Below are 287,773 nucleotides of genomic sequence, written 5' to 3'. Positions count from 1 at the left end.
TCAGTGTGGGGTTTGAATCTGTGCTGGAAACTTTTCTGATAATAGAACCTGTCTTTCCTCCTACATCTTCTCAAATGAAAAACATTGTAACTATTGCTTTATTTAGTGATCCCTAGGAAGCTAGTCATTCAATAAAATTTTAAGTTCTTAGGCACTAGGAGCCCAAGGGTTAATTCAGTGACTGTTGCTCACTGGGTGACCTGATTTCAGCATCTAACCAGGAGAATGGCAATTGTTTTTTCACTGAGGCGGGGTTTACTCAGGGTTTACTTTTGAAAGGCCAGCAAGAGTTTGATACTCAGCATACCCAATTTCAGAAGACTACAAAGAGAAAAATCAGATTGTGCATCAAGACAAGCTTCATAAGCTTTTTAAGTGAGAGGACAAGAGAAAGGGCCTCCAGCACAGAACATTACATGATCATGCAACACCATCATAGGCTCACGGACTCACAGGTTGCAGCAGGACCTGTGCTTCGTATCTGCCCCTCGATACTGGTGTCAGTTTTTAACAAGAGCTGTGAAAAATTACTTAGCAGCAGGTTAATCTCATGTACTCTTACGCAGCCTCCTATTGTAAAGAAATAGCAGTAGGCCTGAAATCAGAACGGTGAGTTAAATTACCTGCTTTTTTTGTATTTTGTATAATTTATTTCTGGCTGGAGAGTATGGTATTTCTCATGGTTCAGCCTGGTTATTCCCTTCACTGAAGCTGAATCCTATATCCACATACCCCACAAACAAGGCACACACGGCAATTCCATCACAAGGCCATCTCCCCTCCACAGCATCTCTATATGCTTTGGCTCTCGATTCTATTAAAGCTGGTAATAAACACCCCAGTCTAACAGCCCCTCACAGCAGGAAGAAAGTGCCTGAGCTCAGCAGAGCAGCTTTCAGGCGCTGGTGTGCGTGCTGCAGCCAGTGGTGCTGAGCACAGCAGCGTCTCCTGCCTGTGCAGCTCTTGACCATTCCAAGGGTACTTAGGAGCTGCAGCACCACTGTGTTCCATTTTCACTGAAGTAATTGACACAAGAATAGATTCACATCGTGCCGCTTGCTGTTCTCACAGCCTTTGTCTGAAAAATCAAGGCTCAAGTACAGTATCTCATTTGCCAGGAAATTGGTAGAAAGGCAGCAAACTTTTCAGCTTTTCCCATATTCTGCACTTTGATTCTCATCAGTTTTGAAGGGCTGGGGGTTTTTTAAGGCTACGAAGAGAGGAGAAATGGTAATCAGAAGGAAATAAAGATATCAAAGCACCTTGCACGTGAATGTATTACAGCAGTCATGAGCACAGAGATTGCTCTGGTAGACAGTGGGGGGAAAATGAATCACAGTATTTCTCTCATGTATAAAAATTTCCTCCCTAGTCAGCATCTTTAGGGAAAGTATCTTCACCAAAATAAAAACCATTCTGTTAACAAGGAAACTCACTCAAAATCATAGTTGACATTCAATGCTTAGTCCTCACATGCTGCCAAACCAAGATAGGAATGCAGTCCATTAGCTTTCTGAATCAGTAGTATAATAAGGACCAAGGTATAATTAGCTAACATTCACAAGCAATAGCTGGTATACTTTTGAGCACTTTATGCTATACTAATTAAAGAAAAAATAAGAAAAATTTCATCAGATTTATGCCCTGAATGAACCAAACTGTTGAAGAGCAGTGGAGTGTGAGTTGTTCATGGACCAAGACCAGACCGGCACACTTTAACCAAAATAAATGCGAGGTATTCATTCATTCAGAAGGGGGATTCAGAATGGAAAGAAGGACAAGGTCTTAGAACATTGGCACTGTAACGAGTAAAGCTCAGTATGGCACTGATGGGATCAAATTCTACCTGAGCACGTTTCAGCATTAGCCAAACTTAAAACTTCCATAGGAAGGTCGGAGCAGCCACTGGACTCACTTATGCACTTGCATTTTAATTACATTGCAGGAATTGTTGCTGACTGGCATGAAGTATTTGCTCCTGTGGATTCCCAGGGTGAAAGAGCAAGAAGCTGGCAACAATTCTGTTTCCCCATTTTATCCAAGAGACCCATCAGGATGTCTAAGACCCAAAGCTGCCATTTTACAGGAGCAGATGTAAAAACCCTACACCAGCTTCCCTGGAATCCACACAACTCACTGCACCTGCCTTCACCTTTCCTTACTAATTCCGCTCGCTTGCCTGTCTCTCACCGTAGATATTTTTGTTTCTTTCTTCACTGGCTCTCAGAATAGTCAAGAATGTATGGCAGCCTCCAAATATTTGCTTTCAAAATAACCCTGAGGAGGAAAAAAACCCCTCTGACATTCTGTGAACAAAGAGACTTTTAAAACTTTCACATTAGTTTGCATTGAGCTTACTGAATCCACTCTCTCTCATGTGATTGACTCATTATTTCCCATCAGTTCCATCAGTGAAAATGATTTCCAATATTTTTCAGAAAAAAAAATACAATGCCAGTAGGGCACAGTCAAACACAATGGCTGGGAGTAGCTCAATAGACTGAATTACTCCAGCACAATTCTCCTTGCCCTGCAAAGAGACATTTTGCAGCATCAATTAGATTCAGCAAGCATTTTGTTTAAAGTCAAAAGCTGGAAGAATAATGAATTTCTTTGAAGTCTGATGACAGCCTAGGCAACAGCACAAGTAGAAAGAGGAACAGTCTGGAAAACTCATTTACATAAGGAATTGTACCAGGTGACCTTTTATTAGATCTGATCTTGTGAAAGATATCACTATATGAATTCATCATTCTCAAAAGCAATTCCTCATTTAATAAGGGCTATTTGGAGCAAATTATGGCACTGGGCTCAGTAATTCCCTAGTAAGGGTCAGTGAGAACAGAAATGATGAATGTAATGGACAAGTGCAGAGTACTCAGGCCCGGTGAATTTCACACCCCATCTATATTTAGTGTTAATTTGCAAAAGGAAATACCTTCTTACCACCAGGAGATTCTGAACACCAAGAGATTTGCCAAAATCTCTCTGTGTACCTTCAGTAGTTTTTGGTTTTTCATTATGCACAAAGCTACCCAAAACACTAGAAAATTGAAGATGTATAGATGCATAGTCACATATTTCTGGTTCTTATAGGTGCCACAGGACTCTCAAACAATGATTTTTATTAGGGGCATTGATGTACAGCTTTCCAAGAAAATTTAAGTAGGGAAGATGCCAGACATGGTAACAAATTTGTATGTGGAAGGTTGGCATTGGCACTCTTCAGCATTTGGAAGGAATAGCACAAAGATACAGAAAGAAACAAAGGTAGGTAAACTGGGAAGCAAATTTAGGTGAAATCTGAAGAGAGAAGGCATGGGAGTGACAAAGAATAATTTGACTTGATACAAAATAGATGTCTTGAAGTTACTGGGTAACAAAAGCACCTGATAACAGTGAAACAGAAATACTTTACTTCCAAGACTGTCAAAATATACCTTTTTGCAGCTATTTCCTTGTGGGGCTTAGCATGTTAAGCTGCAATGTGAGCAGATATTTCTTCTGCGATTTCACTGCAGCTTTCAGGAGCCTTACAATGAAATTATTTTTTCTTCACAATAGCATCATTCAGTGACTATGCCAACAACTTCAGCTGAAAACAGTTTTCCAGACACTGCCAAATCCAAAATACCATTGTCAATAAAGGATGAAACCAACTAACACTGATTTGTTTCTCCAAGAAACATCAAAGGGCTTTCTAATAAATGTGCCAACTCTTGAGTAAAATAAATTTCCATTATTCAAAACAATTGCATGTTGTAAACTTATCTTTTGCCCCATCAGTTTATATTATCTGGACAATGAATCATAGTCATTAATGAGTATTTCTCAAACAAAAAAAAATTAAACCTTTGAGCATGTGTTTATAGTATAGCACATACAGACAGATAAATAGAAATAATATTTGCTCTTGTTTTTAGTATTCAGATTACAAAGCATTTGGTAATAGAGAATATTATTAGTGCTGAGGACCTTCTTGCTTTGCAGCTTGAGGAATGTTTTCATTCTGTTTCTTTCCAGGAGGCTGTGTGTAGAACTTCTTTTTTCTTGGGCTTTTCTTGAAGGGATAGAGAGAGTGAAGAAAGTTTTGTTACACCAGCAATAGAGGCACTTTTCCGCCATGCTTCCAGCATGGACTAATCATAAGTAAGATGAATCCTAGTGTCATGGGGGTGCAGTATTTATTTCCTATGTACTATTCAATCTCCTTTCTAAACGTCATGACGGTATTTGCCATTAATCTCCAGCTGAACTGCATAAACTACATCATATCACTAATGATCTTCCACCCCATCCTGTGATTTTCTACATACAATAAAGCAGTTTGGTTTGACTTTTTTAAAAGCACCTGCTGATCCAGATGCTATTTTTATTAAGTTAAATAATAGAAAGTTAATACGTATTTTTTGTATTTAATAAGAAGAATAACAAGTTTATAGGAGTATTTCTATATATATTATATTCACACTTTGTTATGTGTCTTTTTCAGCATTCAAATGAAAGTGGCAGATCAGTTACCCTGCAAACTCATCCAGGTCAATTTTCCAACTTCAACAGTGGCGAATTACTTGCCACAACCAACTTGGTTTTGAGAGTAAACAGATGAGAAATAAAGTAATTAAATAGTAAGAGTGGTCAGAAATGTTCCATTGCCTAAACCTGAGGTTCTGGAAAAACATCACAGAAAAATCTGTTTCTACAGAAAACTGAACACTCATCTGAAAACCCAAAACTGCCATAATGGTTTGTTTTATTGAACAGCTACCACAAGTTATTTTTAGGATTCCCAGGAAAACTTAGGAAAGTTTGAGTTAATATTCAGCTCTGCCTTCCAATAAAAAAGTTGATAAACATATACACACATCTGTATATATGTACGTTTGTCTGTATCTTACAGCTTCTTCAACCAAAAGGCAGAGAGCTGGATCCTACAATCATATGGACCAGCCCTGTCATTCCAGACAGTGGAACCAGGCATAAGACCACTCTGACTACAGTTTCCATTAATAAAACTGCTCCCATTGCAGATGCCAGAGCAAACAGAGTGCTCAGAGCTGTTAATAAATACACTGAATTAGAAAATGTCTCTATAAGAACAATGCATCTGAGCTAGACAGATTAGAGGATTAAGTTTCCCACTGCAACAGTTCATATTATGGTGACACATAAATGTCAAGGATAACAGAAGTTACTGCTGAAGCATTTGAAAAACTGAATATAAAACCCATGACTTTAAAGCAAAAGCAAAAAAAAAAAAAATAGATTCACAAATCAAATTAAGCAAGACACTGAAGAAGTAAATAAATTCTGAGTAGAAATTATTCAACTGTATTGATAAAACTGCTTAAAGGTCAGATCTCATTCTGTGTGACACACCAAAATCAGGGGATCCATTTCCTAACCTGCTGAAAGGAGCATTTAGCATAAATTTAATCAATTTGCCTTTCAGCAATTCAAAGCTTTCTGGAAGTATGCTTGCATCTAGTAAAAGCTGCAGAATGTCTATGTGAGAAATCTAGTTACTCACCTTGCTTTCAAAGGATTGGAGGTGGGGTGGGGGGTGTTCCTCAGAGAGAACATCCTCATGTAAAATAAACTAAATTGTCCAAACACAGAAACAACCTGTTTTAAAACCATACCTCAATTCCTAAAATTACTTTCCTGTTTGTTTTCACTGTCTTTACTGTTAAACTGGTAATTGCTCCATCTTGCAATTATGTTTAATAATAACTAACTATAAAAAAAAATTGTGCATTAAATAACCACACTGGAAGTAAAGAAGCCTCCTGTTTTCCCAGCATCACCTACGTAACGGAAAGAAAATCCCGCATGGATTATTCTTCTTGTTGGTTATTGCACCTGTAGGGCTGGAGAAACACTTGTGACCTTAAGGACACTAAAGATACTCGACGTCAAACCCAGAGAAAAGGTAAATTTGCTGCTGATGTGGAAAAGTGGATGAAAAATTGCAGTTAATGGAGTTGGTCCCCTCTGAATCAGTCCCTTTGCACTTGCGAATGTTTTTCTGTCAGGTAAAAGAATGAACTTTGGTCTACAATAAATCATGAGATGCCTGTTACCTTCTTGAGGGTCAAGTGTTTCTCTTCTGTTTGTATGGGCAAGTTGATAAGAAGTTTTAATTTTAAATGCATCTCTGTAGCCCTCCTCTGCACCACCAGCACAGGGGCTCAGTGCTTGCCTTGCCAACCAAAGGTATCCAGCACCATCTCTCAGGAGCCCCCTCCAAAATTCAGAGCCCAGATCAAAAACTAGGGTTTTGCCACCAATATTTCACATCATTTTGGAGAATTACATCCCTCAAGAAAATAAAATATAAGTATAGCCTTTATAAACTTCTGCAGTGAAGTCAAATAATAAAAATACTTCATTGCCATCCTTTTCACACATATAAATAAACAGCTGTTTCCAGTTCTCTTTTGACACAGGCAGTGCCTGAAACCCACCAGCTGTAATTCTGCCAGACCTCTGAACTGTGCCTTCCTCTGGCTTGGTGAGTCAGCACCTACTATTAAAGGAAAAAAATTACACAAGAGGTTGTTTTCTTCAAAGTCTGAAAAGGAGAAGGGGGAGTGAGGGGGAAGCTGTGAATTTTGGGTTCATGTGTGGTGTTTTTAAATTCTGCTTATGTTTAGTTCGGTTTGGTTTGGTTTTGTTTGCTTGCTTTGCAGGGGGTTGTTGGGGTTTTTTCCACATAATGCAAAAATTAATAATTTCCCTTGAACTGATGTCTCTGTGCTCCCTGGTCTTTTTGTTTATTTATCTTTGATTAAAGAGTATGTGCAGCATCAGATAAGAAAGGGGAGAAGGGAACTGAAAAAATTTGAAATTTTTCCAAGAAAATCCAATAAATAGGCATTTAGAATGCAGACATTTCTGAGCCACCCTGTTGACCACCATTAAATTCATCTTTATGCTGCAAATCCACCATACCAAACCAGCTGATACATGCCAGCAAACTGAACCACAAAGGAGCTGCTGTCATACCCAAGCCTCTGAAACCTGGCCTAGTGACTGTTATTTATATATTAAATCTTTGGCAGGCATAAACCAAACTTACTTGATGCAATATATGCAAATGTGCTATCAAATACTGGTGCCTTTTAGATTTCAAAGCACTTATTTTCCTGTGGTGTTTTCCATATAATCTAGCCTCAAATAAAGACATCAGTAATTTTGACTTGATTATACTATAATTATTTAAATATCTTTAATTTCATACACTGGACTAATTACTGTATCTGTTGTTATCATTAAAAGAGACTGTTACAGATAATGTATTTCATGTATTCCCCCTAATTGAAAAATGCAGTTCTTGAACAATAATAGTTGTGACAACAACAGCAATTCTGTGTAAAGGCTACCCTGGCAGTATGGCTGGAATTACTGCAAACAAACTACAGTGAGGCACCACAATTAACAGCAGAGCTGAGGGACAAGCTGCTGACAGTTAACTTGCTCCTTTTGCCAAATTTCTTTTTCTTTTCCATGATCCAACAGACAACATCAGGAGTTTGCCAGGGAGCTCCCAGTGCTTATTATTTATAGAAATCTCTAAAATCCAGGTTTTACCCCTAGTAAATTCAGTGTAGTTGTCTTGTACAGAAGACTCTCCAGATCCAGGCTCCCCAGAAATCATGAGTAGAGGGGCAGAATCACTTCCCTCGACCTGCTGGCAATGCTCCTCTCCCTAATGCAATGCAATCCCCTTCTCTGCTAAAAGGTGTGCTTTCTCCACGTGACCTTTTCCTGCTGGCAGATTCTTGCTGGAAATGGAAAACGAAGAGGGATAGAACAATTCACTGGAAAAAGTGCCTTAGGACAAATGACAGCAGGAGTTGTTTGTTCACAGATCTCCCCCAAAATAAGAGAACTAAGTGGGAAAATGTCAGACAAAAAAGCATCCATGGAAAATATGAGAGAACTGTGACAAAGGTTTAAAAATGGAGACTGAGACAATACCAGAAATTGCAGAAAAGGAGAGAAGGAAGTAAGAGGAGGGGAACGTTAACTGTGAGAAAAGGAACCACTGAGGAGAGGAAAACCAAACAATAGTCATACAGAAGAGTGCAGATGTGTGAATTTCATATTTGCCAAACACCAACACAGTTCTGAGGAAGAAGTTCAGGTGCTATGTACCAGAATAAAAGAGGATGGAAATACCAGATTAAATGATGAACACTGAATATAGAGTGGCATTAAGATTGAAAGCTCTTCAGGGGAAAGATTGCCTTTTTATTGTGCGCTTTAGCAGAAGTAAGGAGGATTTTTAGCATAACTCTTTTCTCCAAGTGCTACTTCAGAACAAATAATTAATAACAATGACAGTCAAAATAATTCATAAGACTAATGACTTTACAAATGATCTTGTGCAGTTCTCAAGGTTCTCAAGCTCCTTTCCCTCAACTCACTCCCCAAAATTCACCAATGAATGTAGCTACTTTCCTTGACAGTTCATCTTATCTCTCTCTTTTCCTTATTTCAGCTTGAATTATGGACCAGTTAATATACTTTCTACCTTATAAGTGGAGCCACAGTCAGCTCAGTGCTGAAGCTGACTGCATGTTGCATTGATTTTGTAATGAACACCGTTCTGCTGGCACTCAGCACTGCTTTCTCAAAGCAAAGCATTTTCGATAGGTAAATAACAAATGCTGGATTTGTCAGGCCTCTGGAACACTGGCATTCTACTATGGATATTGCAGTGTCTTTTGTTCCACACTACAGTGTTAATATCTCTTTTTAAATGTATGCTCTCAAGAAAATGAGTTTCCCTATCATCACATTTGATCATTAACTTATACTTACAAGTATGGACCATCTCCAACACAGCCCACTCACTCTTCCTTCATGCTGCTGTTCTTCTTTTCCAACACACATGCTGGGCTGATTTTTTTTAGCAGGAACAAAACAGCAGAGAATGAGAGCCCAGAGAGTGTTATCTGGTCTGGCTGCAGACTTGTCTGAGCCATGGGGATGCAAATCCACTCCAGCCTGGAAGGAAGGATCCATGGCTTTCAGCACATGTCAACAGCCCCACCTCCACCAAACCCACCAGTGTCTCCAGCAGTATGCCAAGGTCCACCCAGGAGCACCCCCCTTCTCTGACAGTCAGGTGTCAGTGGAACAAGGAAATGATCCCATACATCCGCTATCCATAGCATTTGTCCACGTTTTACCTATCTCGTGCTGTGAGAAAAGGGAAAACTGGATAACCTTATTCAATTGGAATGTTGGAAGCCTTTTGTTATCCTTCTGCAAGCTCCTTTTAGATTCCTGCTATCTTGATTTCTAAGTGAAAACGCTCTCAAGGTGCAATTTCTCAACAGAAAAAAACCAAACCACCGAACACCAGAGCACATCATCACCTTCCCTTGCACCCATTTTGAAGCAAAGTAAGTGGACCAGCAAGGATTTCTCTTTCTTTACAGTAGTCATGCCCCTACTGTGCATGTGAATGAGTGTCTTCCCAAAAGCCAGTTGTCAGAGAGCACTGTTGTATTTCATCAGTGCAATTTTCATTTCTATAGATGAAATTATTGTAATTGAAATAGAATTCATGCAGATTAAAAGGCAGGCAGGCTGATCCTCTCCAGGACCTTTCTTCATAGTTCTCTCCATCCTCCTCTCTTGTGATCTATTGACTAAGATTAAAGATTCAAGGGAAAAATGGAAATCTGTGTTTCCAAAAATAAGGTTTTTTGTTTGCAGTTGCATTTTCTAACATTGCAGCCTCTCAATTCTTGAAAAACAGGTGGACACATTTGAAGAGAATCAGGGAAGAGAAACTAATTCATGTCACCTTTGTACTGGTCTGCTGCTATTTCACCTTTCTGCTAACTGTGACACCAGCACAGAGATATTGTAGAGGGTTTGGGGGTTTTTTGGCAGAGCTAGAAAAGGGTCCGATATTTCACCAACTCTTATTTATCAGCAGAAGCAGAAACAATAGATGGGACATCCATCTGTAGACAGAGCTTCCTTAACAGAAATGACTTGAAGAAATTTAAGGAATGTCACTGTGCTGAAGTTCTGTTGCCACCTCCGCTGTTCTGGGGCCACTGCCACCATGAGTGGGGTTTGGAACTTAATGTACACACTTTTAAGTCACAGATTCATTATTTCTAAGTAAAACCTTGCCACTATCTCTAATGAATGCATTTTTTGTGCTAGCAGCAGCTTCACTGCAATACTATCAACTTTTCCTTGTGTGCAAACTGATCCTGTCTCAGCATATTTGAATCAGCAAGGCTCCCCTGTAGCTGCAGTTTTGCTATAAATCTAATAAATAATAATGCAAAATGAAATTACATTTGCTCTTTATGCTGTCATATCACATCAATTTCATATGGAATGATTTGTCTGCTCTCAAACAAAAGGACCCACTCACCAAGCTGCTCTCTAGTTTTCCCCTTCTGTGCTTCTAAGTAGTATTCCCTAATACTGTTGGGAGAGCTAAAAATGGGGTTGGGGGGGAAGTGTGTTGCCTAGGAGGCAAAATATCTTCAGTGTTCATAAAAAATAAGTGAAAACAACAAATCTGCATCAACTTTCCTTAAATAACAGCAGGGTGCCAAGGCAGGCAGCAGTGCTCAGAGACAGCTGGGCCTCGTTGGAAAGGGAGGGGAGAGAGACAAACATCAAAATCAGCATACTTGAGCACTGACATGATTCATTTTGCACATTGTAAACATCTCTAAACAGGTCCTACAGTGCAGGACACCATTTTAGACTATCCTATGATAGAAAAATATTTCCTGCACCAGGAGAAACATGAGCTGGTAGCACTTCTACCTGTCAGGTAACTACAGCTACGGGCTGACAGTTCAAGGGGGACCTTTCAGCAAGAGGGAGGAATGTATCCATTTGAGGAATATTCTCAACACTGGATCTGCTTCCTCACTTCCAAAACCACCTTCTGATGCAAGCCTCCAGTACATGATTGATCTGACACCAGGTCCCAGCTGTCCCTGACAGCCTCCCACATGTACTGGAGGCAGTGAGCAGCCCGTGTCTGCTCTTCAGAGGCTCGGCAATTAACAATTCATTTGATCATGCAATATTAACAGCTGTAATAACAAAAGCAACCCCAGCAGCTGCAACGTGAATGACAACAAAGTAAACAAAACCAAACTGCAACACTAGGAAAACAATTCAAAGGAGCTGGTTTCTTCAGCAAAGTACAAGTTGCTTATCCAGGGATGAACAAACAGATAAAGAAGTAGAGAGGCTGGACCCAGAAGAGTTGTCTCCCCACATCAGTTCTGGGCTGAAAAGATGAAACTGGTTTGACTTCCCTGGCAGCGTTCAAAAACACGTGAATGTGGCACTTGGGGACATGGTTTAGTGGTGGCACTGAGAGCGTTGGGTTAACAGCTGGATTCAATGATCTCAGAGGACTTTTCCAGCCTCATTGTTTCTATGTCATTCTATTCTATGACCTTTAAGCAAAAATCACAGGAAGGGACTGAATGCGCTACAGATGGTCAGAAAGGCTTCTCTTACCCCCCAGGTTTCTATTGCAGCTGCATTAACATTTTCCTTTCTGACTTTGACAAAGGTTTTAATAAACTATTGATCAGGCAGGATGCTTTTGGTACTTATCCCTTCAGGCTGAAACAGCCAGAGGCCTGAACTCGGAAAGATGTGGTAGACTGTCTTCCACACCAACAAATGCTGGGAACAGGTGAGACCAACACGTCAGTTAACAGGAGACACAGATAGAGGGGGGTTATTTTCACATACAGGACCACTGCAGGTATTTTTTCAAAATACAGATGTCCAGTTCCCTCAGCCCACTGCAGAACTCTGCAGGCATTCTCACCTTGTTTCACATCCTGAAATACTGGAAATTATCCATTCAGCCCAAACGGAACACAAGTGATCTGCATTGCACACAAGGGAGGTGAAAGGCATGATCGAGAAGAAAAAATTTTAACTGGTTGGCTAAATTACTTGACTTAAATACTTGTCTCCAAAGATTCTGTGCTTAATCCTGTTGATATTTGCATGGTGATAGCTGGGTTTTAAGGTTTAATCTGTCTGAAATAAAGTGAATAATTTGGGTGATAAATCTTTAAAAATCAAGTTGCAACTCCTATCTCACTGATTTTATCTTTCCTTTGGGACTCAATGCTGTTTTGATTAAGTACTTGCCCTTTTCTCTTTATTCCATATTATACTAAATTCATTATGATGATTGCTATAATCTGTGTAGCCCTAACTGTAAAAGCCTCCTCAATAAATCTTCTCTGCTTTGTTTCTGCCAGGTTCTGTAGTGGCATCAGGACGTTCACGAGAGGACAGCCTCAAGCAAGCCCCAGCCTGTGAGATGACTTTACTCATCCCATCCCTGTTCCAGTGCTGGTAGAGTCAAGGAGCCGCATTATCACCTGTGGTGAAGCCATGCAAATGACAGCAAGGAAAAGGCACTGAGCCAAGGCAGCAACAACCACCTGTGAAAAACCTACAGAGATCATTAATAACTTACTGCTCTAAAATTTATGGGGAATGCCAGTTTCCTGTTGCCTGGGAAAGAAGAAAAAGGGAGGAGGACTTTTAGAATACAGTAGATATTTCAGCTGGAATGAATCAGGTAATATAAAAAGATACAGATTTTCAGAAAGGGAAATCTTAGAATATTTACCCTGAAAAAGTTAGTTCAGATTTATTTAAAAAAAGAAAGAGAAGGGGGTCCTACTGAGTCTTGGGAGCACTGCTGCTTAGCCAAAGCATTCAAAATTCAAATCAGACCATTAAAAGCAAAAAGATAAAGAATAATCCACAGCAATGACTTTTATTCACTGCTTCAGCTTTGCTCAACAGATCTAAAATATATTTAAAACACTGGTATTCCATTATCTCTTAAGTTACTTCTTTTTTATAGTGAATATGCTTTCCTAACCATAATTGGGATGTGGTAGGAAGTTGAGCTTGAGTCACAATGACAGGCTTGTGACTACAAACATAAGATGCTGTGTATACAACCAGTGCATGCATTTTATCAGGAAATAGTGGGCTGTATACATGTCTCTCTCACCTTTTCTCAACAGATACATCAGCTGTGCTGTTCCTAAACAGGAAAACCAAATAGGTAAATAATCTGTTTAATTTAGTAATGCCTGAGGCTTTAATATGTGAGATTAAAAGACTTTATTTCTGAGTATCAGGAGAGTATCAAATAAGTAGCACAAGTCTGCACGCCTCTGACTTGATTTTACTCTTCCTGACTAACTTTAATCAATCTCTGCAGTCACTGATCCATGTTTGCTGCACTGTAGGTAAAACAGCAAGTACCTTTTGCCTTGCTCAAAGTGTGGGAAAAGAGCCCGTGCAGTAGAGGAGTCCATAAACATCCAGTGGGCCTAAAAAGCAGGAATGCCTGCTGCAATCTCGCTGAATGAGTTGAAAAGCAGGGGTATGCAAACTGATCGGTCTGTGCTGACTGCCCCAAACACAGGGTGCTCAAATTCCAAGTAAGAGCATGAAATAAAGCAATTCCCTGAATAATCATTTGCAAACGCAGAATCCAGAACATCTGCAGCAACAGCATCTCAGAGTATACAGGCACAGTGCTGGCCCAGAGGAGAAATATGGGGACTGCCAGCCAAGGGGCAAAATGGCAAGGAAAGACAGGACTTGTTTCCCAAGAAACAAGCAAGGAATGAGGGCAGGCTCATTCAGACACCAGGCAGCCCATTTAGGTACACACCCTTGTGTGCACTGAATGCCAAGTGAGCCATCACCTTTTTATTCCTTACTAACTTATGCAGGGCAAGAGAAAGATGGGGGTTTTAGGTATTTTCTTAGTTTTGTGAAAATTTCAGCCTCTCGGCCTCAACTGTGGAAAAGCTTATCCTAAAAATCCACCAGAACCTCAACATATCCATTCTAAAAGTCATTCAACTGTACTCTTGTAGCACTCTGTCTCTCACCAAAGATGATTAGTTTAAACAAAGCCTTGTGCCAAAGCAACTACAGAGTTTCCAGCTTAGAGCAGTTCTGTGCCTGAAGGCCTAAAATGCAAGCATAATAACCTGAAAAAACAGCTCTTAAAGGTCTTGCACATGTAAATTAGTCATAAGTACAAAAAACAAACTCAGCTAGGGAGGGCTACTTTTTGTTTGCCTTCATATATTTTATTAATCAGAGCCAGTTTAGCAAGCAAGCACTTTCAGAAAACACATCAGTCAGCAAATCTGACACTGCCTCTCAGTGAAAGGCCAGTTAATGTTATGTTACCAATTAACCCCTTGTATTGCAAGCAAGAAGCTCTCTCACTCAACAGTGGTCGCGGAATTAAAGGCTGAAGAACAGTTCAAAACCCAGGGACATCACACATTCCATAGTCTGTGCCACAATGAGACTTTCCAGGTAAGACACATCACACTGTGTGATTTATCACTCAACCAGGAGTTGCATCAGTGCCTGCTAAAACACCAACTGCTCAATTTCCTCCTCCAAGAACTATGCTCACTTGCTTCTTCCATGCTTCCACGCCACAACAGCCTAAAAGAAGTTAGTGTTTGAACTCCGTATATGAACTTGGATTCCAGTGCTCATATTTGCTGAAATGAACACTAAGTGGCCCATGGCTGATTTACCACCAAAATTCAGCAGCAGCAGGCACAGGAATGAGGGTAAGTCGGTATTAAATTGAATTTTACTGCATTTCCCTGGGTTTCCCAGAAGCATTTTGCTCATATTAACACTGCATTCAGGAGCCTTCAAAAGGGTGAGTTAGAAACACAATTTTAAGATATTTTAAATATTTATAGACTGCAGTTTCATGATTACAATAAAACCTATTGCACTTTTGGGGTGTCTCCATTGTTCAGGTCTTCAGGTTCTATGAGGACTTTTCCATTATTAACAGGAGGTTGGCAAGTAATTTAATGGTTTTTTAAACACTATGAACAAATTATTGAAGCAAGCCTGTATAACTGCGGAAGGAATTTGTGTGTGCTCTTCTGTCTCCAAAGATGACACGATTTTCTCCTTACTCACTGCTTCTGGCTCTAATGCTAAATTTGTGTAGCTTACCCAGAAACGGAGTAAAAGAGAACATAGAAGCAGCATCTGCTGCTAAGGATTCAAGTCTCTGCAGGGCTGTACAACTTCTCTCCGTTCCTCAGCATGCATTTTTTAACATCACAGCCTCCCAGAAGCTTTGACAAATTGGCAGGCACATTTTAAAAGGATCAGGGAAGGAAAACTAATTTGTATCACCTTCTCACTGCTCTATTAGTAAGGTTTTTTGTTAAGGTTTTGTTTTGATTTCTGCTAATTGTGACCCCAACACATACATATACACACACACACACACATTTGTAGGGATTCTTTGTTTGATTTTTGGGGGTTTTGCCTAAGAGTTGTAAAGGGGATACAATCAATTGTTCTCGTATCCAGAAGTGGTTTCTCAGCCTGCAGCATTTCAGGCTGAAATTTCCAGCACCAAATGAACCCTTTGATTTTGTATGAGACAGGCAGCACCAAGAACGAGTAGACAGACTGTTTACCTATCTTTCCAAAAAAGCAGCTTCTAATTAATTGTAATTAATCATTATTAAGTAGAAATACGAAGATGTCTTGTTTGGCACTGATTATTAACATCAGGAGATGACTGTATGGGGCAGAAAGTATCCGGTTTTAAACAGCAGACATACTTACTAAGAACTGACTTGCATCCTCTAGACACAGCATTAAGCAACTCCTGTTTCTCACACGAGGCAAAGGCTCTGAACCTGACTGTGCCAGATGCTGTGAGAGCCATGAGTGACAACAACTGCACCTCTCCATAACAGGGGTTAAGCAAAGTCACAGCTTCCCTAAAAAGCTGGTTCTGTTTTCAGAAGCGTTTGTAAGGACAGTGGAGGTACTTCAGCCACGTGTATCAAATCCAGCTGATTTCTTCAGCAAAAATACACATTATCTCTACAATTATTTTTAAAATTCCACTTCTTAAAATGTTAGCTTCTGATCAGAGCATATAAGATTACTCGATTTAATTTAAACCCAAAGGAAACCTCAAGATCTCAGCATTCCTGTAGCCAAAACCAACACCATGGCACCATCTTCTGGGCACTTTATTAAGCAAGTTCTGGGAAAGCCAACACTGTCCACAAGTACAGGCTGCTTGTTCCATCCCTAAGCTCAGGTGGAAACACCGTGTCAAAAAGGGTTTTAAAATCTGAAATTCTTCAAATCCAGCCGTTTAGGAAAATAATTTTACAAGTGCAACAGCAGGTTTAGGAGAATTTATACACATTTTTAGTACAATTTTTTAGCACAAAAAAAATCCTAAAAAAAGAAAAAAATAAATAAAAAGCAATCCTCAAACCCTGCAGGTAACATGAATCTCCACAGGATCCTCAATGTGAATCCGAAGTGGGGCATATGGATATACATCCTGTCTCCAGGAGTAAAACTACTACTGTCATGAAGGATTTTTTGTTTTAGCAGAAAAAAATTCATCTGCTTTCTAGCCCATATTTTGATGCTGGTTTTAACCACAAAACCATACATGGCTTGAAACTCCAAGTCCTGACACAATGACACACTATACCAATCTATCCAAAATGCGAAAAATCTTATTTTTACAAGGCCAGCAGTAGAAGGGCAAGAGGAATAGAGTACTTTTAGATTTGAATTTGTCTGGCTCTTCCGTTTGGGTTAGCAGTTCCTTTCACATACAAATTTTCAGCTGACAGAAGGAACAATTGCACTTTGAATTCCATAAAAACTTGCCTGTTACCTGCTTGTTCATTTTGTGTCTTTTCTATCTCTGAATGCTTTGTCAGCAAGTCTGCAAAGACATGAAGAAAATCATTCCTATATTCACAGGTTTCACATTTAAATTTGGACCTTTGAGGAGCAGGTTAAGAGTTAACATAATTACTGAGGATGAGGAGCAGAAAAATCCGCTTATGAACTCCCAAAGACCACACCATAAAGACTGAATTTCCCTGTAAAATAATTTAGACATCACAGCAATTGGTGCTACAGATGAAGCAGCAATGGTTGGCATGCCTGGATTTTCATGCAACATTTTGTCCTTTTATTTGTCTGTCTTGTCCATCAGGAACTCAGATAAAGTCAGTTCTGCTCTAGCATCCTGGTATTCCCCTTCTGGAAGTCACTCTTGGATCAAAGCCACGGGTATAAAACTCATAAGCTCTGCACAGTGCTGGCCAAACAAATGATTCAACAGTGTTAAGGGGCATCTCACACCATTTTTCAGTGACAGCAGACCTGAAAACTACATTTCATTTGCTCTTGGTGAGAAGGGCTCTGACCAGGGAGAACATCCTGCCTGGCAATTCCAGGCTATTGTAGCAGATGTCACTGAAAATAATCTCCTACAGCCCTGCATTCACCTGCAGTTCTGTTGACACTGTTGCCCTGGATTCCTCCTCCTTGTTAGAGATTAAAATGGCTGAAGTTGAACATGAAATACCACACTATTGCAAAAATCTGTTTGGGAATTCAAAACCCAGGGACAACTGGACTCTGCAATAGCTCTGATGCCCTACTGACACTTTAACATCCTCTCCTCCCTCCAGTCTCAGCAGTAAAACTAGCTTCAGGGCATTTCTGTGTTTTTATTGTAGTTGACTGATCTCTGCTGAGTGTCTTTGCCCTCTCCTCCCCTCCTCCTTCATTTGCACCAAGTTCGCAGGCAGAGAAAGAGAGTTAAAACAAGAAGAGGAAACTGAAGTCCTAGCTCACCCTGCCTCATGCAAGCAAGGCAAGCATGAAAATCATCCTGAAAATTCAAGTCTCCACAATCTTTCAAGTGCCTTCTTGAGAAACTCTCCAGTGATCAAATTGTTCCTAGACCTGCTGGAGCTTATTAAGAAACACCTCTGTAAGCAGAAACAAGACCTCTCTGCCGACTGCTTTATCTCAGTGGAGAATTTGTTGGGCATGGATCCTAATTGGCTTCTCTATAATTTAGTCTTGACACTAGCAGCACACATGGAGAAGTCTCCAGAGGCTGAGCCCCTACTGCTGTTGCAAACACAAAACAGCTTCCAGGGTTTACAAGGCTGAGGGCACTCAGAAGGGATTTAAACATCCAATCAAAATTGTGCAGCAATGAGTCAGCAGTCACTTAGTGCAGGACCGTTACGAAATAAACTGGATAGAAATACGAGCGATTACCATCTCAAGCACCTTCTATCCTGCCATCCCTTATGTGTATATCAGAATACACAGGTACAGATCAAACAGTAACATGATGCACATTGAAATCATAGCCAGAAAGAATAAAATACAAAGTGGTTTTGGCTGCTCTGAGCTGACAAAGCATTGGTTTGGGCTTATTAAGTACTCAGCTGGGAGGCTGGAGAACTGCGCTCACTATTCCTGCCCTGAACATGACATCATGCTCTAAAACAAAACTATTAAGTATTGTAAGCATTATATTTCTTTAGAAGACACATCATCATGGACAGAGGTGTAAAAAGCCCCCTTGACTCTCAGCATGCAGCACTGCTGCTGGAAGACAAATTTTGAGTTAAGGATAATGGGGACATACACAGAATTACAGCTCCACTGCATGTAAATGCATCCCTAAGTGCCCAGGAGAGACGCAGGTACCAAACACTGCCCAGTTCACTGGAAAAAAAAGATCCTCATTTTCTCTCACATTTGCTCTGGCTGCTTGCCAAGAGTTTGGAAGCAATTTCTGCATGGATTTCCAGACTTTCTAGACTTCTTATGTTCATATATATGCATATAAAATCTCAGAGCAGTCAGTAAGGTGTTTGGAGTGTGATCAGCACAGGGTGGGAGGGAAGCCAGTTCCCAGAGGCCACAGTACATGCAAAGCAGACCCATTTAAATACAGACCTCATTCTTCATCTACTTAAGATAGGGCTACATTTAGCTGTATTTCTCTATTGGACTTCAATATATACATAATATACACAAATATGTATGATACGTATATTAAACAGATACGGTTTGAAACACAAAACTGGTATTCTCAGCAGCAGAAAAAATATTGTTCATCAACTGAATTCTTCCAAAGAAAAAAATTATACTCAAAGGCATGCAAAGGCCATTGAAATAGTGACAGAGATCTCAAAGTGGTTTCAAAAGGAGATGTACCAAGTGCTATGTCCCTGTGAGGGAACACAGGTTTGGACTCTGTTTCATCACCAGGGCACATGTGCACTACCACACTCTTGGCAGATTGAGCTGCCTTGAGTGGCACAGATTAAATTCTCAAGTTTCACCTCCTCTGCTTTCCTATTATACTTTAGAGTATGTTATATCGACACTATAACATTATATTATTCTTTTTAACATGGATAAAATTGTCTTTCACAGTTATTTTGATCCTCTTGTACCAAATCAGAAAATTAACTCCTCTAAGACGCTGCAGTGCTCTGTAACTTTTTCCAGCCTACAATATCTAGAAGTTTGTCCCTTTCACCTCTAAGAGCAAGAACCTTAGGAACTCCATAACCAATTTACGACTGTTACTGTCATAGAGAAGAGGGACCCAAACTCCAGCCTGAGGGAATAGTTCTGCAAGGTCATCCCCAACAAATACATCTCAGAGCAGAAGTACCCTGGACAAGGAGACAGAATCATGTATTTATTCATCTCAGAATTCGCTTTCCTCCCACACTCTGCCAAAGGGTAGCAACACCTCAAACTGCTACAGCTTCTCACTGTGTGAGCATCAGCCCTAAAATCCTGCCACTGGATCTCGAGGATTAGTCCAGCTTTACCGCTACATTGTTCAAGACTGGTTAATTCACCTCTTTACATCCTTCCTCTCCACCTCATCCCTTCTGTACCTCTCATGCATTTTGATAACTGAAAATTTAGAGTTTAATACCTTCATAGCTATTGCTCTATTATCCAACATTAATCATATCTACTCGTACTTGCAGGGAGGAAAATTAGTACGAGAATAACCTATGTATGAATTCTGCTCTTTGATACGCAGCTGAGTGCCTGAGTGCAATAGAGAAACAGCTAAGAGAGATTTTTCAACCATGAATCCATTATTTCATTGAGTTCTACACACCCAATTCCTTTGCAGTTACAAAAATTTATATTGTATTTTAACTGGAAGGGCAACAAAATTCAGAGCAGCACCTTAAAATATCACCATGGGGATTTGTTCTCTGGATCAGGAAGGGGAGGGGTAGTAGAGTGAGCTACTCCTTTTGATCCAGGCAACAGACTGTGTTTCTTTTTCCTTACACAAAAAGAAAAATAAATGGCCCCACTGGCCAGTAATTTTCCTCTTTTCTAAGGAACTCAGAGACTAATATGCCACTTTCAGACAAAAGAGACTTTGGCTGCAGGCTTGTTCAACACACAGAAAATTACTCTAATTTCTGGGACTCTGTTAAGAAGGCAGGCTGCCTCTGCTCATTTCTCTTAATTTTGCTGTTTCCAAACAAGCAAACAATTAGCTCAATGGGCTACTACTGATTACGGTCTCTTTGGAAAGAGTGAAATGTGAGCTCTTCAGTTGAGAGTGGCAGATCTGAAACCTCCCATAAATACCAAGGGAGAGGGGAATCCTGCTTCACCATCACCAGCCCTCTCCTGAGGTCCTTGTCTAGCTCACATCTTTCCCTCAAAAGGCTGGCAAACACAAGATCCTGGTGGCAAGTCTTCCCTTCAGAGAAGTCTATTTCTAACCACAATGAAGCTGAACAGCAAAATGCTATTTAGTCTGCACTATCATGTCCACCTCCTAGTACTTTTTGTGCAGGCAAAAAGATTTTCAAAGCTTATCTTTTAACCTTTTTTTTTTTTTTAAGACTTCATCATTGCTATTGGGAAAACTCCTCTTGCCAGGTCACCATGCTGCTTCAGGGCTCTCCTATCCTGTTTGACAGAGGCCTGAGGATACAGACTGGTTCGTTTTCCAGTGGTACTACAGATGTGGGCAGTGCCATACTCCCTGTTATAAACGAGGCTGAGACTTTTGAAAAGAAAAGCCAACTCATTTATTTATTAACAGCTGAGAGCAGGAACCCAGGATAAGCCCAGGCTCCGCGTGACAAGCCAGAATAAATCAACACACACAAAAAGAAGACAGTGAGAACCACTGGGTGCTCCCTTGACACCAAGTTCCACGGGAGGACCAGGTGCAGAGCACCTGGTGGCTTTTAAAGTCTTTGGTACCACTGGATTGGTGCGTTTCTTAATCCTCGTGCTGATTGGTCCCTTTCCTGTTCGCTGGTTGCTCTGTACCTCCATGCATTCCTCACCAATTATTTCCAAATAAGTCCACTTCATTGGTTGGCTCGTTCTCCAATCACAGTCTAGGGCGTCGTCCTCATCCCTTGTACCCTATGAGGCAATGTGCTGGAAAGTTCCTGCTATTAAACCTATTGGGCCCTTGTTATACCGCCATCCAGTGGTACATTCTAGTATTACACCCGTACAGTCTCGCAATCTCTCTTCAGTTAACATGCCCATTTATTCAACTTTCAACTCCCCTCTTTTATATCTTATCCAAACAGTAACAACCAACACCCTGAAACCGATTCATTTACATCCAAACAGTAACGATCAACACCCCGAAACTGATTCATTTATTACAGTCCCTCTGAATGCTCTTTGGTAAACAAGGATCTCAGCACAGAGGTTTTACCCACTCTCTTTTAGCTCAGTGTTCAGCAGCAACCTACAGATCCAGTGCTGAAGAGCATTTTCATAGGACAGCAAGTACGAAACACATTACAGCATGTCACAGAGAAGAGCCATAGATGAAATAGGTATATACCTGACCTAGCTATCTGTAACAAAATAAAAAGACTGCAAGGCCTTCCGGCTGCCCAAAAACCAAGCAACTCCCAGGTTCTTATTTATCTAATATGCCTGGAGAAAAAAGTAAATTATAACTGTTGGATTTGGGCTTTATGGTTCTTAAGAATTTAGAGATTAAGTTACACTGTGAAGAAGAAACTGACAACCCAAAGCTTAAAACTGAGGAAGGTTCTGAGGCCTGGGGTGGCCACCTAAAAACCGAGACTACACAAGAATAAGGGAATAAAGGTAGGTATTTATTTGAACGGCCTTCAAGGTACACCCAGGGAGTCAAGAGGCAACTCCCAAGAGGGACACAGAGTCACCAGTTCTTTCACTTTTTTAAGTGTGGTCCATTTGCATATCAGGATCAATTCTCCAGTTACAACCCCAGTTAATGATGTAACTACCCCAAGTTTGCCCCTCCTCTTCAAAGGCCTTAGTTTACACATTTTGGGGCCTGGGACAATCTAGGTGTCCTTGGAGAGCAGGCCTGGAGAGGCTTTGTTATGTCTACCTAGCATGAGAGAGCAGAAGTTAACAGGCTACAAGAAACTTTGGAGTTACACACTAGGCAGTACAGGATTTGAAAAATCAGTAAGGCATCAGTTCCACCATCTTCAAGGTGAATTTATGCTAAAATATTTCAAGTTTCAAAACCATAACACTGGGTTTTGCCATAGATTATTAGAGTGAAAAATTATGAGGAAAAGATGCCCAGCGCCAGTGCTTTAATCTCTTTCACAAACTGCTATCCCTACACATGCCTAATACCCTCCCAATTCCCATACAGGCCAATCACGCTAAAAGCTTCAGATGTTAGAGTGATAAAGAATCAGCCCAGTGCATCTACTTGGTGACAAGTCATGGCAGATTCCACTGCAGGAACAGCAAGAGTATTTTAGACTTAGATTAAGAGGCTTTCATAGCCTCCGTATTTGCAGAACACGGGGTGAATTGATTAATCTTCATCAAACAGTAGGTGGAACAGCGAATAAAAGACTAGATAACCTCAATTTTAAAGCTGATTGTTTTTCCTGGCCTTGTTATAAACTAGCTACTCCTAACCCAAGGAAAATAATGAAATCATCTGCTGTCGAGCTTTAATGAGAATGCCTTATAATACTCATCTATTTAAAACTTCAATAAAGTTTAATTAAAATTGGTTTTCTGCACCCATGTTTCTGCAGAGCAAGCATCTGGATTTGTGTTCACATGCACAAAGTAGGAAAATAAGCTTTGGAAAGAGTGGCTATGGGATTGCATCAACCACCACTCCACATGAATTCCAAGTTTGCAGTAGGTGGAATTTGTTTTCCTCCAGATAAACTGGACAAACACTACACAGCCTGAGTTGCATCTCAGTTGTGAAAAACATCTATACAGCTCCTGTTAACCCTTGGTGTTCCCTGACACAACACATACCGAACTGGCTATTTATATGTACCATATTCTCTGTTTTTACTAATGATCCAAGAGAAAGTTAAAATGGATACACTGAGCACATCCGTTTTGTGGCTCATATTGCAACAAAATGAGAATTTTACTCTATAAGCAATAGTCACACCAGTACAACTTTTTACTCCTCTGTAGGTACAAAAATGCTGTTAGTGAGGATCTTCTTGTTATTTTTCTAAGTCCGTGAGAGACTTTTCTCTCTCACAGAAGAGGTAGCAGGGAATGTAAACAACCAAGCCACCTGCAACCTTGGAAAGTCTTGTTTATGGTATCGTAGAAAATATTTTGACAATGGATGTTTTAGGATTTTGGCCAATCACCCCCAAGGGGTGGCTGGTCCTTTGTCCAATTAGACTATGAAGAAAAAAGTCTATAAAAGAGTTTGTAAAATAATTAAATAGATCAATCTTGCTGCACAATTCCTGCCTGCTGGATCTTCTCCTCCTCCTCCTCCCTATAGCTGCGGGACACGGTGACACGGTGATATACCGTAGGAACCAGGCCTGCAGTAATATTTGGTGCTGCCCGACGTGATCTGCACTCTCTGACGTGTCCTGCACGCTGCGAGCCAAGCCGAATTCCTGTAGAGGTACGCTGTTCCTTTTTCCCCCCGGGACCGGGAGGTCCGACAGAACTGAGAAATGGCGAACAGTGGCTCACAGAATGACGCTGTCGTACTGGTCTGGAAAGGTGTGTTTAGCATATTGCGCACCTCCATTCCTGAAAACTCAGTTCGGGAATTATTAGACTGGGCTACTTTAAAAGGGATTTCCATGGACAGAGATAGTGCCTTGGACTTTTCCTTATGGCAAGAACTCGGATGCACTGTCCGACACGAGCTCCCGACTGGGGAGCTGGCAGCGTTAGAATTATACAAAACCTGGCGGTCGTTATTTATACTGCTGACAGCCCTTGACTGTGATAGCAGGCCTGGATCGCCTATCTCGGTGATGAGTGACGGAGGAATGTCCGAGGGGGGCCCCGCTGACTGGGCTTCTGGGGCAAGTGATGGTGGATTTGGAATAACCCCCCCGGCTCCACAGGCAGAGCCTGCGCCGGCTCACCCTGCACAGTCGCAGGACTCCACAGCCCCCAGGGACCCCGCGCCGGCAGAGGCGGGGGGGTCAGGGCAGAGGCAGGGCGCACAGCCTGCCTTGCCGTTCAGCTGGACAGCAGCCACGGCTTATCCAGGGCCACAAATCAGCGGCTTAGCAACTTGGATGCCCAGAGAGCGTCCTAGTTCGGTTCCGTATGCACCTGGATCTAACTTAGCGGGCGTATCGCCGGGCATGCCCCCCCCGGGACTGCCTGGCTATGGTCCGCTGCCCTCCCTGGCGCTGGACTGTTCTGCGCAGTCGCAGAACCGAACCATGGACCTTTTTATGCAGCATTTTCCCTTTCTGGCAGAGCTACGAAACCTATCCCGAAGGATGGAGGACTTGCTCAGCCTGGTAGAGCGGCGAATGCCCGAGCCCGTGCCGCAAGCGGCGCCAGTGCCAGCCGTGCCGTCCGCGCCGCCCGCGCCCCCCCCGCCAGAAGCGGGAGCCGCGGCTCCGAGCCGAGAAATGGCGCGGCCGGCGGCGAAACCGGGAACAGCGCTGCCGCGGGAAAACCTGGAAGCGGCGGTGGCTGCTGAGCGGCGGGCAGAGGCAGCGGCGCCGGGAGCGTCCGCAGAGAACGGACCGGCAGCGGCGCCGGGCGCATCCGCGGAGCGCCGGCCAGAGACGGCGGCGCCGAGCGTGCCCGGGGAGCGCGAAACAGCAGCGGAAGCGGCGACCGCGCTGAATGCGGCTGCTGTGCAGGAGACGGCCACGGTGCCGGGCGCAGCCGTAGCCCCAGAGTCGGCTGCAGCTTCAGTACCGGCTCGGTCGGATCTGGCCGAGACGGCCTCCCGTAAAGAAACTGCTGTAAAAACTGCCGTGCAGCCAGCTGCAGTCTGTCCTGTCTGTTCTGGCTCTGGCAAACTTAGCCAAAGTGCCCCTCCTCCCCGCACATTTCTGTTCCCTCCCAGCACCCCAAAGTTGCCTTTGCCTGATGATTCCTCGTCAGGCAGTGAGGCAGATGAGGTTCTGGCCCCAGGTCGTCAGGCGGCTGTAGCCGCGCAGCGAAGAAAAAGGCTGCGCCGGTCTCGCCCCTGGACCTTTCCGGACTGCACGGTAACACTGCGTCCGACGCATTATAATCGCTTCCTAGAGTCTCTTAAGATGCAAGCATTGGGGGAGGGTGACTGGAGGTTATTAGAAATCCTTGGAATGCCAAATAGATCTGAGGATTCAGGGGGTAACCGGGGAGCTGTTACACTCCATCCGCAGGCTGTGCCCGAAGTTCAGGATGGTACTGGTTCCCCAAAAGAGATCCAAGCTTTCCCAGTGTATAAGGCTCTCCCAGATTCAGGAGAGCATGACAAGCATGAGGTAATTGCTTGGAAAGTTGCCCAGGACCTCCAATCCAAGGTGGCACAATATGGACTAGGTTCTGCTGAGGTTATGCAGATAATAAGGGTGATAAATACAGATTTGCTTTCTCCATTTGATATCAGACACTTAGGTCAAATTCTATTTCAACCTGTACAATTTACAGTTTTTGAAACAACCTGGAGAAAGCTGGCCGGCAAGACTGCATTAGCAAATTTGCAGCTCCCTGCTGCTGATCCTAGACAGACAGCAGGAGTGGATGCTTTGATGGGGACTGGTCCCTTCTCTGATCCCAGTCTACAGGGTAACTTGCCCTCTAGCATCCTGCAGCAAGCACAACAGGTCGGCATGGCTGCCCTGTTGAAAACCATAGAGTTGTCAGCACCCAGAAAGCGATATACTGAAATAGTTCAAGGGAAATCAGAGTCATTCCTCTCTTTTGTAGAGAAAGTCGCTGCTTCTCTCGAGAAGCAGGTTGAGGATGACGGGTTAAGACAGTTGTTGTTAAGGCAGTTAGTGAGAGATAACGCAAACGAGGAGTGCAGAAAAATCATAGATGCTTTACCAGGGGATCCTGAGGTAACAGACATGGTCGAAGCCTGCGCTAAGGTGGGATCTGGGAACCAGAGAAGGTCTGCTTTGGCTGCGTTCCTGCAGCCTGTTCACGCATCTTCTGGTCGTGAACCAAAGCAACCAAAACAGGTGAAGAAACGGAAGCGGCCTAAGCCGAGACAAAAAGAGAACACACCAATCCCCCAGTGCAAAAGGTGTGGCAGGCCAGGGCATTGCACGGGCTACTGTAGATCCCGGACTCATGCCGATGGTCAGCCTTTGTCGGGAAACTTCCGCCGGGGTGCAAGGAGGGGGAATTGCTCTCCGATACAGTCGCTCCCCCAGCGAGTGGCACAGGTACAGGCACAGGCCTACCCAGCCACCCTAGAGACAGCACCCAGGGATCAGACAGCACCCGCGGATCAGACGGGTTTGATGTCCACACCGCAGCCGCAGTCGTCTTAGACTCTAGCGGTATTTATAAGGTTCCCTTGGATGCATATGGGCCCTTAGCCCAGGGATCCAGTGCAATGCTGGTGGGAAAACCTGATGTTGCCCATCAAGGAATCTTAGTGCACTCAGGAGTTATTGATGCTGACTTTAAAGGTCAGATTTGCGCTATGGTCTCCACGCAAAAGCCCCCTGTAACTATTCCTGAAAAGACCTGCCTTGCTAAATTAGTGCCTTTTAAGTCTTGTGTCCCCAGGATAGAGCAACAAACTCATGAAGATAACGGCAGTGGATCTATGGGACTTCCGCAGGCCTTCTGGACTGCAGACATCTCTGACCAAAGGCCACAGATGACATGTACCCTGATCCTGCCGAGCGCCCATCCACCCTGGACTCAGCTTCGAGGTTTGATTGATACGGGTGCTGATGTAACTATCATCTCCTTCTCTGTGTGGCCTCCCTCATGGCCTTTAGCCCCGCTGGGATCGGCCATCGCAGGATTAGGAGGAACCACACAGAGCTATTTAAGCGAACAGCCTGTGGTGGTGAAGGACTCAGAGGGGCACACAGCTACAATTAGGCCTTATGTTGCTACCACTTCCCTTAACCTTTGGGGGCGGGATGTGTTGGCAGCTTGGGGCGTACGGATTGGGACAAATTTTTAGCAGGGGTCACTGTGTGTAAGGGCGCACAGCATCCTACACTGCCTTTGCGGTGGCTGACTAACACACCAGTCTTTGAGCCGCAGTGGCCCCTACCAAAAGAGAAGTTAGACGCCCTTCATCAGCTGGTTCAGGAACAGTTACAACAGGGGCACCTTGAACCTTCTACTAGCCCCTGGAACACTCCTGTTTTCATAATTAAGAAGAAATCAGGGAAATGGAGGTTATTGCAGGACCTTCGGAAAGTTAATGCAGTAATGGAAGGTATGGGGGCATTGCAGCCTGGCATGCCCTCTCCCACCATGATTCCTACGGGGCGGGACATCCTGATCATTGATTTAAAGGATTGTTTTTTCACAATTCCTTTGCATCCTGATGACAAACCAAAATTTGCCTTTACTGTGCCTGCCATTAACAATGCTGAACCTGCTAAGAGATACCAATGGAAGGTCCTCCCTCAAGGGATGAGGAACAGCCCAATTATCTGTCAGTGGTATGTCGCCCAAGCTTTAGCCGGAGTTCGCAAGCAGTTTCCTGATGCACGCTGCTACCACTACCTGGATGATATCCTGGTGGCAGCATCCACTCGGGACGAGCTGCTGAGAATACAGCCTCAGCTGCTCGCTGCTCTGCATGCCTATGGATTAGAGGTAGCTCCGGAGAAAGTTCAACAGCATCCTCCTTGGAAATATTTAGGAGTGAAAATTTTGGACCAAACTATCCAACGCCAAGAGGTGCAATTCCCGGATTCGATTAAAACCTTGAATGATGCTCAAAAGCTGTTGGGTGTCATCAATTGGTTACGACCTTATTTAGGTCTAACTGCAAAGCAGCTTTCCCCTCTTTTTAATACATTAAAAGGGGACCCTGATCTGAATTCACCTCAGGAGTTGACTCCGGAAGCGCGGCAAGCGCTGCAGGAGGTCCAACGGGCTGTTTCCGCTCGTCAGGTTTATCGAGTGGATCCCTCCATTGCTATCACTGTTTTCATTACTATTCCAGACCTCCATCCTGCAGGTATCATTGGACAGTGGAATACACAATGGCCTGATCCTTTGCATATCCTAGAATGGGTCTTTTTGCCTCACCAGCCAAAAAGGACGGTGACCACAGTGTTTGAATTGGTCGCTTCTCTGATAATCAAATGCCGTCAACGGTGTTTGCAACTGATGGCTGTGGATCCTGCAGTAATTGTCATTCCGATCTCAAAGGAATACTTTGAGTGGAGCCTCATCCATAGTGCTCCTTTGCAAAGCGCGCTGCAAAACTTTTCAGGGCAGATCACTTACCATCTGCCCAGCCATAAATTACTGCAGCTGGCAAAATCGACCATACTTTCCTTGCGGCCGAGAAATAGCCGAGTGCCGGTGCAAGGACCCCCCGTCTTTACGGATGGTTCAGGGAAAACTGGGAAAGCCATTGTTACCTGGAAGGAGGGATCGGAATGGCAGGTGCTGAAGGAACACGAGTCAGGCTCTGCTCAGTTGGTTGAATTAAGGGCTGTTACCATGGCTTTTCAGCGATTCTCACAGGAACCTTTGAATTTGGTTACTGACTCTGCTTATGTAGCAGATATCACCCAACGCTTAGATTGTTCACTTCTGAAGGAGGTGAACAATGCGGCTCTGTTTTCGCTGTTGCAAAACTTGTGGTCTGCAATTCAGGCTCGAGTGCATCCGTATTACATTCTGCACATTCGAAGCCACACCAATTTACCAGGGTTTCTAACAGAAGGCAATGCCAGGGCTGACATGCTGGCCAACCCTGCGTGGGTAGGGCCTCAGCCTGACAAAACTGCACAAGCCAAGGCATCGCACGGTTTCTTCCATCAAAGTGCACGTACCCTGCAGAAGCAGTTCCATTTAACGCCAACCGAGGCGCGCGACATTGTCAGTGCTTGTGCCGACTGTCACGGACTCGCTGCGCCTTTGCCAGCGGGGGTAAACCCCAGAGGGCTAAAAGCCTTGCAGATTTGGCAAACGGATGTAACTCACATCCCAGAATTTGGTCAGCTGAAATATGTGCACGTGTCTATTGACACTTTCTCCTCGGCTATGTGGGCTACTGCTCACACTGGAGAGAAGGGCCGTGATGTCATTGCCCATTGGAAATTGGCTTTCTCAGTCCTGGGCGTGCCAGCTTCTGTGAAAACCGATAATGGTCCTGCCTACGCCTCGGAGAAGACGCGGCAGTTTTTACACCTATGGGGTGTAGACCATACCTTTGGTATCCCACATTCTCCTACTGGCCAAGTCATTGTCGAACGCGCTCATGGTACCTTGAAGCGTGTTTTGGACAAACAGAAAAGGGGAATGCATGGAGAAACCCCACAGAGCCGACTAGCAAAAGCTTTGTATACAATTAATCACCTTACAGTACCACAAAATTCAAATAATCCTGTTATTCTGAATCATTTCCTCTCATTGCAGTCTGCAGGCGACAGACAGCTGCCCTGGGCAAAAGTCTGGGTACGGAATTTACTCACTAACCAGTGGGAAGGCCCTCATGAGCTTATCGTTTGGGGTCGTGGGTATGCTTGCGTTTCCACAGATACTGGGGTACGGTGGCTACCTTCAAAATGCGTTCGCCCTGACCTACGGCACCAGAGGCAGAACAGGCAACCTCCAAATGATGACCAGAACGCCAACCATCCAAATGACGACCAGAATGTAGATCATCAGCCTAATGACTCTTCTGATGATGACCAGGATGTCAACCATCAGGCAGATGGTCCTTCTACAAGCAGAGACTGGGATGGTCCTTCCACAAGCAGAGACTGAATTTTGAATTTCTTGTTATGGAGTCAGATAGTTAAAGCCTTAAGGACATTTTTAGAATTAATAACTGATGTAGATTTCTATTTAGGATTAATAGTAGGGTTGTTATAAAACAAAAAGGGGGAATTGTAGGTACAAAAATGCTGTTAGTGAGGATCTTCTTATTTTTCTAAGTCCGTGAGAGACTTTTCTCTCTCACAGAAGAGGTAGCAGGGAATGTAAACAACCAAGCCACCTACAACCTTGGAAAGTCTTGTTTATGGTATCGTAGAAAATATTTTGATAATGGATGTTTTAGGATTTTGGCCAATCACCCCCAAGGGGTGGCTGGTCCTTTGTCCAATTAGACTATGAAGAAAAAAGTCTATAAAAGAGTTTGTAAAATAATTAAATAGATCAATCTTGCTGCACAATTCCTGCCTGCTGGATCTTCTCCTCCTCCTCCTCCCTATAGCTGCGGGACACGGTGACACGGTGATATACCGTAGGAACCAGGCCTGCGGTAATACTCCTCTCTGTTTAGTACCTCATAATTCCTGGCATCTATCACTGCAAGATTTTGGTCTTCCCAAAAGCATCCTGAAGGTCTCTTACTACATTTCTAAAGTTCAAGTGTTCTATCTTTGGTAAATACAGCAGCTAATCAGTAATCACAGTGCAGTGCAATAACCAGTAACGCTCATAAGAACCCAGCTAAATCTTTCATTCTTTCTCAAACAAAAGGAAGAAGGAGGCTGATGGGTTTAGGATTCATAAACAAGTTGCAGATCTCTTTGAAAACCCTCAAAAGGTGATACAGACACAGACTTCATGCAGGGGGTGAGATTTATCAGCACTCAAAGTTGCTCTGAATTTTACAGAATCCGATCCTAACCCAAAGTCCTAAAGCAAAACTAAGGGACTTGTTCCCTCCTTTGGGAATCAATCCATTTGTTCACTGGGCCCCTGCAGACAGGCTGTAACCAGCTGCCTTTAGTGGATATTTCTGGTTTCCACAGTTCTCCCTTACAGCTTTGCTGACAAGTTTGTCACATTTTCAAGAAGTACCTCAAAGGGATATTTATTTAAAATTATCATAATTTCATCCAATGCTACAGATCTGCCTCGAGTGGCACAGATGAAATCCTCCAGTTTCATCCACTCTGCTTTCCTATCTTACTTTAGACTATGCTATATTTATATATTTACATATTTACAAATTTATATATTTATATATTTATATATCTATATTATAATATATACAACTCAATACAGCTGTTCTTATAGTTCTGACAACAGCCTCTGCTCCCTCAGCTGTATCACTCTCTAACCTGCATGTTCTTTAATATGATTTTTTCCTTTTTTTTCTTTTTATGATGTATTTTATTTTTGTATGCAATCAAGCCATTTTTACCCAAGCTGGCAAGAGAAGTGGAATGGGAAGTAAATTAGTTTTCAAAGCCATTAGGGCACTCCAAAAATAATAAGGAAAAAAGGTGGCAAAGTGCAGCACTGTAAGATTTTGCTTCACTAGAAAGAAAGGAAAACAGTGGCTGCTCATAAAAATGCCAAGGGAATTGATGTTTCATTAAAGAAAAAAATTCCAGTGGCACAAAAGACTAATTTAGGTCTTAACATGCCACATAGTCAGTGTTTACTATTCCCATAGATAAAGGGTAAAATACATTCATGGTCTGGTTGTACCTGCATGTATTTATTACACCTAAGGCAGCTACTCTGGGATACTCAGTGCCCTTTAGCTACAGCAAAAACAATTACCCTCTTTTAAAACAAAGTTACTTGAAAACCAAGAAGCATAATAAATAATACTCTTCTTAACCCATAGTCCTAACCTAAAGACAAGTAATATTGGAAATGAAAAACATTCATCTGTTGGATATCTTCCTAACTCAGAAACTTTGTTCATGAAGTATGGATTGTCAGTTTACCTAAAATACGTTTTTGTGTTGTTCGAAATACCCTGGAAAGTGGGATAGCTGTTTCAGAAAAATAAAAAACCTAAGAAAGAAAACAAGGCATGGGATGGGATGAGAGTTTCTGTTACACTGCTCTTATTCTGAGCTACAGATGAGCATCGAAAGTGCTGAAGGGCAATATTTTAATATGTTACAACATATTAAAGACAACAGCTATAGCATTCCTTGACCTGTTTCCAGCCTGCTCAGCACAGTTCATTCCTTATTTATCAAGTAGGTCACCCTTTCCTCTGGTTTAATAAAGGCTTACAGGGCAATTTATGGACTTACATCAGAGCTTTATATCAGTAGTGGTTCCACTTGTGTCTAGAAACTTCCAGGACAGCAACACCCTTACAGAACCAAGGTAAGATCTTTTGATCTCATGAATTTATGTATTTGGTTGGCAAACTGTTAAAACTAAACTACTGTTAAAGCAATCAGCAATTGCATCACCGAGTTTTGAAAAAGAAACCAGAAAAAAAGAAAACCAAGTGGTACTAGGAAGCCATAGGATATGGAAGGATGTACTGTACACACAGAACCTTTCAAATTCTTTTCCCACACAGGTCATCACACTTCCACTCTGATTTTCAGGCTTTTTCGCTAAAGAGGTCTACGTCAGGACTAACTTTTCCACAGAAGTAGGCTCATAAAATAGCAACAATGCATATGAAAAAGGAAAGCATGAAATTGAAATTTGCAGTCATGTCTCACATCAATAGCTCACCTCTCTGTTTTCTCAGCCTTCCTTCCCCAGTAAAGGAATTTTTCCCCCCTGTCTACACATAAATTATACACATATTATGCACGTAATTATGTGCATAAATTATAATGATTTTAATTGCTCTATCTTCTTCAAAAAGACAGATACTCTATTAAGTATGCATGCTCTCTCTCCATGTAAGCAAAGTATTTCTCTGCTCTGGAATCAGTTACAAACTTGAAGTTGTGTTGTCGAGTGAGAGAATGGTAAGTGTGAGAAAACTTGAACAGTTTTGAGGCTGATTTCACAAACAGGTTTACATTAAAGTAGATGGATAAATCTTTGTTCAAGCAATCCTTTATGATGCTTAAACTTTTACCAAAGTTACCAAAATTTATCCCTTCACTTCCCCCACACACTGTTTTAGCAAATGCTTTGCAATCTCAAATCCACCCTAGATTTCAGTAGTAATTCACAAAGCTATTTAGAAAAAAATATGGTGAATTTTCACTTTCAGAGTTTGCAGATCTGATTTCCCCACAGAGCACAGCCAGCAGTGTCTGAGAACTGTAGGGGTCAAACTCCACAGGAGTCATTGTTTTACCCATGATTAGATTCAGTGGAGGCCAAATTTCTTGCTCTATTTAAAAAACACTGTGAGTTGAGAAAAGACAGTATTCCAGGAAATAAGTATTGCTGGAACTGTTGGAAATTAAACTCTTTTTTTCTCTTCTCCTTCATTGTACATTTGACACATATTACTTTTTCTAATGTTACTCCCTTTATATCATGACTACTTTTGTCAAACAGTGTTGGTATAACCACAGGATTCATGCAAGACCAGAACTTTGCTGGTAAGCACAAGAACAACTTGGTCTTCCAAAGATAAGTTCTAAAAATCTTAACATTTTTTATTCCATACTGATCTGTTATAAAGTACAAATTATTCTTCAAATTGTTTCCTACCTCACAAAATACATTCCAGAGATATCACTTTATATTTTAAGAAGTACTCAAGACTTATTTAGAGATCATTTTGTTTCAACAGCACAAATGAAGACTGCCACTTTTCTAACTGGGCAACTGTTGACAAGAGCCATTTAAGCTGTCACACACACTAATAAACAGCTGTGCACTCTGTGGGCTTTTGGAAAGGAAAAAAAAAGATGAAAACGCTTTTACGTGGCAGAAGCTGGGCTGTGTAAATGGGAACAGCTTGTTTGCAAGAGCAGGGCAGTGCTCAAAAGGAGTCCTGCCAGCCCACAAAAACAGTGGCACAATTACACACTGTGGTGACAGTGAGGGGCTCTAAGCTGGTACCAAGCTCTCAAGGACAACTGGAACTCTGCTGATGCAACTTTCTTAGCTTTAAAGCATAGTCAGAAAAACTGACCTACAAGAGTCCTTGCAACAGCTACTGGTACTGAACATTTCTATCCACTTTTATTGGCTGCTGCTGCCAAGGAATGCATCAACTCAAAATAAAAGTGCCACATGTGTCCTTCAGCATAAAATCACTAATTGTTATTAGTAACAAGCACCTTCATTATTCATGGGAATGTTAATCCTGATGCTTTTAAACTGAAGAGGGTTAACTTGATGAATACTCAGTTTCTTTTTATAAATATTGATTCTTAAAGCTCACGGTGTTTTCAGCTGATGAATATACAGCAACAGTTTTCTTTCTCAGGACCCGCATTAGTTTGCTGCACCATTGGTTGAAATCCAAGCATTTAGTCAAGCTTGTTTCCTTCGCTCCTGGCTTTGCATATGTAATGACAATGATGTGTTTCCCACTTGTGCCAGCCTGCAGTCCTTAGAGGAGAATGACAGAGTCAGCACTACATCAGGAGAGACAGCACTGCAGAAAATAATCCTGTGCAGGCTCACCCAGGTGGCATTCTGATTCCAAATGTTGGAACTAATGAACCATAAAGAGCTAATGACAGGACAGAGTTTGTTTTTACAGTCGTACCTTGTTTAGCTTAAACCACTTTAAAAATTATTACCTTGATGTAGCGGGTTGGTTTTGTAACCGGGCAGAAACACCAATTTAGTGCAGTGGTTTGGTCCAAAATACTCATTACTATTTACCCTCTGTGAGATAAGTATTAGGAGAAATGCAAAGCAGGCACCAAACTTGAAAAAATATAAAGAAATTTATTAACAGACCTAAAAGAAGAGGGGGGAAAAAAAAATCATACCACACCTTCAGAACACTTCTCCTCCCCCCACCTTTCTCCCTTCTCCCACTGACAATATAAAAAGACAACCCTTGAGATGTTCAGTCTGTTTACCACTTCCATAATAACCTTGTTCAGTCCATTTAGGAAGAGGAGTCTCTCTTGCTCATGCTATGAAAACATTATCACAACGAGACAGCTGCCCGGGTTGGTTCTCTGCTCGCATGTGAGTCCCTTCCCCGACTTGCAGCTTTTCCCACAACTGCTTTCGAGGGTCCATTCTTGAATTACTGGGGTGCAATTTTAAGGTTGAGCCGTTCAGAAACCAAAGTTCTCTTCACCCATCTCTGGGAGCATTTCATCTCTAGGAACAGAGGCCCTTCTCCTTCCCTGGGAGCAAAGGGTCTTCCTCATCTTCATCTTTAGGACTACCTCTGGGAGCATCTCTAGGAACTGAGGTTTTCTCCTTTCCCATTTGGAGAAAAAGTCCTCATCTCTTCCATCTCTCCCTGTTCAAACTTCTCATGAAATTACAGCTGCTTCAGCATCTGCCTATCTCAGCGCAGGTGCTTTTGCTCACAAGTACAAGTTGAACGCTCCACGCCCCATGCATTCATGAAATTACAACGGGTACTCTGATACATCATAGCTTTACAACAGAATTTCAGCTTTAAGTATCTCCTCTTTCTTCTCCCTCAGGTTTCAGCTCTTCACAGCACTAAAAGGGTTAATCTCACCTAGGCCTTGCAGCTGGAATGTCGCTTATTGCTGTTGGTCACATGATCTCTGCCAGACAGCAGGGCAGCTTCAGCTGAATCTTGGCCGCACTGGAGAGGGGGAGCCGGGCTGCTCCAGCTGCCCACAACAGGGATGTGGGGGGGTTCCACAGGTGGAACAGAGCCCATCAGCTCCAGGAGGGCCGTGGCCCAGCAGGGGCCTGGCCCCTGCACGGGGGCCTTCTGCCACCTGTCCCAGCGCCGGAAACAAGACAGAGCCCTGCCCCAGGGTTAGTCTATTCTTAATTGTGGATCACAGAGGCGGTCACAACTTTAAGTGGCTTAAAGAATTGTCCATATTCAAACTGGCCAGCTGACAGGTTCTGTCAGGTCACAGAGGAAGCTGTAAGCACCCCTTTGCAAGAACATCACTTCCGGGACTATGCTTGCTAACCCAGATCCTGTTCCTTATACTCTAGGTATAACAACCTTGCACTCGGGTTGCAAACATGAGAAAAAAAAAAGAAACACACTTGAATTTCAACATAAACCACTTTTTGCTGATTTTCGCTAAAGACTGCAATAAAATCTCTGCTTTGTATGCATTATTTTGCATATTTGCAAACAAGTTTTCACATCTGAAAACTACAAAAGGACAGGTTAATTTTGCACATGAATGCATCTAATAGCATATGGAGGTTTTGTATTACCAGTACAGTTAGTACAATATGCACAAAAAAAAAAATTAAAAACCTTTATATATATTTTCTTGCTATCAAAAATTATATTCTGATATTCAGTGGTGGTTTTTTCTATTCAGCAAGACACTAATGAATAAAGTAAGCTCTAGGCCTCCTGTGAAACCTACACTACAGTCCATATTATTTAAACCCATCATCTCAATGCAACATATCCCTGAAAAATTTGCTAAATGGGCATATCCTAAGAAATTACATATTCCTTCCTGGAATTGGGACCCTCATCCTCAGACTGGCTCAACATGAACCTGAACTGACCATTGCCAATAAAAAGTATTATATGAGACTGTTGTCAGTCTGTTCCACAGTATAAGTTCAAACCAAAAATAAAGAAATATATAAGCAGTACCCAACAGTTCTTTAAAATAGTACTAATGGATAAAATAACCCAAATATTTAATTTGTTAATACAAGAATATGTTAAAAGAAAATCCTCAGTGAAACAGTTACGAGACTGGAACTAGTAACCCCTGGGGGACAAAGGTCCCTCCAGAAAACCAGCCCGATTCAGTACTTGCAAACTGGTGAGGCCAGAAACAAGGTAACAGAACATAAATCACATTTTGGATTATAGGTTTTTCTATTCTCTTGAACACTGAAATGTTTTAAAAATTAATAAATTAATATTTTATTTTTATAAATGTACCTTGTATTTCCATGAATAGAAGGATTCTCTTTGCAGCAGCAGCAGGACAGACAATTAAGTAATGAGCTGTTCAACTGCATTGTGTGACAAGGGACAACATGACAGACTAATTAGGTCAGCCCCACTTCATTATTCTCCAGTAAAAAACACTGTGTCTGGTAGGCAAGGAGTTACAAGTTGCGATTACAATCAGTTATGAATTATCAATTACCTGGCTTCTCATTTGGGCCAAGGGTATGTTTCCCATTTTAAAACATACTGAATTTTTTATTTCAATACTAGCAATACTGAGAAAATTTCCTTGATTTTTCTAATATAAAAACCAGAGGGGTTTTTATTTTCATCATAAAATAAGGACAAAACAGCTGTTCCTTGTTTTTTTAAGTCAGCTTGGCATACATTTTCTAAACCAACTTGAGGCATCCTGTTGCTCTGCTTTAGGGTTTCATTTGGTATTTTTTACCGTAACGCCCTTACCCAAGGAACCATCCTGTGACAGAACTCAGTCCATTGAAGAACCAGGTTCTTTGTGCCTTCATGAAGATGCAGAAGAAAACAAGACCTTAAACTGCCAAAATCTGCTGAAGAAAATATAAACCTAAATGGCATCACTAAACTGATGACTAAAGGAGTAGATGCACACAAAGCTTACATTACTTAGCCCAATTTTGTAAAAAAGTTTGTTTCAACACAACAAATACCTTAATTATCACTCCCAAGCTAATTTGCTTCTATTTTTTAAATTTTATTTTTAAAAAATGAGAGTTTTAACTGGATTTGATTCTTTATCTCTTCTCAATTACATAGGACCTGCAGACCAAAATCGGTCCAACATGACCACTTTTAGTAGGACCTGAATCTTTAATTAGAATTTTTTGAAGTCACTACTGGATACCAAATGACATCCTTTGTTCCACTCATATTTCTAGTGGTTAGAAGCAAGGCTAATGATATGACCAGAAAATGTCAAGGGGAAAAAGGTGTGAGCAGGTACTCTGTTGATAAGACTACCCCAAACAGCACTACTGTCTCAACCTCTGGTGTCTTTTTTACCTTTCAGAAAGTCCTTTCTCATCCTGAGAATCTTTTGCAGAAATCTTTGTTTAAAATCACATTGCCTAAGGAGAGACCACGTGAAATCTTACCTGCAGCCATTGCTTTTGAGATTCCAGTCAAACACATTTGGATCAATACCTGGGACAGTCTCTTGAACTGCTTCCAAATGCCAGGTCAGGAGCTCTTTGTTTTTTGCAGTCATCTCTGCCAATTTTCAAAGCCATGTGGCCCCTCCAGAGGCTAAGCCGTGCAAAGACTTTGATGGTAGAGATACGCACCTGGTTTTTCTACAGGCTCCTACCACCAAGCTGCTAATTTTAAGCTTACCTTCCTTATCCTTGGGAAGAAAAATATTTATATAATCATTTATTCAGATTATTCAAACCTGGGGGGGGGGGGGGAAGGAAAAAATGAGAACTTGGTGTATTGCCTTCTATTTGTCACCAAAATCACAATCCACCAAAATATTCCTACCAAAGTTAGGGTTTTTAAAATAAATAAGAAATCTTTTATCCATGTATTAGGATAGGTCTGGTTTTTGTAGGGTAGCTGGGCATTTAAATCTCAATCGGACAGCACCTCTGTTGGGAGGGGAAAAAACAAGCTTTCCTTCCCCTCACTTAGAGAAGCTGCACTGTGTGGTTGGTACTTCAGATACAGGAGGATTTCACCCCGTCTCCTCTGTCTAACACAGTGTTTCTTTGTTCTCTTTTACTGAGCGATTTCTATTGCTTCTGCATGAGAGGAGGACTTAACCTTCATGTATGTAATACTTGCTGCTACTGCATGACACACCAGCCCCTTCTTTGCTGTTTCTAGTCTCCTCTTTGCTATTACGACACAAACCCAGTGTGTAGTGACACCACTTGTGTACAGCTCTTGACTTTGAGCTGATTACAGGTGCTTTCGCATTTGAAGATTGTGGAAGGTATCTTTTCAGCTTTATACCGGCTAGGCTAGTACTTTAATGCCTTAGAAAGCCTCGAGCAGCCTTGAGAGGTAGCACGGGCGATCTAGCACTTAAGTAGCTCTAAAATCAGTACCTGTATCAGCTGCAGAGCAAATACCATCAGCAGAAGCAAAGAGGGAGAAATATAGCTCCCTGCTCGCTCAATTTCCTGCGGTTAGAAGCTTTCAAATGAGACAGACAACCAGAGATGTTCACAGGAAGATAGCTGAGCCAAGAGAGGGCGGGGCCTCCCTCGACCATCTCTTTTATTCGGAGAAGGGGAAAGGGGAGGACTGGGGGTGGACCCGGGGTGACCGGCCAATCAGACACTGCTAAAGAGTTTGAGTTACATTTGGTTTTGCCCGCGCTTAGAACAAAGGAGCTCAGAGCACGTGGCAGGAGCAAGTGTCTTTGGGAGGGAGGAGGGGAAGCTCATAACAGGCAGCAACAGAAGATGACAAGGTAAAATGTTATTTCCACCCCCCTCAAAATCAGAGAGAGCACAGGGGGAAACAGGCACTTGCACCTCTGTGTGTTTGTGCTCCAAAAGAAAAGGTGCACTAATACAGCCTTACCCATAGTTTTCTAGCAGAAGCTGCCCAACACCAAGTTCTCTTCAAATAAAATACATTTGCTAGTTCCATAATGACATTAGGAAGAAGGGAAGAATGTTTCTTGCTACGGTGCTAAACCAGACTCTGATCTACATGTGTTCTGCTGCTCCAGATCTACCCTGTAACCCTGGGCCGTCACTTAAACTTTCAGCTCAGTCATTTCCATGTCTATAAAAGGAAGACCCCAATTTCCATCAATCTCACATTTCCAGGTTTCAGCTCTGAAGGGCAGTACCTACTCCCAAAGTGTCTCTGCAGTGCTTACCAAAGGCACTGTGACAAGAGTGGGAGTCTAAAACCAGTGTAACAGCACAGGCGCTGGAACAAATGACTCTGTGCTCCAGAAGGTCAAGTCCTCCACACAGAATGTGGAAGGTTTAAGTTTTCAGATTTTGAATATTTCTGCTGAAGACAATCTTCAGCAAATAAGAGAGGAGATACCTGGGTTCTAGACAGAGATCCTCCTACAAGAGCAAGATCCTTCCCACACAAGAGTGAAACTTTGAAAACGCAGGTTTTAATGGTGACCTAAGCCTCCTCAGCCATCATCTGTTATAAGATTTGCTGTTCCCACACTTTTCCTTCCTGCATGGTGAAGATCTGTGACCTTTTTCCTGCCTAGAATCTTGGCAATTAAAACGTATAAAAACAATTCAATGGTTTATCAGCTGAATTTCCAGGTATTGGTATCTTGTCCTATGAAAGGAGGCTTTTCCTGCTGTGCCAAGGCAGCCTGGGATACAATGGGAGCAGATTTGATCAGTGAATCTCTGAACAGTGACATAGCACAAAGTGCCCCTAAGAACAGGATAAAGGCCTGCTGTGGTAGGCTATGTTTCCCTCTGTAGAACATTTATTTGTATTCCACAGAAAGAAAAACTATTTCTTTGCTCCTGAGCATGCAACAAATTGGGAAGAAAACTGTTGGATGAAAGTAACAGATGGGATTGAAAAGGGCAATCAAGAGGGAATCATGATGAACCATTCCAAATAACAGCTTGCAGGTGAAAAACATTCACCTCTTCTCTTTTGCAGCTAGCTGTAGGAAAAGATGTTTGTATTTAATCCCATTATATGTGAAACTCTAGAGCCTGTCAGGGCAAGTATTCCAACCTAATATGCCAGATCAGGTTGCTGCTTTCTTTAATTTGCTGCAGTAAGCCACAACAATTCCTAAGTTTTGAATTCCCCTTGTACACCAAGAAAGTCTACACTGTTAGTTCTAACAGTGCTGGGATGGTGGAAAAAAAATAACAATATCAAAAAAAACCCAAAAAAACAAAAAACAAACAAACAAAAAAAAAAACCCCACAAACACAAAAAACCAATGAAACCAACAAAACCCACAATCCCCCCAAAAAATTTGATGCGAATGTAAAATTTGAGCTGCATAAAACTTAACCCTGCTTTTACTGAATCTTCTTTGATGTGATTAGTACATTTGTTTCTATGAGGCTATTATTAAACACAATTCATTTAACACACTGTCAAACTCACCAGCTATTTTAGTCCTGTCATTGCATAGCTATCTTTATCACTATCTTTAGGAGACAAAAGTTTGAGAAAATTAAACCCATAGAACATGAAATAAAATACTGTAAGGCTTCAGAAAAGAACAATTAGACTTATAGTTCTAGTATAATGATTTTTTGGCTCTTAGTGACATCAGAGAACAAAACCAATATATTCTTCATATGCAGTTCATATCAAATGATCTGGTCAATCATTAGTCCCTACCCAAAAACTGAAGTCTAGATATGCAAAAAAATAGGGGTTTTGATCAGAGTTTGCCTAATTCTTTTAAGAACAACAGTTTTCTACTGGTTAACTTTTATGGTAGTGTTCCTTGGGTTTTTAATAAAAATTTTTTGAGAGGAAACATAAAAACCAAACAGAACCTAACATAGAGATTGTGGAATCAAATCCCTACACAGCTCCTTCCTTCCAGCCCAAAGAGTTCATACAAAGTACAGACACCGTTGTTCCAAGTCCATCCTACTGGGACTCAAATGTCAGCAATTCCAGATGGTCAGAGCACAACAGCCACAAAAGCACTTCTAGATGTTAAAAAGAACCCCTTCATCCAGGAAATAAACACCTGGCTCAGAATGCCAAGCAAAACCAGGCTGGGTGGAGAAAACCCAATGCATTTCTTTCACACAAGCATTTACAGCACTGCTCTGTCAACCATATTCCATGAGCTTCCACCTTAGGGCAGAGGTGGCAGCTCTTGCAGAAAGAGAGGGGGCAACTTTGATCATGCTACTTTAATTGCACAAATAAAGGGCACTGGAAGGATACTGAGAAAATGTTCTTAAGCCATTTCTTTCTCTTTCATATGCAGTGATAAGGCTGAAAGCAAATAAATTTATGCAGCCTCATTTTTTCCATGCAAGGTGTCAAGGTTCAGAGATAAGTGCCCTGTTGTTACATGTCAAAGCTAAATTTAGATCAGAATTTTGAACTGTTGTGGGGTAGGTCTCTCAGTGAATTTCTTCATCTGAAAAGACATCGCGCTTGGCAGTTGGGAAACTTCTGTTACTGCGTTGCTGTTTGCTCTGTTCTGCGTTACATATATACACATATATATCCTAGTAAACAACTGTTATTCCTTTTCCTTCATTTTTGCCTGCAAGCCCCATAATTTTTGGAGTTATAATAATCTGGAGGGAGGGGGGTCTTCTTCCCCGTTCCAGGAAGGTTCCTGCCTTCCTCAGCAGATATTCTGTTCTTTAAACCAGGACATAAACTTTTCAAACACATCTCAGATGGCAGAAGATACATCAGAACATGAGCTTCCAATACTTGCTGCATTTTACGGGAGTTTGGTGACATTTGTACACTAGAAGTCACCCAATCACTTTTTCATACTATTCTAAAAATCTGCCTTACAGATTTTACTCTCATTTTGGATTAACTGTACTTGACCCAGTGTTTGTCACATTGTGTATTGCACTAATGACTCCCTGACTCCCTGTCACACACACACAACATTTCTCAAGGTTCATTAAATACCCATCTGGAGCCAGATGTCACAAAAGCCTTCTGGAAATAAAGCATCTATGCAGCTGCTCCTGCATCACAAGTTGATATGCTACTACAGCTTTAACTCACCTAAATAAACTTGGGTTTATCTCCTAGGGGTCAGAATGTCAGCTGCCACCCCTGCAGTACAACTAGTAGTAAGTTAAAATAGGTACCAGTGCCATAGTTGTTGTGACAGAAGTTGGACGCTATGATCCTCAAGGTTCCCTTCCAACTTGGGATAATTTATGATTCTTTACCTTTCAGGACCTTTCCCAGTGGCAACTTTACTTAGATCTGGAAAAAAACCCAAACATTTCAAGGCTCAGCTAGGAAGATGCCCAGCAACATCTAAATTTGACCATCTATAGCTGAAAGGACAGTGATAACGATCACCCACTCCACTAAAACACCCATATTGCAGTTAAACATTTTGTGTCTATTAGGCTAGCTGTCTCCATAACAACATAATTAAAAGTACATTTTAAATTCTTCATTATGCTCATGTCCATGAACGAGATTAATTTTTAGAAAGATGCTCTTGCAAGAGCTGACTTCTATTACAGTCTGGATTGATGAGCATTTTTGAGCAGGAGACAAAACTGGCTCAGTTGAATTAATAATATATGTTATTAATATATTAAAAGATCTAAACAGCTTTAAAAATCCATTTTATAGTGCTTTTTTTGTCATTACAGACAACTTCGTAACTAATTCTTTCAAGCCAGCTATATGTTTAGTTGCCAGGAAGAAACAGTTTTGGCAAAAGAACAACACCATTTAACTTACCAGCACCAAAAAATTAGGTGGCTGAGATACACAACAGAAAAGAAAAAAATATTGAAAAGTTCTCAGTTTTTCATACTAAAAAATCAGTTCATCCTTACAACAAATGATATGTTCGTAAACAGATTTCTGCAGTAAACTTTACCAAAACCTGATGCAATAAACAATTGAAACCATAAAACAAAGGGTGTTCAGAACAATTTCTCACTTTCCTGCTGTTTCTAAACAGAAGAGAGACTCCAGCTTCAGGCAAAGAACTGTAATGAACAAAACCCACAATTCATCTGCAGAGATCACAGAGATGAGAATTCTGGGGTCACCTTAACTGCATCTGAATACATCAGCAATAAATTTTTTATTGAAGCTGAAAGTCCACTTACAAAGCTGACAAACTTGAGAAACCAAGAGATGTGTTGACATATGGGACACCAGAATTTACAGTTTCTCAGCCATGTTCCTGATTTCAACATGAGTTTTACTTGTGGAAAAGTGGAAAACATCATTGTGTTGGTAGAAGCACAGCTCATACACATTACTCAACAACATACCTGAGTCAAAGCCTTCCTTATTAAAAGCAAAAAGCATTTTACAAAGATTTTAATCTAAATTGTTTATTCCTGACTCTTCTCACCTGCAGTCTGAAATTCAATAAACCAGCTCACAAACCCAAATTGCTTGTGGGCCAGCTGATTTTGTTTTCCCTCACTTAAGAGCTGAGCAGCCTCATGTTCCTGAATATAGCTAGGCAGTACATTTTTTCAGGCTCATCTGTGAATTAAAGGAAACTGATGCAAGTGTTGTATTTTTACACATGTACACAGACTATCAGAAAACAGGTAATTATGTTTATACAAAAAAAAAAATTGTATTATGGTATATTATGCTGAAATATCATTTGGTTAATGTACCCATCTCAAAATGGAGATGAGTGAACACTGGTGAAATTTCAAATGAAGTTTAAGAACTACCTAATTGAAGCAATATTTAGAAGTCTGAATTACAGTTGAATTAACCTATTTAGTAAACTCATCTTTGTCCTTTTTTCTTCTTCTATGCAAAAGCACTTCAAGACAGTTCTGAAGAACTGCCACACGGTGGAGGCAAAAGCCTATAATTTGAAATGAGAGGCACACACGAGTCACTGTAACATTCTGTCCCGCTTGTATGTTAGTGAAAGTGAATTGCTGAAATAAACATCCCTTGCTTTGAAAGTTACTAGAAAGCTAAACTGAGGAGGGGTGGAAGGGGAAAAGAAGGGAAAAAAAAATAAATACCTGTAGATACAAAAATGCTGCTAGCAAGGATTTTCTTGCTATTTTCTAAGTCCGTGAGAGACTTTTCTCTCTCACAGAAGAGGTAGCAGGGAATGTAAACAACCAAGCCACCCGCAACCTTAAAAAATCTTGTTTATGGTACAGTAGAAAATATTTTGACAATGGATGTTTTAGGATTTTGGCCAATCACCCCCAAGGGGTGGCTGGTCCTTTGTCCAATTAGACTATGAAGAAAAAAGTCTATAAAAGAGTTTGTAAAATAATTAAATAAAACAATCTTGCTGCACAATTCCTGCCTGCTGGATCTTCTCTCCTCCTCCTCCCTATGGCTGCGGGACACGGTGATATACCCTAGGGCCTAGGCATGCAGTAATAAATACCATCTCCAAGATTTTATCCAAAAAATAGTTTAAACTGTAGGGAAATTACCATTGAAACAACAGAACAACCCTTTTCAAATTTAAAACCTGCGCAGATGTATATACTAAGAGAATTAGATCCCTGTGAAACACCCTGCCTGTGAAACAGGCAGACAACAGAAAATAAATATTCATATGTTTTATTTTAAACTGAAGCCATAACCCTGCAAAAAGTGTCATGTGCAGTGTAACAAGAAACCCCATGTAAGTAAAATCAGAAATCCCTTTCATGAGTATGTCCCATCACTAGCTGAAGTCCATAATTTTGGTTTTAATGTAAATCACATCCACCTACAGGCAGAAGAGAATTCTTCCTTCCTGCAAAGCAGCAGAGGTACACTGTTAGCAAACTGTAAAAGCTGGATTTTTAAATGCAATTCTACCTAGCAACGGTAGCTATCCTGGAAAAGGTTGCCTTGAAGACCTTCCAAGCATTCCAGAGATTTTTCAGAGGTGTACTTGTCAACATGTGGCCCCTGTACATTCATGTAATTAATAACAATCTCCATAAAATTTTTTAAAATGGCCTTTGTGGGGAACAAAGGGCCCAATCTGTTGACCAAACTCTGCTTTTACAGAATTGTTCTGCCTCCTTGAGGCTCAGGATAAGACATTACCAGGAAACTTCCATAGCCTCATAGGGCCTTGGGATCATTATTTGCTGTCACTTTTCTGTGTGTACCAACAAAGTCCCAATGAGAAGTCCAGGGGTGATCAAAGAGTCTTCAGGGCTGTGGGGAGATTGTTAAAGGCTTTAGGAGGAGACGTGCTATTCCCTTCTATCCTCCCAGTTGTAGAGAATGACATCAAAAGAAACAGGTGGAAGCACTTTATCCAGATCTGGCTCTGAGAATGGTGTCACTGGCAAAATTTTGTGGGTTTGGACCATGGGGTGGTCTGTACAACACCAGGCCTGTTTGTGCCCAGCAGGATTCACCTTTATCAATGGAGGAAAATAACATTTTCCTCATAAGTTGGCAGGATCAATCAAAAGAGCACTGCTGTACTAGTCCATAGGTAATTAAGGGAAATCTCTGGATCCTTCACTTTATAAGTAACTTCAGCTTCCCAGCTGTTAACTGGGACTATCACACAAGAGACTGAAAACAGCTCCAGGAAATTCAGGTAACATTCAGCTGGCAGCCAATCCCTAGTGGCGCTCCCCGGGCTCAACGTTAGGGCCAATTGGCCAATGATAATAGATTAGAAGGAGACATTAATTCCCCTGGGGGTGGAGAGACCATGACAGAGAGATCCTGATGGATTAATGTACTTGGGAAATCACCAACCTAATGAAATCTAACAAGGACAAATGCTGGATTCTGCTCTTAAAATGCTGCAATTCCAGATGTACATACAAACTGGGGGACAAGTTCCTCACCAAGAGGGTGGTCAATCACTGGAACACACATGGAGGTGGAAGTACCACTGGGTTTGGCTGGGACAGAGTTTAATTTTTCTCAGTAGCTGTGTCATGGGTTAGCAAGCATAGCCCCGGAAGTGAGTCTTCTGCAAAGAGGTGCTTACAGCTTCCTCTATGACCTAACAGAACCTATCAACTGGCTAGTTCGAATACTGACAAATTTTTAAGCCACTTAGAATTTTCACTGCCTCTGTAGACCACATTTAAGAATGGACTAATTCTGGGAAAGCTCTCACTTGCTTCTGGCCCTGGGACAGGTAACTGGGCTGGGCCCATATGGGGCCCAGCAGGCCCAGGCTGGGCCCTGCTCGGCCCGGGCCAGGCTAGGACACAGCCATCCTGGAGCCGTGCGGCCCTGTTCCATCTGTGCCCCCGCCAGCTCTGTTACATGCAGGCGGCGCGGCCCGGCTCTACATCCCCCCCTTCTCCAGTGTGGCCGAAGATTCAGCAGAAGATGCCCCGCTGCCCGGCAAAGATCATGTGACCAACAGCAATAAGCGAAATTCCAGCTGTGGGGCCAGGTGAGATTAACCCTTTTAATGCTGTAAGTTTCCTCCAGAACAGATGGAGCCTGCAGACATTAAGTAAAGAAAGAAGAGCTGAAATCCTGAGGGAGGAGAAAGAGGAGATGCTTAAAGCTGAAATTATGTTGTAAAGCTATGGCAGTGATGGACTATGATACATCAGAGTACCCGTTGTAATTTCATGAAGGCATGGGGGGGTGGAGTGTTCAACTTGTACTTGTGAGCAAAAGCACCTGTGCTGGAATAAGCAAATGCTGAAGCAGCTGTAATTTGATAAGTTTGAACAGAGAGAGATGGAAACGATGAGGACTCTTGCTCCAATTGGAAGGAGAAGAGCTCTGTTCCTAGAGATAGTTCCCAGAGACAGTCCTAGAGATGAAGATGATGAGGACCCTTGTCTCCCAGGAAAAGGGGAGGACCTCTATTCTTAGAGATTAAAATGCTCTCAGAGATGGGTGAAGAGAACCATTGTTTTTGAACAGCTCAACCTTAAAATGGTACCCCAGTGTTGCTGCCTGTTCTGAGCTTCCCTTCCCCCTCCCCAAGACAAGCCAGAACTTGCCTCTGCCATGTGCTCTGAACTCCTTTGTTTCAAGTGCGGGCAAAACCAAATGTAACTCTTCAGCAGTGTCTGATTGGCCAGTTACCCCAGGTCTACCCCCAGTCCTCCCCTTTCCCCTTCTCCAAATAAAAGAAGGACCCGAGAGGGGGCCCACGCTCTTTGGTTTTGCATTCCTTCTGCGAACATCTGTGTGCCTCTGTCTCTGTTTGAAAGCTTTTGATTGCAGGAATTAGGCAAACTGAAGGCTATATTTCTCCCTCTTTGCTTCTACTGGTGGTATCAGCTTTGCAGCTATTTGCCACTTTTAGAGCTACTGAAATGCTAGATTGCCCATGCTACCTCTCTAGGCTGCTCAAGGCTTTCTAAGGCATTGAACTACGAGCTTAGCCGGTAAAAAGCTGTGAGTATTCCACACCCTAGTAGCTCAAGATTGGACCCTCGAAAGCAGTTGTGGGGAAAGCTGTAAGTTGGGGGAAAGGACTCTCACATGCGAGCAAAGAACCAACCCGGGCAGCTGTCTTGCTGTGATATTGAAGCCATGAGAGAACTTCTTGTGGAGATGTCTCCATAGCATGAGCAAGAGAGACTCCTCTCCCTAAGTGAACTGAACGAGGTTATTATGGAAGAGGTAAACTGACTGAAAATCTCAAGGGTTGTCTTTTTACAGTGGGAGAAGGGGGAGGAGAAGTGTTCTGAATGTGTGTATGATTTTTTTTTTCCCCTTCCTTTTAGGTCTGTTAATAAACTTCTTTATATTCTTTTAAGTTTTGTGCCTGCTTTGCTTTCTCCTAATTCTTATCTCACAGAAGGTAAATAGTAAATTAGTATTTTGGACCAAACCACTACACTAAATTGGTGTTTCCACCTGGTTTTCGAACTGAACCCGCTACAAGCTGGCACCGTGCTGCTTTGCAGATTTGAGACCAAAACAGTGTTGACAAGACAACATCGTTTTACTGTTGCTGAGCAGCACTTGCACAGCATCAAGGCCTTCTGTTTCTCACTCTGCACCTGCAAGTAAGGGGGGAGTGGGTGGCTTAGTTTAGATGATGAAGGAATAGAGGCTGATAAGATCATGATGATCTTTTCATCAGGTGTCCTGTCCTGCTGTAAGAGGAATCCGGGAGGATTCTTTCAGATAAGATTTCTCAGACGAAAATAAAGCGCAGACGCAGCAGTATTATATCTGAGAACTGTTTATTGATAAATGTCCCTGCCGAAGAGGGGATAAAAAAGAGAGAAAGAGAGAAAGCAAAACACACAGAACGTCCCCAGCAGAACCCCAGGGGGCCCGCTGGTGCCTGCTCGAGGCACACGGCAGCCCTGGTGCTGCAGGGCTCAGCGCGGCTCCCGGCCGGGGCCAGCGGCTCCCGGCCGGGGCCAGCGGCTCCTCTCTCCCAGCGGCGGGCTTGTGCAGCGGGGCGGCTGCGGGTTGCTGTCGGCTCCTGCAGCCTCGAAGCACAGGTTACCGTGGCAACAGGCCACTCGGTGGAACGGGGAAGGCCGACGGGGAAGGCGCGGAAGAGGTAGCTCTGCAGGGAGCCGAACCCCCAGGCAGCCCCTGCTCACCAAGAAACCAAACCCGGCGGCACTTGTGCTGCAGGTCACTGTGTCACAGCCCGGTTTCCCGGGCATTTTTTCCCGGGCGTCCGGGGCTCTGCCCGGCTGCCAAGGCCCCGGGGGGGTCGCCTACAGCCCAACCGCGGAAGCTTTCTCTGCCCCGATCGGCTGTTAGGGGAAGCCTCTACAGGACAGGGCTCCCCTCCCTTTTCTGCCTCCTTAACACATGGCACGTGTTAGGGCTTTCAGCACGTGTACAACCCCTATAGTAATTTTTCACCCCATGTCAGAAAATGGATTCATAACATATGTTGAGGCATAAATAAAAATCAGATTGTTCCCTCTCATCAGGGTCTGTTTTGTAATACAAACAGCGTTTGTCCTGCCACAGGCCTGGCCAAGTCGTCCAAGCTCCCCCGCTCCCTGGGCTGCAGAAGCCCACTCCTGGTCCCACCACACAGGCCTGCTGCTGAAACCCACCTTTATTGGATGGTTCATCTTTTGTTGTGTGCTACAAAGATCCAGAAGTGACCCCTGCCAGAAGATTCCCATGATTCCTATTGCAGCATTTGATACAGCCATGGAAAAAGCTTAACCTTAAAAAGCTGCTGGCACCCTGGCTGACTGCACAGCCATCCAAGGATAATGTTTCTTGAGCTTCACCACTCTGGAGTTCATAAGAGATGTAACTATTTCCAGCCAGGTACATAAGCCATTGAAGAGAGGGGAATGAATATCTCTTGAATATCTTTTTTCCTACAAAAAGAGGAGTACAACCCTGCTGGATTCTAGGAAGGCTCAGTAGCGTGGGGCCTTGTGAGTAGAGGCCTCAGTGAATTGAGAGGTGCCTGTGCAGCAACAGACCTTACCCTCTGCTGTCCTCTGTCTCAAAGAGTGTGATGGGTCATCACTGTAATTTGATTGCTGTAGGCATAGCCTCTCTCAAAGCATTTATCTCTTATTGGCATCCCTTGGATCCCTTCTAGGATCAACTCATAGGTTCCCATGTTACCGGTTTCAGGTTTAAAAAAACTGCTCCAAAGGCTGTTTGCCCCCATGGCAGAAGTCCCAGTGGCTGTGGCAGTAATGCTGCCAAGCTGACTGCTTCAAATACTGACACACTTGCCAAGCTTGGGATGATGCCTCTCGTGCCTGGGACTATTCTGGTTTGTTTTCCAAAAGCATGCAACCATTCCTGCGTGGCATCTAAAATAGTTGCCTGTTTACTGTTGTTAGAGAGTACTCACTTTATTTGAACAACTCAGTGTAGGCAGGAGCTGGGCCATCACTTAAGGCAGGTGGTCATGTCCTCATAAATCCTGGATTTTGCCTTAGCCAGGAGCTGCTCTTGGAACTGGTGCCCCTTATCCAGCATCCTCCAAACTGTGGTTGTGCAAGTGCTTGGTGACAGTACCACAGACACAGTTACATTGGAAAAGACCTCTGAAGTCATGAAGTCCAACCTAAACCCATGAAGCCAGAAACCGCTTTCACAGTGATAAGAGTTTCCTTTTGTACATTCCTGGTCTTTGCTTTCCCTGCTGTTCCTAGGAAAGGTCAGAGAGTCACAGAATATTCCAAGCTGCAAGGGACCCACAAGGATCATCGGAGCTTACAAGGGGTCTTTCCAAAACAGGTGCCTCACCCACGCAGGGATCTCCCATCTTACTCCTCAAATCAGAAATTGATTTGATAAGCCAGATGATGGGGACAACAAATACCAGGCTGAAGGCTACTATCCATGATAGTCCCACAACAAGCAAGCTGTAGAGCAGAACTGTCTTGGATCTAACTCCTTTTTAAGATGGATTTCTTCTATGCAGGGTCAGTTGGTACACCTGCTTCCAGGGGGCCAGATCCACAGGGGCCATGTCTCAGTGACTCCCCGCCCTTCCTCAGCCAGTGTTGGAGCCCTGGATTGGAGCTGGTATTTCTGACTGATGAGCTGAGACCAGGATTCTCCAGAGGCATCCTTTGAGCAGGATACAAGAGCAGTACATTTGGACCAAACCTTCCTGCTTTGTTGGGACAGGTGCTGGTTAAAGGTGACCATCGGGTGTTTGGGCTCCAACACCAGAGAGCTGGGTCCCCTCCTTGGGGAGTGGCAGTGCTGGCACCCCAAGGGGCTCACAGCTCCCACAGCAGCAGCTCAGGGCTACCACCATGGGCAGGATCCAAACCTGATGGCAGACACATGCTGGGGTGATAACCCTGGTGACCACCTACAGGTTTTCGGGATCCCACTTGGGATTTGAGTGCAAAATGCCAGTTTTAAAACACACCAGAGGTGGCACAGCCCTTCTCAGACCCTGACACAGGCCATGGGTCTACACTGGAGTCACAGACCTGTCACTTGCCCTCCTCTTTCCCATGCTCTTTACCAGCTCTTCAGGACGTAACCAAAACCACCACCTTAAGGACATGCAGAGTATTTTGTGACATTTCTATTGTTTTGCTGTCACTAGCAACACTGATATGAAAAAAAAAAAAATAATGAAACTTAGCAATGATATAGCTCTTTATATTTTGAAATCTCTGTACAAACATTACTTAAACAAAGCAAGGTAGTATGCAAAACAGCCATTGCTTAGAATAATCGACCAAGGGGTTGTGCTTCAGTGGTGACACCAGGAGAGGGACACGAGTGCTGGAAGGAAAGTGACAAACCAGAGGTATAACGAGGTCTCCTCTTCAGTTTGGGGTTATGAATGGAGAAAGTGTCAAGGACAGTATCTGAGAGTGTTCTTTAATAACCTTACACCAGGTACGTAAAGCCGATGTATTTGCACTGTCACACAGGGAGACTGGGGAAGAGTACCTGCTTAATGCAAATAATATACAGCAATATTGTGCATACATATGTATAAATACATATTCACACACACACACATTGGACCTTAAACTTGTTGAGGATGTCTCAGCCAAACTGCAACAAAAATTATATTGGTATGATAGTGATGAAGATATTAAAAACATAAAAACACTGCAGTGACACTGACTCTGGATCTTTCCCTCCGGAGAACAGGTATTACTTAAACTGTTCCATCTGCCAAGGCTGGCTGCAAACATGGCTCTCAATTCCTCTTTCCTGGAATGACTGAAGAAAACAACACAACTACCCACAAAACTCATGCCTGCAAACACAAGTGCTGTTGGTGCAATTAACTTCCCATTTATTAATGTGTAATGGGACAGGCCTTTGGCTGAAAGGTTCTGAAAAACACAGTACATTGACATGATCCAAGAAGGAACTCATGCCCTCCCTGCTCCCCACAGCCCTGCCAGGTCCAGGATTCCAGCCCTAGCTCAGTTCCTGCAGCACCCCTGATGACTGGTTTGCATCATTCCCAGCTAGACAGAAACTATGGAAAAAGCAGTTTTATTGGAAGCACCATATGGGCTCAGGCACACGATGCCAGTGGATGCACTGAGGGAGAACTGCCAGAGTGCATCCCCCAGGGACAAACACCTGCCTAGGGACACCCTCCCCCTCAATCCTGCAGCTCCAAACACCAAGCCTGCCTGCCCAGCGACCCACACAACTTCCTGCCGTGGGGAATCAACCCAAAATTGCTGCAAATACTCCAGGACCAGTTGTTTGCATAAAGGAAGAGCAGCAAGCCCAATGAACCTAAAAAGCCTCAGATGTACACACACAGCTGGTACATCTGAGCTGAGCTGTGACATTTCTGGGAAAAGCAGTGGCTGGGAGGACCTGCTGCCAGGTAGGCAATTCCTTTGGTCCATGCTCCCTGTGCCTGCAGCCCAAGGGCCTCTCCAGCAGAATCCCCATCCCATTTCTACATTAGAAACCAGAGAAAGCAGTGATTTCCATTTCTCTCTTCTCCTCCTGCTTCTATCAGATGCAGACTCAGCAAGAGCTGTAGCACATCCATCTCATTGAGCCACCAGCAGGACAGGGACCAAACCCAGGAAACCTCCCCCTTCCAGCCCTGTGGCAGGAATTCCAGCATTCCTTCTAAAATCCCGCCTTGTGTCTTTACCAAAACCCCTGCGTCTCTGCTAGCTCTAGAGCCAGGATAAACATTACGCCTCTCCCAAGAGGAGCACACAAAGTGAAGGTGGAAACATTTAAGCTCAACTGAAAACACTTGGTATTAGAAAATAAATAAATAAATGAATAAAGAAACCCAACAAAAACCACACAGTGATTCTGAGACAGAATAGTTACATTTTATACATTTTATTTCTGTGGGGTTTTAGGTTTTAAATAACATGACACATTTTTGTTCTGACTCTATACCTGAATTGCAACTCTCCTTCCTTTTCAGTAAACTTTGGGATCATTTTCACAGTGGACAGTTAATGATGATGAAATTGCAAAGAATTCAAAGTGCAGTTTCTTTGCAAGCATGAGCCTTCCAAACATTAATTTAAGGAATGGAAATAAAACTATTTTGAAAGCCACCGGTATTTAAAAAACCCAAAACTTTAACTATGAGGTGACCATGACTAAGCAATTCTTAGAACAGATTTTCAATTCCTGGCTGGTTATTTTTTTAAAACCACAGCTTGGTTTCCAAAGGCAAAACCACTCCATGACACTGGCTCTGCCTCACACTCCCAAACACTCTGAACCAACAGCTTTAACTTGTGCACATTTGCACAGAGAGCACAGTGAGTTTGGGGGTTTCCCTTGGCTAGATGCACTCTTGGACATCACAAAATCATGGAACAGTTTGGGTTGGAAGGATCTTAAAGCTCATCCAGCTCCACCCCCTGCCACGGGCAGGGACACCTTCCACTGTGCAAGGTTGCTCCAAGCCCTGTCCAACCTGGCCTTGGATACTTCCAGGGATCCAGGGGCAGCCACAGCTGCTCTGGGCACCCTGTGCCAGGGCCTGCCCACCCTCACAGGGAACAATTTCTTCCCAATATCCAATCAAAATCTAACCTCTGTCAGTTTGTAGCCACGTCTCTTGTCCTGTCACACCAGGCACTCTCCAGCTCTCTTGGAGCCCCTCTAGGCACTGGACGGGGCTCTAAGGTCTCCCCAGAGCCTTCTCTTCTTTTGGTGAACAGCCCCAGCTCTCCCAGCCTGTCTTCAGAACTGGACTGATGAAATGCAACACAAGTTCCGTAATCCTGAGCCTTTCAGCAGCTAGTTTTTTAGATTTAGAGGAATAGCACACAAAAACCTTCCACTCCAGAGCTGCCTGTGCAATAACCAGCCACGAAACAATTTCTTCAAGACAAGGAGAAAGTGAGAATTGCCAGCTGTACAGAAACCCCACTGTTGTAAATCCCTAAGACAGCAGAGTCACTGTTGCCATCACCAGCTGTTCCAGGGGAAGAGCCAGCTGGACACCCCCACTGCCAACAAGCTCCCACATGACACACTCACACTCCGTAAGAATAATCTACAGTTATTACCAGGTCCTGAGTACAGCCATAAGCAAGATTTCAAGTGTTAACTTTTAGGCCCAGATTTTCTTAAAACGATCCTGTAGAACACATACATATTTAAAAAAAAAAAAAATCTATATTTAAAATTATCTATTTACCTAACCTACAAAACTTTACTACAAGTAGTCTGCCATCTGGAGAAAAAACACCTTAAATTCAATTTCAAGTATTCATCAACATTAAAGTTGTTACTCTAAGTCCTTTGAAGATCCTGAGACAAACAATTATAATTACATAAATATTCAATCAAAATAATTATATAAATATTCAATCAAATATAAGGGAAAAAAAATAAGTAAAAGAAAGGAAGCAGCTCCCAGAATGTCAGTACAATTTCCCTGTGCAGGCCAGCTCCCACCCACCCAGCCCAAGCTTTCCAGAGCCCTCAGCCTCCAAAAGCTGGTCCCCTACAAAACTTGGCAGCTGCCAGAGGCTGAGTTGTCTTATCTTTTGCAGTCACTTTAGATTATATACATTGCTATCCCTCCTTGCTCAGTGACAGTGATTTCCAGGGAACTCTCCCTACTCCCTACTTCCTTCTATGTGTGAGCTGCACAAAAAGGAACAAGGGATTGAAGGAAGCCAAGCAGTATTTTATTGACTCCCAGAAGATAGATATGGATTGCACATAGCCCTGGAAAACTTCTTTTTAAAATCCCAGAATTACCAACAAGAGAACTCATTCCTCATAAATAACCTGACACCGCTCCTTCGTCAAAAGATTTTGGCATGGAACATATTTCCTTTACATTTTAATGTTACTAGTTCATTTCAACAGCTAAAAAAATGTCTATATAATATTTAAATATTTTGCTCATATTTTTGACTTCATAAAAAATAATAGTTTTAGCTACTACTTTCCTAGTCCTCAAACAAAATTCAGAAAGACACCAACTTTTGAATGAGTCCCTTAAAAAAGCGTGTTTCACCTAAGAGCAGTAATGACTCCAAGGAAACACACACGGTGTGACCACCTTTTCCTCAACCCTGCAGAAACATGTCCACACACTCAGCTACAGCCTTAAACAGAACTTCTGCACTGTGACCAAGACAAGGTCAATCCCAAAGGCTGGTGTCCCAGTGCTTGCAAAATCTGACCACATACAACTGAATTCCTTTGTTTTGGAAGAGGTCAGTCTACCTACCAACCTCTCAGCTGGATGATGACTCCAGGAGCCTTGTTGGGCCTGCAAGAGGCCATGGGAGTGCTCTCAGCTTTAATGAGAAGCCGACAGGGTGACAGAAGCCACCACAAAGGCGAATTAACCCAGCCCTTCTATTGCAGCTTCTTCCCCTGGCATTTGGAAAAGGCACTAACCTCCAGAAGCATCAATTTCCTGAGGGGGACCCCTGGGTCACAGACTCTCTTGCCTTCCCAGAGCAGTGCTTGCTATTATCCATAGTACCACCCAAATGTACTGTTTGCACCTCAGTGTCTTCCTCCCAAGACATGAACCCAGAGACTTCAACTAATGCACAAATGATTTTCAGGTCTGATCAGGTTTTGAAGCTGAGAATGGGTTCCTACTCAAGCAGAAATGCCTTAGCATTCATGACTGGCCAGAAGTGGGCTTACAACAAAGTCTCCAGCACCCCAAGGACTTGCTGACCCAAGAGGTGCTGGGGCTAAGGTCCTCCTTCTACACAGCAGTTAATCAAACATACCTCAATATCTTGCTTCCATCTCACATTTTTACATAAAGCAGAGGTGTCCACACCTTCAGGAAAAACACTTTTTAAAGGAATAGTCAAAACAAATGGACACACATTTGAAAGCAACTTACCCAATTAGTTTCATGAAGCCCATCACACATGTAAAGCCCAAAGGCCAGGGAATCTCAGACAACAATTTGGCTGAAAGCAGGTATAACTCACAGGAAGTAAGTTTTAACAACTGGTTTCTCTGTTACAAGAGCTTCCAGAGGAGAGCAATTAATACCCACCAAGTGATTGGTTTTGGCAACTCAGGCTCTGTGCCCTTAAAATGAGTAGATTTTTTTTAAAGCTGTCACATTGCTGTTACAGTGAAGATTGTATTCGGATGAGTTCCTGGGATATACGAATCACCTACTTCTAAACAGGCTTCTGCATGTTATAGACTAAACTTCTTAACTTACAAATAATTATTTTGCTGTTTCCAGTTCACAATGGTAAAAAAATGAAGACTTCACAATGTGTGTAAATGGGAGGTAAATGTATTTTTAAAAACAGAATAAAAAGCTGCATGTTAAAAACTGGCTCACAGACTAATAAATACATACATCAAAGACATGAAATTTTCAGCAGCTGGTTTTAAAGAGCAAGGAATTGGGAAAAAACTAGCTGTCCAGACTCCATTCTGGCTCTGTGATCTATGTGCTAAAAATATCTGCAGTTGAAAAACAAGTTAACAGAGGAGTAGAATCAGCTTTGTCGCCTATTTTCTTTTTAAAAAATTAAGCTACTTCCTAAAAGTGTGGTGTAAAACCTAGAGAAACTATTAATTTCTTCATGCACTTGATGACATTGAATTAAAAAAGAAATATTTTAACCCAGAAAAAATGAGTCATTGTATACAGTAAGGACAGCCTTACTGCAAGTTTTCTACAGTAAAAGTATTTCTAGAAATACACCAGAAATTACTTTCCTATAACAAAATATACAATTATGTGTCAGATCATCATTGAGTTTCAATACTTAGGCAAAACAGAAATAGTTGCTGTGAAGTTTAAAAAAAACCCAACTCCGAAGAGCAGAAAGATGTTTTGACGGCTGTGGAGATGCCAGAAAGCAATGCTGGACACCAGGAATTTCCAGAACAACTCCCTTTCCAAAGTGATGTGCAGTTTGTGAATTAGACCGTGAGAGAAAACTGATCCTGTTCTATGGGCTTCTCCACCCAGGCTCCAAGTCCTGCCTTCAGGAATGCTTTAAACAAACTCTCTTTAGCAGTTTGATACTCAGCGGCTCCTTGCTTGGTGTCGTGGTACAGGTTGGGCTTGAGGATCTTTGAGCGCAAGCTGGAGGAAAGCTGTAGGGATGAGAGACAAGACCCTATTAAGCCAAACAGTATCAGAGTGACTGAGTTATTTAAACAGCTAATATTAAAACAAGGTAAGGATCTACCAAACAAAATGTTGAGGCCAAAAAGCCACAGACATACTTCCTGGAAGCTTGCTTTCTGAGAGTAAAACATGAAACCTCAGCAGTGAAAATGGGATTATCCTTCCAAATAAATTAAAATGCAAAGGCAAGCTCAAAGGAGACAGCATCCTTTGCTTACTCAGCTACAAGGAATATGCATTTTGGACCAGACATCATCACATTAAAGAATAAGTTAACAAACACATTGTTCTTTTCCTTTACTGCATGGAGCAGCAGCTACCTGGCCTCCAGTTGCACCAGGGGAGGTTTAGATTAGATATTAGAAAAAAAAATTCACTGAATGGGTTGTAAAGCATTGGAACAGGCTGTCCAGGGAAATAGTAGGGTTACCACCCCTAGAAGTCTTCAAAAAATGTGTGGATATGGTGCTAGAGGACATGGTTTAATGTGAACATGGTGGTGATGCTGCATTGATGGTTGGACTTGACAATCTTAAGGGTCTTTTCCAGCCTTAATGATTCTGTGGTTCTAACATCAGGCTTGGCTTAAAATAGGCTGAGAAAGTGGCTTCTGAGTACAGAAAGCACATCCAGGTATTTCACTAAGACTTAAGAAGTGGCAAACCTGGCGCTGTGGAAGCTGTACCTTGGCATGGATGCGCATCCAGCGGCTGTAGAATGCATGCTTACAGAGGCGCGATGCACGGCCCATCTCATCCTTGCCAGTTGTAGCATTAATGATTTCCAGACCAGAGTCTCCTACTGTCCAGTTCACACTGAAGTTCGGGGCTTTCCCTGGCTGACGGGCTTCTGCGTTACTGATACCTGAAAGAAAAGTGATGTTTAACGATGATAATAAATACAAACACTTGATTTTTGGTTTTTTGTTGGGGAGTAAACAGTGTTGTAAGCAGATCTTTTATTTTGAGGGCATTCTCCTGCAGATTTCTCACCGACTCGCAGAGGTAACACCATGGACACCTCACTCTCATTCTGGCTAAAGTGGTCTCTACTTCTGTCCTTCCCAGCAGGGCAAGTGTGCACCTCTGCAGAAAGCGGCCTCCTCGGCAGAGGGGATCATGGAGAGCTCTGTGGCAGGAGTTCATGGGGTTCATCTCACTTCCAAATGGATGCGAAACTATGAACCCTGGAAGTGTTCACGGCCAGGCTGGACAGGGCTTGGAGCAAACCTGGGATAGTGGAAGGTGTCGCTGCCCATAGCAGGGGGTGGAATGAGATGGGCTTGACAGTCCCTTCCAACACAAACCATCCTGTGAGCCCCGTCCTCAGAACCCTCCACAAAGCCAGAACTGGCAGACATTTGGGTCTTCCAGCATAAATCCATTGTGTTCTAGCTGCCTCCCCACTTTACATGGCCAGTGTTGCACACTGAGCCCAGAGATGGGGAACCACAGGACTCCAAACAGGATTCGAATCACTTTGCTCAGGTCTTAAATTATGTGACACCTTCAAGCTATGGCTCTGTCTCCAGGGATAGAGAAGCGAAGCCACCACAATCCAACCCAAGTGCAAATCGAGGCTGGCTGCCTGCCCAGGGCAGGATTTACTCCCCACGACACCCCGATGCTCAAAAGATGGACTGTACATAATGAAGGTCACAGCAGCTGCTCCATGCATGTGTGACTCCTCAGACATTCCAGGGGTGGCAAAACTCTATTGAAGATGTCTCAGTCACCTCACCAGGAGAGAGCAAAGCACCAGGGCAATTTGTTCTTTCTAGTAAATAAAAATCCTGCTTTAAGGCAGCTCTCATTGAGAACCTATTTTGAGTCTACTCCACTGTTAGGCCAGGTCCTACACTTAGTAAAATCTAGACAATTTTTGGAAATTGAACATAAGCAACACAGCAGGATGCATTTCTGGCTGATATCTGGAATGCAATCTAATGAAGCTGGGCACCTGGTGATGCCTTTTCCTGGTCTTAAAATCAAGAGTCAAACACAGTTAGAAGGGAAAAAGGGATTTTACCTTGGTATTTATTTTAAGGATCCTTACGTGCACACGTCCAGGTGGAATGCACCAAAATGCACCCTGCAATCCCCCCACAAAAGATCTGGTATAACATTATAGGTCTTACTAATTAGCATATCTATCAAAGATTCCCCAGTGAGAGGCTCAAGTGAGCCCCCCTCCCCAAGGAGCCTTCCCCTGGATGGTTCTATCTTAGTTCACAGAATGTGTTCTGGAGAGAACCTTGGGGTCTGGGGCACACTGATCCCTAACTATGAAGCTTCTAAAATGTTTAGTCTCTCAGCTTGACAAACAAGTCCAAGAATGTAGGCAAAAAGCACTAAGAATACAGAAGTTATAAAAAGGTATAACAGGGGTATAAAAGAAAAGGCAAAAAATCACCATGGCATCACTGGGAGCAGGACTGGCTCACCTGGCTCAGTCTCATGGCACCTCTGGGCCCAGGACTGAGAGTGTGCAAGACCTACAAAGTCTGAATAACTCAGCAAAATTCAGGTTTGCTTTCTACCATCAATTCCTCATTTAATAAACAAAGAAACACTTTGAAATATAAACTACTGAAGCTGTTGTATTTTTATACTTGGTTTGGATCAACCTTGTCACTATGACTGATAAGAAATAATTAAGTGAATAATAATAGAAAATAACCTACTATTCCCCATTTTCTTAAAATATAAGCTGAAAAAATTGAGAATTGGAACAAAAGTTCATTTTACCAAAAGTACTGAGGCAAGAGTGCTAAGAAATTGATGCCACCTGACAATTTTTTGTCTTTTTTTTCTTTCATTTAATGACATCTATACTATTACCTTTCCTTTCATTCCATACACTATTACACAAGTACAGGGATCAGACAGAGGTCATCAAGTACTCCAAAACACTTGTGATATCACACTGAGTCCCACAAGCAAATCAAATAAAGATGACAAAGCTGAACATCCAGTATGGACTACATTTCCATTGCAATTATACAATTCAATTCCTTGGGTTTTGATGAATTAATTATTTAAAAAAAAAAAAAAAACAAACCCAAAACTAACCCAGATTTAGAATTTCAAATAGATTTAATTAATAACAACCCATTCAGCTGCTTATTTGTATGCAAGAACTCTAGAGAGATGGCAAAGGAGTCCCTGATGGTGGATCACAGGTAGCATGGACAGGGAATAAGGGTTATCTCAAAATCAAAGCATTTGATAAAACTTCAGGTGGGTCAGATCTTCCCCCTCAAAATCTAGACATGAATATAGCACAATATGCTGAGATTAGAAATAGAAAAGAAATCTAGGATAGAGAGTCAAATATTTTACTCTCCTTTGAAAACTAATAGAACTAAAGCTATTTAGAGAACATTGCTCAGAACTTATTGTTAAATATTATTAAAAAGGGATATAATAAGCAAAAGGAAAGGTCACAGCTCTTTGTGCCAGTGCTTATATAAATAATAATGCTTGACAGTTCTTTGAGGAGAGAGCTAAAACAAGCTTCATTAAAAAGGACACAGAAAGCTGAAAAGCACCAATGTGAACAGGAGGATGAGGTACCAAGGGAACAGCCAAGAAAAAAAATCACCAGAAGTTCTGCTGAAGGATTTAATTTTGTCTACCTTAAAAACAAATTCATTAACACTTGAATAAAGATGGTCTCCTTGGGAAGAGTGAACACAGCTGGAGAGCTTCCAGCTCGGGGCAGACCTGGGATGTGTTGGGGGGGGGAAACTGAGGTAGAATCGGTGATGATACTAAATTATTTTTAAAAGGCAAGAGGAGGAGCAATTGCAAAAAGCAGCAGAAAAAACCTCACATTCTGGGGATCTGGGCAATAAAAAGGCAGATGAAATTCCTCACAGATTAATATAAAGCAACATATATTAGGAAAAAACCCTAAGCAATCTTGCAAAAGGAGTTCTGGACTTGGAGCTCAATATTAGCATTCAGGAATGAGGTTTTAGTTTCTAATACTCAGTTCTACCAAAAGGTCAGGTCAATCACCAACAGTAATCAAAGTGAATGTTAGGAATTATTAGTGAAGGATCAAGGAAGTGAACAGAATACATGCCACCACATAAACCAGTATTGCTGCTTTACTCTGGATATCAGCTACTGCTCTGGTCTCACTAGCACAAAAATGGGTCTGCAAAGTGATCCTTATGTGAAAGGGTCTCTGTGCAAGGAACAACAAAGTAGACTAAGACACTTCAGCTTGCAAAAAATAGAACTTAGTTTTCTATACCTCTGAGATACTCCTTCCTATCTGAGTGTCATGACCACTGCTTATGGTCTGGATCTCACAGAGCACTGAGGAACATCTAACTAATTAAATTAGCAGAAAGGAAGTTCCTTACCCAAGGAGGCTGTGGATGGCAAAAAGTTGAAACCATTTCAAAAAACATAACCAGGAATGAACAAATGAAAGATGTGCTAAGGATTTCTAAACACAAAGATCTCAGTACCTGACTTGGGCTTCAGCAGGGGTGAACTCCTGCGTGCCCACCTCCCACAGTGGCTCCACCAAAAAGAGTCTGTGCAGGTCACCCTGCAGACTGGCAACTTGACATTGGCTGATTTATCCAACCATCCTCACTCTGTGAAATCAGTCCCTTTTCAGATTATTCTAGAAATTTACAAGATTCAAACCTGTCTTCTCTTCAAGTGTGGTGGCCACCTCTCAGGGAGAGTTCAACTGCCCTCAGTGCTGGGCTGCTAAAGGCACCCTGAAAATCTGGCTCCTGCAACCAAAAGGCTTCCAAGAGCACAGGAAGGGAGTTTCCTATCAATAGACAGATTTCCTGCATCCCTTACCTGAAAAACAGCTGCTCTGGTATGCATGTTCCCTACTGGAACTGAATATATGGGGCACGTGTTAGTGGTGAACAGGGCAGTGCTGAGTTAATGGTTAGATTCGATGATCTTGGGGGTTTTTTACAACCTTAATGATTCTATGATTCAACTTGCTGGGAAAAGGTGTAACTCAAAACTCTCTTGTAAAGAAAGAAAGATGATAAAAGACAATTTTTAGCAGTACATAACAGTATCTCAAAATAATTCTAACCTAATGCAGGTGCCCCAGCAGACATAAAATTTACTTTATTGAAGAAAACCTGTTTTTACAGTACTTTCTCAGCTAAACAGGCAGGACAGTGGGACAAGACAGATTTCTGTTCTAGTTCATCCCTCTGGTAGAAATAAATCACAGAGGTGTGTGTGTGGTACAAGAAAGAACACAGAACTGGAGACAGGTATTTCTGCAGTACTTGTTCTAGGTAAGAATACACTGAAAAATATGTGAATCCAAGAGCACAGCTACACGAATGCCCCAGCTGAATGTAGCAGCAGAGGTCAGAAAATCAGCTTTCAAGACTGAACCAGTAAAAAAAAAATACATCAACGGAGATCTCTGCCCAACCTCCTAAAAAACCTATCTGTACATTTTTGAGATGTGTATTTTTGTGAAAACTGAACAGCTGAGAACATTTCCGAACTCTCTGCTACTCGGCAAGTCCTGGCTCAACTGTTTTAAACAGATGGTTCTATTTCATGGGAAATAGATGATAGCACCATTGCAGAAAGATGATTTTCAAGAAGGCAAGGTACTGTTCTATGCTGTGAAAAGGAAAACAAAAACTCTTCTCATCCTGCCACAAACCTGCTGTCTTGGAAGGACTGATAAAAATTCCCCAAAATCAGGCAGAAGCAGTCCATGCATCAGCTACTATGCCCATAAAACTATTAGCTATTTGGTACAGAGTGTTGCAACTGTTACTTACTTGCTAATATAAGGATGAATACGTTATTTAGCACTTTTATACATTCTAATTCGGGGAATCCTTATTAATTACCTTTTGTACCTAAAGGAATACTCATTGTTCACAATGGTCTTTTCCCCACTCCCTCCCTAAATCTGTTTTAAAAATTCATGTCCAACTTTCAACATGCTTTAAAATAATGAGCTGCTTTTTTTCCCCTGGAAAATAAACACATACCAAAAGCTAAACTCTACAGAGCAAAGCAATGCACACAGTGAGAGGATGAGATTTGAGTTTTAAAGCTTTCAGGGCATTACTGTAATAAGCCATTTTTGAATTTAAGACAGGTGAAGTGTTATCTCCATCCATTTTGAGCTGATTATTGATCTAGAAATTGTGAACCAAGTGTGTCTATCTTGGCATACTAATAAATGAAAGGACCAGTCAACAAAAATCTGCAATGCAAGAGAAGTGACAGTCAGTGCTAACACACTATTTCCACAGGTGGGAAGAGGATTCACTAAGCCTTCAACTTGCCTCTCATCTTCCTAGGGCATGCTCCAGACAGGAATGGTGGGGAAGGTAATCCAAAGTTTCATCCCCCAGTTCTTTTTAGCTTTTAAAGGTCCTTGCTACAGTATTTCTGACTGGATAACTGTATTATGTCTTACCACAACTTCTCTATTGTAACCAGCAAGCAGTTTACTCACAGCACACAGTTTGCAAGGTTTTGAGAACTGGAAAATCACAATGCTACTGAACAGACTTAGTTACCGGCACGGCCTTCTCCATTAGATACTTGCCACTAAGTAAAGGTCTGTTGAGTGTATAAAGAGGTGGTAGATCTTCTATCTCTGCTATCCTCTGGTATACGGCTCTGGATAGATGATCCCCATGATATAAACTCCCCAAGATGATGCTAGAGAAGTAAATTGGCTCCACAAAGAGGCTAAGTAAGGCTCCTTGAATACCCAATACGTTCCACCTAAGAGGGAGGGAAAAACAAAACAAAACAAAAAACAAAAAAACACTTTCTTTTTAATGGAACAAGTAACATCTGCCAGACATAACAGCAGTTAATCACAATGGACCAGACTTTCAACCCTTCCTCCTGACCAGCACATGACCATGGTAGCATAAGCTGTGAAACCTGCCAGAATTTCAGAGATCAGCTTAGGGGACACTCAGTGTAATCCTGAGTAAAATGACCTAAAACAGGAGCAGACTTCTTGTAACCCTGCTAACATATCTGGTGATGCATTTTCCAGCACTCTAATGCCAGAGATGGACAGGATCATTCAATGGGAGAAAGCCAAACCGTGAGATTCTCCATCAAAAACAGCAGCTGATGCCTCCAGAAGACACCTGGCAGGGAGAAGAGCATCCTTTCCGGAGCACAAGAAGGATTGTCTGCAAGACCTCCACACCTCACCATCACAAGGAAAGGCCTGTCCTTCAAACCTTAGCCCAACTGCCCACATCCTGCTGACATGTGCACTGGCTTGCAATATCCACAGGCAGGGAGAAAAGTGAGTATGAAAACTGAAAACATGCAAAGAATGCATATAGTCTTTGCTCCCTTTAGCTGCTTCACAGATTGCGAACATAAATCCCTGTCTGAGCACTGTATTTACACTGGATCAGATCTGGTGGCAGGGATGCAGAATGCCTAGGAGCAAAATCCTGATTCTGACTTTTTTTTTTCGCTGTGTTCATTTGATAAAGTTTTGGCTCTCAGTGTCTCTGTAACTGTCACGCAAAATACTTTTGAAAACTTCAACATCTCCTGCAGAGTATTTTCACTGCTTGGTCTGAGGAATACGTGCAAAAAGCTTGGCACAATGAAAATAGCGTATTTCAGTCTTGGAATCCCAGAATGGTTTGGCTTGGAAGGGACCCTAAACATAATCTAGTTGCAACCCCTGCCATGGGCAGGGACACCTTCCACTATCCCAGATTGCTCCAAGCCCTGTCCAACCTGGAGCTGGAGTCCAACTGCAACACTCAGACACAAGAAGCAGGAAAAGTTCCCTTGGTGCTTGGATGAAACAGAGGAGCACATCAGAAGCTCTCGTGCTCCCATAGAATGGTTGTCCTTGTTAAAAAGCCCATCCTATGCTAGGTTGCAAGGTTGTCCTAGGAAAAGAGGGAATTCGGATGTTGCTAACAGTGTTTCTTGCAGCTTGTGCTGGGATGGCAGAGCTACACATTAGCATCATTTCAAGTTAGAAACTCCACACCACAACTGTTTCACTACTGCAAAAACTGAACTACACAGGCTGGCTTCAGGACTTGCAACATGTTTCTTTTTTTTTTAATAAAAATGGTAAAACAAAGATTATAATCCACGGAAACAGTTTCTTTACATATCTTTACTGAGGATGAAAATGGAGGCAATGCACATTAATTTACTCACCTGTCATTAAAAAAGCTGGCCCTAATAAATGAGTAAAAGTACTGTGATATTAAATGAGGTGTATTTTACATGGAATAAAGGCATATTTTTAATAAGACTGAAAACGCAATCAGGAACCAAGTGTCAGAGTAAAGATATCAAGTGAAAATTGCTGCTTCCCAGGACCAGTATGCCTTTCTGACTGCTACAGACACAGGTAAAACTATGGAAGAAACATCTGGAAAGAATTCAAGACTGAGCATTGCAAACTCAGGTTTGCAGACAAGGCACATCACATTTTACATTACATGATCAGTGCTTGAGTGATGATAGACATTTTAAAATAGGCCAAGGCACTCTTCTGGCAAAGCCCTTACTTCCTAAATAAACCCCCTTTGCCGGACCCTTTTCCTTACTTCTGACTTCAGTATTTCCAGAGCTCGTGTTTTGCTGCTTCCTCCCACACTTGGTGACCTTCTCTGGCGCAGAAAATGAAAGTTGACATTTGTCTTGTTAACTTCTGATTAGAAGAGGAGGAGGAGTGAGGACAGCTGAGCAAGCCTCTGCAAGGAGGGCTGTATGAACTGGTATTACCTGGCTAGGGCCTTGGTTTGCTGGGTTGTGCTGAATCCCCTTTGCCACTGCAGCACACACTCATTGGGCTCAGAGCAATAGGCCTGTACAAGGACAGGGACTGCAGAAACCACTCATACAACCAAAGCTCTTAATATTCGTTACGCAGGGTTGGGTGGTGGTTAGGTTTATAAAACTAGCTTTAAATTTCATTGTTGTAATAAAAGAACATTTACTTCTCTACAAAAATGTATTCTTATATCAGAAACTGGTTATAGTGCAGAGATGAACATGAAACCCAAAAGAATCACATAATCACTAAAGCTGGAAAAGCCCTCTAAGAGCATCAAGTCCAACAATTAACCCTGTTCAGCACCACCCTGTTCACCACTGTTCCCAGATGCCACATCCACACACCTTTTGGACACTTCCCACCTACACTCCACCACTTCCCTGGGCAGCCTGTTCCAGGGTCTGGCCAAATTTTTCCCCAATATCCAACCTGCACCTCACCTGGCACAGCTTGAGGCAATTTCCTCTGGTCCTGTCCCTTGATATGTGGGAGAAGAGACCAACCCTCACCTAACTCTACCCTCCCATCAGGGAGTTGCAGAGAGCAAGAACGTCACCCCAGAGCCTCCTTTCCTTCAGGCTGAGCCCCCCCAGATCCCTCAGCTTCTCCCTATCAGATTTATGGTCATGTTCTGCAGATCATAGCAGAGTGAAAGAAAGCACTGCATGGAGACTTTCTTCTTGTTCCTTTTTCATACTTTACTTCCATCGAACAGTAATATCTCACTTCCATTAGCACGTACACTGGAACAACCTTTATGAATATAAACTGAGAAGAAACCACCACCATACATCAGTTTTCAAAAGGCCACAGGCATTGCCTCCAGAAGTGCCTCATCCTCCAGTTTACAAACACAGGTTGTCAGAACACACACCAACAATTGCTGCCAATCTAACACTAACCTCTACTGAAAGCACAATTTCTTTTAAAATTAATGGGCCAAATGCTGTACTTCACTATAAACCATGTGGTGCAGAGCAGAAAAAGCAAAATGCACTACAGAAAACTTCAAGTCAGTGTTGTCTTTCCAGTGGAGCAATTAAACAATGGATTTTTTTTCTTCACATTAAAAATAGCATCAGAAAAGAGTTAAGTAAGTAACTGAAGTGACTTAAATCTAGCTTACAAACCCAAACCTGGGTACTAAAAAACGAGCACGAGCAGAACACAAGAATGCTGCATCACATCAAAAGATACTGACATGCCTAAAGAAAAGCATGTAAAGCAGAGCGCTGCAGATAGGAAAGAACATGGAAGCAGGCAGGGAAACTTTTCCAATGTATACCTTCTCACTGGAAACACATGAGATGCTTGTCTAAGCTAAGCAAAAAAAAGTGTTATAACAGTATTTAACACATTCTGAGCACTCCAGTTTTAAGTTACTACAAGAATTTTCTTTGACAACCTTCAAAAACTTTACCTCAAAGTAAAACTGATATTTAAAGTGCAAGCTCTTAGATTGGTATGAATAGCCACAGGATTTACATTCAAACTGCCAACGCTCAAACACGGGTGCCCTGATTTGAGCTGGGGTACAGCTAATGGTGATTTCTTCACTGTTGGGAGTACAAGGACAGTGTTGGGAAATGCTCCTTCAAACCAGTACATCCCAACACCTTTACAGGCTCGACCCCCACCTTGGCCTTTGCAGATCAATGCACATGAGTTGTGTTCAACTCCTGACAATTTACACAGAGGACACTCTCTGTGTACTGTGCTCACCTGAGGTCTTACAGATGACCACCTCAGTGGGAAATCTGAATTTTATAAATTTATCATAGTCACTGGTTTTCTTATTCTGTATTCTCTACTCTAGATTCTGTTCATAACAATCTGAAGGATGGATGCACTTCCTCAACCTTTGCTGTTGTCAAGCACGCTGCACTGAAAAAAGAGGGTGGAGAAACCAGACACTGACACCAAATCAAGAGGAGTCCTCTCCTCCTTGCTGTGTTGTCACATTTCTGCTTCAGACCACCATCTGCTCAGGGGTATCTACAGTGGATTCCTAAAAGGTCTGTGGATTTCACAGTGGATTCCTAAAAGGTCTGTGGATTTCTTCAAGAAATGCAGCTGATTTCACAGCTCTTGACACATGAGAAGGTAAGTAAAATTTAACTCTCAGCAACACTTTCACAATGTGCTGGTAGCACCTCTTGCCAAAAATAAAACCAGTTAAAAATATACGCGTCAGGTAAAAATTCCCCTCTGAACCTTTCAAACTCCAAAGGTACAGAAATGCTGCTATTCACATTATTTTAGAGAAAATACAGAATTGAGGGGGGCCTAACAGCAGTAAGTCATACAATTTGATGTTAATATCAAACAGTTACTAATTTTTTATGCAGAGAGCAGTATGGCGGAGGGCAGTCACTATGTGTGACCCACAATGGTGTCCACATGGAACTGGTGTCAAAATTCATCTCAGGAAAATATCCTGCAAATACTCAAACAAGGCAAAACCTATCAAGTGTTTACAGTTCAAAGAGCTTCCCATATCAATATTATTTATAAACCACAATTACTATGAAGAAATAAAAATTATTTAGTTAGCATTTTGTTTATCACAAGTTTTTACTTGCAACTGATGGCAAGTGAGAAAAGGTGTCACTGTGGAAGATGAAGGACTATACCAGAAAGCAGTTTTCCTTCTGGTGTGCAGAAGGCACAACTTTAAACCCGATTTCTTCTTGTTTCCTTAAGAGATTAATTAAGTCTCTATGACCACTCCTCTTCAAGGGCCACAGTTGTAAACAGGCAGCAGTATCTTTACAAGGAGTGAGAGCTTCTTTTAAATCAAGTAGCTGGCTCAGCAGCCCACACTGTAAATTGTAAGCGCAGGAAGTCTCTGGTCTTTGACAGCAGCCCTTCTCACAAACACCGTTTTAGACTTGCAATTACACACATGAAAAAGTGTTTCCCCTTGTAGCTGCACCAAGGCAGGCAACCATGCAGCTCTGCCTTGTCCCAGCTTTCCTGGCATTGCCTGGATTTGCTGCCTGTATGTTGTTGGAGACTGAAATGTTAATAGTTTATTACTTAAACATCTTCATGAAGGACTTTTGCCTACTCTAGCAAAATGTATTACAAAAGCCGCAGAGACCAGTATTGAACAGGCCTGACTGAGGCCTTACACCTCTTGATGATGAAGATAAGATAAAGTAACAACTCAGGGCTGGGGACATTCCCAAAGCACAGGCTTAACACCTCAGGAGTGGAGACCACAGCCCCAGGCCTATCAGCTGCCAGGCTCACACAGACCCCCTGCACCAAAGGGTGGAGGGAGGAGAGGCTTCGGGTGTGTGCTGGAAAAGCCTCTGGTGAAAGGCAGTGAACGCCCATCCTCCGCTGTGCAGGGAAGCCCAGCTGAGGGCCCTCTTCTGCTAGGGAGAAGCTGCATCCACATGAAGGACAGAGGGGTGCCATGGCCCATCGAACGCCCCCCCCAAAGGGGTCCCCAGATCCTTCACCAGAAAACCAGAGATGATGCAACAGATCCATGGTGCTGCAAGGGACAGTGACACACTGGCGCTCTGCAGGGGAGACACCTGGGCGTTCCCACCTGCCCAAAACATGTGTTCATCCACTGCATTCTACACTCTTCAGTTCGGTGGCGGCAGGGGACCCTCACCAAGACCAGATGGAGGGGAGCAATGAGACGTCATTGGGACCCTGGGATGGGTAATATGCTTCCACCTAACCCCTGTCACTCTCTCCCTGTACCCCCACCCCCCACACACACTTCTTTCTCTATTTCTTTCTTTTCTCTTTCTTTCTCTTTGCCTCTTTTACTATTAAATAAAACACATCAATTTTTTGGCACCAACATCTAATCTCGTTCGGTTTTAATCTCGTTTTTGGGTATATTTTGAACCTTCAAAGTTTTTTCTGTTTTATACACAGACTTTGTTTTCTTTGCTCTTCTGGGTTTAAACCAGATCGTAACATATGTGAGCCTAGTTGGAGAGGTTCCATAATGGTACACCTTGGATAGTCGTTTCTCACCACCTCCCCTCAGGTATTTTACCTAAGTGCCACCATGCATCAAAGTGGCCACTGCAATCACATCAGCCACTGTCACTGGGTTAAGAACTGGTGAGGAGAAATGCTCTCTTTTGGGGACAAAAGGAGGAAGACTGAGTTACAAATGTCCATTTGGATTTCCCACTCTGAATAAGCACAAAACAAGGCTGGTGGATGGGCATGTGATATTCTTTCACACAAAAGTTTATCAGAAAAATATTTTCCCTTCTTTAAAGTAGAAGAGCACCAACGACTTTCCTTTTAACAACTCAACATAGAAAGTTTTTCTCAGTTCCTAGAGCTTTTCTACCAGAGAAACCATGTGAAAAGGAATTTTGCACTTCTCAGCAGGACATTAGCCATTAACTGGAATGTTTAATGAGAAGGTAAGTAATTATTTGAAACCAAAAATATGGGCAGAAAAGCACATCAGAAGGAGAATGACAAAAATCAACATCATGAAGTACCATGGCACCAGGTCAGGATACATTTAAAACAAATGCACGTATATTAATGTTAACTCTGGTCAGAAACCACCCTAACACCCTACTGCAGAGCCACCAAGCTCTAACACACCAGGACAATCCTGTTTTAATGCTTCCAGCCCAAGGGGGATTACACTCATGGCCCTCCCACATTTCTCACAACTCTCCCTGATTGTTCCTACCAGGTCTAGGAGGGTGCTGGGCAGCACGCTGCAGCAAAGCCCTCAAAGGCTGGAAACAGCAACCTGGATTATACAGATAATCCACACAGATGAGCCAGTTCAGATACAAGTGGTTTGATACAAGTGCAGTGCCACACCCCAAATTTATCCACATCTTTCCCAGGCTGTGACTGCGAACCTTGGGAAAGATCAGTGGTAATTCCCATGTCTGAGGCATACTGGAGGACTGATTGCTGGACACTGTGGAGCAAGGCATTCTTTCAAATGTAAATGGACAAAACATGTCAGGGCAATGTAAAAAAAAAAAAAAAAGATGAAAATTTGGGCCTCCTTACCCACCATACAGTCTTTGTTCTGTGTCAAGGGGTTCTATTTGCTTCCTTCACTGGCACAAACAAAACTATTCCCATTAGCCCCAAGGAGAGGTGACAGCTAGCTATGGAAGCGAGAGATGGATTCTGTTCTGCATCATACAAAATCAACAAAAGAGTCAAATGTGTTCTAGCTCAACAACTGGCTTTTTTTTTTTTAATATATTTGCAATGCCAATGTGATAAAAGAATGTGGCATGAATCCCAAGTCAGTAGGTTGGGAGAAGCCCCTGACATGAAACTGGGGAATTTATTTGGTGAATTTTACTGAAAATATTATAAAAGAAGCTGAAATGTCATTTTTATAGAATTACCTTTCCCCAGCTGCCTGTCCTAGCTTCTGAAAGACCCTATTCATTTATGTTAGGGGTATTTAAACTAAAATAAAATGTTTTCCTTCAGTAGAGATGCTGATTACTTGAGACAAGACTAAAGGAACAAATCCATTATGCAACTTTCCTCCTCTATTTTTCATTTGGCATATGCAGTTCACAAAAACAGTTCCTACTTAATATCCTTAATAAACTTTGAATCGGGCTAACGGTGACTTTAAAACATATTTAACATACATATCATTAAAAAATAACTAAAGTAACATTAGCCAAAAAACTTGGTATTTCTCATCTACTTTGCAAGAGCACAAAGGCTGCAAACGCACAGACTCACTTAAAAAAATTATGATGTTGCAACTCTCCCATACTTCTGACGCTTGTTAAAGGATTCTACTGCTAAATTTTTTTTTGTCCATTTATGATTCTGAAAACAAAAACAATCTTTCAATCTTTGCCAAAAAGAACAACAAAGAAGGAATTGGATGAAATATAAATTAAAATACTGTTCTGGAAACAAAATATTTAATTACAATAAAATACTTAAACTATAAATAAAATTCTAGAGTTAAAAACTAGAAGTGCCCATCCATTAGGATTTTTTTAACAGGGACACTTTCCACCATACAAAATAATAAAAATCTAAACTATGCATGGAAAATGTAGGTATCCTTGATATCATGGAATGGTTTGGGTTGGAAGGGACTTCGAAGCTTGTCCTGTTCCAACCCCCTGCCATGGGCAGGGACACTTTCACTAGACCAGGTTGCTCCAAGCCTCATCCAACCTGACTTGGAACATTTCCAACAATGGGGCAAGGATGTATATCACCAGAGGAAGTTATCCAAATATAAGTAATGTAATAGATTTATTGTACTGTTTTCCTAATGCTGTACTACTTTAGGGGGAAAAAAAACCACTAAAACATTCCTCTGCTATTCCCTAGTGATAGAAATACAAAACAAAGCTGTCATGACTTGATGTGGCTGGAATGATACAGAATGACTCCACCTTGCCTCTGAAGCCAGCAAAAGGTCTGACATCAACTGTAGGTGAAGAATCAGGGCTTTATCACGGGGTGACAGCCACTCTCACACTATGTCTAAGCATTGAGATAAGCCCAGCAATTCCCTGCACATGCACTGTGGGTATCATGCACCCCTCCTTTAGGAATCACAGGATGGTTTTGGGTTGGAAGAAACCTTAAAGATTATCTTATTCCATTCCTCTTCCACTATCCCAGGTTGCTCCAAGCCCCATTCAATCTTGACCTTGGACACTTTCAGAGATGGGGCAGCCACAGCTTCTCTGGGCAACCTGTGCCAGGGCCTCACCACCCTCACAGGGAAGAATTTCTTTCCAATATCCCATCTAACCCAGCCCTGCTTCAGCTTAAGGCCATTCCCGCTTGTCCTATGCCCTCCTTCAGCAGTAACATCAATAGCAACAAAACCAATCATTCAGCATCTCACCTGGCTATCTTGTCACTGCAGGACATGGTCAGCAGCCTCTCTCCTTGCAATACCCCATCCCACGTCTGGATAGTGGTAGTGGAGCGCACGGGGATGGTCCCTTCCCCAGACTCGATTTTTGTCCGTAGCTGTCCTCTGGCTTTTCGGTTTGGGTGTCTGTCCCCTTGGTCTGAAGGGCAAAAAACACTGAGAATCAGCTGAGGAACATTTTCAAAGGGTTTTACATTAGAATCACAATAAGAAAGACTAATTTGAGGTATTTGCCTGCAGTTATTGCTGGCTTACATCACAGTTCCTGCTGCTCTTGGCAATTTAGCTACAGCATCAGACACCTCTCACAAACACTGCCTTCCAAAACACACTTGCAGTTAAACCAAGCTTTCACCAAAGGAGCAGTAGGAAGCAGGCAGCTCTTGAGCTCTTTTCTGGGTGTTACAGAGTTAAAATGAAGTTAATGGGCAGACTGTGGAAGGGGCAGGCAGAGAACTGCTGTTAAAGGATAGAAACAAGGAAAGGGGATGGTTAGTTCTGTAGGAATACTTGCTGACTCACTGGCTTATCTCAGTTAGCATCAACCTCTTCAAGACCACAGGGCTCATCACTCTATACTGAACTTCTACCACAGAGGAAGAACAGCTCAGACTTTTTTGGAAGAGATCTTTGTCTAACACACCTCTATGCTAAAAGGAAAGAAGACACCTAAATTTTAACCATGCCGCTTGTACATGCCCCAAGAATAATTTAAGCTCCCTTGGGTGGAAGAGGACTGCTGTCATACCCTCTTGAGCTGCTTCATGGGGTGAGAAAATCCGAGCATCACCACAAGGAGATGTGCTGATATAGAGATGGAACTGCACATTCTCCTTCAGCTTAAACCCGCCTTGCTCCGATCTGATAAAAATGGATTTTTGCTGATCTTCTTTATTGCTGAAACAGAGAAGAAAGCTAGAGTGAAAACTGTCATTAACATGGAAATAAGCATAAGCTGGGCAGACTTAACAGGCATTAAAAACAAACACAGGATGGCTGAAGATTCTGTATTATAAATCTAACAGTTATGACAATTAACAAAATTAAAGGACCATCAAGACAGGAAACAAAGAGCCTGTGGCAACCCCAGATGTCAAGAGCTTTCAGGCACTTAAATGAAACATCAGCAACCTTTAGCCCACTTCATATTATTTTGATTTATATGTTTACAGTTTACAAAATGATTGCCAATTATTTTCCCTGTCCTCCCCTCTCATGACTGACACCTCACTGAATAAATGTTTTGTTCAACTCAAACTTGAGGGCAAAGGGCACAAGTTCTAAATTCAACATCCTAATGCAACAGGACAAGTGTTTTACAGTGAAATAATGAAGACAGATGTTTTCCACAGACACTTTCTCAGCTCTTTGGGATCAGCTCATCATTTTTTCCCTCCAGCTTACCTTAGGTAAAGCTCAAGTTGTGTGTACAGAAATTTCAGCAGACACCGTCGAGCTATAATTTCTGCATGGCAGTCATTTAATGCAAGACCACGATCACTCATGTATTCACCATTGATGCATTTTGTTCCTGTAGAAACACTTATTACCAGGGCATCTTTCACATCTGTACCTGCAAAACAAAATTTCAGGAAGGAGATACAATTAACATCACCAATAATGCAGTGAGTGATCTTCTTGCAGAACCGAAACACGGCTCTTTTTTTTGTTGTTGTTGTTTGCTTCTTTTAAAAAAATGGGTTTTTCTTCTGATAATTTATTTAAAACAAAAGCTTCATTGAGCCATACCTCCCTGCACCAGCACTGTCTGTGGCTCTTATGAGAACTACTCTCTTCATGTTGGAGTTCGGACAAGTTAAAAATTGAAAACCCGCAGGTAAAAAGTGCTGCTTCAAGAAGAATCATTAAAGACCGAGATTCAAAGTGCTTTTTTTCCTGAGGTTCAGGCAGCCAGCAACTTTCAGCATGTACCTTCTGGCCACCTACGCAAATATTCACAGCCACTTTAGAAATCTGAAAGGCACTGGTTTATTAAAGCAGCAACACATCATGGAAGGGTATTGAGCCAACAACAGGAAAGGTAAGACTAGGGAAAAAACAATTGTAAATGCTTAAATCACTGTAAAGATTACCAGTATAATGTGTAGTTCTTGGTATTAAACCACCCCATGCAATAGAATTTTAAAAGTATGTTGGGTGGGTGTTTCCTATACAGAGAACTGCCTTTATCACTCAAAAAACCCAGGTGAATGAAGGACTAAGAAAGACAGACCAAAATGCCACTTAGCAAAACAGGGGTAAAAAAAGCCCAACAAGTTAAAATGAACCTGAGCCCAGCTGGGCCCTCCTGCCCACAGGGCTAGAGGAGAAGCAATGAGCTGCAACACAAGGCTATGCAATGGGGTCATCTAATTCCAGGTGTTGCCCAGACATGTATTCATGGTGAAATATTTTCTAATTCTGTGTAAAGCTATTTCTACAGTTAATCAAAACATATTCATGTGTTAGTTAAGTCTTAATTCTTTGGCACATGACTCTTCTGGGAATTGCACATACAGGGCTGTAAATAGCATAAAAACCTGTTAAATATCACAAAATAAAATAAACTACAGCACATTCCTCATGTATTTGGGGCTAAAACAGTGTTATTACCAGATGGAGGTCTGCCTGTTGCTCAGCAGTGCTTGAGGAGCATCAGGGCTTCCCAAACCTGCCAAGGGCCTGTGTCAGTGGGAGGGCAAGAGACCAGCAGGGGACACGGCTGGGACAGCCTCAAAATGAGCATTCCACCAAGGGTTCACATGGACTGAAGACCAAGATAAACCTTAATGTGAGGAAAACTCAGCAGCAGCGTGGTCATATATTAGTTTAGGGCAGAACTTCACCGTTTTGGGTGATTTGGACAAGCAGAGATGTTGGAATTGAAAAAAGAAGGAGGCCCGGTCGCTCCGGCAGGGGGGAGAAAATTGCAGTCCAAAACCAATGTGGTTGATAAGAGCAAAACTCCGTTTATTAGCAATCCAGAGGCACTTATATAGTATACCAGCTTGTTAACTCTTAAGTCACTTAAAACTTATCAGAGCGCATTTCTACTTCTACATAATTGGACTTGCATTGGCAAGCTTCTACAGTTATGTTATGATTAAAAGAATTCAGAGTTTACCTCCCCTTCTCTGGGTCTTATCTGAACAGCTGCAAATCTTCAAACTCCAGTTCTCTTTGTTCCCAGCCCTGTTTTTTTCCACACAAGAATTTTCTCATGCAGAGTTTTTCCTCACACACAGGCCTTTTGCTTACAGGCCTATTGTTACAGTTCTTTTATTGATCCCCTAATTCTATCAATGATCCATGCCCCTGATCCTTTAATAACTGCAACACAGAGAGATCTCATGTCAGCACCCAGAGAACCATGACACCACTGCTGACACATGCACACCACTGCCATCTGCCAAAACATCAACTGCTTTCTTCAGATATTTTTACTAAAATGACTGACATAGAGCACTAAGAATAAAACATGCCCAAAACAGGAATACCATCTACAAGGCCAATGGGGGATTTTATTTATTTTCCCAAAGTTTCATGATTAACTTTAAAACCTACATTTTGTGAGCTACTCAGATGTCTCAATCAAGGAAGAGGACAGGAATTCTGTGGAAACAGGAGTGTTTGCAGGTCTAATTTTCCTCTAAGTACCTGAGATTTAATTACTATATTTAGTCCACCTGCAAGATTAAACAGTAAAAATATATTTCAATACTGAAATATATACTGGTTGACTGAAAAAAGTTAGTTTACTAGATGCAAACAGAGCTATCATATTTAAGCATTCAAAATACTATTTTTTTTTTATTTACCTGTTGTCATGACAATTCCAGCAAGGACTTTTCGACGTGCATGTGGAGATGTGAAATTTTCTGTCAAATCACTGAATTTATCTACAACCAAGCGTGCAACGGCATCAGCTAAAACCTGTAACACCACACAGAAATGCACATTAAAAAATTTTTCAAAAATTAAAAATTACAGGAGCATTAAGTTATAAAGATTTACACTTTTATATGATTGGACGAAGCAAATGAAGTGAGTTTTTATTGTTCTCTCTAAAAATTGAGGCATCACTTGCAAGTGGAAGCAGGGGTACGAGTACTCCATGTCTACTAAAACAAGGTCAGACAGCTGTAAGCCAAGCATCAAAGTATCTAATGCCTGTGATCCTGATGAACATTTGAGGCTTGGGAGAACAACTGGATAGACAGGTAAGTCTATACTCTCATGCTCAAACCTCAAAACACATCATTTCAGTATCCTCAACATTGAGCCTGACAAGAAGATTGAAGTAAAAATCCATGCCCCTCAAATGAACCTTTTATAACAATCTAATTCCTTATCTAACTATTACATAAATAAGGGCAACTTTGTTTTCAACACTAGTTTAACACTTCCTATGTCTTATTACAAAATCTGTACAAAGTTAGGAATAGAAAACATCAGTGTATAACCCCAAATAAGCTGCCTCAAAATTAAGAAAGATTTCTGTCTTTCAGGAAAACTTGAACAGTCACTTTAAGTCAGGCTGTAAGTGGGGCTAACTTCTAAAATGAAGGAAAACTCCAAAATACCAGTCCTGCTCCTGTTGACAATCCAGTTCAGCACTGCAGCTAATCTCACTGGCTGTTTTCAAGGCAGCTGGAACTGTAACTGCTAGAAAAGATGAGTCAAGACCAAATTCTTGAATTTTCACCTGAAAAGAAACTGAAGCCAAGGCAACCATATGTTGACAACTAGCAGTATCTGAGAGGTTCTAGGTGTGCACACCCGGCCCACAGCTTCACATGCCACAAAGACACAAGTACTGTGTCACACCCACCAGTGCCATGCAGATGTTGCATGAAGCACTGGAACAGAGGAGCTGTGGCTGCCCCATCCCTGGAAGTGTTCCAGGCCAGGCTGGACAGGGCTTGGAGCAACATGGTCTAGTAGAAACTGTCCCTGCCCATGGCAGGGGGTGGGATTGGATGAGCTTTAAGGTCCCTTCCAACCCAAACCATTCTATGATACAGATGTGTTAGATGCCCAAAAGAAAAGGGGGAAAGAAAATAAAAATAGAAAAAAAGAAAAGAAGAAGGTTTGAGGACCACCAGCCCCATTCACTCCCGTTTCCTTAACAAGGCTCATGAGAACCAACAGCCCAGAAATGATGTGGACATGCTCTCAATGTTAACTTCCTTTTGGAAAAGCTTTAGCAGCCAAGGAAGAAATAGCTAAAGGTTGGGTGTCATGATTACAGAGCTTGGCAGCTCTCACCAGAGCCTGATAGGTAACACTGACCAGCAGTCAGGTCCCAACTGCACCAGCCTCATCCGTGTTTTGCAATCGCTCAACTTGTGGAATCAGAAGACTCTTGACATTGCAAACACCAATTTTGTTGATACATTTGAACGGACTGCAACTCAGAAACTCCATATATTTTTTGGGAACACAATTTGGCTCAGAGGCTATTAACATGTCCGGTCAGACACTGATTTTCAAACATGGTCTTTTTGTTGCTAGACCCAAAACTGGGTTACAGTCCATGTTCTGCCAGCACCACAACCACACAGCACTAAATCTGCATTTAATTGTCCTGGTACTTACCTAATGCAGAAAGCTGAACTTTAAGGTAAATACACAAAAGAAAAAGCAAATAACTGAGTGTTTTTTCATTTCTAAGACCCTGGTCTTAGAAATGAAAAATTAATACACAAAAGGCTTAAATTATTAACCTCCCTGCAGCCATGCAGGCAGATCACTGTATAGCCAAGGCACAGAGTCCCCATTCCAGTGTTTTATCCCTAACCTCATTGCATAGTTACAGCTATTGCTTCCCAGTAGCAAGTTTTATGCTCTCATTTCTGTAATCTGTGTATTTTCTGCTCTACCCTACACTGTCATGTGCTAGACAGCACATGGTAAAATCATGCTGAATTGTAAAATCATGTTGAATGACATTGTGGTGGAATATAGATACTACAGAACCAAACTATTCCAGACAGGGATGGACCTGATCCACAAAGAGAATATATGCTTTAGGTCACTTCCAACCCAAACTATGCTACGCTTCTATGCTTAATAGAGGCTTCAAACCTGCTAGAAAAGGCTTGGCATCCAGGGAATAAAATATGTGATTCACCTTTGCTCAAAAAAAAATTTAAAAAAAGGAATGGTGCCTGGTACCTGGGGGAGTCTTCCCCAACACTGGGAACTGAAACTGCCAGGTGTTTCTGGGAAGAAATCCATGGCCACCTTGCCTGCTAATGCCACTGACAAAAGGCTCCCTAAACAGCAGCTGGGTAGGAAGCCTGCATACAGGCTGGATCCATTAGCTTTTTCCAAAAGGATCCTTTTTTTCACATAACAAGCAAAGCAGAGGAAACTGTGGTGTTGATATACAAACAAGCACGCAGTGAGTTCCTCCAGGAAGATGAAAGCTGGCACAGCAGAACGGGATGGAGTTGCATCTCACTGAACCTGGAACTAAGCTGCTGGCAAGGAATTCTAAAAACACGTGGATGAACTTGGAGCCAGACACTGGGAAGGACTCATAAGAAGGACTAAGCAAAACTCAAGCGAGACAAAATGACCCTTGGAGATGCAAACAATCCAGGATAAACGGAGGGGGGGGGGGGGGGGGATGACTGCCAGAAAACAGGCAGATATATTAAAGATTCGTTATGTCTATTTGATACACAAATAGTGTGACAACAGCTGGGCAGTGAGGAATAAACACTACTAAATGCCTACAGATGTAGTCACTAAGATTTTGGTCTTTTATAACAATACTCCCCCAAGAAATTAGAATTATCCCTCTCTCCCAGGCAGTCTATTACATTGACATAGCTAAGAGCATGGAAGACAAGGGAATAAGGCAGTGCTGGGAACAAGACTTACTGGCCAGAAATTACGTCCTCGCTGTCCCCATCTCAAAACTAAGGACTTGAAGCTGTTTCCACAACAAGCCCAGGCCACTGACTGGCCTGAGTAGGGATCTTTCACATCTCATTCTGACTCTACTGCCTTTCATACAAATAAATATTAATTGGAACAGAAATTGAACTCATGTCTCACCTCCCCTGTGAATGCTCCAACATCTAACACACAGTTTCTCTACCCTCGCTCCTGCATTAAATCATTATTCCAAGTTGAGTAATTCAAAAAATAAAAGACCTAAAATAGCTGACAGTTGGCTCAGTAAGGCATGTTAGCTCCAAGTTTTTTGGGTGCTCCTTTCTCTGATTAAGTCACAGAGAATCCACTCCTTTTCTACACACACAGACTGGTTTTGGTTAAATTCAGGTGTTGCAGCAATGTTGTAGCAGAACTACCCTGACCATTCACACTTGAAAATATTCTGGAGCTGGTGAAGTTCAGGTCAATCTGGAGCTGAAGGAAGACATTGGCAAGCCATGGAGACCACCCAAGATGAATGCTGGTGATCCCTGAACAGTGGGAAAGGCAGCAGCAACAGCTCACAGGTCTCACGGGAACTGACCGAAGACATCTCAAGTCCTCTGTGCTCTCCTTGGATCTCCAGGGAACTTTCTCAAGCAGAAATGTTCTCCCTTGTTTTGGTTTTTTTCTTTTCTTCACAGTTTATGGCTTATGTGAACTTCCCACTGCAGGTAAAATCAAGGTCAACCAGGTCCTCCCCTTTAACAGCGACCAGCACACACAATTCAGAGAAGTTTCCTGTATTGATTTAAAGAAACTTCTGCCTGGTTGTAGAGTCTTTCACTGCTTATGCTGATGTATCTTGTACATTTCTTCCAATTCCACAGCAATTATTCCAACATATAATTCATTATATTGCCATAAATATATTCAAAATTATCTTTTTCCCAGGTTTGAATCCATTGCATTCTTATTCTCCTGTCTACACTAAGCAGTCCATTGCAATGAACTGCCTAGAACTCCTCAGTACCTCTCCAGAATCAGCTTTCCCAGATCACCACTCATGTTCATAATTATTTGCATATCTTTTCTATATTTGAATAATTTTTTATAGTTCCCCTCACCCCATGTTGAACCAGGACTAAAAAAGCACTTCAAGTACAAGTAGCCATTCAGTACTGGTTCTCATCCCATTTCTCCTGCTTAACATTTTGTTTCAATGTCTGTCCACAACAACAGAAAGGATAAATTGAATTTAGTGAACGATTAAAAATACTCTCTCTAGTGATGTTTTTCAAACTGATCTCATTTGCAGTTACAATGCTCATTTGTGGAGCTCATCTTGCTTTCTCTCACAACAGTCCAACTTCCTAATCTAAATAACTGTATTTTAAGCTTCAGTGTGTACAATTTCAATTTCTACCTCTCTGCACACCTTGACTAATCAGTTATCTTGTTAAGTAAACAGTTTGAGGAGATAACATTAGGAAAACCTCCATCTCAGCTTTCTAATAGAAGCCATTAGTGGCCTGAAGAGGTGATACCTCCAACCAGCAGGATCCCACTGTCTGACGGAAAACTTTTCCCTGAGTGACGCCAGCAGCCTGGACTGCTGAATGTTTGAAGCATAAACTGGGGAATTACTGCTACTGTTCTTTTCTCAGTTTTACTCCAAAGCATTTGGTACTGGTCTGAGAACTTCTTTTTGGGACAGCACCATGCCATCTTTGACAGAGGTGTGAGACCCCTCCAGAGAAGACCACCAAGATGTTCCAAGAGCTGGAGCCCCTCTGCTCTGGAGAGAGGCTGGAAGAGCTGGGGTGTTCACCTGGAGAAGGATCCAGGGAGACCTTAGAGGCCCTTCCAGTGCCTGAAGGGGCTCTGAAGACGGACTTCAGGACAAGGGCCTGGAGTGAAGGAGAAGGGGGAATGGCTTCCTACTGACAAAGGGCAGCATTAGATGGGATATTGGGAAGAAATTCTTCCCTGTGAGAGTGGTGAGGCCCTGGCACTGAGAAGCTATGGCTGCCCCAATCCTGGAAGTGTTCAAGGGCAGGTTGGACAGGGCTTGGAGCAACCTGGAATAGTGGAAGGTGTCCCTACCCATGGAAGGGGGTGGGAATAAGATAATCTTTAAGGTTTCTTCCAACCCAAACCATTCTGTGATTCTATGATTTTTTGATCAGTTCCCAAAGCAGAGCTAACCATAAAAATATTTTCTTTGTTTTGGAGAGGCAAGTCCCTCTAATGCAAGTATGACAACCTGTACAATCCCACCACACCCACTGCCAGGTGATAAATGCACAGCTGCTGAGTTCTTCAGTGGGACACTTTTACCCGCTCTGAGGCACACATTGAGTGTGTTCCCGAGTTTAACTCACTTTCCCAGCACAGAGATGTTCCTCACTGCAGGGAACCTTCCTTCATCCCTGACAACAGGACGAACAACAGGCCAAGCTGTGAGCAAGCAGACAAGCTTGAATTGAAAAACTGAACCACAGGATCAGCACCTCGATAACCCCCTGTACAGACCATAAGGTTATTCTCACACCCATTTCACAACAATCAATTTTTGATTGCAGCAACCCTTCTGTACCCTTTGATACTTTGCACATGTGTTTCTGCATTTAACTCTCTTTGGGGCACCTGCAGCTCTCAGGAGGTCTGGTGGGGTCACAGACAAGATTTTTCAGCCATACTCACAACCACCACTGTCACAGGGATCATCTCTCATCTCAACTCCATTCTTCTCATCACAAATGAGCTACAGGCAGGTTTGGATCTGCCACCCAGGCAGTCAATTCCAACATCTTCACTAGCATAACTACACTGTACATCTTTTATTTCCCCTAAGCATTTGGTATTTGAATTTTTCCTCCCCTTGCATATTTCTAGCTTTCATTTTTTCCAACCCAATCAACATTTTATTTGGCCCACATGTTATATCAAATCCTATCCTCATTTACATCATTCCTGCACTCTCAAATTTTTGTGATTTCACCCACTTTAGGATTATCTCTGAATTTAACAGTCTTTTACACAGTTATCACTATCTAAAAAAATTAAACAACTCACAGACTTTAAAAAAAGAAGATAAATAAAGCAGGACATCTAAACACCACAAATGCTTAAATCATTAAATACACACAGACCAAAATCACTAATACATAAAAGACCTAATGTAATTCCAATAACAGTTAATTAAAATTCAAAGCAAAGCAACACAGTGAAGTGCTTGATGACATCCTGATGACAAGCTGATCAAAAGTCCCTGAATAAAAAGATTACTTGAAATTTGGTCTAAATGAGGCAGCACCCATGTAAGATCTTTCCCAGCTCAGCTTGGGCTTTTCACACTTCCCTCTTCCAGTTCCAGTTTTCACCATTTTACTGATGCAAGAACTAATAACACATGAATTACTGGCAGTGAAATTTTTTTGGTGTCTGGGGTCAAATCTACTTTTAAAAGCAGAGAATGTACTCTGCTTTTAAAAAGCACAGAAATCACTGAATCTACTGAAGAAATCATAACTACCCAAAACAGCATGATCCTGGATTTGAAAATGAAGGAAACATTTATCAGTAACACAATAATTGTGCAACGTTAAAATGAAACCATATAGGAAGTTCTAAAATATGCATATTGTCCATGTATTTTGCAAAAACAATGTATTTAAAATAGTCACAACATCTACTTATACTCTTTGACCCCACGTTATCAAATCAGAACAGTATGTCAGAATTTTAATGAAATCTAGAACAATGGTTTTGAGATAGAAAAGGTCAAAGCCTTGAAATTCTAAAACAGAAAGTTACTAAAGAATTCACAGGCAAATATTTTAATTTAGATGGGCATATAGTATCATTAAAAGGACCCAAGAGATGCAGTAGAAAGACAGTAGTCAAACAATTATTAGTGTAGTTTGACTGGGAAGATACATAAACAAGAAAAGAGAGGAGAATTCTTCTGCATTAAAAAAAATTCAAAATTACTCCATTCTAGTGATTTTAAATTTCTAGTCTGTGTCCAGTATATTTGATATTTTCTCTAGTTCACTAACTGTTTGATACAAATTATTTCTCAGCCAGATTTACTTGCCTAAGCAAATTCCATATGCATATTAATTCATCTGCCTAGAGCCCAACCCTTCAGATGACAGCCATTTAACCACACATCCTGGATACATGCATATGGAATGTGTTTACACCCTGGAAATCAGTGGCAGTTGCATCAGCCTCACTTAATCTGACCTTGACTTCCAACAATTTCTGTTTGCAGGAGAGAATGATTTTCTTCTCTGCTAAAAACTGTTGCATCAAATAACAACTTCACTTAAAGCAGTAATTCTCACTTGAACTCCATCTAAGTCTTGCTGCCTGAGATGAGCAAGATGTGATTCAATCTTTCCCCAGCACAAACCATAATTCAGGCTGGCACTGGGGCTCTCTTACGCAACATGGTCAAGGTAGAAAACATCAGAAACAAAGCCTCTTCTCTGTGCAAGAAAATACACATTGTCAGAAGCTACAACTGGATAAATCACCTAATACATATAAACATATATTATATATATGTATATATACACGCACATATCTACGGAAGCAGAAACGCTGTGCAAACTGATTCAATACACATGACTTGACTCCTCTTGCTCATTACACAAAGCCATCCACAACACCCAAAGGGTTTCTCACCTGTGGCAAGTGTAACTGGAGCCCCTCGCTGGGAATGGGCTGGCGAGATGGAGTCTGGTCCAGCTGCATGTTAAACAGGGATGCCAGGGCTGACTGAGCAGCCCGAGCTTTTGCCAGCTTTTTATTCCTTCCCGAGCCTTCGAAAGTCTGACCGTCCACCGCCACAGCCATGACAAAGTTTTTGGCGTGGCTCTCTCCGCTCTCCGAGAGGAACTCGTACTTCAGCCCCGGGCGCAGCTCGTTGAGGATCATGACGGGGTTCTTCCCACTGGCTGTGGGGTAGGGTGAGGGTGGGGGGAGAGGCGACTGGGAAAGGCTGCTGGCTATGGCAGACGATGGCAATCCATAGTCCCCGCCCGAGCCAAAGGACCCGTCCCCATTGGACCCCAGATAAAAGGAAGCATCAGAAGGGACTGGTGTCTCAAACCCGTTGAAAAGGGTGTCGGGGAAATCCGCTTGGTCGGATGTGAAGTCCGTGTTGACCGACAGAGTCCTGCCCATGGCCAGGTGGGCTTCTGAGGCATTTGGGAACTGGACGAAGGAGCGCAGAGCCTTCTCAGCAGCATGAAGCTTGGCTTTCTTTTTTGTAGGGCCAGACCCCTCAAACACCTGCCCATTGACCTCCACTGCCATCACAAACATGGGGGCGTGGACCGGCCCTGTCTGGGAGAGGAGTTTGTATTGTAAACCAGGTTTAATCTCATTAAGCTGCATCAGGGCATTCTTTGGCAGAACAGGGCCAGGCATTTTCTTCCTCTTCTTGGGGCGAAATTTGGAATGGCCATTGTTGCCTTCCTCCAGAGGTCTCTTCCTGCTGCTGCTGCCACCACCGTTGGAGAGCAGGGTCCCCTCCCCGGGCCCCTGCCCGGCGCTGTCCTTCGGGGGAACGTTGTCCACATTGCAGTTTTCTTTAATGTCGGTGCTGCTCGAACCTGCGGTGCCCAGAAAGAGTAACTTACAATGCCTTCGGTGCAGGATCTTGTAAATGCAAAATTTATAGATTCCTTTATCTCTCTTTGTAACTGGTTAAGTGATGTGTGCTCACAGGTTAAATATTTTTGTAATACAACTGGAGATGATGATAATGTAACAAACCTCTCAATAATTCAAGAATTAACACAATCTTCAAACTACACACTTGATACAACTGTACAGCAAAAAATCACTATAACTTTTTTTTTCATTTTAATTATGCTGGAACAAAACTTTTACTTGTAAGTTATATTTAGCCTAAAAAATTCTTTACATCAGAAATATATATAGCAACATATGCCCACAAAACAAACAACTGCCATTAGTAAAATAAAAATGGATGCTTAAGACCACAACTCTGAGCCAGATATTTATTTCTATTATATTATCAGTTTAGTCACGTTACTTTTTTATCTCAGTGATTTTAGTTGCTTAAATTGAAAAACTACATAAATAAAACCTTCATTCAGAGCAATAAAAAATTAGGCAGCTCTTTGGTAGGTACCATGACTGAAGAGTGTTTGAATGCTTTTGTTTCTGTTTAGCTATTCCATATTTTTCAAATTCAGTTCTTTTTTATACCTTTCCTAAACATTCATTTCACCTCATCCCAATTTTCTCAGGAAATACAGCTGCCCACTGTGCCAGCATGGCCACAAGACTACATATTTCCACACAGCCTTCTGTTAAAAAGATCTCTTATTCATCATTTACAAAGAGTAATTCCTTGTTGAGAAAACTGCAGTCATGGAGTTACAAACCCAAAAATCGCTAGAGATCCTCTCTAAGGCTATGCACAACAGAATTGTGACAAAAGCTGCCCAGTCATAGTGATAATATTTTAATGAGCGGGCAGGGGAGACAATATAATATTAATTTAATGATTTGTTTTCAAAAATATAAGTTGTGGCAATGTTGTCAGAGCTGTATTTAAGGAATTAAATCTGCTATAAGTTCAAAGACCTCATTTTCACCCTGATAAAGAAACTTAGGAAATTAACTATTTGTGCTTTCTATTAGCATTTATGAATGAAAATTTAATAGGTCAAGTATTTTTAACTCTCCTGTTCCAAAACTTCAATAGATCTGTATTACATCTACACTGATGCAAGGTGGTAAATGCTCATTGAAATTAGAGCAAACCAAGGTGGAAGGAAGCTCTCTTTCACAGTGACACATTCCTGTGACACTTTTCAGTCTTCCCTAAGAATCCCCTACCATGCACACATCACTTCGCCCAGGTTACAAAGCTGATGGAATGGTTACTAAATTTTCATTTATAACATCCTCCAGCAAAAGCTCGATAGGTTACTCCTTTCGGTGCTCAAAGAGAAAAAAGGGAAGGAAAAAAAAAGATCAAAAGAAAAAGCCAAAGTAGGAACACATTTTGTTAAAGCACAGCAGCACAACAAAGAATTGTACAGTACCGATCGTGCAATTAAGTCAATTAAATTTGGTCAAGAATTGAAATTCTGAAGCATTTAATTGCTAGAAAACTGCTAGATTTAATCAAGTATCTCTTGTTCAGCCACAAACCACAAACATTGCCTGGAGAACGAAGGCTATAGGGCCACAACTGTCAATACAGTGTTCATGCATATATTCTTCATAAAAATATAAATTTATGGTGGAGGAATCTAAGGACAATGGAGGACATTTTTAAATCTTTCCTTACAGTGAGCTTCTTACATCTCATCTAAAACATCATTTCTGGAACACTGCCCTTACTGGTGGCACCAGGTATTTGTTATCAACCACTAAGACTTTCAGGCTAAACAGAAATCATTAATACTAATTAATGGTCTCTGGTTTCATTTCTTTTTATATGAAAACTACCAGTGCCTGTGGAAACCACAGAAAGAAAACAGGAGTTGAACAGACTCCAGCTGAACATTAAAAAGAGTAATTTTTGCATATAAGCACGGCAGCTGAACTAACTCCTTCATCAGGTAGGGGAAACGATGTCCTGAAAGGGAGGAAGGACTTGTAGGGAGCAGGAAATAAACTTGCACGCTTACCTTGTCTCATTAAGAGAGAAGGAAAGAAAACTACTCCTTGCCTGAGAGCTACTAGGCTTTGTTAGCTTTGGAGCATCTGCAGGGTGGAAGAAACTTGGAAAGAATGCACATAGGGAGCTGATCCTGAGTCAAACCAACAGACCAGGAAAGGAGGTAACACTGTGGAGTTGATCCAAATCCAAGTATGTGATGGAAAGTAGGACTTCCTGTGCAAACCAAAAGGACCTGTGCTTGTTTGAACCCACAGAGTTGCTGGACTGCAAGGAAAGGTCCCTCCCTGTCAGACCGAGGGCGAAGGTTTGCTTTTGGTCCTTTTCCTCAGCCTGTCCTGCCCAGCAGTGCTGAGGCCCTCTAATTACCTGAGGGATTGGGAAGATCTCACAGATTAGTCAAAACTTAACCTGTTCAAGTCAGACATGTCACCTCTAACCTTGTCCATGTTCAGACATAGACTAATGCCTCCAGGCCAGCCGCTTCCTGATGCCTTCCCCAGGCATGCCACCCTTCCAGGGAAGTTAGGAATGGCGCTCCTGGCTCTTCCTCACCTTGCCCAGTTCCCCATCAGTGACAGGACCACCAGACCCCAGGAGAGGGTATCACACCAGCATAAGGACACAGTGACCCGCCCCAGGGCAGCCTCGCAGCTCTGGGGCTCTCCCAGAGATCATAGCAGGGAGCCACATGTGCTTTTTTTCCCCCCAAAGAAAGTTTTCTAATGGCTTTTAAAGACCCCATAAACTCATAGCATCCATGATGTCCTGAGCAGGGCACTTCACCACTTCATTACCAATGGCATGAAAACATCTCCCATTGCGTTATTTGATCCTCCACCTGCTAGTCTTAATGCATCTCCTGGGTTTTATTTGCTGGATTTTAAAGTTTGATGATTCTAATATTAAACACCACATGTTGTGCATGATTTTAGAGAAATCGCTAGTATTTCCAGTCTTTAAATCTAATGTTTCAAGGAATGAATGCTTTTTTTAGAGAGCCCTTTGAGGTCCATCACACCTGCTGTGTATTTAAGGCTTTAATGCAGTATTAACATATATAAAACCACTTGATTGAGATCCTGTTTTCTTAAACATTTATACAACCCATGATTTAAAAATTGGGTATTTTTCATGAGATTGGTGTATTTTCTAGTCATTAAAAATAGCTGGCAGCTTCAATTAGAGATTTGATTGATGTCTGTGGAAGCCACCTTAGCAAAAATCATAGCTGACACCAACAACTTCAGCTGAAGGACAGTCCTGTCCCCAGATCTCATCTGAGTGCTTACAAGAACACTCAAAGCAGGAAAGAGGCATGGGGAATTTTTCATGCCAGGAAAGAAATAAATCTTCTGTCTGGATGTGCTGGCTTATTTTTGGGTTTATTCCCTGTAATTAAAAAGTGTCTGCCATCAAGATATTTTATCCGTTGGGGACCTTCCATTACCTGCTTGCTGAGAGACAACACTCCTCCTGCTCTGTCTGATCTGGAACACAATTAATTAAATTCAGATGACTCTTAGCTGAACCAAAAGATGGTTCTAGCTACCCCTTTATACTGCTGCTCTAATTTAGTGGCCTGGGGAAATTCTAAATAAGTCTTTTTTTTCATTAAAAAACAAGCAGAAAAAACCACATGCTCTCTTCTGAGCATTTTTTAGAAAAAGGAGCAAACAGATCACACAGATCAAAGAGAAAGGTCAGGAGAATCACATGTTTGTGTCCCAAGTGTTCAGAGTGATGCAGACACACCAGACACGCAAAGCGACAGAAAACAAATAAAAACATTCTAAAAAACTGTATCTGTCCCCAAATATCTTGTCACATCTCTATGACCAAAGGATAAAGAAGGAAAACACTAAAAATTGAAGTCTGAAACACTGTTTGTCAGGGACATTAATTTATTAATGTAAGACATCATCACTGTCTTATATTTCATCTGAACCAAAAAAAAACCATCTTAATTCTGGCTTCTGCAGAGGAATTCTCATTATGCAACCACAGGCTACAAAGACTGCATGGCTCACCTTCCCTTCCTTTAAGAAAGTTTCCCCAAATGCAGTTATAAAGTAATAAAATATTTAATAGGTGGCTTCTAATATGCCACTTCACTATTTTAAGAGACATAAAAGTAAGGAGAGATTAAAAGTTTAAAAAACATGTATCTCTGCACAAATCAAAGCAAAGAACTTAAAAATTTAAAATTTAAACTTTGATTTCTCCCTCCTTCCCCCCCCATCAGATGATTTAACATTTCAAATTCATTATGTTTGCGTGGGCACACAAAGGAAGATCATCTTGCACTTTGTATGAACCGGGCTTAGCCAAGGTTCTGACATCTCAAAACTGAAGTTAAACAAATGCATTCCCTAAACAGTTCCACTGAGCCAGGCTTCTGACAAAATAACAAAGTCCTTGAATGGTTTCCCATAATGATGCACTAACACAAAAAAACCCAGAAGGTGACAAAAATTTAGTGTTTTGCTTAATGACACGGAATTAAAGAATGCCCCTATAAAGAGATTATATTTCTCCAGCTCAGGAAGGCACCTTCTATTCATGCTGAGCTATACCATTATTGAGAAAAGGGATGCTTTATCAAAAATAAAAATCTTATGTGAATTACCCAATTACACTACTTTTTGATGGCCTCCTTAGGGAGGCCACTTTTAGAAACAGCTAAAACATCCATTTGAAGTAATTTCTTATATATAAAGGAAAAGAAAATTAAACCAAGCATATTCCAGTTGAGTTCACTGTTTCACTAAGGAAAAAAGATTAATTTTATTTCAGGTAATAATTTTCGCTTTGGTTTTGGTTTTTTTGGCAGGGTGAGGATTTTTGGTTTGGGTTTGTTTGCTTTATTTTTAACACAATGATCTAACTTCCTCATCTCCCCCTAAAATTTTTCTGTAACTCCTGTAGACTGAATTAAAACTCTTCCGCTCCAAAGCAATTGCTGGGCTTTGTCACCTTTGCCAGATGCACTCTTTAGCCACTGCCACTTGAGGGAAAAAGAAGCACATTTGTTATTACATAATATACAATTATTTACAGTCAGGCACAGCATAGCAGCAACAGAACAATTCTCTGAGTCACAAAAAGAAATAGATAGCTGAAAGGCAAATAACAGTAAAAATATTTTAGAATGGTTTAATGAGAATACTTTTCTCACAAGTTATGAGACCTTGATTATACCCCAGAGTTAGCACTCACACACTTGGCTGCATCAGTATGCATCAAGATGATTTCTTTATTTGACTATTTTTGTGCTTTAAAATCACTTTAATAATTCAGTAGTTCAGGGTTGGGACAATCAACATCTAAAGAGAATCATCAGGCTATGTGAGACCTACACAGAGCTCTTCCAGCTCCTCCTTTGCCTTGTCCTTTCTCCGTTTCTGCCTTCCCTCCATCATATTGTACTCTTCAACTCCATCCCCTTCATCTTACCACTCACTCCTTACCAGTACTTAACCCTTGGCATGGGCACTACTGCTATTATCCCTCCCTTCCTCACTGCCGGTTCAAAACAGGGAAATATTTTATTTTATTAGTCAGCTGCTGTAAGAAAAATCTAAGGTATAAAGTGTAATACAGAAGGTGTAATTATATTAACATATTTAAAACACTGTTAATGCAAAAGCTCCAATTCACCCTTCTTCACCACATTTAAGTATTGTCTTTTCCGCATCCAAAGTTTCTTTGCAGTCGCCCCTGTGCTTGGGAAAAAAAAAATCACTTTCAGAAACTATTAGTTTATTACTATGTAAATAAACACATCTTACTCATGTTTTCTTCATCGTCTACATCCATTGCGAAATATCTTTGCTGGTTTCTTGGCTGGCGGAGACTGCTTCTGTCTGGAAAACAGGGAGGGGATATTTAGGCTTTAAGGTAGCAACTTGTAAGGTAAAGTATTGAATGTCCTTTAAAAGCAGCAGCCTGGGCACTGAGCTGTTTGGGTAAATCCTGACCAAAGATCCCTCCTAAAACTGAGATGATTGTCAGTGACTGAAAGATGCAGCCCCAAGCTGTCGAAGGCCAGAGTGGGAGGATGAAGACCACAACGAAGTCTCCCCACAGGGAGAGACCCTCTCTCCTGCAGGCTGAGCAAGCCAAGTGCCCTCAGCTGTTCCTCCTATGGCTTCCCCTCCAGACTCTTCACTTTCTTCGCAGCCTCCTTTGGACATTCTCTAATAGCTTCATGTCTTTTTTGTATTGTAGTGCTCAAACCTGTGCTAGGATTCAAGGTGAGGCCACACCAGCCCAGAGCAAGCAGGACAATCTCCTCCCTTGCCCAGCTGGCGATGCTGTGCCTGATGTCCCTCCTGGCTGCCAGGGTACTGATGACTCCTACTCAACTTGCCATCAGCCAGGAGCCCCATAGGTCCCTTCCACAGTACTGCTCTCCAGCCTCTCATTTCCTGGTCTGTACACACAGCCAGGGTTGCCTCACCCCATGTGCAGAATCCAGCACTTGCCCTTGTTAAACTTCTTACGGTTGGTGACTGCCCAGCCCTCAAATTTGTAAAGGTCTCTCTACAGGGCCCTTCTGCCCTTGAGGGAGTCAACAGCTCCTTCCAATTTAGTACTGGCAGCAAACTTATTTAGTATTCCTTTGATTTCTGTCTCCAGACTGTTTATTAAGATGCTGAAGAGCACAGGGACAAGGATGGAGCCCCTGTGGAACCCCACTAGTGACTGAACACACACCTGATGTCACCCCATCCACTATAACCCCTTCTGCCCAACCCCTGAGAGTTTGCATTACACAGCATCAGCACACTCCACTGTAACAAGAGGATATTAGTTGACTGTAATCAATAGGACTTGTAAATAATTATCACCTTAATTAGCACATCACACCTGCTCCAGTTACTCCTGCAACCTTGTACTCAAGGACAAAAGACTTGAACAATTCCTGGTTTAACTCCTACCAAGGTGATGAGTGTGCTCCCTGAGCCAAGCCAGAAGTGAAAAAGGCTGTAGAGCTGCCCCTCACTTCCACACCATGGATAAACCCTCCTGAGGAGCTGGGTGATCAGCCTGGGCTCAGCAACTCACCCTACAGCCTGAAGGAGAGAAAAGGCAAGCTCCTCTCTGCTAAAAGCAGAAGCAAACAGAAACTCCATTTGCATAAATATCTGTATCGTTTTGGAGGTTTTTTAAATAATTTCAGTAACTGTGCTAAAACAGATTCAGGAAGCATCAAGGAAGATTAACAGCCAAGGACAGTTAACAGAAGAGCCCTAAGCCACCTAAGAGATGCAACCCTACAGTATTAATGCAGCCAAATGACACTAAGCTCTGTTTTAAGCTTTAACCATATATGTTTAAGAGTTAGACTACTCTTGGCAAATAAAGAATGATCACCTTTTTCCCTAATCCTTTCTTTATAAAAAAATACATGAGTACAGTTAGCAGCACTCAGCTCCTCTCTCCAGTCCCCACAACTGCACCAGCAGATCACTCTGGTAAAGAACCTAAGGGTCATAGAACCACTGACTTCAAACCTTCAAGATCAAGTCCAGCCTTTTACTGAGTAAGAGCATGCCCCCACTAAACTAAAGCATGAAATGCCATGTCTGTTTGTTTCCAGAGCAATTCCAGAGATGGTGATTCCACCACTTCCCAAGGCAGCCTGCTAAGCCTCCCTTACTCTAAGCACATCACTACAAGACTCTGTGTGTCTTATACAACTATTTCCATTACAACTAATTGCTAACAACCACCCACTTCAAGTCAAAAATACTTGGAAGAGAATGAATTAGATATTTAAACAGTATGAAATGTTGTGGGTTCCCCAACCCCAGCACTGTTCAAAGCCAGGCTGGATAAGGCCTTGAGCAACCTGCTCTAGTGGGAGGTGTCCCTGCCCACAGCTGGTACTGGATGATCTCTAAAGTCCATCCCAACCCCTTAACATGGTATGATTCTACGAATAATGTGTAGGAGACAGTACTGAGCTGGGCAGAGAGAATGAACTCAGTACTCTGCATACACATTTATCTTCCAAACTTCCTCCCAATGGAATCCATGGGTTTTTTTCCCACCTGGCTTTCAAATGTAGAGGATTTGATAAGAAGAAAAAACGTTTTTCAAAGTCCTTCCATATAAAATAGGATCTATGTATGCTTTCAGAAAGAGAGGGGAGATTCTTTCACAAAATGGACTCTGAGCCTGGGCTGCTCACTACAAAAAAAAGCTTCCTCTCTTGCCAAGGCATGCTTGGTTACTTTTGAAAACATTACTGATTCAGTTATCATTTCACTTTGAAGAAGGAACAGCATTTCTGACTTCTTTGACCTTCCAAACTTTTATTCGAGCAGCAAAACTGCATTAATAAACACATTCACTGCCTGTAAATAACCAGTTTAGCAACTGACATCCAGGAACATCTCAGGTCCTACAGACACAAAGCCTTCACGTGAGGTTGGGCAATGGTCATCTGGCATCTGAGCAAGGACACCTTCCAAAAGGACTTCACTGAAGCTGTGCATCTGCCTTGGACACCAAGATATGATAAACTCTCACGTTTTGCTCCTAAAATCCTGCTCTCAGATAAGGGACACAACTACAGTAACATTCTCAGCACTAGAAAAATCTTTTATTTGGGAAAAAAAGTGTAAGAGTAAAGGAAAAAGCTTAACTGCTGTTCAGAGATTAACAAACTTTGAAAAACAGCAATAAGGAATGACTGCCATAAATACAAAGTGATTTGGGTCAGTGTACTTACAGCACGTTCTGTGTGGAGTGGGGCTGTGGGAGAAGGCAGCTCCATGTTTTCTCTCAGGTATACTGATAAAATAAATTGAGGGTTTGACTGAACTATGCTGGTGTAGCAGAGGGGAGTTTTTTGTTCGTAACACAGAGCACCAAACCTCCACCCAGCTCTTTCCTAAACTGACTCACCAAAGCCAAGGGATTCTGCATAGCAGCACACCCTGAAATGTTCTGACTACAAAAACCTTTCTTTTCCTAGATGCATTAAAAGCCAGCCATATCAAACAGGAAAACAGCATCTAAATGTATGCTAATTTAATTGGAGCCAGGAGAAAGCATACTTTTAATTCTCGCCTGGTTTTAAAGTCTAATTCCTGTAGAGTATTTCCAAAGATAGGAAGAACATCAGAAGTACCTAAAAATGCAGCAGCCAACACAAGAGAATTTGCCTTTATTTTCACAGGAGACTACATGAGAGATTTTTAAGTAAATGTTAACTATAGCAAGCACACACCACAGGAGGACTTAGAGATCACCTGCATTTCTTCTGTTTGACTATCCTAGGTATCGACTGCATGCAAAAAAGAGTTGTGAAAGACCTTAAGAGTTATCTTGGTTTATTCTCATTACTGAGAGAAAACCTAAATATGTCTTGAAAGGGAAATTTAGCAGCTAACAACACTTTACATTCAGCAAATGGCATATATGCAAAATATGGCATTAACCTGACAGATGACACAAAACTGTTAGAAAACAATGTAAGTCAGAAAGCTGCAGTTTTAGAGAAGTTTCATATCTGTTAAAAAGTTCTCTCCTTCCAAACTTTGAAAGCCAAGTGAAATAAAACATGGATCTTGCTCAAAATATTTCCGACAAACTGGATTTCTTATGAATCCAAAGTGCTAACACTGAAGTTGGACTTAACAAAGAGGTTCAAACCTCACCTTAAAACTATGTTTACAAACACCACCACTACCCCTCCACCAACTCCTTTGTTTCAGCAATTAAATGGAGCAATTCAAGCCCTACCTTTCCTCTCAGATCGCTTTGTCCTCCTGCATTTCCAGCACAGTCGGGCTGTGCTGCAGAGGGTCCCCATGCCCAGAGCCATGGCTTGACGTGATGCCACACACCCCCCTACCGCCTGTGTCACCTCCTCACCCCCTCCCAAAGCGGCAGAACGTATTTCCAAAAGGAGGGTTATCCCTGTGCTCTCTCTACCCAGCCCCTGGAACCCTGGAACACACCAGTGCACAGCCCAGTGAACAAAGGTGAGTGAAGAATGCAGCTCACCCCTACCCACTGCCAGAGGCACGTGTGACAACCCTTTGTCACACAGAAGGGGCAAGGAAGGACAGTTCTCTTAGAAAGACTAGATCAAAGACATCCTCACTGCTACGTGTGGAAAGGCTCAATTAACCTTATTTTGTTATTAATAAAGGAGGGCAAGTCTTCAGTCCTGTAGCTCAGAAACAAGGAGAGACATAAGCAAGGAAATATTTATACAGCCTAGTGCATGAAACAAAATGCTTTCAGCATCCTTTACAACAGTTTCTCGTGTTCACATTTCACACACTGCCTCAAAAGGCACAAAATGTATTTGGAAATAGCAGGAACATAAATATGCTAATCTCAAACATACTTTAGTCACAGATTTTCCATACAAGGGTTTCTATGCCAGGCCTGACCAAGAGGCCTCCTATTGTCAACATTACCTGTGGTATTTTCCAGCCTTTTCACAAACTAAAACATAACATGTGACATTAGGGGATAATGTGATATCATCCTGTCTCCCCATCTCAGTGACCAAAAAACATATGTTGATCCTGTAGATCCTACAGATCACCAGCTCAGGCTGAGGGTTGCAGCTATCCTTTAATCCTACCCTCAGATTAAACCTCACAGGACAAAAAAGCACATTCCAGCAGGGAATGCCTACAGGGGCATGCTCCACAGGTTTCTTCAGTGTGTTACTACAGTGATGAGATTTCTCTGACCAGTCACCTCCAGCTGCTCTCAGACCTTTATTTCTCAGTACATCAGGAATGCAGCACATTATAGAATCTAGATGAATTCTGGTAGATGACTTACATGCACCATCATATTTTGACAACTATCCAGGCTGGCATTTTTTGAAAAACTTTGCCACTGGCATCTTAAATTAGCAGTACTTCACTAACCAAACCCAACATGCTCAAGCTCACCACTGGAACTGGGCTGATGGGCTAACAAGGAGCTCTACCTGCTGGCACTCATTCCCCAGATCACAGCTTTTATATCTCCAGACGGTGATGGAAAGCAGAGACTGAGTGACTGTAATTATTTTTGTCTGAAGCCTAAGCACTAAAAGCTTCAAACTTCCCCAGTTCAGAGGAGCTGAAGTTCTACTTCAGCATCCATGTTATTAGACACTACTTTTCTAAGGATGAAGAAAGAGGAACAGGAACCTTTGAGCTCAGTTGACACAATTTAGAAAGAACTTACCACGGAGAAACAAGCCATCAATGCCATAGTCATGCCACAGTCACATGTTCACCACCAAGAAACTCAGGAGGACATGAGTCCCTTCTAAGAGCAACTCCCCAAACTAGTGCTGTGCCTAATTTGGTGTGCTGTTCTGCAGGCCAATTAACAGTTTCAGGCCAAGTTTCACAGTTCAATACACAATAAGCTGTGTGTGACAGACCAAGAACATGGAGGGTGAGGTATCTACATCTACACAGCATTGAAGGAACAACAATAATGACACGGAGAGAAAGGGAAAAAATACCCCATAGGGGGATGAGAATTCATTTTGCACCTTTGAGAAAATGGCACACTTTGTAAAATGCGAAGAGCATTCTGTGCAACTACTGAGCTCTTTACCATAATTCCTTCAGCTGCTTAAATTTTTACCACGTTGTTCTCAGCACAGCTAAGAAAGAGACACATAACAATGTGTACTTCTCTTTCCTTCTGGGGGAAGAGTTGCTGCATTAGCTATCTGAAGTCAAAAGTGATTTTGCTTTTAATAATTACTTTATCTGCCCTAACCTGTCAGAGATATCATTCACAAAATTTTCTGTAAAGATGGAAAAGAGACTTCTCCAGGTCACTTTTGTAGCTCTCCTCCCCAAAAGCAGCTCCTAACTCAACCAACGTTTGCTCCCCAAGGCAGTGACACTAGGGTACAACACTCAGGAGGGAGGCCTGAGACAAGGCCTTGCAGGATGACAGCTTTGCAGAGACAAAAAGGTCTCTAAAATCTGACTATTGTCTGAAGAACATACACAGTGCACTTGGGAGAGAAACTTGGTGACCCACTGCAGGTGTGACATTAACAGTTTTAGGAAATAAAAAATATCATAGAATCAAATCATAGACCAGTGGTTTGAGTTGGAAGGGATCTTAAAGCTCATCTCTTTCCAGCCCCTGCCATGGGCAAGGACACCTTCCACTAGACCAGGTTGCTCTAAGCCCTGTTCAACCTACTCTTGAATGATTCCAGCAATGGGGCAGCCACAGCTTCTCTGGGCCTCACCACCCTCACAGAGAACAATTTCCTTTTAACTTCTAATCTAAATCTCTTCCTATAGTTTAAAACTATTCCTTCTTCTTTTATCACTATCTGCCCGCATGAAAAGTCACTCTCCCTCTTTTTTGTAAGCCCCCTTTAGGTATTGGGAGGTCACAATGAGGTTTTCTAGAGCCTTGTCTTCTCTTCTCCAGGCTGAACAACCCTGTAATAAGCAAACTGTAATATGTATGAAGTTAAATACTCAATACCCTTAAATTTATAATGTCCACATGATTAGACAAAAGCAGGCTGAAAACCAAGTGCAAGGAAGTAAATGCTGCACACAGAACAAAACTATGGCATTCAGCGTTAATGTGTGTGCTGGAAGCAGTAAATCCCATAACATCTTGTATTTCACAGATTTGACACCCACTGAGGCATCAAGGAGAAAATGGGCTGCCTTCTCTCCAAAGAAAAAGCAGTTCCCAGGTGGAATTTGGGACCTACCCCATCTGCAATACTCCCATTTCACCTGCATCACTGAACCAGGAAAGCAGAGACACTAAACAACTCAAGCATATTCCACTCAAATCCCAGAGATAAACTAACCCAGGCAAGATCAGAAGCAACACAGCCAGACTGGTAGAAAACTTCAGCATCTCCTCAGTTCTCCCCTCTGCCACCCAGTGGAACAAAGCCAGTCTATTTTTCCATGGATTTATGGCTTGTGATAGATGGAGTTTTGTGATGAGGGATATGTGAGCCCAACTTGGAGACCCTGCAGCTGTGGCATCTCTAGTCCCTTCCCATCAGGTCCTCTGGCAGCAGGAGGCTTGAGGCCATGCTGCAGCCCCTATTTTACATATATATAAAGTATATGCATATACATCACATATCATATGATAAATTTTTTTATATATATCACTTTAAAATCTCCACGCACCAAAACCACCCTTGCAAATCTCATTTACTTATGGATTTGGCCCCTATTATCAGCTTACTTTACATACTCTTTGAAGAAATAGTCATACACTGTATTTTGTAAGCACTTTCAAAGATTTTTTAGTTTTTTGCTCCCACAAGCAAGTTGTGTATTTTTCAAGCACAAGGACAATATTAGAGGCCAACAGCAGTTTTCCTTTTAGTTTTGTGTACTTCAGCAAGAATGAATATAAATTAGCAGCAACTGCTAGAATTAGTAGGGGCTAAACTACAGCCTGAGAAGTTGCTCTGCACAGCAAATTCCAGATCCAGAGCTGCTGGCTGCACATTGGGAACCCCAAGAGGTCTGATATACCTCATACTGGAGTTTATTGCTCAGCTTGAAGTTTATTCAAGCCATTCCAACAGCGCCATCTGCTGTTACACAAATAATTCAGATTGCATCTATCCCTGGACCAAGGAAGTCCAGACCTCTGCTCCAAATTAGAAATAACTTCAGATGTTTGCAGATTTATTCCTTTGTCTGTAACCTCCTTACTGGTTTACTGTTAGGACTGAACATCTCATTTTTAACATACTTTATTTCTGAAGGACTCCTCAAATACCTGTGACTACCAGAAATGTATTTACAATGTGCTTCCAAGGCAAAAGTGGTAACTATTCAGAGAGAAAATTGAGCAGCCTAGACCTCCCAGTAAGTAATATCAATATTTTCAACATCATTTAAAAGATAACTGATACAGCTATCCAGTGCTAAGGAAAAGAATAGCTAACTGGAAGAAAAATCTAGAATAGTTTTAAAGGAGGTTAAAAAAGACTCAGATATCTTGAAGCTACTTCATAAAAAGATAAAAAGCCAGTCACACAGGTAGGCTGATGGTTGGGATTAGGAGACAGACTTACAAATCCGACTTATTTCCTCTTTTCCCACCAAAATCAGCTATTAAGCTTTGCTCAAACACTCCGCAAACTCTCAAGTCCTACCTGCCAGCTCTGCCTATTTACTTTATTAATATGTATTGGATACACATTCATTTGCATATTCACACATATTAAATTTGCACCCAGAAGGGTAACTAAGTTTTTGTAGCATCAACTTCATTCCCTTAGATATTTCTAACCAATATCCTCTCTATTTTCAAACTGTGCTGATCAAATAATCGTGAAGGGATTTAGAGTAAAACTACAAATAAAAGATATAGATATAACAATAAAGTATATAAGTGTTCAAATAAATTAAGATGAAGTCTCTTCTCCTTCAACTTATGAGCCAAATGCATCAATAAGAAAACAGAGAATCCTGTTCTATGTTTGCAAATATAGTGTGCTTACCTTTTTAACTATTGGAGAGACATGCTGATTCTGCAACCTGAAAGAAGAGGAAACTCAGTTAATTGTTTGGCTCTCTAAAAATTTAAGAGCATTACAAATGGCAACCCCTGACCTTAAAAGGGACAAATTTCTGATTCTCTAAAAATAAATAGTCCATGTTGCACATACACAGTCCCAGAGCGAAGTCCTTTGTAACCCTAGCAAAGAGAGGGGGACAGACCATTCTCGACATTCCTGGCTGGTTAAAAAAAAAAAAAAAAAATTTAAGAAAAAGGAATTAAGACTCAAGGCTCCTAATACTGGGGGTCATGAAACATCCCTGAGGTACAAGCAGTTATGTAGTAGAACCCAATCTGCAATCTCTGCACCTTCTAGGAGAGAGAGTCAGAAAAAATGTGGTAAATAATGGTTTAAAACCAAAATAAACTTGTGTTATCACAGCCAACTTATCCTGAAAGCAAATCCAGAGTTCTCATCTTGTTAGATTTTTTTTAATTTAGATCTTCTGTTTTTATTTTTAGGGATTGATTTTAATCCATAAAAATGGCCCCTCATACAACAACCCCCTTTCCAAACACCAGTTTCTTGATAACACTGACACTAGTCTGTATTCTCCTGCAAAACAGGAAAATCCCTCAACTACCAGCAGTGGGATGGAGAACAACTGGTAGATGTAGGGTAAAACACACACACCCCCATTTTTAAGATCTCTTCCAACCAAACTGGTTTGTGATTCTTATTCTAAGGAGGATACAGGATAACAGGGATGCTGTGAGAAATTTTATTTCCACAAATAGGCACAGCTGTTGGATAAAGAACAGACAGCTTTAATTTAACAGATAACCTCCTAGATCTAAAAAAATATTGATGGGGCCTTACCAGTGTGAAGATAAGACTATTCTAAAATGGTTCCAAAATCACAATCACAGCCCACGAGAGGGTGCTGGTACCCTGCAGAAACCTGCATTGAATTCAAGTTACACAGAGCACAGCTATACAACACAACCCAATAGATACACATCTCGGGTCTTAAACTGGTTTGGTCAAAAAGGGATCTGACACAATATTTAAAGTCCACATACTAGCATATTGCATCAATTCATCCCAGCTTATTTTTTTTTAAAGACATTTCAATTTCCCAATACTTCATGCTGGCATCTTCCAATAAAAATAAAAAGATTAATTCAAATACGACATTGGTCTTAGCATAAAGCAGGAAAAATGCCCAGATTACTCAGTTCAGAGTCGAAGTCCCAACCTAGTCGTCCCATATCGACAATAAAAACTTCCAAACTCTTGGAATACAAGCTATAAATTAGGTGTGATGTGAAAATCTCATATTTGCAGCAAAAGCCACCAAAAATGTGTTTTAAAAACAAGCTTGACAATTCTCTTCTTACGTGAGCATTGCTTAAAGTTATAATTAATGCTGAGAAAACACACTAATAGTTTTTATCTCAGTATATCATTGAGTTACTTTATATTTCATATTATCTTCCTTATACACAACATTACTCCAGTCGATAATTCTCTAACAAATGAAAAACAATCCATGAAAATTTAGACTCTTAAGTTTACCACTGAGTACCAAAAATCCTTATATATTGACAGCTGCAGTGAGTTTTACAGAGAAAGAACCAGCCAGGATTCAAAACTAGGGAAAAAAAGCTTATTTTAGTAATTATTTTTGTTATATTATGAGCAGTAAAGACAGGTGGAGGAAAAACTGAGACTTGTAACACCTTAAACCAGTAAAAATTCTAAATAGCAAAGAAAGGAAAATAACACTAAGTTACAAAAGCCAGGAACAAACCTCTGATCTTCAGCATGTCCTACCTGGCTCTGCCCAGTGGCAAATGAGTATTTTGGGGCTTGTTCAAGTCATGACATGCTTCCCCAACACCTTCTGCAGGGAGAGCCTGCAAGAAGGGGCTCCTCCAGGAGCTCAGCACTTAGCCACAACATCTCCATATTGTTACCTTCCAAAAAATTCAATTAACCAGTTCTTTGTCCCTTACATGTCACATTTGAGTTAATTTACCCTAAAAAGTTCAGAAACATGCCCATGATTTCTCCCTGGGCAGCAAAGGATACTTGAAAATCATCACATGTTGGCCATTTAGGAATACCTTCAAATACTAACTTTTTAAAGACCAGCTGAAAATGTTTCAAGGCAATGACAATCAAAACAGACATCTGAGGTACCACCTCAAGACATAAACCTGCAAAAAAATCACCCAAACACCAAGGCAACAACCTGGAGGCACTCATCACTCAGCACCAGTCCTATAGTCAGGATAAAAAACCACCAGGTCCAATCTTTACATATTTACTTTCCTATTTATTTTACTTCTCTCGTGTTGAAAAAGGAAAGTAATCTGTTGAGGCATCTCAACTGCTGGTGCATGACAAAAACCACATATATGTTAAATCCAGTGTTGAACAGTTTGGGTTGGAAGGGACCTTACAGCTCACCTCAATCCAATCCCTGCCATAGTCCAGGACACTTCAAGCCCCATCCAACCTGGTCTTGAATGCTTCCAGGGACTGGGCAGCCACAGCTTCTCTGGGAAACCTGTGCCAGGGCCTCAGCACCCTCACAGGGAAGAATTCCTTCCTAACACCTAATCTAAATCTCTCCTCTCTTAGTTTAAAACCATTCCCCCTTGCCCTATCACTATCTGCTTGTATAAAAGTCACTCACGGAATTTGAGGAAGAGATGCCTTCAAGCAAGACTTTGTTCCTGATCCCAGAAAACAATACTGTGAGCCTCCAGTAAGAGTTTAAGAAGCGTTTGGACAGTGCTCTCAGGCACATGGTGGGATTCTTGGGGTGTCCTGCGCAGGGCCAGGACTTGGACTCAAGGATCCTTGTGGGTCCCCTTCCAAGGCAGGATATTCTGTGACATGTTTTTTCATACACCAAGTCATGAGTCTCCGCCATAAACTATAGACACAGTTCAACAGCACAACTACAGAACTGAGTTTTCCTCTGAAAACATTTTCCACCTAAATACAAAGAAACAATTTGACATCTATGATGTACTTACTTCAGTTTATCAGTCTGAATTAAAGATATAATAGCCCAAACCCAACCCCCATTCCCTACAGCCCTTTTGAACTGCTCATTTAAAATTCTGAAGTAAATTAAGAAAGACTAGCAAGTGAGCGCCACAATGAAAAAAAAAAGTTTAGGAAAAAAAAGGATATATATGTTGCAATCGGAAAAAGAAGCACAGTTTATACATGATACAAGCTGTCAAGTGCTTCTCCTTCCCTTGATATAAAACAAACTCTTTTTGAACTTACAAACAGGTACTTTTTATACACAAGACATTGAAACAAAGTTCACTGACACTTCAAAAGCTATGAAAATTCAGCAGCTATTAAGCAACAGGAATCCATGGATAAAAAAAAAGAGAATGCTACTCCATCAAGTAATATCCAAGCTTTTACTGCTTTTACTGCAGGTATCAAACAAAAGTATGTTCATCATTTATTCTAGAACACCCAATTATTCAAAAACTGTTCAGGAAGAAACACAGTAAATTATTTTTCAAACACTGTCTCACCAGAAATGGTTTCACATATTCCCATAGTATCAGCAAGAAACTCTTCACTTCTAACTTTTAATTTTCCCATTTCCTATGTTTGAAAACTTATGTTCACTGCTCTACTGGTACATTTGGCATCCCAAAGCCTCAATACAAAATTTTGATACTGAAACAATATCATTGCAAAATCAAAGGTTTTAATGCCACACCTTCTTACAGGATCATCCCATGTATAAGAGCAGTTATCTTAGAAGAGAACGTGATTGAAGCCAAAGGAATTATTCACATGAGTAAAATTACCGTAAATGTCTTCAGGGGAACTTAGGCTTTAATCTTGTTGTTGATTTCACTACAGCTAGTGTTTAAACATTTACATTACTCATTTAGCTGCTTTAAACATTAGTCAAACTAAAATAGTCCAACAGTGCAACCTCCAGACTAAGCAGCAGCTTTTAAAAGGCAACAGAATTCAAGAAAACAGTTTTAATTTCTCCACTTGGTATTAGTACTTTTTAGACAACAGCTAAAAAAAGAAAATAAAAGTTACTTTTTACTACAGACAAATTGTGGACAAAATTTAGGCTACAAGAGCAGCAGAGACAGGACAACCCACCCATCCCACCACACTGACCAATTCTGACACTGGGAAATGCCCCACTTTGGAACAGATGTTTCTGCACCTACTGTTAAAACTGCTGAAAGCCCTTCTCAATGCTATGGTGACCAACCAGGGTTTTCAGGTTAACACATTCCAAAAAAATAACTGTAAAACGTCCTTCAAACTTGTTCTACAGATGTGCAGCACATACTAGAGGAATGCAAATCTTTCTTCCTTTGAACAGCAGCGATATTTTCCAGCCTTCACAACAAGGCAGACTTAATTATTTTCAGTCTTACTCCCACCCTAGGGCAAAGATTAGATGCATGTGAACACTTCGTACTTAGCATTAGTCTTCAGAAAAAAGCCTCAGAAATCAATGTTTAATAAAAGATGCCAAATAATTATCACTCAAGTTTAAGTGTTCAAAACCATGAGATTATGTTGTGCATTAAGGACATGTGAGTATCTTCTCTGGCTGTTACCATGGGAATTCACTCTCCACAGTCCTTAAATAAAGTTTATTGCTTCAGGAGTGCCAGAACAAGGCACTTTATTCCCAGACCTCTGCTTTTAAAGACAGGTTGGGACGGCTGTGCCACTGCCGGCAGCCTCCTGGTGTAACAATAGATTACTGACAAAGCTGGGAGACAGACTGAGAATTAGCAAAGGTGGGATGAAGTGCCCATACTAAGCCATGCCTGCAGTGATACACCCTTCACTGGGAGCTCCCAGATCATGTCTGCAGCCTCAAGAACCAATGTGATTTATTCCTGGATTTAACAGCAGAAGACAGAGAGGCTAAGTGTTACCTCTCAGCACCTGACAAAAGACAAGTGACATGACGGAGATTTAAACCACCCCCCCTGTTGACAAGATCCAAGAGGCAAAGACATACCCACACACAAATCACTGCAGGAAAAAGCATCTTATGCAGCCCAGACAACAAATTTCTTCAATTTTCTTGATGAGAGGCAATTTGATTGCAGTTTGTTGCCCCAAGATGAAGATAAAACAGTAGAAGAGGGATCTGCAACTTCAGTAAAAAGAGTTCACCAAGGTAAAATGCACATGCTGGAAACAGGGCTTAACACAGTCACTGTTTGTGCACATTTCAGTCTCAGAATGGTTTGGGTTGGAGGGGACCTTAAAAGACCATCTTGTTCCAACCCCTGACCTGAAGGGGACATCCTGCAGGACAGAGACCACCAGACCAGGTTGCTCCAAGCTCTGTCCAATGTGGCCTTGGACACCTCAAGGATGGGGCAGCCACAGCTTGTCTGGGCAACCTGTGCCAGGACCTCACCACCCTCAGAGCCAAGAATGCTTCCCAATATCCCATCTAATGCTGCCCTTTGTCAGTAGGAAGCCATTCCCACTTCTCCTTCCCTCCAGGCCCCTGCCTGAAGTCCCTCTCCAGCTTTCTTGGAGCCCCTACAGGCACTGGAAGGGCTTCTAAGGTCTCCCCAGAGTCTCCTCTTCTCCAGGCTGAACACCCCAGCTCTCCCAGCCCGTCTCCAGAGCAGAGGGACCCCAGCCCTTGGAGCATCTTCAAGGCCTCCTCTAGACCCACTCTAACAGGCCCATGTCTTTCTTGTGCTGAGGACCCCAAACCTGGACACAGTACCGCAGGTGGAGTCTCATGAGGGCAGAGGGGGAATTCCAGGCCTATCCTTTGACATGAATCCCAAAGCCAACCATTCTCCATCAGCCTGCAGCTCACCCATGGGAGATACAGCACAAACGGCATGTGCTGTGCACAAAATGCCAGAAAGCACAAACTACACCAGAGGAACAAAAATCATGGATTGCACATGTGCACCCAAAGCCAGGGCACCCACTAACAGCCTTTTTACCTGGCTTAATATTATTTTTAAAATATACATTATGCATGTAACATGGAAGAGTTTTAGAGCTCTTTAATCCTTTAGCTTTAACTTGCACCTTACAGGAACTCCGGGGACAGTTAGAAGACTGTGAAAGAAACCTGAATCATACTGTTTTCCAAACAAAAGATTGGGTTAGCTGGAAAACATGTTTCCAGGCCAGTTGTTTTCTTGCTGCTTCTCTATGTATGATATTAATTTTGTGCTCTGGGCAGAGCTGGAGACCACAGAGGAGCGATGCAGGGATAGGACTAGACCACAGCATGGAGTCTGGACATATGGTGGCTCTCACCCTACCACATCAGCCAAGGAAAAGACACCAAGTGCCCCAGTGCAGCAGGGAGCCAAAAAAACAGTGCCTGCATCTTAAAGTGAGTTTTCTTCCCCACAGAGGCCCACTCTGAGGCTGTCCCAGAGAGGGAGGGAGCATAGCACCAGCAAGCTAAACTAGAAGCATCCCATATTTGTGACTCAAGCCTCACTGACAGTCTGCATTTCCATAGTGGAGACTTCCAGGATTTTTGACATCTGTGTCTCATCTCTGCAATGTTTTACGAAGAACAAGCTGCTGGACTTCTAAGAATATGAAAGTGTTACATTTCACTTTTACAGTCACATTTCTGCTTTTCTCCTACTAAAATACGAGCGGATTTGAAGAACTTCAAGCTAACTTTTGATGCACCTTGACTTCCCGTCAGTCTTCTGAGATCCTGAAAGCCTTCCTCAGGATCCTGAACGCAACTGGCTGTCAAGGATCTCTCTCACAAAAGACTGACTTAAACTGTCCCTTCCACAGCAGTTCCTTGTGTTACTCAGTATCAAGTTACTTTATGCTAAAAAAAAAAAAAAAAAAAAAAAAAAAAAAAAAAAAAAAACAAAAAAAAAAAAAAAACACCACATAAAGAAAAAAACAAACAACAACCAAAAAAAACCCACACAAAAACAAACCCACACCACCAATCACACTTACGCTGTAAAATCTGAGTGCCTGAGTGCCTTCACCACTCAGGTGTGTGGGCAGAGTGTTTACCATCACAGAGTACTAGACATTTTTTAGCCATGTTGTGCAGAAATGGCACTCAACCACCTTCATACTCAAGAAACTGTAATATATCCCAGAGTTTAACGCTGCAAGCAAGGGAAACACCCAGATGATTTTGGATAGGGCAGGAGGAGAGCGGGAGAGAGGGAAGATTCTGGCATGACCAGGCACATGTTAGGACCTGTGGTCTGCGTTACTTGCACATGGAATCATAGAATCACTAAAGTTGGAAAATACCTCTAAGATCATCAAGTCCAGCTGTTAAGACAGGACCTCCATGTTCACAACTGAATCATGTTCCCAGGTGCCACATCTACAAGCCTTTTGAACACTTCCAGGGATGGTGATTTCACCACTGCCCTGGGCAGCCTGTGCCAGTGCCTGGCCACCCTTGCAGTGAAGAAATTTTTCCTACTAGTCAATCTAAATGTGCTCTGGCACAACTTGAGGCCATTTCCTCTGGTCCTGTCACTTGTTATCTGAGAGAAGAGATCTATCCCTACCTGGCTACAACCTACTGTGAGGGAGTTGTAGGGAGCAATAAGGTCCCCCTTGAACAAAAAAACCACATCAGAGGGCAACTGGACCAAACCTTGTGAATGTATCAAAACAGTGACTCAAGACTAAATCAAACAGTTTTGACGTATTCGCCCCTCAAGGGCTGAGATCTTGGGAGGTAACTCATACATTAATTTTAATTTTCAATAAAAATTGTTAAATAGCTTTTCAGATAACCTAACATAATTTGTTGAGTATTAAAGTTGTTCCTGATAGCCAAAGAAAACAAGACAAATGAGAGTTGAAATACTTACACCTATTTTATCTACTAGGTTATTTACACAAAGTAGCCCCAAAGAATCTCCCAGCAAGACAAATCTGAAACTCTTTAGAGAGGAAGAATTAATGAGTAAGTGATGAAAGTTCCAGATCAAGACTTCCCAGACTGGTTTGGGTTGGAAGAGATCTTAGAGCTCATTTCATTCCAAATCCTGCCATGAGCAGGGACACCTTCAACTATCCCAGGTTGCTCCAAACCCTGTCCAACCTGGCCTTGAAAACTTCCAGGGATGGGGCAGCCACAGCTGCTCTGGGCAACAGAATTCCTGTGCATACAGGACCCTGCCCAACTTTGCTACCTCCTGCAAATCAGCATCACATCAAAGTAGAAGGCAAACAGAGAAGGACTCCAGGGTGATACATGGCACAGGGAGCATGGGAGAAGTACCCTAAAGAGCCGCTCAGTCTGGAATCAGAGTCTGACTGTACAAATACAGGGGGGAAAGGGAAAAAGGGAAACAATTATCAGTCCTGGGAGGGAGCACTTGTCTTGGGGTGACCTTATGATGTGTATCCCGTATCGCTGCCCTATGCCCAGAAACTAATTCTTGTGCCTTTCTATGCCTTTAAACTGAGCCTTAGAGGTGGAAGGAAAACTGAGCAAAACTTTCAAAGCAGTTTGCAGCTTGTTCAAGGTCACCTAGAGATAGGGACTTTTTTTTCCCCAGCTGCGGCAGGGAAGCGAGGAAGCACCCAGCTGGCTGCTTTCCAGTCAGCTTTTGGCCAGTTGTTCAGTTTCTTTTTTTCTCCGGAGAGAGACTGAAAGTTGAACTTTGCTTTTCCTTCCCTGGAATTTCGTATTTTCTCCCTTTTCTGCTGGACTGCTTCAACCTCAGAGCACATCAGGAGGACTTTCCACTGGGCACAGAAGGCCTGGCCCTGGGCCAAGCCCCAGCTCCGAGGAGACCAAAGGGAGGACTCTAACACTTTTTCCCAGGTTTTTTTCTCCACAGTGAGAGATTTTATTATTTAGTATTATTTTCCTTTTCCCATGTGTTTGGTAAATAAATAGTTTTATCTCATTCACTTTCCTTCGAGGAAAATTTATTTTTCCCAAACCTGGTGGGGGGAGGGGTGGTTGTGCCTTCTCTCAGAAGATATATTTCTAAATTTGGCCAAACGGGTACAGCACTGTCCAGAATCAAAGGCAAGAAACAGTCTATGCTTTTCAGGTAGAATTGATACATGCTGCAAATGTTGGCAGAGCAAGTATACTGGATTAGCCCCAAGCACATCTATTCTTCTACAGCCTTCCAGAAAGCATATCTGGGTAGTCCCAGGAGAAGGGCAGAGCTGCCAGCCTTCCATGTGTGCCACAGGCAGGCAGCAGGCAGGCAGCAACGAGGCAGCATCCACGACCAACCGCCATGAGCTGTGGAAGAAGGATGAAAAATCCAAGGGATACCAGCCTTCACCTGGGACATGGGGCACTTGCCTGTGATTTTGCTGGAGACCAGAGATTTGTGTCTTCCCTGCTCGGTTGTGTTTCCACTCCAAGCAAAAGTGGAGCCATCCAAGATGCCTGTTGCCACACCCCCCCCCCCCCCCCAATCTCACGTGACACGCACATACCTGGACCATCCCCACATCCTTCCTCTGTTTCTGCTGCTCTCAACACCTACAGTAGCACATGCATAAGGTCCAAGGATGACCCCACCAGAGGTCCCCAAGATTTTAAAAACAGCAGCAGATCACCAAGGAGACCAGCACTGCTTCTGCACAGACTGTGGTACACCTGCTCCAGGCAAGAGAATGGAAAATCCCCGTTCCCCTGGCACACCAACCTAGGAGAGCAAATAACTCAAGACATAACATTTCCTTCAGGTTCCATACAACAAAACCACTGAGAGAAAGAGCCATGTGATGCCATCAAGACTACTTAAGAGATCTCAGCCATGAAAGCAATGAGCGTATCAGTTCATATGCCAAAAAAAACCCATGTTGAGTGGAATTTGGATTATGAACCTACTTTAGTGACCTTTTACTGTACTTATTTTTAGACTGAAGTTTTTATTCTGGACAAAGTACTGAAGACAAAATATTATACATATGCATGTAGTTTTAACATATGCACATACTGCATGAATTTTCTGTGAAGTAAAGAAGCAGATACTGATTCAGAAATATGGGGAGTTGGCTGTTCTCTCAAGGATAACCTATGCACTGTGAACATGCACTATACAAGAAACCAAGACTTAGCTCTGAGAGGTAAAATCTTCCAATAACATCAGCAGCCTTCTAAGATAGATCCAAAAGTCATTTATTCAAAACTACCCCACTGCACACACGGTAAAGTAGCATTCACTAGCAATGCTGCTAGGACAACTGCTGGAGCAAGAAGTGTTTGTATGCATTTTAAGTACCACTGGATGTAAAAATACCCATTAATACAATTTTTGTATTATTTTGTATTTTTACAATTTATGTCCAGTTTGGACTACAGCAACACACCAAACCTAGGCAAGAAAACACTAGAAGACAGCAAGGAAGGCCTGTGACCCAGGGAGATGCACAAATACCCAAGCCAAAGCCATAAGTAAAGCTGAGGAGCTTTGCTACACTGAAAGCTACCAGGAGAAAAATTCCTTTCCCTACTTTCTACAACTGCACTCTAAAAGCTATGGCCTTCAAAACATAGGGGTTTTTTTCTTTAGCATTAAAATCAGCCTGCTTCAGCTAAGCTGTCCTACAGATCAGGTGATACTCTGGCAAGAGAGTAACAGTCAATAGCCATATTCCTCCACAGAGCTTTTATTACAGTAATCAAATGTTGTACTTCTAGTCCCTTCCATATTCACTGAAAGCCATCAAGAGCAGCTAGGTAGAAAATGTTCTCACAGCTATCAGGGAACCTCACTCAAGTCTGGAAAGCAAACTTTAAAAGAAAGCAAACCTATTGAACAAAGGACTGCGGAAAGAACATACTGAAAGGAGAACAAGCCACAGCTCTTCTTGGGGTTGTCCTGTGCAGGGCCAGGAGTTGGATTCAATAATCCTTCTGGGTCCCTTCCAACACTGGATATTCTGTGAACTCTGAACTTGAAAAAGGCTTCTGCTAAAAGCCAGCAAGGGCATCACAGATGCTGAGAGAAGCTGTGGGTGTTCATATGTGGTCTGGGCAAACTGGCCTCAAAAGGGTAGGGCCTCACCTTCAGCTGAGCTGCTGACTGAAACCTGACTGAAGCCTGCATGAAGAGCTTCTGTCTGGGTTCTGTCTGAGAAAAAGCGCATGAGGCCAAAGGAGATGGAAAATAAGCAGTGGCATTGGGAATACTGTCCAGTAGTGCTGGGTATTATCTGGGCTGCAAAAAAAAAAAGCCAGCCAGTCATCATGATCTGAAACGCAGCGATGAGAGAAGGACAAGCTGAAAAAAAAACTATGGAGTTAAAGGAACATTAGCCATATTTAAGCTGTATTTATTGAAGCTGTTCATATATAATATATATCTATTATCTACACTAATATTAAAAAATCTATAAAATATAATTTATATAATTTTTTATATAACTGGGATATATAACTAGGACCAGGAGGGCAGGACGAGCCTCTCTCCCTCCCGCCGGCAGCAAGCACCCACAGCCCGGCGGCCCCAGCCCCGCTCGGTACCACGGAGAGCTCCCTCCCTCTCCTCCTCCCTTTCTCCTAAAATGGAAAACCAAAAGTTTGCTACCGAACAGTCGTTTTCCCTTCCAAGTAGGAAAAAAAAAAAAAATCTGAGGAATTTGTACACAGAAAAAGTTCTCTTGACAGCACAGAAGTTATGTGCACAAAGAATGATGCTGCTGTCCAAAAATACGAATAAATTACCATCTTGGCAATAAACACAAACCAAAGCCCAAAAGAAGTATTTCATTTCCAGGCAATTTCATTCACAGATCTTATTAATAGTGAACCTGATTCCTTTAGGAACTCAGGAGCAGCAGAAGGAAAAGCATATAAGAAGATTAGGTTAATACTATATTTAAGCATATGTAAGGACAGTGAACGAAATAGTGATTATTCACTCATTTAATTCAAGAAAAACAACTACTTACTAAGAATAGCTTTCAGGGGATGAGAGAAGATAAACTAGGCTGCACCAGGAAAAAAAAAAAAAACGACAGAGCTACAGTAGTACTCACTATCCCTCATTATCCATATTTGTCAGCACTGAGGTCTGGGGAAATCAACTTTGATATAAAAGCATCAAACAGGGACAAACTACCCAAAGGCTTTCAGACTAATGCACCCTTTCCGCTAGTTGGGAAGCTTTCCCAACTCATTATCATCCTCATGGAAAACAGCAGAGTTCTATTTAACATAACAGATTTTTGCAAGAGTTTCAAAGACATGAGAAAAAACAGATTTTGTGGATTTGATGGAAGGACCTGACAGTCCTCATGAAGTAGGGTGGGGGCTACTGGGGTTGAGCTCCCACCAGTTCAAGCATGTATGGTAGCTTATGGAGTGAAGACAGGATTTTCTCCACTTTCACAAAAGCTTTTTCTGGAGACGTCACCCCTTTGCCTGTACTTTGCCAGAAGCACAGGCACACATTCCCAACCAGACCTTCCTGCTTTCACTTGCATCAGCTGTGCTTTTCTGTCTCACGTTCTTGAGAGCTGCCAACTCAGCAAAGGGTCCTGATTTAGCTTCTAATTAATCAAACACTGAACACTCATTAGCAACACAAGCACAATCCAATCACAAATTTAGAGGCAGTGGACATGCCCTAGAGCTCATCTCTGCACTCACCCCCCTCCGAAGGGAGCCTGTGTACATTCTCCCACCCCCATCCCAGCTTAAGCACAGAGGTGGAGACATGCAGGACTGTCAAAGAATCATGGAATCATTAAGCCTGGAAAAGACCTCTCAGATCATTGAGTCTAACCAGGTCCACCACTAAACCACGCCCTATATGCCACATCTACATGTTTTTGTAGAATCAGAAGCATGTTCCCAACTCCAATTAAAATGCTGGTATACACACCCAACCCACAACTGCCAGGATCACTGGTCTGAGTTAACATTAATTTCCAGCTCCTCTTTGTTATCAAAACACAGTATCACATGACATCAAACTACAGAACACCACTTGGCACTGGTGAGCAGCAGGAGATAAAAAGCATCTGTAAAAGTATCACTACAAGAAGGTCTGTATAATACACATTAAATCCCACGAAAGCCTATCTGCTCTCAGCACTGGAAGGATGGCTTTGCTGGCCGTAAGAGTGCTTCTAACTAAGAGAGGGGCTGCAGCCCCAGAGAAGACATCAAAGCCACCACAGCTGAGAAAATACAATCGTTGTGCCACACAGCTGCTCTGAAAAGCTTACAGGTAAAAAAAAAAATAGGAATATGCTCTAGTCTAGCTAGAAAAGATGACTCTGGTTTAATAGAGAATATAACTGTGCAGTTGCCTGTGGCTCCATACCCGTGAACAACACCCAGACTTTGTGCAGACTCCACAGGCAACAGATCCGAGGGGCTGCAAACCTGCACAGAGTCAGCATCCAAAAGGGGCTGTTCAACCAGCTGACAAGTTTTAGCTACCAAAACTACCAAAATTTAAGGGAGAAAAATGCTATTTGTCTTCCAGATTCAGAAGCTATCACAAAGGAGATCTCTCCCTACTTAATACCCCTTGGTAATTTCCATACTGTGCAAAACACACGTGCTACCAAAGTGCTTTCCAGGTGTAAACTTGACTGAAGGTTATCAGGGTTATAAAAGTGAGTAAGCATCCAACAAAAGTGAAGTTATCTCCTCCTCCTTTGATCTCCCAGTGTGAGCTACTTGTGCCTATCAAGAGCAAGCTTTAAAACCTGGGCAGTGGAGAAGGGATATAACCCTGGTTCCCTCACAGAGCCAGCTTTATTATACAAGTTTCTCCCAAACAAAGCACAGTTCAGTCATCGGCTTATATTAATTCTTCTCATTTTTCAGAGATTTAAATATACCAGCAGTGATCCTTTATCTTTAGCTGTGAAAAACATGGCAACTCAAAGGCCAAAAGCAGCATTAAAATGTGTTATCTTACTCCAGTTTTGATCAGAATGCATTTTTTTCTTCCTATCCTGTGGACCACACTAAGGCTCCATCATCCACAGGGCTGTAATCTTCCCTCAAACCAAGCCTACAGAAGTATTTTCCTTCAGTATTCTCCCAAGTCTCTGGTAATTTCTGCTGCATAAATTTCATGATCTATGGTCCCGACCTTGGTGTTTATATTATCCCTAACTGGAGTCTTCCTCTAGAGTTGGTCACACTCATTTTCCACCTAATCTTCAAATTTTATTAATGAAAACATAGAGCTAATCATATTTTTTAATTAAAAGATCCGACTGTGCTCTTACTGGGAGCCATCTAAAGAGCTTTAGAGTTGTTTTATTAAGTACTCAGTACCTGTGCTCAGTATTTGAGGTGAAAAATTAAAGCTCATTTTGATACAGAATGGCCTCTATAAACAAGGTTTTATAAAATCTGCATGTAAAGAAAGAAGTCAAAGGTATTTTTCCCCTCTAATAGTTTTCCAGCAGACTGTGCACAAATATTAGAGCATAACTAAGCAAGGAAAAAGGCAGTGAAAGCTTAAACTTAAAGGCTCATTTGCTAATAAAGTTGAAGAGCTCAGTAAATCAACCTAAATCAAAATCAACTTCATTTTAGACACACAGAACACTTTCAGCAGAAGTCCTACAGAATGGCAAAGGCAGGTATTAACTATGTCTACAAATCTCAAAACCTACACAGACTAAATGGGAAAAAAACACTCCTAGTTGAGGCTGCCTCAATTCCCATGCAAAAACTTCATTTTCACATTACATATGACAAATGAAAGAAACCAGTGTTTTGCATACTTGCTTGTTCTCTTTTTGATCAAATTTTAAACAGTTTATCTCTTTCCAGAGTTGATATGACAAAATTAATATCAGAAAGGAGGAGCCATTGAAAAATTGAGTTTGGAACAAAGATAAATTGACATTGGTACAGTACTCACACGTAATTTTACCCAAGACCCATCACAAAATTGTTCATGCAACTTAGAAGTACCATAATAACAAAAGCACCAGGCAGCTAAGTAATCAGGAAGTACCTTCTGCCATGCAGCACCAAACTCACCCCCAACTGAGGAAGATTTCTAGTTTAAATTCAAAATATGGTATATTCCTCACGTTTTTTCCAAATGAGGATACTCTTCATCTTACCTAGGTCCAAGAACTCCATTCTGTTAAAATCTCTTTAAAATAAACTAAACCCAAAAATTCCTCTGCAATCTGCTAAGCAGCCCTTCCTTTGCATCTCTGCCAAAAGCACTCTGCATGAAAAATCCTGACCCCGGTGCTTTCCTAAACCTATAAAAGGACATTATCCCAAACAACTGCAAGAGCCTTTAAGGGGAAATTTAAAACCTTCACTCATCTCCCTCATGCTTCAGCCCCCAGGGGCAGGGTGAGGGACTGTACCCAAACCTTTGCTTTTCTTCTATCACCTATGATGATGCAAGAGCGCTCGTTAGATCACTCCTCTCCACTTCCACAAAGGAAAACCACGGATACTCAGGAAAATAAGGACCTACCTTCTACTGGAACTACTTGTGAAACTTGATTTCCTGTTTCTCTCACTACCACAGAGATGCTCTGATGTCCAATAATATTTGCACTCCGGCAACAGCTTTTCTTTCAGCAGAGCACTCATCCGAGACTTCCTTCCTCACAGATTCCTGTGCTCACACAACTTCTCAGTACTTACCTGTAACATACCCACCCTCTTGTCAAACCTGACGGACTTTTCAAGGTGTTGACCAATTTCGTTCAAGAGCACTGACAGTGTGATGCCATGCAATGGGAAATCGAGCTTAGAGGCACAGGAAGATGGCCAGAGTTCCCAATAAAGACATTTTTTATGAAGCAATCCTGAGTTAAAAGCACAGACAGCTCTTCTCACTTCAGGAGACAGAACCACAAAGAGACCTAACCCTGGAGCATCAGGGAAGACATTTCTCCACAAGAAAAACAAAGCACCCTTCCTCTTCAAGCACATAAATTTTAAAAAATAAGTAAGCTGAAATAAAATATAAAGGAAGAACATAACCCACAAAGACAAAACCATAACACTGTACACAGGAGAAGAAGCTTCTTGACTCAGAGCTCCTTGGCACTTCCACAGATGCTCAGTATCACACAGAAAAAAAAGCTCAGTAACAAGCAACTTCCACCAACACACACAATTAAGAAAAGCAGCCCGACATTCCCAAGCCCCTCTAACCAGGTGATACTCACAGAGGACAGCTGTGGAATGAAGTTATTCCCCGGCTGTGCTGGCAGCGGGCTGGCCGTGCATTCGAGGGGACAGCACTGAGTCACAGCCCAGGGCAGCCAGCACTGACTCAGCCCTGCGCTCCCGCCGGGAACAGAGGCTCAAGGTAACCCCGGCAGCTTTTGTGGAGGTGATGGACTCCCTTGGCATGGGGACACACACACACACACACACCGCAGCTAACCCGGAGGCAGAGAACAGAAAAAGATCTCGAATCCCTTTGCAACCAGACATTCTTAAGAGGATGACTCTCCTGAGCATCTTCTGAGCTCAGCTCCCATAGTAGTAGCAGTTACATGGGTTTCTTTGGGGTTTTTTTTACCTTAATTATTACTTAAATGCACACATGTGCTACTGCTTTGGTCAGCTACAGCCCCAAATAGTCACAAGCTGGCTCCTGCTAGCTCCCAGAGCCTGCTGATGACCTCTTCAAGGACTTAAATTGCAAAAACAACTTTCTCATACCTACCATACAAGAAACATTCACTAAAAGGATTTTTAAAATGTTAAACAGCAGGAAAGAGAAAAAAATGCAGCCACACTGTCTCCAAACAGGAAAGAAACTTGCTTTAAAATGTCATTTCACTTGCTTACATAATCATTTCACCAAGCTTTTTTTTTTTTTGGTCAGGCAGCATTTCTACTATAAAGGTATTTCCTTTAAAACCAAGATACATAAATAACAGCATCCACTAATAAATACAGCCCAAACCCACAGTTTCAATCTTCAGTATTTAAATATAAGCTGAAATCCACACTGCAGCAGCTGGATGGCCTGAATTTCAAATGTGCCAAGCACCTACTGGTTTCAGAAGTTGCAGAAACAGCAGGAAGTCTAGTCTTCATCAGACCACATTCTCAGGCATCCAAGCAAAGACCCTCAGGGTGCTGCACCCCAACCATTTCAAACACAAGAGGCATCAGCCTAACAAGACACTCACTGCAAGCACCTGGAGACAACCATTTCAGCCTCACCTGAAACTACCCTGGCACCTAGAAGCACCAACACACTCAACCCAGCCCCTGCAGTCAAGGGAACATTCCCTACAACCACCACTGTCATCCCCAAAACCTCCTCAAGTCACAGGTGACACCTCATAAAAATGATGCTGAGTTGCTGAGAGGGCATGTTACACTCATGGTCTGTCCCACGGCTCTCTCACAGCAGTGTTCGCCATCACCCTGTTCAGCAGGAAGCCCTTGTTCCCGTGCAGGATTTCTGACTGATCACCTGGGAATAACCAGAGGCAGCAGTCTGCGGTTTGCCAAGTGTAGGCATGAGTTTGCTAGGAAACAGCAGAGCCTGACCTGGTCCCAGTCCCAAACTGTGTCTGAGCTAGTAAGCCCAGCCATTTAGGTTTTACTCACTTCAACCAAAACATGGGTGGCTTTTAAAAGAGAAGAAAGACCCATTTAGTTATAATAAAAGTACTCCAGAAGACCTTTGTGCTCATAGCAAGTCAGAGGCCTGCCACTGACGGCTTACAGAATTGCATTTCCATTCCCAAAACACATACAGCCCGCAAAAGGGCACTAAACTTCCAACTGAGCAGATAAATCTGGATAACTGGGGGCAATATCAAAGAAGGGTCTGTGAGCACAGTGTGATCAAAGCTATGAGACACTCCTGTTTCAAACACTGAGCACAACGTCCTCTCTGGTACCTTCTCAGAAAACAACTGCTCACAGAGCAAACACTCCTCCTGGTGAAAAAGATGGCTATTTTTTCTCTCTTGAGCTGAGGAGCCAGTGCTCTTGAACATCAGCAACACAGAGAAGCCTTGGCCAGCATGCTGACTGCTGAAAGCAAACTTCAAAAAGCATGTGCGCATGAGAGGCTGGGCCAACACTCATCCGTCACGCTCTGATAAACCACGCAGCAAAATGTGAGAAAATTCCTCCTGCCATCCTTGCTCTCAACTCCTGAAAGCAAGAACAGTGCACTCACACAGCTGCGCCCTGGGAGACTTGGGGAAGGTATCCCAGTAAGGAGCAGCACAGCCAGGATCACACCCAAGCTGCTCAGTCTCTGTCTTGTGGAAAACCATGGACCCAGAGCACAGATAAACAGGGCTCTGCACTGAATTCACGGAGGGCAGTGCCTCAGAGCAGGGGTGACACACAGTCACCTGGCAGAGCCCACTGCTAGCCATCTCCATATGAGCATGGATTTCATGGAAAAACCAGGACTGCTCAACCTTTGGCTGCCCGTGGAGCAGTGGGAAGCTCTTCTGTGCAGCTGTGCCAGCCCTGAACAGCGAGGGTTACTGAGCCTTGCCTCTGGTCAGTGCACACAATTACACAGCGTAAGGGCCAAGAAACATAGTCCACTGCAGAAGGAAAAAAAAAGTTAGACAGAAGATTTGGCAGAACCCCCAAAGGCGTCTATCTCGGACATCCCAAAAGTAACAAGTCATTCAAGATATAACTTGTTTATACTACGAGGCTCATTACGACAGAGGCCTGCTCTTTTTAGAGGTGGATATTGCTACAATTGAGTGCTAGATAAACCCAAACAATTATTTTAAAACGGTATTCCATCACTAATTATTCTAAACATCTTGTGCGTCCAGGAAGGTTGGCCTGCTGCCACTCTCCAGCATAAAACAGCTCCAAGAACAACGCTACAACTTCACTCTCAGTCAGCAGTGACAGAGTAACTCACAGAGCAAGCAGGGTGCCTGTGGGATCCCAACAGTCCAGTAAGCTCACCACCACTTGGATAAAATAAACAACAGTAAGAAATGAGACCCTAATCTTGTTTATACTAAAAAATACATGAAGTTAGTTTTTCTTTTATATACCACCAAGAAAAGGTGATAAAAATTAAGAAAAAAACAAGAAAAAAGAAAAAAAAGAGAAAAAAGCCCAGGCCAAGGACCAGCATGCCTGATGGTGGCTCATCCATCAATTCCGTGGTTTCACCAGCCTGAGTGCAGAGTCCTGAATGCTCTGTAGCCCTGCTCTGGCATGACCGGTGCTTCCCTCATCTGAGTCCTGAGAGGTACAAGATGAAGATGGGCAGAGAGCAGGGCTGGCCCAGGCTAGCGGTACCCCTCCATCACCAGGCACCAGACAGGTGCCCTTAGGAAGTCTTTTGCTTCGTTTTTTTTAAGCAAACCAGACTTTTAAAAGCACAGTCACAGATCTCACGACTGCAGTTTTGTTCCAGCACAACACAAATCGAACCAAATGCCAAAGGAACAACGTAACCCACTGGGGGCCACGGCAACAGATGGAAAAGGGCTTTGGGGGGTTATCAAGCCGGGAAGGAAAGGCGCGTTTCACGCCCGAACTGCTCTCCAAAGACGCGCCGCCTCCCCACTGCAGAGGGCAGGCGGCGGTGCCGGGGGCGGCCGGACCCGGCGACGCCGGAGGAGCACGGCGGCGGCCCGGGGGCACCGGGAGAAGGGCAGGGCGGCCAAGCCCCGCCTCACGGCAGCGGGTGCCAGGCACAGGGGGTTTCCCGCTCCCCCGGGGCCCCGAGCGGCCGGGGCAGGCGCCGTGCCGGGCGGCCGGTCCCGCTGGGGAGCTGCCTCCGGATCGGGTGTCCGGGGCCAAACTTCCCGCCGTACCGCCACCCCCCCAAAATGGCCTCGACGCCGCCGCCGCGGCCCCTGCCCGGCTGAGCCAGCCCGGGCGCCCGCCCCCGCCGGGAACGGCCGGGCCCCGCTCCGCGCCGCACTGCACCCCCGCACCGGCACCTCCACCGCGGCCCGGCCCGCGCAGCCCAATCGCGCTCAACAGGTACGGAGCGGCCGGACCAGCCGGCACCGGCACCTGCCACCGCGTCAGGACCTGGACAGGTCCCGCGGGGCGCTCCCGCCGCCGCCGCCGCAGCCGCAGCCCGGGCTCACCTCTCCCCGAGCCGCTGCCCGGACCCCGCCGCCGCCGCTCCGCCATGCGCGGTCCCGGCCGAGCCCCGCCGTCGCCGCGGCCCCGCTGCGCCGTCGCCGCCGCCGCCACGGCTCCGTGCGCGCGCCGCCGCCGACGTACAGGCCGCGCCGGACCTGCCAGCGGCGCGAGCCCCGCGCGCGTGGGGGCGGGGCCGCGGGGAGTGCCCTCGTTCCCATTGGCGGGACCGGGCGCGCGGGGGCGGGGCCTCGGGCGGTCCCGTCATTCCCATTGGCGAGCCTGAGCGCAAGCGGGGGCGGGGCCAAGGGCGCTCGCGCGCTCGCGCGCGGCGGAGACGGCAACGAGGGGCGAGGGGTGGGTTCGGCCGCTCGGGGGAGCCGGCGCTGATTGGGCGAGTGCGGGGCGGGGCCGGCTGGGGGCGGGGCCGTGCTGTGCACGGTTCGCCCCCCCCGCGCCCTCAGCCCGTCCCCGGCCGGGCCCGCCCGGAGCGCCGGGACGCCGACCCGTACCCCCCACACTCGAAGGGGTGCCGGTACCAGCCTTCACAGCTGCCGGGGCATCCGGCACCCCCCGCGGGGCCCAAGCACTGAGCCTCTGCCATTCCAGCGTCATCCTGGATGCGGTGTCCGTGTCCGAGTGCATCCCACCACGCCAAGATAAGAAGGCCAGTGTTTTCCAGAAAGCAGTGGGAGAGCTCCACCAAAACACCATCAATAAAGTTCATCAGTGCTTCCACCATGTCAATGGCCCTTTATGTGTGTTAGGGCTTCAGGGGATCGTAAAAGGATTAAATAACTGCTCTAAAGCTTGGCTGTTTGTGACGGCAGGCTTAGAACAAAGGCATGTGGTCACCTGGGGAGCAGGTTTCTGACTTGCATGTTGCTCTTGACACAGAATCCCAGAAGGGATTAGGTTGGAAGGAACCTTAAAGCTCATCCCATTCCATCCTCTGCCATGAGCAGGGGCACCTTCCACTATTTCCTCCAAGCCCTATCCAACCTGGTCTGGAACACTTCAGGGATGGGGCAGCCACAGCTTCTCTGGGCAACCTGTGCCAGGGCCTCACCACCCTCAGAGCCAAGAATTTCATCCCAATATCCAATCTAAACCTACTCACTGTCAGTTTAAAACCACTGCATTTCATTGCAGTTTAAAGACATCTGCAGGTCTTGAACCAAGCTCAGCCCATGGGATGCTGCAGGACACAGAGGAATGCAACACTGGCCTTGCTCTTCCCAGTTTTTGTCAAATTTCAGGCTTGCAGCCTGATATCACTCCTTTGTCTCTGCCATTCAGAGCACTTTCATCATGTCCCAAAATCTCATTCCTGGCCACAGTTAACCACAGGCATCAACTGGTCAAAGAGAAATCTTAACTTTCTCAGCTTTCTGTCCCTTTGAGGTACCTGACCACCCTTTCAGTGAAGGAATTTTTTCCAAATATCCAATCTAAACCTCCCCTGGTACAGCTTGAGGCCGTTTCCTATGGTCCTGGATATGTGTTGACACGTCTTGCTGCATCAACCACCTTGACATTACTAAAACTTCATGCTGAGAACTCCGTGTGCTTTCTCACCTGTTTCTCCAGAGTGTTTGGGTTGTGACACCCACATTACCATGTCCTTTCAGTGCCCAATGAGGGCTCCAGGTGCAGCACTGGGTGGCTCGTGGCTTCTTCCTTCTCTCCCTGTTCCTGGTGGGGTAAGGATCCATGCAGGCGTTCACACGGAGGGCAAAGAGGACCAGCGCAAAAGCCAGTGTTGGAAACAACAACCTATTTTTACACTTCCTTCTCGCAGGCACAACCCTTCACCTCTGCCCTGCTCGGGAGGAGCAGCACCAACGGGCAGGCTGCTTTTGGCTACTGATGCCTTCATCTCCAGGAATGCCTGTCTGTGTTTTCTTATCCTATTTTAAGCTCAGGGAATTTAACACTAACTACTGCATTTTTCCCCTGCCTTAGGATCAGCAGTGAAGCTACGAAACGAAACCACTTTCCTCAGTTCCACCTCTGTGTCACTGGCCAAAGTGGTTGTGTCCCACCAGGATGTTGGGAAAATCACTGCTGGACACAATCCTGTGCCATGTGCTCTGGATGACCCTGCCTGAGCTGGGAGGTTGGACAAGGTGACACATTGTGGTCCCTTCCAAGCTGACCTTGAAATGTGGCAGGGACAAGGGTGGGGTGGGAGGCAGAGTGTGTTCCCAGGCTCCTCGTCCCTCTCAATGGCAGACCCAATTCCACCATGGATCAGCTGGCTCCCTGCCACTGTGGGATGAAAGAGGGTCCCTCCCCAAACAGCACTGGCCTTGCTGAGCTGAGCCACTATGACTCAGTTACTGGTGCTTATGAAACATCACGTTTTCCCAAATCATTCAAACGTTGGTGTGGAGTTGTTTGGTTTTTTTTTTTGATTGGTTGGGATTTTTTTGGCTTTTTTTTTTTTTCTGTAAACCCACTTTAATAAATGAATGGCTTTTTAACAATGGTTTTTTCATCAAAGTCCTGGGAAATCGGAAATATTAGGCAGTCAATCATAGAAGTGAGCATAGCACATTTCAAACACCAGAAGCCAAAAGCAGCTTCATGCTTTCCACAGTCTGACAGTGATTTTCCACCTCAGGGAAACATGATTTGCAAACTGGTCTTGCTCCTTGGGGTCCCCACATGTGCTGAGCATATGCCTGTGTGCTAGTCCTGGTACACAGTTCTGCAATATGGATTCTCCATCCCACATCCACCATACTGGAGACACACCTTGCATCTTGCATGCCAATTCATGCAGACCTACTTTGAGAGTCCTTAACCTCACCTGAGGATGTGGTGGATGCACTGCCAGACCCAGCACCTCCTCCACCATTCTGTGCCACCAACCCAACAGAAGCTGCATCCCTGAAAAGCCCTGGCAGCAGATCCAAGCTTGGTAGTTTCTCCCTGCTGTCGCCATATGATCCTCAGCAGAGTATCTGCCAAGCCTGGGGAACGTGTTTCCAAATCCATGCTGCAAAAGGAAGGAGGGAGGATGTTTAACCCATTCCTTGCAGAGTGGCAAGCTGGCAGTCCTGTAGAAGGACAATGGCATCCTCAGCGGGGTGGTGGCTGCTGCTGTAGGACAACTGGGGAGCATAGCTGCCTAGTCAAAGATTCAGCTGCATCATAGATGGTCTGTAATGTGAATTTCTAAGGCCAGCACATGCTTCAAGGCAGTTTGGCAGCTCCTCTTGCAGTAATCTGCTTGTGTAGACTACTGAACAATGCCGAGGTGTGTCCTCGTGCCTACATGGTGTCCTGGGCTGGGTCTACAGGCAGGATGGTGATTCCAGACTGCCTGTGAGCACACAGATCAGGTGATAGACCAAGCAGAGTACCCTGCCTGATGTCATCCAAGAGAAGAGCTGGATCAGGGCAGCCTCAAGACAGAGAGGCCCCCACACTGAGCTGAGGACACGTCCTAGAGACAGGGATCTCCATCCACAGGGATCTCCATCCTTGGGGTTGGAGGAAGAGTGACATCCAATGCAATTTCACAGGAGTACCAATGGTCCTGTCTTTTCACCCCACCTGCAGGGACCCCACTGTGGTACAGGGCAGAGGAAGGACTCTGGCTTCCCCTCACCCTCTCACACCCCCAGGCTGGGCAACCATAGGCATGGGGCTGTGTGGTGCCACCCATGGCAAAATGTCCCTTGGGGTCACAGTGGGCAGGCAGGACCAGAAGCCAAAATGCAGAACTACCTTGGGGACACTCTGAGCACTGCCCAGCAAGAGGTCATGAACCAACCTGCTCAGTGACCAACACAAGGCCAATTTTTAAACCATGAGCATCTAGGGAGGTTCTGGTCATGGCAGATGAGGTGCAGTGTAGGCTGGCTATTAATGCTCAGCTGCCAGGCCCTGGCACCAAGATAGACAGAGCTGACCTTTTGTGGAATTGTGACAAGAAGGGGTCAAAAAAATAAAAAAAGCAAAGTTAACATTGAAAATTAGGGGGAGGAAAAACTGGAAGCAAGATCCAGCAAGTGCTATTCAAGTACAAGAACATCTCTGGCTCAAAAATCCCAAGACATGGACTGTGAGAAGTTGGAAAAATGCATGGAAAAGGATTGCTTGAACTGGTTCACCACTTCTATTTACACTGGTCACCAGCAGCAGCAGCATCCACAGCTCACCCCAGGTGCCTGCAGCATCCTCTGCTTGTCTGATGCACCTGCATTGCACATGGTCTTGGGGTGTATTCTCTTTATCAGAGAATGTATTTCCAAATTTGGCCAAACCAGCACAACACTGAGCAATGATGAGCATCCCATTCTTCACTTGGAGCCCACCACCAACATCAGGCATTGTGGGCACAGCACCCCCGAAAGCAGCACGAGCTCTACATTTACACAGAGGGCCAATAGGCAGGTGGAGGAACATCAACAGAGTTGTAAGAGTTAAGTGTCTTCCCATAGTAACACCTCCTGCTCCCAAAGCAAAGAGGTTCATGAGGCGGGCAGGGGTTGTTTTACCAGTGAAGGTGTTTAGATGAACCATCACATCAGTGAGCAGTGATTACATGTACCCAGGACAGCTGTAAACGCATTCAGATTAAGCATATCCAAAACAGCTGTAAACACAGCCACATCCCCTCTGCCCAGAGCACCAACACTGCTTTCACCCTGAAGCCGCCAGCACAGCTCCAGGCCGTGGCACCAGGGATGTGGATGTGCTCATAAACCCATCAGGCTGTCTGGGCTTGCAGCCCTCGCAGCTGTGGGGGGCACTGATGCCCCCATGACCCTGTCCCACAGCAGGGCTCTCAGCAGCCCCCTTCCTCCCTGCCGAGCCTGCGGAAAGCAGGGGGCCAGGAGCAGCAACATCCCCGAGGGAAGCCACTCTTCTTGCCTCTCCCCTTTCATGGGTTGGCTTTTGTCCATCAATCCCTCAAACAGTACCTGCTAAAGCCGGACAAACCACACGTTAAATACAGATTAAGTATTCAGCTGAGAGGTTGGTCCATACCCCCAGGCTGGCTGAGCTGGAACAAAGGGGTGCCTTCGATGGGGTGATTATCTCTTCCTTCATCTCCTTCACTTGGGAGGATATCCTGGCATCATCTGCTTTTACTTGCTCAGGGCCTGACATTTGTTTCCTTTCTAGCACCATCCAGTTTGGGACATTTCTTTGTCTAAGCTTCCTCTCCTACTTATGTTGCTGAAACCAAGTCCAGGGAGCATCAGGCAAACAACGTGTCGCACAACACTGACAACATCCTCCACAGCAAACTGCATCCTATACACTCCTTGAGCAGACAGACCAGCAGCAAATCCCCTGGTCATGGCTTACTCAGTCTCAAAGAGAACCTGCACTGCATTAAACCTCAGAAATCCTCAATTTAGGAACTCTGACACTGGATCCAGACCCCACTCCTCGCTTCCCTGGGGTAGCACCATCAGGGACAACTCCAGCTCCCCAGGTGTTTGGGGATGACAAGGCACAAGGAGCAGATACAGGCACACCTGTATGGTGCATGTACAAATCACACTGAGTTCAAACAGGGTCACCAACACACCCCATCTGGCATGAAACACCAATCATTAAAGCAGAGAGAAACCCTTAGATAATATTTTATACATCCTACTTGGAATGAAGCAGTCTGAAAAATCTCAGAGCATCCAGATGCAAAGGTCTAAATCTTAAAAACGCTGCTGGCAAGGCACTGTGCTTTGTTTGCACTATTTAACAGCTTCCTCCTAAGGAAAATTGAACTGGTTAAGGAAAAAAAAGCCACCACAAAAATCCTTGTGCCCCTGTCAGCAGTGCCACTCCTGATGCCAATCCCAGTTTGGGTTGCCAGAGCACCCAGTGAGGCATCAGGAACAGACGGAGAGAAACCACAGAGCCACACATCAGCTGCCTCTCCCAGAAAAAACTTCTGAACAGGATTAAATTGCTCATCAAACTAAAAACACAAAGCCAGGTTTAATGCCTCACACTGAAGCAACCATGGTTCAGAGCACAATCAGCCGATCCCGGATAATTACCTCATTGGGAAGAGTCAGCATGCAGGGCATGACTTTCCCTTGCAAGGAAATGGTGACTATGGAGATAAGGGTGATCCAATTAACCAGACTTTATGGGGATTTCAAAATGTTATGTGGCAATGCTCTTAAGCACTTAAAGAATACCCAAAAGCTCTTAAAGAAACTGAGCTGCCATGGGATAAGAGGTAGAGCCCTCCTGGGATTAGTAACTGGTGAGAGGTCAGGAATTGAAGAGCAGGAACAGGACTGCATCTCTCAAGGGAAGGTCCGATGCATCCTACCTGAGTGCTCTGAAAAGGTCAGGACACAGCACTGTGACAGCACATCCATGCAGGATGGCCACCAAGGGCAGTGATGCCAACAGACAAAGGCAGAAAGGCCATGGTAAAAACCTGTGCTTCTGAGCAGGGACAAGTGGGGATGTGCTCTGAGGCAAAGGCTGGATCAGGGGATTCACCTCTGCCCCTCTCTCGTGCAACACCTCGATGACAGGAGTTGCTGGTGCCAACCTCATCTGCTTCCAAAACTATCATGGAGCTCGAATTTGCATGCAGTTGTATTTCCTTGGGTTTCCTGAGGCTGCTCCTGCAATCCCAACCCAATCTTGGGTTGGTTTCAGAGGTAAAAAAAGGGCAAAGGAAACAGATACAAGTGTGGGAAATGTAAGGAGCAGCCAGGGAAGAGGGCATCTGGGGAGGGAAATAACCCCACACGGGGAAAGAGCTCGCTGCACATGCTGGGGCATGCAAGAGTGGCAGAAGGTCAGAAGTGCCAAGTCTCTGCTCTGCCAGCCACATTCTGGGCCAGAAGGAGCAGGAGACACTGGCGTTTCAACTGTCTGGAGCTCCCTGAGTGCTGGGTCAGCCACACTGCCCACAGTGGAACTGCTGAGGACTGTCACGATGGCTGGAGGGGTCTGTTGGCACCTGCAGCCATGTCCCTGGCAAGGTGCCCCAAGCAGACTCTCATGTGGGCTGGGGTGTGACTGGTGATGTGCGCGATTACAGTAGGGTGAGGAGTGTAGGTCTTTCTTGTGAGCTGGGAAACAACTCCTGACCCCCAGACAGCAAACCTACAGACACACCCCCAAATGACCCACAGAGGCTCAAAGCTCAGACTGACCAGTGGCTGTGGTGAGGACATGCATGGAAGGGAGTCAGTCCTGCTGTGCCCTAGGCAGGGAGCAGAGGAGAGGAACCACACTGCAGCAGAGACCCAATGCTCCCAATATTCCCACTGCTCCTCACCAGCTGCCACTGGCACCTTAAGGACAGTGTAAGAAGTGTAGCTGGAGTTGCACCAGACCATGGCATGACCCAGGGCCTGCTCTCAGCTGGTGGAGGGGAGAACCTGGGAGTCATCTCAAGGAGCCCATGGCAGCCCCCCCAGCCCCACTGCTCCCAGCCAGCACTTGGGATAAGCCATCTGGACCCCAGCAGCCACAAGGTTTCCCTAGTAGCCTGGGAGGCAGCCAGATCCACCCCAATACCCACAGCACCAGCATGCACCTCAGTGCTGGGGCTGACAGGGTTGGCAAAATCCATCCCACATGCTTAGCTTCAGGGGAACAAAGAAATGGGCAAATAAGGCAGCTCATGGCTTCAAACAGCATGTAAACAAAAGTGCTCTCTACCCGGCAAAAGTCATATTTTCCACAGGCGAAGGGGACTTATGTATGAGGTCTGTAAGGAAAACTTTCCAGGGCAGACAAGCCAGCAAGCGGAAGGAAAAAGGAGGTAGGCTACGTGCTCACGACCCAAGGGATTTCCTAGGGTTAGATGAAAGGCTGGGACAGGGTCTGTGTGACTCACTGCACCTTTCCGAACTGTGCTGCTGCCCTGATGCAAGCGCCGCTCCAGCAGGAGCCAACCAGTGGGCCATCACAGGTACCACAGAGAAACGTGGGAGTAGTAAGAGCAGGGATATTAAAAAATATTCCTGCACACCAGCAACACTACCCATGAGCTGCTGGGAAGGGAGAATCCCCTTCCACCCACTGCTCTGCGTGTAGCTGAAAATATCCACTGGTACCACCAGATGGACAGGATACCCTGGCTCCCACTTTCAGACACAGCTCTATGAACAGCCTTCAAAGGCAAAATCCCCAACAAGAAAAAGAACAGCTCAAAAAAGTAGCCCCAAATTTCTCCAGTCCCAAGTTGTGGTGTATTCACTGCTTACTCACTTCTTGCCAAGTCTGGAGTTGCCGGGTTGGGCCCCCACCCACCCCTCTGGCATAACTACTCCTTACAGCTTGGAAGCTATTTTTTTCCCATCCTGCTATCTAAAACAGAAAAAAAAAAAGGCGTGAAAGATTTTATCATCCTGAACACATGCCAACTTCGAAGGCGACTCTGTGTCTCAGACGCCTGTTTCCTGGCAGATTTTAAGTCCTTTGCTCAACTGCTCAGATGGCGGGGGCAGGAGATGCCTGCAGCAGTAGGCTGTGAACTGGAGCTCTAAACACTCACATGTTTAACTGCTGCTAAATTCCTGGGGGACCAACAATTCTAAACATCGGGCTCAGAGCTACACACACACAGCCGAGTGATGCCGCCGGCCCATCCGAGGTGAAGGAAAGGTGTGAATGCATTGTACAGTGATGCTGTACATGCAGATCAAGGGCCACCAGCCTGGGTACAGGAGGTACTGAGGGGGGGTCACTGGTGCAACACCTCCACCTGGGGACAGCTACCAGGCAGTAAAAAGGGGGGTCACCCTGCTCAACACCTGTCACCCCTGGGTCAGTCACCCCTTCGCTTCCCAGATAATGATGCTTCAGCTCTGTTTGAAGGGGAAGAATGAGACCCAGCAAGCAGGCTGAGCAAGGAGAAAGTGCTGGACAACTGCACTGTTGGCATCCAAATTCCCAGTGACCAGCTCTGGCTGTAGCCACCTAAAGGTGCTGGGAAATCCACATGCAGCCAGAGGGACAGGGACCCTACCTTGGTGCCACCCTGTAGAGAGCTACACACACAGAGCCCTTCATGACAGTGACGCTTTGGGGGGCTCCAACGTGCTTGGAGCTGGTTTTGCAGAGGTATGTTCAAGTTTTGGCCAGGACCCAGGGATTATTCCATTCCACCTCACGTCATTACCAGGGTGGGGGGTAGGGACTCTGGCTTGCAGTAGAAGAAAAACATAGCAGTATTGTCTGCCATCGTTCATCGTCTCAGGGTCTGTATGAGCATTTCTTCATGTGAATCACCCCCTCTTTTGTACTCTTTTGTTATTAATATTGTTGCTGTTGCTGTTCCTTCTCTTATCTCATTGCTGTTTCCAGTTTTCCATCCTCCTTTGTACTTAGAATCATAGAGAGAATTATACAATGGTTTGGGTTAGAAAGAACCTTAAAGCTCATCCAGTTCCACCCCCCTGCCATGGGCAAGAACACTTTCCACTATCCCAGGTTGCTCCAAGCCCCATCCAAACTGGCCTTAAACACTTCCAGGGATGGGGCAGCCACAGCTTTTCTGGGCACCCTGTGCCAGGGTCTCACCACCCTCGCAGGGAACAATTTCTTCCCAATACCCCATCCAACCCTGCCCTCTGGCAGTGCAAAGCCATTCCCCCTTGTCCTAGTCCTCCAGACCCTTGTCCACAGCCCCCCTCCAGCTCTCTTGAAGCCCCTATAGGCACTGGGGGTGGGGGGGCTCAAATGTCTCCCCAGAGCTTTCTCTGGTCCAGGCTGAACAATCTCAATTTTTGGATGTCTTCACCTTCTTCATCTCCCACCTTCTCTCCCTCTCAGCACAAGGATGGCTGCACCTGGGGCTGGCCAGCCTGAGAGCAACAGCATGGAGGATGGGACACAGCCAGCATGTCTCCTTGGCCCCTGCCAGTACAAAGCTCCTGCCAGGCCCTGTTGGAAAAGGGGTGGCATTTCTCTAACAGGCAGAGTCAGCAACAGTGTCTGCACTGCCAGAGCCAAGAGGCACCAGACAAAGCCTTTATTCAACAGTGCCAGCCCAGAGAGAGAAGAGCAGCAGCATTACTACTGAGGCAAGACAGGTATAATCAAGGTGCCAGCCACCCCCACTACAGCTGGTTTCAGGCACTAACTTGGGTCAGTGTCAACTGCAGCAGGCTGCTTTCCCAAGGTTAAGAAGCATCAGTAAACTTTTTTTATGGTTCAAAAGACAGCACTGGTATTTTTGGGTGTCAAATCAGGATCATCTCCAATCTGGCCCTGCCTTCAGTTGTCCCCCATGAAAATTCACTGGGGTTTTGTGAACATTGGTGTTTGGTAAAAGAAAAGCCTGCTCCAGAGGTTCCCAATCCCGAAAGTGACTGGCTGAAGTTCACAGCCTGCAGGCTGGACATGTTTTGGGATGCTTCCTACAGGGCAGGCCAAACAGGGAACACAGGCCAAAAGGGATGAGCATCACCCACAGGAAGCACGTGCTTCCAGGGCAGGAGGAAGGCAAGTCTGTGACTTAGACGTGATCTGCAGTCATTTCTCATTGCTTGTAGCAGTCTCCCGATTCACTGTACACATGGAAAGAACAATTATTTTATGTCATTTTTCCAGAGAAGGAAATAAACTCTAATTTCAATTCCTATTTACCAAAACAAGAACCAGACAAACCCAGTGCTGTATGAAAGTATGTTTATTCCAAAGCTAAATTTCTCACAGAAAACAATGTCTATGAACAGCAGCACTGGTCATGACAAACTCCAAAAGCCTCCTGGGCTTGCAGGCTTGGGGTCCTGAACCATCCCAACAGAGCAAGCAAGAATCTCTTCTCAGAGTTGTCAGGAAGGGGGGGGGGGGGGAAGGGGGGGCAGAAATGACAGAAAACAGATACATGGCTGTTGGCACAATTTCAGAAATCATGCCTGCTCACAAGAAGAGCAAATGTATCGAGACACTTTGCAGGGAGATTAATGCCTGCACAAGAATCTCACAGAACACCCTGCTCCATGCAGACTGCCTGTAAAGGAGCAGCTGTCCCTGTCAGGAGAGAGTTGCGTTATTCCTGCTGACCGAAACCAGGGCTGTTGGATTTAATCATCTGCTGAACTGCCTCCAAGGACCAAAGTGGCTGGGAGGTCGTGCCAGGGATGTGCTCCTTCGCAGCCTGCGCATGTCTGGGCCCAGGTGAAGCTCTAAAGGGGTTCCGCTTCTTCCCCCTGCCTCAGCCTCTTGGAGAGGTGCTTGCTGATCGCCAGAAGGGGGTTGGCTCTGTACTGGGGATCGGTGACAGCCTCATGAAACCGAGCCACTTCCTCCTCTCTGAGGAAAGAAAAATAACACACCAGTTCTCCAAGTGCCTCATGTGAATGGAACTGAGCAGATAAGGACCAATTCACAAAGCAGCAGATTTCTGTTGAGACAGAGTGATCCTGGGTGTAAATCTCAGAGAAAGAGAGTGCAAGAATAAACCTAATTTAGCCAAGGGCAAAGCTCAAATTGCTGCCAGCTTCACAGGAGCCAGAGACTTTGATCTCATGCCACAGAGACACAATCGTTAGTGTCCAGCATCACTTGGGAAAGGTTTTTTTTAGAGCTTTTCCCTAGTAAACCAGAAACAAGAGACTGTGGATCTGGTGAATCACCAGGAATGAAAATGACTTCAGATTGCACCAGCACAAAATCAAATTCTCTTTAGAGAGCTCATCTACTGACTCTCTTTATTGCTGAACATTGAGCCTCAGTAATCCTACATGCAACACCAGCTGGACACTATGGGAAAAGCATGACAATTACCTCTGCATGCCTGGTCACAGCTGCTTCCTGGGAAAATGGCCTTGTCTTAAAAAGCAAGCAAGCAGGGAGGAACAAGAACAGAGCAGGAGTATAAAAGAAAACCTGTGAGTTTTCACATAGCCACATCCACTGCAGCATCCCCATCTCCCTCAAACTGCCAGGCTCTCCATAGCCTTGCCAGACACACTTGGTAGCACGCAGGTACTTCCCTCCCAAGCATGGCCCTTCCCTTCAATGCTCCTGCCAGAGGAACAGAGAGAGGAGCCAAACCTGAAGCTTGTGTTGGAGCAATAAGCTGAAGCTTAGGGAACCCCTCATCTGAACTAATACCTTGGGAAAGAACCTCAAGACCTTCCTCCAAACTTTTTCCTTCCCAAGAAGCACAGACTTCCCAGACCACCAAAAAGTAAAGGCAGGAAGAACAGAGCAAGAAAGGCATCCCAGCACCAACACTGGTCTGTTTCTGACAGAGAAGGGTATTCATGGAGAGCAGTGGTGGAACTGTAGCCTGACTGCTCAGCCTCAGTTTGAAGCTGAATGGCTCAAAACTGACAGAAGTCCTGGAAACAAGAAAGCAAACACTGCCAGATCAGAGAGCCTAGTCCCAGGAGAGCTGTGCTGAGGGAAAAGGAAGCTCTTGGTGGCAGTATAAACTATCCAACAGATTATACAGAGGAATAAGGAGTTGCCAGACTAAGTCCAGGAGTTACTTGGAAACATTTAAGTTCTGCATTTTTGTTGATATTCAAAAGCCACATGGACATGGGTCTCGAGCAACCAGTTCTAGGTGACCCTGCTTGAGCACAAGGGTTGGACCAGGTGATCCCCAGGGTTCCCTTCCAGTCTCAACCATTCCGTGAGGCTCTGCAGGGACTGGACACTGACAACTGGGTACTTACAGGAGCTGATGTTTCTGAGCTTGTTTCAACAGACAGAAGTCTGCTGGTTCTGCCTTTGCTTTTATGTGCCTGTGCAGAGAAGAAACAAAACAAGTGATTGTTAGAGCATTAATTTAGCAATGGCTGTGTAGATGGAAAGAATTCAGGGATTCTGCATCTGCCTTCCCAGAAAGGACAGGTAATTAATTGTCCTGCATGGAAATTGTCCTGAAAGGCAATTATTTCCATAGCCAGGCATTGCACAGAAATGCAAACTCCTTCCACCCAAGGCTGACAGAGCAGGAGGCATTACAGGAAAACCAGATTGCTCAGTGCCAGAACTGGTCATTAGCTGTCCACGCCCAGATCACTTTCTGCTTATCACTGACCTCCAGGTCAAACTGATCCTGTTGCTTAGAGAAAAGATTCCATCAAACCTCCCCTCCCCACCACACATGTCACCCCTGCACAGCTCATGTTCACTGCTGATGCCGCGGAGCTCCAGCTCCACAGCCATCCGTTACAGGGAGCACCAGGGATACTCAGCAAGAGGAGGGAGCTGCCAGCCCTGCTTTGGTTCCTGCAGTGCGATCACTGGGATATAACGTGCTGTAATGCAGGATGATGCACTCTGTGCAGAAGATGCGCAACAGCAGGTACAGATCTGCCATCTCTCTACACATTTCTTATTCCTGGGCAAAGTCCAAGGAGACCAGAGGTGTAACCCCATCCCATGTGGTGCCCGATGCCAAGCAGCAGCAGAGATTTACCACAAAGCCAGCGCTGAGGCCCAGCAAGGGACATGCAGGAAGGGCAGAGATTGCTTTTGGGACTAGTGGTGCACAAGGGGAGTTGCTGGTAGAACTGGACGTTCTGTTCTTCAGGATTACACAGATACGAAAGTTAACAGGAGAAACACGTTAGGAAAAGGGTCTGCCTCCATGGGGTAGCTCCTCCCCAATCTGCCCTGATGCAGAGCCCCAGCACACAGGCCAAGGGGCAGAAAGAGGGCCTGCATCCCACCTCTCTGTTGGAGCAGGGTCAAGGAGGAATATTCTCATACTGGTGGGTGCTGGGGGCTACGGCCACCCCACCTGATCTGCCCCAAAGGTCAGGAAACACAACAGTTTCTCACCTTCTCTTCAAGACAGCAGGATCTGGTCTCTTGTTACAGTGACCTCCTCTTCCTATTTCCCTCTCTGCCACGCTACCCTCCATCCTCTTATCTTGCCTTTTTCTCCCCATTCTTCCTTTCTTCTTACTCCCCTTGCCTCACATTCCTTCATGTCACTAATCTCCATCACCCCTCTCTATTCAATCAGCTCCTGCTAATCTCCTCTCCTCTCCCTCTCCTCATTTTTAACAGCTCAGCACAGGAACAGCTTCTGGTCCTAGTTTCCCTGGAATGCTCACAGAAGCTCAGGAAAATCCTTTCTCAAGCTGGATGGCAACCCTTGCTCACCACAGCAGGGCTTGCCAAACCTATGTATGCCACCAAGTCGTCATAGCAGTCCCTTCAGAGGTGAGCAGCTCTGCAGAGGGTGACAAAGCCTAAAGGAAAGTTATTCTAGAGTACATTCCTGGATGGATTTCCCCCCAAAACCACCAGCACACTGCCTGTTTACTTGGACCCTGTTAGCAGCCCAGCTTCATTACACTTCATTGCCTTCGTTCATTATAAAACAGAATAAAAATCTCCCTGTAATGCGCTTTTACCCTGCAGGAGATCCAATTCCTGGAGAATCTAATCTTTTATTAATTCTGCTGACAAATCACCAGAGTATTACCCTTCCTTTCTGTAATGATTCAAATCCTATAAAAGCTTCCTCTGATTATTTCAAATACTTCTATACAGACATCCACGAAGCCAGAAGCCAGCAAGGGGAAGAAAAGCCTGTAGTTCCTCCACGCCAGTACCAAGGGGGGCTGGTTTTGGGTTAGCAGCTCAGAGGCAATGTAGGTGACATGAGCCCATGTCAAACTCCCACCTCCAGTGCACCAACTCGGGCTTCCAAAAGGAGAGACTTTTGGCAAAGGTTGGGGATAGGGAGAGAGGGAGCTGACAGTGCACAGGGAACAGCCAACTCAGCCATGCTCTTGGCCGAAATCACATTACAAGACAACAAGGATTCTGGCCAGAGCGCAAAGGGCTCTGCTCAAAGGGCTTGAACTGCCTCAGGAGAAAGCTTGGATGAAGGTCTGGAAGGATGAAATGTCAGGCTGCAACACCACAAGCCCAGGTTATCAGGTGAGGTCAGCAGCATTACAATGTGGACACCTACATGCCACTCCTGCAACTCCCAGGACATCTGGATGCTCCCAGCCTGTCTCATGCCAAGCCTCATCTGAGCAATATGGTTCCCCTCTTAGCTGTGGGTTCAGAAGACACATTCCATCTTTTTTTTCTTGGGTCAGGTGAAGCATGGAAAGGGTTAAAATAGAGTTGAGAATGAGACCCTGTTCTCCTGACCGCTGCCTGTAGCTACAAGCTGAGCCAAAGGACACTTCATCCCACAGGAAGCAGGGAAATACATAGCCCACCCCTAAACAGCACATACCTTTTGAGAGGCTTCCTGCCTCTGCCACTTGTGGTCAGGTCAGAGAGCTCAGGCAGGGCTTCCATCAAGGGCTGCATGTCTCCCACCACAGGTGTTGCTCTCCGCTTTGCTTCAGCTTTTTGCTTTTGCTTGGCCATCTTTACACTTTCTATTTCTGAGTCAGAAACAAGGGATTACTGGAAGAAGGGGAAACACCTGCAGGAGATAACCCTTGAGCTAGGCTGCTTTACCATTTACAGCAGGCCAGAAGTGATTTAAACCAGGGAAAAAATGAAGAAAATGAAGCTGGGCCATTCCCTCCATTGATGTGTTTGCTTGGAACTATATACATCCCTTCTGACATTGCAATGGGAAGTGAAATTCCCAGACTGATTCTGTCTCTTTCCATCCCTTACACTGTTCATTGCTCGCAGAAAAACGGCACAGGGAGTCCTGGCACGGCAAAAACCACACTGACCTTGCATGGAATTGGGAAACAAGAGGGGAAGGGACAACCCAAATACAGTCAATTCCGCATCTGGCCTTAAACAGGCACAGCCCCCTCTCTGCATTGCTGTTGGGACCAAACAACAGTCTCCTAGCACAGGCAGAAAAGATGGACTTAATTTCAGTTGTTTACTAAGTCTGGAGCGAGTCAAGGTTCCATCTTCATGACTCATTGTGGAGTGCAAGCAGTCAGATGCTGGATAAACTGGACTCTTGGAAAAGCACCGCCCCAAGTGGCAGACACAGATGGCTTTTCTCAGGACCAGGTTTCCCAGTCTCCCAGCAGCAGCTCTGACAAGGGTGTGGGCACAGAAAGCTCCACAGATGTTAGATCTGTCTCCTTCGTTGTCTTAGGAGGTTGGGCACTGAAAGCCACAGGCTTCTGCCTCAGTCCTTGAGGCTCCCCGGTGTAGCAGTAAGTCCCACAGCTGCTCACGCTTCTCAAAGCCAGCAGCTTCCAGGATGAGCACCAGCAGAACATGTCCTTTAGGACAGCCCACAAAAGCCCAGTACTGCTACAAGCCTCCAGTTGAACTCCAAGATGTCTTGACCTGACCCAAAAGTCCCTTGGACATCTGTAAGGATGAGCCTCAGTGCTGAGCTACAAATGCCTTGTGCGGACATGACGGTGTACCAGAAGCCGTGGGGCTCAGCTGCTGACACGGGGAGGCCAACAACTCCCAAGGCAGCATGGCCACAGAAGCCCAAGTATTTTTGGCAGGAGCACAAAATCAGCCAGTCCCACTTACAGAGCGCAATCCTGGTTCTAATCCTGCTCTCACAGTCAAGGAAGCAGAGCTCAAATTCAGTGGCTGGCTCCTTTAATACCTTTGCCTTGCTTGTTCTCCAACTCAGCTGAATCAAAGAGCAACAGTTTTTCAGGAACTACAGTTCTGCTGTGCATGGATGTTTCTGACAAATCAGGATTGGAAACACTTCTCACAGCAATCCCTGCCAAGAACACAGCTTTCTGTTCTGCATTACTTCTTTTTTTGGTCTGGCTTTATGAAGCTGAGTACTTCAGTGCTCATAAACAGTATGTGTTCAAAATTTTCAGACACCTGATTCTGCGCAAACATCCCAAATTCTTTTCCTATGAGGTCTTATTCGTCTGAGGAGCCATGCAATATATGTATTTTTAAATGTGCATACTTCTAATGTCTGAAGCATTACATAAGTTTTTTCCCCTCTATAGTCTCTCCTAAGATTACTTATTGGAATGGAAGAAAGCTCCAAGTTTTGCATTTGCACTACTGGGCTGAACTTTGGTTCCCAGGGTCTTGGCATCCAGTGTCACAAAAGCAGCCCTGGGCCAAGAAGAAACAACAAACTCAGATTTAGGAAAACAGAGATGTAGTAATAACTTCAGCAGTCCAAACTGGGTTCTCTTTTGGGGACAAAGAGTTCTTTCTCCACAAAGAACTGGCAGAGTTTTTAGGTACTTTTGTGCCTGTAAAGCACTTCTAACACCTAGTATCTCTAAAGACAGAAAATCTGGCCTGCAGTTTACTGTCTTGGTGTTCTCCTCAAAGCAAAGCCTCTGCGTTTTACTCATATTCTCTCATCTTAGTAATTTCAGAGCCAAGAGAAAGAGAAAGAGGCCACAGCAGGGCCAGAATAGCACACATGATCTTGGGAAAGACTGATGCTACAAAGGCATCAGGAGGGCTGGATTAAGACAGTGTAGGATCCTGCTCCTGGGCTTTTCCAAAGTGGCTGACCTTGACTAGCATAGCCATCTGTGCTCTGTGTCCAAGAAAGATGTTAAGGCACTTGGAAGCTGTTGGCTGGTTGTTTGGGAGGAGGTTTCCCTCACACTCATGGGTATTAAATTCTTAGCTTTTTATCCAAGAAGAGCCAGACACACCTTCAGTGCAACTGGTGAAATCACAGGTTAATGAACTTGTGCTCAGAGCTCAGGCACAGGAAGCATTTGGTGTAGGAGAAAGCCACACCCCTCTGCCCCAAACACAGTCTGCGTCCAACTCTGTTGGGCAAGAAGATGTTAGGAGAAAAGCCTGTCCCAAGAACAGCTTCAGGTGGCACAAGGAGTCTCTCTGCTACACTGGGTAGGACAGCATAGTCCCCTACTGTGCTAAGACACTCAAAGCAAAAATAGAGACACTTCCCACAGGAAAAAGAAGCATTTCTGCCTTGGGCCGGATTTGTTTAGCTCATATTTCACTGCCTCAAGAAAGGCCAGACTGTCTGGTAAGTGGGTTCACTGACCTGCAGCATGTGGGAAAGAGCAGTAACACAACCGGCAGTGTCCAGAGTTCTCCCTTACTGAGAGGCAGGAGAGCCCCCTGCAGGCTCTCACCACAGAGGTTTGGGATTAGCTGGTGGCTGCATGGAGCTCAGCTCCAGCCTGTCCTGCCATCCCCACAGATTCTGGGTGAGGAGGAGCTCTACTAGACAGCTACTCACATCTGTACCAGAGCTTTAAAAGATAGAAAAATATCCTAAACTTACATGGGCACAGTGCCCTTCTGGATATCTATTAAGCAGTCATATATATTACACATGGTCAAAAATCAAAAGTAGAACTGGGGCAATGACTGAGTCTTGGTGCTGAACACCGAGAAGCAATGCCTGGAACTTTTACCCAGTGCTGGGGCGGGATGAAGGTTTCTGAGAAACATTCAGCCTCTCCCAGCACTGTCACCCAACCCAGTCTAACTATGGTCTGTGATACCATGTCACAGGAATACTCACTCTGCAGCCATCTTTCCTTCCTCAGCTTCATCTTCTCTTTTTTGGAAAGAACTGTTTTTTCTTCCAAACCTAGAAGAGAATAGACATGAGATGGAGCCTGGCTCCTGTACAACAGATTCTGTTCAACCCTTGATGCTTTTGAACTTGCTGGCATGGCAGGCAGGCTGCAGGCAGATCCAGAGGGTACCCTGCACCCCAACTTTTAGCCAAACAAATCAAACCTGCCTTGCTGTGAGTTAAAAAACAAGCAACAAGTAAGTAGATCAGATCATTAGCACAGGATCACAGAATGGTTTAGATTGGAAAGGACCTCAAAGCTCATCCCATTGCAAACCCCCCATGGGCAGGGACACCTTCTCCTAGACCAGCTTGTTTCAAGCGCCAACCAACCTGGCACTGGACATTTCCAGGGATGAGGCAGCCACAGCTTCTCTGGGCAACCTGTGCCAGGGTCTCACCACTCTCACAAGGAAGAATTTCTGAAATATATCTAGGGCAGCCTTAAGGAGCAGCTGATCACTAGCAGCTTGTAAAAAAGAGTAGTAGCTACTATTTACCAAATACAGTATTTGGAAAACAGCTGTTGAGCACTGATATCCAATATAAAGTAAAATACCATCACAAATATTTTTACTGGAGATCTGTTGCAAGTGCTATAAAATTTTAAACAAAATTGATTTTAGTCAACTTTTCTCCTGAAATGTGCTGGAAATACCCAAATTCCAATACAGTAACAAGCTCCCCAAAGATCATGCCTTTCACTTTAGCTTATTCTTAAGTCTGGGGAAGAAAAAGTACCCCTTTCCCCCTCCCCCCCCCCAAAAAAAGAGAAGACACTAAGGATAACTTCTCTGAAGTTACAGATCTTTTAGGATGATTTAAACAAAAGCATCCTTTAGTAATTTCTTAACAACAGAACAAATCTGCTGGGGCTAAGGGGACCTTTCCATAAAACCAACAATCACTGCCACGTTTTGAGTTTCTAAAACAGGGAGAATGAAGCTGGAGCTTCCACAGCCTCGTTTCCCAGAAAAATAAATTCCTAAAAAGCACTTACTAAAACCATGTTTGTTGTGATACCAAAGCAGATGCTGAAACAACGAATTGCACGGTCCAATAACCAACTCTTATGCCCACCCCCGATCACCCCACATTTCTGTGGTTTCAGGGGAAAAAAGGATGACTTGTAGTCAATTATCACATAAGTATTATTATTATATTATGGAGTTATTATCACACTCCAGTGATCTCCAGAAGGCTGCCTGCATAGGACACCACAGCTGCTCCAGCCTGCCCAGATGCCCTGCATGCTCAGCCATGGCAGTGCTGGGAAGATCTGCCCCTCATCTGGAAACACACTCATGACTTCACCGGAAAAACAGCACCTGGCAGCATTTGTTAATGAAAAAAAAAAAAAAAAAAGGCCCAATTCAGCCAGCTGGCCAATTATACTAATAACAGCAATTCATGTTTGGTTGGTGTTTTCTTCCCCCAAACAGTAGTGGAATATCTAAGGAAACACAAAAGTTGTTTTCTTGGCAGGAACACAACCTTGCTGCTGGCTGGGGAAAATGGCAACAGATGACCAGAGGGTGCCTGGAGGAAAGGAGCTGCATATCCCTCCTCTGCCAGCAGCCAGTTCCTGCCCTTTTCCATCACCTGGCTCCCTAGACTCCAATTTCCATATCCTAGCCTGCCCCTCAGAAGGCTGTTCAGCTGCTGGAAGGAGCAAAGTTGTGTTTGGCAGCTTCCAGTTGTGATGCTGAGTGCCAAAACCACTGGAAACCCACTGAAGAACAGTGAAGGCAGAATTTAGCTGGTTAATTAATGGCACAGACTGTTCCCAAGATAGTCTTTTATTTTTATTTAGCTTGCAAGCATCTCTGAGATCAAGCCAAACCGCAGCTCCATTTTAATTATTTTCCTGTGAAATCAGAAGGGTTTGAATACCCCTCTCCAGCCCATTCCACGGGTAATTTAACAACACTTCCCTTTGAAACCCTCTGTGTGGAGGAAAGGTGAGCAAGCCCCATTACATGAGCTGAGGGTAATTTCCATACTGTAAAACTTGACAATTATTCGTTTTAGCGAGAACATGTTTTTTCTTTCTTCCCTCTGATCTGTGCAGTACAAGACATCTCAGATATAAACAGATTTAAAAAAACCACAATAGCTTTTTGCCACCTACATCAAGTGTTTGGTATTACTCCTGGCAATCCTCAGGATCCTGCTTTTATGGCAGAGAAGCAGATTTTTGAGGATAGCTTCCTTAATTTCAGCAATCTTGAGGGGTTTTTTTTGGTAAAGGACACAGACTAAAAATAAAAATTGAATATATGTATCTATATATACACACACTATATATATGACTACTTTCCATAAAGAACTCCTTAGACTAAATATATCTATAAATCCTACCTCAGAAATCCCCGTTTTATCCTTTCTAGGCATTCAGAAAGAAGCTGAACTGAGTTCAAGCTGTAACACTATAAGCTTCCCTGCCCCAAGATCTCACTATTTAAGTTTGGCTCCACAACCAAGAGGGTTTGACAGTTCCAGGAAACTACATTACTTGGAGCATTCAGCCACGAGCAGAAATATTCAATAATGTGCAATGCCATGTGCAATGCCACATGGACAGAGGAGGGTCCTTCAGCACCAGGCATTTGCTCCCCCCTGCAAAGCTCCACCTTGGCTATGAGACATTAAGAAACAACATGTAACATTAATTATTATTTCCAGAACCCTGATGATCCATAACAGTAATGCTGTTGCTGCTCAAAACATAGTATTTTGGCAAACTGAAGTTAAATAACAACAGATGTGTTAATTTTAGCCTCAGTTGTGTAACAGCAAGAATGAGCATATGCCTACAGCTGTGGGACAAGTTCCTGAAGGAAGTCAGACTACATCCAAAAGCAGAATATTGGGTGTGGTTTGGGGTTGTTTTTTTAAATTACATAGTGTCACTTGTAAATTGTGAGCTACTCTTGTCCAGTGAAAGAGCCTAGGAAATGTAAGGACTGTCTCCTGGGGCACACGCAACAGTGCTGTGACCTGGCAGCTGTCAGTGCACAACCCTGAAGGTGTTCTTATTCCTCTAGGAACAGAATTGAAGGACAACATGGGCCAGGCAAAAAGCCAGTCAAGATGTCCTCTGGCAGAGAGGATGCTCCACAGGAGCCAGCCCAGCAGCTCCCTGCCCTCATCCCACCCACAGTTCCCAATCAGTGTCCAGCTCCACTGCTCCCAAATGTAGAAGGGTCACTAGTGTGACCAAGGCTTGGAGGTGGCAAGGACAGAGGCAGGGGGTTGTATCCAAACTCTTTGTCCTCTTGCTGTTAGAGGAACCCCCAGGGACAGCTTGGTACCTGTATGTGGGAACAGAAAACATATATTTGGGTTTCGTCCAGTCCAAGCCCTGCTGCACCCTGAGCAGGCTTGGGAACCAGTGATGGAGGAAAAGGTACCAGCTGCTGCTGGGCTAGGGCAGGTTTCTCCATGGATACAGCATTTGCTTTTCATGATCTAAAACAAGCTACATCATTTTTGTTCACACTTAATAATTACACCAGCATGCAAGTGCTCCTCCTGCCCCAATGTAGAAGGCATCCTACAAAAAGTGGGATCTGTTTTCTCAGCCCCTTCAGATCCCCTGGTTATTTAAAGCAAAGCCTACCTCCAAGCCTGGCTTCCCACTGGAAACCCAGAGCAGCAGTGCAGCTCGTGTCCTCACACCAAGGTCATGGCTCCATCAGGCCTGGTAAACATCCCCAGGCTCCAAGCAGCCCCAGCAAGGGCACAAGGCCTCCCAGAGCAGCAGAGCTCAGACTCAGCTCACAGAAGTGCACAAGTGATGTTCCATTCGAGGCGGGAGCACATCCCCTCAGGAGGTGACTGAGAAGTCACAATATCCACAGCAGGCTGTGAAAGGCAACTTCAGAGACAAAGTCTGTCCTTCCATACAGTGTCTTAAGCACTGCTGGCACACTCAGCCCCCACCACAAGGTAAAAGTACCTCCTTCTCCTCTGCCCATGGCCTTTTCCATTTTAGGTCCTCATCCTTCCCACCTGCATGCACTCAGCAGCCCTCCCCAACACAGAGGCTGCCCTCAGAAGACTCAGTCACAGACAGGCACACAGACGATGCTGACAGTGGCCCAGTGTGTCACTGTTCCTAAAGCCACTTGTGCAGCTGAAGGTTATTTTTATAACCAAGGCTGAAAAGCCACAGGGAACCCAGATTTCTGAGCCAAGCATGCCACAAGGACTGCAGAATGCCTTGTCTAAGCCAAGAGCTTGGTATTGCTATTTCAGGCATAGTGAATCAAAGAAATCATAGAATGGTTTGGGCTAGAAGGGACCTTAAAGACTTAACTCATTCCAAACCCCTACCGTGGGGAAAAGAAGAAAGACAAAGACAAAGACAAAGACAAAGACAAAGACAAAGACAAAGAAAAAGACAAAGAAAAAGACAAAGAAAAAGACAAAGAAAAAGACAAAGAAAAAGATAAAGAAAGAAAAAAGAACAGATCTCAGTACTCCCTGACATGGAAAACTTCAAAGCCCACAAAACAAATGGAGAAAAGCTCACCCACCAACAGGTGCCCTGGGAAACACATGCCATGTCACGGACTTTCCAAGACCAGGTGTGATCTCCTTCAAGAAACAGGGTTTTCCAGCTTGGGGAGAATGAGTCTGCTTACAAGAAAAGACATTTTAACACCCCCCGACCCCCCTCCATGTACCTGCAACAAGTGTGTATACATTTCTTCCAATGAAGGAGTTCTCCAAAAGTATCATAAGTTACACAGTGCAAATATTCTTATTTGTCAAGGAATGGCATGGCAAAAAAGTTTACTTTTTCTTTGCTTTCTCTGGCATATACTTGCTCTCTGTGCAGCCCCATAAACAATTTAAATACCCGTGACCACAGTGAATTTAATTTTATGCCCAGCAGCTCTCAGCAAGTTCTGCTGCAGCTTCCAGCCTTACAAAAGGTCACCCAGCCACAAGAGCAGCAGAGGCTACAGCATCAGTGCACCATCCCTGGAAGCATTCAAAAGGTGTGTGGATGTGGCACTTGGGGGCATGGCTTAGGGGCACACCTGGCAGTACAGGGGGAATGGTGGGACTCAGAGAGCTTTTCTAACCTTAACAAGTCTATGATTGTATGAATGGCAAAGCCTTCTTGCAATCAAGCTGGTCCAAGGAGCTGTAGGTCTGCAGCAGCCTCAGATTTTCCACACTCAGCCAAGAAACCCGATCATTCCAACATCCTTCCCTAACACTGTGAGCAGAGAAACCCCACCAGTGGCTGCTGAGGGCAACTTCATGGCCCCAGGCCCCTAAGAGAGGAGAGTCAACCATGCTTTCTTTGCTTCCACCACCCATGTATAAGCCCAAGAGTCACATCTCCAAGACAGTGGAGCTGAGGCCAAATGCTGCTTCAAGCAGCACCAGGGATGCCTGGACTCTCCCTCACCCAGAGGAAACAACACTGACTGGCTCAAGACATTCCTGAAGAAAAGACAGTGGTGAACTTGTACAGTGGCATTAAGCATTGCCATACAGTTAAAGCAGCTTCCTCTGCTGCAATTCAGACACAGGGGAAGATACAGGAATACATATATAATACAAGGATACAATACATATATAATACAAGGATATATATTCAAATACAGGGCTACGCAAAGACCTCAAAATCAGACTCAGAGGAAAGATCCCCTGGGAGCACGGGCAATCCTCACTTCCAAAAGATCAGCCTTCCCAAAGGCTTAACTCAGCCCTAGCAGAAGTTTGGCAGCTAAGCAACGTGTGACCCTCCTTTACATCCACTGTACCTGCTTACCCTGCTCCTGCTGGTCTGACAGCATCTCTAGTACCTCTGTCCCAATGCTGATCCTTTCCTTTGTCTGAGGAGACCTAGCAAGCCACTTGTCCTCCTTCTTCCAAACAGCACTCACACTAGTTTTGGGAAGCAGCACATAAATTTGGGGTATGAAGCACTCCTACACCAGCTGAAGAGCATCCTTCCAGAAAAGGCCCTGAGGCAACCAAGTTGAACATGTGCGAGCCATGTGCCCTTGCATCAACAGCAGCCAGTGATGCCCTGGAATGCTTTAGGAGTGCTGCCAGCAGGTCAAAGAAGGTGATCCTTCCTCAGTGTTCAGCACTGGTGAGGCCACCATCTGGCATGAAGAAGCCACTACTGGGCTCCCCAGGAAAAGGAAGATACACACTTGGGGGAGCTAATCCAGGTAAGAACCACTAAGATGATTAAGGAACTGGAGTATCTTTTACTTGAGGAGAGGCTGAGACAGCTGGAAAAGAGGTCTCAAAGGAAATCCTATCAATGCGCGTAAGACCTGATGGAAAGGAGGAAGAGGAGGGAGACAGATTATTCCCAGTGGTGCCCAGTGACAAGAGACAAGGAGCACGCACTGAACCACTTGTTTTTGGGATAATATTGATGATTTTTTAAACTGTCAGGAGGTTATGCAGCCTCCAGGTCTCCATCCATGGAGATATTCAAAACCTGACTAAACAACCTGCTTTATCTGACCAAAGTGGACCACCAAAGTAGACTCCCGTGAGTCTGCAGCACAATTTGGACAGCTGGCAAGAGTTCTTTCACAAAGGATAAAAATTTTTATTTTAGCAACAGAGATACATGCACCAGAGTTATTTGTGCAGATGTTGCAGTTTCAATAAAAGGCAGTGAGAAGAACAGAACATCATTTCTACAAAAGCATGAACAGCAACAAATCTCTGGAATGAGATTTATTCTGAGACCAGGAGTAATTCATGTTTACCAAGGGGTAAATTCTCTCCTTAGGGCTTACTAAGGGAGGCAGAATACTGAAACATTGCTATGCTTTTTGACAATGCCTTGCAGGCCTGCATTTGAAAGAGATTTTCCCCAAAATACCCTTTCCTTTCCTGCTAATAAGATTACCTTTGACTACACTGTCCTTCGAGAAGTTTTAAAAATCAGTAGTTCAGTATCTCTACAGTATTACACAGTGAAAGATCTAGATCTGAAATAGTTACACTACTGGATTTTATCTGGTGCTTCTAATTTATGCAAAAAGCAAGAATACATCGGTCTACCTTAATTTCCTTGCCTTTTAACTGCATATTAGCTAGTAGACAATTAAATTGGCATTCCCTAGGGAAGTTTTCCATCTCCAGGCACTGGTTCCTATAACCCCTCTCGTACTGTTTTTTTCTTTTACCTATGCCTTCATATATGCTCTTTCAGCACCTTAGGGGAGGCAGCTCTGCTCAGCTGTACTTGTTATTACATTCCCAATGGATGGATTCAGTGGAGAAACTGCATTTTATCACAGAATGGTTTGGGTTGGAGGGACCCTTAAAGATAATCTAGTTCCAACCACACCTGCCTCAGGCAGCATTTTATGCTGCATTTCCCCTCAAAGCCAAAGCAGCGGCCTGATGGGGTGCTGGGGAAAGGTGACAGAGCAGACAAAAACAGGGAAGAGAGGGAAACAAAATAAAAGATGCTCAGAGGACAGAGGGACAGACTTCCAAGGCAGACAGACAAATATGTCACTGTCAGGTGCCACTGCAGCACTGGCAGCAGACCAGCTGCACACAGGAGGAGGTGTGAGACAGCACCTGGAACGAGTTGTGGAGTTGTTTGCTGTTTCTCAGGAATAACAGCAAACACTAGAATCTGTTATGTGCAGAGCCCCATCTTCCCCCCCCACTCCTACACACAATACTTCATGGATTCATTGGTTTGGTAGAAGTACCAAGTTTTCCTCATTTCTTTGAGTCAGGTTTAGCATTCAAAGCCATCTTCCTTGGAAAAACAGGACATGGAGGGATTCAGACAGATTGTATCATCTGGAATGGTTTCTTTAATTGAAATGAGGAAGGACAGGCAACCAGACAGTGTTCACTGTGCAGCTGGGTGAAACAAGTGCCTGCAGGAACCACTCCCTTAATCATCTGACAAGGCAGGGATGCAGACAGCAGCAAGAGCTACAGCTGGACCCTTCCTCAGATAGAGATGGAAAAAGAGAGCCAGGAGCAATCCCAGGGCTCAGCCCTTCCATCCTGCTGAGCAAAGACAGTGCACACTTTACCTGATGGCAAGTGCTGGGGAAAGAAGAGACACTAATAAAACAAATTAAAAAAACCAGCACTGCCCGCTGGTCAAAGATGGGGAGCGTCCCACTCTGCGTTGCACTGCCGCAGCCTCACCTCGAGTCCTGTGTGCAGTTTTGGGCACCACAATACAAAAAAAGACATCGAGCTGATAGAGAGCATCCAAAGACGGGTCACAAGGATGGAAAAGGATCTGGAGGGGAAGCTTTATGAGGAGTGGCTCAGGCCACTTTCTTTGTTCAGCCTGGGAAGACTGAGGGGAGACCTGTGGTCTTCAACATGCTCCCAAGGGCAAGCAGAGGGGCAGACTTCACTCTCATGACCAGTGACAGGACTCGAGGAAAGGGCAAGGAGCTGAGTCAGGGGAAGTTTAGGTTGGATATCAGGAAAAGACCTCTAAGATCATCAAGTCCAACCACTAACCTACCAGTCCAGGTTCCACCACTAAGCCATGTCCCTAAGCACCACAGATGCCCTCTGAACAATTCCAGGGATGTGGCTCTACTCCCGTCCTGGGCAGTGCCTTCCAATGCCTGACCACCCTTTCAGTGAAGAAATTTTCTCCAATATCCAATCTAAACCTCCCCTGGTGCAACATGAGGCCATTTCCTCTGGTCCCCTGTTCCCTGGGAGCAGAGCCCGAGCCCCACCTGGCTGCACCCTCCTGTCAGGGACTTGTAGAGAGTGAAGAGGTCCTCCCCTGAGCCTCCTTTTCTCCAGGCTGAGCCCCATGCCAGGTCCCTCAGCTGCTCCTCATCAAGCTTTTGCTCCAGATCCTTCACCAGCTCCACTGCTCTTCTCTGGACATGTGAAGAATCTCCCACCACACACACTGAGGTCGGGCTATGTGATGTTTTACACCAGTTGTGGCACAGGGGAAGCTGGCAGAGACTGTTTCAGGTTAATCACACAGCTCCTACTAAAAGCTGCCTCTGGCCAGAGGTTTTCAAAGACTTTTGATGGATAGAATCCAATGTGAACTGGTAGCAAGACTTTGCAGCAGAGAAACATTTTTTGCCGTATTAAGCCACATATCCACAATGGATCCCCTCTGTAGGTCTAAGGGAGGAGTGGAAGTCAGAGCAGTGAAGACCACCAGGGAGCAAGGAGGACAAGGTGGATCCTTCTGCGCACTCTGTGATGTGGAGGCTTGGCAGAGAGAGATGCATCTTCCAGCCAGCAGCTACTCAGCTACCACTCAGGTCCACCACGGACAGTCTGAGTAAGCAAGGTGCTGCCATTTCCCAGGAAGCCCCCGGAAGCAAGATGTTAACTAGGATTACTCCAGCCTGGCTTCCAACGGATTCTGCAGTAACCACTGAGGTAGTGTAAGGTTTCTGAAAATTTATGATCAGCGGAGAACAACGAGCAGGAACAGGCAAAAAACAACAGCACCAGCAAAACAGCACCGCCCAGACCACCACTGGTCAAGGGACGCGTAACTATTAAAAGGCAAAAGAGAAAGCAAACACCACTCCAAGGTCCATCTACACCCTTCCTCTCAACACATACACACACTGTGTCAGCCAGTAGGTAACAAACATTACTGGAATGACATGCTCTTACACATAATATATTAACTCATTTGACTGCTGAATGCCCAGTGATCAATACTTAATTGTATTTCCAGGCAACAACATCAGCCAGAAACTGCATTGAATAGACTCTGCAGATGTGTAACTTCAGGGTAAAAACAAAACCATCACAGGATCAGCAGTAAGTGGGAGTTACATACAGGAGCTTCAGCAGCACAGAGAGGAGAGGAAAGATCACATCACAAATGTCTCCACAGTGAAGGAGGAAGAACTGAACCATGAAGGTCAGGAGAAGACTGTCAAAATTGGCTGAAATGATAGTTTCAAATGACAGGAGCATAAGGATGAAGCTTTTGCAGAGACAAAAAGGAGAGAAGCAGGAACAGCAAGGGAAGGGGCAGAAACAAGAATATTAAAGGAAGCTGGACACTCACAGGAATCCATTAAATGTTCAGTGAGGTTTGTCTTCCAACAGAAATGTGCAGGGCTGCCACAGCAAAACCAAAGTCCACAGAAAGCCCATCTGGGCAGATGGGGAGAAGAGAAGGCAGGAGGATCATTTCTGTTCCTAGCCTGGTGACTCAAAGCACCTACTCACTAAGCCCTTTCTTCTCCACAGGACACATAAGGCACAGATTGGACAGATCCTCTCCTTCCATCAGTAGAGAAGGAATAAGCACTCAGGGGCACAGCAGAAGGCAGAGAAGAGTTGGGAGAGGAGAGAATTCCTCCCTACCATTACTTCCTCAGAGTCTAGTTTGCTAGAAGGGCATCAAGTACTTCACTCCAGCAACTTCCATTGGAGAAGCAATTGTGCTTATGCCAACCAGTGCTTTGCAGAAAAATCTGATCCTATGACTTTTCAAACATGACAGCTGACCCAAAAGTAACATCGAAGCCTGATCTCTGCATCCCTCCATCTCCCATGGCAACAACTATTCCAACAGCAACATGGACTTGAACTTGCCCAAAGTAGAACAAGACTGCCTGAAATTTATTCCTGAAGCCCTCCCTTCTTCACAAGTGTCCAGAAATACAGCGATACAATGAAAGCACATGTGCAAAACTGTGAGAAATCCTAGAAAAACCTTTGAAGATCCATAAAAGTATTCTTCCCAGTTAACAGTTCCCCTGTTTTTTCTCGGGAAATTTGCTGAACTAGCATCTAAAGGGTGTGTTGCAATCCAGACCAGAGGAAAGGGATTTGCTGGAAGGCCCCGACTGAATGCACCTTTCTAACACTGGCAAGTAGCTATCTCAGGCTGCCTTTTCAGCAGAGAGGATACTCCATCAGTAGGAAGTACAACCCTGCCACCATTGTCCAGAGAGCTGCATAGCTCAAGGACAAGGAAGCTGAAATGTCACAACTCTGCTCCCCCCACCTCCTCAAAAAAACTTCCATTAAGCAGAAATAGTGCTTTAGCATCTATAATCAAGCTGGGATTTCACCAAAACACATATTCCAAAAAAACATGTCAGGCAACAGTCAAAAAACCTGAGTGTATTCAGCCACACCTAAGGTAGGCAGCCCTCAGCCTTGGCTGGGCCACACATCAGGGCAGGAGCCCTGATTTAATTTAATAAATTCTCTGTTCAGTAAATCTGCTTTCCTGGCAAACTGGCAGCCTCTTCCACCACATGACTGTACAGGCAACATCTCCAGAACACCACTCCAAGGTCTCTGTATGCCAACACCCCACCCACTGCTAAAGGGATTGCAGACACACTCTCAAATTCTGCAGTGATGCTGGCAGGATGCTTGGGGGTGCTTTGGGGAGCAGGGAAGAGGTCTGCAAAGTGCTGACCTGCTCCAGGGAATACTGAACACAATATTGGATTGCTTGGCTCTAATGGAACTAAAGAAAAAAAAAAAAATCAACCATAATTGACTTCTATGTTAATGACACAGAGCCTGGGCTGTTTCCTCTGGAAAAATCGACATGGAATGTGAAGCAGTATCAATACCAGGGGCAGTATCAACACGTGACATTTGGAAACTTGGCACAGAGACAACAATGGGCAAATGCCAGAGCAGCTCAGTGGGCTGGTAAATGAGAGCTTAGCCTTGGCTTAACTTACCCAAGCATTTGCTGTCGGTTCTTCTACCCTGCCTCCCCCAGGTCCTGCACACAAACCCAACTGCCCCACACCCAGGTCAGCTTCCTGCTTCTTTAATAAGCTGAGCCAAACCAAGGGAGATGTGTGGTCAGGAGCACAGGGAGCTCTGTGAGACAGCTGGACTGATATTTCAGACTTCAGCCCCAAGGTCTGAAGTACCCATAATCTATCTTAGACAAAAGTTAAAATTCAGCAGCAGCAACGTATCTCTAGGCCAACTGTTTGCCCCTATTCCAGCCTGACATGAATGAGCACATGAGCACTTCCCAGTCCTTGGGACAGGTTCACAAGCAAGGACAGAGGGAATGTCTGGAGCACCTCTCATGGCTGGAGGAACAGGGCCACTCAGTGGATTTGGCACTGGTAGTACCTACAGCTTTCTACTAGTTTGTTTTTCTAACAGTTATTAGGCACTGGATGTTTGAAGTACCCAGCTAAGCATTTTGAGGAAAGTGCTGCTGTATTCCCAAGGCCTTCCCTGCTCGCTGTTGTCAAAGATGGGAGTGCCCAATTTGGATACTCTTTCATTGTGACACAGCACACCAGCTCCTATGCAAAGCCTCATGGGAAGGTGGGGATGATCCTGTCACAGGAAGAGATTCAGCAGTGACAGCACCAACCAAGCCATGAGAAACAAGAGAAACATGAAAATCATTGGTTGACCCACCCCAACCCTCACCCTGCAAACACAGTTCTCCCAACACACAGGAACCACAGAGAAACACGCATCTGACCATCAGAAGGAAGAAACAAATTCCCTGATCAAACATTCCAGCACCAATTCCCACTCTGATTGCAGCCTGGAAGCAAAAAACAGAAGCAGCTCAGGGATCAACATCAAACAGCAGGTTTTGACCTGCTCTAACACCAGCTCATCAACAAAAATCTTCCTTCCTCCCCTATTTCACCTTCTCCTTTAGTATTTCTAGCTACAGATTTCTTAGCTGGGTTCTGCCTCTTCCCAAGGACCTAATTAGAACAGCCAGCCAAAATGCAGAGTCCACAGCTCCACTGGGAAAAAAGGCAACATTTGGCATGGGAGAAGGGAGATGACCAGAGGCAGGACTGGGCACAACACCACAACTTTGATACTTTTGATGTCCCAGCCACACTCAGACACAGGACTCCAGAAGAGCTCCCATTGTTAGACAGAAGGTAAAGGAGGGGAGCAGCTGGCAAAGGACTCCTGCAGAGAAACCTGGATGCACGCTCTGAACAAAAAGCTTTTGGAGTGAATTCTGTGTCTCCTACATCTGTCTGTTAAACAGTTATGATGAACACTGCTACAGGATCTCCTCCTTCTCTTCTTCTCCGCAGACTGGGTTACAGCTGTATAGTTTAGCCTGTTGTGGCACAAGCGCCCCCCCTGTCCTCCTAAGGTCCTAAACCCAGGAATGAGCTTTCCACCATGACTACAGTCCCTCTCTTACTTTCCTGCTCACTCCTTACAGGTACTGGGATGCCAACACTTCTGCCTCAAAACCCAGAAGGGAGATCTCGGTAAAAGGTTAGGCCACCAAGACTACACAACAAAAAACTATCAGCTCAAGACTATCAGGAAGGTGGTGGTAAGAGGTTGTGCAAGCCCACCAAGGATGCAGCAGCTTTCAGACGCACACAACAAGTAAGAAGGTGCCCGAACCATCTCCTGGAGAGCTGCTGACATGAAAAAATCAGGCAGAGATGTTTGGACACTAAACTTTCCCCAACAGGGACCTCAGGAAAGATAAAAATTACAGCAGATATGCATAACATTTGGAGACACACATCTGTGTCCTGATTGCCACAGTCCTCCAAGTTACATGTTTTGTGTTTACAAACAGCACATTCCTAACTGATCCCAGGCACATAATAGAGCATAGGATACACATAAAACCAGTGCTACTCCCTCAGCCACTCCTCTATGCAGCCCAGAGCACATACCCAGAGAGGAGTATGTGCCTCAAAATTAAAGATGCAAACATGACAGAAACTTCCCTTCAGATGCTCACAGGGGAATTTTACAGGGAATAAACAGACACAGCTTGAATTGTAGCATGAGCAAACAAACAGAAGAGAAATCCAGGAGAGGACTCAATGCTCTGGTCTGCTTTATGAATGGGCATGAGGCGAGAAGAAAGGCTTGGGCAGAAGGCCACACGATCCAAGACTCTGCAGTGTGCAGACACCAGGCTCCAGGAAGGCCCATACTAGGAGCACAGGCACATCCTTTGCTGGGACAAAGGGGTAGGGAGAAAGTTCCAGCCTCTTCTAAGGAGATCCCCGTGTCTGATCCTGGGCAAGACTAACCACCAATGAGAAGTTAAAAAAAGCCTTGCCCCATCTTTTTTTTTTTTTTTTTATGAGCTTTCAGTGCTGCCCTAGTTAATCCAATCAGTTCCTGACCTTTCCAACAGATCCCTCCCTCTGCTTTCCAAACAGCAGCTCTTTCCTGGCCTCCAAACTTGGGCTCAAGTTACCCTTTTTTGAGGGAGCAGAGTCAGCATTTCTACTGCCTACCATATTCTTGCCCTGTTTGCCTCTTGAACTGTAATCGCTCCTCTCCTCCCTAGTGCTAGGGAGCCAACATCTCCAGTCTTGGCCATAGGCCTTATTTTCCAGACAAAACCTGCTATCCTATTTTGAAGCAGGAAACACAGAGCAGATGCTTGGTACCTTACACAAAGGCACAATTCTGTACTTGACCTGAGATAGCACTGCCAGCAAATTTCTGCCATGCGCAGTGGACAAATTTCTTTCCCTGTTCTTTTTTCCCCACCAATTAATTCCATGATGGATCTGAAGGACAGCAGGAAGCATAGGAAAGAAGAAAGTAAGTACAGACTAATGACTGCAAAACAGACTGGGAAGACATACCAATTTTCAGGCAGTTACAAAAACTCTACAGGCAGAATGGACAAAAAAGCCCAAAGTTTAACTTGTACTCCATAAGTATTTTAATCAGCTGTTCTCAGTTCCAGCAGGTCTGACACAGAATTGTACTAAAAGCATGTACAAGCTCAGATTCTTAACACTTTCATTCCAGTTTTTAAATTGCAGTTTTTAAATTGCAGTAGAAATACTGTAGTGACAACTTTAGCTAAAATAGCCAAGGGGCAGAGTGACTGCATGAATGTATTTGGGACCGGGAGCAGGGCAGGAACAAAAAAAATTCCACTTTGGCATTGCTTAGCTGTACCATTGGCAGCCCCTCTGCCCCATTTTCAGTTGTAGCTTCAGGAGACAAAAAAAAGCCAATGAAACTGCGCTGCAGGGAACACCCACTGGAGCATCCATGGGCCTTTCACCTTGTCTGGCCAGCCACAGACAGAGGCTACACACCAACATCTCACAGAGCATTAACAGAAGGCACTTTGAGGACTTGAACTGGAGACCTGGTGTCCAGCTTGACCACCAGCAAATAGCACCAGTGAGCTAAGAACACACCAGGCCTGACTACAGCTTTGTGTAATGCCCAGGTAGAGAGTGCCTGCCTGTAGTACCTCCAATGGATATTTATTTTGGAGGATCTGCTTTGAATCCATGTGGGTACTAAAAATTCAGAACAACTATGTGCAAGGAGTCCTGCATCTTAACTGCCATTTTCCTGGAGGATCTTTGCCCACCTTGAACCCAGCATCTTCTGTTGGTTTTTTCTTACCGGAAGACACTGGGAACAAGTTTAGTCTCTGTGGCAATCCTATTTGATTAAACTTCATAAACTCCTCTTTTCTCACAGTCATCTTTTTCAAGCAAAAGAGCTCTGATCAATTGAGTCGTTGCTCATATTCCACACTTTTGGTATCAATGCTGAAAACCAGATAAATGTGAAGGAAGGACAGCACTGACAGGAGACAGTGCTGTGAGCTCCTATACCTCCTTTGAGGTGAGTCACATGCATTTCCTGCCCCTGTGCTAAGGAAGCTCAGTGAACCTGGCATCACATTCACAGTCACAAGGACTTGGGCAATGCCTACACACCAGCAGAAAGAAAAGCAGGAGAGTTTCTAGAGAGACTTCCTGACTACTCCAATCAATTCTTTTTATGAAGTAATTACACCGAACCTTACTCAGAGCTCTAGGACCATGGCAAAATTTCCATGGTGTTATTTTAACTGTTGATTAATTCTCCTCTCCTGGCACTCCTGCTTAGATTCTTTAACATGTCTGGTCTCAGGCTCCCTGTGGCATGAGTTAGTTTCCCCACTCACAACACTCCGTGCATTGACAGTGAAATGAAAAAAGTAATCACATGTCAGAGCTTGCCCTTGATTGTTAAGTCTGCGTGGCAGATTAGTGTAGTGCGCTCCCCCGCCCCATGCTGCCCTATCTATTGAACAACCACATGTCAAGGAGTTAATCCCACCATCTGCAGCTGTCAGAGCTCCTACACTCCATGAAACCCACACACCTGCAGTTTCGAAGCACTGAGGAAACACTAAGTCCAGCCACATCTTCTATCACTGAACAGCCATATATTAAATGTAATCATATTAATTTCTTTTACCCAATAGTCCATTTTGGCAATATATACAAAGTAATTTTAGATTTAGACATAGAAAAGAGCACCACAACTCAGCCTGTATAACACCAGCAGACTTTCATTATTTACATAATTTAAGAATTATTAGCTCAATCTGGTCACATTCTGATCAGTCTGTTCAAACACCACTTGCATCATAAGTGGCTTTAGAAATTGCTGCACATGCAGAGGACTAAACACTAACATAAAGTAAGGAGGGTGAGAATACCCAGGAAAGCTTCCCAAACAGCTTGTGACAGGTATATGTTTGATCTCCAGCCCCCAGCTCAGCTGGGCAACAACTGACACACAGGATCGGCAATGCAGAACACTTCCCGTTCTTGCCCTTTTTAGGGGCACACACAGCAAACTTCAAAATTGGGAATTATTTGAAGAACAGAGCTGGAAAAATAATCACCTGGAAAGGTACAAGGCATAAAATCCTTGCTGCTCTGGACTGGGACTGAGGTGAGCATGGAACTCAAACCCACTCTCAGCATCTATTGCAGTTTAGCATCTGCTGAACCCAGGCACCCCCTCCTCCCCCACATGAGCACACAACCCTCCCAGCTCAAAGGCTTATGTCTAGACCAGAAACAAGATGACTTTTTTACTACAGCACTGTACAACTGAGTACCATTGATAAGTAACTGTTTCACTACGAGGTCAAGACTGGAGCTGCCAAGCAGAAGCCCCTAAAGGGCAGATCAAGGTAATCCTGTGTCTGCATGAAGCCTCCATGTGATGATCATAATGGCCCTTTAACCTTGAAAGGGTTTTACTAGTTCCAGCATTTAAACATGACACAGTGAACTACTGGTTTTGAAGGGGTTTTTTTTATGGTGGTGATATTGATTATACAGTCCAACAAGCCTAGCCCATGAAAACACTCATTCCAGGTGGTGCCCAAGCACGTCAAGTCTCCTTTTCTCCTCCTGGGAGCGCAGACTGCCCTGTAAGTGGAACTGGTCAAACACTGCTTCACCATCTCTTCCAGCTGCCACTACCACTTCTGCTGGCTGCTGCTTTTGTGCTGTCTCAACTGCTCTTCCACTTCAGCTGACAATTCAGAGCTCCCAAAAGCCCTAAGGCACCAACAGCATCAGCAGCTCTGTCATCTTACACAACACAGACACTCACACAGCATCTTCCCCCCTGGCGAGACCTACATCCACACCCCACTCTTGCTTCTCCTCTGGCTCCAGGGACACAGGGGACCATCCCACTGCCAAGCCCCTCAACAGACCCATGTGACCATCACCTCACTGCACACCTCCCACAGCATTCTTCATGTCCTGACAAAACTAGGCTTGCCCCCTGTCAGGGAGCTCTTCGTCTGGCCCACAATGATTCTCACACAAGACTTGTGTCTTGTGTCACACAAGACTTGTTTTTCAAAAAAGGTCTTAGAGCAAGCTTCTTTACTCCAATGTACCCATTTGGCTCTTTTAAATGCAGAAGAAATCTTTTAAAAAAGGAAAATCAAGGTCTGGGCCCCTCTACTAGAGGTAGAAGCTATTTACTGTTTTTTTTTTTTTCTCCAGCCCATCACCTCTTCCCCTTTTCTTTATTTGAACCCTGCAGGTCAGCATCTGTCACCCATCTTGGAATGACATTTTCCTGCTAGAATCTATTTTAAAGCAAGCCAAATTTTTTAAAAGTGACATGGCTCTGCCACTTTGTACTTGATGCTCTACCCTGCCAGCAGCACAGGCAGACAATAAAGTCTCATTTTCACTGTCTGCACTAGCAGAAATGGGTCCAGCCCCATCCACCCCACACAGAGATAAGATCAGCAGCTGCCAGCACAGAGCTGTGGCAAGAACACCCATGATGTTAAAAGAAGTAACAGGGGATGACAAAGAACAAACTACCATGAGTAGGTGCTTCTCTGACACTCCTTGTCAGCTTTCAGAGCTGCCAGACATTTGGCATTGCCTTGATCTCAGGTCTGGGACTGCAGCCGCAGCAAACCTTGAGACTGCCCGTGCATCCCCTCACCTCTCTCATTCAATATCCCCATGCTTATAGGGCATCAAGGACTGGCATTCTTCCCGTGAAGAAAGTGCCCCCTGAACAAAACAACTACACACGCCTTCCCAAGTAGTATCTGCAATACTTAGGCTCACCACACCCAAAGAAACCACCTACTGAGAATACCTGTATCCCCACGTTAGTTCCCAGAAGACAGAGACTTTCACTGTATAAGGAAAGCCAGATCTTTCCACGTTGCACGGAAGATGCTGGCAGGAAGAATGTGTCTCTGCATGAAGAAGGTTGTGGCATGAGCACTGCGCCTGCTAATTTCCTAATATGGACCACAGTCCAATGGATTTAAATCCACATGCCTACAGACTCATCATGTTTCTCACTTGGTGTAAGACTGAGTTTAATATTTTTACCCCACTGACAGGATATTAATTTTACCTAATGGCCCAAGAGCTGCCAAGAGCTATGAGCCATTGTTCATGTTTTTCTGGCTTTGTTCAGCTTTCCTTCCCTGATGAGGAGCTCCCCATTAGTCCTGACTTTGCTGAGGTGTCGCAGCATGACGTGAAGAAATGCCAGCTACACAGTGGATCCCAAACCAGGAGTGCAAAGCACAATCTGGACTTCTCCAGGAAGCAGGACTGATCCAAGCCACTGTGCCAGGAACAACATTTGACAGTATCAAGAAGGCTGTTCCATTTCAGCAGTTTGCAAGTTTGGATACTGGCACCCTAAAAATAATTCAGGGCAGAAAGCAGCAGCCAAGCCCCCAAGCATGTGAGGAACACAGGGCACCCAAAAAGCCCTGAGGGATGTGCCCCTTTGGGTAGACACACGCACCTTTGGGCAGAGGAAAGGGAGATAAAGAAGCCTGCGGGATGTCAAAGCACACAACACACTGTGGATAAGAGAGAAAGGTGTTACGTCTCCCCATGCCAATCCTCCCACCTGCTCCACCATGTCAGGCTGTGTTGGGTTGACCCTGAGTTGATGGACAGTCTTTAAGACCAATTACGCTTCTCACAATTTACATATTTAAACCACACAGAAAGGCGGGACTTCCCCTTTTTGGTCGGAGCTCGCCTGCTGGAAGGTGGGGGGGCTCCGAGCCTCCCGGCCCCGCTGGGCCGGGCCGGGACCACTGCCCCTTTCCCCCTTTCTCAGCACCACGGCACGGACCCTGGGTCGCTGGGGGGGACTGTCCCAGAGCCGCAGGCAGCTCAAACCAGCCATGGACTGCTCACAGCTAAACCCATCCAGCGCAGCTTCTGGGGACAAGGTGGGTCCCTCTCCTCTCCATGCGGAGCCGGCGGAGCCAGCGGGAGCCGGCAGAGCCTCCTGTCTGCAGCCAGCACACTCCGTGCTGAACTGAAGAGGACACTACACAGCCAGCAGCACAGAGGGAGCGAGGCTTTCCCCACCGTAAAGCCTGAACAAGAACACCCTTCAACATGGCGGCTTCAGAGTCAGAGAGAAAGGGAAGTGAGTCCCGTGGGACGGAGCTGGAAATGGCGACAGGAGAAAAGAGGGCGGTGCCGCGATTCTGGCGCGCAGCTTAAAAGAAACCTTCTTGCATGCCGTGGTAAGAAACCGTAATACCACAAACTGTTTGTCTCTTTAATCCATCTGAAGAACATGGGGGGATGGAGTATCTTCGTGTGCCTGTGAAGATTGTGAAGAGTGCCTATGCCAGGCTATATAGAAGTAGTAAGAGGCTGTTAGAGACTTGTGGTGAAGAAAAGCCTTTGTGTGCAGGCCAAAATAACTTATCCTTAAAAAGATGAATAACCCCATGTGATGGCCCATGTTTTGTAGTATGAATGAACTGTGAAATTCTTCATGGGAGAGATGTTCTACACACAGCAGACTGTTTGTTTCCGGGCGGGTCTGCTGTTAGTGGCAGTTTGGGAACCATGTGCAACTGAAGGAAAACCTTTTCTTCCTTAAGCATAAGAGAAAAGACTTTTCAAGAACTGCAACACTGACTAACATCCCATGTTCTGTTATCCCTTGTGTGAGCTGGATAAAAGGAGAGAAGTGCTGGAAAGAGGGGGGGGGGGGGGGGAATTTACTTTAATTTTGTTTTGTTGTTTTCTCTTTACTTTTAATTCTGTTAGTAATAAAGCTCTTTCATTGTACTGCAACTGTTTAAGGTTTGTGCCTGCTTTGCTTTTCTCCTAATTCTTATCTCACAGAAGAAAAATAAGTAAATAATGGATATTTTGAATCAAAACCACTACATTTAATTGGTGTTTCCGCCCGGTTTCGAACTCAACCCGCTACACAGGCCAAGGAGCAAAGATCAGTTAATAAAGCTTTTCTTCCACTGAGGACCTTACAAAATCAGTCAGCTGTTGGAAACCAGTGGCTGATGCTTCTAAAGCTAAAAAAACCAAAAAATTTCCTGCTATTCCAGCTGTCTTGAACCAGCTCACCTCCTCCAAAAGTCAAGAGCATGCAAAATATCACCAGTAAGATGTGCATGGGAGATGTTCACTCCTAGCCAGCATTTGTATACAGCTCTTTCAGAAGCCTGAAATACACTGGCTACAAAGTCAGTGCTACAGCCGTCTTCTATGAATGTTACATAATAAATAATGCATTTTAAGTATTGTGATGCTGGACTCCAAATCCCAGCCTCATTTAGCCTTTAAAGACAGTGCCATAATTATTTACAGTATTTACATTCCAAAGGATGGTGAGGGGTGTACTATCAGATCTCATTTAAAGATTACTTTTGCATGAAGCAAGACTGGTTCTTTAACATTTTCTTCAAGCAGAAAAAGATGGCAGCAGCAGCTTTAGTGAAGCAAACAAATCCATAAATGCATATGGACATATAGGTCAAATAAGAATTAGGCTGAGCAAATAACAAGTTAGCTGTGAAACGTTCTTTTGGCTGTTTTTCCACATACTGTGCTGACCATTTGTGGTTTAATCTTAGAGAAGCTCTCTCTCATATGAGCCTGCAACCCCCCCAAGCTTCAAACAAGCAAGTTTTACTATAAGTACTCCGCATTTCTTTATACGGGCTAAGGTTCTCATATGAGCATAGTTGTTTTGTACACTTAATGCACCAGGAAAAACTGAAGGAGGAACTGGAAAATTTTGTTCTGTGCCCTACAGAGATGAAAAATATCATTCAAAAATACAGACCTGACCTAGAAAAAGGAAGTTATTCTGCTGCCCTCTAATGAGCACATCTAACATCTGAAAAAGAACACTCTCAAAAGAGATCTGTTCTGCTCTGCCACAGGTACATCCTCTTGTGCTACAAAGCTGTCAGCAATGCAGACACAGCTGGAGCAGCACCTCCCACACAGCAAAGACAGGCAGAAGAAACACCTAGATAGGCCCAAAATCTGTTCTGTACTTCCCTGAATGCAGATTGGAGTATATGGCTGTGTCCTGTTCTGCTCCCTTTCCTTGCTTGAACAGAGGGAGCGGAGAGGTTCCTAATTCTGACCTTCAGGACACAAGGGCCACAATGTTGTTACAGGTATACAGGTACCACAGACACGTGGAAGAATGACTTGCTTCAACACCTGTGAGCATCAATTAAAAGCAAAGGAATTCAGTTCTCATGCAGGGGTGTCTCTGCATCTGCACAATGCTCAGAAGACATTCAGTTGAAAAATGCAGTACGGAAGGCAGAGGAACAGCCACAGAGCAACCGTTCTACCTGGTACTGAGTTTCATCTCAGTTTTTACTGAGCTACTGTGATGCTGTGGGTTGACCTTGGCCAGCTGCTAGCTGCCCCCTCCCTCCTCAAAAGAACAGGGGAGAACAATATGATGAAAAGTTTGTGGGCTGAGGTAAACAACAGGGAGATCACTCACCAATTACCATCACAGGCAAAACAGACCTGAGTCAGGGAAAATTAATGTAATGTATTGCCAATTAAAATAGAATCAGATGTTGAAAAGCAAACACTAAAACACCTTCCCCCCCACCCACCCCCTTCTCAGCTCCACTCCTTCATTCTGACTTCTTCATCCCTGGCTCCCTTGAGCAGTGCACGGGGCCTGGGAATGGCATTACAGTCACTCTCCGCTGCTCCTTCCTCCTCACACTTACCCACTGGGGTCCTGGTGACTGGAGCACCTCCTCTCTTTCTTTTCTGCCCCTGGTCTTCATAGGGCTCTCTCACTTCTTTTCCACTCCTTCTAAAGTATATGTTTTCCCAGAGCCAACACCATTGTTGTGCAGCTGTGGCTGCACTGGGTGCACTTAACCTCTTTGGACGGGGCTGTGCCCAGAATATGACAGCTTTAGCTTCTGTCCTGCTACCAAAACCTTGCCACTTACACCCAATACAGGCAAACAGGCCAACGCCCACTATTTTAGAGGAAGAAAATACATGAAGAAGCTATAATAACCCACATAAACAGTATCTAGATATCTGTCTGCTATTTCCTTAAATAAAAACCCACTCAGGTACAGGCACTAAAACAAGCACACCTGCAGCTGCAGAGGAGCACACCCAAGCCCAGCCCTACCTAAGCCCAGCCCTGCAGTCACAAATTACTGGCATGAATCAAAAGCAACAGCCAGAGGCTTTGCTGAGCAAAATATGGAAGTGTCACTGAACAAAGCAATTTAAAATTGTGATTTCTGGCAGCACAGTTCCTGTAGTCTGGAAAAGCCTTCCCGTGCCTCCCTATCCACAGGTACACCAGGTTATTTCAATTCAAACCACACTGCAAAATAACTGCTGCATGTATAGACACAGCCTGTACCCACAGCAGCTGGAAATGTCCTCTCCATGCTAAAGAAGCCCATTCCTGTTACATAAGAACACTCAGTGACCTGAATTTACAAATAACCTTGGAGAGGAAAATAGACATAAGGAAAAATAAAGTTAAAAAGCCATGGAGCTAGAAAATGCAACAGAGGGAAATCAGCCCAGAGCTTATACACACACAGCCACACCAGGCACAAATGTCCACTACATCCATAGAAGCCAAAATTCTTTAAGCAGATCTACTGATTCGCTGTGTGTTCTGCAAGCAATCAAAACACAGCACAAGTGGGTCAGGAAACAAGTCTGTGTGCCCCATTTTCCCTCAGATTTCCTGCCTGGGACTCAAACACCACATTTCATTGAAGTTGGTTATCACTATCACTACGTACCTTCCAGCTCACAGTCCCTTCTTGTTTGAAGAACTGCTTGGATAGCTTATTCTTCTGCAGCAGGATTTTCTCCAGAATTTTCTGTGGTTTGCCTTATGGAACATTTGCAACTCTGCTAGTTCTGTCTAAATCTGTCCAAATTACCGTTTCAAACAACCCAGAATATTCCAGTACCCACTGCATTTAATCCTTGCATGTCTGTGTTTCCCACATTTAGCGCAATCTACATTGAGATTTACTGTGTTAAAAGCTTCTTTAAAAAAAAAAAAACAAACCAAAAGACAACAAAAACCCCTTTCTACAAGCCACTTGACTAGAAACCTAGGCCCAAATTAGATGTTATTATCAGTTATGCCACATATGAGCATCAGTAGTGCCACTCTGAAATGCTGAAGGGGATAAACAGATCTTCAGCTGATACATGCATTTCCACCCAAGCAGAAAGAAAACTTTGGTCCATAAATTGCTCAAAAAGACCAGAATAAAGGATAATTTGCATACAATAGAATAATACTATAGATTCCACTAGGTCTGAATGACAGACATGAACTTGTGAGATCTCCCTGTAACACAGCCTGTAATTCAGTAAGACCCACATTAGCAGGGCAGAAATTTATCTCTTGGTAAATCAGAAATGTGATTTATGGAGCATAGAAGTTTGTGGAAAAAAACCTCAAGCAAAATAACGTTTTTCACGTACGCATTTCCCAGAGGTGTTAGCAGAAGGAGGAGGCTCGCTTATTCCTGCACCTCAGAAACATATCAAGACAAGTCAGAAGGGGTAACCCAGAAGAGGGAAACCTCTCATGCCATCCACCCTTCACCAGCCCCTACCAATTTTCTAAAAAGAGTGTCTATTAAACTCCCAGGACACGTATTTCAGGAAGACATTTGACAGCTTGACACAGCACTGTACCACTGCTGGTGACAAGGAAACGGCTCTGACTTCCAGAGCTATCAATCTGCCCTTTCCACAAGTGCTTCCTCACCCCGCTTCGGATTTGGTTTCTCAATTCCTGCAGTGTTGAGCCATCCTTCTCACACCCCACGAGATGTTTGCATTACTGGAATTTGTGCTGGGAGGCCCCTTTGGCATAAGTGCAGAGCCATTCCACCTCTCTCTTTGCAGAATTTATAATTTTATGACTCAATTATGTTAAAGCTTTAACATTAGTACAGGAAAAACAAAGATTTCAGTTCATAACCCTCTTTTGTAATGCTGCAGCTTCAGTACTCTCCTAAGCAGCGCTGATCTATTTTTGTGTAAGGATGTCCAACCATTTAAAATCCATTTCACAGGAGAATACCAGGCTAGATTAGTATCTTTTTAAAGTTGCAGGAACCGTGATCACACAGAGCAAGACATGACATGACATGCAACTGCCATGCCCCACCACACCTGGCCAGGAAGGCAAGAGGTCACCCTGGCCTCAAATTCAGCAAGCCCTTGAATGGCACAAGGCATTGATAGGTTTGACCTATGTTTGACCATGCTTGAGCACCCAACTTTTACAAAGGCTGGAAGCAGGCTTTGCAAAAGCATGGAGCAGCACCTCAGGAGCTTCTCCAAAGAAGTCTCCAATCCCTCACTAAGCCATATCCTCCTCTCCACCCACCCAGCAGTATGGAAAGGCTGCTCCAGGGCAGGCACGTACCTTCCAGTAGTGCTACTGGTGAGCATTACACAGCAGGCACAGCCAAGGAAGCAACCATAATAAGAAACTAGAGCGATCTGACACGTCCTTCAAAATCCTAGGACTCATTTCAAGCTCTTCCCACTGACAGCCTCCTACCCTGGAGCATATTGCAAAACATTTTGGAAGGTTTGGGCTCTCTGGAAAATGTTTGTGTACTGCTCAGTATCCATGACCACAAGCTAACTGGAGTCTTTTGGCTTTTTAATGTTGATTTTAAGAACGGAGACTTAGCCACAGCTAGAAGGCGGGAAAGAAAACAATATAGTTAATTAGTTCCATAAATATTAACACAACTGATTCCTGTGATCTGGCAGAAGGTACTCACAACATGGAAATGCTCTATTTGCAGACGGGAAGTAAAAGCACTGAAAACAGTGCAAGTTTCAGACACTCATTTACTGCTTCTCAATTAATTGCATTTACTTTAATTAAAGTGGAGCTTCCCACAGCTATTCTCACAGCCAGCACCACACTGCACAGACAAATTGTTGAAGCAACATTAAGCAGCGTAGATTTTTAACCTTTTTGTTTTAATTATTATTTAAGGCAGCAATGTCTTTAGCTTTCAGTAGGATCCCCACTCCACAGTCTCCCAGAGACCACAGTAGGTCTCTGTTCTCCATTTCAACAAATCCCCACAGCTGTTCACCACTGCTACAATCTGACTCCTGAAGTAAGATCCCACTGCCTTTAATCCTTTAGACCAAAGGAACAGAAAAACCCTCTAGCTTTGAGGCGAGTTGTTGGGAACTACACAATCTGTTTGAGGTGTCCTGTAGACTGAGGTTGTCTGACCTCACTGGAGAAGCTTCTTGGACCACAAACCACTATCTCAGCTGTTCTCAAACACAGTGGACTGTTTGTAACATACTGTTACAAAACTCTCAGACACCAAATCTGCCCTTAAAAGGTGATCTGACATTGTCAAGATAAAAGCAGGTCCTAATGATGCAGTCAAAACCAAATAAATTTCAGCCAAACGACAAGGAAGAAGGAATGTACAGTAATTTGCTACCTAAAGCAATTTACCCACATAAGGCAAACTGCCATCTGTCACTTTATCAAGCTACCAGGGTGGCCAACCTTGGGCCTGGGGGAGAGGAAAAGAGTTTAATCCCTAGACAGCATTTTCCCTTCCCTGTGAACTTTTCCTTTCTTGCAAATTTTGTTATTGGAGGTTTCAAACACTTTCACACACAATGGCAGAAGCAACACCAGCTTATGGAGGGAAGTTTCCCCTTTAAGCTGAGAGCTGCACATTCAGTCCTGGGACACATCCTTGACCTGTGCAGGTGACACAAAGGACACAGACACGTTGCAGAAGGCATGGGGTGGAGGGAAGGGGAAGCTAAAGCAAGAATTCCCAGCTCAAACACCACTCAAACAGCTGCTCCTCCCAGGGCAGCACCTACACACCCATCAGATATTTTCAAAGACATTAAAATGGTTTGAGTGCTACACCACCAAGGGCATCACTGACAGCATCAGGGAGAGCATTTCACCACTCCACACATTCACACAGCCCAAAGCTTGGGGACCTAATAACAAAGACAGATGGAGGAGGAACACCTCATCACTTGGGTCTAGCACAGCACACAGGCATTTCCCAGGGAAATTTCACGCTCATGTTGGAGGTGCTGCAGCCACTCCCTGTCATCCTCAGCATGTGGAGCAGCCCGTTTACACTCCTTCCCATCTGAGCAGTGTTACAGCGGGGGAACAGCTTGAGGAAGGCGTTCTGCATAAAACAAACACAAGACAGGCCTGACAACTGCCAGCACAGAATGAAAGGCTGAAGAAAAGCAACAGCAGCAGAATTGTGAGGATCCAGCACCTTTCCACACCACCAATGTGAATGACCAACACAAGCAGATTTGAAAATTCCCCAAGCATGCATTAAGAAAAAGAGCAGAGGTTTAGAACCAATATTCAGGACAGATGCATTCATTAAAAAAATAGGATTAATTTTAATTTTTTGAATCCTTCAATTGTTAAACACCCCAATATGCCAGAAGACAGGAAAAAAACCAAAACACAAAATCAAAACAGAGGAAAGATGATCACAGATGAGGACAAAAGAGGAGGAACCATAATATTCAATGGCAATAAACATGCAGAAATCCAGTCAACAGACAGGAATAAACTATGGGACACAGAGTATTGGCATCCTGTCAAGAGCTCCTGAAGAGTAATTGGGGCCTGGTCATGGCTGCAATTCTTCCACACTGGAGTGGATCCCCTGCAGGGGTAACCACAGGTCTAGACACTGCAGGAACAGCAATGCTGTCAGAGGAGAGGTCTTACAAGGGCTCTGTAACATTCTGGTACAACATGCATTAAAAAAAACCCAAAACTGGACAGCAAATCATATCGCATGAAGCTAATGCAAGACACAATGCTAGCCAACCACAGCGTTTCTGCTTCTCTTGGAGGCTACAAAAGGAGAACAGAATTGGACAAGTGGGTGCAGAGCCCAAGAAGGAAGCAGATAAGGTGACAGACCCAGCAGATCTGGAACTCCAGAGCAGAAGCTGAGGTGCAAACCAGAAGGGATCTGTCAGTGACTCTGCAAAAGGAGGCTTGGTAACAAAAGAAACTCATAGAGAACCTCAGAAAGGAGGACAGCAAGGCTGTATACAGCCTGCAGACCCCAGAAATGCACTGCTGTCAGTAAATTCCTGCTTAGCCTGATTTTATTGTCTCCACATTTCTTCAGGAGGAGAAGGGAGTTCCTTCTATGTCAGATGCCCTGTCATTTCCCTCCTCTATGCCCCTCTCTGCCACTGACAGTGACTCCCGGGCTGCAAGACAGTCCCAGTCTTCAGAGCACAACCTCTGCTCAGGCTCACAACCTACCTCACCCTATGCTTCACACCCTGGTATAAAATCAAAGACCCACAGAGTGGCCTGGGTTGGAAGAAACCTGCAGAGAGCATCTACTTCAACCCCCTCTTTCATCTGTCACTATCCCAGGTTGCTCCAAGCCCCATCCAACCTGGCCTTGGACACTTCCAGGGATGGGGCAGCCACAGCTTCTCTGGGCAACCTGTGCCAGGGCCTCCTCACCCTCATTGTAAAATGAAAAGTCCTTCTTTATGTCCAATCCAACCTCAGAAATCAGAATGATTTTGCATCAGGTTTTTCAAACAGTTATGAACTTGCTGTTGTTGCACTTTTGTTTTCTCAACAACACAGACTGTCACCATTCCCTTCTGGAGTAGCTGAAAATAATGCAGGAAGCTACCTATCCCATTGCTCATATCATTCCACAACTGGCTCATCATCCACTCCAAAAAAAGAGACATTCACAAGCAACTGCTTGGCCAGAGCCAAGCTTGAATAGGCCCTTGCTTCAAGGAGCAAAGACTGACAAAGGAAAGCTAAAGAAAAAAAATGAGCAGCAGCAACCCCGATATGACAGGCCATTATTTGAGACTTGGTAGGAAACATTTAATTCCCACGCTACAGAAGCTCACCCAAATGAGATTTATCCACTCACATGAGTCACAGAAGTCCCTGTGTGAATTAGATGATGGCAAAGCCTTTGGTTTACATTACGTCAGTGGCTAAGTAAACTATACTGACAGGAAGCAATCACTGAGCAAGAAAGTAACTCATGGACTGAACTCCAGCATTCTCAGGGATGGCACTGGCTTTTGTTACCTATATGCATGTGGAAATCATCTGGAATCTGGCATTAAGCTGAGCTAATGATTAAAGACAAAAAGCAGAGCAGGGGAAAGCAGTTCCAGCAGGTCTGTTTCACAGCACGACACAGCTTAGAGCTACCATATTAAAATACTTTCCTTTTTAGACCACTGGCTTTTTATATCACACAATGCAAGACTCACCTACAATGAATTCCATTTTGGTAATGCTTTTCATTACAGTTCCACCCTCTCCTTCTCATGCCACAAGGATTACTGATGCCAGAACAGCCTGTGCTGGTATCTCACACAAGTCGTAAGCACACTGAATCAGCCTTGTATCTAAAGGAAGCAACAGACCATTACCATAAGTAGCAGATACTTCCACAGGGCACCCTGCCTCAACCAGATGCACCAACAACACTCAGAAATACCCAGAAAAACCAGGCCTTCAGCTGACAACAACCAACACCACCAGTTTATCCTCTCAGAATATGGGGCCTCATTCCTTTCAGCCCCAGCACACACAAGTGCTCATGTTAACTGAGATAACCTGCTAGAGACTCTGGACTTTCCAATTTACACATCGCGTTTCTCCCCATTCCCTCAAAATCACCACAGCCAAAAGAGCAGAAAAAGCTGGTCACTTACAAACTGAAGAAAACTATGACCAAAAAATTGTAGAGAGAGATGTCCTCTCTTGTTGGCAACCATAGGCAACAGCCCTCAAGCCCAAGCACAACGGTGGATCGGCTCCCTACAGGATTGCAGCCCTTTGGCTCTGACACACCAAACAGCTGTTCCAGGTGAAGCCTTATCCCATGGAAGTCGCCATGCTCTGCTATTGCTTAGTTTGCCCCTGCAATAGTACACATAGCATCAAAGACCTGCCTACATCATGGATTTATTTACAGAGCATAACAATGCTCTCTGCGTTCTCTTTTCCTCCTACCTCCCAACAGCCAATTGGCTTTTTTGACCAGTGTTGAGCTCCAAGCTGACATCTTCTAAAATCTAACCCAATTCCAAGATCTTCCTCAGACTAGGTCTTATTTGGAAGAGAGTCACAGCATAAAGCCAGATCTAAACCTAAAACACAGAGATACCAGCAATCATGGACAATGTGAATAAATCCTGGGTAATATGAGATATACACACACATGTAGGACAAATACCTGTTTTCCCAACTGGCACACAGCAGCCTTGGCAGAAAAAAAAATCTCCTCTAGCTGTGAAAAGCACAGGAGATAGGGTGTGAGCCCACCTACAGTCTGCCAACTTGACCTTCTCAGAGCTTGAAAAGCAAGTGGGAGATAAGCACGCTTTTGTCTTGTTATTAAATCCTAAAATAGCAGTGTGTAGGAGAATCCTACCCTCCTGCCCTGTACACTAAGCTGAGAGGAAAAGGGAGGAAGAGGTGGAGGGAGGGCTAGAGTCAAGTTGAATTTCCTGCTGAACAGGCTCTGAGCTGACCAGAGATGCCAGGAGACAACGCACGTCTGCCTAGAATCTCTTTTCTAACTCCAGGGTGTCTGCCATTGTATGCACAGCCTCGTTACAGCTCACTGAATTAACACAAAAAAATTGAACTGATTTCCATAACGAAAAAGCCTCTACATGGCTCCAGAGTGCGACAACAAGAAAGGGCACAACATCTTGGGAAGATGTAAAAAAACAATCAAATCACTTTTTGCCTTGTTGAATTGCAGTTTTGAGCCCCCAAATGAACAGTTATTTTTAGCTGATCATCTGGAAAGTGTGCGGGAGCACAAAGCGTCGGGGTCAGCACGGCTGTCTGCAGGAAGCCAGCATGTAGCCCAGAGAGAGGCAGCCAGGCACTGCACATCTGCATCATCAGCACTGCACGGGGACCAGCAGCATGGCTCTATTTATAACCCAGACACGTACAGCTGTAGCCTGCAATGAAAGGCTGGGACTGCAGGCTGCCAGCCCCCAACAACAAGCTGTCTGATTTAATTAAAGAGATGGCAATGTCCACATGCACACATAGATGCACACACAGATGCACACATGTCCTTTTCCCAGGAGAGTTACCAACAATGAGCCCAGTGTTTCAAAAACAGTACGTTTTGCCAAGGTTTCTGTGCAGAGAGCAGACAAATGTGTCCTCACACAACCTCCCCACTTCCTCACTCTGTGCCCAAATGTGGCTGACGGGCAGCTCACCGCTGCTCAGGCAACCACTAGCCCTTGTGTGATTGATTTGTTTGTAGCCCTGGACAGGAAAACAATGTTACTGTAGTATTTATCTACATGAAGAGAAGAGATTAATTTAGTTTGCAAAGAAGGTATTTGGGAGTCACACGCATCTTCTGCATCAGGACAGCTTGCTGTGCTACCAGGCTCTGTCTGGTAGTTTGTTCCTTCTGCGATTTTTTAAACATTTACATACAGTTTGTGGAGGTTTGGGATTCAACTTTCAGAGAAATGCTTTGAGACCTTGCAGATGTTTAGAAGTGAAAACTGCTTTCAGATACAAAGCTCTGTCTCACAGTGAGCAGTCAAAGGGAGCATTTCCTTGTGGAACTGGAAATCAAAGGGCTCCATCATGTACTCCCTCTTCCCACTTTTTTTCGATGAGTTCAGATTCTCCTGCCCAGGAATCCTCGAGCCACAGACCCCACAACAGCAAAGGACAGGAGAAGACTTGCTGCAGTCAGCCTGCAGTGAGCAAAGCACTGTTGATACACAATGAGAACCTGCTGACAAAATACTGGGTTACCAATGGCAGCTGCTGGTGAGGCAAAAGCCCAGAGATCAGGTCACAGCCTGGGCTCTGCTGTGCTCTCAGCCCTGGCAGTCTTTGGCTGCACGAGGACATCCCACAGATAGCCTGAAGCTAGATCCCCCACCTAGGGATCACTAAGCACATCCATGCAGAAGCCCAAACAAAAACAAACCTCTTCTAAAAGCCTTCACAGGAAGCAATGTTTGCATTGTAGTTCCCTGAGCTTCCTGGGATAGTCACTAAAAGCCACTGCAAATACAGTCCCCAGTGTCTTTGCTCACAACCTAACGTAATAATCATTCAAAATACAACAAACCTGTTCTGGAGGAAATGATGCTTCTGGAGTCCAAGTCAAGCTTCTTTACTAGGATATCAGGGTCAATCTTCAACCCAGAAAATACACCAGAAGATGAGAAATCCCAGTCCTTATCCAAAAGAAACATAAAGCAGTAATCAGTACCTACACCACCAGGCAATATTTGTTAAAAAAAAAATTACAAATCTAACCCAGCACTATCCACATAGGAACAGTGGTAGTGAGCAGGTGTCTCTCTTGAGCAGGCAAGGGCAGGTAAGGCAGCCTACTGTCCTGCTCCTCCCCACCTCCCCTCCAGCTCTTCCACACAGAAGGAAGTTTCACAAAGTCTGTTCTGTTCCTAACTGATTCCTGCTTCAGCTCAACCTCGCCTCACTCAAGTGCACACTCCCAGGAGAGCTGCAAACAGCATCCTTAGGGAAAGACAGATTTATTACAGGTACAGAACAATACAGATTAGCTACAAATGAACAGATTAGAGGATTAAAGCCTAATCAATAGACATTAACCAGATTCAGTAACTACTAGCAACTCACCAAATCTTCAGCATCATGCTTTAAGCACACAACGCCCCCCTAAGATCTGCAGTAGCTACTCTGGTTGGATTAGTAGAATTTATTACTTTAGCCAACAATATCTACCATCACCAACACATAACTTCACAGTGGTATAAACCCAGCTGTATTTGGTGCAGGCAATTCCTCCCTCCTCACAAGGAAAGCTTAGGCACATAAAAAACATTTACTGGTGTTGCGTCCTTGCAGTGAGGGGGCTGGGGGGAGGCACCTGAACTGCGTATTCATATCACAGCTGGGGAAAACAGGAGATCCTAAATAATTCTGTATACACTAACAGCTTCTCTCCACCTACCCAAACTTAAAACTGAAGGGAGGCACTGCAAGACCCCCTCCTCTCCCAACGCTTGTTGGTAATGACCCCCACTGCTGCACGCAAGTTACCCCACGGCATCGCAGCACAGGCAGCCTGACTCTAGCAGCAGCAGCAGCAGCAGCGCTGGGATACGCGTGTCACTGTGTCACCACCCTACGTGAGTCGGGGACGCCAGGGTGCTGCCATGGCACAGCTGCTGGTCCGGACTAGTGATACCGGCACTGGAGCAGCACGCTAGGACTGCCATGGTGCACAGTGCTGGAGCAGCTCCAGGCTAGCTCCTGGCACCTCCCTGCCGCGCCCGTGCCACACGTTCCCACGGGTGACCGGAGCGTGGGGAGCAGCAGCTGCCCAGAAGCACCAGGGGTTCAACAGGGCTTTCCCTGCCAGAAGAGACGCGACCTGCGCCATCCTGTCAGCCACCACCGCCGCATCACCACGGCCAGGCCCGGAGGTATCCGCAGACACCCCCGGGGCCCTGCAGCCAGGACAGACCCACAGGAGCTCAAGTCAGGCTGGGGGTGTGCGGGGACCGGCCGTTTCTGCAGGGGGAAGGCGGAGAAGTCATTGCGAGGCGACCGCCGCCAGCCCCCGCCCGCCGCCGCCGCCGCCGCCGCCGCCCCACGTGTCCCCGCCCCCGGTACCTTCCCGGCCGCCGCGCTCCATCCGCCCGCGGCGGGGCCGGGCCCGGGCTCGGGCCCGGTGAGCGGCGGCGGATCCCGGGCGGGCCAGGGCCGGGGGGCGGCGCGGTGCAGCGGCGGACGCTTGGCCTTGCCCACCATGGCGGCGGGGGGCGGAAGGGGCCGGGCCGGGCCGGGCCGGGCGGGGCCGCGCCCGCACGGGCGGGACCTTCCGGCTGCGGCCGCAGCGCGCCCGGCGGTGCGGGGAATTCGCCTTCCTCTCTTCCGCGGGCGCAGCTCGGGAAGCGCTTCTTCGGCAGCTGAAGCCAGCCCGCCCCGGCTGCTCGCTCTGGAGTGTAGTGGTGGCAGGTCCAACGGCAGCCCTGTGCTGGCAGCCTCTCTACGGGCAGCCCGCGGACAGTTGTCCTCTGGTTAATTGCAGCCTGCCCAAGGGGGCTCCTGGGAACAGCCTGCGTGTGTTCAGTGCGCTTAAGTTAAACCCAGACACTCTGCAACACAGTTTTAAGTTAAGTGTACGCCCTGTAAGAGCTGAGAGCTCTTGGTAGCTTTGGAAATGATAACTTTCCTGAACTCCTGTTTAGTTAGTTGTTTCAATTACTTGTAAGCAGTGCCTGGTTTTAAGTTTCTTCACAGAAACACTCTTAATTTGATCATTAAAACACCAAAACCTTTAGTTGGTTAACGCTGACAAGCTTCAATAAGCAGAGCCAAAGGGAGTTGAAGATTCGGCATCTGGGATCTTAAATTTATGGCCCTTCAAGGAGTAACCAGAAGACACCAGAAGAGATTAAGGCCTGGAAAGTTGGAGACTCCCTGTCTGAGAAAAAGATGATAAGAGGACTAAAGAATGTGGACCAAATTAGCATGAAGGGTGAGAAATCAGTAAGCAATACAGGATAGAACACTAAATAATGAAGATAATTATGTAATTTAGAATTATGAACATTAATTTCTATAATGTATTATATCTATTATATTTTATATTTTTATATATACGCGTATATATATATATATAAAAGTGTATATGTGTATATATGTATAAATAAGTGAAAAATGTTTTGTACTGGGGTCAGTGTGGAGGCTGGTACTTTGTTAGCCACACACACACCTCCTCCTGGCCAGGAATAAAGCCTTACTCGCTAACACTAAAAAGACAGTTTTAGAGAGAGTCTTACTTAACCCAGTGATTTCAGAGGTCTCTTGGTAACGGTAGGACCAGCCAGCAACCAGGCTGCCACAGTAGGACAGAAAACAACTCTAAAACTTCTTGCCAGACATTATTTCTACAGTTAAAACAGTAGAAAATACCCATCAAGCCTCTAGGGAGAGCCAACACCTGCCAGACTGCAGTCATGGGCCCATGTGAACACCACAACAAAGCAACCCAAGCCCCAGCTGCACCTTTCCGCACACGGGAGGGGGTGAAATGCAAAGTTGCTTCTCCTTGCTCTAAGGTGAATAGAAAGCTCCAAGCCTGGACCCACAGTGTGTTTGATCTTAACAAGCCCTAACAGGTGCTCCCTGGTTAATACATCTTTGTTTTCCACACCCTCTGCCTTCCCCATCCCCCTCCAGACTGTGTTTCCCAGGGCCCGATATTGGGCCATAGAAGTGCACAGCTAGTGACACTCCTTGTGGGTACCAAGGAAATGCAGGGAGAGGCCTCTGGGAAGGTACTTGGAAAGATCATAGAATCATGGAATACGCTGAGCTGAAAGGAACTCATCAGGATCATCGAGTCCAACTCCTGGCCCTGCACAGGACACCCCAACAATCTCATCCTGTGAACTCAGAGCAGTGTCCAAATGCTCCTGGAGCTCTGGCAGCCTTGGGGCTGTGATCATTCTCTGGGAAGCCTCTTCAGTGCCCGAACAATCTCTGGGGGAAGAACCTTGGAAGATCCGACCTAAATCTCCCCTGATGCAGGTCCCTGTCATTTCCTCAAGTCCTGTCACTCGTCACGAGAGTGAAGAGATCAGTGTCTGGTCCCCTGCTTCCCCTCAAGAGGATGTTGAAGACATGGAATCACATAATGGTTTGGGTTGAAAGGAACCTTAAGGATCATCTTGTCCCACTCCCTTGCCTCTAGATCAGGTTGCTCCAAGCCTAGTCCAGCCTGATGTGGAACACTTCCAGAGATGGAGCATCCACAAGATTTAATGTTCATCAGGGATAGAAAGATTTAACGTTCATCGGGAATAGAAAATAACAACAGGAAAGCTTCCCTTACCCTGCTGTAGGCTGGGTGAGCATCATTTAGGAGCTAAAGCCCAAAATGACAACTCTGATCATCAAAATCAAGGACTGAGGAAAAATCACTCTGATAGTGCCCAGCTGGATGCCCAGCTTCCCACCCCAGCTGCTCAAGTGCATCCTGCATAAACCACAGCAGTCCTGCAGTTAATAGTGGGGAGGAAACACAATCCATGCTAGTAAAAATAAAAAGAGGAACCAATAAAAATAAAGGCAGTTAAAATAGGAAAGGGAATGTTTAACAGCTTAAAATGCTTACAAAACAGGCTGGGGAGCATATGTACTGTGACCAAGCATATCCCCAAACCCCTTTCACCTGCAATGCTGAAGGCCAAAGCTGCAGCAGAGCCTGAGGAACAGCTGGAAGGAACAGGGATATGGCAGCGAGCTTCAGCTTTGGCTGCAAGGACCCATGGTACACCCTCTGCTCCCACCATTCCAACTCCTGGGGCTCCCAGCTCTCCCACCCCTGTCCTGCAACCTTGAGTCAGCTGAAGCAAAGCGGTTGGACAAACCCCATGAAATAACTTAGGAGAAAAGATCCACTCGTTCAGGGCCTCATGCAATACAAAAGGAAAATTACGGCAGCTCATCTCATTGAACCACACTTCCTTCCTCCAGATCTGCAACCCCCACCACTGGCAGGAAGCTCCACCAACCTTCCCAGCTTCATCTACCACAGCTCACCCACTCCAGGCCTGGGGAGTGCTCTGCAGCATCCAGCTGCAGCCGTCCAGGCTGGGTGAGTGTCCCAGCTCCGGCTGGCTCTCCCTCAGGCTCCATCCCCACCATATCCAGCATCAGCTGCTCCGATGCTCCTGCCCCACTGCCAGGACTACTGTGATGCTTTCCTGCTGCACCTGGCTGTGATGAAACCAAGGCAGGACTCTGTTGTCTTCTCTAATAAAAGCACCAATCCACAGAGCATCCATCAGGGCTTGGAAATTTTCTGCTGGCGCTGCAATCTCTTTTCTTGCTGCAAACATAACCCATAACTGTAACACAGCAGCTGGTGAACAGCACCAGTGTCTTATAATGCCTCAGGTTTCCCTGACCATGGCAGGGGGTTGGAACGAGATGGTCTGTAACATCCTTTCCAACACAAACTCTTCTGGGATTCCATGATAATGCAACATGGTGACTCAACATCAGCTTGCTTGGAAGGAGAACCTACAAAGGAATTAAAAAAGACCCACATTAATTACCTTTAAAAAACCCCTACAGTCCTGTATGTTTTCTAAATGACTTTTTTTTTTTTTTACTGTAGTGCCCTGAAGAGGTTAAGAGAAAATTGCCAGGAGCGGGTTCCTCTCTGTTCAGGGAAATGCTGCTGCTGGGAGGAGTTACTGAAACCAACACAAAAGCACTAAAAGGCTGCTTAAAAAAAAAAAAAAAATCCCCACACAGCCCTGAGGTTTGCCAGTGGACGGCGCCTGCATCCCCTGTCACGTGAAAAGGCCTGGCTACCCTGACACAAAGATTTCAGAGCTCAACCCACAGTCCGAGGGGAGCCAGCTCCCCATCTTCTCCACACCCAAGAGCTGCCAATAGCTCCCAAATGAACTATTTTCCCCCACTCCCAGCTTTGTTTGCCCACTGAGGTCAGGGCTGGTCCCCAACAGTGATGTGAAAGGTGAAAAGTTCTCATAAAGCTTGGGGGTTTGGGTGGGTCCCGTTCCTAGGTGCAGTGGGAGGGCTGCAAGCACCTGGGTATCCCCGGGAGACCAGCCCCAGTCCCACAAGGCCGGATGCTGTGGGTTTGGCCAGGTTGAGTGGGGCTGGCTGGGGTTTTGGGTGAACACGCCCTCCCACAGGCACCACTCTTGACTTCCTCTTCCCCTGCAACTGAAAGACAGAAATAGGAAGGAAAGATTGAGGTACGTCACAGAGCTCCTCATGCCCAGTTGCTTTTCCCAGCCAAACTTGAGAAGCTGAGACCATCCTCATCCCAGCCCAAGTACGGGACAGAGACGAGGGCTGGAGGCCAGGCGAGTACAGCATCTCAATTTTTATGCTTCTGTTCCTCCTTTCTTGGGGGGAGGCAGCCAGGCAACAAAGGGGTTTTGTAGCTCTGATGTTTCAAGGGCATTTTTTTTATAATTCCTGATCTAACCTCTGGCTACTTGAGTTCAGGGAGCTTCAGGGAGCTCGGCATTGCGTCCCTTCTGCAGGTGGGTCAGTCTGTGCAGCCTTTGCAAAGGCAGCTTGCGTGGTCTTGTAACAGTTTCGACTTTGGAGGTAGGATTGAGCTTGGAACTGCAGGTGTTTATTGTGGGGAGGACCTCAGACCTCCAAAACTCCCGTTCCTTGCCACCCCACGAGCTCGGAAAACAGAGCAGAGAGAGTGCAGTGTGCTCTTCCCACGCCCTCACACACAGCGCTGGGCAGGGTGGCATGGGCTGTGTGCTCACCTGCAGCACCAGGGCTGTGGGCTGCCACACTCCTCTCCCGTGACCCTCTCTTCCTCTGGGCATCTCCCCCACTGCCAGTCGCAGGTTGTGGTGGGAAAGAGGGAAGTGGCATGGCAGCACGGCATGAGGGTGGCAGGCATGGCTGCCTGGAGGGCTCAGCACAGTGTCACCACCTGGAATGCCAGTGCACAGACCTTCCCAGGTGTCCCTGCACCCCTGTGGGCCTGTGGGAATAGCCAGGAGCAGGAGTGAGACCCTTGCTCTTCTCCTCCAGCTCTCTGTGTGCTACACACATCACATACTCTGCAGGTATGTGACCCTGGAGAGAGCAGGTCCTTCCCAACATCTCAGTGGCTTTTGGATGCAGATGGAATGTGGGGTACTCCCCAGGTATCAGGGAAAGCAGCCTGGTCCCTCGTTTTGATGCTTTTTCCAGTGTCACAGCTACAGCTCCCAGCCTCCTGGCAGGTGAGAAGCAAAGATGTGAACACATGTGGTGACGTGACCTGTGGCCAGCATGGACACTGGAACAGGGCTGCTGCAAGTTGTGGGAAATCTCTAAACTGTGCATTTTGCTATCCTAGCTGTCTCAGCTGTCACATCCTGCTTCACACAGCGGTTTTGCACTTTTTTGGTGCTGCTCCGAGTGATCTCAGCAGGCTGGAGAGCGTGGTGTTCCTAGACTACCCAGGGCAGGACAGCCAGCAGGCAGCCCTGTCCTATCCAAGCAGGACTCTGACCCCAGCAGACCCAGCAGCACAAATCCCCTCATTCCCTTACTCCCAGGGCAGGGCAAGGGTCCCACAGGCACCCAGGGACCTTGCTACTCAGAGCCAAGGGATGCCACAGACAAGGTAGGGACTTGGTGCACATGGGAGAGAGCTCACCCCACAGATCTGTCCTCTGCAGGCACTGGAGGCTGCTGGAAGGAAATACATATAAAATATATTCATGTTTCCTATGACAGGACATGGGAATATATATACACACATATATTTTTTTATTTAATTCAATTTATTCTTTATATATTAAAATACGTTTACATATATTTATTTTTTATATTTTTTCTGTGGTTTATATGTACAGAATATATATAAAAATACATATACACGGACACTGAGTGGGATATTCTGCATGGGCTGGGAAAGCCCTGTGTATGACCACGTGTGTGGGATCTATCTGCATCACACAACTGAGTGATGGAAGGATCAGCCCCAGGTCAAGTGACATCCACTCTCCCATCCTCACCATACCCCACTCTGCTCATTTTCCTTCTGTGCTTGGGGTCTGGAGCTGCCCAGATTGCAGGGGTGGGAAGGAGCAGCTCTGCTGGGTGCAATACCTGGCATCTCTGTCCCTGCATGATGGTGACCCAGCACTAGGGATGCTTGGCAGTGTGGAGGAAGCACCCATGGGCACTGGCACTAGTGGCACCTCACCGTTACAGGTGGATGGTGCGAACACCACAGGATACTGGGCACGAGTGCATGTCCTTCCTTTTTGTGGGAAAACAGATGTTTAGCAAACCCCTGATGGGAACTTGTGGCTAACAGACTTCAAGACTCATCTCTGCTGTTGACCACTTGTTTTACTTATAGCAACAAGATCACTGCTGGCATCAACACTTCCCCTTCAGCCTTATTTATAACTCCCAGCTTGCTCCTCCATGCAGAAGAGCAGCTGGCTCCATCCCAACGGCAGCCCCCAGCGTGTCCTGAGTGCCAGAGTGCCCCAGCTCTGCACCCTGCCTGCAGGCAGGACAGCAAGGACAGCGCCCAGCTTTTAGCTTATGCACCTTCCCTGAGGCCACCTTCACATCTTCTGGCTCACAGACCCTTAGGGGGCATCTTGCCCTACAGCAGATGCTCCATTGGTGGCATATCCTGGTGGCTTCTGCACCTTGATCCCCAGCCACTCAAGGCATGTGGTGAGAAGAGCAGAGCACAGGGCCAAGAAGGACCCTGGTCCTGAGGTGCAGCTTTCTCCCCGTGATGCCACCATGCAGCCAGGAAGCAGAGCCTGGTGGCAATGTGTCCTGCCCTTAGCTGGGTTGCTCCATCTTGGCACTCCTCTCCCTACCACGGGATGAAGGTGGTGGTAAAGCTTCTTCCCACCAGGGCAGGAGGATGGACTATGTGCACCCCTCTGCTTGCCTGAATTTATGGGAAACAAGGGGGAAAAAAACAACTTCACAGGCAGAGCACATGCAGGAGACAAGACCCAGGACTAGTAGTGACTGCGAGTCTGGATTGAGCTGAAGGGATCATCAGGGGGGTTGGAGGAAATGCTGCTGAGGCCTGTGTCCATGCCCTGCTCATGCAGAGTCAGGCTGAAAACCTGCTTTGCCCTCCTCTGAAGGCTGTAAGGAGGCAGACAAAGGCAGAAGCCCCATTAGTTCTCTTTGAAAGCCCTGCATCACATTATGCACTCACCCGCCCACACACCAGGGTGTAATTTCCCTCCATGGCAGAAGAGAAGTGTTGAACTTCCTGCTGCTGCTGTCTCCAAGTGTCAGAATGTGCTTCACACTCTTGTGACAAGGGCAAGAAACCACTGTGGGGGTGAAAAAGGTGTCCAAATCCAGCCCACAACATGAACCCTACTTTACAATACTTGATAGCAGCTAGCACTGGGGGTGTGTTGAGAGTCCCACAGTATTTCTGGAGTTTGGGAGCTTTTTTTAATCCAGTTTTAGGGTTGCTCTATTTTACAAGATGAGCCTGTAAGCAGGAAGTTCCAACCTCCAACAAGAACGAGGAGCTCACAGAGCTCTATCCCATCACCACTGCACACTTTGGCATGGCAGCAGGAATTAAACACTTGGAAACAGTGGGCAGGTGGAATAGCAGGAGCTCATTGAGTCCATGGGCTTGGTCCTCACAGCATGTGTGGGAACTTGTGGCTTGTAGCAGAACTGGAGCCTAATTAGGCACATTTGGTCAGTCACACAGTCACTGAGTTCTGCAGGAAACAAAGGCAGGAGCCACTTTTCTTTCCTGCAAGCTCAAACTCTGCTGGCAGCATCTGGAGGTGACAGGAATGTGTTGGGCCAGCTAAGCACAGGGACTGCATGTCACACAGACAGGGACATTGCGGCTGTGACAATAAATGATGCCCTTAAAATCTTACCAAGGGAGACTGTGGTGGTGGAGAGGAACTTGCAGAGGATCTTTTTGTCAAGAAGGGCTCTGGCCACCCGCCACAGGATGGTCTTGTGCAGATGTGGTAGAATGAGCTCTCAGGCCATGTCACCCTGAGGGTTTGGCCACAGAGGTGCCTTTTGTTGGCTGTGTAGCCATGCAGTGTTGGCTGTGGAGCTCTGCCAGGGAGACTGGATCCAGGGCAGGGTGGGCTTCCAGATGGCCCCTGCCATAACCAGTGGTGCCCACTACCCTAAGAGTCCTGCCACATCTCAAAATCTATACCACAGCTGGGCACCAAACCTTGCTGTGCAAACATTACCTGCTGACCTACCTAAACCTTCTCTCTGCTCTTGGGAGGAGACCAGACATCCTTTCAAGGCTGACCAGTGTCATCCTCAGCTGGTGTGGGGTCTTACAGAGGCTGATGAGCTAAGACTGGACACCCTGACGCCTCAGAAGGGGATCTGAGCAGCCCTGCATACTAACCAGCCTCAGTATCTTTTGAAGGTTTCCCTTGTTTTCTCATTTCCACGTCACTCTGGGCTGTTTATATGGCAAGTTCACAGGAAGGGGTGATGGCAGGTGACAAGGAGTGGTTCTTTTCTTACTCAGGGCTGCATCAGAGCGATTTTGAAACTGATGACCTGGTTTTCAGACACTGTGTCTAATATTGCTAAAAAGGGCAATGTCTGTTGTTCCTTTGTACTTTTGTGTTCCTTTTTCTTCTTTTTACAAATTCCTCTTTTTGACTTCCCCATGTTCATCCATGTTGCAAGGCCATTATACTGTCAGGGTTTGCTCCAGGGCTTTACTGGGGAAAGGTGTGACACAACAGTACTAATGAATGTGATCTCAGCACAGGCTGCCCAGAGAAACTGTGGCTGCCCTATCCCTGGGGCACATGCCAGGTGGTCACAAGAATGTTTTTTGTCTTGCAGAAAATGCCTCGTGACTGCTGCCTTCAGCTGCCAGCAGTGACCTGGGTGCTGCTGCTGGTGACAACAGGTGAGCCCAACCTGCCTTCTTCCCAGAACCTTTCATGGGCAGTGAAATAGTGGGGGGATCCCAAATGCTGACCAACAGCAGCGGGAACACAGCATTGAGAGGTGTGCAAAGGCCATATCCTTACACTTCCTGGGATCTGGAGTTAACTCGAGCCAGCCCAGCTGAAGGACAGCAAGGCAGTTGAGGGCCCTGCCAGGGCCTCCAGCATGGGTTTGAGAGGCAGGGCAGGCTCAGGCCAGCATGGGTGGCTGGTGTTGGGTATCTGAACAGCCCCAACAGCCCCCCACACCAACTCTGTCTTCTCTCCTTTCCAGCCTTTGCCATGGAGTGCCCCAAGATCAAGGTGGGGACGTGCAAGGACTGCATTCAGTCTGGTCCTGGTTGCGCCTGGTGCAAGAAGCTGGTAGGTCCATGTAGCCTGTCTAGTTGTCACCCCCCAGCAGTCAGCTAACAGGCATCAGGACAGTTACCCCGCCTGCCTGGCTCTGCCTGACTTCATTGTGGGAGTGTTTCATGTCCTGCGTGGAGGATGGGGCCAGGAGGGATCCAACAGCCATGACCTTTCTCCATCAATACCCATCAAAGGTTTTCTTTTCTCCATCAATGTCCTGGAGACCTGGTTTGGGGGCCGGGCCATCTTGTAAGGTGCCTGTTCACGTCCTGCTCCTCTGATTTTTTTTCCTGCTGGCGTCGTCACACACAGAATTTCACCAAAGCCGGCGAGCCAGACTCCATCCGCTGTGACACCATCGAGCAGCTGAAGCAAAGGGGATGCCCAGACAGTGAGATTGAGTTTCCAGGCAATGAGATCAAAAGAACACAGGACCGTTCCTTAAGCAACAAGATACAGCTGACTCCACAGGAGGTGCACCTGAAGCTGAGGATAGGTATGCTCTGCCTGGCGTTCCCAACACCCATGCCAACAATGCCCTTCCACTCATCCCCCGACTCACCTGAGACACAGCAACATGTTGCAGCCTGCATTTCCACCCCTTTTCTTCCAAGAGAGAGGAGGGGTGGGTGATGGCACAAGCTGGCACAACATGGCAGCTGATCCCGCCATCCCTGTCCCTCAGGCCAGCCTGCTATGTTTGAGGTGAAGTTTCGCCGTGCCTTGGGGTATCCCATTGATCTCTACTACCTCATGGACCTCTCCTACTCCATGCTGGATGACCTGGAGAAGGTGAAGAAGCTGGGAGGGGAGCTGCTCAGGGCGCTGGAGAGCACCACCCATTCTCGGCGCATTGGTGAGCCTGTCTCCAGCCTGGCACAGCTGTTTGCTCCTGGGAAGAGCCACAGGGCTGGAGGGGGATACAGGAAGTGGGCAGCAGGTGTCCTCTGCCAGGTTGAACAGTGTGGCAGGGCAAGGGACGTGGGCATGTACACTGAGGCCAGTAAATTGTCCATGCCCTGTACCCTGTGCCCTGTGCTCTGTCCCTGAAACTGCAGTCTGGCTACCCTAGGGTTTGGCTCCTTTGTGGACAAGACAGTGCTGCCATTCGTGAACACGCACCCCGAGAAGCTGCAGAACCCCTGCCCCAATAAGGACAAGAAGTGCCAACCTCCCTTCGCCTTCAAGCACATCCTGTCGCTGACTGACAACGCCAAGCAGTTTGAGAACGAAGTGGGGAAGCAGTTCATCTCAGGGAACCTGGATGCCCCAGAGGGGGGGCTGGATGCCATGATGCAGGCAGCAGTGTGTGGGGTGAGTCCTGCGCCTGCCCTGCTGCCAGGAACTGTGCTTGGGCAGGAGGGCTGCGACCCACGCGCACGGGTGGCTCTGCCCCTCTCCAGGTGGGCTCTGGAAACTCATCCTGTGTAAGTTCTGATTTGGCAGCAGGGCAGGTCACTCTGGAGAGCACAAGAGAAAATTGTACCCCAGAGCCTCCTAACCCTGATCTCCCTTAACCCACCTTCCTCGTGCCCTCTGCCCCATGCTGTGGCTGACACAAGCCTTTGGAAAGGGCCACGCCCACTGGCACGGTCCTGCCAGCCCTGCTCAGGGACCGGGGCCACTCTCTGTGCCACTTGCAGGACCTGATTGGCTGGCGCAACGTGACCCGCTTGCTGGTGTTTGCTACTGATGATGGCTTCCACTTTGCTGGGGATGGCAAGCTTGGGGGCATCCTGACCCCCAACGATGGCAAGTGCCACTTGGAGGACAACATGTACAAAAGGAGCAATGAGTTTGTAAGTACCTGGGGGCTGCTCAGCATCTCCAACACCCACCACCTCGCTCCCCCAGGCAGAAAAGACCATGTCATGTAAAAAAGCCTGTTGCGGAGACCAAAACATCACCATAATCACCCTAATTTGTGCTGCCACACCCAAAGTGTCTACTCTTCTGCTGGTAGGGGAGGTTGTGCTGAGTGTGGTATCCCTCTCCCCATCCAGGACTACCCATCTGTTGGCCAGCTGGTCCAGAAACTTGCCGAAAACAACATTCAGCCCATTTTTGCTGTCACCAGTAAGGTGGTGGATGTTTACAAGGTGGGGATATGTCAGATGGTCCAGGTCCCTCCATCCCCTTCCCAGGAGGACAGACAGAGCTGCGTGTGTCTCCTGCTGCTGTCTCCTGCTCTGCTGTCGTGGTAGGAAGTGCTCACTTCTTTGCTCTCCACTGGCAGAAACTCAGTGAGATGATCCCAAAGTCGGCGGTGGGAGAGCTGAATGAGGACTCCAGCAACATCATTGAACTCATCCAAGTGGCCTACAATGTAAGTGCTGGAGCTCCCACCTCTCCAATGCCATCACCTGCACTTCCAGAACCACCCCAGGCAGCTGAGATCCTGACCTGTAGTGTTTTCTGGCTCTTTTTCCTAACCTGCAACCCCATACCCCCTTGGTTTGGTCTACTTTTGGACTGTTGGCACTTTCTCCACCATTTTTCCAAAGAACCTCTCCTCGCGGATCATCTTGGAGCATTCCACCTTGCTGGACACTCTGGATGTTAAATATGTCTCCAAGTGCAATAATGACAAGGACTCCACAGATGAAACGAGAGGCCAGTGTGACAATGTCAAGATCAATGATGAGGTATGTTCTCCTGTACCAGGAACCCCCTGCAGCTTGCACAGTTTCTGTTGCCCATCCTGTTTAGTGACAGGAACCTTGGGTGCTCTTCCAGGCTTTCTGTTTATATTAATTTAATGCCAAGAGTGTCCAAAATGCTATGCAATGGGGGGGATCCTCTGTTGTTCTGGATGTGCATGTCTTCAACCTAGGGCCGATACCACACTCTGACAGCTGAGTGTCTCGCCTTTCCCTGTCCTACGCTAGGTCACCTTCAAAGTGAAGATCACAGCCAAGGCGTGCATTCCAAACTATTCCTTCACCATCCGGCCGCTAGGCTTCACAGACACCCTCACTGTCCATGTGGCCAGCAATTGCGACTGCCACTGCAATGACCAGCCTGACCCATCCACTTGCAATGGGCAAGGCATCACCAAATGTGGGATCTGCAGGTATGTGCTGTCCACCCAAAACACAATTTCAAATGCTGCTAGAGCTGGGGAATTGCTGGGAGTGGGATGTTGGGCCAATCCAGGGCTGGGCTCTGTAGCTTTGCACAAATTTTTTTGTTCAGAGAGGCAGGTTTGTGCATTCTCCTTGGAACTGTCCCCTGTGTTCAGGAGGCAGGGGACACAGTGAGCTGGCTCTTCCACTGAGGGAGGTTATGCTGGTTTCCTAAGGGTCTCAATCCATCCAACTATCCAGCCATCCATCCCAGTATCAAATCATCCACCAATCTACCCACTGAGCAGACACAGATTTCTGTAGAAATCTCTCAAAATCCCACTTCTTGGCTGCAGTTCACACAGGTCTTTAAGTGTAATTATTGCTTCATGGCCTCTCAGTTACAAGGAGAGGGAAAGACTGGGTTTCCTCAGGAAATACTCACATCTCCTTGGCAAGGGCTTGGAAATTATAAACATAACAATAATTCTGGACATTTATTTGGTGTTGTGAATACGACTGGTGGAAAAGCAGCAGTTCTGAGGTTTGCTCCCAGTCAGCCACCCTGCTTCGCCGTGGAGTTAGCACCAACATGGTGTCATTGGTTTTTGGTGAGGCTGTCCCAGATTTTCTCTGCTTTTGCGGAGGTCCGGGCCCTGTGCATGCCCCATGGCCACTGACCCGAGCTTGCTCCTCTCCTCTGGTGGCAGCTGCAATTCAAGATACACAGGGAAGAACTGTGAGTGCGACACCAAAGGCAAGACCAGCAAAGAGCTGGAGCACAGCTGCCGGAGGGACAACAGTTCGATGATCTGCTCGGGGCAGGGGGACTGCGTGTGCGGGCAGTGCGTATGCCACACCAGCGACGTGCCTGGCAAGTACATCTACGGCACCTACTGCCAGTGCGACAACATGAACTGCGAGTTCTTCGACGGCTCCCTCTGCGGTGGCCCAGGTGATGTGCCTGGGACAGCTTTTCCAACTGGCCACTGCTTAGAAGAATTAAATGCCTAGGGAGATGCAGCCTTTTTGTGCCCATAACCCCAGTGGGAGGGTTTGGGGCTGCTGGGTCCCACCACACCAGCCTGTAGGACCTCCTTGAGCATTCTATGGAGGGTGGTGTGGTGGGTGCAGGGCAGTTGATGCTCTCCAAGCACGGGCAGAGGGAGGGTCACCTGGCTATCTGCAGGATCTGAAAGATCTTCTCCTGCAGCACGGGGGCAATGCGACTGTGGGGTGTGCAAGTGCCTGCCTGGATACGAGGGCAGCGCCTGCCAGTGCCAGCAATCGACAGATGGCTGCGTCAACATCCGCGGACATGTGTGCAGCCTCCGCGGGACCTGCCACTGCAACCGCTGCCAGTGCTGGGGAGAGTACCAGCCCCCCTTCTGCCAGGAATGCCCGGGCTGCCTTTCACCCTGTGGCCAATATATGTGAGTGATGCGCACAGAGAGGGCACGGGGACAGCGGGGTTCCCCAATATCCCAGGGAGGCGCAGGCAGGCCCTGCCTATGCTTGTGCAGAGCCCAGCTGTAGCCAAAGCCAGGTGAGAGGGTTTCTGCCCCTGCAGATGTGAGCTGAGCTGCTTGTTTTGCAGCTCCTGTGTGGAGTGCAAGTTCTTCAACAGTGGCCCCTTTGAGAAGAACTGCTCCCAGGCCTGTCCCAACATCCAGCTGCCCACGAACTCAACAGAGGTGAGCATAAATGACAGGAAATGCAGGGAAAAGGATTCCCAGAACTGCTGGATGTCCTTCCGTATGGTCCAGGAGGATGGCAAGGAGATATACACCATCATCGTCGATCCTGATAGAGGTATCCCATCCTTGCTCCTCCTGCCCACAGGCAGGCTGCCAACCCTGCCACAGCAGCCTCACTGCTTTGCCAGGGGCTGCAGTCCAACACCATCTGTCTGTCCCATAGAGTGCCCACAGCCCCCCAACGTCCCACTGATCGTGGGCAGCACCATCGCCGGCGTGTTCCTCATTGGTGTTCTGATCCTGGTCATCTGGCGGTTATTGATGGAGCTGCTTGACCGCCGGGAATACCGCCGGTTTGAGAAGGAGAAGACCAAAGCCAAATGGAATGATGTAAGAGAGCCCATTTGTGCCAGTGGGGTGTTCTGGGGCACTCGGATCCACTGGGCAGGGGACAGTAGGAAGGGACATCCTTTCCAGAGGCAGCCATGTAGACCTGAGCCCTCCCCACTGCTCATTTCTCAGCCCAGCTGGATTTTGCTGTTTAGGGGGCTAAATATCCTGTGGGCTCTTATTCCAGTGCTGTCTGTGCTGTTGGCACTGGGATGGGTGGGATGGGTAATGCTCTGATGGAAATCCAGCACAGCCCAACACAAACCTCTCACTTCTCTCCCTCCAGGCTGATAACCCCCTCTTCAAGAGTGCCACCACCACTGTTGTCAACCCCAGGTTTACTGAATGAGGCAATACCTGGCAGCGCTGGGACCCACTATTAAATAAGGAAATACCAAGCTAAGGAAAGCTCAAACTAAGGAAATCTTAAACTAAGGCTCCCACCCCCTCTTCTTTATCCTCATGGTTTCTTCCCTTCTTCCAAGAGGCCCCATCATGTCAGGTGCTGGCTGAGGGACTGCACCATGCCAGCGTCCTGGCCCACTGCTCAACGGTTGGGTTAGTGGAGCTGGGAGAGGGGAACACACACAACTTCAGGCCTCACCACAGGAGTATGCAGTGGCTCCTGTCCCATCTCCTGATGCTAACTTTGCTTTCTGGCAGAAGTCTTGGACATCAAGCCCCAAAGCCAGCTGAGAGCACAGAGCGCTTCCATCTTTGATTTTGAGCTGGGATTTCAAAACTGCTGTCTCTCTTCTGCTCCAGCAGGATCTGCTCCCAGGCTGCTCCATGCCTTCCCCAGCTGCATTGGTCTCCACTACTGTGCAACGATTTCCGGAGAACTCACTGCTGAGTTGGACATAAAGGGTCCAAGCAACCGCTCCAGAGGCTGCAGTGATGTGATGGGCCCTAAGGGCTGGTGACCACCCGTACCTTGTGACGAAGAGCAGCTGGAGATCATGCACTGAATCTTTTTCCCAAATCACCACCTGCTTCCTGGCATCGCTCCCTGCTCAGACCTACCTCAGGCAAGGTTCTGCCTGGGCTTCTGCATACTTGGCTTACCTCCATCCTGCCTTGAAGTCCTCTGCAGAGCAAGGAGCCACCATTTGATCTATGAAACTTGATCTATGATCTGTGAGAACCTGGAAAATTCCCTGCAGGTTGGAGCCACAGCTTCTTCCACCCCCTGGGACATGATCTCCCTGCTCTCCGAGCATGTCAGGCATACCAGGAGGCAGCTATACAAAACACCTGGCAGCACCCAGAGCATCTCCAGCTCAGCACTTATCCCAACCACACACAGCAGCCAGTTGCTCGTACATTGTGGGTCATCCCCATGAAATAGTGGTACAATTCCTTATTTGCTTTAAGTTTGGGATTACTTTGCATAGAGTTGTATTGTGTTGCATCTTTATTTACTGTCTGAAGAGGTTTAATGTGAATAAAGATTAATACATGAGGTAAATACATCTGTCTTGCTAAGAATTAGGTGCAAGGGCTAAATGCTAAATGCTAAAGCATTCATTGGAGAAACTACAGCCACACCTTGTCATTGCTGCCATCATCTTCCATAGGTACAGTGCCTGGGAAAGATCCCAGCTAGAGAAACGAACTGTTTTCTACACAATTTGCCATCTATGCCCTGAATGGTGCTCCCTTGCAAGCCAAAACTGACTTGCTGAATAGTGCAGAGCAGTTCTCATCCCTGCCCATGTGCTGGCAGCTGTACATAGACCACCTCAAATGAGATTGGCTGTGCCACATCAGATCAGGGGTCAGTTTGGGCCATTTTGGTGTTCTTCAGCAGTGGCTATGAGGGTGTAAGGCAAGGTAAGAAGGAAAGTGTGTCTGATACTCCTCCTAGTACTGTCCCAGGCTGCAGCTATTTTTGGCTTCAGGACCCTCAAAATGTTGGCTTGTTTTTGGTAAGAGCAGCAGTCTGCAGGCTGGGACACACCAGTCAGGTCATAGAATCGTGGGATGATTAAGGTTGGAAAAAAAATCTAACCATTAACCAGCACTGCCAGGTACAACACTAAACCATAATCTCTGAGTGCCACATCTATGCACCACATCCCTTGAGACCAGGCTGCCAAGGTGACACACCTGAGCCCCCGGAAAGGCTTTCTGGGCACTCTCTGCCTTGATGGGCTCCTCTCACCTGGGAGAGGGAGAGAGGCCAAACTGCTTCCAAGGGGCTGCAGGAGCTGCCAAACCACATCCCAAGAGAAACAACATCACCCAGCTGAGCCAACAGCCCGTGCCTTCAATTTTATTACTACAGGGAGCTCCCCTTACATTTAAACCACTCATGTGCCAAAGAGAAGATTTCCAGTATTCTTCAGATAATGGGACCAGCCCCACAAGTCTTCCAAGCAGAAATTCAAGTTCCATGCCAGACGCTTTATCAGCAGGTAGGTGCCACCCAGTCCTGCTGCCCCCACAACAAAGAGCCCTCGATTAATTACCTGCAAGTGCAAAGAGAAACCCCAACATCATCAGAGGCTGGGTCCGACCCTGCAGCACCAAGCAAAGTCATCACACCTGGCAATATCCCACCACCAAAGCTGCCCCCACAGCTGAACAGTGCTGGTGTGCAGGATGCTCCCAAGGCTCATGGCATGGGGAGGATAGGCACCACCCTTGACCAACCTTTGTCTGCCATTTCCAGCGTTGAAGGGCCTCATGGTAGCGAATTCTGGTGAAGGTCACCTGGGAGGGTTGCAGGAGAATGTCACCACCCCAAAGCCAGGCAGGAGGAGCTCAAGGCAGTGGGGACTGACAGGCTGGCTTACCATGGTGTACAGTGGGACAATGGTGGAAGGCATGAGGGCATGGAGAAAGTTGTCAATGTGCTTTCGGAAAATGAACCACGTTGAATTCACGTGCTCACGCATCTGCAACAGAGCAACAGTCACCCCTTTGCAAAGAGTTTTGGCAGAGCTCCCCTGTGCTTTGCTACCTCTCCCATTGCCTGTCCTGGAGGTCATGCAGGGATCAGTGCCTCCTCAGCCCCAGTAACATTCCCAAGGAGCTCTGAGGCAAAAGCCTGCCAGGGTGAGAGCCCAGCCAGGGTCTTGCCAGAGGCCCTGCCTGCCGCATGCATCCTGAGAGCACTGCTGTGTGCATGGCCCATGGAACCACAGGTCTGTGTGGGGCTCACCTACCTCTACATAATTGTACATGGCTAAATCCGAAATCGCGTGGTCATCTGGCACCCTCAGTCTGGAGAACTCAGGGAGGCAGGCACCTGGGAGAAGAAAGCAATAGTTCACAGGCAGCTCCCTGCAGGGTATCCAGCTGCCCTCAGCTGCAGAGGGACATTCCTCTGCTCTCGCTCCTCCCCAACCACCTCACTTACCAAGGTCATTGTGGAACTGGTCCATTAATTCATCAAAGACCAGACAATCTTCAAAGCCCTGGGAGGAATATTAGGGGTTAATAGGCATAAAGGAGGCACAAACTCAGGAGAAGTGCTGTCATGAATGCTTAGCTAATGTAGCTGTTTGATCCCATTGACCACAACTTCAGACCAAGTGTCTTACTCCAGGCCCCTCTGGCAGGGGTCTTGAGAGAAATCCAGGGGATTGCCTTTCCCAGGTGCCTGGACCCCCCCTCCCACATAGTCCTCTGCTCCATGGGAAGGTGGCATCATCACCCTGTCCCCTGTCCTTCCCAGGAGGACATCCTGATGGGAGGTCAACCCCTGCCAATGCAGAGGATATCAGGCTGTGGGACAGGCCAGCCCATGAACTCTACGGAGTTAAACACTAAAACCAGGTGTTTGTGGGTTAAAGGAGTGGGGACCCCACCAACAGGGACAGGCCAGCCATGAACTTACCGCATTCATGCCCTGTCCATAGAAGGGCACAACAGCATGCGCGGCATCTCCCATCAGCACGCACCGGGAAGAGAGGTTGTAGGAAGAGCACTTCACAGAGATCATGGCCTGGGCTGGCAGCAAAAAGTAATCATGCTTCAGCTCTTGCCTTTAGGTAAAACAACAGATTTTGTTGTATGGGACCACAAGAGAAGACCAAGCTGTGCCATGTCCAAGCTCAGGAAGCCAGGCCACAGGCACTGTCAGCCTTGGTATGCAAACCCTAAGCCTATGCACTAGGCTATTTGTGCTGGGAAAAATGTGGAAGTCAACTTCACCCCCCGTGGACCAGATATTTTGTCTGCAGGTTTTAAGTTCTGCACACAACTTGATCATTGACATCTTGGTCCTGTTACTGTGAGCAGTGGTAGATATTGGTCAATGTAGGAAGGACATACCAGGGAATATCTGAGTTTCTCAGTTAATATGAAGTCCTGTGATAATTCATCTTAAGAGGAAAGGAAACTGCCTGACACAGCTGAGACTGTTGATATCGTCCAAGAAAAAGCCCATCCCATAACAGATAACTGTGTTAATGAATGAAGAGGGGAGACAGGAACACTTACTCTCCGATGAGGGGGATGGCATCTGGGAAGTAGGTCTGGAAAAAATCCAGCACTTGCTTGCCTGTTGTGAGCTTCTCAAATTCCTCAAATGGCATGAAGAGTGTGCAGGTGAAGGACTTGTCCTGCCAGCCAGGAAGAAAGGTCAGTAAGATGCCCAGAGGCCAGAGAGAGCACGTGGCACCTGAAGCAGCAGCTCAGTGCCCAGCCTGTCACCTGGCAATCCCAGCGACCCACTGGCACAGCAAGGGATGAGTGTCTGGCCACCCCCTTTCTCATGGTGGGCAGGCACAGGGGAGGCAGAAACAGTGTGTGACTGGCCAGCATGGGCCTGGCACAGTGTCCTGATGCTCCTGGTATGTAGTTTATAACATGCAGCTGCAGACTGCTGTTTGTGGGGTCTGGTTGGGCTCAGATGTGTGGGCAGAGAGAGGTGTCAGAGTTACCTACCTGGTGCTGCGAGGTCGGACTGGCTCTGAGCACCCTGCCCTGCACCCCTTTAGGCTGTGGCAAGCCTGGCACAGGCTGGGTGTCCCTCCTGGCTCCTTCTCTGGACATGTGCCAGTATGTGCCCTGGTGGCCAAGAAGGCCAATGGCATCTGGCTTGTATGAGAAACAGTGTGGCCAGCAGGACCAGGGAAGTGATTCGTCCCCTGTACTCGGCACTGGCGAGGCCACACCTCAAGTGCTGTGCCCAGTTCTGGGTCCCTCAGTTTAGGAAGGACATTGAGTGCTGGAGCATGTCCAGAGAAGGGCAACAGAGCTGGTGAAGGATCTGGAGCACAAGACCTATGAGGAGCAGCTGAGGGAGCTGGGAAGGGCTCAGCCTGGAGAAAAGGAGGCTCAGTGGAGACCTTATCACTCTCTACAACTCCCTGACAGGAGGGTGCAGCCAGATGGGGGTTGGGCTCTGCTCCCAAGTAACAAAGGACAGGAAGAGAGGACACAGTCTTAAGCTGCACCAGGGGAGGTTTAGGCTGGACATTAGGAAGAATTTCTTCACAGAAAGGGTGATTAGACACTGGAACAGGCTGCCCAGGGAGATGGTGGAGTCACTGTCCAAGAAGGTTTTTAAGGAAAGACTGGATGTGGCACTCAGTACCATGGTCTGGTTGACAAGGTGGTGTTGGGTCATAGGTTGGACTTGATGATCTCAGAGGTCTTTTCCAACCTAATTGATTCTGTGATTCTGTTATTCCATTATTCTGTGGCTCCTAACCCTCCCAATCCTTGCCACCACAGCCAGTTCATCCCCACCAGCCCCATCCTGTGCCCCAAGAGAACATGGCCCTGATTAGCACCATGTTGGGCAGTGCAATCATCATGAAGGTGTTTCTTGGCCAGATATGGAGGTAGTTTGGTTCCATGGCAAACTGAAAGAGAAAGAAAATTGCCTTGTATCCTTGCCCTGCCCTGCTCAGCTTCCCCAGCCCAGGCTCTGGCTCCCCTCCACACCAGCACGACAGCTCCCGTGGGAAGACACAACAACTACAGGGCCCCTTTCTGCTCCCTGATGCTTCAGGGAGACACAGAGCAGGGGAAAGAGAAAAGGGTAAGAAATATGGGCAAAAATCTGATGCTTTGCAATTGCTGGTGTCCTCATAAACATGTTCCCATACCCCCAGGACCTCTCAGAACCAGAGTTAATCCCACCACTCCAAGACAGGCTCTCTAGGATTTTTGCATGCAGGTACCAACCCCACTTTTGGAAGAGGAAGAGATCCATGCCTTCTCTTAGGAAAGGTTTAATCCCTTGCCTGAACCCCAGGTGAGAAATTAATTCTTCCAAAGCTGTTATAGCAGAGCCACAGTGAAAAGGGGGTGGGATGTCCAACCTGTGAAGGTTGTAGCAGCCCCTGGGACAGGCACACTCACATCTCCATCCTTGGGAGGGATGGTCAGCTCCATGTAGCCATGAGGAATGTACTCGTGGCTGTAGTTAAAGCGCGTTTGCCTCATGAACTGTTTTCTGACTGTTGAGAAAGCTCCGTCACACCCCACGATGAGATCGTAGGTCACTTCCAAGGTCTGCTGGTCAGATCTAAAAGCAAGACAGTCCCTTGGATCAATCTGATCTTTAAGGTTCCTTCCCATCCTAACCATTCTATGATTCTATGGTTAATCATTCTGTAACTCCAGGCCAGCCCAGCACCACTGTGCCCAGAGGATCTGCCTTTTGCAAAATGTGTTAATAATCTTCTAGGGTGAGGGAAGATCAGCTCTCACTGCCTGGGAAGCTCAGCATTAGGATAAATAATTATCCTGTAGGTTATCAAAAACATAACTCTGCCAGGGCTACTCAGCAATACAGCAGGCACCTTTGGGATAACGCTGCTGCTTTGCAGAGCCTGCAGCATCTGCCAGGTGAATCAGGGGTAGGACCAGAACTTCTGTGAAAGACTGTGAAACAAGGTCATGGAACCACAGAATGGACCATAAAGCTGGGCCCGTTCCACTCCCTGCCATGGGCAGAGACACAACACGAGGGTCCTCAGAACTTCATCCAGCCTGGCCTGGAACACTTCCAGGGATGGGGCATCACCAATTATCTGCCCTCCCTGATGAGCAATCTGTCTCTGAACCCAGTGCTATGGATACTGGCACTTTTATCCCCTGCACAGGTCAGGAAATGTGTGCCTGCTGCCAGGCTGTGGGGTTAGTGAGTTGCTTAAACCTTTCTCAGTCTCCCCATGAGCCCTGCCTTGATGTCTCTCCTTTCCAAAGCTGGCACAAGGTTTTGCCTGCACAGTAGTTTCAAAACGGAGATTGCTCAATTGTTTGAGGTTTTATGAATGATTAAGCAGAAACTAACTGACCACAGTGCTTGATCCCACGCTTACCCAGGGATTACCTTTTTATGGATAATGTCCCCAGCTCTGCATTGCACCCAAGGAGCTTGTGTCCAAAGAACAGTTTAGTGTTGGAGTACTTCTCAGAAGCTGTGAAAAGAAAAGAACTAAAGGTAGAGGGGTTTACCATGACCGCAAAAAGTAATTCCAAGAGATCCCTAAATTATAGGGATTTTTGTTGTTACAGCAAGTAATTTGCTGTGTTGCATGAGGGCCAGCAGGCAGGGCACACTGGGACTGGTCAACTATGGTATAAACTATTTGAAAAATGCAAGGAATCCTCCAAGGATTTTTTCTTCCGCACAATGACATGAATCAGTGACTACTTTCCACCATCACTCCACTGAAGTTCAGGATGGGATGACGTACCTGCAGTCAGTGGGAAATTTGCATAAATTTGGTCTAGTCTGATTACATACTTGGCCATAGAGCTCCAATTTCTATTTGTCTCCGTACAATCAGGGGTTATGGAAAATGCCACAAACCGTGACAAGGCTGAGGAGGTGTCTCATGCTTTAGCTGGGAAACAGCACAGGTTTTCCTCTGCTAGTTCAGGCTTGCACTTTCTGAGAGCTGGGTAAGGGAGCTGGGGGCCTAAAGTCTTCTGGTCATGGGGCAAACCCTAAATCCCCAGCAAAAAGTGTGTTAGAAGTATTCGCAAACAGAAGTGACAACCTACCTGTCAGCAGCTCTTTGTTTAAGTTTGCTCTGTCCACAGAAAGAATGTACTGCAAGGCAAACAAACAGGGGGTTCAGAAAGCTTTGCTGAAGGACACTGTGTGGCCAGAAAGGAAACCCTCCCCTCCACGCAATCCCCTTCCCTCATTCTTTCCAGCCTCTCCCACGATCCAGCCTCTCCCACTTCCACGATCTGTCCATAACATAGAGATACAAATGCTAACAAAGACCCCTTGTGCTCTGAGAAGCAACTCCAGTACCTGGTTCTTCTTCCCATAAGGGATAGAGTATTTTTTCCCTGAAGGTGTGTGTATCCTCCTTGCCCGCATGGGAATGCCCTTGGCCACAATCTGAAACAGAAAGGAATGCAACCCAGGCTTCTGGCCACAGCTGTGGGTTTTTAGTACAAGTTACTTAGCATCATCCCCTCGCCCAAGCACTGCACTCGAGGAAGAATGGGGGGCTCTTTCCTCACATATTTCCAAATCACTACCCAATTTAACAGGACTGTCATGTCAATTTACTACAGTTTACTGAGATCACTTACAAGCTCATTCTCAAAAAAATCAGAGGGAAATTGTTTTTGGATAGAAGGGATATGAAAAATCCCAGAGTGCTTGACAGGGCAAGGGAATGACAGCCAAATTACATCCTGGGACTGGGATATGTGTTGCCAAAGTCTGGGCTCCTCTGCAGGGATCCAGGGACCAGGAGATCCCACCACTCCCAACAGCTGGATGTTAAATGGTAGCCAGCACCCTACAGAAGAGTGCTGGGCTCCCAGCCAAGCGTGCTGGGCAGAAGGCAGTGTAGATGGATTTCAGGGATCAGCCCAAAGATCAAGGTTTTGTGGGAAAATACAAATCTGGACATGTCAGTGGGGAAAACAGCTGCCTTTATTGCATCCTGCTTTATTGCATCAGCTCTTTTGGGAGTCCATCTACTCCTGCCCTGTTTGCCCTCATGTCCAGGAGGGAGGGGAGCACGGCAGGGAGGTAAACACTGGAAGCTGTTTGGTCTCCCAGGGAAGCACCCACTGCCAGGAGAAGAGTGCAGCTGCCTGGGGTGGGGGAGATACTGCTGGCAGATGTGCTGTGGAGCAGGGGAGAGCCAGGCTGCAGGTTTGCAGTGGAAGACGTCTGGCTGGGACAGGGCAAGAGTGTTTTAACCACGGAGACCCTCCCCGCCAACAGAACATGCCAGGGTACCTGCTCCTCCATCCCCACAGCTTGGAGGGCTTGGCGTCCCCTGTGAGACAGGGCCAAGTTAATGCTTCTGCCACGGGCAAAGCTGGCCACTCGGATATCTGCGTGGGAGGAGCAATTGGTTATGGAGGCACTGATAGCACAGCCTGGTGAGGGGAACATCTTGCAAGCACCTGCAGCAACAGCAGGTGGGGTAGGGGGGAGTCTAGCCTGGATCCTCCGTGCCACCTCTAGCCTGGAAGAAGCAGCTGCAGCCAAGTGCTGCAAAGGGAATGCTGGATCCTGACAACTCCCCATGAGCCAGAGGGCCCATTTACATTAAGAGCCATTTCTCCTCTAAATGGAGAAGGCTGAGCAATGAATGCCTGGCAGTTCTGCTGAGGCCCACAGACTGGTGAATTTTGGGACATTGGCAGGTCACCTTCTTCATGGCTGATCGGATGGAAATGTCTGGGCATTGGCCTGTTCCTCCTCCAGGTTGCCTCATTTAGACTTCCTGGATTGTCTGGCCAGTACATGGGGCAGAGCCTCTTCATCCCAACATGTATGAGAGTGTAAGCAATGGGCCAAAAATTGGAATAGCACAGTAAGAGCCATCCAATTCAGAAGGCAGGTAAGAGCAATCAGAGGCTTTTCAAAACTGTGGAACTTCTAGCAACCGTAAGCCATGCAGCAGAACTGCCTGTTCTATTAGGGGAGGAAGAGCTACCACAGAGATGTGTCAGGCATGGCTCCTCCTTCCCTTCACTGCATACTTGAGCTGAGTTTCACTTTCCATGGTGTCATTCTCCCCTGCCACTTGGCTTGCCACCTCTGCCCAGGTTTTATTTGTCTGGCAGCTGTCAGATACTGAAGATGAACAATTTCTCTGCCTTTCAGCCAGCATCTTCACTCTAAATCCTAATTTCTCTGTTGTGGTGCCCTGTGGATCTGGAGGCTCCATCTCTCCTTCTGACCCAGCACTGTACTATAATGCTTCCTGCAGACACCAAGCTTCAAAGGTGAGGATTTGAATCAGTGTTTAAGCCAAGAACATAAAAAGGGCATCATTTTAGTAGCAAAAGGGTGGGTTCCCTCCACACAAGATGAACTTCAAATAAATGCTCCTTCCCACCACAGGAGCTAAAGGGGAGAGAGAAAATAATATCCCCAAACTGCCACTCTCAGATTTAATTATTTTCCTACTGTTTCAGTGAGCTCACACAGTAATGATCAGGCTGAACTTACCTTCTCTGGCTTCATAAACATCAACATGGAAACCTCGTCTAGCAAAGAAACAGGCATTTAATGCACCCACCTACAAGACAAGGATCAGGAAGGGTGGATGAAGTATTTCAGAGGTCACTACTGAGATGCATCAAAGGAAAGAAGTGATATGGGGATGCAGCTCAGCATAAACAGGGAGATCTTTTGACCAAGAACCTTAGAAGACTTTTTACTGAAGAGCAGTCCTCCGGCAGCCCTGTGTGTTTGCAGAGTCTCCAAGACAAAAGCCACCCATCAAAACTCTTTTTATAAAGTCATGCCAAGCTCAGGCTTGTTTACACACAGCAATTGAGTGCAGCAGGGTTCACCTCTTCAGCCAGAGACAGCAGGAGCTGGTGTGGGCAAGCTCACAGCTCCTCTCTGGACTGTGTTTACCTTCCTCAATAGAATTCAGGGTGTTGCAGCATTCCCTTGGGAACACAGTGAGGGAGAACAGTATAAATATGTCCTGTTTGTTATTTAAATAACTTCTAAAATTTAATTTCCATTATGAATTGTCAGAACTACAGCCTCTTCTGTCATCACTCTTTTCCAAGAAGCTAATGTCCAAAAAGTCAAGAGAGAGAGATGTAGGTGCTGCAATGCCCCAAGCTGTCATAGAATCACAGACTCTCAGAATGGTTTGGGTTGGAAGGGATGCTAAAGACCACCTTGTTACAACCCCCTGCCATGGGCAGGGACACCTTCCACTAGACCAGGTTACTCAGAGCCCCATCCACCTCGCCTTTAGTGTCACACCTCTCTGCAAGTAGCAGTGGATAAAAACCATTCCCAAACAAAAGTGGGCAGAGGAAGGCATTTCCTCTCAGCCTGGCATTTACTGGTCTCAGTCCTTGCAAAGCATTTCACATTAGAGATTTGGTTACAGCCAAACTCAGCCAAGGGACAGTGGGACCTGGCACCCCAAACAAGGACTGGTTTTTAGAGTACCTGGGCACCACTGCTCCACCACCACCCAAACACCTTCCTCTGAGAAAAGGACAGCAGCCTCCCACAGTAGGAACTCAATCAAACCCTTTGCAACACCCCGTCATCTGACAGAGGAACCATTTTAAGAAAAACATTTACCCCCACATTCAAGCAGTGCTTTTACAGCCCCAGCTCCCCAGCAAACACAATCATGCAGCAGCTAAATGGCATTCCCTACCAGACCACCACCGATAATAGCAACTCTTTTCCCTCGTGGGTCACAGGGCTCCATACTAGGTCAGCCCCTGGGTCTCAGATCCCTGCTCCGTCTCTGATCCCTCTGCTTCTCCCCAGTCCCGCTGCCCTTGCCAGTGGGGAGGGGAGGGGAGAGAATGTGGGTGGCTGAGTCACGCCTGGGTTCTTCTCCCCGCTTCACATTAAAGTTTAACTCCCAGCCTAGAGACTGTCAGGGAGTCAGCCTGGCTGAGCCAGAGGTGCAGAGATGGGAACGTGGTGTTATTCAGTCAGGCTCTATCCAAAGGCCTCTTTTGGAAATTGTAGAGCAATCCTGCAGTCTCCAAGGTACATACACAGAGCAGGAGGAGAACTTGCATCTGCCAGGCATTTGCTGGTGCTTCATTGGGCTGCAGCTGCAGAGGCATTGGTGGGACAATGTGGAGTGACTTCTGGAGCCCCACAGACTCTCTCCTGAGGGTGGGATGTGAGCCACATTATTTGCCCAGGAGCCTCGTCCCATCTTTGAGACATTTTTCATCCAAGGAAGCTGTGCGTGGCTCAGGCCTTTTGGGGTGTGATGCTTAGGAGAGGGTCCATGCCTGCTCTGCAGAAGCTTTCCAGGACTTGGACGAGGCTGTGAGGAAACATCTTTGCAGGCACCATTTCACATGCCCATCCTTGGGAGGAAATACTCTGCTGAGCCAATGCTGCCCACAGTAAGCATTGAAAAGGGGGAAGCCAATTAGAGCCAACATACAATAATTAAACAGCAGACAGTGAAAGTGCAGACATTTGCATCACTGAGTACAATTTATTGCTGAACCTGCCAGGCACCAGCAGATTTGGCTCATAGAATCGTTAAGGTAGAAAAAGCCCTCTAAGAACATCGAGTCCAACTGTTAACCCAGCACTGCCAAGCACACCACTAAGCCATGACCCTCAATGCCACATTTACATGACTAATAAAGACCTACAGGGACGGGGCAGGACTCAAATTCTTCCCTGGGCATTCCAATGCCTGACAATGTTTTCTGTTAAGAATTTCTTCCTAATATTCAATCTAAACTCCTGTGGCACAACTTGAGGCCATTTCCTCTTTCATGTAGTTGTAGAGAGTGAGAAGTTGTAGAGAGCGGTAAGAATCTCAAAGACAACAGAGCAGAGAGGGGAAAGAGCAAGGTAGGTTTTACACAGTAAATAAATTATTCATTAGTTGATTTTGGAACACAGACAGCACACAATTAGCTTCCACCAGTGACAGTTACTATCCTTCCTTCATTCCAAACAAAATTTAGGTCCCTGGGTTTTCTTAATCAAACTCACTCAGAAACTGCACCAGGCAAACCCAGTGTACTGATGTTCTCCACTTTAAAAACAGAAGGCGGGAAGATATTGAAAAAGTGCTACAAAATCATTGTTCATCTTTCTGTACTAAGCAAAATCCGACTGCTGAGAGCATGAAAATGTGTTGCCTGATAAAAACTCTGAGTGAGCCTTTTAAGGAGTCATAAATAAAACTAAAAAGAACAGGATAGCATGGGCATGGATTAAAGCCTGCCCTTTGAAAACTAATAGGAAAAGTAAAGGAGGGAAAAGTGCTTGATTTATGTTGCTGAAGAAAAAGACGTGTCAATGGCTGAGGAAGAACATCAGGATTTTATTGGTTTTAGAAAGGCTACGGTCCACTTGCAGAAGATCATGTAATGTCAGTGTGTGGGCCACCTGCAACAAGAAAAATGGGGTTATTGTGTTTAGTAACAGCCAGCAGTGCTGCAGCTGCAAAAAGATGTGTTTGGTCTCATACCTTGTGGTGGAAGGCAGCTGAAGAAGAGGAAGAACCAGTTTAAAGGCCACAACAAGACCTTTACTGATTTCTGCAAACAGTGAATTGCACTGATTCTGACAGGAGCCAGGAGTTCTTTACTGGTTCAGATTACAAACCCATGTCAAAGGGAAATAGGTAGAAATCTTCATCTCTTATAATCCCATTAGGTAAATAATCAGTTCAGGAATTCAAATCCTCTGCTAAAGAGGGCTGTACAGATACCCCTGCCAGCAGGTCACCCATGCCCAGGGCTGCAGCTGCCTCCATCCTGTCCTGTTCACTAAGGCTCTGAAAGAGCCATGGCACAGAAATAAAAGTTGAGCTCTCACAGTGTGTCCCCATGTCACGCCCCCTTCCATGCTCTAGCAAGGAGCATTTCTTCACCAGCCTTAGCATGTAAGAACTTTCTAGCACCTAGGAAGCCAAGCAGGACAAGCTCAGAGGAAGGCATAAAGCAAATGAGCCCCTGGAGGAGCTGGCTGTGACCTCTGCACAGAGCTCAAGGGCTCTAGGGATCCGGGAGCATCCTGGGGAGAAGTTCATCCATTTCTGCGCTTGAAACTCACCCCCTTCAGCTGCAAGCACAAGCTTATGGCAAAGGCTCAGCATTATTTCTGATACTCCCCTTCCTTTGTGCCATTTTTTAAGCTGGTGATTTGAGTTTATTTCCCCCGGAATTCCTGATTAGCAAATGTCTCAGCAGTGCTTTAAGAACATAAATCCTGCTGGGAACCTTAGCCTGAATGTAAAACACTTCCCCCCACCTCATTTAGCAGGTGACTGCTGGGTTCACAGGGAGACCCAAAAAGCAGGGTGAGAGCCCCTGCAGAGCAGAGAAATGCAGCATGGCAGGGTGGGGGATCTGTGTGATCCACATCCTTGTCAGATCCCCACATTTATTCCACAACCTGCCTCGCCACCCCACCTGGGCAGGGAGAAGGGCTACAAGTGCACGTCACAGCTGACTGCTTACTTACATAGGCTGGGCAGAGCTGCCGGTCCAGTGCTGTGCTGTGGATGTGGATGGGAAGCTCCTGGGGGGCACTGGGAACACCCCCATGGGAGGGTAATGGTGGTGGTGGTGCACCACAGGTGGCCTGGGCCTGTCTGCTTTCACGGCCAGGGGAGCAGCAAGCTGCAGGTCCTTGTTGGAGAGAGACAAAGGGTGGCTGCAGAAACCTGTGCCCCCATGGAGGAGTCCCTGGCTGAGGGCCCAGAGTTCCACTCAGCCACCCCTTGGGAAAGACCTTTGGAATGCGTCTGGAGAAGAGTTTGCAGGTTCCAGTACAGAAGGTCCAAAAACACTCAGTGACTTCAGATTTCACCTGATACTCAGATCCCACTCCCTCCAATTTATTCCATCAGTCAATGTCAGGGAAATGCAGAATGACAGGATGGCCTGGAGAGGAAGGTGGGCATCAGGGCATGCTCTTCCTCTGTCATCTTTCCTAAGGTGCAGTGTCCTCCACAGTCTTCTGGCTCTCCCAGCTCTTTGTGTGTTTTGGCCAGGCCCTGTGCCCTCCCAGGATGATGAGCCATGGCCTGGTGTGGGTGAGGATGCCCTTCAGGATGGGGTGTTGTTACCTGCTGCGTGTGCTGGAGCACGGCACAGCTGGCTCCCCCAAGCTGTGCGAGCGCTGTCAGTGGAAGAGCCTTCAGCATCATGTTCTGCATCATGATCTGGTGCATCTGAGCATTCTGCATCAACATCATCTCTACCATATCTGGGAAGAGAAGAGAAGAAAAGAAGAGAAGAGTTTTATCCACGACTGACAAGCAGCAGAGTCATCGTGGTAAGGAGTGCCCTCAAGCACACAGAGTGGTCACTGCAACCAAGGCAAAGCAGCTGAAAGGGGCACATGAAGAATATTGGCATTATTTCCCCAGAAAGTGCAAAGTTAATGTCTGTGAGTGGGATTGTTCATACCAGTTTTCCTGTTTCTCCTCCCTTCTACAAGAAAGCTGCTGCTGACTGTCTTCTGTCTGTTGCTTCCCCTGCAGGCCCACACCCCTAGCTATGCTGAATGGCAGAATGGAGAAGAGCTGAGCTGCAGATTTCCCTTACTCCAGCATGCACAGGCTCCTGGCTGTGCTCTCCATTGCTTCAGCCCCAGATCATTGCTTTCCATGTGAGTGGTTTCCTCAAATTTATGTGATATTGCAGTGCCAACTTGAGAGTCCACTGACTCATAGAATTGTAAAGGTTGGAAAAGACCTTTAACATCATCAAGCCCAACCCTCAAACTGTCATTTCATGCACCTCAAATCTCCTTTGGGTTCCAAAGGACTTGTGCAGTATAACTAATTCACTTGGGGAGAAGTGAAGAGGGAGAGGTGAGAAAAAAAGAAGGGAAAAAATAATGAAGGCAACTCTCATTTTCCTTTTTACTGATCATACAAGAAGTAGTTTACATGTAGCAGCATCAGAGAAAACATGAATGGATTGGGAATATTTTGGTTATGGAAATAAACTCAGATTCAAAAATCCAGACACTTAGATGAAGCATGAGCTGAGAAATATTGCGGTTTCATGACTGAGGATTCCTGTATGGGATGAACCTTTGGCTGAAGGCTGAGCCAGGGTAGTCATCCCAGGTTTTAGTTCATGTATTATTTCAGAGTAGCACCCACCTCTGTTTAGAAACAAACCCTTTTATTGGCATTGCACTATATTTAGAACAACACTTTCAGATGTTCTGTCTTGTTTCCAAACACAGGGCACAAATAAAAGCCTGAGGAGACTGAACAGCATCTCAGGAAGGAACAAAAGAATAAAACCAAACTCTAGAACCCTGTTTGCTAATTCTGGAATCATCCATGTGCATGAGTTTGACTTTCTTAATATTACTCAGAGCCATGAGTTAAGCTGTGTTGCTTTCCCAATCTTCCCTTGAGTTTGTAGTTCCTTTTTCCTTAGTTTTAGTGGTAAGAGTTTGCCTGAAAGCCTCCCACAACTGGTACCCATCCCACTTATGGAGTACAACTCCCAAAGCTCCACCAGCTCATGAAACAGCACATCATTAACTAGCTTGGACACCGTCCCATGCCCCCTTCCACTTGCCATGGTACCTGCCCTGCCCTTTCCAGGCCTGGCAACAGGAGCTGGCTGACACATGGAGAGTTTGTTACCTTCTTTAATGTTCCCAGAGCGGGGGGCTGCAAAGGGCTGGGCTGGGGGAATCTGTGTGATCAGAGGGGATGGCTGAGGCAACTGCTGGATGATGGTGGCAGGCTGAGTTGGCATCTGGAACAGGAAGGAAAATGGAGAAGTCGGGGTTGGTTTTGGCCAGCACCCCTGTCTATGGGAACGGCTGTCATCTGCCTAGGTTTCAGAAAAACTCTGGGATCCTCGTGGAGAAGCTGTTGAGGCTGTGGGCTGCATGAGCAGACAGCGATGTGCATTAGAAAGTGGCTGAATGGCCAGGCTGGAGCGTGGACAGCCCTGCCACTCTTTTTGCCATCTTGTTCCAAGGGTAAACTATTCCCATCGTTAATTTTGGGCCTTATTTGCAAGATGATTTCCCCATAGGTTTTGCTGAGGGCAGCAAGGGTCCCGTAAAAGAGCTAGAGGCATTTCTTCCCTTTTTGTGGGAGGAGGAATTCCATACAGGTCCCAAATGGTTGTCAGCTCAGGCTGGCACAGTGCTAGTGGTGTTTTCCAGGAGACAATCCTTACCATCTGCTGGATAATCCTTGGTGGCTCCACTTGGGAAGCTGGAAAAGGGATCTGGTAGACTTGTGGGAGGGCAGCTCTGTGGTTATGGCAGTGCCCTCCAGCTGGTGCAGGTGGCTGTGAAAGCTCTTCCAGAAGGTGCTGATCCTTCAAAATCAAGTATTTTCGTAAAGAAAATCTGGTCACAGCAAGGCAGACAGTATAGTTATGCTCTCTGGACTAAATGGGATTAGCCCCTGGGAACCTGCAGTAGGGCACTGCAAGTGCCTGCGTAAGTATAAAGTTTTCCTTCCCACAGATCTGGAAGAGTAAGAAAAAAGGATTGGAAAAAAAAAAAACAACTGTGCAGAACAAGCCACCAGAAGTCTGGGAAAACATTTCATTAATAGTTGGTACCCTCCACAAACTAGGAATAAATAACAATTACTATTGTCCCTACTTCGGCAGCACTAAAAATCCCTTCTTTGCATTTTGGCACAGGAAGTTTATGATACAGCAGTTCAGGACAAACAGAATCATCCCACTGAATACCTGAAGCAGGTGCAAGCTTCCACAGCTGTAGTGAGGGAAGCCAAGCTGCTCCCCAGGCCCTCTCCCTGATTAGCTGGCCCAGCCTTTATATTCCAAAGCAGCAGAGTACTAAATCCTGCCCAGCCCCAGAACTAAAGGACAGGAAAACACTGAATCTACACCAGCAGTGGATGTGCAGGTAACTGGGCCCTGCCTGTTGCTTCTGGCCAGAGAGGGCTCTTACCCTAAGCTCCTGCAGCAGATCTTTCCTTCGCCTCAGGGCGCTTTGGAGCATATCCTGAGGTCTGTTCCCTGGAAGAGGAAAAGTCCATTATCTTCTCAAAGGATCACAAAGACAGAGCTATTACAGCACCTGTATTATGATAATAATGTGGAAAATGTGTTATTAGATAGCTTGAGTTCTTCCACAAAAGGCTTGGGCTACTTTTCTTGTCAAATACGTGTATGGATAATGACTTCATGCCATGTGCAGTCACAGCTGTTCAGCAGCTCTACAAAGGCAAAACACCTTCTCTGAAAATAAGCTCTTTAGATTACTTTCTAAAGCCCCCTTTTAACCTCCTGGTTTAGGAGTCCATTTCAGCCCAAAAGTTTCGAGATGTACCCTGTGCATGCCGAGGATGACTGTTTGTTGTAACAGCTCAAAACAAACTCAGGTTTGAAAGCCAACTTTTCTGTTTCTATTTTGCTCTGAGTCAACTTCCTTTGCAGTTTATCCCACACGTGGTTGATTTTGAACTTGCTTGTAATGAAGATAAGCAAGAATGTTTTCAGGTACTTTGGAGCCATGCCTGGCATCTGCCCTGGAAAGCACCATTTCATATTTTGAAACTGTAAGTTGTTATAGGGTTTTTTGGAAAATTTTTGGCCACAGCATTAGACGTTTCCAACTATTTGTGCATCAGATCAATGAAAAGGAGCCCAGAGTACAATCTAGAAATATCACTGAGCTTCTACTGGTAGCTTTGAATCCACAGATAATATAAACAGTGCATGTGCCATGCAAAGAAATGAAGTGTTCCTCCTGCCTTTTCAGGATCACCAAAACCAGGCAAACAGCTGGACTACAACAGGGGCTCACTCCTAGGTGTAAGAGCTAGGACAAACTGGATCACCATCAGTTGGCTCCAGCTGAGCCAGCAGCTGCAGCTGAGAGGCTGCAGAGGATACCTGGGCAGGAAGTCGTCTTATGTTAGTGCTCAGCTGGTTGTTCACTTCCCTTGGTCAGGAAGAAATGCAAAAGATAAAAAGCAGTCAGCTCACAGCTGTTAGGAAGGAGAGGGGATCATCTCCTGAGGAACTCATGCCTGGGAACATAGCCAAGCCCTTTCCAAAGTATGCCCATAATTAGAAAAAATGCTTCTCTTACTTGCAGCTAGGAGAGACAACTCCATCTTCTCTAGGTTCTCCTGTTCATTTTCTAGTCTCTGTTGGCAGAACCATAACCAGAACTGGTTATAAGTCAGGCAGAAAAGCTCACAAGGATTTCCAAACATGGCACAGGTTTGGGATGGAGGAAATAGAGCAGAAATGGAGAAAAATGGTGGTTCTTAAAGAAGTATGAAATGTCTCACTACAAATCTAGTTACAGTAAAGAATAGTCATGCTTCCAACTGTCCAGGCTATTCCAGACCTGAAAGTTGATAGCATCATGAATCAGGAGTTATATACATAATTTATTTTGTAGGGAAGAGAGCTGCATCATATGAAGAACTTGATAATGTTCAGTTTGAGCTTGCCTGATAGTCCAAGATCTGGACTCTTGATTCAGCAAAGGTCTGACCAGGCAACACATCTTATATGAAAGCAGACATGAAATTGCCTTAAAACAATCTGAGATTCTCTTTACCCACGATTTGCTCCTAAACTTTGCCTGTCACAGCTCAAACTGGCTTTAAGCTAACTGGTGACATCTCCCACAAAATCAATTTAATTTACTGTAGGTCCACGTAAACTTGCACAATGTTACTTAAGAAAGTGACAGTTAAGTAATACCACTCCTCAGTGTATCTCAGTAGAGTTATACTATTTTAAAGCACTGTGTTAATGCTTAAACATGCAAGAGCAAAAAGCAGAAAAAAGGTGACCACTGCAGAATTATTCCCTTACCTTTTCTAGGAGTTTGAGTTTCAGTCGTGTCAGGTGATCCACCACTGAAGGATCTGCCATTGTCTTCTGGAAGAGCAGGCAGGCAAAAACAGGTTAAAAAGCTAAACAGAGGCAGATAGGTTTTCAGTGCTCATTTTTTCCCCTCCACAATCTTCAAAGAATAATTCCATTATTAAAAGACAATAATACAAGATGAGTATAAATTGAGAGAAGAAGATAAAAGCTTCAGTTTCACTCCCAGACAAAAGTGAGTACAGGCATTCACAACATCACAGACACAGCTTTTCCTGCCATTTCTCTCAACACACTTTTGTGTGGCAGGTTGTGATGCTCACAGGAGGGCAACTGAGACTGAAGATTTGTCTGTTCCTAATGGTTGCTATCCTTCCCCTCGCAGCGTTACTAAACCTGGCCTCTGTGTTGTTAGAGCCTTCTAATTAGCTCAGAGGTTTGCGCCTGTAACCTGGTTGCTGAATTTGCACTGTCAATACACAACGTAAACAATTTAATCTCCAGGCAGAGAAGCTTGTGTACCTTCGATAAAGCAAATGCCCAGCACATTAGTGGACAAGAAAAAAAGAAATAAAGGCAATGGTTTTTTAACACAAGCCCAGTGCCAGGGGTCAGATTATGATCTTGCTGATTGGTACCTGTTTATCCCACTGTAAGGGGTCTGCACACTTTTGACATAGCCCTTTACATGAATTGTCATTACCCCACAGTAACTAAAAAAAATGAAGGAGCATAGCTGGAACTCACCTCTGGGTAAGTTCAAGAGTAAAGAGGCTAAGGTGTAACATCCTTTTGGTTACCATCTTCCAAGAAACCCACAGAATATCTCCCTCTCCCAGCAAACCCCTACCAGCATAAAAACAGGGTGACATTTATCAGTGACATCCATAAAATGAAAACCAAGGCAAGAGAAAAAAGCTAAATAACAGAGACTCCTTCTCAGTATCATATTTTAAGCCCAGTTCTGCTCCCAGGAGAGATAAGTTACAGCCCCTTCCTCACTCGAAGGCCAAAGCAAAACTGCAGCAGAGCCACTGCTGGCAGCTCAGAGATGCTCCTAAGCTGTGTGAGAGCAGTACAGATCACCTCTCTCGGCTGTGATCCACACAGCCCGTCCCTAAAAATACACTGGCTGGCAGTCACTGGAGAAGTTAGGGAAACTGAGGTGCAGGGATCCCAAAAACAGCTGTGCTGTGTCAGAGCTGGGGTTCAGCTTCCTCTGGCAGGGCTCTGTGGTGAATGGCAGGAATGACAAGCCAGAACAGAAAACCCTCTCACCTGCCAGCAGCTCTCCTGAGAAACAACTCTGAGTCCATTTCTGTACTTTAAAACCCCAACAAGATTTTTCTCTAATGTCTTTGACCCCTTCATCTGAGCAGCTGCAACGACAAGGAGTTTCCTAGTTATCTTAACCTAAAGCATAAGCCTAGTTATGCCTGTAAACTGCGTAAGTATAGTGTGCTGGGAAAAAAAACCACCCCTTTTTGACTGCTGGTGAATATTGAGCTGATTGTTTTACCATCAACTGGTTTAGTACAGTGCTGCTAAAGTTAAATTTCTAGAGCCTTCATTGCAGTATGAATAGAGTGTTACAAGAAAGTTTGACAAAAAGAACCAGGTATAAGTGTTCCTTTAAAAATACAGCAGCAGTGTTAAGCAACTGAATTTACTAAACAGGAAAGGAAGAGAAATTTTTGCTTAATGTGACAGGTATCCCAGAGGACATTCAATACTAGGCAAAAAAACCCCCCTGCTTTCCAGCAAAGCTGCTAAAGGTTCTCTCTTTTCCCACACTTATGGATGCCTTGGTCACAGTAGGATCCCTACTCTTGGAACATCTTACAGCCTGCTACTTAATGACGTGCCAGGAACGTGCCAGCCACACGCAAGATCTTGCTGAAAGGGATCTATAACTACACTGAATCCCAAACAAGGGATCAGACTTGAGCATGAGGATTCAAAAGAGCCAAACCAGACAAATTTAATCCTACAAAGGAATAACAGGAGTGTTAAATGCACCTTACAGGACATAATTATTCCGCTCTATTTAGCGGTGCTGAAGTCAGAGTTTGAACACTGTGCCTATTTTTAGACATGGTGGTTTAAGAGGGAAAGAAAGTCCAGGGAAAAAAAATAAAAAGGATGCATTTACAAAATGTAGGTTCTAAGGAAGACTTTAAAGAACTGGCTTTGTTTAATTAGTAAGTAGATGGTGAGCAGAAGACAGGCCAGCAATTTTTAAGTAAATGAGAGGATACAATCAAGAACGGGGTCAGGTGGGGGGGTTCTGTCTGGAAAAATGCAGGCATTTGGCTTAATGAGGAAGAGGAAAACCTGATAAAAACAGGGGGGAAAAAATCTTAGTTAGCCACTAAGGGAAATGATGGAGCAGCTATCAAACAAAAAACTTTCACAGAAGTTGTTTACGAACAATTAAAAAACCAAATGTGTTGAACATTTTAGGACTATTGTAGGACTCCTCAGATACAAGAATGGAGTAGATAACCTGATGAGGTCCATACCAGTATTGCATTTCTTTGATGTCTTTTATTGATTTTGATATTTTATACCCTTAATTTTAATTTCTATGAGTACTAAAAGACAATTTTAAAAGATTTTATGATGATAACCAAGATGATTAGAGGGGTGGAGAAACTCTTCTATGAGGAAAGGCTAAGAGAATTGGGATTGATCAGTCTGGAAAAGAGAAACTATGATCTAATTGTGGCCTTCCGGTATCTGAAGGGAGCCTACAAGAAAGATGGAGAGAAACTATTTACAAGAGCCTGGAGTGGCAGGATAAGGGGGGATGGCTTCCCACTGACAGAGAGTAGGTTTAGACTGGATATTAGGAAAAAGTTCTTCTCTGTGAAGCCCTGGAACAGGTTGCCCAGAGACGTTGTGGCTGCCTGATCCTTGGAGGTGTTCACTAAGAAATTTTATAATTCAGACTTTGTCTTTTGGTATTGGCAATCTCAGAATCCTGGCTATGAAATCAGAGAGCGTGACAGTACTACCAGGAAAAACAAACACCTCAGGAGCTGACAAAGCAGGAGACGACCAGAATTAGCCTTAGGAGCCCATCCTGTGTCAGATCTGTATGGAAGTCACGCTATGAAAACCCAGTGTCCAGAAAGGAGAGAGAAGAGTCCTGAAACTTTATTTGAGTAAAGTGAGAGAGTCCACCAGGTCACACGCCCCCGGGGTTTTCTCTCTCTCTCAGGGTTTTGGAGGGCGCAGCCTCCTTTCATCCTGAACTCCGGGCCGCACGTTGCCCTTTTCCTTTCCCCATTGGCTGAGGTGCTGGGAAGGTACAGCCTCCCCGAACCGCCTACCACATATCCCCCCTTAAACCTACTGTTTTACCCCAAAGTTCAGGAACTCAGGCTTGTGCAGACCGTTGTCTATTTCAGGAGTCAGGCTGTCCGGGCTCTGCAACAAATCTGCTGCTTGAAGTTAGTAGAGACATTAAGATCCATTTCAAAGACTTTAACACCCGTAACTTCACCCATAGATTGTTTGTAAAGACATTAGCACACATCTTCCCTATCAGATCTAACATGAGCATGGTTTGCTCACTGAAACTTCCACTCTTCCTTAGAAGAGTAAAATTGTTCATTAAGAGGAAAGCCAAAAATACTGTACCCCAGAAACCTCTGCAATGGGTTAAAGCATAACCGTAACTCAGCCCTCGATGCAGAAAGGCTTTCTAACGTTTGCCAATCCAGCACACTGGTCCGAGTAACAGATTTCACTAAAGCCTGTATTTTTATAATTTAATGACTTCAAAATACAAAGAAGCCACCAGTTTTGTAGCTTTGATAAGCAGAGCCAAAGGGAGTTGAAGATTGGACATCTGGGATCTTAAATTTCTGGCCCTTCAAGGACGTTGGAGTAACCAGAAGACACCAGAGGAGATTAATGCTGGGAAAGTTGGAGACTCCCTGTCTGAGAAAAAGATGATAAAAGGACTAAAGAATGTGGACCAAATTAGCATGAAGAAGAACAAATCAATAAGCAATAGAGAGTAGCATACTGATTACTGAAGAGAATCATGCAACTTAGAACCAATGAACATTAATCTGTTTGTTTTCTCAAAGTTTATAAATAAGCGAAAAGGCGCGAGAGCAGCCGCGGACCCCCGGGACGCGCCCCGCCCCCGCGCCCTATTGGCTGCCTCAGCCCCTCCTCCACTGGCTGCCTCAGCCCCGCTTTCCCACTGGCTGCCTCAGCCCCGCTTTCCCACTGGCTGCCTCCAAGCCCCCGCTTTCCCACTGGCTGCCTCAGCCCCGCTTTCCCACTGGCTGCCTCCAAGCCCCCGCTTTCCCACTGGCTGCCTCCAAGCCCCCGCTTTCCCACTGGCTGCCTCCAAGCCCCCGCTTTCCCACTGGCTGCCTCCAAGCCCCCGCTTTCCCACTGGCTGCCTCCAAGCCCCCGCTTTCCCACTGGCTGCCTCCAAGTCCCCGCTTTCCCACTGGCTGCCTCCCGTGCTGGGCGGGGCCGGCGGCCCTTTTGAAATAGCGCGGGACGCTCCCATTGGTGGTTGCCGCGGAAGAGGTGGGGCCGGGGCTCGCGCCGGCTTGCCCGGGGTATCCCAGGGGCCATTTAGCGCGAGTGGGCGGAGACCGGCTGACGAAGGCTGTCACCATTGGCCAGAGGCGGCGCTGTGTCAGTCGCTCTGGCCAATGGACGCAGAGTTCCGCCCCGCGCGGTGTGGCTGGCGCGGCGGCGGGTGGGGAGCGGCCCGGGGCGGCCATGACCGAAGTTTCGCCGCTGCTGCCGTGACAGCGCGGGGGGCGCGGACCCCCCCGACCGCCGCATGGACGCGCAGGAGGAGGTGCGGAGGCGCAAGGTGGAGGCCGGCAGGGCCAAGGTGAGGGGGAAGGGGTCCCGGCTGGGCGGAGGCTGCGCTCGTCCCGGTCTCGGTGCGCTGAGGGGCCTGGCAGGCCGGGAGGCGGCTTCGCTTCAGCCCGCCCGGGTCTCTTCTGTCCGTGGCGGGTTCTAGGCTGCTCTCGGAGTTGGGCGCGGGGTGAGGGCAGTGACGGAGCTGAGAGGCCGCTGCCGGCCCGGGGCTGTCCTCGGCGCCCGGTGGGGTTCCCCTGGCACCGCGGCTCTGCGGGAGAAGTCGTGCCCAGCGGTGCTTCTGAGTGCAGGCTGCCTGCGAGGCGCCCATCCCACTACACAGGCATAGAAACATTACCTCGGGTGAACACAGAGCAGCTGACAGCAGAGCATATGCCTTCCCTGAGGCTCTGTTTTGGTTTTGGTTTGGTTTTTTTTCTTCCCAGCTCTCCCATTTTAGCCTAGGATTCAGTTGTTTGTGGGAATACTGCATTTCCAGTTGAGGATCCCAAAGAACAGGTATTGCTTTATTACTCTGTTGGCTCATTCGCTTTCCTGTGTGTCCGCAGGTGGGTTAGCAGGGAGCTGTGCTCGGTTTGTTGGTGTCTAGTCATGCCGGTAGCAAACACTTCAGAAACTTGGAGCATTCAGGTGTCTTCACTTGCGTGTAGTTTTAGGGACTTGTGTAGAGCTCACAGGATGACGCTCGTATATAAAGATAACATTCTCCCAGTCATTATTACCTGCAGCCATGTGTTTAACACTGGTTGTGGGCTAACCCCGTTAGATAAAAACTTCTGCTTTGTTTTGTTAATGATGTTCAAGGAGCTGATTGGAAATGCCTGGTTACTTTCCTTTTAATTCAGCATTTCTGCTGGGTTTTGAGCTGGTTTTATCATATTTCTCTTCTGACTGTCCCTGCTAAATAACGCTCGCCAGTCTGTGGCTACAGCATTCCCCTGTTCTCACCATTCCAGTAGGACTGGAATGGGGGCTATAGCTAGGCAGGGATAGCTGAGGCTGCACAGGGTATTGGGAAGTTCGGACCCATCAGATCTTTCCAGATCCTGCCCTTTCTGCAAGTTACTTGTCTGGATATCTGGCTAGTGGGGTCAGAGGTGGCTTGGAGCTGTCCTGTCTGCTGTGTTTCTGTTTCAGCTGCTTCCCGCCAGTGCTGTGCACAAGAAAATCAAAGAGCTTTTCTGGAAGGGAGCAGGGTTGTAGCTGTAGCTGTGCTGAAGCAACAGCCTGGTGATGGGCAGTACAGCTCCTCCAACCCTGGCCTGGCCCTCCCTGATGGATTCCACACTGCCTGCTCCTGCTCAGCAGTTTCTCATCTGCCTACCTTCCCAGCCTTGTTATGTGCTGTGAGAACACAATCCTCTGCTGGAGAACAATTGCATGATTAGCTCAAGAGAGAGAACTCTGAGAGCAGGAGTTCTTCAGGTTGAAAAAAGGTTACCTTAGTGTGGCATGACCTGTGTTAACATTTCTGTTAACATAAATTAGTTCTAGGTGCAGGACCTGTTTATGATTAGAAAAATGTGACAGACTTAGCTTAAATAAGTTATTAGTTCCCACTTGTTGGAAAACTGTTGTTTGCCATTAAAAAAAAAAGCAGGGACTTGTCTTATATTTCAAGTTATACCTGCAGAGCCACTGTTGCATTTACTGTTTTTTATACTGTGTGCTAAATCTCTCTCTTCCCATTAAAAAAAAACCCAACGTTATTAGCAGACCCATCAATGTTGTTACTGCATGGTATCATATAGTATGCTGAGAGGAGAGGAAGGGTTTTAGAGATGCAGAGATAGATGTAGTCCTTCCTCTGCTGGTTAAAATGTCACAGAGATCCATTCCTTGGCTGGCAGACTGTGGGCACTAGGCAGCTTCCAAAAGCCACCCAGATAACATTTCCCCTTTTTTATTCTTATTTCTAGTTTTCTTTGTGCTCCCCTCCTCATGGATACAGTGCAGTTTTGAAAGGGAGGAAGAACCATGAGCAAGAACAGGTTTTCCTTCCTGTGGTGCAGCCTAGAGCAGCTTAAGGTGATGCCGTCTCTGGTCTGACACAGAAGTGTTCAGTGTCCATCAGATCTTCCTGAACTGTCTCTACACATCACTGCACAGGTGCTCCTGACAGCAGAGGACGGCAGCGAGGCTGGTTTGTATGTGAGCGGCCTCTGTTGTAGCAACCTTTGCAGTGATGTAACTGCAGTTTGATACTGCTTCAGTCTGGAGGTGTGAACTCTTGAGGGCTTTTTGCCTCACCTTCCAAAAAATGACTTACTTTATCTTTAGCATCCTTAGATTTTAGTCTGCTAAGCAATGACTTGGCAAAGAAATGTGATTTAAACGTTTTCCTTTTCAAACCAGCACTTGCATTATTCTTTTTCGTATAGGAATAAAAATTCCATTGTTGAGATGCATTTGAGTTATCACCTAATAATAATGATAATGCCAGCTGTTGTATTAATTGGAGATTGTAATTGGCAGCTAAGTACTGACTGTATCAGGTACCTCGGATTCCTGTTTCTAGTAAATGCAATACTGATAGCCAGGGTAGTAACTGAGAAACAGAACAAGCCTAACTATTCAGTGCTGGTTTTTTGTCCTTGGTTTTTTTTCTACCTTGCGTTAATTAGTCTGCATGTTGGCCACCCGTGCCTCTAGTTGCAGGGCTCTCTGTGCCATACCTCAGGTGTAAGAAGTTTTGCTCCACCTCCATTTTACAGTTAGGAGCTGAAAAATTAGTTCGGGTTTTCCAGGAAGTTTTCCTGCCTCATCATTTTGAGGAAGATCTAGAAAATATTTCTGGGTTTTGTCTAAGTGCAGTTGTTGCTTGTGTTTGCTGTATCCAAGAGCTGGACTAAGGTTTATTTGAACAACCTGTTTGTGTTTGGTGCTGATGTGGTTTTCTGCTCTGTTCCATTTTCTCTGGGTGTTGGTTTTGGTACTAATTTCTGAAGCACAAAAAGTAATACATCAACTTTCAACTGACTGGTCCTGCTGAAATGAGGTTGCAGTGCATTGGTGCCTGTAGAAAGGTGTTCTTGTGTTACAACAGCTGCTTGGGATGCTGTAGAGGACAGTGCTCTCAGGGTTCCTGTGGCAATTCTACATCTTGGCGAAAAGAAAAGCTTTTACCTTTTCATGTGCTTCTAGAAAGCAAAAGGATAGTTAAGTCAATCAAAAGGGGCATGATAGGACCTCACTGTGATGGGGCAGAGGCAGTTGTGTCTTGCTTTCTTCACATTCACACTCACTACTTCATGTTGGATGGCTGTCTGTAAATTTGAGATTCTGACAATGGCACTAAAATTTGTGTAGCTGATGAAAGGCTTTGGAAACCCGATATGACTCTAAATAAAACTTTTCCCATAAATCCGGAGCATGTTTGAATCCAGCCACTCCACCAAGTCCAGTTGTTTCATGAAATTGTGGTGTAGTTAGATACTTTTGCATGGTATGTACTATGATTTTATATGTTTAGTGCATGTGAATGGGACAAAATAAGTTTTGTTTTCTTTGACCTGTGCATTTAACAATTCATACTGTTTAGGTGTTCAGTCATGCCAAGTTTTAGTATTTTAATGTGAAATACTTGGTCTCACTTCATGAATCAGTAACTGCTCTCTGTAGTGCCCACTCTCTCTGCCTTTCATCTTTTCTGCTTGTTTTACTCCTGTTTTCCCTTTTTTCCTGCTTCAGCAGTTTCCTCTACTCTCTGTTTTTCTTCAGGTTTCCTCCTGCCTGGTGTCCCCATGTTATCAGGTTAATTAGTGCCATAGCTATTTTTGACATACATTGCCATCAGTAAGTGCTGGGGTTGACCCCTGATTTCAGAGGACAGTATTTGTGTCTCACTGCTGCTTTATGGTCTGTTCATTTTGGTTATTATGAAAGGCACAAGGCTGGAAATCTTCATTTAATCTGCATTTCAGTATTACTAACTGTAGCAATTATGTAAGATAATCTTAAAAATAAGTTATTTGTACATAAGGATTTTATCAGCTGGTAGGGAATCGATGTCTTTCTGCAAATATACCTTTTAAATGGTCTGCTGGGTGTAGCAGATGTGTAACTGTGCACCTGTTGAGTAGCTAAGCTGTCAGGTAGAAGTTCCTATAAGGAGTGGGGACTGAACTAGGTCCTTTTCACAAACTGAGAAGAATGGGACAAGATTTTTCTGCCAGATGGCTGTTTCACAGGAAAATCAAGCTGTCAAGGAGTGGATTTTCATATGTATTGCAGGTAGTACTTGGGAGTGATGTTTACATCCAGGCATCAGTTAACTAACTGTTTTATCTCATCACAAGGATTTAACACCGCACTTCATAGTATGTGGTTTTAACCTTGAAGAAGGCTTTTCCCTTATGAGAAGGGTGTCTGGATTTATGCTGTGGGAGAGATGTTATTTGGAAATGCTGCCTAAACACAATACTAGAGTTGAAAATAACAATAATCCTTTTTAAGCTGTTTAAGGTGCTAGGGAGAGTTGGGTAATAAATTGTCAGTGACATTCTTTACAAGTCCCTGGGGCTTTGTAGAGCTGTGATAGCCTGATAAAGTAGAGCATCTGATTCTTCAACAGAAGAAATTAAAATGACCTGGCTTAATTGATTTTCTATTTATGTACTGGAGGCTGCTTTCTGGCGAGGAAGTTTTGCTGTGTTCTCTTAGGGGGGGTGGCAGGGAAGGAGCATTAAAATTAACGGAAGTGAATCCTCACCTCAAAGCTTACGCTGGCTAAGACCTGTTTAGATGTATTTGTAGGGGTGTGCTGGTTTTGGCGCCATGACAAGGGGGTTCTTGTTTTTGCTGGTCTTGCAGAAATATTGCTCAATTATTATTTTTTCCTAATGCTTCTAGTATATTGACAACTGGTTCCTTTACTAATTTGTCTTGCTGTAGTTTTGGATTATCATTGACACACAAAATTTCACTGAGTAAAACTTTGATTCTAGTATGGAAATGAGCCTTTAGTGCTGGTGTGAGGTTTGTTGCTTAATGGCACAATTCTCCGGTATGTTGTGAATGTGTGGAAAGTAGGCAGATAAAGCAGTTTTTCTGCAGATGTATGTATTTTATCAAGACAGGAACTCTATCAGTCATGACTGTGTTAATCTTGTGGTCCTGCTACTTTTTCCTTGCTTACCTCTCCCTGTACCTCCTGCAATCTTTCCTGCACAGTTTGCTTACTTCAGACAGCGAAAAGCAAAGGGCAACATCTCGCAGTCGCAGAAAAAGGCGGCGAAGAGGAAGGGCTCGGCTGTCCACGCACATGACCTTCCGAAGGAAGAGCACCCAGTAGCAGCCAGAGATGCTGGGAAGGGCGTAGAGTGTCAGGCTGAAGACACCAACCTACCGGAGGCAACAAGTGAGACACAGGTAAATCTTACTATTCCTTGCCTTCGTTCCACTCTGTCTGCAGGTAGCAAGTGTTCCTCGTGGTCGTTTTACTCAGTTGACTGTTAGCTCACTGGCACTGGCCACTAGCTGCCCTTGGGAGGTAAGTCAGCTGGTGTATTTTCACTTGTAATAGTTCACTCTTTTGCAGTGATCTCATTTACTGAGTAAGACATCTCCATGGTATGGCCTAGGCAGCTGTTATTCCCAGTGAGCCATTAGCCTGCTAAATTAAAGTCTCTAACTTTTCACTGCCATGGACTTCTCTTTGGACAGGCTTACAGTTATGTGGCTGTGACTTCATGAAATGGCAAATCTGGATTGGGAGATCAACAGATGAAATACTGCCAGGACCTTATAATGCACAGCGTTAATTTGTTTTTGTATCACTTGGCTGGCTCAAATATGCTTAATGTTTTATGAAAAATGATAATTTATTCTAGCAAGCTCTTAGTAGCCATTGTAAAGCCAGCATAGATGTTATTTCCACAGATTTGTTTAAGACTCTGCTTGTGTCTGATGTATTTCGGTATTTTTGTACTGATGACTCTCTGAAGGTAGTCATGTTCTCTGTGGAAAGAATTTTGGGGAGCTGGTGCCTTCTGCACCAAAAGCATCTTTCCAGATGTTGATGTGTTTTCACAACATACCACAACAGCATCAACCTAGTGTGTTTGCAAACCTGCAGTGATGGGGGATAAAATTTGCATGTGTTATCCTGCTTTCTGTTGTGAGGGTATCCCTGATACTTTCAGGATATCTTCAACATAATGTTTTCATTGCAAAGGCTTCTATGAAGCTACACACGAGTGTCTGCTCTGAGGAAAAACATAGTGTTTTGTCACTCAGCCACAGCAGTGTCCTTTCTACATTCATGTGAACTTAAATTAACAAAACAAACAAAAATCATGTACTGCTGCTAAGCAGCTTTTGTCAAAATAGCTGGTTTGTAAAGCAACTGGAATTCTAGGTTATCTGGAGAGGGTACCTCCAGGGAGACAGTAATCATTGGGAACTACTTCAAGAACATTCAAAACACAGGGAGAGCTGTGGGCTGCCTTTTCCAAATAATGCTATCATCATCCTGGTCTTGTGAATTTAGTGAGAGGGAAACATCTTTCAAGGTATCAAGCTATGTTAAATCTGTGTGGCAGAAGAATGTGTTGCTTTTGTGGTTGCCTGAATGGTTTTAGCATGTTTGTTAAATAATCTCCTGTCAGTTTACTAATTTTTACTAGTAGATTAAAGATTGCTCAAATTTTTGCCAGCTACAACAGCAGAGGATCCAACATTGAATCAGTGTTGTGGCTTAGCCCTAAATTTAAGTAGACATTATAATAATTTTGTTCGTTTGTTTTTTGCAGTTTAGTTCATTTCACCATGAAAGACCAGCTGCATTTAGTATAAAGTCAGTCTCTCACAACACAGACCTTTCTGGCTCATGCTTAAGGTGTTTCCAAAATAATTCTGTTTTTCCTTATTTTTATTTAAAATAGCTATGATGTAGTGTTTACTTTATTTGTTTATTTACCAGGGCAGCACTGATTTGTCTAGCTGGGAGCCACTGGATAATCACGCAACTGAAGTAAGTGTGAAAGGATGTATCTTTAGTAAAAGTTGCTGGATAGAGCTGAAAGACAACTGTGATAATTGGTTGCTAAAATTATTAATTGGACATTGTTATCAAATGTGATAAATCTGATGCGATTTCACTATTTTATGATATAAAACAGGCATTTCTCTGTATGTACATTTACTGGCTGTGAAAATTGGTTGCTAAGAAAATTGGGTTTTTTAAAATCATAGACTTTGCCAAGAGAAATTCGGATGTGTTTAATGTTTCCAATTGATACATAGGTTCATTCTTAATTGTTTCATACAATATAACCAAAAAGTATTTAAAATAAAATACAAAAGACTGTATCCTCTGTGATGATTGTAACAATGTTGCTCCTAAGAGACCACAGAAAGTTAATTTTAATTCAAGACCTTTATATTGTTGTTTCTCCTGTGGGTGGACTGTTCTCCAGTCAGCATAGATGGATGTAAAAGCTTTGTTTAAATTGGTAGTATTCTGCCTCCTTCCTCACAACTGGAGGTATTTAAATCCCAATGCACGCCAAAATGGCATATTGCCACCATTTGGTGCTATAGAATCACAACACTCTTACTTTACTTTTGTGCCTTAAAGTATCATGAAAAAGTATTATCTATGATCATTTTTAATTTGAAATTTTTAAGCATTAAGGACTTTATATATATATAATGTTTCTATTAGATACGAAGTCCCTGTGTTGAATTACTTTTAAAGTAGAATTTGCTCAGGACTTAACCTTGAAGCTGAATTTGTTTTCAGACTAATCACAAACCAGAAATGGTGTTTTTAGTGAATAAATGATTTTTTTTTTCTTTTATAAAGAAAGATAGGATAAATTCTGCTGCAGAATACAGCGAGGCTGATGCTCAGATGTGTCAGGCAAGGATAGCTGAGCTGGAGAGCAGACTGCTGGAGAAACAGGAAGCAGTGGAAAGACTCACTGTGCAGATGGATGAGCTGCAGGACCAGCTCACCCAGTACAATGATTCTATGCAGCTTCAGGTATGTTTCATAGAATTGGATAATGGGATAGTACTACCTTATTTTAATCCTAAAAATATTTAGGCCGCAAGACTCAAAAACCTATTGTTGTTTAGTGAGAAGTACTTCACCTTGCTAACATGTACTGCAAAAAGCAGCATCCTCTTCCAGAATATTAAAAAATAATATTTTGAATTCCCTTTCTCTAGCAGTTCTTTGTAAAGGTGAGTTGTTACCAGGTGCTTCCTAAGACTAGTTACTTTCCCCTTTATATGTTCTTTTTATCATTCTAGGATTGGGGAAACAAAGACATTTCTTGTTGGTGAGAAATAAATTGAAAAGATAAATGTGATTAACATAAAATAGGATTAATGTATCCCATCTCATTAACTTCCTCTCACGTGACTGAAGGGAATTGCTGGCAGGTAGGAAGCAATTTAGGGGGTACTAAATATTCATTATATCCTTTTTGAAAACTTGATTGCTTTTTACATCAGTAAGAGCTACAAATTTGGAAGTAAAAATACCAGTTTCATTGCTGGTATCCCATAATTTGCTTTTAAAATCACTTTTGATTAGGTTTGTCGTCTCTGAGATCAGTTTAAGGCTCCTCTTCCATTGTCTTTGGACACAAAGATTTCTTTGGTTTAAGTTGGTTTAAACTGAAATGTATCTACAGACTCTGTAACAACTTCGCTTTAAGAAAACCTACTTGTTTCCAAATATGTTAAGAATATTTTAATGTTAGAAGTGCACTTCTTGTGACCCTTGTAGGAAACTACGGTTCAAGAGCAGAATGAAATCATCAGGAAGTTAACAACCTGCCTTCAACAGGCCAAGAAAGACCGAGATGAGCTACAGGAAGAAGCTTCACATGTGGCTGGTCAGATCCATGATTTACAGCTCCAGTTACATCAGGTGTGCCTCTCCTCCAATTTGCATGTCCTTACAGAGACCACAAGAACAACTTCAGACTATGAATGTATAAATATTGAGCTGATGATGTAGCTCTTCATAGTTCAGTTTGTAATACAGCAGTGAAAATTATTTCAGGGCGAGGCAGGGGTTTTTTTCCTGGTTGCTACGGAGAAGTCCTGGAAATATAGCCTCATATTTTCCACTTGCTTGTATAATGTTTTGGGAGGTCATTGCACTTCTTTGTTCATCACTTAAACCCTTGTTAGGGAATTTTACACTATGTTGTTAGTGGTGTTATGGATTGAGTGGAAGCATTAGACAAGCCCTGCCTTAGGTTCAGCTTTTTGGCAGCCCTTAAATTCAGGTGATGCACACCTAAACCACGCTGGCTCACAAGTTCTTAAGAATGGCAGATCAGGTCTATTATAAAATTAGTTATTTATTGAATAGACAGAAGATTGACAGACAAATGGTCTTAGAGTTATTTACTACGCAGCTTAAAACAAAGAACTACTAGTAGATTACATAAAACACTGCACGACATAAAAGTTCCTATATTATAGCTAGCAAATAAATAGGATAGATTAGGAGTTAATGTAACTTACCACTGAGCTGATGATGGGGTGCACAGGTTCTTTCACTCAACCCCTGAGAGAGTAACCAAAAAGTGGCATCCCATCTTTGGGGAAGAGCCCCACACATTTCCAGGGAGCGTGCAGAAGACTTTTGCTTTGTGAAAGTTTGGTGTAGTTTTTATAGTTTGTAGTTTAGTGTCTGTGAGTCAGAAATTCAAGCTTATCTTCCTTCAATCTCGCTCCCAAGGCAAGATGTTATTGTCAGCTGGGAATGCCACCTCCCCAGTGCCAGAAATATCTCACCCCCAGACGATGTCCGACTTGAGATATTTCACCAATTAGCAAATTTATGTGAGGGGGGAAGATGCCCTGAGCTATTGCACCAGCTGATAGGCAGAGAAGATAAGCCCTTCTGTGGTAGGGGAATGTCCTGCCACAAGTGGTCTGTGGCCTGTACACAACTGTTGCTACATAATTTTGGTTTGCATGTCATCATTTGTCCTTTGCCAGATAAATCTCTGAGTTTCCGCTTGGGCAACTGGAACATCTCAGCTGTTAGACAGAAACTTGCTGTGCTGAGGTAATGTGACTTGGCTCCAAGAAAGAAATGTAAAATAACCTGAACATGGTTGAAGCAGCCCCTGTGACACACAGGAACCTGCTTCAGTGCAACAGGGTGATCATGGAGCTAATCCCTGGATAATGAGATGTACTGCAGCCTTTCTCTGCTTTAAAATGCATTTTAAAAAGTGCTTTATTCTTTTTTGGTCATGCTCAGTGTTCTAGTGGCAGTTGTCTCTGAACCTATGCATTTGCTGTCCTTGGAGCCTTGTATATTACAAAGAGAAATATTTCTGTGTAGTTACTGTTTCAGGTTTGCAGGATAGAATTTCCCTATGTGGGATTACATATCTTAAAGGTCTGGATAGGAAGGAGTTTAAAAAAATTTTTTAAATAAAAACTGAGACTTTTTAGTCCAGGAATTATCTTAAAGGAGTTGCTTATGCCCTGAAAATAAACTGTCTGCGAAATGAAATTTTGTAAAATAACAAAAAATACTGCTTTCTATCTGCAATTCTGGTTGCAACAGCAAAATGTGGTAAAAGTGAAGGCTACTCAACAGGTGTTTGGGATTTGCACCATAAGCCATTGAAAGACAAAGCCTCCAAATAGCATTTCAGGCATATTCTAAATAAGTCTGGTTAGAGGATGCACATTGTGGAAGTACATCAACTTTGAAAACAGATGAAAGCACTAATACTGTCTTACGTATTCTTCCTTGATTTTTGCAACATCTCGAGAAAAATATGTTAAAAATAAATAAAATATATTTTATATTACTCTGATGGGGGGAAATGTTTTCCTTTTATTTGAAGGGATGTGGAGAGGAAGAAAACCAACCTTTAGTAATGATCTATAAATCCTTTGCAGGGAAGATTGGTTTCTGTTCTCTTAATGGCATGTCCAGACCATTGGAAGTTCTGCTTCATATTGGAGGAATTCAGTATGATTCATTATGTTAGATTTATAGGTTCATAATGTTAGATAATTCTCCATAGAGATGAATTATCTAACATTTGCATCTTTGCAGTAAGTAGTAGTATCTAAAACGTGACAAGTGTTGTCTGCCTTTTTAGGATGATTTTTATTCCTTGAGAATGAAAAATGTAGGGTAAATCTGTAAATGCAGTGTATTTTATGCTTACAGTGAGTCTTGTGTATGAGTTGTTTGGATATTAACTTTCTCCTGACTGTGAGTACATTTTATGTGTCCAGGTTACTGAGATACTGAGGAGTAAGAGTCTCAAGAAAAATGAAGGATTAGAAGTCCAGCAGCAAGTGTGCTTGTTTCAGGATCGTCTCAGAGAGCAAAATGCACACTTGGAGGTGCTGCGTGAGAAAGCACATGACCTGGAAGTACAGCTGGAGTCTTCTCAAAAGGTAAAAACGTACCTTTTGTTCTAATATAAATTTATTTCAAATTTGGTGATAATTTGAATCTGTGTAGTGACATAACCATGAAAAAAGTATTTTTATATAGAAATTCATAGAGATTGTGATGACTAACATTCATTAAAGAAACAGCTTAAGGTCTGGTTTCCTTTAAGAACATAACTAGTACTGCTATAAATAGAAACCTTAAACTCAAACATTGTTATTTATGAATGTAAATTAGAAGCATGAGGCTTAAGGAAATGAAATCATGGCATATTTTATATGTAATGTTTTATTTTTAAGAATACCAAAGATAAAGAAATTCTGCTTGCTCAAATGGAAGAGGATATGAAAGGTACAATTCAAGAGCTACACAAAAGCATAGATGGAAAAGAACAATTTATTAAAAGTCTTCAAGATCTACTGACATCTGAAAGATCTGGCTTGTCTATACTTCAGCACACACTTTCTCTGAGGGACTCGGAAATAACAGAATTTAAAAAAGAAATAGCTTTATCCAAAGTGAAAGAACAGCAACGTATTGAAGAACTGAAAATCAGTCATGAGAAGGACATTTGCAAACAGTTGGATAACTTGAGGAATGAGCTGGAGAGGTGCCACAGAAGAGAAATTGCTGAAGCCAAGCAGGTCTATGAAGAAGAAATTATTTTAAAATATAAAAATGAACTTGAACAGTTAAAAAAAGAACTCTGTGCCTTGAATTCTGAAGAACACATTCAGAACTTGAATGGCATAATAATTGACTTAAATATAAGTCTTCAAGAATCTGAAATTAGTAAAGAAAATTTGAGGAAGAAACTTGAAAACCAACAGGAAGACTTTCAGAGGGAAAAATCTGAACTAGAAGCTAAATACAAGGATTTAATTGATGGCCTTAAGTATCAACTTTCTGATGCAGAAGAGCAAGCTAAGAAAGCTGAGCGATATAAACAAGAAAAACAGTCCTTGAATGAAGAGATTCAGAAACTGAATTTGTACATCCAGGAATTGAATGAAAAGCGACTTTATGAGGCTGAAAAAAGTATAGATGTAAGGCAAAAGTGTGATGGAGAGATTGTCTCCAATAAAAAGCTATTGAAATTGAGGGGAAACCAGACTTTATCAGGGATGTCTCAGTTGCGGGGAGCGGGTCTTGAGGAGATGTGGGACAAAGAACACCAGTTGGAAGGTAGAGATGAGCCAGTGCATGGAGAACTGGAATTCCAGCATGACTCCTCAAGGGATCAATTAGAACAAACTAGGAGTTCAGAGATCATGAAGGATAGTGGAAGTAGTGAAGGGGAGAACCTGACCAAAGAACCCTTGTCAGAACTAGGGCTCTTCAGTGGTGATGAAGGTATATTGGCTAAATACCTCATTTCCACAGAAACTCCAGAAGAGTCCTGTGTGTCCAGCTCTTCAGAAGGCTGTGCCATTGAAGAGGGCAGATGCAATAGGTATGGGTTAGACAACAGTGTGCTCCTAGAACCCAGCAGAGATTTTTTATCTCCTCCATTATACTCTAGCCTTGATGAGGGGACATGTCTTAGTGGCTTGGCTCAAGACATTTTTGAAGAGGCAGAGGTGAGAGCAGAGGCCTTTGTTTTGTTTGTGTCAGATGGTTCCCTGCAGCAAAACAAAATTGGAGACCATGGTGACTTAAAGGATGATGAGATGACATGTTTAGCAGAGAGACATCTGAAGCCAACTGAACAGCTTCATCAGGAGTCAGCCTTAGAAATGCCTCATCAGGACACACAAGAAGCTGTTCGAAATTGGGAAAAAGCCATGTCTGAGCTCTCTCATATGCATGAGAAACTGGAGGAAGAACGTGAAGCACGGATCTGTTGCAAAAAAGAACTTCTTCAGAAAATAGAGGAGAAAGAACTTGAAAATAAACTCACGCTTCTAGTAAAGCAGCAGGGCGAGGATGGAGGCCAGCTATCTCTAACACAAGTGTCAAACCCCTCTACCTGGCTAGAAATGGTGAAAGACCTCCAGGAGGAAAGAGACACATTGATGATGCAGCTGCGAAGTCAGGAGCAGTTAGTGAGAGATGTTCAGGAGCAGAAAACTGCTTCTGATTCTGTGACAAGTGAAGTGCAGTCTCTTTTTGGCCGTCAGTTGGCTGCTTTGCAAAGCCAAAGGGATTGGATGCAAAGCCAGCTTAATGCTCAGAATGTTAAAAACCAGAGAACAGCAGAGCTGCTCAGTCAGAAAATGGTATCTGAAGAGACATTGCTAAAAGAACAGGAGTTGCTCAAAGCTGAAATCAATAATAAAGAACAAAATTTAGCCCTTTTGTTGAAGGAAAAAACAGCCTTAAGAGAGAGACTATCCAATGTGGAGGAGGATCTAGTGAAAGCAGAAAAAGCACTAGCAGAGAATGCTAGCATCATTGAGGACCTTGCAAAAAACATCCATGAGCTTAATGCTGAAATGAAAAACATCAAAGATATACAGGAGTGTGAAAGACTGAGCTGTGAGAACAGGATAAACCTCAGCAACCAAGAAATTGATAAACTTACTGCTGAAATAAAGGAAAAGACTACTGAATACAATGAGGTAAAAAGCCAGTTGACTGAAGAAATCGCCCAGTTGAAAAAGGCTAATTTGGAGCTTGAGGCTTGTTTGCAGGAGTCCTATCAGGCTGCCCAAGCTGCCCAGGAGGCTCAGTCCAAGATGGAGAAGCATTACAGAGAGGAAATGGATAAGATGGAGACTCAGCGCCTTGCTGAGTTAACTGAAGTGAGTTTGACACACAAGAGAGAGGTAGGAAACCCTGATAACTGCAGGAGTCATGGGATTTCAGAATGCTTAAGGTAGCCATTGCAAATGTTTGTATGCCTGTTTTCAGATAGAAGAGCTAAATGCTGAAATAAAAGACAAAGTGGATGAACAACAGAAGTTGGAAGAAAAAAGGAGGGAAGAGATTGCTGTAATAAAAAAGGTACATGCTGTAACTGGGTTTATTTTGGAAAAATAAAGTCATTTTGCATTGTCCTTTAAGCAGTGTAAACATTTTAGAGATGCAAAATTCTATTCATTGTTTTTTTTTTCCATGGTGCTTTTGATTTGGTGTCAGGAGGAGGGAAGAATTCTGGTTCCATAATTAGGGGTAAACAAGCTTATTTTGAAGAAAGCTTTTCATCTGTGTATTCTCTGCAGGTGCATGAACGAGAGCACAATCGTGAAATCTCTGAGCTGGCTGCTAAACATGCAGAGGAAATGGAGAAACTCCGTGCTGAGCTCAAGGAAGAACAGGGACACCTTTTAGATGAGCTCCGGCAGCAAATGGCAGCCACACACAGAGCAGAGCATGAGCAAGCTCAGCTCCAATCCCAGGTAAAAACAGGAAACACAGTGATTAATGTAATATTTACCTGTCTGTTGATGATCTCTAGCGTATACAGAAATCAAGGAGCCTTCTCCTTAATTTTTGTGGATATTACGTGTGCTCTTTCAGGTGGTGCTGCAATCGAAGGAATAGGAGTGTTCTCTTGGTGGGTGGTAGTAGATATTTTTTAGAGGAGTTCTCCAGAATCCTCAGTGCAATTATATTTTAATGTTAATTCTGAAGAAAACTGGATGTTTAAATTGACGGCTTTAAGAGAGAAAAAAAAAGTTTGTAATTTTTTGTCTTGGCAAGTTTAACAAGTAAATGTTATAAAGGATATTAAGCCCCTCCCAGTTTTTAATTATCCTACTAGTACAATCAGGAATGCTTTCCTGCTAAGCTGAAGTGTGAAAAACTGACTTTTTCTTCTATATATTTCTTGGGTTTTTGAACACTTCCACTAAATGTGAAGTGGAAATGGAAAGAATATGTCTAGTGTTAGGTCTAATTACAACCCGTTGGTACACTGGTTAGTTTACTTAAGAATTGAGAAGTGGTGAATTTTATTTCTACTTTCTAGTATTACTTAGAACTTTACTTTGTTAACAAATTATAATCATCAGCAAGCAAAAGGAATTCTTTCAATAGACAGTGAAGGGCTGGGGTGTTGTGTTCTGCTCTGATGTGAGGAAGTGGACAGATACAGGGTATTGTAGGAGATGAAGAGGCAGGTAAGGAAAGCCTTTTACATTGCACTGTAAACATTCAAATCTCGTAACAGCTTATTTTAAGGGTTCCTTTAAGGGTCCCTGCCACAAAGAAACACTCTTCAAGTACGGAAGGGCAAAACTTAGATATGTTTAGCAGTCAAAAGTGAAACTGGTCATGAAAAGAGCAAGCGCATTTCATTAGAGTGGAGGGAGAAACTCTTTTTTCCTCTACTGCAGACACTGCACAGCCTTGAACTGGAAGCTTTACGCCTGACCTTAAATAATATGCACACCTCTCAGCTGGAGCTTACACAGTCCAACTTGAGGAAAGAGAAGGAGACTGCCCTCATGGAGCTGCGGGAGATGCTCAATGACAAACGTGCTCAGGAGGTAGCAATTCTGCAAAGCCGTCACCAGCTGGAGTGGGAGAAGATCAAAGAACAGTATCTGAAGGAAAAAGAAGATCTTAAGTCCAAGTATCAGCAAGAACTAGGTATTAAAACTGGGGAATAAGTATTTTCTTCCTGCACAGGTTCCTGTCTTGGTGTAGCGCTGGCCTGTGAATGACAGCTGGTGTTGCCTCTAATACGGGTGGGACTGCCATGGGCAAGAGTGAATGTTTTATATATGAAAGTGAAGTTGTGCGGCCCTAAGTTTAGTTGTTCTTCATCTGTAAATTAGTGCTAAACTGAACTACTTTCTTTCAGAAAAAAAAAAAATTCATTCTTTCTCTTAAAGAACTTGATCAGTGCAAAGAGTAGAGCTCTTATCCCTTATGTTTTGTCAGGGTTTTTCTTGCCCTAAGTCAGCACTACTGTTGTCTTTCTGAGAAGATATGTGACTGCTTCCTGGCTTTCCCTCTCAGTGTTAGGAAGGAGTTGGGAAGGAACTGAAAGGCTCAGAGAGAACCTGTAGCTGAGTGTCCTTTGAGCTGCATTTCATATAACATTGTATTGTGGCATGAGCAAGAAGGCAGTAGCACCTTATAGTACTGAAGGCCTGCTGATGGTGCTCTTTGCATTGTTTGGGAAATTTGCCTCTTTCCAGGTCAGACCATTTTTGACCTGTATGGCAGAGCTTGAGGAATTTCTGGAGAAAGGCGAATCTTGCAGCACTCCACTGTAGAAATTTACAGAATCGCAGGCTGTTTGGGGTGGAAGGGCTCTCTGGAGATCATCAAACCCCTGTTAGAGCAGGTTCCCCCAGAGCAATTTGCACAGGATTGTGTCCAGGCATGTTGTGACTATTTGCAGAGAAAAAGGCTCCACAACCTCTCTGGGCAGCCTGTTACAGGGCTCTGTCACCCTCACAGTAGAGAAGTTTTTCCTTGTATTCAGATGAACACTGCTAGTTGCAGACCTCCAGCTAGACTCTGCAGTGCTCATCACACCCCTCTGAGCTCTGAAATAAGGTTTAGAAACCATTCCTTCCTTAGGGAAGTTGTCCTTTCCTAAGAGAAAGAGAACATTCATTTAAGGATGTTTCTTTATGACCTAAAAGTAGGAAACCATTTGTTAGCACCAGTAGTGCAGTGAACTGATAGCACAATGGGATTTGGGAGCAGGAGGAGGTCATGGTGCGGTTCTTAATAACAACACTGTTAAGGTGTGTTTTGCCAATGTAACTTTATACCAATTTAATATCTAAGTTTTCATTTCCCATAGAAAGACTCGAAATAATGGTTGCATATTATAAATTGTTAAATATTATAAATAAGCCAAGGCAACAGTGCTTTGATGCTCTGGGAAGGTGGCTGATAGGCCTTTACAGGGTTCCTGCGAATCAAAAAAGGGGCCAAACACAAAGCTGGAATTAATCAAGGGAGGAGCTAGAAAGGAAAAAAGCTATCGGTGTCAGTGATAATTGAGCAGATGGTGGCATCTGTCTTGCAGTCTTGTTTCCTAGGCATTTGTAGAAGAAATTTGAAGTTTCCTACCTGCTGCTGCTGCCTGCTACTCATTCTATCTTTCTGGAGATGATTCTGTGCTCACAGTGGTGTGCAGTGAAATGTTAAAATCAATATCAATAGTCATTTGAATTTGTATCTTTATGATTATTTTTCTTTTTAGTATCATGTTCTCTGTAGAGTTAAGCAGGCTTTACTAATTAAACTGAACTTTACTTTCTGGGTTGTCTTTGCAGCTGTAAGTTCTAGAATGCTTGTTTTCTAAAATGAAAGTGAATTAGTGAGTAACGTAACAGCAGGTGTGGATAGAACCCAGCACCTTACCCTGCTCTAGGCTTGCCCATTTAAGTCCTGAGTTTGAAAATTGTAATCTCATCCATATTTCTACTTTTCATTTAATAATATTTTATGTAAATTTATTAATAAGTATTTTATTTCACAGTTGACCAGAGAAAGAAAATAGAATTGGAAATGGAAGAGACACATATCCAGGCATTAGAGGTACAAATTCTGTTCTTCATACAAGAAAAAAAATAAAGTCTCTTTCTGAAAACAAGAGCTGGTACAAGTCCCAGACCTGCTACACATTTATTGTAAAGGACAAATAAATGGAGAAAGAAGTTTATTAATTTACTCAACGTGTTTGCTTTAATATAATGCGTGTCTTATTCTTGTAGACCCTCAAAAGAGACTGGGAATTAGAGTCTGATACACATTTAAAAAACGTGTGTGAAGAGCTGTCTGGAAAACATCAGACTGAGATGATTGCACTGCAGAAGTCTCTGGAAATGCATTTGGAAAAAGTCAAAGCAGAGCTGGGACTTCTTTCTGTTGAGAACGCACAATCTAAAAGTATGTACCATGGTCTGGGAGGCAGCTGTTTTATTGAGCAGTGACAGCTAAGTGATTTTACAACATATATAAAAGCAAATACAAGAAGCATTTATGTAGCCCTATTTAAAAACTGGGACGACGGCATGAGACTGTCTAGACAACAGGTTGTAAATGAAAAATTGTTTAAAACTTGAATAGCATTGTTGTATTTTTCTTTCCAGAGAGTATGAGATGTGAGGCAAATATTATAAAGGGAGGTGCTGTTTTATTTCCAGCTGAAAACCAGTTTTGACAGTTGCCAAGTTAATCAAAACCGTGATTAGTATTAATAGAAGCTTTTTCTAACAAAAAATTGCATTTGGATTATGAATAGTTAAGGCTTAATGGAACAAAAGTTCCACAAACTGGTGGTCTCTTGGCTAACTAACAGTGTGGGATGCAGAGAACTAGGAAGCAGGTCATGGAAATGTTTCACTTTCAAATACTTTACTATTCAAGCAAATCTATGATTCCCTGAAAGCTAGTGTTTAAGCTAGAGACATGCATTTCTATTTTTGTTGCACAGAAGTTGTACAGGTTATTCATTAACCGGGATGATGGAGTAACAGAACTAATTTTTATCTTTAGTGAAATGTATAGAATTGGAGAGGCAACACCAGTTAGCCATCACAAAATTACAACAACAGCTGCAGGCTGAGTATAACCAACTCCTAGAAGAGGTAAAGATGAAAAACCAAGAAAAAGAACAGGATCTTCAGAAGGAGGTAAATTACATTTTTTTAGCTGTTTAGAGTAGTTGATTACTCTTTCTATAACAGAAAACTAGACCGTGTACATATCATTTGGGTGACCTGTTTGTATTTAGGGACGTTACTGAAAAAGCTTCATATACATCTCATGAAGCAGGTAAATACTCTGGGAGTTTCCATAGGAGTTCAAAACCTTTGGAATGCAGTTGCCTTTGTGCCATTTGGTGCCATCTCTTCCTCTGCATTTATATTCCTAATTCGCTGGTTCTCACATTTTGTTTTTATCTGGCTAATGCTTTATTTTTTGCCAGTGAGGATAATTGTGGCATCAGGAACTAATTCTTCCGTCTCAGAGGAGTAGGTGTAATAGTTAAGAGATGCTGCTACTCAGTATCTCTGGTACTGTCAGGAGCTGAGAATGGTGTTGTCACTGTTTCCACCTATTTCTGACAGAAGTCTTTCTTGCATGTAAAATAAGCCCTGAGAACAAAATTGTTTAACAAGTTGTGGTGGAGGTTTTTTTGTTTGTTTTTAACACGTTTTTTGTAGCTGGACCAACTTCAGGTCAAGCATGAACAGCTCAAGGCTCAGTCACAAGAAGAAATCAGGCAGCTTTGGTCTCAGCTTGACAGTACCCGAGCAAATCGACAAGAGCTAAGTGGTATGTTCAAAACTGACACACTTTAATTTTTGCCTCTTCTTCATACAGAAGTACACATTATCGACACAAAATACTTTAGCTATGTACCAGAAACACACAGGGAGGCCACAGTGTCAGTGGGTTGTAGCTCAATGATCTCTTTCTAGATGGAGGTGAGTCAGTGTCAGATGACAGGTCCTGCAGTGTCAAAAAGCATGGTCTGACCGTGGGGAAAAGCTTACTCCTGTGCTTTTCCTTTCCCTTCCCACTCCCTTCCTGCACACTATAAAAGTCATCAGTGAAAACCAAGGGTTTTTTATTGAAATGTCAAATTAAGTATAATGTAATTATAATATATTATATGTATAATGTAATTATAATAATGTAATTAAAAACTGGAGAAAATGCTGGTCAGTGCAACAAAATGCTCCTATTTGTATTTCTGTTTCAAGACCCAGGTATATTAAATAAAACACCCAGTTTTGCAGTGTAGTGGTTGGAGATGGCATACACTTTTGAAATAAAATATAACATGTCTTAGATGTGTGTGCACGGACATGTACAACACATTAAGGGGCTTCTGGGAAAAAAAGCCCGTAGAGACCATGACTCTGCCAGTGTTGTCCTTGTGTTGAGACTGTAACATGAGGTTCTTGACTTCAGCTGGGGTAGTTAGAACAGGAGGCACATGTAACATACTTCAAATACTATTTCAGATTTTCTGAATAACATAACTGTAGGTAGCTTTTGAAGTATATTAGGGTTTTGTGAGAATTGGTTTGGTTTGGTCATACAATATATAAGTAATGTTTTCTATCTAGGCAGACTTTACCTTGAATATTTAATCTTTTTGTTGTGATATTACAGAATTATAGCACCTAGGACTTCATAGTATTTGCTGGAATTCTTCTCTGTAGCCCTAATCTTTAACATCTCACATGTCTTTCCATGTTTCTAATCACTCACATTCCCATTCTTTGAAACCCTTTCTGTTTCTTCTTTCTTGAAGATGGTGAGACCAGAATGCAGGCCCATGGTCTAGGTGAGGATCTCTTTTGGTGTGTGAGATCTTAAAGGTGTTTTGTTTTACTCTGCTGTTCTTCATTTGAGTGATGATTTGACCATGCATTTGGGTTGATGGTAGGATTCAAATCATGGCAGCTGGATGATGGGATTGCTGCTCCGGTGTAAGAATGACCTGCCAGTTCAAAACAATTAAACACTTTTTTGCATTAATTTTGTGCCGGTAGACTTTGGTGGTTAGGCAAAACCTACCCTTGTCAGTTTGGCCTTGCCTTGCATATTGCACTGATGCTGTTACTTGTCCCTTCTTGTCACTTGGTTCCTCTGGTGCCCGTGCCTGGCAGCTTTTCCCTTTGGAAGCAAACTTGAGCCATGGACTTACTTCAGAGAATCATGAAATCATGAAGTGCTTTGGGTTGGAAGGGACCTTAAAGATCATCTCATTCCAACCCCCTGTCATGGGTAGGGACACCTTCCAATATCCAAGCCCCATCCAACCTGGCCTTGAACACTTCTTCTCTTACTTGTTCTGTTTGCATGTTCATTGTGAGAATTTTTTTATGCCACAAGTGTGTTTTCTGGTTTTCTACACAAAAACACATTGTAACAATCAGTTGTGTTGCTCCTGGATGGCGTCCTCTGTTTCCATCGTTTCTTAAGTTTCTCTTGTGTGACGTAAGCAACTGCTTTTCTCCAGGCAAGTAGTTTCTTTTCAAGGAACTTCTCCGAATTCCTTCTTCTTTAAACGTAGTTCCCTCTCAGTTGATTCTGTGGGGATTTGACTAACTTGAATTGTTTGGAAAGTTGGGCTTTTGGGAAAACTTACCTTTCTTGAGATTTTTGTCCTACCTTTTAACTTTCCAAAACGTTACTGCTGCTTTAATACGGAGGGTGGGGAAGAAAGCTCTCAGAGGGCTAATGAAAAGGCTGCAATGCTGGCCATTGTTCTCACTCTCTGGAAGGAGGGCAGCTTGCTGAACTTGCCTTGGTAGCTGCTTTCTACTGCATTCCTGTTTTATTGGTTGATTCTTTTAATCCAGTCAGTTCAGCCTCTGAGCACACAATGGGTAGCAAACCATCATTAAAGTAATCCAGAATTGATTTTATTTTCTTTCCTGTGATTTTTCATTTTCTGCACAGTTTACACTCAAGCTGGTTTTGTTTGGATGGTTTTACCTGGAGCAAATTAAATGTTCTTGAATAATTTATTGCTTCTGGGTGCTACAACAGCAAGCAGGTGTGAAGATTAAGCAATAGTGCAGGACTCTGCATGTTACCAGCCTTGTGCTGGACTGCAAGCAAATGAGGAGAGTTAACAGTGTGTTGGTGATTTTGAGTCATAGCATGGGGATGGTTTCTCTGAATGCAGTGTAACTGAGAATGTCTTCAGAGGAAGGAATTTTTGTCTTTCAGAAGTTCATTTTTCTTATCTCATTGCTATTTCCAGTAAATGGTTCTTACCTCAACCTGTGATCTCTGCCTTTTGTGACTCCCATTGAGAAGGGAGTGGCCCGTGGTGTTTTTAATGGAAGTATTAATGGGGGAATGCCATTCCTAAACCACTGACATTTGGGGTAACTAAATCTAATCTTCACGGAATGACTTAGCCTAAACATATGTATTCTTAGTGCTTGTGTTGGTTTTGCCTCTGTTCCAGAGCTAAAAGAGCAGCTCCTGGCTCGAGCATCACAGGTAAAAGAAATAGAGTGTTTAAAACAGGAGTTTGAACAGCAGCGTCAGCAGAGAAACAGGGAGCATGAAGCTGAATTGGAACAACTAAGACTTTATTTTGAAAACAAGTTAATTGTTGCTGAAGAAAACTACAAAGAAGAATTGAGTTTGTTGCATCAGAGACTTCGAGAACTGAAGAACTATTCACTGTCAGAGTTGGAAATGAGTCAAGATCAAGCAGGGGACATCAGGTGATCTTTTCTTTTTCCTTTCATTTTATGACAGCATGCTTCTATTTTATTTTTCTTTAACATAAATGATGATGTTAGCATGAAACCTATTAGGACTGAGCAGTTGTTACAGTTGTTCTTTGCCTACTTTCAGTACTACGTCATAAATCATCAAGTTCATTTAACTTAATTCATGACGTATCACAGTCTTAAACTTTAAAACCCTTTTCTCAGTTCTTCTGTCACAGTTTTTGAAGAGACTGCTGAGAAAGAGAGAAGTGTTGCACTTGGGCAGCTAAATCAACAGCTCGAACAACAACAGGTAGGATTTTTGATATAAAAGTTCTACTGTTCTTTACATGACCTGTATGAAAACTGAAGTCGATTCCTAGCTCTTACAAAGTGTAAATTAATTTCAGATGTTTAGTAGGGTTTAATTATTTTTGACAAGAATGTTGTAAATTACCGACTTTAAATAGCTCTCAGCCTCAGAGAGGCTGTAGAGCAGAACAGCTGAAACGGTGCTCTGTAATTTTATGCGCTGTTTGGGTTATCTTGTGCTGAGTAAGGAGCTTAGCAGTTCTTCTACACAGGTGCAGAATTCATGGTGTTTCTCTTTTCTGTAGTTCTGGTAGTAATTGTCCTTGTCCTTGTTCTCTTCAAGCCAAGATGCTCTTGTGGCCCTTCTTTCATTTATGCCCCTATTTTCATGCACCTTGCTGTAACTGAAGATCTCAACATCTTTGCTCAACTTGTTTCAAGTTGACTAAGAGTTTGGAAAAGGAATTTTCCTTTGTCTCATTGAAAGATTCTCATAATGGTTTCTTAGAAGCTAAAGATCTCTTCCTAACCCATTATTTCTGTAGGAAGAACTTGCCTGTTTGCAGCCACAGCTTACAGAACAACACAGGCAAGAACTGGATTCCTTGAGATCCTCCCTTGCACTTCAGTATAAAGAGGACCTGATGAAAATAAAGATGGATCTGTCAGACAAATATGTAACAGAAACTGAGGCCATGAAAAGAAAGCATTGTTTAGAACTCAAGCAGCTCCGTGCCCAACTTTCAGAAGAACATTCTAAAGGTAGGATGGTCTGACATACTGGGAAGGAAAAAATTAAGCTGCTTGTGTGGCTTATATTTTTCTTTAAACAGGTTTATCTGAAGAAGTTTTCAACTTATTCATTTACCCTAAACTATGGGGAACATTTAACAGATGCTAATCCCTTTCATCAAGCACTTACGGGTGTGTTGAGATGCAGTTCCAAAGATGTGGTGACCTGAAGTTGTTTATTCTCTAGTAAAAACTACCAGAACTGTGGAGCATTTGCTAAAAGGAGTTGATCAGGTTTCCATTTTTGATGCCTAGAAGGGCACTGTCATACAAACATTTGGACTAACAGTAGGTAACTTAGTTAATTTAACACGCATGGTTATAATTATATTCCACTGTATGTTGGTTAAAAGGATTAGTAGAGCTTTTTTAATTTGCACTTATATTTCTTATCTTCAATTATTTATTTTTACTACTAGACAGAATATCAAAACAGCTTAAATTATAATGTTTAGAGATTTGTCCCATCTGACTTTTGGGGAAATGCCTTGTGTAAATAGTATGTACAAAAGAGGAGATTAAACTTCCATAAATCTGATAATACATTGCCCAGAAAGAAAGTCTGCTCCTCTGGCTGTTGCAGATCAGGAGGGAGGTCTTGCCATAGGTTTTATGATTATTGTGTGTGTTGATACTGGTAGATTCCCAAGGTGGTAATAAAATGGAACAGAATATAAAATCATCCAGCTAAGGGGTTCTCCTTGTCTTGTAGTTAGCATGGCTACTGATAAATTGCACAGCTGACAACATTCAGCTTTATTTCTGTGCATTAATAGGAGCCGTTACAATAAAATAAATTTCAGTGTGTCGTTTTATTGTCTGGCTTGGATTTTTCTTTTATTTTTTTTTTCTTTCCAGAAATCACCAAACTGCGTCTCCAGAGTGCTCAAGATGCAGCACGTCAGGTTGAGGTGGAGGTGGCTGAGCAAGTGTCTGTGCTGGAGGAAGAGCACAAAGCCAAGCTCTCTCTCTCCAGCTCTGAGAAACAGCATATTGCAGAGCTCTCAGAGGAAATAAGGCACTTAAAGGAAGAGATTATAAAACAAAAAGGTGTTTCTGACCAGAATGAAAAGCATCTGAAAGAAGAAATGGAAAAGGTAATTTGTACTACAGAACTGTTTTGTGTAGAGTTGGGCAAGTTCCAATCTGGTGGGAAGGCCAAGGGAGGGAGAGGCAGCACTTGCCTTTAAAAGTCCCTGGTTTGGGATAGTAGCTAAAGCTTTAACTGGATTTGCCTGGATAGACACAAATGTTGGAATACACTTCTGCTTTGGTGTAACTCTTGTACCTCAAAGTCTTAGAGTTGAGAGAATCATACCTGCTACCGTCACTCTTACATGTTAAATCAGCTGTTCCATCTGAGGATAAACTTAGATTGGCTGTTAATTCATTGCTTAAATTGTTGCATATTTGAATGCGTGTGAGAATTAGATGGGTGAAGCTCTTATTTATCAAGTCCTCCTTTCCTCCCTTTTTAAAGAGCCATGGATATGTGTATCCTTTTCCAAGCTTAGAAACTGATGGAGAAAGCCAGAGACAGTCTTTTTTTGGCCTTCTGTCACTGAGCAATCATTTGCTGCTTTGGCTTCTGCTACGTGCTTTTTATGTGGCTTTCATGCTATGTCCAAGGCCACTGCCCTTGTCGTGAACTTGGACACTACATATAAAATGCTACTGGAACATAGAAGGAGAAGTTTAAAAGGGATTTTTATTCATGCCCAGTATAAACACCTAAGCTGCCCATAGCTGTATAAGTTGAGCTCCTGAAAAGAAGATAGGTGGCCTCAAGAGAAACCAACATAGAGTACCATATTAATTCTAGAATTTTGCCTTATTTTTTTCTTAATTTCATAACCCTAATTAATTCTTAATAATGCATTGAATTTAATGTGTGTCAGTTTATAAATTGTCATTTCAGCCTTACTTTCATTAGGAAGGATTACTTCAAGGATTTAATCTTTCCAAGATCTTAAATGCCTGAGAGCGTTCACTTCATGCACTTCAGTTTGGTTTTAGTGGTTTATTCCTTTTTCTTTTAAATAATTGTCTTCACAGGTAAAATATAAAATTGCTGAGGATCACAAAAATGAACTAAGAGAAGAAGTCCAGAAAATAGAGAATATGTACAAAGAAAAAGAGAAGAAATGGCAATGTGAAAGTGAGGCCCAGAGAATGCTAGCAGAAGAGAAGTTATCACTATTGCACATAGAACTGCAAACCAGAGCAGAATCTGAGAAGCAAAACTTACAAAAAGAGTTTGAACTCCGTGAAGCTGAAATGATTCAACTTCAAGATCACCAAGCTGCCAAAATTCTAGAGCTGGAGAAGCTGGTGAAGGAGCAGCAAAACAGCTTGCAGCAGCTGGAGGACAGCCTTGCAGGTGCCCAGGCCGTGCAGAAAGCTCAGCAGCAATACGAAGCTGACCTGAAGGCAGCCAAAGCCCTCATGGCAAAAGAAATGGAAAAGGCCACACTCTGCCTGCAGGAAGAATGTGCACTGAAGCTCCTGGAAGCACAAAACAAGTCAGTTTCCCTGAGGAGTTCACTCATTGTTAGAGTTGCTTTTTCTTGTTTTAAACTGAATGAGTGATAGTGTAGGGAAGTCACTTGATGGCATTATCTAACTTACATATGTAAAGCTTGCTGTCCCAAGGAACAGCTGTGCTGTCTATTAGGATCTGCTGTAGGATTTTGCTTCATGTAAAGGCATTTCATCTAGTCTAGCAAATAAAATGAAGTGTAGTCGAGTTTTGCATGCTGAGAGTACAACACAGCTGAAAATCATATACTTTAAAGAGAAGTGTGATAGGATATACAAGTGGAAAAATTCTCTAAATATTTTTAAACAATTTGAATGAATGTAAACAAGCTTTTCCTGGTAAATGGAGTTTGTGCTAACCATTGAATGCTGAGGTTGATGGGGCCACCTTTGGTATTCTTTAGTTCTGGTTAGATGCCTGGAACTGCTGTTTTTCTTCCCCTTCCTACATCTGTTGTTTCAAGTGAATTAAGGGAAGTAAACCACATGTTGGTATTTGCATGCATTGCTTCAAATTTATCCCTTCTTCCCTCCTCAAAAATATGTTCACAGAACAAGACTGGAGAAGTAATGACTGTAAGAAAACACTGAAAGCAGCAACTTAACTTTTAGATAACTGGTTTTTGGTTATTGGTGTCTGCATGCAAAATACTGTAGTTACTGATTGCAGTAAGTGGCAGGACTTCAGATCTTCTGCATCAAGCTTTAAGCAGAACCCAGAGAGATGAGTTTGGAAGAGCCCCCAGGTATCCCACATAGACTTCCACAGTGGTTTTATGTCTGTCTTTAACAGATGTTTTTAGAGGCGTTTCTCATGACAGTTCATTTATTTGCAGACAACACGTTTGAGATGTAACAATGTATGTACCATGAGATACTGTCATGGCAGTATTTCTCAAACATGTTGCTCTGTATTTGTAAGTTAATAGGGGTGCCAGTCTCTCTAGCAATAACCAGATACTCCCAAGTGACATTGCAGAAACCTTTAATTATGTGGCTATGAAATCATCATTGTGGCTTGCTTTGAATTCAATTCTGTATTTGAAGCATCAAGTAAAACTTGTGGAGGCTGAGGTCTATTTATTTTCCTTTGATTTTTATTTATTAGTTCAATTATTTAAAAAACAGTGACTTTTTTGACAGTAGTCTCTTAATGTTCTTGGAAATAATATAGGTTTATGGAGGAGCACAAAGCTGTGACTCAGACGTTCACAACTGAGCAAGAGATTCTTCTCCAAGAGCTGAAAAATAAACATGTGGATGAGCTGGAACTCCAAAGTCAGCAGTTACAGGAGAAGCATAAGCAGCAGATTTTGTCTCTGACAGCTGATTTTCAGGCAAAACACCAAGCTGAAATTGAGACACTTAAAGCTACACTGGAAAGTAAACAGCAGATTCAGCTTGAAAGTTGTGTTGCTGAACTAAAGACAAAGCATCAAGCCCAAATCGATGAGCTGGAGGTTAAACACTTATCAAATCTGGATTCCTTGGAGTCTTCCTACCTATCTGAAATTCAGACTATAAGAGATGAACACAGTCAGGCTCTGGAGAAGCTACAGCTGCAGCACAGGGAGCAGCTCCAAGAGCGGGATAAAGTGCATCAGGCACAACTGCTTCAGGAGATTGAGATGCTGAAATTAAAGCATGCTGAAGAGCTTCAGCTTTCCCGAAATAGTTTGAAAATTGAGCTAGCTACTATTCATATGGAAAAGCTTAAAAGCATGGCTCTTGAAGCAGAAGAAGCTCATAAGGTGAGTCAGAAAGAAAACCTGGCATAGGAGGTGAGATTTCATGGCACATAGTGTGGGATCACTTTTCCCCTTGTTCTCAGGGGATATTTTCACCACCTCTTTGTGCCAGCACTGACACATTGTGTGTGGCCTTATTATGAGCTGAAATATGAAACTGCAGCTGAAAATTAAATCCATCTGTTTCTTCCTGCCCCAAATGCTTAGTCTTGTGAGTTTTCTATATCATGTGTGGAAAAGGTACAAATGAGGTATATCTTTTAACATAATTAAGGTTGGAGGGTCTCCATTTTGGGGCTCAGATCTTCTCTCCCTAGTAGAGCTATTGTGCAGTTCTTCAGAAAGTGATTAGAACAAAGTAAATGCAATTCTAGGGGTTAAGCCACATCTCTAGAAATCTAAAGATCCTTCTGAATAAGTAAGGATTTACAAAACTTTTACTGAATAAGAAAAGGAAACCCATTTAAATGCTATAGAGTGTATGTATATGGATGTCTGTATGCTCATCCTTCGTGAAACAATATTGTTCCTGCTTACTTAAAAAGCTTTGATACAGCAGAACATGTGCTTGACAAATGGGTTGCAAAGATATTTGTAGTTACTTTTTATTCCATCCCCTTTTTTTAATTAATGCTTATACAGGATGATCTGAACACAGCTCTTCAAAATCAAAGGCAGTTGCTGGAAGAAGAAAAACGTCTGGCTCTGGATCTCTTACGTGAGGAAGTGTTGCAGATGGAGGAAAAGCACAGGAAAGCACTCCAAGAGCTTCAGGATCTTCATGAGAAAGAAATTAGGAAACATAAAGAAGAGTACTCCAGGGAGTTGGAAGAAGAACTGGGAAAACTAAAAGTACAGCATGAACATGAGCAAGAGGTCAGAATACTGCTAATACCTAAACCCAAAACAATCCATGTTTTATCATAAAGTAAATTCAGTTTTATTAAGCTTAGAAATAAGGCTGTATATCTAGATGCTTTTTGAATTTTTTTAACAGTGCCAATAATAAGAAGATACAATCTGACTTCTGTGGATGCAAGCAGCCGCGAGTGTTATATATTACATTTGTATAGTAGGAGAAGTCACAAATGAAGCTTTATCCAAAAGCTTTATCCAGTTATAACCACAGAACACGTTAAGTTAAAATATTACTAACTTTTGCTTTTTCACTTACTAAATTGAAAATTGGGTGATGTTTCAAATAACTCTCAAATCACTTTTAGAAGAATAGATTGCCTGGGGAGGAAGTTTCATTAGTTTCCTGGGAGGTTCTAATGGTTATCCAGTCTTCAAATGCATCATCCTAGAAACAGGATTTGTGTCTATTCTGATGACTACAGTGACTCTTCTCAGAGAGAGTAGTAGGGAAAAAAACCCTAAATGAACAAAAATCTCTCAAACCTTTCTGTTGTATCTCAGGATAATTGCATTAAATAGAGATGTGTGATGTTTGCTCCCATTTGAACAAGGGAAATCACATCTTTAAAAAAATATGTTCTCCCTGTGTTTCTCTCCCCCTCTTTCCTCCTTATTTCTTTGAATTTTTTTAGGGAAGTGTCTGTTGCAAAGAATAAGCCGGGAATACTTTGTTAGTCTGACCTGATGGCCTCATGAATACAGGAGATACTTGATACGTAATGCCTGGTTGCTTCTTATCTATTTTTATCAACCTGCTTTTTTCTATACTCAGCATGATGATGGACAGAAGCACTGTATGACCTTGAGGATTGCAAATGTACTCTTAAGAATTTGATTGAGCCTGATGGGTTTGGTTTGGTTTCAGTTTTTCCTTAATTCTAACACTGTGGCTAAAATATTTGATATTCCTTCCTTGCCTGCAGCTGTATGCTTCTGCATCAGCTTCTGAAGTAGAATCTGTGAGAACAGCTCTTCTGGCTCAATTTGAGGAGGTAAAATTGAAGCAGCAGCTTCAGTTCCAGGAGGAGATTGAGCTGTTGAAGTGTCAGTCAGAGGTGCTACTGGAACAGCAGATTGCACAGCTGAAGGTAGGCTCTGGTGAAAATGCACTGGGAGTGTGTTTCGCTGAAAAAGAGCAATTGGTATAAGATTTTTGTTCTTCAGCCTCTAAAATGGCGGTCTGAGTGAGATCTCTCCCATGCTTCACAATGTTAGAACGAGAAAAACAGCATTGGAAATAAAGCAGTGTTCTGTGAGCAGTTGTCTTTACCATAGGGTTGTCTTAAAGTCCTGAACTGGAAATGAAGTGTCCTTCAGCCAAAACCAAAACAATCAGTGGAACATGCTCTGATCAGCATTCCTTGTGTACATGTTCAGTTTGTCATTGGAGACTTTTTCTTCGTGGTGTCTACAGAGACTGCACCCTTGGCCTATCATCCCATGTCTACTGCACATACTGTGTGTATGTGGCAAAAACATTCAGTGTTATCTAAGCTTTTACCGAGTGTGTGAACTCTATCTGAGATATTTTGCTGTTACTGTTGTTCTTAATCTCTGCTTTCATTGATTCACCATGATAAACACCATGATAAGTGTTTTCGAGATGTTTCCTGCCTCTGACCCTCTGTATAGTCCTGATGACTATTTGACCTCTCTCTGGCTGGTTCAGCTGTCTTTTGAAACAAAGGGCAGAAGTGTATCCTGAAAAGCTGCTGCAGGTATTTTTGGCAACTGCTGTCCTTGGCTGAACCCCAGCCTTAAGGCCACAGACGCTGGGACTGGTCTGAGTGTTGTGCAGAAACTCCAGAAATGATCCCTGGTTTTTTTTCTCTTATGCTGCCTTAATTAGCACTTGAGACACCAGAAACTTCACTATTTGTTGAAATTTTGCCAGGGCTAATTCTCCTGCTGGTACAACTGTCTATGGATTCAGTTGGGTTTTTTTGCCTTGTGAACTTGATGACTGGTGTTTTGTCCCAGAAGAGACGGGCTTGGATCTCTTTGCAGTGTGAGACTGAGCTGTATTGTGGGCTGATACAGGTTTTTACAAGCCTTTTCCTTCCCACCCCCCTGTGCTGATTTTGCAGTTGTCTTCATGCCAACCTGTTCCCTTGGTTTCTTCCCTCTGCCTGCCCTAGCAGATTTGAGGTATTCAGAATTGCTGTCTGTGCTCTGACATACTCTCTAAGTGCTTCTGAGAAGAATAAGCAGGCTGCTTCAGAGATTTTTGTCCACAAATGTCATGTTCTAGGTCAAGGACAGTTGTCATTTTTATCTTCCTAACTGCTAGAGCATGGGACAAAGACTGGGTCAGTCTTCTGCAAATGATCAGCTCAGGTGACTGCAGGTCTTCTGCTCTGAAGTCTTATTTCTTGCTCTGGGGAAAAACTGGTTTTTTGACTTGCCTGTGTAAAGAATAGGTGGCCATCATCTTGGAATGTATTGGTGTTCATAGATAAAATTGTGCCTCATTAGTGCTGAATACAGAGGGACAGTCACTGTCCTGGTTCTGCTGGCCGCACTATTTTTGATTTTGATCACAGTTTCAACATGATTTTGTTGTTTGGAGGTGTTGATGTGTAAGTTACTGCTTACTATTCTGAGAGGTAAAGTGTGTATGTCTAAAGAATACAGAAAAAATCTGGGGGATGTTTGAGGTTTTTTGGGAGAATGGTGGCGGTTTGGACTTTTTTTTTTTCTTATCTCAGTAAATCCAAGAATATGTGGTTTATGCAGGATGAATTTGAAGCTGAAAAAAAGGTATCACTACATGACAAGGAGCAGATGTTGATTCAGGAGAGGGAGAAGGTACAGGCTGCTCACCAAAAGGAACAAGAAATGTTATCAGCCCAGCTGCAGGAAAAGGCAGCAATAATTATCCAGGTATGGAGAAAATACTTTCAACCTAGATTTTAAATGTGCATTTGGGGTAGTATTTTAGCACAGGGCTCTCTGTATCAATGTGTATATAAAGGGACTGCAAGTACAATTCTTGGCATATTAGACATGGGGAAACAGAGCAACACTAAGAATTTCCTGACTGGGAGTGCATTACTGTTTCCAGCTCTTCTTGTAGGACTTGATGAGGGTTGAGAAAATTGGCATGGGAGAAGAATGCTTTTCTTTCCTTGCAGTTTTCTCCCAAATAGATATTTTGACTTTGTACTAGTTTGAAAACAAACTAGTGTGAGACACCAAGTCAGAATAACAATTTAATAGGGAAATAAAAGGGGGGGAAAAAAGAAAATAAAGGCAGATAACACTGGGTTAAACTGACAGCATCAGGATACAACCTGGCACCCTGTTAGTCAAGGTGGTGGTAGCAGTCCAGTAGAATGGTGGTTGCAGTCCTCTGAAGCGGTGATCCTGTAGAAAGAGGGTCTGCTCCTCCTCAGAAGGTCCAGTGGTGGCTATGTAGCTCCTGTCCTCTGGAAATCCAGTGGAAATGTCTGTCTCTGGTGTTCAGAATCTCAGATTATATCCAGGATGGAATGCTTGGTTCTTCCTTCTGGGTGGAGCATCTCACAATGGGGTAATGAATCATGAGGCCAAGTGTTGATTAGGCTCATTAACAGAAGATAGTCCGGAGGGAGTTATCTCTGAGTCAGGCGTCAGAGCAATGATGGGCCATTAACAGAAAGATAGTCTGGGGGGAGGAGGCAAGGAAACACTGCCCCACCTGATTTCAACAGCTCATGAAGATGGTAATAGAATACACTGCAACCCAGGACAGACTTATTTTCTAGCTTACTTATGAGACAGAGTTTCTAACAAAATGGCAGTAATTTGTTTGGCAGCAAAATCTGGAGCTAGGGGTAGGTATATACATAGAAATATGTATTTTTATCTATATGTAATCATATATTTTAATGAGGTATAGGTATCATCTGAACAAATAAATATGAGGAGATAAGTAATTTTTCCAGAAACCGGTTTTCAGGTAGAGTTTATAAAGCAAAGTTTAGGCAAAATTGTTGACTTTGTTGTGTTGTCACTGTATTTCCATAGCTGGAAAAGAAAGTGGCCTCTGTAAAGCATGAAATAGAGGAGACCAACTCTGAATTGGAGACACTCCTTCAGCGACGGGACAGAGAACACCAAGAAGGAGGGAATTTGGTAGCCTTGTTGAGGTCTGATATTGAGCAGTCCAAGGAAGAAAGGTTTGTTCATCTTTGCTTACATAATGCTTAGTGCTTGGGGTTTTTTTGAGGTTTTTTTGTTTGCTTGTTTTCTCACTTCTCATAAAGAAATCAATAACTAGGCAAAACTAAGCCAGCTCAAAATAATAGTGTGGGCTGATGATATTGCTTTTATTTGCAAATTATTTTGAGGTTTTTTAAATTATCAAGCTGTTCTGACATGAAAAGCAAGTTGGTTTTTTTCCCTGCTCTTTTTCTTTCAGTCTGATGAAGACTTTGGTGTTTTGGGGTTTCCACTGTCTTTAATCTTGGAAAAAGCTGAAAAATTGCGAGAGGTTCTGTGACCAAGAGGCTTTCAGTTAGAGTGAATTCGTTTGACATGTCATGGGGATGCATGGACTAGAGAAACTGTCATGCTGAATAAGCTTCTAGAATTCCTTCTCGTCTTTAGGAAACTGGCTTAGTGTTAATCTTAAACCTAAAATATTTTCCTAAATAGAAATAGAGCTTTTGTTGTCAGGTCTGCCAGAACACCTCTAGTTATTTTGGTGTCACTGATACTGTAGTAGTAGACATATCTTCCTTGCTGGTGCTTCCACAGGTACGGAAGGCTGAGATGCTTGTGACTGTAGTGTGATCTACCTGTGGAGAGGACAAAGGTGCTTTGCTGTGCCAGCTCTTTAAAAACAACGTGGGTTTTGTGAGTCATCTGAATGATCTTCATTGATAACTGCCCAACCATGGCAGATACCCATTTTAGACTGTCAGGTTTTCAGTAGGTTCAAAGTGTCTTTCAAACCAAGTGCATGCAATTTTTCAAGTGTTCAATATGCTTTTGTTCTAGGGAAAAACTGCATGAATCTTATCAGCATGTTTTGAAACTGCTTATGGAGGTGGTGAAGGCCACAATAGCTACTGAGGACCTTATCTGTAACAAGATTGGTCTTTGCCTTGATGACAGTCTGGCTTCTGGAGATTCTAAAGAAACTCAGAGTATTATGGAAGAAATTGGATTAATGCAGTATTTTAAAGCCAAAGAAAACCATCACCTAGAAAAAGGTGAGTACAAATCAGCAAACCTGGATGTAGTCAATTCATATTCTTGAAAACTGCCTTTTCATTTCCTTCTATATGGGTGAAGGTCAGAGAGTATCTCTTTTTGCAATGTTTGTGTCTTTCAAAGTTGCTTCACACTTAAGATAGTGTCTACCAGTGTTCTCTCAGTTTAATTCTTTTAATAGTGCAACTACTAAAATGTTGTTAGAAAAGCCTGGATATGTTACAGGGCAGGAAAGATGGACTTGGTGAATGCAGAGTTCCAGGTCTTGATGTCTAGCACAAGATTCCCAAACCTTGTGAGAAGCCCTCTTGATTTCCACATCAAGTTGTTGATGTGTCCAAGTTTTCACCTTGTAGTATGTGTCCAGGACCGTATCACTGTCTGATGTCAGTTATCTGTGTGACCAGTTTTGTGGCTAGCTGTCACTTTTCTGTGTTTTTCAACAGCTTCCTTGTTTTCAGTAGAGGAGCTGCTTGATGAAACTCTCACAGAAGACAACCAGCTGTCTCCAGTGACTGATGAGGTGTCTGAGTTGAGCCAATACTTATGTGAAAGTGTTTTTGCAAAGCCTGAATTGGCGTATGAAAGTGAAGAAATGATACTGAAGATTTCTCATCGTTTGCGCACTGCAGTGGAGAGACTTCTGGAACTGGTTACAGAGTCAACTAAACAAGTAAAGCTTTTTAATTTGTACAGATCAACCTAGTCTAGTGGAAGGTGTCCCTGCTCATGGCAGGGGTTTGGAACTAGTTGGTCTTTAAAGGTCCCTTTCAACCCAAACCATTCCATGATTTTGTGTATAACACTGAAAATGTGAAATCAGTTTTTAGTCTGTGTATTTAACCTTTTAACAGATCCTGTGGGAAGGTAATAAATTGGTCAACTTAAGTAGATTTAAACTAGGATTTTAAAATCATTTGGTAACTTTAGGAGACCAGGAGTTTTTTTGAGGGAGTTTTATCACACTTCACATTGATGCTTTTTCAACACTGATAAACGGGTTCAGGAAAACTCAGCCCAATGTCAGAATGCTTGGGCAATATGTAGATAGCAGAAACAAACATCCTTGTATTTATATACTGCTTTAATTGTGACAAAAGGAGATGCGCTTAGTATCATAGAAGAACTTGAGTATTTCCATACTGAGTTTTGCAGTGTCTAGACTGTGAATCTGGGGTGGATACATGAACACTGTATACATCTGAGGATTGAATTTAGTGTGACAACAATTTGTTTGTTGAGTAAGGAAGTCCCTAATTGAAGAGAGAATTGAAGGGGAAAAACATGTCTGAAATTTATCTACTCATCAGTTATTTTGTGAAACCCAGAGATATGTGTCTGTGTGAAATATATATTCGCTATCTTCAAAAATCCCTCCTAGAATGAGATGCATAAGTATTTACTTTTAGGTACTGATGATGGTTCTACTAAGACATACCTAACTTGTGGTTAAAGCACTTGCCAAGCTATAGCAGGTCTGGGTTCTAGGTGACCCTCATCAGCTGTGATCCAGCATACTTTGCTTACTGGTGGTGTACCTTGGAAACCTGATGATGCATGGACTTCGCTGTCTATTAGACATGACTGAATCTCTTGAAGAATTTAAGTGTAAGGAGGCTTTGAATTTCAAGTGGCTCAGAAAGTGTTGAGTTAAGCAGTTTAGCCGGTAGGGAGGTATTTCTTTTTATGCACAGTGAAGAAACTTACGTTCCTAAGCAAGACTTGTGGCAAAAATACTGGTATGCAAGTACAGGGATTCACCAAAGTGTCCAGAGGTTTTGGGCAAAGCCAGCTTAGTACTAAAATGAAACTTCAAAACTTGGACCTTAGTGCATAAATGTTACTAAATAATTGAGAAGATGTTTGTTGAGATGTCTGCAGTATTATTACACTGCATGTACATCTGAGGTCTGATGCTGGGGAAATTATTCACTTGTAGCTGGAGAAGATGCATGAAAACCATGCGCAGTTTGAGGAAGAATTCAGCCGCTGCAATCGGGAGACGGCCCAGGTGGTGAGTCAGCACCAGGAGCTGATGGAGTGCCTCAGTGAGGAGAGTGAGGCCAAGAACCAGCTGGCACTAGAGCTTCATAAGGCAGAGGGTAAGAAAAGGAAACTGAGTGAGATTGAAGTGTCATTTACTCAGCGCTTGTTCCATCCAGTATCTATGATGTGCTTTCTGTATCCTGGATTTCTTGGGCTCTAAATCTAACAATTATTCTTACTTTCTGAAGATTCTGTTTCTTCAAACCTCAGTCATTGGCAGAGCATGTGTTGTAAGCTCATTCCAGGCCATCAAAGCTTAATGATCCCCATTTGAATTCTACAGATTTAGAGACACTTTTTGATGTGTCAGCCTCATAAAATCTTGATAATCTTAGAATACATTAACTAGTACATTTTATTCCTTAAGATACTTCAAAAGCCTAGCTACAGTATAAACATGAATCATCTTTTACTTCTTCCATTTTATGTCACCTTCTATTGTTTAGCAGAAATTGTTTACTCGTGTTTTCAAGCTGTTTTTTCCCAACAGATTAGTTTTTCTATGGCTTTATTTGCATTCTGACTTGGCTTCTAGGCATTATTGAAGGCTATGTTGCAGAAAAAGCTGTGTTAGAAGAGGCCTTGAGCCTGAAAGAGGAATCTGAGCGGCGTCTTGTTGTGGAGCTGGAGAACATGCGGGAACGCTTCCAGGAGCTAACCCAGGAGGAAGCAATTCTTGGTGAGAAGAGACTATAGCACTCCTAGTGCAAAACAAAGTTGTCTCCAGTCAAGGCACATTGCAATGTCTTTCTATCATGGATCAGAGTTTGGCTTGATGACCTAGTGAGCAGCTCAGACTGGTACACAGGTGAGAGGGTCTTCCTGTAAAAGCAGAAAGCTCTGCAGACATGGATCAAGGTCATCAGGAGCTTTGTGTCACAATAAAGATGAAATGCCTAAAGGTAGGCACTATCTGTATTCGATACAAATTCTTAGCGATTTAGAGGATGGAATGGATCACAATGCCCTATTCTTGTCTTGTACATGTGTCTGTGTTTTGATTTCTAGGAACACCTGTTGCTAATGTAGCACAAAAAGAAGGTTCAGGTTTGTAATGACCTTGTTTGTGGATTTTTTTTCTTGCTGTGTTGCTGTAACAGAGTGAACAAATTGATAACTTTTAATTTTAACCATGAGGAATAGTACTTCATAATTAGGCCCAACAGGTTACTGGGTTTATAAGTATGTTGGCCAGAAAAAAGGTTACGACTTCTGTGATGCAAAATTAGGAATATTCAATTCAATTATGAGTATTTGGAGGGAAAAAGATGTTTTGCTGCCATTAGGCTTAAAGTATACTGTGCCACTGTCTTTGTATTTGCCAGCTTAATTTTTTTTGAGGGGATGGAGTGCATTGCAAGCTGGCTGTGAGCTTCTAGTGATACAAAGTGGGCTGTCAAAATGAGTAAATTAAGTTAAAGAAGGGTGAGGTGACATAAAACAGTGAATTAAAAGAAGTACAACAAGAACTGAAGGACGTCTAAGGGAGATGAGAGAAATGTAACTGAATGGATTGGTAGGTCAGAAAAAAGGAAAGCAGAATGGTAGGGAAGGCTAGTAATGGAATAAAAAAGGAAATCAGAAATAAGCAAGAAGGATCCATAGTAATACACTGATTTTGAAAGTCTAGTACTGAAGTCAAATTTGTGGATGCCAAATTGAAAGAGGAATTTTTTTTTCCTCCGGAAGTCTGCATACTTAACTCCTGAGCGGCTAACGTTTAGATCTGATAAATTCATAGTTGCCATGATTGTTTTGTGGTCTACTCAAAATATAATTTTCCTATTGTTTTTTTAGATTAATTTTATTTATACACACACATATATTCATGGATTCTTGCATATTCACTGTCTCTTGTTTCTGGACTTTTTCTTTTCCCCAGAGAGTGTGAGCTGAGTAAACCAAATCAGTCAGGTGAATAAAAAGTTACACAGGTAAATTCCTGTTAGAGTTAAAAAGTTGCACTGAGCTTTCTTGCCCATTACTGTATCTTTATTCCTTCTGTCCATTCAGATCTCCCTCAAACACTATTTTTAATTTAACCTATTTTTGGTAGCCACCTCACTGTCCTGAAATTTGCTGCTGCCCTCTGAATGAGAGGGAATGTAGGACCGAGTTGGTTATGGTGTATTTTGGGATTGACATTCTCCCGGGAGCTGCACCCCAGCTCTTGCCAGCAGCTCCTTAGAACTTGAACAGTTGCTTTTGCTGCAGGGGCCGAGTCCTGAAATCCATCCCCTTTCCCCCACCCCAGCCATCTGTAGTACTCTTCCTCAGGTTTGGAATTGTTTGTAGTATGTGGAAAACATGATAAATATAAATCCTATTGTTTGGAGTTGATTGACATGGGCTTATTCCTTGAAAAGCTGACGTCTCCTCCCGTTTTTCATGTGGAGTACTAATGTGAGTAGAATGGCCTTGCTGATTAAAACTCTTTCGGAATGGAGCTTGGTATTTGCTAATGATCTTGGGAGTGGGCGGGAATGTGCTGGGGCCTTTCCGAAGGGGAATTGCATGATGTGAAGTAGCATTAATAAAAAAATAGCAGGTTTGTCTCTACAAAGAAACAAATCTGTGAGCTGATGATCTATTGGTGTGTTGCTTGAAATTCTATTTATACACTTGGGGAACATGTGCTTAAAAAAAAAAAATTAAAAAATTGTCAGAGAGATTGTGCTGAGGTTACCAAAATTTGATATCTGCTTTCTATGAAATACTGCTTATTCCAGGTAAAATCTTTTTGCCTAATTATTTTTTTCAATTAACTTGCTTTTCTGTCTGAGGAGGTAACTCTGTAGGTTAGTGTTACCTAATCAGTATTTTGTTCCTCATAAAGCATTAGTGTTCCTCTGGAAGCTATAAAAGAAGCCATCAACCATGTTTCTTAGGATATAGGAGGCAAAATTCTTGTGCTTTTTTTCCCCAAGTACCAGTTCTTTTCCATCAGGGTCAGTCTACATTCATGACCTTCCTTTGGGTGCCCAAATATCTGTAGCACCTGACCTTGCCCTCCTCTCTGCACCATGTATTAGCAAATACACTAGAGTGCTATTTTATTCACATTATTCCCATCTCCTGCTTGGCAAAACCCAGCTCTTGGCAAAAGGTATTCTCTGTCATGCAGCTATGGCTGGGATTGAGTGTCCTAAGGGAATTCAGGCTACTGTTGGTTTTTTTTCTGCGGTTTTTTTGGTTGCATTGCATGATATGTATGATACATTGTATGTACAATACAGCTCCAAGGGGGTTGGGAGAGAAATTAGGGGTGAGTCTTCATTTCATGCATTCTGCCAGAGCCTGAGTTACATCCACAACCCAATGAACTTGTGATTATTTACTGTGATTATTTAAAAATAACAGAAAAAGTAGGGAGTGTGGCACAGTGATTGCACTGTGGTTATTACATAGGCTGTAATTAATGCTTGGAGTGAAATGTAGTTGGAATGTCGCTGTAATCCACAACAGGATTGCTGTGGAGCTCGAGAGCTTATGTAGTCCATGTTTTTGTCCCAAACTTTCCTTGTTTCTCTTTGTCCAGCTTTTTTTTGTTTCCAGAGCCAGAGAATTCACAGACCTTGCACATTGTTTTCCATTATTCTCCCTGTGGTGACATTTTTCCCAATGTGTAGTGTACATGTTGTTGCATCATTCCAAGCCTGTTACACTTATCCTTTTATACACAAACATGGAAATTTTCATGATTTTTTGCTTAGTTTCAAGGGTCTAGAAATGTCGTTAAATACCTGTGGATAGTGAAGCCCTAGAAAAAATGTTATAGGTAGGCTGTGGTATCAAAGATTTGTAAGAGCAGCTTGTAATGACAATTAGGTTAGAAATCACTTCCATTGAGTTGGTCATACTTCAGAAAGGGAATTGTCTGTTCTGGAAATTGGGCTGGATGATTTCTTCAGGTCCTTGTTGGATCATAGACTTACCTTTAACCTATGACCAAAAACATTTGAGGTGAATAATGGAACCTTTGAAAAGTAAAACCATGAGCTCTTGCAGGACCTTGCTTTGCTACAAAATAGACAGACTTCTTTTTATGCTCAGGTTACTAACTATATTGACATTGAAGTAGCTTTTCTCCAAGACTGTTCACAGTAGAGTCTCAGTTTTGGTCTCCTAAACAGTGTATTCAGTGCATCCAACTGATTGAAAATGCAGTTTGTAGCTATAAATTTAACTCAACTCTTGGTAACTTAAATAATTTGAGCTATGTACACTTCCCTATTTTGGTATTTCTTTTGCAGTCTGCATAGGGAAAATATGTGCCATTTTTTTTCCCAGGTGTTTTCTTCCCTTTGTAACCTCAGAACTGGACTGATTCTCAGTAAGCGTGATTTTTCTCTGGGTTTTAATCCCCACTCAGGTTCATAGAAATACAGTAATTTTGTTTTTTCATAGCAGCTGGCTTCAGGGTCAGGCTGGGCACCAGTGGCCACTAGAAAGATGGACTGGGTGCTGCCTCACCAGTATCGATGGCAGCAGCAGTATCCAGCATGGCATGAGGCAGGAGTAATGGAGAAACTGGCCCAAGACTGGATATTGGATGTCTAAGGAGGATCTTGGTGTGAGAGTTTAGAGGAACTGAGAATTCTGTATTGGATGGCTTGATTAAGGAGAGATTAGGGACAGAAAGGTGGCAAGGATTTAGGGTAGAGCAGTGTAGGATGTCTCTTACAGCCTACCTCAGGAATAAATACTTTTCTTTGTTTTGATGGTGTCCAAAATACCCAAATTTAGTCTCATCTGAAGCATTTGACTTTTGTACCCTGCACTGACAGCTCTTATTATTTTTGTGTTCTTACTCAGGTTTACTCAAAGAAGTAGAATTTTTGTCAAAGGAGAAACTTGAGCTTCAGTGTCAGGCAGAAAAGGACCATTCCAACTTACGCTCTCAGATGAAGATTTTGGAGGTGGAACTGGAAGAGCAGCTGCACAGTAACCAAGATCTGGCTACACAGTTACTGGAGGTTGCTGAATTAAAACAGCAAATTGAAGTTCTTGAAAAACAGCTTAAAAATCAGCGGCAGTTCATGGATGTAAGTAAGAGACCACATTTTCATGGGTTTGGAGGTAATAAATTCTCATCCTGGTTTTGAGACATGGAAGGTGGTTCCCAAAACGGGCTGTTTTCAGTTTTGGTTGAAATTAAGACTTTGTTATTCTAGTCTCATAAAAGAAAAAAAAAGTTAAATTTTCAATTCCTTTTCTGTAGTATTGCAGCGTAATTTTTCCTTTTTATTAATTGATAATTGTAGTTTATATGTACGTTGCAGTCAAAAAGGTGCTTTCTCTTTTTTTTTTATTCCCTCTAACTGTAGACATGCTTTCAGGACTACTAGAAGGTAGTCCTGATTAGTTATTAATAATTAGTTAATTATTTTTTAAATTAACAGTTTCTTCACCACAAAAACAAACCCCAAATTATTCTTGTACTCAAGATTGTAAGGAAATCTTCAAAAATATTTTGATTCTCTCTGGCTGGGTTTACAGGAACAAGCCATAGAAAGGGAACATGAACGCGATGATTTTCAGCAGGAAATTCAGAAACTGGAAGAACAGTTAAAACTGTCAGCAAAATCACAGACTTCAGGACAGTCCAGAGAGCATAGGGTGAGTAAAATCAGAGTTGGTGGCCAAAGGAGTTTGTTTATTACAATTAAATACCAAAACTGTTTGTTCTTGGGGGTCTAGCTCTTGGGAGACTTTTTTCCTCTGTTATGCAGAGAGCAGATCTTTCCCCAGCTGATTGAACTACATTTAGGCAATGAGGGTGCACTTACATTATTTGTTATAGAGATGGAAAGAACCGTTGTATGTGCTTTACACTAAAGTTTCTGAGTCTGATTTAAGTGAACTAAGGAGGACAACGCTACAGACACTCTGCTCTAAGAAGTGCTTCTGAGGAATGATTTTTGGGTTCTAAATATGTTTATTTTTTTAATCTATAACAATTGTAATAGAGATGTCCTTTGTCTGCATGCCTCATCCTATTTAAGTTTATAAATGAGTCCTTTTTTGCACATGTTCATTTGTTTGATGCTTGGCTGCAAAAATTAACTTTTGCTTTTTTTTTTCTTTTGGTTGGTTTTTTTTCACATAAATGAACATTATACAGAACTATGAATTGATTCTACAGGTATGGAAAACAGTATGAATGTCTCTTTTCCTTTCAATCCCTTCTAGATATGCTATAGCTTTTTTCCTCCTCTTGATATGTCAAGGCATGACTCAGCATGACTTGGAGCTAAGGATACAGGTTTTAGGGTGGCAGAATTCTTGCAGGGAATGAAGAACTGCTTTCAATTTAATTTCCTGTACATAAGTACTTAGCTCTCCTGGCTTATTGCTCAGAGGTGTTACAGGCAGTTATTCACTGAAACAGCCTTTTGGTATGAAAGGAGAAGTTGAGGTTTGGAGCATGAAACAATGGTACTGGAATGGTGATGATAAAACTGTGCTTTAGCCTTCAGCTTTTGTTTGTGGCCTGGCTCTTACCAAAACTTCAATGTGTAAGCTACTTAATTTCCTTTCCATCTGTCTATTTATGTATAGTTTATGGAACTGTGTACCTCAGTGTGAGAGGTGTACATCTGTATCTTTGATATGAATGAATTTTCACTGAATGAATTTTCCATGCTGGAGGGCATAGCTGAAAAAAAATCAATGCTGTAGCTTTGCAACCTCTCTCAGAAAGGATGAAAACTTACTTGGAGAAAAACACACAAGGATGGTAACTAAGTAAGTGACATTTGCGGGTAGGGTGAGGTATGCAGGCATTCTGTGCCAGGAAATGTCAATATTTGTTCAGTTTTTTTAATGCAGCTGTAACATCAGTAAGTGCTTAACTTGAAACCAAATCAGCTCAAGTGAACTCCTGATTTCTGCATGTAGCAGTTACAACAAGTTTCCCTCTCTGGTGTTTACTAGGTTCAAGGTATGTGTGAGTGGGATTATTTTGTACAAAGAGTGTTGACAGGTTCTTGGGAGCTGCAGTGTGCACTGTGAGAGTGAAGGTTATAAAAGTGTTTTCTCAGCTACAGGATTGCAGCACCAGCTTTCTAGCAATGTAGTGTTATAAACATGCTTTTTATGTCGGAAGTGTCATAGTTTTGGGATTCTGATGCCAAAATTTTGTAGAATTCGAAAGATTAGACTTCTAGAAGATTTGCATATACCCAAAAGCTTTACTGTAAGGCTTGTGTTATGGTTAGCCATGATTAGTTGCTGATGAGAGCAGAAGGGAGTAAGATCCGTATACAGTCAAGGAAATGTTTGTGCCTGTAAGCAGTTGAAAATGTAATGTTCAAAACTTTCGGGTTTTGTAACCAGTCTGTTACACTCTACCTGCTTATTAATTTGACTCTTCTCCATTTGCTCGAGCATGTTTTGCTGCTTTAGTAATATCTGCACAATACTTTGAAGATGTAAAGATCTATATTAATGCAAAGAATTTTTATTTTATAATGTTGAAGTGGGATTTGCATAAATTCAGACACTTTTTGATGAACAAAACATTTATTTTGTAAAATCCCATCTTCCTTGCTCATGGGTATTGACTAAATTATTTCTCCTTTCCCACTGCTCCCCTGCCTGAGCTTGCTTTCACTATGCTAAATGACTTTATTGCACCCTGAGGTAGTCTATCTATCACACCAAAGCTCCTAGCCTTGCCTTCACCTTGATTACTAGGATGAATGAATGACTGTTTTCCTGCAGCTAAAATTCAAAATGGGTATCCTCTTCATATTTAAATGATTTTTGGAAAAAGACGTACTTGTCCTACGTTGACTCCTGGAAATCTCTGATTGCATATTTATCCTTCAGTTCTTGGTATCTTCCTTTAAACTGGAATTCCTTGGAATATTGGAAGAGGGTTCTGAGGTTACAGAAATAAATCCAAAGCTATTATTAATAATTCATGTGATCTTGGTGGGTTTTTAATCTCATAACCCACTAGCCCCCACCACCAAAAGGCTCCTTTGAGAGTATACCTTCATCTAGTGCTTCATGAGAGTACTGCAAGTGTTGAGAGAGTAATCACACGTGTATCTAAGAGCTGCTGCATTTGGAAAACAAGATTTCAGAAAGCTAACTTTTTCATACTTTCTATGCATATTTAGTTTTATTTTCACCTGGGATTTTAGCACTACTTTAATCCATAGTAAAACCTGCTTTAACACAAAATTACTCTCGCTTTCAACTGGAAGGAAATTTGTTCATATTGCCTGAATATCTGTATACTGTAATTCTGTGTAGGTAGAATCTTTGCAAGCAGAAATAAAAGAGAAGATGGGTGATTACAATAAACTGTTACTAGAAAAGGAGCGAAAACACCAAGAAATTGCAGCTCGTGATAAAGAGATAGAAAACCTGGTGGCACAGATCCAAGAGCTGAAGCTCAGTGGTGCTGAGGTCTCAAAGACTGTACACAGCTTGGAACAACAGCTGCAGAAAATGAAGAAAGTGGAAACTGAACTGAAACAGGTGATTTTTAAATCCTTATATAAATGGGTTTGGCATTACATGACAGTGGCTTTATGGGGGTTGTCAGTAGTGTTTGCGATGCTGTCTCGCACTCAGTGGTGAGTTAAATTGGTGAATTAATGGCACATATTACAGCCACGGTGTTGGGGTTTTAGGAGTTCTCCTAGGTTTTTTTCTGTTAAAGGAATTTTCCCCCCATACTGTTGCTAGGAGGACAATTGCTGGGTACTTGAGGAAAACAAAGAGCTACCCATTGGGGGTGGGGTGCACCTGGCTACTCTTTTATTTTCACCTGGGTGTGTGGGCAGTTCGGTCCCCTAACGCCGGAGAGGGAAGCTGTTTTTTTGTCGGCTGTTTTTTTTCCTTCTGCGGAGAAAGACCCCAGGATCCCCGGCCCACCTTCCCTGCCCCCCTGGGGGCCGGGCTGTGGCTGCCCTGCCCCGCCGCTGCTTCGAGCCTTCGCTACGTTGTAGCCCTGCTCGGCCTGCCTGCCCAGGCCTCCAGGGGGTTCTCCGTTAGGATACACCTCGTCTGCCATCCGGGATTTGTGCTCATCCCTGCCGTTCCAGCCTGCTGTTCCCAAGGGTCCAGCCGGACACCAGGATCGGCTCCCCGGGGGGTTTGTGAAGCCTTTGTTCCATCCCTCCCAGGATCCCAGACCACCAGTGCCGCGTGCTCCCCGAGCTCGCTCCGGAGCGCCCCCTGCAGCCGCGGGGGAACCATCGCACCTGCCCTGCTCACCGGGAGCCACCAGCGCCCCTGCCGGCTGCGAGCGGAACTGCACCTAAGGGGAAAGGGCCTGACAGCCGAGAAGGCTGGGACTGGGTTTGTGATTGTTTGCTGTTACTGCCATAGTTATTGCTGTTTGTTTGACTGGTTATACACATATAGATAAATAATAGTAAAGAACTGTTATTCCTATTTCCCACATCTTTGCCTAAACAGCCCCTTGATTTCAAATTATAATAACTCAGAGGGAAAGGGGTTACATCTGCTATTCCAAGGGAGACTTCTGCCTTTCTTAGCAGACACCTGTCTTTTAAACCAAGACACACAGTTTTAAATAATCTCTGGTCCTACAAACTCCTTAAGTCCACTATAAAGACTTACATACTACTTGTAAGTAGGGTGTCCTTAGGTATTACTTACAGGACTTGAGTAAGGCTTACTCAAAGCCCTGGTATAGAGGCTGCTTTTGACAGTTGTCGTGTTTGCTGCTTCAGAGCTACTCTTGTGCTTGTCTGGAAGTTTCTGAGAAGGTAGTGTTACTGAATATCAAACATTGAGGGTCTTCAGTAAAGTACCTGTGTTTAAAATGAAATTATCTTAATCTGTACCCCTTCTTGCTCTGTCTTTGAAGCCAGATCTGTTTGCCATAGTCCGAAACTTCTAGTGCTTTGTTACTACTACAGAGTTAATCACAGCCTAGAGTTAAGAATTTCAATCCATTTAGCAAAATTTACCAAACATCTGAGTAACTTCTTCTACCTGAAGAAGTTTCTATCTGAAACTGAATGTTCCGTTTCCTCCCAACAATTTTCCTTGGTTGAGTATTGTTAAAAGCTTTGTGGAGATCTTGTTGTCTACAGTCATGTAATATGGGCTTATAAGAAGGTGGAGTCAGACTAGAAGGTGCAAATGAAAGGATGAGAAGATACGAGTATAAACAAGGGAAATTCCAATTAAATGGAAGGGGGAAGTGGTCACACTGGGGGCAGCCACTCCTTAAAGGAAGCTCAGAGTTGCAGTGGTGTCTCTGACTGGGAGATGTAAGAATTGCCTGAGCAGAGCCAAGTTGGTTGTGCTTTGAGTTGGAGAACTCTAAAGACCTTTCCCAGCTGAATTTTTTCTGTGGTTCTATCCAAACATACAAAAGCCATGCCCATTTAATTTCTGTCTGCCTTGGTGTGGATGGAGACTGTGGTGCTGCTTGCTGTCGGCAAGTTTCTCTTTCCTCTGGAGTCTTGGCTTGCTGTTAAACAGGCTTTCTTTAACCATGTGAATTCAGAATATTCTTTTAGTTGTCTGAATGTCCCCATCAGTTGGTGTTTTGTAAATATCTTAAATAAGCCAAACTCTTGAGTTTGGTTTTTCTTTTTTTTTCTGAGAAACTAATTAATCCAATCTAAACTAGGCTGTACTATTCATTTTGCCACCTGTAAGCATTGTAATAGCTTGTCTTGAAGCAATTTTGTGCAGTTAATAAGTTCCATTGGAGCACTAACAACAATTACATGCCATGGTATTTTTCTGTAAAAATACACTTGATGTGAATGATAATTGCAGAGTTTTATTGTCCCCCAAATGCCAACATATGAAAAATGCATGTATTGCAGGTGATAGAGAAATAAGGAATAGGTCTGGAAGTAGAATGTCTTGAATATTGAACAGTGGGAATACTGAGTAAAGTCACAGCTAACAGATCCATTTGCCCTGCTGTGATGTGCATGGAGCAGGTCTTTGTTTTATCCTGCTCTAATTCCTTTCAGTGGTTCATGTTGCTGATATGTAACATTGAAGCTCCTGGATAGGGTTGTGCTGGGGGCATTGCTCGTCCTTTTGCTTGAGACCTAAGAAGTGGGGCTAATTTAGGGAGTAGGCTCTCCTGTGGATTTTGGGATTCATTGAAGAAGACACCGCATTAGACTACATGTGAATGACCACCCAGAACGTTTTACAGTGAAGGTGCATTATATACAGCCCTGATGTTTGCCACTTGATTTTGCTGGGTCACTGTAGCAACCTCAGGACGTGGCAACTAGAGAAGGCCAGGAGGAACTGAACTCTTGTGTGCAGGGCTGTACTGACACTGCACACTTGCAGCTTTGCTGTCCAGGAAAGGCAGGGACACGGGAGCTAAGGCAGCCCACTTCTGCAGGAGTCTGGGTTGCACATTGTTGCTGAAGAGTTTTGGTCAGTGATCAGTGTGGTTTGGGTACCGTATTTAGTTGATAAAAAACACCAAAAAAAGAGGCTCTGCTGTTGCTTGGGCTTTGGTTTTATGTGTGTTCTTTCCTGAGGAGCTGCCAGAGGGGCTGGTTGATATCACAGGTTTCATGTGAGGGCAAGAAAAATTTCCGTTTTTCCCTTATCTTTTGATACTGTGATACGGTATTAACTTTGCAATTTATTTTTATTTTTTTAATTGCTACTACTTTCAGTTTACAATCAGAAGATGCTAGCTATGTACTCTGGGTCTTAGATCTCTTGAACTAGAGAGAAGATGGTTAAATTTATGTATTTTTTTTACAAATCATACAATGAGTCTAAAATAACATATTAAAGATATGTGCATTAAACTATGAGCAGAGTAAGTGTTGAACAGCAGAGGGAATTACTGCCTTAGGTTTCTTGTCCAGCTTTACTGTATGAAGTACAGATATGTAGGCTTATTGTGATGCCATGAAGATTTTTTGCCTTTTCTTTTATACCCCTATTATACCTTTTTTACAACTTCTGTATTCTTAGTGCTTTTTTAGACTTAGCTACATTCTTAGACTTGTTTGTCAAGCTGAGAGACTAAACTTTTTAGAAGCTTAGAAGTAGTTAGGGATCAGTGTGCCCCAGACCCCAAGGTGCTCTCCAGAACACATTCTGTAAACTAAGATAGAACCATCCAGGGGAAGGCTCCTTGGGGAGGGGGGCTCACTTGAGCCTCTCATTGGGGAATCTTTGATAGATATGCTAATTAGTAAGACCTATAATGTTATACCAGATCTTTTGGGGGGGGATTGCAGGGTGCATTTTGGTGCATTCCACCTGGACGTAGTGCACCTAAAGATCCTTAAAATGAATACCAAGGTAAAATGCCTTTTCCTCTTCTAACTGTGTTTGACTCTTGATTTTAAGACCAGGAAAAGGCATCAATTGTTTGGACAATTCCCAAGTGAACCTTCCCTCCTTGGACTGACCCAGCTCTCGAGAAGGACTGTGAGAGAAGGAAGATCAAAAAAGAATTTTTTAAATAAAAACACCATAGCTTGGCAGATCACAGGTTGGACAAACTCAGTCCCGCTTTATCACAATCTGACTGAACTTAATGTATTTATGACTAGGTTTTGATCTACCCAGAGCTCTTAATTTCTTAAATTGTGTCCATCTGTCAAATTTAGTTTGGCACATATACGGTATCATAAGAAATTTGGAAATGGCTATAAGGCCAAGATGTTATGTTCTTAAATGTATAAAATGCTGTGTAACTGAGAAAGTATAATTATCATTGAATGCTAAATTTTCAGAAGTTTTAAACTTGGATTACAAAAAATAAAGGGGTAAAAACATTCAGTTGTTTTGAATTCCTGTTTATAGGCCATTGGGATTATGTACTTTTCTTGTACAGGGTGTGTCAGGGTCGATGAAGTGTTTCGGCAGGATTGTCCTGGTTAGGTAGGTTTGTATATTAACAGCAATTCTGACATTAAAAAAATCATTTTCCAGGATAAAGAGGCATTGCAACAGCAGCAGTACAACAACCTGATGCAGATCTCTGCCCTGCAGTCTAAACTGGATGAAGCGAGGCACCGAGTCCCAGTGGATGGCAACTCTGCTCCAGTGCTGAAGGAGCAGCTACAGGCAGAGCAGGAAGCACTTCAGGTCAAGGAGAGAGAGGTGAGTGTTTTGGGAAAGTCCTGCAGACTTTGAGTTGCTTTAGCCTCAACTAACCTTCCTTTTTCTTGCTTTGTTTTGTGTCCATCTCCCTTCCTGCTGGAAATGGTCTTGTGATTATTCACATAACTTTGAGACCGATCAGTATCGGTTGTTAACTGATTTTCCTTTCCTTCCAGAGTTGAAGTGGGTAGATAAGTTTTTGTTTGAGAGTCAGGGATAATTCTTTTAAGACCAGAAAGGGCAATTACCCGCAATGGTGTAATTTAATCTGTTTTGAGAGAATGTTTGTGATGAGTTTTTGTGTCAAGCTAAGAAGAAACAGAGAAATTGGTCCCAACATTTGGAACTTTTATTGGATTTACATGTATAGATGCATACACAACCCCACTGTATGTTTATATTGTTACTAAATAATTATTATAATATCTGTGATATAGAAACATAGTCCAGTTAAATGGTAGTGTTTACTACCATTCATGTGAAGAAGAAAAACAGGAGTGATCCTTCAGTCTACACCATTCTTTCAAGAGCAATAGAAGATAATAAAAATTAATTTCTTACAGATGGACTTCCCATTTCTCTTATGAAGTTTTATTTCAACAGTCATAATCCCCAAAGCCACTATTACCTTGCTACCCATTAAGGCAAGAGATGATAAAAACATTACACTGCAGAGAAAAGTGTGATTATTGAATCATCTCTTTGTTGTCTGTGTTACTGGGATTGGCACTGTAATGCTCATTTCTGGCTTCTGGGAGGAGAAGGATCGTGTTTATATTGGCTGCTTGTCATTGTTGCACATCAAATGCTAGTATGTCTCATATTGTTACATCAAATGACATCAGTCAAGCCTTGATCGTTCACAATACAGATTAATGGATCTTTGTGAGCAGATAGTTTTGTTTTTTTTTTTTTTTTTTTTTCTTTTTTTTTAAAAAAGAAAACAGAAATCCACCTTTGTAGTACTTTGGTTTTGCAGATGAGGAGCTGGAACACAAGCTTCTCGCTCTCTTTTTATGTCTCAGATTGAGGAGACTGACAGCCGGACTGACAATCTCACAGAGTCAGACCTGAAACCAGACAGAATTTACCTGTGAGAATATTACAGTGAAATTTTGCAGCTATAGTAAAACTCACAGAGAAGGCCAAGAAGATAATTAATAAGAGAAGATGTTCTGGACACAAGGAAAGGATGTTCTTGTTATGGGACATTGAGAGTGTACAAGGAAGAACTTGTGAATAATATGTAGCAACTATACTTTTGCTTGTATAGCTGATTGTTTACTGCCTGAATGGTCATTGTTTGTTAGGCAGCCTTGTCATTGTTTGCTAAGCAGCCAATCTTAAATTAGGCCACAGCCACTGTGAAGAGGTATAAGAATAGCAGTAGAGAAAAGAAAAAATCTTTCTACCTCTTTTGACTATGGATTATGACTAGTGTGGCTTTTATATGCGCCTCGACAAAAGCTACATCAGATATTTTATTAATGCAGGTTGATTAGTTTAAATCATTGAATTTGCTGAAGTTACTTTTTGCCATTAAATAATACGATAAATGAAGTTTTATCTTAGAGCACTTAATTGAAACAACTATGCATATTTTTTTTAGATTGCAAACTTGCTAGACCAACTAGAACAATATAAAGATAACCTGAGCAAGAAAGATGAGGAGATATTGCAGCTGAACTTGCAGTTAGAGATACAAAAAAACCTTAATACTTCCAACATCACCCAGCTTCAGGCAGAGAATGCACACTTGAAGGTAGGTTCCTTTAGCCTTAGTGCACTGCCTAAAATGTCAGAGACCCGCTTTCTTGAGAGTGTTGAAGTCTTCATCTCATGATGTTGTAAACAGATGTTTGGGTTGTTTCTCTTGCCAGCAGAATGTTGCGTTACCTTTACAAGACTGATGCTGGGTGTATTGCAGAACCAAAGCCCCCCCAGTATTCTCGATTCATGCTCATAGCATTATCTTATACAGTGATTTGATTTAAATCAAAGCTGAGGTTATTTTCTGGGTTGGGGCAGTCCAACACAGTGGTGCAAACCCAAAGAAGCTGTAGTCGTGTCCCTGAGTTCATCATTACAGTAAAGAGGAGAATGTTTAAATAAAGCACCTAGTTCTGTTGTGCCATTAGGTTGAGAGACAAAGTCAGTCCTTTCTAATGAGATGATTGTTTTTTCTGGTCAGGAGGATCTAACAAAACTTCATGTGAAGCAAAGTCAGGACCTGGGTATTAGTGATTCCTCAGCTTTGTCATTCCCACAAGCACTGCTTGAAGAAAAGAATCAAGAAATCGATCACTTGAATGAGCAGATGAAGAGACTTCAGCATGAGCTGCAGAATGCTCTGGAGAATAAAGTAAGAGTGCTTATTGTAAGAGTGTTCATTGCTTGATTTTTGGGGGAAGCAAGGTGTGCAGATTCTTATTGTAAATGAAATCTGTTTGATAATTCTCTTAGGAAAGCAGGGATTATTTTGAAAAGTTACCAGCTGAAATGTGTGTTTCTTCCTGCTGTTAAATGTGTGATTTAATGCCTGTGTGATTCAGATGAGAAATATAAACTGTGTGCAATAATAATTCTCTACATACAGTAATATTCAGTCCTTATCCTTTTGCTTAGGTTGCAGAAGACCAAAAACCTGAAATTGAAGAACTCAGATCACTGGTCGAGCACCTTCGTGTTGACCAGGAGAGGCTGCGCAAGGACAAGGATGACGAGGTGGAGCAACTCCATGGAGTAATTGAGAAGCTTCAAAAAGAGCTGGCACAATTTGGACCAGTATGTCATGAAGATAGTGACAACCAAGATTATTTCTATGAAGGTGCATTGGGACAGTCAGTGGAAAACCTTCAGAATGAGTTGAAGAAGGAACTGGTAGATTGTCAGGGTGATCCTGATCCAAACAGAAGAAATGCATCACTACTCTCCAAAGTGAGAGAACTTCAGGAGGAACTGGAGCTTGTCTCAGCTTCTAAAGAAGCTCTGCAGCAGCAACTGGAAAAAAAGGAATTGCAGCACAAAACAGAAGTGGAAAATTTGGGGAAAAAATGCCAACAGTTGCGAGAGTCATCAGAGCAGTCTGTTTCAGAGCTCACCTCCCTGAGAATCCAGCACCAGGCACTTCAGGAAGAATACAGAGTTTCCCAAACTTGTTTGTCTCAGAGAGAGGCTGAGACAAAGATGACTACATCTCGAGTTCAAGAACTTGAAGATAAGGTGAGAGAAAGGGAAGCAACTATTCTAGAGAAACAGATGCAAATTAAGACAATGGCAGATCAAAGAGAAGCTGACACAACTGAGCTGCAGTACTTAACAGAAAAGGCAGCAGAGCTCCAATCAGAGTTGGAAAAGAGAGATGCAAGTCAGGCACAGGATGTTTACAGTCTTCAGTTAGAAGTTTCTAGACTTGATTTCCAGGTGCAAGCCCTGAATCAGAAAGAAGTAGCTTATCAGAGAGAAATCAAGGAACTTCAAGGGAGCACTGCAAAACTGGAAGGTGAAAGCAAGGCCCATACGAAAGAGCTTGAAGCCTTACGATTGGGAAGAGCTGAAGTTCTTTCACAGTTGGAATCTTACAAGCTGAAGGAGCAAGTAGATCATGAAGAGACTAAATTTCTCAAGCCATTCTGCCAGAGAAAAAGAAAAGATGTAGCCCTTAAAAATGGAATGGAGGAATTAGAAGCCAATATTGATCAGTCATTTGGAGTAGTGGCTTCCCCTACTGCTAAACTGGTACATTATTTGATTTTTAATAGTATTATTTGTGGAGATTTTTAAGAATAATCTATTTCTAGATTAATAGATTGAATACATTTTCCCCATTTTAATTTATTTTGCCTGTGAGAGTAGTTACTAGGTTATATTCCTTCTTTTCTCTCCACCTGTGAGCTCTTCCCAGCTTATTTTTTTTCCCTCCTGATCTGTTGAGGAGGGAGAGTGAGAGGGTGGGCATCTGCAAGCCAAGCAATGAACCCACCATTAGCTACCAAGACTGTTTGCCATCCTTCATGGCTGTATTGGAGAACTACTTGAAAACACTTCATCATGTCTCCTTTTCTTTTCAGAAATTCTTATTTACTGTGACTCTTTCTTGTAATTATTCTGAGTTTTTCCTAGAACCATTTCCTCCAAGTAACCTAATTGTCTTAAATTCTTATTAAATCATTCAATTTTAGAAAGCAGTAGGACTCAGATTACCCCTTTTTTCAGAGAGCTGTAGAAATCTGTCATACACCAATTTACTGTCTTTAAAGGCTGGTTTACAGAGGTGATAAGTGCTAGTTAAGAGGGCTTATATGAAGAGTTTGAGCACACAGGAGAGGAAAAACGTTCCGTGTCAGACTTATGTGGAATTTCAGGGCCCTGCTTGGCAGTATGATATAATAATCACCCAAGGTAGTTGACTTACTTAAAAAAATGATAGGATAATTGCTATGTATAATGACATGTTTATTTTAAAATGGAAATGAAGAGAGTAGCTATGCAGAACATGTGATCATTCCTGGTGTTTATATTTTTATTTGCGTGGAAGTTCAAGTTTGGAGCGCTGCCATCAGTGCCTGGGTGGCACTGTACATTCAGGGTCTGTCCCAGAAATCTCTCATGAAAAGGAGACAGGTGGGAAAAGTGTTGAATGACCCATGCAGATTGGTATACTTCAGACCATGGAATGTGTCTGTACTAGGCAGCAGACTTCCAATCCAGTGACTGCTGGACCATGTTGCTTATACAGGTAGGGATTGTCAGATCCCTGTTTAGAAAACAGAAGTAATTTAGGATCCAGTGAAGAGAGAATTGGTAACATTTTGAAGGATATCAGGGAATGCTGGAATTCTGGGGGCAGTTAAGTGATTTAAAAATCACTTTTCAAGTAGAAACTCAGACTCTGAAGTGTTTAAATTGATGTTTATATGTCAGTATATGTATTTCCAGGTTTAAGTGCTAGAAGTTTTTAAGTAGGCTGAGGAGGGATAATTATCAAATTGGAGAATATGTTGAATCAAAGTGAATAAATTACCGTGTTTTCAAGCATTCCTTACAATAGACTTTTTCTATGGATCTAGTTCATCCTAGTATTAGAAAAAGTAATAATATTCACAGCATTCTTAGAGGAGCATAGAACCTCTCCTGCAGTTATGCTTGGGTTCAAAAGTGGAAACAATGTGAAAATTAGGAAATGTATTAAAATGAAAGCTGGAGGAGCAGCGAAAAGAGTCAAGTCCTGGCAGCTAGCACTAGGCTTAAAACAGATGATTAAGAGGGATGATTAACACAAAAGGATTTAGGTGATGGTCTAAAATGAGAGGGATAACAATTACTCACTGTATCTGACAAACTAACAGGCATGGAGGATGAAATGAAATTTCCATGTTGACAGGTTTAAAATAAACTAAAATATCTTCTCAAATAGTGCATTATTTAGACTCAGTCACAGAATCGGAGTGATTCTATCTTGAAATTACTTAAAGTGATTGAAGGAAAAATCAATCAATTCTAACAGGTCTTTTTTTAAGTGCATGTTTCTCAGTTTGTAATCATACTCAAATTCCATTAAACAATTAATGTGTTATTTTGTTATAGGAAAAAGATGAAGTTATGTTTGACTTGACATGTCACAATAAAAATCCAAAAATGCGGATTAAGCAATTACAAGAAAATGCCTTGCACCAGGAGTTGGACATGATCCACAGCTCTGAAGGGGATCAAGATTTGAAAAAGCATTGCCAGCAAATACTGGAAATTCATCAAACTCCTGATTCACCAAAACACAATTGGAACATAGACAAAGAGACTCCAAAAGATTTCCAGAATTTAATTGCAGGTATGTCTTCATGGAGCTCGCCTGAGATCATGAGAAAGCAAGATATAAGCATGGAACTTCAACCAGTCCTTCACCTGACACCCTTCTCAGAAGCTGAAAACACAGATTTTGAAATTGTACACACAAGGTCATCCCTGCAAGGAGATAATTCCGTATCACTGGGATATTCTAACCTTGATGAAAATGGCAGTGGGGATGCAGCAGTGGGAGTAGATAGAAAATCTCCAGCTTTCTCTGGAAGTACCTATTCTGTTGATGATGATGATGAAGATATGGAGAAGAAGATTCTGGTAAGTGATATTTCATGTTTGATTTAACTCTTATTAAACAAGACTGCTCAGCTCTGTCCCCTTGGGATCATTGAGGGGCCACGGGCTCCAAGTAGTAGAAACCTACACACTGCTGGGAATAGGTCCACTAAAGTTTTGGGCATACAATTATTAGTTCCTCTCTTACTGTGATAATAACTGATAAATTTGTGATAACACTTAATGTGCCAGTAATTGAGCTAAATCTGTAAAACCTTTGCTACCACAGTACTCAGTGTACTGTAACAGCTCCCTACTTCTTCAACAATCTGTTGTTGAGTGTTAGAAGTGAGAGTGTTAGAGTGTGAGAGTGTGTTTTAAAACTGGAGAACAGAGGGTTTTCTTTTTATTGACAATATTATATATATATTGTATACATATACTTACATGTTGTCTATTCTGTAATTTCACAGGAAGATAAAGTCTGTACTTCAGAAAATTTATCTTTAGCTGTATATTTTTGTGCCTTGCTTTGATGGTTAAGTATAAATACATGTATCTTTCTTAAGACTATTAAAAGAGGAAAAAATTGAGATGGAATGGCTGCCAGAGAGCCCCAGTGTTGCATTAACCGTGGTATTTGCCATCTCTAACACTTGGATCAAGTAGGCAGTTGCTAAAATCCGCACTAGTTACAAAGTTGTCATAAATGCAGAAACCAACAGCTGGATTCAGAAAACCAAATTAACGTGAAAAATTTATTCTCAAGCAGATGAGAGAAGCTGGTAGTCTGACTTTAACCCCTTCTGATTTACAAGATTATGAAAGATCAAGAGCATCTGCGATGAGCGATGGATGTGGCAGCAGTAAGTTGAACTTTGTAGATTCCTTTTACCTTTTGTTAACTTCAGTATTCAAACATGTTTCTCCTTTCTCCCATTTTCTTTTACTGTGGGTCTTTTATCGGAAAGCTATGCCTTTGTCAGGTGCTTCTTTGTTTAAAAAAATACATATATATATATGTATATTTGTGCCTGCTTTTACCCTTTCATCTCTACATACAGAAAAGAGGCAGGGGGTTTAAGTGAGTCCTGACTACAATACTCTTTCTGGTTCTGAGGGCAACTTACGGACTTTTAACTTGTTTAAGTTAGTTAAGATTTCAACCAGCCAACCCACTCTAACCCTGCATTCATACGAGCAGAAGAAATCATGGTTATTTTGCAAGTGTTTGTTCTAGTTTCAAGTTCTTTCCATATTTATAACACTTTCTGGGGGTGGGGGGTTGTCTCTTCCTTCAGATACCAGCTCAAATTTGGTAGCTAATCTAAAGCAGGAGCTACAAACATCAGATCATCTAGATGCCAATGTCACGGCTTATCTGCAATACCAGGCAATGATTCCAGATATTATGGAATCAACAAAAGAAAAGGAAATACTTTCACCACAGATGAAGGTAATGTATGATTAATATGAGCATACCAGCAAATTAAAACTGGACAGCAAAAATTAAATGCTAATAAAAAATAGCTGCTACATCTACACTGAAAACTGTTCTGTAATGGCTTAAACTTCAAGTTGATTATGGTTCTTGCCCTTGCATCTCTTGTGACAACATTACTGACATTTGCTTGTACTTGCTAGAATTGAACTAGTTTTGCTGGGACAGCACTGGTGCTGTTTTAGAATGTGGGGATATAAGGACTGGTTAATCTGCTTTATGGGTTTGCCTTGGAGGCTTCACAGAAAGTTGTTTCAGAAGCAACCAAAGCTGGCTGATGTTGTGCTCCCCTGCCTGTTCTTGTCATCCTGATATGATGGAGAGCTGTGGAAACACCATTGTGAGGTGTGCAGGGATATGTCAGAGCCAGTTCAAGCAACACGAGGAATATACAGAAGACTGAGCAGTGAGTGGTTGAAGAAAGTATATGTCTAGAACTCTTTGGTTTGCTGAACAAGCTCTCAGCCATTTCAAAAATTCCAGCTGTGGAAAGGGAGAAATTTTCATCTATGAGAGAATACAGGAGGTTACAGTGAGTTCTTAAGTAATAAGAAACTAGAAGAAATACCCTTCTTAGAAAGTGAATCCTGCCTCCTAATATGCTTAGCACGTTCTTTCAGCTTGCTCGGCACAATGGAGGAAGACTTATGCAAGGGGAAGGTAAGCCTGAATTCAAACTCACTCAAGCTAACTGGCACAAGTAACTCACAAGATGGAGACTGGGCCTTTATCATTCCTCAAGTCAGAAGGAAGATCCTTCCCCCGTCCATCTGCCTTCATAAGGGACATGATGCTCTAGGGTTGGAGCAGGAAGAGCACATGGAATAACTGATATGGTTCAGGAAAAGCCAAACATGCAAAGCTGATGAAACCATCTGCTGGCATTAGAACCAGTGCTACCAGAAAAGCACATCAGGTGTTAGTAATTGGAGATTCTTTACTGAGATGCACTGAATCACCCTCTTGCCATCCTGATACTTTCTCTAGAGAAGTTTATTGCTTACCAGCAGCTTGTATTTGTGTTATCATTGAGGCTGCCAAGCTGAGTGAGCCCTACAGATTATCACCCGTGTAGGGTCTAACAGTACTGTAACAGGGCAGTTCAAAGGTTTGGGACCATGCGTAATATTCTCTATCCTCCCAGTGAGAGGAAGGGGACCAGGATAGAGGTGAATCCCCCGCTGTGCAGCTGGTGCAGTACTCAAGGTTTTCATTTTTATGATCACAGATTTACCTTTGAGAAGCCAGAAATGTTGGGAGCTCGTGGTACTCGCCCGACCAAATGGGACAAGAGTGGCCAATAAGCTGGCCAAACCTATAAGAAAAGCTTAATTTCGATGAGGAAGGGATTGGAGGAATGAAGTCCTTCATATTGTAAGAGAAGATCAGATTTAAGACCACCAGAGGAACCTGGACATAGGTAAATCTGTGGCACCCAAAGGCATGCATCCCAGGGTCCTGAGGATACTTTGCGCTTGCAATTGCCAAGCCACTCTCCATCATTTTTGAAAAGTCACGGCAGTCAGATAAGGTCCCCAGTGACTGGAGAAAAGGGAAACATAGCACCCATTTTTAAAAAGCATAATAACGAGCACCCTGGAAACTACTGATCTTTCAGCCTCACCTCACTGCCCAGTAAGATCATGAAATGGATTGGACATAAGTAAAAAATTTCTTGTGATGAGACACTGGCACAAAGAGGTGGTGGATCCCTAGAAGTCCATCCCAGAATCCATTCAAAATGAGACTGGATGGGGCTTTGAGAAGCCTGAACTAATAGAAGATGTTCCCCATGCCTGTCACAGCAGAGTTGGACTAGATATGGTCTTGAAAGGTCCCTTCCAACTGAAAGCCATTCTATGATTCTGTGTCTAAAAAATTAATAATTCTATAACGCATAGTCTCAGAGCCTTCATGGAAGAGGTGAATTTTATTTTACCTTAAGAAACAAAGATTTTTGGTTTTTTTAGTTTCTTTTTGAGGAGCATCAGTCTAGACTTTACTGGCTGTAAGATCTGAGTGCATATTCCAGTACTGAATGTTTAGTTTGAACAGTTTACTGTGCTTTTGATGTTAATGTTTACTGAAGGTTTTCACTGATTCTTGAGGTAATCACTATTTTGATTCCAGTGACAGAAAAGCAACTCAAGTTGCTTCAAAAGTAATTCAAAAAGTGCAAGGAAAGAATATCAAGAGTTAAATAAAAGTACTCTGTGGTGTTGTTGGAGTGAGTAGCAATGAGGAACAGCTCCACATGGAAGCTGGGATATTTCTGATGAGAGGTGTGTAAGAAAAGGACTTAAACCTCCAGTGACCTTCCTTGAAAAGAGGCCAGGAAACATCTGTGCATGATGTAATAGTTTGTGAACGGGGAATTTATTTAAAATATATTGTTTGGCCTGACAATGTCAGTGGAAATTGTTTCCTCTGACATTGTCAGGCCAAATAATATATTTTGGGAGTTGTTATTTGTACATAATTTACAAAATTAAGCCAAGCTTGTCTAAATACATAGTTCAGTTTTCTGGCATCACTGGGGTTTAGTAACATAGCTTCAGACTTGATAGAATTTAATTTATTCGCAGGAAAGTTAGCTAAATGTTTCAGAAACAAAGGTAAAGTACAGCCCTTTAGCATAAATAATAATTATGCTTAATTGCATCTCAGCGTGTTGATACAGAAACCTTACTTTTGTTGTCTAGTACTATCCCATCCTACTCTTACACTGCCAGGATGCTGATGCCTGTTTCCTGATATTATCTTTTTTTTTTTCCTTCTCAGACTGTGCTGAAGATGGTGTATGAGGAGAGCTGCAAAATATTGGCTTTGTCAGAGCATCCCTTTGGTTTTAGGGAGCTGAAGAACATCCCTCAGACCCAAGCAGCAATGGAGGGCTGGCAGAAGGAGGAATTATCCCTGCTAGATGCTATCCAGTTGCTGAAGGATTACCTCAGCAAGGTGGCAGATAGAGGAGACAAGGTATGGAAATAAAATACCCTTTAAAGCAAGGTAACCAGGTTTTATACATATAAATGTGTGTTGTATATATAATACGTTATGAGGCTTGTGTGTATATATATGTTTAAGGAGTAAGGGACAGTACTCTTTAAACACTTCTAAAAGTGCTTAGCTTAAATTAATAGATACACTCTTATGATATGAAAGACATTGGGTTAGAGATCGAGAGAGGAGAGATGCCATTTTAAAAAAATATATTTTAACAGGAAACTTCAGGTGTTGCTGCTGACTGGAGAGGAGAACTTCTGCAAGCAGTACAGAGTGTGTTTGAGAAGGAGAGAAGTGTGTTGCAAATTGACTTGAAGTCTCACTTCTCGGATCCTGCAGCTGGTGACGCAAGTTCATTAGGGGAAAAGCTGGAGTATATAATGAAACAACAAGTATGAAAAGCTCTTAGAGTGTTCTGCTCAAAAATCACTTCTTTATTCTCTTATTTTTTTTAAAGGGTTTTTTTTTTTTCCAGTTTTATTGTTTCTGTTGTTATATCTTGTGTGTTAATGCAGATGGCATGGGATCAGTAGCTCTTAGAGTTTCTGCTGTGGTAGCATTTTTCTTGAACTTTGTACATGGTGTTACAAAGCCTATTGGTTATTTTAGCTGGCATCCAGAAAGACTCTGACAGTGAATAGGAAATACTTGGTTGAATTCTTTCCCTCCTTCCCATTTGTCTAGAACTTCACAGACCTCTCTTGCAAAGGGTATATATTGAACTCACTCTGAATCTGGAGGCTTTTTGCCAATAATATTTAGGTTCTGGGTTGTCGTAATTGTTATGTATAAACTCAACAAGGCAAGTGAAGTGGGGTTTTTTTCTTCTTTACGTAATGCTAACATTTTGCATTAACATGAGGCATGAACTTGGTAATTTGAGTGCTTCTGTACAAAACTTGTACTGCAAGATTTTCCTTAGTGTTTAGCCTTGCAGAAGGTATGGAAATAGCCTTGTAGTTTGAATAGGCCTTGGTTTGCTTCAGGAGGAGCAGAGGCAGATGGTTGTGGAGCACCTCTTCTCCTCGGACCGGAATAGCCTGCTCTCAGAAATCCAGGACCTCCAAGCTCAGCTCCGCATAACACATCTTCAGAACCAGGAGAAGCTCCAGCAGCTACAGGAAACCCTTACCAAGGCTGAAGATCATGGGAACAAACAGGAACACCAGCTCCGGAGGAAAGGTAATTCTTACTGTCTTTGTCAGTTCTTTCTGTCTTCTTCATCAGTTCCTTTTTGCCTCAAATATAAAAGGCAAAAAAAGGTGTCTTGCAAAGAAGCATTAGTTCTTTCTCGTATCAGTAGTTGAGCAAATCTGTGAAAAGCAAAGAGAAATAACCCAAAACAATAGAATAGAAGTAGTGTATACATGGAGAAAACCCAGTAAGGACAGTAAAACACCCCTGTTTGTTTGCAGGGAATTGTTTATTTATATGTTTGCTAGTATAGAATCACAGAATCATTTAGGTTGGATAAGACCTTTAACACTATGGAGTCCCACCATAAACAGTGCCAAGCCCACTGCTGAACCATGTTCCTGACTAAATAAGCAGCCTTGGTTTTCACAGCAGGTTCCCTTTACATAATAAAGAAACAAGTGCAAGTGACCATGGTCAAAAATAAACATCTCTTTTCAAAGCAAAATGCTGCTTTTTCCTTGTTTTTGTTTTTCCCTCACTGTTATTCAGGATTCAGCCATTTAAAAGCTTATAAATAGCACATGCACTAGTCCAGTAGAGGGAAGCTTTCTGGAAATCCAGAAGTTTATTGCTAATTTTATTACATAATACTGTAGACATAGGTATATTAATTATTTTTTAAGTACATATCAAACAGGAACCTCCAAATTTAGGGAGAGTTGTTTCTCTTAAGTCACTTGCCTCAACAGAGCTGGCAAAACAGGTTCTATTTAGTGACTCCTGTCATAAAATGTTTCCGTAAGTGGATAAGTTTGTTTAATGAGGTTTAAAATCCCTTAGTAACAGGCTGCTTACGGAGCATCACAATGATAGAATCATAGTGTTTTTGCATCCTTCTGCTGATTTCTCTCATGTTTGAACAGAAACGAATTCTCCAGACAAGAACACTTCAATGCAGCTGATTTTTTTTCCTAATTTGAATTAGTGTAAGTGATATCATATTGTCAAGGTCTCTGTAATATAAATAACTGTTACAGTGTTTTCTTATCCTAGTTGAATTATTGGAATATAAGCTTCAGGAGGAAAAATCTATTGTAAGTGACTTGCACAGCACCCTCTCTGAGGAGCAGAAAAGATCCTCTGAAACATGTGATCTCCTGAGTCAGGAAAAAGCATCCCTGAAATCAGAGCTTTCTGAAAGTAAGCGAGAGAATGAAAGGTTGCAGAAATCCTTGGAAGAGCTTCAGAGGGAAATAAATCAGTTACGGTGAGAAGTAGATTATTCATTTATTTGATTTATCAGTAGGTCTAAAGAACTTTATACTAATTGGATCCATAAATGGCTTAGCACTTTGAAACACAGGGAGGAAAACTAGGGTCTCTCACTTTTAAGGGTTATGTTTTCTTTACTAAATTCTGTCATCTTGGGTATGTTCCTTTCCCACTTCCTTCTTAGTGTATGCCAGTATTTTTCTTTCCTCTCACAGGACAATGGCTTTGCTCTGCCAGGATAAATAACTTCTCTCTATCTCTTAATTGTTACTAAATCGAGCAATTCTAGCTTGGCTCGCAAGGAAGTAAATGTTTTTAGATGCTAACTGTGACTTGAAAACTGACTGTCTTTAGAAAGAACAGAGGCCACCTTAAAGAAATAAATCAATAGAAAAACTCAGAGAAACCAACCCAAAATGTCTTGCTTGCGATGCTGGTGAAGGATGTTCTGTTCTGAACATAGAAATGCCGTTTTGAACTTTGCAGTGTTGAATTGGAAAAAAAAGAAAAGGATTTGGCAGCTGCACTTGAAGACTTGCAGGCTGAGCAGCTGAAGGGATCTGAGCTTCGAGGTTGGTTTGAGGAACAACAGCGTCAGCAGAGGAAAGCAGAGGAAGAAAAGACAAAGGCCATGGAGGTAATGCCCAGCTCCTCTGGGGCATGATGTTAACTAGCAGGTTATTTGTGCAGTCTTCTTCTCTTCCACTGTTTTTTGTTTAGTAACTGTTAAAACCCCTAAACCTCCTCTGAATGTGCATAGCTGCTTTTTTCACAGAGTTAAAGCTTTCAGTTACTTTCATTAATTGCACGTGCAGAAATAAACCGAAGTTGAATGCCGTGTTGGGTTTTTTCCCCACATCATCTTGTTGTTTTTTGCTTTCCCATTTTCCCCTGTTGTGTACTGCCCCTTGCTGAGTAGGGCCAGCCAGATTCTACAGCTGTATAACTGCACCCTCAATCCCAAAGCAAACTTACCATGAGGATGTGAGGTGTATGATCTCTGATATTGTAAAGAAAACCACCCAATGATAAATAGGTTTGGCAGAGACTAAGTGGAGCCTTTTCCATATAATATGTATTTTTGGAGGTTAACCGAAGTCATCCTGTTCCCTTCTAAATTGAACAGAAAACAAGTGAACAGCTTTCTCTCCAAGACTGTAATAGCAATGACTCAGTGCTTGTAAAAGGCCTACAGTGAATGGAAAAGGAGGAAGATTTAACATAAACCATTTCTTAAACCCCAAAACTAAACTCTCTCAAAGAACTCCAGACAATCCTACTTAAATTCCCTAAGTGAGGAAACACAATTCTGACTATTTCCTTGTAGTCTGGCTTCTCCTCTCATCTTCCTGGCAGGTGTTTAGGTTTGTGAGTGATTCTTGTTGGGATTTTTGTAACTGCTGCATGGTTAGGATGTGCTGCTACCATCTTCCACCTTTTCAGAAACCTGCTCATGCAAGGAGGACAGAGTAGCCAAGGCCAGGAGAAAAGTGCATTGCCCCGGGGGTAGCTGTGTGAGAGATTAGTCTGGCATTCACAAATCTTTATTGAAGCCCCATTATGGAAAGCTGCTGCCATTTAGCATCTGACCTGTCTTTCTAGGAGATAAGAAATGGTGCTGGCTAGGTGGGGGGCAGGGTAGACCTCCCTACTAGGACAGCAGTGCCAGCTCTGACTGTCTGCAGTGCCCTGTGACTTCCCCTTCAGTCTCTGCCTTACTTTCTGAAGAAAGGCTGGCTCCCAAAATGGACCTAGGGATGGATTTTAAAGGGGAAAAGGGTAGATTTAGATTAGATATAAGGAAGAAATTCTTCCCTGTGAGGGTGCTGAGGCCCTAGCACCCAGATTACCCAGAGCAGCTGTGGCTGCCCCATCCCTGGAAGGATTCAAGGCCAGGTTGGACAGGGCTTGGAGCAACCAGGTCTAGTGGAAGGTGTCCCTGCCCATGGAAGGGGGTGGGAATGAGATGAGCTTTAATGTCCTTTCCAGCCTGGACCATTCTGTCATTATTTTTATCAGTCTCTACTCTGTGCTCTGAAGAGATGGGCTGCCAAGTCCTGAAGCTTTACATCTACTCTCACGGCTTATATTTTTCTTTTTAAAACAACCTGGGTTATTGTTGTTTCAGATGTTATTTATTAATGGGACTGAGTGATGTAAAGAGTAGTGATGTCCTAATGAGGGTCTTACTAACTGAAGAAGAAATAATGTACTGGCAGATACATTAACATGATAATTTTTGGATTTGTTGCTTGGTGGCAGATTGCTAGGGAGCATTTTTCTGACACTTGTAATTTTAAATTAAACTTTTTAATACCTGAACTATTCTAGTTAAGTCTTGAATATCTTCCTGGATAAAACAGGAGGTTGAAAATTGCTAAATACCAGCTAGCCCCACAAATGAGTGTTTGTACTGGACTATTAATGTGTTCTGCCCCCTCTGCCCAGGAGCTGCAGGCTGCCCTGGATGTGCAGTCGGTGCAGAATTGCCAGCTGGTCGTGTCCTTGGAGCACGAGAAAACAGTAACAGATAACCTCCGCAAGGAACTGCAGATCGAGCACTCCCGCTGCGAAGCCTTGCTGTCCCAGGAACAGACCAAACTGCGGGAGCTACAGAAAAACTTGGATGCTGAGAAAAATCGTTCATTGGAGCTCCTGGATTCCTTGAATCATGAGCGTGTTTTGACAGAGCAATTGAGCATGAGAGTGAAGGAAGGTGCTTCCTGTCAGCACAGGGAGTCGCTGCTGGAACAAGCCTTCATCCGAGAGCTCCAAGCCCAGCTGGAAGAGGAGAGGGCCCGAACTATGGAGCTTGCTGCTGTTATTGAGAAAATGCACCAGAAGGCCATCCTGTCCAAAAGGCAGCTGGAGGCTGAGGTACAGATGTGCTGCGAGGAAACCCAGAAGGAGAGGGAGGTCAGTGAAAAACTGCGAGCCACCCTGGAGTCTCTTCAGGCACAAAAGCAAGATGTGATCCGTTCCTTGGAGGCCCATAGGGAGAGAGAGGCCAAGCTGAAAGCTGACTGGGAACAACTGCAGTCACTCTTCAAGCTGCTGAAAGAGCAAGATAAGAACAGGAAAGAGGAGAGGGGGAGAGAGCGGAGGCAGCAGCAACAGACAGAGCTACAGAAACAGAAGGACTGGCAGAGAGATCAGGAGAGACTGGTGAGAACGCTCTGTCTTACACTGAAATAGCCGCACACTGGGATGTAACCCCCTGGATGATGTTCTTTGGTTGGAAGGTTTCCTTCTGTTAAAGCATTGTGAAAAATGCATTAAATGAGCTCTTTCTCATATGTAGCTGTTTTCAAGGGATTGTGTCTGGGTTTATTGTTGACGGAAGTTGATCTTTAAATTTTTGTGTGTGCTGGGAATTGCTGGTTGTTCACAGGTGGGGATGAATATGGGTTAAATGCAGGATGGAACCAAACTAAGTTTCATGTCACTGCCCTTATTTTGAGCTAGGATCCCAGTCGTGGCTTGTGACAGTATTGGTTTCACCCTGGATTTCTCTTTGGATGGAGACAGTTAATGACACTCCAGTGTCATTAAATGGCTTCCTGGTGGCCCTGGAAAGCAGTGCTCTAAGCCTTCCCCCAAAAGTGGTCTGGCAGTTAAGGAACACCCAGATGGATATGCTAATTAAGTGTGATGACACTTACATAAGTGTGTATGTATAAGATGCACTTAACTACTACTTATTCTGTTCAAACAGCAAAACTTGGAACGGCAACACCACAGGGACGAACAAAGAATTAAAGAACTGCAGGAAATACTGGCAGTATTAAAAGAAAGAGAAAAAAATCCTCCAAATTGTCAGGAGGAACTCTTGTGTACCTCAAGCAAAGATGGAAGTGCCAAACAGCCTGTGACAAAAGAAACTGAAAAACCCCACTTGCAACAGCAGCAACAACAGCTGGAGAAGATAAGGCAGCAGTTGCTCTTTGTGGCTGTGCACCTGAATGAGTTCATATATAAAATTCTAGATAAGTGAGTTCATAAACTAGTTGCTTTGCTTTCCATCCTGCTTCTTAACTTGTGTGGGTCATGGCTGAGAGCCCTGTGCTCTTTTAATTCTTAAAAATTAACAGAACTTGCTAATTTCTCAGTGTATTCATAGTGGTAATTTGTGTGGTAAATATTGCGTAAAGCCTCAGAACTGAAAGGTCATGTAGTGGGAAGAAGCAATTAAATGTGTGTTAACATTCTTACAAATCAGTCCAATACTGAAAAGGTGTTTCTGTCTAACAGAACAGTTAATGATTGGTCTGCATCAAATGATGAAGCTGTAGCCTCTTTACTGCAGACACTAAGAGAACTAAAATCAGATTTATTGTCTTCTCCTAGATCTCAGGTAAGGAAAATATTAACATATTTTAATGTCCAACTCTGTTTTGTTGTATTTTAGAGTCTGCTTCTAACAGCATTTTTTTCCTAGATATGTAATGTGTCCAAGGATCAGAAGCTTTGGGATGTGTTGCTGTAGCTTCTTTCTGCATCCAGAGACAGTTGTTTCTCACCAAAATGCCAAGTACTTTTCAAAAAGCACCATAGTGGTTTGTAATCTCAGGAGGGCTGTTCTGACCCATGTTTGCAGTATTGCAAATATTTTACGCAAGCCCAGGGAATTACAAAATACTTGAGCTAAGGTTTATTGATACAAAATACATAAAAGCATAGCTTTTAAATTCCATCTGATTCCCCAGATAACTTTGCAGTTTTATGTCTTTCTCTTGCAATAGAGATCTACGACTGTCTGATATGTGAAAAGGTTTTTATATCTTCTGTTCACAAGTCTGATGTGTGACAAGCTGCCTTGGCATGTTGCAGCTCTCCCTATGCCTACCTGCTTACAAAATACACTTAATATTTTCCTTCTGTCACCTGTGCAGCCACACAGGTGGTTGTCAAATGGATCATCTCCAGTCTTGAGGAGGGGGATGCAGCCTCTTCTCCAAGTTCATGGGGTTATTTTGGTTAAGCCTTCCTCTCACAAACCTTTAGAGCTGTCAGCTCCAACTCTTGTTGGAGCAGAGTTCCCTCCTTCAGAGACTAACCACACAAAAATAAAGGAGCCCAAGTTTTGTGACTTAAATTTTGTTTAACAAAAAAAGTGTTCAGTAGAGCACTTTAACTACACATGCCTTTCTAGAGCAAAAACTCCACCCTGATAGCTTTTCTTCTGTGGGCACAAACAGTCCCTCCTCTCTGCCCTCTTTTCAGGCTTTGATTTTTTTTTTTTTTCCCAGAATCACCTTTTCCTTCAGTCTCCTCCCTGAATTTCTCCTTCCTTTAAGGTACTGAACCACATGCTCAAGAGACCAAAGGAATTTTCTTCCTCCTTGAGTTGTGATAAATTAGGGAGTATCGGACAGGGCACCTGGCAAAATGTCAGCATGGAAAATCTGTGCCAAAATGGAGCTGTCTGGTCAATCAGCTGCCAAATGGTGTAGTAGAAGTCAAGGATGTTGATGAGTCATGTAGAACTCCTTCAGATACTACAAATTGTACTGAAATAAGTTGCTAGGAGAAACTGGGGTCAGTTGTTTGTACTGGCTTCTCTAATGCATAAATTTCATTTCAAGGGATAAAACATCAACTACCTTAAAAAAAGATCTTTTATTTCTTTTGTGATCTGTTGCATCATGCACTGATGTAACTGTTGACCAGTAAATTTGTAGTTGGTACAAAGAGGGTCATGAAGGCAGAACTTCCATGAAGAATTGGAGCTGGAGTCCTGGGTCTCATTCCTACAAGAGATGACTTACCACAAAACTCAGTTTCATAGAATCACAGCATGGTTTGGGCTGGAAGGGACCTTGAAGCCCATCTCGTTCCACCCCCTGCTTCCAGAGATGGGGCAGCCACAGCTTCTCTGGACAATGGACTCTCAGAATTGAATGTGTGATTTTTCAGAATTTACTTCACAACTTGGTTTTGTTGTATGTGCTGCTTGTGTTTGCACGTACACAGGCATCTTCACAATTTCTGTGCTGCCTGTGGATGTAGAAGTCAGATGTTTTGTTTCCATTTCAAAGGGTTTGGGATATAAAGGATTCCTGTAAGGCCGATCAGAGAAGGGGTAGCCTGATGAACAAAAATCTGTTACGTCTTAAAAAGGGCTTTTCATGCATTTCAGTTTCCTATTGTGCTGTTTAACACCTGAATGCCATTGATGGTTTTCAGGCTCATTGTTTTTATGTTTTAATTTGTCATAAAGTTGGGTTATTACTTGGTTTGAGATGTTTGACTGTGGAAATAATGTGCAAAACCATCGTGGCTCAGTTCCTTTTGGTTTCTGTTTTAGATGAGATCTACAGGTGGTGCTGACCCTGTTCAAGAGCTGGAAAGAGAGGCTTGGCAGCGAGAGAGGACCACGCTGCAGAATGCGCTGAAGCAGGCGGAATCCCAGCTGGCTAAAGCCAGTGCTGCAATTGAAAACAAACCCGTGGCAGAAACTTCCAGTCCTAAGGTAAAATTAAGGGACTAGCCAGCAAAGGGGCTCTCTGGAGCTTGGAGAGCCAGCAGTGCCACAGCCAGGAGGTGTCATTTCAACCTGATCTGCTGGGAAAAAAGGGATCTGTGAGATTATGGCATTTATCTTTCACTTACTGCTGTAATCTTCAGTTGCTATTTTAAAAGGTTGATTTTTCTAGATGAATAGTTTGATATATTATTTTAAATTAGAAACTTTCCCCAAAGGAGAACTTCCTTTGAAACTTTCTCAGTGTTAGACAGGAACTTGCATCAAAAGTAATCTGGATCTTTAGAATTTCTTTCTACTCTTAAATGTGAGGGAGACTTGGGTTTCTTGTCTAAGCATGAAAATAGAAAACACTCATTTTTAATCCCTGCTGACTAATCTTAATACTTTTTATTTTTCTGACACTTGGCTGTAATCAAGTCTGGTAGGCATCTCTCCCACCATACTTTCTGGCTAATTTTTTTTTAAAGTGGATGTTATTTTCTTTATTAAAGAGTTAAACTGTTTTATAGTTTTGAGTATGATCATTTTGCTTGAAAACATTCAGGAGACTTAAAGAAGTCTGATGCTGCAAATTTGGGTGGGTTTTAGCAACGTACAGAATTGTTTTGGCTGCCCTTGTGTCCTCCGTCTGGACATTTGACCTGAAGACACCTTGTTTGTGGCTGGGTTTTTGCAACAGTAACTGAAAATTTGAATTTCTTTTAATTTTTTTTTTTTTTCTTTCTACAGTTGCAGAGATTATATCGGAAGTACATTCGAGCAGAGAGCTTTAGAAAGGCTCTAGTTTATCAGAAGAAATACCTCTTGCTGCTGCTTGGGGGGTTTCAGGACTGTGAGCAAGCAACTCTCTCTCTCATTGCTCGCATGGGAATCTATCCTTCTCCTGCAGATCTGCAGCTCTCTGGATCACACTCCCGGCCTTTCACCAAGTTCAGGTGTGCAGTCAGAGCCATCATTGCCATCTCAAGGTAAAGCCAAAACACCCCCTGTCTCTCATATGTGATGTTTTCTTGGAAACTTAAAAAATTGATAGTTCCTGTGGCTTATCCTACATTAAGCAGGAGCAATCTCCAGAACTGGTTCAAGCATGACTTCTTAGCTGAGTTTGATCTGTACTAAAGATTTGTAAAAAAAAATCTTTAAGATGAAAGAGGGTAGACTTAGATGGGATATTGGGAAGGAATTGTTCCCTGTGAGGGTGGTGAGGCCCTGGCACAGGTTGCCCAGAGAAGCTGTGGCTGCCCCATCCCTGAAGTGTTCAAGGCCAGGTTGGACAGGGCTTGGAGCAACCAGGTATAGTGGAAGGTGTACCTGCACATGGCAGGAGGATGGAACAAGATGGGCTTCTTTAAGATCCTTTCCAGCCCAAACCATTCCATAATTCTATGAAAAAGCTACTTGAGTGATGCCCAGCTGCAATATATTTGGGAACCAGTGCACAGCATTACAATCTGAAGTTCTTTGGGGCTGACTTCTATCTCCTTGATCTCACTGGACAGTCTGTCTTGTATCAGAATGCGATCTGTCAGGGATGGTTCTCTCTGGAATCCAGTAGCGTGTGTTTTATTGGGTGTGATTCTGTCATGCTCTGTCACTACCAAGTGGGTTTTGCTAGCTGTACATGGGACAATATGCCATCTCCCAATGGCTTTAAGCCCATTTAATGAAAAAAAATCAGTTTTAAATGTAATAGGTGGTTATTTCTGAGCAATTTCCTTGTCTAGTAAAAATGATTACTAGCAAGTTTGTGTCAGGAGATGACAGAGTCTTTGACATGAATACCGTAATAACAGCAAAGGCTGCAGGACTTCTAGACTCCTGCAGTGACTTCCAAACTCCTCCTCTCAGGTAGGAAGAGCTCTCTGGAGATAGGAGCAGAGCCAAATCAAGCAAGTCTTTTCAGCAGTTCAAGGATTGTTGCAGGGTAAAATGGGATAAGCCAGCATTCCAAAGACTGAAGTTGAAGAATTCTCCCATCATTCCCACAACAATTGTTACTTATGTTGGCTAATATGTTCTATACCAACAAGTAACTTAATATTAAAATTTAACGCATTTCTACTTATTTTTAATGGTTGTTCAAATTTGTTTTCTTACCAAGGTTAAAGTTTTTGGTGAAGAAGTGGAACAAAGTTGGCAGGAAGAGCACACAGAGTGAAAGCATTTCTCACAGTATAGGAGGTAACACAGGTACGTGTTTGGACAAATACATTGTTTTCTTCATAATTTCTCTTTGTTGATGTGTTTCATTTAAAAACAAAACCAAAGTGGGAAAATCTGTTTGCTTTGCCACTGTCCATCTGTAGAGTAGATGGATAGATGGTCTGATGCAGGTCAATAAGGACTTGAGTTACCTGAGGAACACGTGAGTGTTCCTTTGAGTTACTGAGGAGTGCCTTTGTAAAAATTCTAACAAACATCTTAATGCAGCAGCCAATACTGAGGAACTGTTGCCCTTAATGTAATATTCCATTACTTGTGCCTTTTCAACGCTAAACAAAATTTGGATTAAATAGTGCTTTTTTTTCATTAGCTGGTACTATGTAATTTTCACTGTTTCTAAGTTGCTGGAAATACTTATTTTAAAAGAAAGCACCAACTTTGTACATAAACCCACTGTTGTGTGATTCCTAAGAAACTTGAATCCTCAAATGCTGAACTTTCTACTTCACTACAAAATAGCATCGCAATTCTGTTAAATATGGTTAAAAAAAAAACAACCCACGCAAACCAAAAAAGCAGGTAGCTGTAGAAAGTGTATTTACCTGCATTTAAAACCAAACTTAACCGTATACTCTGCTGTCATTTTCGTGGGTTTTTTGGATGTGTTTGATAGCCCGTTCTCAACGGTTCCTAGTGCATATTTTTTAACCCTTCGTATTTACCACAGCCTCTGGTGCTAGAACAGAAGTCCTGAAAGAGCAGCAGCCCCCAGCTATTCCCATCAGCTCTCCCCCTACCCGGGACAGTGACACAGGGCTGTGCCACAGAACCAGCTGTGCTGCAAGATTCATGAGCCTCTCCCCACGATCTTCCTCCCGCTCACACAACAGGTCAGTCTGCAAAGACAGGGGATGCTTCAAATTATTGTAGGTTTTTTTTAACGTTGAGGGGACAGACTGTGCTTGTCACAACAGCCAGATAGTCTTCTGGTTTGCATGGAATTTGACAAAATGTTTTGTAGAGTCTGAGACCTGCAAGCACTTCCAAAAGACTTAATTCTACCCCACCCTATTCCTCTGTCATGGCATGTGTCTGGGTCTGACATCCCTGCCAAGAAAAGTCACCTGTATGGTATGGAACAGGGTATTAATAACAGCAGCCCTGACTGGTGCTCAGTGTGACTGGATTAGTGGTGGCTCAGGTCTGATGTGGATCCAAGGTAGGTTAAATGATGCCTGTTGCTGCTCTTGTTTCCAGGAACAGCTAGACTGATGGAAGGGGTGGTGGTGGTTCCAGTTTTCTTTGCCCAGAATTCCCGCCTATATGAATGTAACTTCTGGATATACTTGAGAGTATAGCATGAGAATGAGAAAGTAATTTGTTTTCTTTTTAAGATTGCATCTGTCCCCAAGTTCAGCTCCAGAAAAGTCCCTTGTGCCACCTCAGGATCCTGAACAATCACTCACAGAATATATCCATCGCTTGGAGGTGATCCAGCAAAGGCTGGAAGGGGTGCAGCCAGGTAGGAACCACCTTCTTACCCCTCACAGCTCCTGCAAGTCTGGGCTGCTTTTTGCAAGGATCTTTGTACACATTGCCAATAAAGAGCATCATTTTAAGGAATAATTATCATTACTGGGGGGTAACAACTAAGTCAGTCTCTGAAAGGGAACCTCTCTGAATCATATCTAAAACTAGTCCAAGTGTGGCATTTCTCTAAGTTCATAATGAAAGAGATAAGGTTGAATAATTTCATGGGATTTCTGGCCCCCTCCTGTTCCCAAGTCTAAACAAGCAAGTGTTGCAATTTAAATGAAGCTGTGGATAGAGTTAATTTGCTTTAAAGTCAAACAGAGCTGTTGTAATAGCTGAGCAGGGCTTTCTCTGCAGCACAAACTGTAATGCTTCCCTTATGTATCACTTCCTTATGTTCATAACAGATTTTAAAAAAATTTCTGGAGGCTGGTAAATACAGCCATCTATTTCTAAGATTGATCAAAGAGCACACAAAGGGTTGTAGTGGCACTTAGCTTTGCTATTTAAAACAGTCCCGCCTAATTTCTAGACCGAATTTACTTAGTTTAATTCAGTCTAGTTACCTCCTTGTTACATAGTTACCTAGTTACCTCTGTACCTGGTTATAGCACAGAAACACCTTGTCCTAAGGAGGAACTCACAAACTGTCATCACATCATCCTGAAATGCTTAAGAGTTTGGGTACTTTGACATTGTTCTCAGCAGGACTTTGCCTAGAAATCTACTTTATTACCATGACTTTGTGGGTTTGTTTGGTTTGGGGTTTTTTTCCAAATACTGCAGCTATATGGCTGATACAGATAGATAACCAGATTTTAGACTGGAAACATGTCAGCCTTTATGGAAATAACACATTTTGCTTCATTCTAAGTGTGGAATAAGTACTCCACAGCTGGGACACCATGAAGAGCACTTCTGTTGAAAGTGCATATAATTTCTGTCATTTCCATGTTACTAGGATGATAATGTCAGGCATTACAGAATGATGCTGCAATCTTTAGAACAGTGCTGGCAGCCAAATGATTTCTCAGTTCCTAATGAATTTCAGGACATCTACTCAGTGGCAAGACCTTGCCCAGCAACAGAATCACTACAGGAGTGGCAGAATTGAGCTGTCACTGGGGGTAAAACAGGCCTGTGATGGAGCACTGGTCCCACAGTATGAAGGTTTGCTTTGGCAGATGTTTAGGCTTTCAGATCCTGTTTTAGATTGCTCCTAGGTGGCTTGTGAAAATTGGAATTGCTTTCAGTGTAGCTCTTATGAAGTACTTTGAGGAAATAACATGCTGCTAACTGTACACTGTTGCTTCATAACACAAGCAGTTTTCTAATGATTTGTGGTTTTTTTTAATTTAGGGCAAGTGCTAGGCTCACCTCATCAGAGAAACCTGAAAAAGTGATGGGAAGGCTTATGAAATCTGTCCTGCAAGTTCCTGCTTCCTCTGTGTTGGTCCTCACTCAACAGAGGCACTTGCAATTTCCCATGCAACTGAATAAAGGGCAGTGCTTTTACAGCCGATTTTTATATGATTCTTTTTATTATATTTTAGTACTTTAAGCGGGACTTACTTTTCACTAAGAACAATGTTTTACATTCTCATGTGAAATTAAGTCAACAGCTGAAGTGTGCCTGCATTGCTGTATTGTAAGCTGCAAAAAGTCTCTGTGGTGTTTATTTTTCTATAGTGTATAGGTGGATTCCTTGTAAAAAAAGTTATTAAAATGGCATTTTATTAGTGAATTCTTACATTGTGTGGTTGTTTGTTTCCACCTTGCCTATTTATTTCTTTTGCTGTTCCTAAAATTGTTTGGGTTTTAATATTTCTGTAGGATCATTCCAATTAAAGGAATCGCTCAAATACTCACAAATGTCAAAGATACCTGTAGCGCTCTGTGAATTTAGGGTATGCTCTTCTAGTTTTTCAGTACGTAAGTCCTCCCTCAGTCTGTCCTATTTACTCTGGACACTTTTAGCTTCATTTTTCTAGTTCAGAAGGCCCATAATTTTGTTTAACTCTATGCACTTTCGGCAAAACATACCAAACAACGCCTGTGAATTCTGTCTACGTCTAATGTAAGTGATCCTCCCTCTGTCTGGTATCTTGTGCTGTAGCTACCTTCAGGGGGGTGGTTCCAAATGTCTATGAAGTTGCTCGTCAGAGAAGAGGAAATGGTACACCCATTTCCAGTCACAATGTCTCAGGGCAAAAATGAGAGAGATTCAAGTATCATGCTGAATAAGACTTTTCTGTGATATTTCTGTATTTCTTTAGAAAAAGCATAGGAAGAATTATAATACCAAAGTATTTTAAACCTCTGGAAACATGAAATCTCTACCTTCAAAGCAGATGTGGTGGTTAACTTTGGAGCATGAGAAAAATCTCTTCTGGAGGCAAATTGTTTTCCTGCAGCCTGTTAAAAGATTTTTCTCTACTGGGTATTGAGAATTATATATTGGCATTCATCTGAGATTGTTTTATTACTTATTTAACTGTTTTTGTCTCGGTAAAGTCTTATTTATCTGTCAGGTAGATCACCATTTGGTTCTCTGGAAAAAAATGTGGTAGAGAGAGATCTTGGCACGTGTACAGATTTATTACCCTCTGACAGCTATAGGAGAACCCTTAAACTGATTGAGCATAAATTTAAGAGAGCTTAACTTTAAGTTTGTGAACAAACAATACCTGATTTGGTGTAAAAGCTTGGCAACAGTAACTTAACTTGTCCAGAGTTCCAAACCAATTTGAGCTAAGTTTAAGCTGGCTCAGTGACTGTATCATATTTCTTTAAAAAATCAGTCTAAGACTCCTAACACTTGATGCAGCATTGTCAGACTGCACACACTGAATGGTGCTGGTGCCCTTTTTGCTTAGCATAACACAAGCTGATCTTCTTTTGGGAACAATGCATTTCTAAAACAGAGTTCAGAACTGGCACTAAATCCAATCTGTAATAGAACACTCACAGCTGGATTTTCCATGTTGAGTGTAGTAAGCAGGAGAGCTGTGAGGCCTGAGGGCCTGTGCTCAGAGTTATCTAGTGTCAGTACTGACACTGCAAATCCAAATTAATGCCTAGTTTTAAAATCTGGCACTTCTAGGTGGATAATTAAAACTACCTTTTAAAGGATAGTTGGCACATCATAGGGACCAGTTCTGTTTCAAGGGAATTTGGCTTTGCACTGGCACATTTTTAAATCAATCTACAGGGGCTTTTTTTATGTCCCAGAATATGCAGGGCTCTTCCCAAAGCTTGGCAGGGTTTTGCACTCAGAGGAACTTTTCTGTGGCAGTCAGTGCTTCCCTGCCTCACCTTACATGCCCCTCCAAGAGTCTCCTTCGGCAGTCACTGTTTCAAGGAACACAGGCTGGAACTGGGGATAAGGGGCAGATGCTGCAGCCTCCTATTCACAAAAGAAATCTGCAGAGAAGGAATCCAACCCAGTAGGATCTGAACTATAGGTAATATGTTCCCATTAGCTCCCCAGTACCTACAGACAGCTTTCTGAAGGGCTGTCTGTGGAAGCAGAAATGTCTCTGCCCAGTGTAAGGGATGACATTTTAAGCAGCATGGTTTTCCTAGTGCTGGTGTGGTGTGTCTGTGCCCTCGGAAGGGCAGCCACATGGGACATGCTTTCCTGTGATGTGCGTGCTGACCTCAGTAATGTGAGCGGAGAAATCGGAAGCCCCAACCTGAACCCAATCATCCTAAACCAGAGGTGCTTTGGACAGAAGCAGTTGTTGGCAGAAAACTATTCCCCAGATTTCCCTATTTTCTAGTTCTAGGGAAGTTGTTACTTGGCAGAGCAGTTTGGGGGGTCAGGACCACTAGTAAGGTCCTGGATTTGCCTTTGCCGAAGTCTCTGGGAGATTGCAGGAATGCCAGAACATCAGGCCCTGCTGTCCTGCCACACACGCACCCTGGAACCTATAGCTGAACAGGGAAAAGCTACTGCATCAACACGCTTTCCATCCCAAACACTTCCTGCTGGTCTCTAGTGCCCTTTGAGAGGTGGTTGGCTTTAGAAAATACACTTAATTTTTTTTCTTTTGTGAAGGGCCAGGCACCACTTTATATCCACGCTCTTACAGTGGCATTCTGTGCCATGAAAATGTCCATGCCCTATCCTGGAACACTCGGTGGGCTGGGTGGGCCCCGTGGACTTA

General features: G+C 43.8%; 6 protein-coding genes across 25 annotated transcripts; 2 read left to right on the top strand and 4 right to left on the bottom strand.

Moving 5' to 3' along the window:
- Positions 1-55,277: 55,277 nt before the first annotated feature.
- ADARB1 (adenosine deaminase RNA specific B1) lies at positions 55,278-170,864 on the bottom strand. Of its 4 annotated transcripts, none has more exons than XM_032113723.1 (11): positions 120,594-120,661; positions 100,521-100,557; positions 91,813-91,887; positions 85,042-85,973; positions 77,274-77,388; positions 74,860-75,028; positions 74,204-74,352; positions 73,426-73,594; positions 64,326-64,507; positions 58,411-58,610; positions 55,278-57,712 (listed from the first exon to the last, which is right to left on the bottom strand). In XM_032113723.1, exons 3-11 carry the CDS (start codon positions 91,838-91,840, stop codon positions 57,536-57,538), a joined length of 2,121 nt encoding a protein of 706 aa, XP_031969614.1. In that variant the 5' UTR covers positions 91,841-91,887; positions 100,521-100,557; positions 120,594-120,661; the 3' UTR covers positions 55,278-57,535. The 4 variants fall into 4 exon arrangements, with proteins under 4 accessions (XP_031969614.1, XP_031969617.1, XP_031969616.1 ...); XM_032113726.1 differs by having other exon boundaries at positions 58,432-58,610; XM_032113725.1 differs by lacking the exon at positions 120,594-120,661 and adding an exon at positions 116,700-116,720.
- On the bottom strand, positions 131,207-172,471 carry FAM207A (family with sequence similarity 207 member A). Its single transcript, XM_032113727.1, has 6 exons — positions 172,319-172,471; positions 170,784-170,892; positions 138,962-139,030; positions 135,761-135,914; positions 133,224-133,292; positions 131,207-131,850 (listed from the first exon to the last, which is right to left on the bottom strand). The coding sequence occupies exons 1-6, from the start codon at positions 172,454-172,456 to the stop codon at positions 131,724-131,726; spliced, it is 666 nt and encodes a 221-aa protein (XP_031969618.1). The 5' UTR covers positions 172,457-172,471; the 3' UTR covers positions 131,207-131,723.
- Positions 172,472-176,386: 3,915 nt separating this feature from the next.
- On the top strand, positions 176,387-188,138 carry ITGB2 (integrin subunit beta 2). Of its 2 annotated transcripts, none has more exons than XM_032114682.1 (16): positions 176,387-176,556; positions 181,061-181,127; positions 181,442-181,530; positions 181,831-182,014; positions 182,204-182,374; positions 182,591-182,832; positions 183,162-183,317; positions 183,522-183,617; positions 183,755-183,844; positions 184,023-184,163; positions 184,407-184,591; positions 185,294-185,538; positions 185,797-186,016; positions 186,181-186,395; positions 186,504-186,670; positions 186,957-188,138. In XM_032114682.1, the coding sequence occupies exons 2-16, from the start codon at positions 181,064-181,066 to the stop codon at positions 187,017-187,019; spliced, it is 2,328 nt and encodes a 775-aa protein (XP_031970573.1). In that variant the 5' UTR covers positions 176,387-176,556; positions 181,061-181,063; the 3' UTR covers positions 187,020-188,138. The 2 variants fall into 2 exon arrangements, with proteins under 2 accessions (XP_031970573.1, XP_031970574.1); XM_032114683.1 differs by lacking the exon at positions 176,387-176,556 and adding an exon at positions 176,716-176,739.
- A 781-nt stretch (positions 188,139-188,919) lies between these two features.
- Positions 188,920-198,419, bottom strand: KMO (kynurenine 3-monooxygenase). Of its 4 annotated transcripts, none has more exons than XM_032114684.1 (15): positions 198,262-198,418; positions 197,076-197,145; positions 195,852-195,949; positions 194,904-194,993; positions 194,645-194,693; positions 193,968-194,055; positions 192,992-193,157; positions 192,418-192,489; positions 191,120-191,241; positions 190,515-190,662; positions 190,035-190,092; positions 189,841-189,923; positions 189,469-189,570; positions 189,326-189,385; positions 188,920-189,141 (listed from the first exon to the last, which is right to left on the bottom strand). In XM_032114684.1, the coding sequence occupies exons 1-15, from the start codon at positions 198,313-198,315 to the stop codon at positions 188,983-188,985; spliced, it is 1,419 nt and encodes a 472-aa protein (XP_031970575.1). In that variant the 5' UTR covers positions 198,316-198,418; the 3' UTR covers positions 188,920-188,982. The 4 variants fall into 4 exon arrangements, with proteins under 4 accessions (XP_031970575.1, XP_031970578.1, XP_031970576.1 ...); XM_032114685.1 differs by having other exon boundaries at positions 188,992-189,107; positions 198,262-198,419; XM_032114686.1 differs by having other exon boundaries at positions 188,992-189,104; positions 198,262-198,419.
- Positions 198,420-199,043: 624 nt separating this feature from the next.
- Positions 199,044-207,261, bottom strand: C7H21orf58 (chromosome 7 C21orf58 homolog). 5 transcript variants are annotated; one of them, XM_032114690.1, is made up of 9 exons: positions 207,158-207,261; positions 206,399-206,464; positions 205,659-205,716; positions 204,513-204,580; positions 203,762-203,905; positions 203,215-203,329; positions 201,670-201,809; positions 201,063-201,229; positions 199,044-199,982 (listed from the first exon to the last, which is right to left on the bottom strand). In XM_032114690.1, exons 2-9 carry the CDS (start codon positions 206,456-206,458, stop codon positions 199,967-199,969), a joined length of 768 nt encoding a protein of 255 aa, XP_031970581.1. In that variant the 5' UTR covers positions 206,459-206,464; positions 207,158-207,261; the 3' UTR covers positions 199,044-199,966. The 5 variants fall into 5 exon arrangements, with proteins under 5 accessions (XP_031970581.1, XP_031970580.1, XP_031970579.1 ...); XM_032114689.1 differs by lacking the exon at positions 207,158-207,261 and adding an exon at positions 206,707-206,876; XM_032114688.1 differs by lacking the exon at positions 207,158-207,261 and adding an exon at positions 206,734-206,876.
- A 3,863-nt stretch (positions 207,262-211,124) lies between these two features.
- PCNT (pericentrin) lies at positions 211,125-285,354 on the top strand. 9 transcript variants are annotated; one of them, XM_032113867.1, is made up of 54 exons: positions 211,128-211,283; positions 216,446-216,643; positions 218,196-218,246; positions 219,081-219,260; positions 220,014-220,157; positions 222,509-222,673; positions 222,971-225,415; positions 225,525-225,617; positions 225,836-226,012; positions 226,952-227,207; positions 229,063-229,121; positions 229,298-229,472; positions 230,082-230,218; positions 230,753-230,864; positions 231,853-231,885; positions 233,524-233,788; positions 234,002-234,089; positions 234,634-234,850; positions 235,739-235,977; positions 236,936-237,402; positions 238,593-239,169; positions 239,809-240,042; positions 241,008-241,172; positions 242,821-242,967; positions 244,093-244,244; positions 245,068-245,282; positions 245,730-245,956; positions 247,223-247,385; positions 247,865-248,008; positions 252,145-252,374; positions 252,829-252,948; positions 253,454-253,474; positions 255,595-255,822; positions 260,260-260,430; positions 262,040-262,192; positions 262,622-262,792; positions 263,056-264,168; positions 266,017-266,547; positions 267,275-267,371; positions 267,807-267,961; positions 270,788-270,985; positions 271,231-271,404; positions 271,999-272,194; positions 273,203-273,416; positions 273,908-274,058; positions 275,870-276,586; positions 277,137-277,411; positions 277,673-277,775; positions 279,729-279,893; positions 280,638-280,876; positions 282,010-282,098; positions 282,799-282,961; positions 283,466-283,593; positions 284,964-285,354. In XM_032113867.1, the coding sequence occupies exons 1-54, from the start codon at positions 211,230-211,232 to the stop codon at positions 285,005-285,007; spliced, it is 13,425 nt and encodes a 4,474-aa protein (XP_031969758.1). In that variant the 5' UTR covers positions 211,128-211,229; the 3' UTR covers positions 285,008-285,354. The 9 variants fall into 9 exon arrangements, with proteins under 9 accessions (XP_031969761.1, XP_031969758.1, XP_031969760.1 ...); XM_032113869.1 differs by having other exon boundaries at positions 222,971-225,439; positions 227,015-227,207; XM_032113865.1 differs by having other exon boundaries at positions 222,971-225,439; positions 245,748-245,956.
- The last annotated feature ends 2,419 nt before the right edge of the window (positions 285,355-287,773 follow it).

The sequence above is a fragment of the Corvus moneduloides genome, chromosome 7 (genome assembly GCF_009650955.1).
Source record: "Corvus moneduloides isolate bCorMon1 chromosome 7, bCorMon1.pri, whole genome shotgun sequence".
NCBI classification, from domain to species: Eukaryota; Metazoa; Chordata; class Aves; order Passeriformes; family Corvidae; genus Corvus; species Corvus moneduloides.
This window is presented reverse-complemented; position numbering and strand designations above follow the sequence as displayed.

Coding starts and splice junctions, on each gene's coding strand:
- ADARB1 (XM_032113724.1), bottom strand. CDS start 91,840: ATGGATGTAGACGATGAAGAAAACATGA. Junction 85,974..91,812: donor AGACGATGAAGAAAACATGA/GTAAGATGTGTT, acceptor TGGGCACCGCAG/GTTCGAGCAGCACCGACATT. Junction 58,611..64,325: donor CAACAGACCTTTACTTAGTG/GCAAGTATCTAA, acceptor CTTTTCTTTCAG/GTATCAGTAACGCAGAAGCC.
- FAM207A (XM_032113727.1), bottom strand. CDS start 172,456: ATGGTGGGCAAGGCCAAGCGTCCGCCGCTGCACCGCGCCGCCCCCCGG. Junction 135,915..138,961: donor GAAGGAAAGATGGCTGCAGA/GTGAGTATTCCT, acceptor TTTCTGACTCAG/AAATAGAAAGTGTAAAGATG. Junction 133,293..135,760: donor GGCAGGAAGCCTCTCAAAAG/GTATGTGCTGTT, acceptor TTCTCTGCACAG/GCACATAAAAGCAAAGGCAG.
- ITGB2 (XM_032114682.1), top strand. CDS start 181,064: ATGCCTCGTGACTGCTGCCTTCAGCTGCCAGCAGTGACCTGGGTGCTG. Junction 181,128..181,441: donor GCTGCTGCTGGTGACAACAG/GTGAGCCCAACC, acceptor TCTCCTTTCCAG/CCTTTGCCATGGAGTGCCCC. Junction 182,375..182,590: donor CACCCATTCTCGGCGCATTG/GTGAGCCTGTCT, acceptor TGGCTACCCTAG/GGTTTGGCTCCTTTGTGGAC.
- KMO (XM_032114684.1), bottom strand. CDS start 198,315: ATGGAGCCCTGTGACCCACGAGGGAAAAGAGTTGCTATTATCGGTGGT. Junction 189,924..190,034: donor CCAGTTCCACAATGACCTTG/GTAAGTGAGGTG, acceptor TTCTTCTCCCAG/GTGCCTGCCTCCCTGAGTTC. Junction 189,571..189,840: donor CCATGTACAATTATGTAGAG/GTAGGTGAGCCC, acceptor GCTCTGTTGCAG/ATGCGTGAGCACGTGAATTC.
- C7H21orf58 (XM_032114690.1), bottom strand. CDS start 206,458: ATGGCAGATCCTTCAGTGGTGGATCACCTGACACGACTGAAACTCAAA. Junction 203,906..204,512: donor ATCTGCTGCAGGAGCTTAGG/GTAAGAGCCCTC, acceptor TTGATTTTGAAG/GATCAGCACCTTCTGGAAGA. Junction 203,330..203,761: donor CAAGGATTATCCAGCAGATG/GTAAGGATTGTC, acceptor TTCCTGTTCCAG/ATGCCAACTCAGCCTGCCAC.
- PCNT (XM_032113863.1), top strand. CDS start 211,230: ATGGACGCGCAGGAGGAGGTGCGGAGGCGCAAGGTGGAGGCCGGCAGG. Junction 271,405..271,998: donor AGTATATAATGAAACAACAA/GTATGAAAAGCT, acceptor GGTTTGCTTCAG/GAGGAGCAGAGGCAGATGGT. Junction 282,099..282,798: donor CAGTATAGGAGGTAACACAG/GTACGTGTTTGG, acceptor TATTTACCACAG/CCTCTGGTGCTAGAACAGAA.